Here is a 288,358-nt window from a genome sequence, read left to right as displayed (position 1 = left end):
GTCTTAATCTAAGAGCCCCTTCCTGGAAAATTTTAGGATTGAGACAAAATCAAAAATTAGCATTAGTAAAATCAAAAGGAAAAGAATAAAAATAGTGCAATTCATATCAGAGACAAAGGACTGTTTCCTCTAATATACAAACACTTAGAAATCAATTTTAAAAAGACCAGCAACCCAACAGAAAAAAAAAAAACTGGGTAAAGCATAAAGAAGGCTCCTAAAAATGTATATATGTTTATGTATTATATACTATGCTGCTGCTGCTGCTGCTAAGTTGCTTCAGTCATGTCTGACTCTGTGCGACCCCACGGACGGCAGCCCACCAGGCTCCTCAGTCCCTGGGATTCTCCAGGCAAGAACACTGGAGATTATGTACTATATGCACATTATAAACATACTTCTGATTTTCTATTGCAGCATTAAATTCCAAATTTTGGAATTCTGTAAAAGAATGATGGCATTCTCTGAGTGCTGATTCTGTACAATCTCCAGGATAAATTGCTCAGTGAAAAAAGTTTGTGTATGCTATACTGCCATCATAAAAAAATGGGAATAAGAGAATAGATAGGCAGATTTTATCACATATACATAAAATTTCTCTGGGAGGAGATGGAGTAGACTTGAGAAAGGGAACTGAGCAGCCGGAGGGAAGAGGCTGGAAAGAGTTTTCACTGTACCTTTTTTGAACCAAAAGAATCTATTTGCTATTCAAGAAAATAAGTTGGAGTAAGATAGTTGGGATCCTAGAGAGATGCAGTTTCTTTGTGCAACTAAGCCAATGTGGGGTTAACTCAGGAGTTGAGGGCAACTACATTCTGCATGAAGCCTGGGACTTAGAAGACTGAAGCGGATAAGCAGACAAGAGGGACTGGATATGCAGAGAACAGGGATTGGAGAGAAAATATTGTCTGGGCTCGCAACAATTTGGTTCTAGTCTTTCCTGGAGCCAGCTGCATCCCTCCACTTGGTTTCTGTTAAAACATTCCTATATTCCTTTTTTTTCTTCCAGTTTTATTGAGATATAATTGTATACATTTAAAGTGTACAGCATAATGACTTGCATCATGAAATGATTACCACAGTAAATATAACAGACATTCATCACCTCCTATAGATACAAAATAAAAGAAAAAAATACTTTTGCCTTGTGATGAGAATTTAGGATTTGCTTTCGTAACAACCATTATATGTAACATACACCAATGTTAATTATATTAATCATGTTGTACATCATATCCGTTGTATTTATCTTACAACTAGAAATTTGTGCCTTTTGACCTCCTTCATCCAGTTCTTCCTTCCTCCAACCCCTGCCTTTGGTAACTGCAAATTAGATCTTATTTTGTCTGAGTTTGTTTGTTTAAGTATAATTGACATATGTGTGTGTGTGTGTGTCTGCCTCTTTGCGACCCCATGGACTGTGGCCCGCCAGGCTCCTCTGTCCAGGAGATTTCCCAGGCAAGAATACTGGAGTGGGTTGTCATTTCCTACTCCAGGGGATCTTCCTGACCCAGAGATAGAACCTGAGTTTCCTGCATTGGCAGGCAGATTCTTTATCACTAGTGCCACCTGGGAAGCCCCATAATTGACTTAATAACAGTGTTAGTTCCCGGTACACAACATAGTGGTATGATGTTTCTTTACATTACAAAATGCTCACCAGAGTAATTCTAGTTACCATCGATCAACACACAAACATATTGCAGTAGTGAGTGTATTCCCCGTACTTAAATTTTATCTCCGTGACTGACTTATTTTGTACCTGGAACTTTGTATCTCTTAATGTCCCTTACCTATTTCACTTACCCCCCCACCCCCATCCTCCATCCCTCAGACAATCACCTATTGCTCTCTGTATCGATGAGTTTCTGTTTTGTTGTATTTGTTAATTTGTTTTGCTTTTTGGATTCCACATACAAGTGAAGTCATATCTAACTTACCGCACTTAGCATAATACCCTCAAGGCCCATCCGCATTGCAGGAAATGACAAGATTTCACTTTTCTTTCTGGGTAACATTCCATTGTATGTATACAAACACATGTAGTGTATCCATTCATCTATCCATGAATACTTAGGTTGCTTCCATACTTGACTATTGTGAATAATGCTGCAATTAACATAGGGGTGATGCATTTTCTTGAATTAGGATTTTTGTTTTCTTTGGCAAAATATCCAGAAGTGTGTAATTGCTGGATCATGTGATAGTTCTATTTTTAATTTTTTTGAGGAACCTCCATACTGTGTTCCATGATGGCTGCACCAGTTTACATTCCCAAGTACCCTTTTCTTCACATTCTTGCCAATATTTGTTATTTGTTCTTTTTGATAATAGCCATTCTGACAGGTGTGAGGTGATGTCTCACTGTGGTTTTGACTTGCATTTCCCTGATGATTAGTGATGTTGAGCATCTTTTCATGTACCTGCTGGTCATCTGTCTTTGGGAAAATGTCTGCTCGGGTCCTCTGCCCATTTTTTAATCAGGTTGTTTGGTTTTTTGATGTTGAGTTTTATGAACTCTTTGAATATTGTGCTTATTAACCCCTTATCAGATATACTGTTTACAAATGACTTCTCCCATTCAGTAGCTGACCTTTTCTTCTTGTTGATAGTTCCCTTCAATGTGCAAAGACTTTTTAGTTTGATATAGTCCCATTTGTTTATTTTTGCTTTTGTTTCCCTTGCCTGAGAAGGCAGATACAAAAAAATATTTGTAAGATGATGTCAAAGATCATGTTGCATATGTTTTCTTCTGGGAATTTTATGGTTTCAGGTGTTAAATTTAAGTATTTAATCCATTTTGAGGTTTTTTTTTAATGTGGTGTGATAAAGCAAATCATTTTTATTATTTTGCAAGTAGCTGTCCCATTTTCCCAACACCATTTACTGAAGAAGTTGTCATTTCCCCATTATATATTCTTGTGTCTTTTGTCGTAGGTGAATTAATCATCTAAGTGTGGGCTCATTTCTGGGCTCTCTGATTCTGTTCCACTGATCTATGCATCTGTTTTTGTGCCAGTATACTGTTGACTATGCTATGTTTGTTTACTATATAGTTTGAAATCAGGGAATGTGATACCTTCAACTTTCCTATATTCTTATAATAAATCTCCTTTTTTTTGTCCTAAGCTAACCTAAGTTGTTTTCTGATCCAAAGAGTTTAATTATTAAAGTGGCATCGAAAAGAGTTTAACTATCATAGTAGGTTTTCTGTAAATTCTTGTTAAAATGAAATGTGAAGTTCTTTATAATGAAATCCATCTGGGCTCTCAAAGTTTATACTGTTTTCTTTAAATCTCTCAAATTGAAAGAGGATAAGTGAACAAGTTCAGGGACATTCTGAAAGACCTTCACCCTAAGCTAAGGTGGTGTTTGCTGATGGAAAATATAAACTAGGCCTGAAGCCAAGTAACACATTCGACCTGCTAGACTTTCCTCTCGGTTCCCTGCCTGAGAACTAAGACGTCTCAGTTAGTGTTTCTTGATAGCCTGCCTGAAAGATAAGTTCTTAACTTTTTCTAGTTAGGATGGAGTTTGAAGATTGTGGAACATTTTTATTGGTTTAGTTTAGGCTGATTTATATTTTGATAGAAAAGGGACTGGGGAACAGGGCAAGAGCATCAATCCTATGGTGAAGAGACATGGGTGTCATTATTTGAGCACATTCAAATACGAGTTTCCAAGATTTAGGGCTAGTTAATACATCGACACTTACCCATTCAGAAAGCAGCGCCCATTTCTTTGTTCACGTTTTCAAATCTACAGATAGAACTATCATTTTACTATTTATTTTATATCATTCTTCCTAGTACTGCGAAACTAGGAAATACTTCAGAAAATTCATAGAAGGCCCAGAATGCATTTATAGAGCAACTCCTAGAGTTCAACAACTTGCAAATGAGGCTAAATATAGTTTATCTGAGCATGGTGTCATAATGCACATTCCAGGGATGGCAGCATAGAAGCTTCACAAATGTTTATGTACCTTTTATATAGGGTGAATTTAAACAGGATGATGAAATTATCCCTCATGTAAAATGTCAAAATAATTACATATAAATACTAAGATGTAGAAGAGCACAGTTTATTTCCATCATTAAAATCCCATTGAAAAGTTAAATATTATTATTTAACTGCCAGGAGCTATTCTTTATTCTTTCTCAATATTTCTTGAGAATTTATTATCTGAGATATTGTAAAAGTATAAGACACAGCCCCTATCCTTAAGGAGTTTTGTTGTGATTTTGCCGAGGTAAGACATACAGGTATAAAGCATCATCATTGTTATTTTCCACTAAGAGGAGTAGGATGATGACATGGAAAATAATATGGGCTTACTTTATTTTTTATTATTAAAGAGCAACTTTGAAAGTCTGCAGTTGAAACCACCACAGGAATTGAAGGTTGTGATCCCAAGCATCTTGGTTCCTCACCCCATCCTGTCCCCAGTGTGACTCGCAGGGGGCATCCCCAGACTGACACATGGATGGCCGTCTGTAAACATCTACTGGCAATATGGGCTTTTAAACTTGGTTCCCATTCTCAGTTCTGCCATGTCATTAATATATGAGCTCTACAAGGACATTTAACTCTCCCAACCTCAGTTTCCTCAATTAGTAAAGTGAGGATAAGAATGATAACCTTAGAGGACCATTTTAAGAATTAAATTAGACAATATGAATGAAAATAGTTAAGTAAATGCTTAATATGTATCAGGTGCTTGATAACTATTAGTTTATTCTTTAACTGAACTTGAAAGGATTATCTATTTTTCTCACTTTGATCCATTTATAATAAGCTTCAGTGAATTTTAAAACTGAAATTAACATAAATAAATGAAAATTTAAACAATTTTTAAACCAAAAAAGGAAGAAAAATTTTAATATAAATAAATTTTTAAAAATAAAATTGTAGTTAGCTAAAAATTTCAAACATTTTGAGAACCAAAACTCTAATCGCTTTAAAACTTAAAGCAATATCTAGAGTTTTAATCAAGTAAACTAGAGAAGGAAAAATAAATAAACATCATTATTTTCCTAGAAAAAACATTATCATTCCTAGGAAAAGGTTGTCATTCCAACTTGCTCTCTGAATGTCATATCACCTCACATAAGTGACTTTTCCATGTCAAAATAGTTCCAGAGTTTACTTGGGGTTCCATACAGAATATATGCGAGTATTTCAAACTATACCCTATATTGGACATTTGTTCATGTAATTTCTCATTATTTGCTTTGATGGATAGCTCAAAAAGCCTGTTCCAAATCAGGATAATTTGTAGGAGGATGTCAATGAGTTTCTTCATTTTCTTTTGACTGATTCCAAAATATAGAAGAATTTGATTTGCATAGAACATAGAAATGGGAAGTTAAGTAACAGTAATTTCTCAGAAACTGACCAACATTGATCAGAGTAACCCTGCTCAGTACACAAATTCCCCAGTCTGCTTTCACTTAATTCGATAAATATATATTCCTGTGATTGATGTTGGAGTCTTCAGGGAGCTCAGTAAATATCATTGCTCTCCTCTGTCTAAATTGAGGATAAAGGTCAAGTGTAAGGTAGATGAGGGATCAAATATCTCCTTGAGCTGATAAGGACCCACTGCAGGCTGCAGCTCATGAGAACCAAACCGACCTGTCACGCGAACCCCTCAGTTAGATAGAATTCCCTACTCTGTTGCACAGACAGCCCAGGACTACAAAGGGTCTTGCTCGGCATTTCTCCCTTTATGGCCACCTTCTATCGTTAAAAAAAAAAAAAAAAAAAGCCATATTTTATGACTGCACTGATATACTTCAGTTCAGTCACTCAGTCATGTCCGACTTTGCGACCCTATGAACCGCAGGCCAGGCCTCCCTGTCCAGCACCAACTCCCAGAGTTTACCCAAACTCATGTCCATTGAGTCGGTGATGCCATCCAACCATCTCATCCTCTGTCCTCCCCTTCTCCTCCTGCCCTCAATCTTTCCCAACATCCGGGTCTTTTCAAATGAGTTAGCTCTTCATGTGCTCGCTTCGGCAGCACATATACAAATGAGTTAGCTCTTCACAACGGGTGGCCAAAATATTGGAGTTTCAGCTTCAGCATCAGTCCTTCCAATGAACACCCAGGACTGATTTCCTTTAGGATGGACTGGTTGGATCTCCTTGCAGTCCAAGGAACTGCACTGATGTAGATAAAAATATATTAATACTATGTATTAAAACATTTTCATTGGCTTACAAGTTCATTTTTTTTCCTTCTCATTTTAAATTGAATCAAAGCATTTTCAGGGCCCCTGAAACTATCCTGACTCCTAGACACTGGGCCCTCTGTGCCTAATGGAGAAATTAGCCCTGGGAAACACACTGGATGAATTAAATCTTAAATCCTGGAAGAAGCATGTACTCTCTGAGCAGCCTTACTTTCAGGAGAGAAGACAAGAAATCAGGCAACCATGCTTCGGTCATTCTTCCTGAATTTACCTGTGAGATGTTACTTTCTCTTCTCCTGGATGGGTAAAGGAATAAGAAGCTAGGAGTTACACCTTTCTCAGTTCAGTTCATATAAAAGGAAATATTGGTAGAGAAAAGCAGACCTCTCTTAGAAAGCATTTTCTTACTACTGAAATGATTATGTTCACTTACTATAATCTGATAATCCTGGCCTGTGTGATTACCCATCTAGGACTTTCCTAGTGGCCCAGTGGTTAAGAGTTCACCTGCCAGGGTTGGATCCCTGGTCTGGGAAGATTCTACATGCCTCCAGCCAGCTAATGGTCCACAAGTACCGAGCCCTCACACCCAGACCCTGATCTCCACCGCACGGGAAGCCGCTGCAGTGAGAAGCCTTCGCACTGCTATGAAGAGTAGCCTCCTACCACCACCGAAACTAGAGAAAGCCCAAGCACAGCAATGAAGACCCAGTGCAGCCAAAAATAAATACGTTTCTTAAAATAAAAACTAGAAGATTACCCATCTAGTTCTTCTTGCTCCAGATTTCACTTTACCCAGAAACTTTCTGATTTTAACTATGTGTGCATGCATGCTAAGTTGCTTCAGTCATGACCGACACTTTGCGACCCTCTGGACTGCAGCCCACCAGGCTCCTCTTTCCATGAGATTCTCCAGGCAAGAATTCTGGAGTGGGTTGCCACGCCCTCCTCCAGGGGATCTTGCCCACCCAAGGATTGAACCTGCATCTTCTACATTGGCAGGAGGGTTCTTTATGACAAGCGCCACCTGGGAAGACCAATTATAGCTATATGGCCTCCCATATTTTCCTACCAGGAGTGTATCAAGCAGCTGACAAGGCATACAACCTGCTCTCTGGTTACAGTTATCATTGTAAATTAAAGCATCCTGGTTTACATATTATTCTCACAAGAAATTTGTTGGCATGAGAATTCATGGATTTAACTCATTCATTTAACTGACTTGACTGTGTTATGTTATTGAACTAGAAAAGTTGAGGTTCAAAATCTGAACCATTGGGAATTCCCTGGCAGTCCAGTGGTTAGGACTCCGAGCTTCAACTGCAGGGCACACAGTTTCCATCCCTACTCAGAAAACTAAGATCCCTCATGCCTCTCGATGTGGCCAAAAAAATCTGAATCATTGATGGTTTAATCTAAGGCAACCCTAGAGGACTCCACCTCAGTAGTCAGCAAGTTTTTGTTAGCTGCAGTTCAATTTCCCCATTCTCTAATCACAACATCCTTCACACTACTAATAATAGTGTATTCTTAAATTATAATAAATGGGGGGCAGAGGAAGAAATACTCTGGCAAATTTTTCCACAAATATTGTTTTCCTCTAGTTCTATCCAATGTCATGGGATTAAGAATGTTTGCTTTTCTTCATGGCTTATAATTAGGGGAAAATTATTGCTAGTTCTGTGTAGAAGAAATCATATTCTTTACAACAAATCATCCACAGGAAATTTTCATTTGGTCTTAACCACCTCCATGGCCAGACAAGATGTCAACCTGGATAAAGAAAAGAAAGAACTGGTGACACAACAAAATTTATAATGGAATATGTCAGCAGTTATATTTCTCTCATTAAACATATACTGAGAGCCAGTGATGTGCCAGTCAATATGTGCCTAATATAACCGGAGGCTGCAAAGGATTATCTAGCTGCATGTCCAGGAAGAAAAGGAAACAGATTTTTGTGAATATATATTAGTTTCTGACTCAATGACTGGGATTATTGTCCCCATTTTCACAGGAAATGGAGGCACAGAGAGAAGTAATTTTCCTAAGCTCATATCTAGAAATTGTGATATAATCATGATGCAATCATGACTGAAACCTAAGCCTGTACAGTTCACTAAATATATGAGTCATTACTCTGTGGCAGGCCTTGTGATGAGGATAGGGGCTTCCCCGGTGGCTCAGCGGGTAAAGAATCTGCCTGCAATGCAAGAGACACAGGTTCAATCCCTGGACTGGAAAAATCCCCTAGAGGAGGGCACAGCAGCCCACTCCAGTATTCTTGCCTGGAGAATCCCATGGACAGAGGAGCCTAGTGGGTTACAGTCTGTGGGGTCGCAGAGTCCCACAAGAGTGAAGCAACTGAGCTTGCATGCACACACGCAAGCAGGTGATGGGTATTGAGGATACAGCAGTGGTCTTCCCTTGAAGAACTCCATCAGCTTCCTGCCAATGGGCCAGTAAACCTACCTACATGGCCACTCATGCTTCCTGCCAGCCCTACTGGTTCCATGGGCACAGCGTAGCGTTACCTCCTAAGGCTACTTTTCCCCTTGTTTTCTAGACCCCACCACTCATCATTATTTATTTTTTAACTTTTTGGTTTGAAATAGTTTGGGACTTACAGAAAAACTGCAAAATTGCAAAAATAGAAGAAGAGTTCGTATGTACCCTTCACCCAAGCTTCCTCCAGTATTAACAATCTAAATAACCATAGTTCAATGAACAAAACTGGACATTAACGCTGCTATAGTACTATTAACTAAACTGTGTAGATGTGTGCTCAGTCGCTCAGTGGTGTCCAACTCCTCTGCAAGTCCACACTGTAGCCCGCCAGGCTCCTCTGTCCATGGGATTCTCCAGGCAAGAATACTAGAGTGGGTAGCCATTCCCTTCTCCAGGGGATCTTCCCGACCAGGAGTCGAACCTGGGTCTCCTGCATTGTAGGCAGATTCTTTCCTGTCTGAGCCACCAGGGCGGGGGTTTCTCTGATATTTTCTAATAATTAAAGTTGTGCGTGTTGAGCAAAAATACCACATAGATGGGGTTCCCTGGTGGCTCAACCGTAAAGAATCCGCCTGCAATACAGGAGACCCAGGTTCCATCCCTGGGCCGGAAGATCCCCTAGAGAAGGAAATGGCAACCCACTGCAGTATTCTTGCCTGGGAAATCCCATGGACACAGGAAGCTTGCGGGCTACAGTCCATGGGGTCACAAAGAGTTGTACACAACTTAGTGGCTTAACAACATCCACCACCACATAGGCCATAGTATGTTCTCAACACCTATCAGAAGATGCATGATATCAGTACATCTTATTACTGGTGCTGTTAATCTTGATCACTTGGTTAAGTTGATATCTACCAGGTAGTAAAAATTACCATTTTCTTTCCTTTATATTGATAAATATCTTGAGGAAGTTACTTTGAGACTATGCAAAAATTCTGTCTTTCCTCAGACTTTCACCATCTGACTTTACCGTCTATCGGTGGATCTTGCCTGCAACAATTACTGTTGTATTTGTCTAATATAGATTGGCTGTTTCCCTCATTCATTCTACACCTATTAAGTGAAATTTTTCTGCAAGGAATAGTTGTTCCTTCTTTCTAATTTATCTAATTATATTTATGTCAATATGAACTCATGGATATTTATTTTACTTTATGGGTTATAACTCAATGTTATCATTATTTATTTTGTTTCTCAAGTTATTCAAGTTACTTTTGTCATTGGGTGCTCCTTCAGGCTAGTTTCTCTGTCCTTTTGATGTGTCCACTTCCTTTTTCAAGCACTCCCTTATTTTCTGGTATCCCAAGATACCCCAGACTCATCCTGCACCAGCCCTAGAATTAAGCACTTCCCCGAGGAGCCCCAGGTTCCTGTTATTAAAGAATGTTACTTAGGAATTCATCTGGATGCTAGATGTGCTCATTGCTACTGGATATTATTGCTCCTAGGCCCTTCTAATGAACAGAGCTAAGGGATCCTATGTATGTGTATTAATGCACACACTTTTATATTTCTATCTATGTATGAGTTTATTTGACATGAGTTTATTCTGACATCATCTAGTGTCAGAAAATTCTAACCTTTCCCCTCTCCTTATTTATAACATTTTTCTCCAACAGTGAGGAAGCCTGGCGCTCATTGTCTACAATAGAGACATCTGTTGAATCCTAGTATACACATAAAGTAACTAGAAAATGCTAACCCACGAAAAGCATGAGAGAGATTTACTAAGTAGAATGCAGTATTTGTGCATTTTTTTGTGTTCAGTCTTGGAGTATGTAATCTATATACTGTTCACTTGTATTTTTTTTCACTTGTATTTTTAATATCTTTTTATTGCCTACTTATCAGCATTTAAACACGTCAACCCTCTCCTATATGAAAAAGACTATTTCTCATCCTTCATTCTCCTTCCACTTTGTCCTTAGTTCTGAAAGCACTTGAATAATTCTATATTCCCTATCATCATTTCCTCTTATCTTTACTCTTGAAGTCACTGCACTCTGACTGCCATCTTCACTACTCCCCAGAATCTCCTCCTACTTCAATCACTTCTAACCTCTGTTAGAAGTTTTTTGCTTGACATCTCAAAAAAAAAACAAACAAAAAAAAACACTACACTGTTGAGCTCTCTCTTTGACAACAATGGTAAGAAGTCTTCAGTATTCCTGCTACTTATCTGGCAGATCCTTGTTGTTCTTTACAAGTTCCTCTTCTTTCTTTTTTCCCCCTCTTATTTATTTATTTATGGCTGCACTGGGTCTTTTTTTTCTTTTTAGATCTTAAACATTGATGCTTCCCTGATTCTTTCAGCATCCTCTTCGTTTCTTACCGTCTGGCTCCTGAATAATCTCAATATATCTAACGATTTATAATTATTATCTGTATGAAAATGACTCTAAAATTTAGAACTGCAATTTAGACATTCCCAGGGAGTATCAGAATTATATATTCAAATGCTTGTTAGACAGTCTTCATCTGAATATATCATAGGAACTTCAGATTCAACATGTTTAATTATCAACCTGACTTTAGACCAGCTTCTCTTCAGTAAGCCTATTTTCAAAATCTTTTGAAAAGTCTCTTTCCCTTCACTTAGTCCAAGTTTTTCAGATATAAAGAAATTAATCCTTTTCATAATTTGTTTTTAATTTTTTATTAACCATTTTTTACTGAAGTGTAGTTAATTTACAATGTTGTGTTAGTTTCAGGTGTATAGTAAAGTGATTCTCATATATATGTGTGTATATATATATTCTTTTTCAGATTATTTTCCATTATAGGTTAAGATATTGAATATGGTTCCCTGTCTACACAGCAGGTCTTTGTTGTTTACCTATTTTATATAAAGTAGTATGTATATGTTGATCACAAACTCCTAGTTTATGCCCCCCCCATCCCTTTTGGTAATAACAAGTCTATTTTCTTTTTTCTTTTTCTCGTTCTCTCTCTCTCTTTTTTTTTAATGCACTGCCCAACTTGCAGGATTTTAGTTCCCCTTATGGGGATGGAACCCATGCTCCCTGCAGTAGAAGCTTGAAGTCTTAACCACCAGGGAATTCTCATAAGTTTGTTTTCTATGTCTGTGAGTCTATTTCTGCTTTGTAAATTAGTTTATTTGTATAATTTTTTTTAGATTCCACATAGGTATAAGTGATTTCCTATGATATGTGTCATTATCTGTGTTTCATACTTTGTTCAAACATAATTCTGAAATGTGACACATATTGCTAAAAACAACACAATTTCTAGTATTTAAATTGTATTAGTCTAAAATTTAAACAAAAAACTGTTATAGCAATGAATTCCTTGCATCTAAACTTCATCCTGGAGGAGGAAATGGCAGCCCACTCCAGTATTCTTGCCTGGGAAATCCCATGGACAGAGGAGCCTGGAAGACTACAGTCCCTGGGATCACAAGAGTCAGACACAACTTTACTGTTATTCAGTTGCTAAGTCGTGTCTGACTCTTTGTGACCCCGTGGACTGCAGCACGCCAGGCTTCCCTGTGCATCACTATTTCCCAGAGTTTGCTCAAACTCACGTCCATTGAGTTGGTGATGCCATCTAACCATCTCATCCTCTGTCACCCCCTTCTCCTCCTGCCCTCAATCTTAGTATCTAGACAACAACATGTTCCATTTAGATTGTATTCCTTTCAGTTCCAAAAGTTAGACATTTATGTATTTCAATTTTGTTTAAAGTAGCAACTAATGAGGAAAATCCACCTCTAGTATTCCTTTAATTATATGTCCCAAAGTTTCAAAAGCCAAAGATATTCGGCCTTCATTTGTGATTTTTATCTCTTTACTACATTCTTGGCACTTCTCATTGATGAAGTTCCAAGCCCCAGCCTCCCAGCCCCTGTAAGCCCCCGTCCTCATTGATGAAGTTCCAAGCCCCAGCCTCCCAGCTCCTGTAAGCCCCAGTTCTCATTGATGAAGTTCCCAGCCCCAGCCTCCCAGCCTTCCAGCCCCTGTAAGCCCCAGTTCTCATTGATGAAGTCCCAAGCCCCAGCCTCCCAGCCCCTGTAAGCCCCCGTCCTCATTGATGAAGTCCCAAGCCCCAGCCTCCCAGCCCCTGTAAGCCCCCGTCCTCATTGATGAAGTCCCAAGCCCCAGCCTCCCAGCTCCCGTAAACCCCAGTTCTCATTGATGAAGTTCCCAGCCCCAGCCTCCCAGCCCCTATAAGCCCCCGTCCTCATTGATGAAGTCCCAAGCCCCAGCCTCCCAGCTCCCGTAAGCCCCCGTTCTCATTGATGAAGTCCCAAGCCCCAGCCTCCCAGCTCCCGTAAGCCCCCGTTCTCATTGATGAAGTCCCAAGCCCCAGCCTCCCAGCTCCCGTAAGCCCCCGTTCTCATTGATGAAGTTCCCAGCCCCAGCCTCCCAGCCCCTGTACGCCCCCGTTCTCTCTGGTCTTGCACTACTGCTGTCTCCCAGGCACCTTCATCTCTTTCTCTGATCACTGCAGCTGACTCCTAACTGATTTCACTCCCTCAGTCTTGCTTACCCACATGCAACTAGCCACACCACAAACAGAGCACTCTTTCTAAAATGTAAATCTGCTCTGATCACTTTCCAATTAGAACTCTCCCTTTTGTGTTTCATGACAACATCAAGAAAGTGAGGGGGGGGGGAAAAACCCACAGGAGACATTTTTTGCAAATCATATATCTGATAAGGGACTTATAGCTAGAATGTACAAAAAACAATTGCAACTCAATAACAAAAAGATAACCCAATTTTAAAATGGGCAAAGGGGACTACGCTGCTAGACCAGTGGTTAAGAATGCAGGGCACTTACAATGCAGGGCACTCAGGTTCAATCCCTGGTTGGGGAACTAAGATCCCACATGCCACAGGGCAACTAAAGCTGAGCACCTCAAGGAAAAGCCCGCATGCAACAATGGAAACCCAGCACATTTAAAATTTAAAAACTAAAATAAATGGTCAAAGGATCTGAGCAGACGCTTCTCCCATGATGGCCAATAAACATATGAAAAGGAACTCAACAACATTAACTATCAAGGGAATTGTATTAACCCTGTGTTTCTGATGATTTGACATTTTGGGGACTTGCTGATCCTGAAGAACTAACCCCCCTGGGGTTAGCCAATATTTATGGACAGTAAGGCATGCCTTTCATCTGCAGACTAAATAATCTACAGCCCAAACCCTCAATCATCTTCTTTATCAGATTCTTATACTCCAAGTTACTATTTCTCTGGAGGTCCAGGTCCAGGAAGCAGACAAGCTGGGAGCAGCCCCTTTATCCTGGGGCCTGTGGAAATTATCCACCTAGCCAATCTTAAACCTGCTTACTCCACCTCACCTGCTCATGCTCACAGAAATCACAGTAAAAGTTCTGGCCTGCCTTCCCCCCTCCTCGCCTGACTGAGCTTGGTCGCTCCTTCTGCCATGACATGGCTTGCCGCCTCCTCTTGAGATCTCTGAGCATCACAGCTGTTTTTTCAATGACAATCTGACCTGTTGACCTTTCATACCTGAATAAGAATAAAACCTACGTTTTAAAACAAAAATACAAATTGAAAACAAAATGAAATGCCTTGTCACACCCACTAGGATGGCGGTTATCAAAAAGATGGACAACAGCATATGTTGGCAAAGGTGTGAAGAAATTGGAATCCTCATACATTGCTAGTAGGAATGTAAAATGGTGCAGCTGAATGGAAAACAGCCTGGCAGTTCCTCAAAAAGTTAAATAGTTATGACATGACCCAGAAATCTACTCCTATGTATATAGAAAATATGCAAAATCTTGTACATGAATGTTTACAGCAACATTATTCACCATAGCCAAAAAGTAGAAACAAGCCAAATGTCTATCAGCTGATAGGTAAAATGTATATCTATGCAATGGAATATTATTCACCCATAAAAAGGAATGGGAGCTTCCCAAGTGGCGCTAGTGATAAAGAATCCGCCTGCCAGCGCAGGAGATGTGGGTTTAATCCTTGGGTTGGGAAGATCACGTGGAAGAGGACATGGCAACCCACTCCAATATTCTTGCCTGGAGAATCCACGGACCGAGGAGACTGGCGGGCTACAGTCCACAGCGTGCCAAAGAGTTGGACACAACTGAAGCAGCTTAGCACGCATGCACACACTAACGGTAAGGATTCGCTGCTTTTTTATAATACTGCCATGGCCCAGGTTCAATCCCTGGTCACAGAATTGAGATCCTGCAAGCCACACTGCACTGTGTAGTCAAAAAGTAAATAAAATGTTTCTTAAAAAAAAAAAGTATTGATACATAGTGCAACATAAATGAATCTTGAAAACATGATAAGTAAAAGAAACCAGTCACAAAGTACCACATATTATATGATTCCATTTGCATGAAAGGCCAGAATAGGTAAATATATAGACAGAAAAAGTAGATTGGTGGTTGCCTAGGGACAGGCAGTAAGGAGTAACAACTAAGCCTTTCTTTTTGGGGTAATGGAAATATTCTAAAATTGATTGTAGAAAGAAATGTACAATTCTGTGAATATACTAAAAGCCATTTGTTGACCACTTTAAATAGTGATTTGCATGGTTTATGAATTATATTTCAATAAAGTTTTGAAAAAAGGAAAACTTTTCAATGGCTTCCCACTGCCCTTAAAATAAAATCTAAATCACTAATATTAATAGGCAATAAGGAATCTGGCTCCAGCTAATTTTTCTAATGTCATCACTCACAAGGCCTTTTCGTCAGTCATTACCCTCCTCTTTTACACCAATTCTAGCCATGCTGAATTTTTTTTGTCATCTCCCTGAATAAGTTTGGTAGTTTTAAAATATGTCTACAAGATCTTTGACACTCATCCTGTTAAAAAGTTGAAGCATACTTCTCCTCCCCTTAAATATAGAGTAGACTTAGTGACTCACTTCTAATGAGTAGAAAGTGGTAGAAGTGATTTTGCATGGCTTCTAAGACTAGGTCATTAGGCACTGTGGCCTCCTTGCTCTCTTTTGGGGAAGTTGTCATATTTCAAAGATACTCAAGCAGCCCCCTGGAGAGACTCATGCATAATAATGGGGAACTGAGGCCTTCTGCCAGCAGCCATGTGAGTGAGACATTTGGGGAGCAGATCCTCCAGTCAAACTTTAGCGAGCCTCCCTCCAGATGACTGCAACCCCAGCCAATATCTTGATGTAACTTCATGAGTGACGCTGAGCCACAACTACACGATTAAGTCACTTCCAAATTCCTGACCACAGAAACGGTGAAATAATTTTTTTAATTTGATAATTTTAGCTTAGTCTGCAAAAACAAAATCAAGCCAAAATAAACAAAACAAGTTCAGTTCAGTCGCTCAGTCGTGTCCGACTCTATGAGACCCCATGAATCGCAGCACGCCAGGCTTCCCTGTCCATCACCAACTCCCGGAGTTTACTCAAACTCATGTCCATCGAGTCGGTGATGCCATCTAGCCATCTCATCCTCTGTTGCCCCCTTCTCCTCCTGCCCCCAATCCCTCCCAGCATCAGGGTCTTTTCCAATGAGTCAACTCTTCGCATGAGGTGGCCAAAGTATTGGAGTTTCAGCTTCAGCATCAGTCCTTCCAATGAACACTCAGGACTGATCTCCTTCAGGATGGACTGGTTGGATCTCCTTGCAGTCCAAGGGACTCTCAAGAGTCTTCTCCAACACCACAGTTCAAAAGCATCAATTTTTCGGCACTCAGCTTTCTTCACAGTCCAACTCTCACATCCATACATGACCACTGGAAAAACCATAGCCTTGACCAGACTGACCTTTGTTGGCAAAGTAATGTCTCTGCTTTTTAATATGCTATCTAGGTTGGTCATAACTTTCCTTCCAAGGAGTAAGCGTCTTTTAATTTCATGGCTGCAGTCACCATCTGCAGTGATTTTGGAGCCCAAAAAAATAAAGTCTGACACTGTTTCCACTGTTTCCCCATCTATTTCCCATGAGGTGATGGGACCAGAAGCCATGATCTTAGTTTTCTGAATGTTAAGCTTTAAGCCAACTTTCACTCTCCTCTTTCACTTTCATCAAGAGGCTTTTTAGTTCCTCTTCACTCTCTGCCATAAGGGTAGTGTCATCTGCATATCTGAGGTTATTGATATTTCTCCCGGCAATCTTGATTCCAGCTTCTGCTTCTTCCAGCCCGGCGTTTCTCATGATGTACTCTGCATATAAGTTAAATAAGCAGGGTGACAATATACAGCCTTGACATACTCCTTTTCCGATTTGGAACCAGTCTGTTGGTCCATGTTCAGTTCTAACTGTTCTAACTGTTGCTTTTGAAAATAAGCTTTTCAAATTATACAAATTCCTCCTTTCCAAGGAAGCAAAGGGTAAACCAGTCCCTAGGGCCACGTAAATCCTGCTACGGCTGCTTGCCCTTTGTTGGGTTTTGATCCTTCTTTGAGTCACAGTCTGAATCATTTTCCTCATCTCCTTCTTCTCCCCTTTCCTCATCTTTGTCTCTCCTGTTTTATCATAATCATCGTCTTCTTCTTCAGTAACTTCTCCAGTCAAGTATAATACTGATCTTGGGACTATATATTCATGTTAAAAAATGATGACTTTTAAGGTGTGCAGGAAGAATAGCTTCAGCAGCAGCAGCAGACCTCCACTCTCAGGAACTTCAGGAGGGACAAACGAAAGAAAGAAAATTAGAAACCATTTTGGTCACAGTACCAACAGACCCAAATCCCTTGTTTCTGCTTCCTAGTAGTTTTCAAAATGACAATTCTTTCCTTTTTTCCAGTCTACGTGGCATCGTGTATAACCCATAATTTCTGGTCCATCAAAAGAAAAGGGATCCGAGTCATCTGGTTCTGACCTCATATTATGTGTCTTCGTCAACACTTCACTTGTGAAATATTCATTGGGTTCAAAGTGAAATCTGAAGACAAAATACATAGACTGACCTGTACCTAAGGACTTCACTTGAGTACCTTCAAGTGCTTCAGCATAGGTTTATCATTTTCCTGAAACATACCACTGAGCAAATCAACACTTAAAAAACAGTCAACCAAAATTCAGGAATTCCCTTGAGGTCCTCTTTCTCTTTATCCTTTTTCTCATCTTCAATCTTGACCTTTACTGTTAGCCCCTCCAAAATTTCATCTTCCTCATCTGGTTTCCATCCACATTCTTCTTATGTAGGTTCATAAATGATCTCAAATGGCTTATCAGATAGAGGCTGGTAGAGAACAGCATACTTTCCTTCAAGATCATAAACTTCCTCACAGAATTTGGCTTCTATCTGGACACATTTACCTTGTATCTTGTCAAGATATCTCTTGTTAAGAGATAACTAATACAACACGATATGCTACCTGTCACCTCAAAGCCAAACATCATGAGATGTTTACTTCATTAATATCCAGTCATTCTTAGCTTTATCACTTTCAAAATCATTTTTAACGGGCTTTTTAACGACTGATTAGTTCCCTCTGCTATTTGCTACCATGGCGTACATCCATGAGTTAAATCATTTATACACCCCGACAGACATAGTTTAATGAGGTCCCGTATGGGGTCTCTCTTGTCAATATTATGTCACCAGCACCTGCCACAATGCGTGATATATGGTAAACTATAAATAAATATTTGAGGAATGAATAGTTAAATGGATGAATGATTGGATGAGGGTATATAAGGAGATAATATAAATGCAATGAGATAAAGAACCCATGTGTGCAGAAGGTGCTGTGAGAGTGCAGAGGAATGGCATTTAATTCACACCACTCCCTTATAGTGTGAATTTTTGGCAAGTTCCTAATCTCTCTCTCTCTCTAAGGGACAGCTTCCTTATGCATAAAATTAGGATATAGCTCCTGCCTCATAGGGTTGTTGTACTCATAAGCTAATACCTAGTAGAAAAAAAATGATAATAACACTTGGGAATTTAGAAAAGAGCTCCATGAGAAATGAATATCTCAGTAGAGTCTTTTTTTTTTTTTAAGATTTATTTATTTATTGGCTGTGCGGGGCCTACATTGCTGCACTCAGGCCTTCTCTAGTTGTGGCAAGTGGGGACTACTCTTTGCTTTGGTGTGCTGGCTTCTCATAGCTGTGACTCCTCTTCTTGCAAACCACAGGCTCTAGGCTCAAGGCTTTTGTAGTTGCTGCGTGTGAGCTCAGTAGTTGTGGCACATGGGCTTAGTTGCTCTGCAGCATGTGAGATCTTCCCAGACCAGGGATGGAACCAATGTCCCTTGCATTGCAAGGAGGATTCTTAACCACCGGACCAGCAGGGAAGGCCCTGGGTAGTCTTAAAGCATGAATAAAAATTGGGCAAAAAAAGTGGGGGGCGGAGGTCAGAAATCTAGGCAGAGAGAAAAGCAGAAACAATTTCAGAGGTTAAAAGCAGCAAAGTGCATGTAGAAAACTCCATGCAATTCAATATCACCAGAGTATAAAATGCAATGAAGGGAAGTGGCAGAACGTGAGGCTGGAGATGGGAGGTAGGGCTAGTAACATGGAAGGCTTCCTATGTTATATTATGCTTTTAGAATTCTGAAAAAAATTAGAACCATTGAAATAGAGTGCTTATATTTGCATTTTGAATATACTATTCTGATTAACTTTAAAATCAACAACCTTCACACCCACTGAAATGCCTATAATAAAAAAGATGGACAATAATAAGTGTTGACAAGGATTCAGAGAAATTGAAACCAGCATGCATCGCCATTGAGAATGTACAATAGACAGCTGCTTTGGAAAACAGGCAAGCAGTTCCTCAAAAAGTTAAACAGAGTTGCCACATGATCCAGATGTTCTACTCCCAGGAATGCACCCTAGAGAAATGAAAACAATCAGTCCTCTCAAAAACATGTGCATGAACATTGGTAGCAACATTATTCATAACAGACAAAAAGTGGAAACAACCAAGCGTCCAGAAGTGAAGAATGGACAGATAAAATGTGGTACAGCCATACAATGGAACCACAAAATTCGCCCATAAAAAGAAATGAAATGTTAATTCATGCTCCAACATAGATGAACCTTGAAAACATTATGCAAAATGAAAGAAGCCAGGCATAAAAGGCCACATTATGATTTCATTTATAAGTAAAGTTTAGAATAAGAGATAGAATGTAAATTAGTGGTTGATAAGACTTTTTCTAGGTTCAGGTGGAATAGGGAGTGACTGCTACTGCATGAGGAATTTCTTTTCCAGAATACAAAAACGTTCTGAACTTAGATTATGGTGATGGTTGAATAATTCTGTGATTATACTAAAACCACTGTACACTTGGAATGGTTGAATTTTATGGTAATGTGAATGATATCTCAAAATATGTCTTTTTATTAAAAAGCCAATACTCTTTCCACCCTATTATTTTGTTACCTGGCTATTACTATTATTATTATATTATAGGTTTCTCTTATATAATGTGACAAAACATATATGCTATGAAAGTCATACATTTTGTTTCACAATATTGCCTTCTGTAGCATTAAATTTTTACTTCTTTAAAATTTCCAATAAAGAAAGTTTTAAGAGTTCCTAGTCACATACTTAAACTTTACTATTATTTCTATCATATTGAAATTGTGTCATTTCGAGGGCACATTGCAACTATAATATAAGGAACATTGGAGGTAGAGTTTCCTTGTATAGTTGGTACTTTATTTTTTTTATAGTTGGTACTTTAAACCAAACCTAAAATATATAAATTTATGACTTATGGGAACAAAAGAAACAGTCTTAGAAGAATATAAATATATGTTATTGCTTTGAGTTGAGAAAAAAAATAAATTTTTTGTATGTGAGAAATTATTTGCTACAGCACAGGGAATATAGTCAATATTTTATAATAACTATAACAGTATATTCTTTTTTTTTTTTTTTTTGTGACCCTATGGATTGTAGCCAACCAGGCTTCTCTGTCCATGGGATTTCCCAGGCAAGAATACTGGAGTGGGTTGACATTTCCTTCTCCATAAGAGTATATTCTTTAAGCATTGTGAATCACTGTTTTACACCTAAAATTTATATAATATTGTAAATCAACTACACTCCCCACCAAAAGTAAAAAAAGAGTTCTTTGCTACAAAAAAAAAAATCACCACGTAATTTTTTTTCCCCACCTAAGGTTATCTTACACCACAAATCCTGAAAGATATTTGCTGACTTTCAAAAAAGCGGAGATGACTGCAAAGATTCCTGCCTCTGATGCGCATGCCTTGTATATAATCCCCTCCCCTTAAGTGTGGACCCAGTGACTATGACAGGATATTATTCCTGTGATTAGATTACTAATCGGTGGCCTTTTGGTTAAACAAAGAAACAAAAAGATTATATTTGGTGTATGTGTGTGTGACTCTTTGCAACCCTATGGACGGTGGCCCACCAGGCTCCTCTGTCCAAGGGAGTCTCCAGGCAAGAATACTGGAGTGGGTTGCCATGCCCTCTTCCACGGTATCTTCCCAACCTAGGGATCAAACTGTGTCTCCTGGGTCTCCTGCTTTAGCAAGTGCACAACACTTTGATTTCAGCCTGCTAAGGCCTTGACCAGTTCAGTTCAGTTCAGTTGCTCAGTCCTGTCCAACTCTTTGCAATCCCATGGACTGCAGCACGCCAAGCTTCCCTGGCCATCACCAACTCCCGGAGCTTACTCAAACTCATGTCCATTGAGTCAGTGATGCCATCCAACCATCTCATCCTCTGTCATCCCCTTCTCCTCCCGCCTTCCATCTTTCCCAGCATCAGGGTCTTTTCAAATGAGTTAGTTCTTCGCATCAGGTGGCCAAAGTACTGAAGTTTCAGCTTCAGATCAGTCCTTCCAATGTATGTTCAGGATTGATTTCCTTTAGGATGGACTTGTTGGATCTGCTTGCAGTCCAAGGGACCCTCAAGAGTCTTCTCCAACACCACAGTTCAAAAGCATCAATTCTGTTCAAGCATCAAGACCTTGACCAGAGGATCCAGCAAACTCAGACAAGACTCTTTCTTTATCTCAAGGTTTTAGGAGAGAAATCAACACAAGAGGTTAGAGGAAATGCTTCTGATTCTGTTGATGTCACATCATCTCAGTAAGAAAAGCTGTGGAACTCATTATTATGGCAGTGCCACGCCTGTCCTTTTTGCAACATGTGTCAATAGAGCTCAGGCATCTCAAATATACTGGGAGAAATTTAATTTGACCCAATCCTGTATTTCCTAGAAAGAGACCAACACTTGCTATGAACAGACTCAGGAATACCTACAAGAAGTGTTCTTACAAAGGCAAACCGATTGGAAGTGTTACTGTGGAATTTGTCCTGAAGCTGAAAGATGGCGCAAGAATAGGCTACTTTTACTTGGATTGTATGTTTATTTGTAGTGGCTGATGGGGGTGAGGGTGGGGCTTCCCAAGTGGCTCTAATGGTAAAGAATCCACCTGCCAAGGCAGGAGATGAAAGAGACACGGGTTCAATCCCTGGTCTGGAAGATCCCCTGGAGTAGGAAATGGCGACCCACTCCAGTATACTTGCCTGGACAAATTCCCTCAACAGAGGAGCCTGCTGGGCTATGGCCCTCCATGGGGTCACAAAGAGTCGGACACACGGAGGCAAGGGTAGCTGATGAAGAATGTGATGTTCCTCTGGGGTCAGGATTTAAGGTGAAGCAAGTAAGTCACTCCTTTAGGGGGTAAAATTTAAGTGGTGCCCAGAAAACTCAGTAATCAAGATGAATACTATTTAATATAATATTCAAAAAATAAAAATTGGTGCAAAAACTCCCATAAAAAAAACAAAATATCATAATGTAAAGATAGGATCAATTTTACTAATTTGCTCTTTTGTTTCAGGCACCAGTATAGACAGGCATATCACTGCTTGGTCCTACCACTGAACCAAGATTACCTGAAGACAGAGCTGTCTTAGAAAATAGTTTAGAAAACTATTTCTTTTTGGTTTTCCTGTTTGTTTTTTGTTTCTCAAGAAAATCTGGATAGTCATGATCAAAGCAACTTCTTGGAAGTCACCTCCACAATTCCCAGGATTAAGATGGCTGATCACTGACCTTTCTAACCTCTTCTTTTGAAAATCTGCTACAGAGAATTCCCTGGCGGTCCAGTGGCTGGGACTCTGCTTTCACTGCAGAGGCCCCCGTGTCAAGCTTTGATGGGGGCACTAACTTGCCGCAAGCCACGCACTGGGGCCAAAAAAACCCCAGAAATATAAACCTCATCTTCAATAAAACTAGGAAATATTTGTATCCCCAAACCCCAATATAGGAAGACAAAAAGCAGGTGGAATGGTCAGCAGAATTTTGCAGAATACTCTCAAGAAGCAAGACTACCTCGGGAAAGATTGAAACCTGCAGTACTGTGGAAGGTAGCGGAAGGAATAGGGCATTGAAAGAAGTGAGTGGTGTCTGAAAAGACTGAAAAAGCAGTTAGCGCTGCAAGCCTCCCTGCGTCCATCAGGACCACCCCTCCCCCCACGCCCGCAGTACTTTCTGGCTCGGGGCGGGGAGGCTTTCTGGGGAGCAACAGGCGGAAAGAGGGCAGAGGTGAGGATTTAATGAAAATGAAAGTCTGCATTCTGAACTGAGATTCCCCAGTCCTCTTAACCTCACTCTGTGCTACAGCTGCCAACAGCCAGGCTTATCCTTCCCGGCGGATTAGAGGCACTTTTTCTTGATAAACTAAATTGCTACAGAGAAAGTACCTACACACGCGGACATTTGGGGGACCACACCCACACCCACAAGCTCGCTGGCTACCTCTTTCATCTAAAAGTAAGCCCGCACGCTGACAAGACCTACCCACTCACGCAGAGCTTCCAATCAGCTTTGCAGTCATTCATTTGAAAATCTGAACAAACATCCAAGGATCACCAGATCTTTGAGGCAAGTTTCCAACAGTACAGACAGAGCCCAAAGCAAATAAACCCAGAGGGGGTTAAGAAAAACTCAGGGGAACAGATAATGCAGAGGTAGCCAAACATTTCAAAAAGCAAATTAGCATTCTCAGGGAGATAAGATTTTGTACTCCTGAAATAAGACTGAAACTCTCTCGGGAAGGAAGGGAAGGGAGAGAGGGAAGGAAATGACAGGGAGAAGGAAGAGACATTAGAGAACAAAAGGTGCTTTTGCAAAATAAAAATGAGGGTGAAGTAAAAAATATAAGAAAATTAAAAGGTTCAGCCAGGAAGTTCAACATTTAACCAAGAGTTCCCAAAAGAGAGAACGGAACAAAATTATCAAGGAAATAGCACAAGAAAATTTCCCAGAAATAAAGCCCAAGTCTCTAGTGTAACCAGAGACTATATTCAACTATATTCAACTAGTATATTGAATATATATTCAATATACTCAATATATTCAAGAGTATATTGAATATACAGATATGGAATCATTATATTGTACACTTAATATAACTAAGATAATGTTATATGTCAATTATATCTCATTTTTTAAGGAAAAAAAGACCACATTGAGTGCCCATTATAATAAATTTTAAAAATAGCAACTCAAATACATATGAACTTGAAATTTCAGAATGCAACAAGAGATATGATTCTAGAAGCTTTCAAAGAAAGATCACATACAAAAAAATTGGAAATTAAATAGTATTAAATTTCTCAGCAACAATGGATGCTAGAAGACAATGGATAATGGTCGTCAAAATTCAGAATTAGAAAACAAATTTTTAACTTAGATATATTTAGACATGCATAGTATCAAAATGTTTATCTTCTTTTTACCCCTGCTCCAGATGCTACTGGGGGATGCACTCCAGCAAATAAAAGAGTAAGTCAAGAAAGCGTAAGGCCATCAGATTCAGGACTCTGGTTCGTCCAAGGATGACTGCTGTGTGATAGGTCTAGAAAGAAATCAGTACAGATCCAAGTCTGAGGCCAGACTTCTTTCTAGGAGGGAGGTCTACAGGGAGAGGAAATGACAATGAAAGTGTGAAAAATGGAATTCACAGGCACTTTACAGAGGAAGGAAGTGGAAGGAAATTCTTCAAACCTAGCTAGAAGTTCAAAGAAAACTAAGCTGAGGGGGGAGAAAAGGTGGGGTGGGGGAGGTTAATGTCATCATTCTATACTCAGGCTAAGAAGTAAACAGCATAAATGTGTAAAACATTAATATGCCAGTGGTATTGAAAACTGGAAAATTAAGGAGGAATCTCATATTTTCCTAAACACAGAAAAACTTTTAGGCATAAAGATATGCTTTACAGTAATTAATTATAAAATCAAACATTGAAAGCAATCTCAATGTCCAACAAGTGGGGAATAGCTGAATAAATTGTGACTTATTGCTTCATGGAATTTAAATTAATAACATTACAGTCATTGCTGCACATCAACAATTCATTATAGAACCTGCCTTGAGAGCAGCTTATGTTGAAAGAACAGAGAAGAGAATGAGAGTTGCTTGTGTGCTACTGATAGGGATAGAATAGGATAGTTATACAGGTAGTTGTAGAAGTCCCAGTAGGGAACAGCAGATAGGGAGGGAAACCTAGGAAACTTTGGGAGACCACTCTAAGTTAATGATCACTCAAGCTTTTGGAAGGTGAAGTAAGCAGACTTGCTTAACTCTAAAGCCATAAATAAAAGCATGAGATATGCCCCAGGCCATTGGGTGAAAGAAAAATGTTACCACTCTTCTACTAATATGATAATCCTAGTTTGACCTCATAAGGTCAGACGCTCTCCTGCCTGATAGGAAGAAGCTAGTGATGTATAAGCCTCAAGGCTATGTCTACTTGAAGAAGGCAGTCTCTTCCCCTTCCCTTTGACTATAAAATTGTAGCCCACTTAATCCTTGGGGTGGGCTTCCCTCATAGCTTAGTTGGTAAAGAATTTGCCTGCAATGCAGGAGACTTGGGTTCGATTCCTGGATTGGAAAGATCCCCTGGAGAAGGAAATGGCAACCCACTCCAGTATTCTTGCCTGGAGAATCCCATGGACAGAGGAGCCTGGTGGGCTACAGTCCAAGTGGTCTCAAGAGTCGGACACAACTGAAGTGACTTTCACTTTCACTAATCCTTGGGGCAGAGCTCCCTCACCTGCCTGCTTACATTTCTTACAAGATTTATGTTAATAAATCTATTTCTTGCCAATCACTTTGCCCCTCACTGGATTCCTTCTGCACTGAGACACAAAGAACCTGAGCCTCAATAAATCTAGAGAACAGGTAAGTGATAAAAAGATTGTGGTTTCAAGCCCCAAGTAGGGTTTTGGCTGGGTTAGAGTCCCAATCTGAGGTGAAGGGTTTTATTACTGTTGTGAGAAACTAAAACTAAATGCCTGCAGAAAGATCAGTCAATCAGGTAAATCCCCAAACAGGCAGCCTCAGAGCCCCCACGTGGCTAATATTCAGTATTGTCGGTAGGAAGTAGGAAACAGAAGGTAGATGTTTTGGTAAACCTGTATCTGATGGCTTTGGGAAGAAAGACAGGAGGGTTAGTAATACCATGATCTCAAAATTGTACCGCCTGGAACAAGACGGATGACAGGAGCAATGTCAGCCTACCTCAGGAGTGACCTCATTCACTGTGCAATGGGAAATCATTGGGGAAAGGTCTTGGATACATCCAAGATCAGAGGACTCACATTCCCCTTTTCCTAGGACCAGAACCTCAGCCAATCAAAAAAGCTACCCTTCTTCCCCAGCAACTCCAGGCATGAAGTCCTGGCCGCTTCTAAATAGGATCAGTGAGGCAAGGAAGCAGGGACCCTGGGTAAACCTACTGATGACTACAAGCCCCAGAGGCTCCAACTCTTGGAGTCATCTGCCCCAACTCTTGGAGCATTATGCAATATGACTGTTAGATGGCTTCAACAGCACGGCCCTTTAGCGCTTGAAAAACTGAAAACTTTGGCCCTGCATTCCCACCCCCACCCCCAAAACAGGACAAACAAAACCACTCCATGAGTACCGGAGTCTGTATTACATTTTCTTGTCTAAGTTAAGACTAGTTTTGAGATAGAAACTGCAGTCAGAAAGTAGAAGTTCCCTGTAAGAATACAGAGGAAATCTCTTGAAGCCATAAGTTTGAAACATAGCCAGGGAACCAAGAAGGGAAAGCTGTCACCAACAACCCCAAACGCGCTCTTAGTCTCTAGTCTGTCTGCCTGTCCCTTCCTCCTTCCTTACATCCTCCATCCCTCGCTCTCCCTCCCTGTCTGTCTCTCTCTGCCTTTCTTCCCTCCCCTCAAGGACTCTCCCTCTGTCCTGTCCTTGGGTGGGCTTCATCCTCTTCCCTCCCCCTCCCATGGGCAAACCTGGAGAGGCAGTTTTGTCTCCTGCTCACTTTGCTTTTTCTTAAGAGAAACATACCCCTTCCACTCTTCCGCCTCCATTTTACTGAATAAAATTCTCTGTGGTTCACAAATATCAAGTACTTCTGACTCATTTTGAACTTGCTGGCTCAGCTGTCCTTCTCCAGCACCAGTCTGGCAAAAATCCCAGTCCTCAATCAGCCCTATGGTTCCTATTATCATTTGTGTACCTGTGCTGCTGTGAACACCTGCGGAAAACCAGCACCGCTATGAATTTGTGGCTTCTGGTCTCCACTGGGCTCTTACAACACTGTCCAGGAATTCTCTGACTCCCCCATCCTGTTCGCACACCCATTCTTCACAGATCTTCCTTACTCTTCTCACATCTCCAATCCTACTGCCTCTCCATCACTAGTACCAAATTTCCTTGTCGATTACAATAGAAAGAAAATGGAAGTGGTAATAATAGTAGAGTGTGTGAGTGAGTGAAAGTTGCTCAGTCGTGTCTGACTCTTTGTGACCCCATGGAATTCTGCAGGCTAGAATACTGGAATGGGTAGTCTTTCCCTTCTCCAGGGGATCTTCCCAACCCAGGGATCGAACCCAAGTCTCCCACATTACAGGCAGATTCTTTACCAGTTAGCCACAAGGGAACCCCAATAATAGTAGAAGGCTGTTAGAAATAACAATAGAGGAGAAACATAATAAAAATAATAAAACTCTGTTAACTCTTATCAGCTAAACATTCTTTGATCTTCTTTTCCTATTAATAAGACAGACATCTCTTCCCTTACCTGAGGCTAATTCTTTTACAGTGCTCCTCTCTTATATATTATTATACTTGCTGAAGGCGCACCCTACCAGCTAACCTTTTTTTTTTTTTGGCATCATGCATAGCTTGTGAGATTTTAATTCCTGGGCCAGGGATCAAATCCAGGCCTTTGGCTGTGAGACCACAGAGTCCTAACCACTGAACTGCCAAGGAATTCCCAACATCCTTTAAAATTTTTAATTTTAATTTTTTTTAAAGAAAAGTATGTCTTAAACACAAACTGTTTTAGCCTGTGTACTGGAGAGTATTGTGATGAACTAGACAGATATGGCTTCCCTCGTGGCTCAGCTGGTAAAGAATTCACCTGCAATGTGGGAAACCTGGGTTTGATCCCTGGGTTGGGAAGATCCCCTGGAGAAGGGAAAGGCTACCCACTCCAGTGGCCTGGAAAATTCCATGGACTGTATAGACCATGAGGTCGCAAAGAGTCAGGCACGACTGAGCTACTTTCACCCGTGAACTTTCCCAGAATTCAGACTTTGAGTTAAGATTTAAAATCTGATCTGTTACATAACAGGGAGTTCAGGGTGCTGTGGAAATAGCAAAGAAATTTAATCTTACATAGGAAGTCAAATAAGATCTTGAGAAAGGTAAAAGTTAAAGCTGCCACTTGAGGGTTGTAACAAAAGAGTTTAAGAAGAAGGAAAAGGTTTAAATGCTCCGCAGCTCTAGCGAAAATCTTACCAGAGATGTCCATGAAACTTGACAAGCTCATTCTAAAATTGACTTGGAAAAGAATAAGATCAAGAAGACCCAGAACAATTTGAAGATGAATAAGATGGAGAAAGTTGTCTTGTCAAGTCCTATTTTAAAACTATAATAATTAAGACCTATGATCTTGGCACAAAAATAACCTCAGATCAATGAAACCCTCTGCATGCTGTGCTTTCCTCCTCATCCTCAAGATACTAAGTGCTAAGGGCTAAGTGAAGTCGCTCAGTCATGTCCAACTCTTTGCGACCCCATGGACTGTAGCCTACCAGGTTCCTCCGTCCATGGAATTTTCCAGACAAGAGTACTGGAGTGGGTTGCCATTTCCTTCTCCAGGAGATCTTCCCGACCCAGGGATTGAACCCAGGTCTCTCGCATTGTAGCCAGGCGCTTTACCATCTGAGCCACCCTCAGAAGAGGAAGTCATCCCTCAAAATACTACGTGACTACAACCGCCCCTAGAGACTCTCTGACTGCCTCTCCCTCACAGTCTTGACTATGTTTCATCTTATGGTGCTTCCATAAGTAAGAAGTTAGCACTCTTACTTCTCCATCACAGAACTTAACACATTCTCTCCAATATCTGTCTCCCTATCTGTCTCTCTATTAGGACAGAGACAATTACTCTTTTCCACTGTTGATCCTTAGCCACCTGAAGTGAAGTGAAGTGAAGTCTCTCAATCGTGTCCAACTCTTTGCGACCCCATGGACTATAGCCTGCCAGGTTCCTCCGACCATGGGATTTTCCAGGCAAGAATACTGGAGTGGGTTGCCTTTGCCTTCTCCAGGGATCTTCCCGAGCCAGGGATTGAACCCAGGTCTCCCGAATTGTAGGCAGACGCTTTACCGTCTGAGCCACCAGGGAAGCCTTCCTTTAAGGGAGGACTTAAAGTGCTACCTCGAAGTTGATATAAAGATACTATCCTGACCACACCTCACCAGTGTCTTAACTACTGTTGACTTTGCAGCCAGTTTCCGTCCTTTATTGAAGATTTCATCAGTTCTGACCATAGTCGTTTTCTCCTAAAGCCAGAAAATTTTCTGAACTTTGACATGTACACAGACATGTCAAAATCCATCAAAAAATTTTTTTAAATATTTATTTGGGTGCGCTAGGTCTTAGTTGTGGCATGCAAGATCTTTAGTTGGGGCATGTGGGATCTCATTCCCTGATCAGGGATCAAACCCAGGCCCTCTGCATTGAGAGCTCAGAGTCCTAACCACTGGACCACTAGGAAGTCCTCATCAAAAATTTGTCTTTGCAGTTTCTTGACATCCCAATTCTTTGAATAGACTTCTTTTCTTCACCTCAGTCTCTCATTCAGAGGTTTATAAATATACCTTTAAAATTATGAATTCAACCTTTCTGCTAAAGATATTAATGAGGATCATCCAAATGACAACAGTCAGAGACTATTTATTCAGAGCTTGTAATGGCAAAGTAGTTAGTCACCATCACTGGCTTTTAGCAAGCAGGAAATCTGTTATATATGTATATGTATATATATATACATATATATATATATATATATATATATGCTTTTCCATTTAGTTCATTACAGGATATATAGTTCCCTGGGCTATACAGTAGGATCTTATTGTTTATATATTTTACATATAGTAGTCAGTCCAGGTGCTCATTCATGTCTGACTGTTTGCGATCCCATGGACTGCAGCCCACCAGGCTTCCATGTCCATCACCAACTCCCAGAGCTTGCTCAAACTCATGTCCATTGAGTCAGTGATTCCATCCAACCATCTCATCCTCTGTCGTCCCCTCCTTCTCCTGCCTTTAATCTTTCCTAGCATCAGGGTCTTTTCCAATGAGTCAGTTCTTCACAACAGGTGGCCAAAGTATTGGAGTTTCAGCTTCAGCATCAGACCTTCCAATGAATATTCAGGACTGATTTCCTTTAGGATGGACTGGTTGGATCTCCTTGCAGTCCAAGGTACTCACAAGAGTCTTCTCCAACACCACAGTTCAAAAGCATCAATTCTTTGGCACTCAGCTTTCTTTATAGTCCAACTCTAGTGTGTATCTGCTAATCCCATACTCCTTATTTATCCCTTCCCTTCCCATTCCCCTTTTGGTAACCATAAATTTGTCTTCTCTGTCTGTGGGTCTGTTTCTGTTTTGTAAATAAGTTCATTTGTACCATTTTTTAGATTCCACATATAAGTGATATCATATGATATTTGCTTTCTCTGACTTACTTCACTTAGTATGATAATCTTGAGGTCCATCCATGTTGCTACAAATGGCATTATTTCATTCTTTTTATGGCTGAGTAGTATCTGGTTGTATCTATATATCATATCTTATTTACTTGTTTATCTGTTGATGAACATTTAGGTTGCTTCCATATCTTGGCTATTATAAATTATGCTGCTATGAACACTGGGGTGTATATATCTTTTCAAATTAAAGTTCTCTCTGGACATATGTCCAGTGAGTTCAGGGAGAATTACCTGCCTATTGATGCCTACTGGAGGATGTTTTAATTTATTTATTTATTTGGAGAGGATCCGAGTATGGGACTGTTTTTGTGCTTTGTGGCACAGTGTCCTGGCCAGAGGTCTTGTGCCTTCCATCTCTCATGTTCTCAACTTCATTATTGAAAACCCTCGTCACATTTCAGCTATCCCATACTAGGTGAATGTGAAGATACTCACTTAACTCAAAAACAGCTGCTAAAGAACGGTTGATTAAATTAGAGTCTGTTTATCTTTCTATGTGGAAAACAAACTTTTTTTTTTCTTGTTATGAAAGCAATGCATGATTGCACCAATTGAAGTCTGTAATTGCAAACAGCATAATACAGATTTTGTTAACTTAAATTCTTTAAAAAAAAGTTTATCAGAAATGTGTCAGAGTTGTTCACAGAATCAAACGGAGAAATGAAAACATGAATATCTGAAAAGATAGCAGCAAGGGCAGCCCCTCTAACCTGGAACTAAATGACCAATACTTTCAATGGCTGCCTTTCAACAAATATTCACTAAACTCCAACTACAAGCCTGGCACCACCCCAAGCCCAGTACAATCAAACACTATCCTTGTCTTTCAGGGGAGGAAAAGGAAGAAGGTCAAGTAAGCCTTCACCAAAGAAGAAAGGCTTGTAACAGGTTTTAAGTTAGAGTTTGCTGGGTGGATCAGGGAGACAACAGCATGAATAATATGCAAAGATGCCAAAAATGATGGATGGCATATAGGGGAGAATAGTAGTTAGGGAGGCGGGGGAGGACACTGGAGGACTTTGTGTGCAGTCCCCGAAACTGAAGGGAGACTCTGGGGGCTGTGGAGGTTGGGAGTCAGGAGAAGGGGGAAGAACTCAGTCTTGACCATACCTGGACAGTAATGCTAAAGAAGGTGAAGTTGAATGGTTCTATGAAGACCTACAAGACCTTTTAGAACTAACTCCCAAAAAAGATACCCTTTTCATTATAGGGGACTGGAATGCAAAAGTAGGAAGTCAAGAAACACCTGGAGTAACAGGCAAATTTGGCCTTGGAGTATGGAACGAAGTAGGGCAAAGGCTAATAAGAGTTTTGCCAAGAGAACATACTGGTCATAGCCAACATCCTCTTCCAACAACGCAAGAGAAGACTCTACACATGGACATCACCAGATGGTCAACACCGAAATCAGATTGATTATATTCTTTGCAGCCAAAGATGGAGAAGCTCTATACGGTCAGCAAAAACAAGACCGGGAGCTGACTACGGCTCAGATCATGAACTCCTTATTGCCAAATTCAGATTTAAACTGAAGAAAGTAGGGAAAACCACTAGACCATTCTGGTATGACCTAAATCAAACCCCTTATGACTATACAGTGGAAGTGAGAAATAGATTTAAGGGACTAGATCTGATAGGCAGAGTGCCTGATGAACTATGGACGGAAGTTCATGACATTGTACAGGAGACAGGGATCAAGACCATCCCCATGGAAAAGAAATGCAAAAAGGCAAAATGGTTGTCTGAGGAGGCCTTACAAATAGCTGTGAAAAGAAGAGAAGCGAAAAGCAAAGGAGAAAAGGAAAGATATTCCCATTTGAATGCAGAGTTTCAAAGAATAGAAAGGAGAGAGAAGAAAGCCTTCCTCAGTGATCAGTGCAAAGAAATAGAGGAAAACAACAGAATGGGAAAGACTAGAGATCTCTTCAAGAAAATGAGAGATACCAAGGGAACATTTCATACAAAGATGGGTTCAATAAAGGACAGAAATGGTATGGACCTAACAGAAGCAGAAGATAGTAAGAAGAGGTGGCAAGAATACACAGAAGAACTGTACAAAAAAGTTCTTCATGACCCAGATAATCACAACTGTGTGATCACTCACCTAGAGCCAGACATCCTGGAATGTGAAGTCAAGTGGGCCTTAGAAAGCATTACTATGAACAAAGCTAGAGGAGGTGATGGAATTCCAGTTGAGCTATTTCAAATCCTGAAAGATGATGCTGTGAAAGTGCTGCACTCAATATGCCAGCAAATTTGGAAAACTCAGCAGTGGCCACAGGACTGGAAAAGGTCAGTTTTCATTCCAATTCCTAAGAAAGGCAATCCCAAAGAATGCTCAAACTACTGCACAATTGCACTCATTTCACACGCTGATAAAGTAATGCTCAAAATTCTCCATGCCAGGCTTCAGCAATACGTGAACTGTGAACTTTCAGATGTTCAAGCTGGTTTTAGAAAAGGCAGAGGAACAAGAGATCAAATTGCCAATATCCGCTGGATCATCAAAAAAGCAAGAGAGTTCCAGAAAAACATCTATTTCTGCTTTATTGACTATGCCAAAGCCTTTGACTGTCTGGATCACAATAAACTGTGGAAAATTCTTCAAGAGATGGGAATACCAGACCACCTGACCTGCCTCTTGAGAAACCTGTATGCAGGTCAGGAAGCAACAGTTAGAACTGGACATGGAACAACAGACTGGTTCCAAATAGGAAAAGGAGTATGTCAAGGCTGTATATTGTCACCCTGCTTATTTAACTTATATGCAGAGTACATCATGAGAAACACTGGGCTGGAAGAAGCACAAGCTGGAATCAAGGTTGCTGGGAGAAATATCAATAACCTCAGATATGCAGATGACACCACCCTTATGGCAGAAAGTGAAGAGGAACTAAAAAGCCTCTTGATGAAAGTAAAGGAGGAGAGTGAAAAAGTTGGCTTAAAGCTCAACATTCAGAAAACTAAGATCATGGCTTCTGGTCCCATCACTTCATGGGAAATAGATGGGGAAACCGTGGAAACAGTGTCAGACTTTATTTTTTTGGGCTCCAAAATCACTGCAGTTGGTGATTGCAGCCATGAAATTAAAAGATGCTTACTCCTTGGAAGGAAAGTTATGACCAACCTAGACAGCATATTAAAAAGCAGAGACATTACTTTGCCAACAAAGGTCTGTCTAGTCAAGGCTATGGTATTTCCAGTGGTCATGTATGGATGTGAGAGTTGGATGGTGAAGAAAGCTGAGCGCCGAAAAATTGATGCTTTTGAACTGTGGTGTTGAGAAGACTCTTGAGAGTCCCTTGGACTGCAAGGAGATCCAACCAGTCCATCCTGAAGGAGATCAGTCCTGGGTGTTCATTGGAAGGACTGATGCTGAAGCTGAAACTCCAATACTTTGGCCACCTCATGCGAAGAGCTGACTTATTGGGAAAGACCCTAATGCTGGGAAGGATTGGGGGCAGGAGGAGAAGGGGACAACAGAGGATGAGATGGCTGGATGGCATCACCGACCTGATGGACATGGGTTTGGGTAGACTCTGAAAGTTGGTGATGGACAGGAAGGCCTGGCATGCTGCGATTCGTGGGGTCGCAAAGAGTCAGACATGACTGAGCAAGCGACTGAACTGAACTGAACTGATGGGTGATTAGAAAGAAAAGAGAGAAAATGGAGACACTCACTGTTATTTTGAGTATTTATTAATGCCAGGCATTGTGCTAGGAATTTCAAACACATTATATAATTTAATCTTATGAGACAGATACTAGTATTTTTCTCTCTTTTATCGGGGAGGAAATTAAAACACAGAAATGCTAAGTAGTGAGTAAGCTATGGAAACAGGATTTGCTGGCTCTTTTTAACTTACCATGATGTGAAGAAAATAATCAGTTTTGCAATTTATAAAGATCTGTCTAGTGACACCATGAAAGGAATTCAGGAGAATAAGAGTATGGCAGGGACGAGGGGGTAAGCAGAGAGGTGTGAATGATGAGTGAAGGCAGGGAGACTAATTAGGAGACTGCTGTGGTGTTCTGGAAAAGAGATGTTTAGGATCTAAGCCACAGTGATTGCAGAAGGGATTAAAAAATAGAGTAGAGATTAGAGGATGGAAAAAAAAGAGAAAACAGAATTATCATTGACCTCAGTGATTTGGTGACCTCATTCCTAGCTCTGGGGACATGCCATGGCAAGGGGACTGGCTCTGTGCTCGGTGAGTGTGTGTGAAGAACCAAGTGTTAGGAGTCTCGGTGGCAATCTGGGCCAACTATTATGAGTGAAAGAGACTTGTCATTTTGTCGTCCACCTTCAGACACACAGCCATACAGGAAATGCAGACAGAGGTTGTGGGGAGCAGGTCTTGAGACTGTGGGAGGAGAAACGGAAATGACACAGCCTTGGGCACAGGTCCAGGTAGACACTATGCTGAGGCCCCAGTGTCTTCCTGCTTACCCGTGGTAGAGGCTACAGAGGCAGTCATGGCGGTGGCAGCAGACCTTCAGCTTCAAGGGCACACATGTGAACTTCAGCCCACCAGGTTCCTTCGGAAATTCAGTGGTCGGGATCCCGCCACGGCTCACCAAGCAACCCCAAAACAGCAAATGGATCAGGCTCTCTGGTTTGTTTGAGACCGTTGTTCTCAGGCCTGAGTAAACCCTTGGGGATATTGGATATATCATGAGGAAGGAGACTCTTGGAAGAAAATAAACTGTGTCTTAACCACAGAATGGAAGCTCCAGCATTTAATTAGAATACTGGGGGGTGGGGAATGGGAGGGAAATGTGACTAGCTTAATGGGACATCAATAAAAGGCTATATTTTAGGCAGAGAGAACAGCATGCACAAAATTCAGGGTTCAAAAGAAAACACTGATTTGAAACTAATTAAACCAATAATATCCTCATACTTCCACAGCAAGTTGTTCCTTCTCTTGTATTGTTTATCCTCATCAATAAATGAAGTATAAAATTGGAAAAGTGACATCAGAAAAAAATTTGAAAGCTTTAGAGGGGTTATCATTTGAGGTCTTGCAAGATATGTTAAAATGTCCATTCATTGTCATCCATTGATTCTGAAAAATTCTGAGTCATTAGCTTTCTGAATATTCTATTTCATTCTATTCTCTGCTTTTGAACCACAGCTAGAAATATATTAGGTCTTCTTGTTCTATTCTGTATGTCTCAAATTTTTATGCTTTATTTCTTTAGCGCTCTACACCATATTCTGTGTATTTTCCATATCAATTTAACAGTTTCACAACTCTCTCCTTAGCTGGTTTAATCAGCTGTTAAACTTGTCCATATTTTTTAAAATTCCAGATACTACGTTTTTCTTTTCTAGAAATTCTATTTGTGACTTTCTCCTTCTCTTTCTTCTTCTCCTCTTTCTTATTCTTCTTCCATAGAAGGTTAAGTGTTATTTTTAAAGCTCTTTGTCTTTTTCTAATCATATCTTTTTTTTGTTCTAATGCTTTCAATTCCTTATTATATGCCTTTATTATTTTAATGTACACTTAATTTATACTGCCTACTGAATAGCCTAGGTATTTGTGATCCTTGGGGATCTCATTTTGCTGATTATTGTTTCTCTCTTTATCAATTGAGGCTAGAATCCCTGTGAGTTTTGTGTAGTTATCTCATGTTCAACTGGGCTTCATCTCTGAGAATCCTTTGATGCCTGAGTTATGAGTATGTACCTCCAGAGAAGTTTTTGTGTTTGCTAGGAATACACTAAGAGCAGGCCACTTTCTTCCATCAGCCTCACCGAGGTATAATTTACATACAATAAGATTCAGTCATCTAAAGTGTAGCATTCAATGAGTTTTGAAAAATGTAAACAGTTGGGTAATAATCACCAAAATTAAGATACGGAATATTTCATAACCTCAGAAAGTTTATTTCTGCCTCCTTTCAAGTCAATCTTCTTCCCCCACACCTGATACCTAAGCAACCACTGATTTTTTTTACTATTATTTTTAAACTACTTTTTAAAAATATATAATTTTATTGATTTATTGTTGGCTGCACTGGCTCTTCATTGCTGCGTGGGCTTTTCTCCAGTTGTGGCGCGCAGGGGACTACTCTCCCTTTGTGATTCTTGGGCTTCTCATTTCTGCCGCTTCTCCTGTAGCAGAGCGTGAGCTCTAGGGGCTCAAGGGCTTCCGTAGTCGTGGCTCATGGACTCTAGAGCACACGCTCAATAGCTGTGGCACATGGTGTGTGAGATCTTCCCAGATCAGGGATTGAACCCACGTCTCTTGCACTGGCATGATTTTTGGCCATTGAGTCACCAAGGAAGCCCCATTGATTTTTTAATGTCACTATTTTGTTTTAATGATATGACATGAGAATGAAGCTTTATTTTTTGCTTATGGATATCCAACAGTTTCAGCACCATATGTTGAAAAGATTCTAATTTTCTATTGAATATTGGAATATTGACCTTTGAATGTTGACCATGTATGTGTTGGTCTACTCCTGAACTCTCTAGTCTGTTCTATTTATCTATACATCTATCCTTATGGCAATATCACACTCTCTTGATTGCTTTAGCTATAATAAATCTCAAAATCAGGTCTCATGAGCTCTTCCAACTTTGTTCTTTTACAAGATTGTTTTGGCTATTCTGGATCCTTTGCATTTATTTATTAATTTAAGAACTGGCTTGTCAGTTTCTACACAAAGTTTACTGAGGGACTTTCCTGGTGGTCCAGCAGTTAAGACTCTACACTTTCAATGCAGGAGGTATGGATATGGGTTCGATCCCTGGTTGGGAACTAAGATTCTGCATGCAGTGGGGCCAAAAGAAAAAAAGTTTGCTGAGATTTTGTTTGGTATAACATTGAATCTATAAATCAATTTAATGAGAGTTAAATTTTAACAATATAGCTTTTTCTAATTTATTATGAACAAAGTATATCTCTCTATTTACTTAATCTTCAGTTTTTCTTAGAACAATTTTTATAATTTTCAGAGTACAAATCCTGCACATATTTTGTTAAGCACAGAGTCCTAACCACTGGACTGCCAGGGAATTCCCTTTCATGACTTTTATTCTATTGTAAATTATATTTAAAAATTTTAATTTCCAATTGATAATAAGAAATACAACTAATTTTTGTGTATTGATCTTATATCCTGAGAGCTTGTTGAAATCACCTATAGAACTAGTACTTTTTTAGATTCCTTAGGATTTTCTGTATAGATGATTATGTTACTCATAGATCACTTTTTATGTTAAATTCTAATTTGGAGTTCCCAGACAGATACTAAGATATTAGTGGTACACATTCAAACTCTAAATCTAAGTGAAATCAGTTCAGGCTTCTTGTTATAAATTTAAAAAGAATGGTTCCTTTTTACTTTTCAGATCCCAGTCGCTAGCTGAGGTCATCAGGCGCCCAGAAAAGCAGACCATTGTCTTCGAAAGGAGGTAGGACAAAATATAAAAGATTAAAAGTGAGACAAAAGAGCTACCGACGGAGATCCGTCCTGGGAAGGGAATCTTAGGAGGTATTGCTTGGAGGAGGGTCCGGGCCTGAGTGCCCTGAGGACAATCGGAGGGAGCTTCTGTGAGTTGCCAATTTGAACTGTGGGAGACCAAAGGAGAGAGAGTAAATTAACCAGCCCGAACACACTGCCGGCCGTTCGCAGAACAAAGAGACCGAGAAAATCCAGAGAAGAGCTCGCAGGCTGCGGACCGGCCCAGCCCCTCCGGAGGCAGGGGGGAGGGGAAGGTCGCGGCGAGACACAGGGCGCAGGCACCCGACCGGCGCGGGTGGGGGCTGGGGACGCGGAGGGCGGAAGGCGCGCGCACCCGACTGGCGCCAGCGGAAACTGAGACTGGGTCCGCGGAAGGGAGTGGGCGCGCCACACCTGGGGAGAGTGCCCACCAAGCCCCTGGCTGCCTGGACCGCTCTGACGGGGAAGGCACAGAGAGCAGGCGCAGCTTTTCGATCCGCGCTTTTGTGGAACACCCGAGGGCTGGAACCTCGCGCAGCGCGCTGCGCGCTCCATATAGAACAGCCGGGAGCCTGAGCAGCGCAGACGGAGAAAGCGGCGTCGGCCCCTCCCGTCAGCGCCAGCCCGTCCCCGCGGCGCAAGCCCCTCCCTGCAGCGCCAGCCCCTCCCCGCAAAGCCAGCCCCTCCCTGCCCCGCAGAGCGACGGAACTAGCTACCTGAATAAGAGTCCACCTCCGCCCGCCTGTGTCAGGGCGGAAATGAGGCTCTGAAGAGACCGGCAAACAGAAGCCAAATAAACAAAGGGAACCGCCTCAGAAGGGACTGGTGCAACAGATTAAAATCCCTGTAGAAAACACCGACTACACCGGAAGGGGCCTGTAGATATCGAGAAGCGTAAGCTGGAACGAGGAGCTATCTGAAACTAAGCCGAACCCACACTGACCGCAACAGCTCCAGAGAAACTCCTAGATATAATTTTACTTTCTTTTTTTTAAAATTTTTTTATTTTTTCTTTTTTATTATTTTTTCTTTTTTATTTTTTCTCTTTTATTTTCCTTTAAAATCCCCTATTACTCCCCCATTACTCCTTAACTTTCATATCCATAGATTTTTATGATTTTTTTAATTAGGGAAAAAAAAATTTTTTTTTTCTTTTTCTTTTTTTTTTCTTTTCTTTTTTTTCTTTCCTTTTTCTCTTCTATTTTCTATTTTTCTTTTTCTCTTATTTCTTTTAAAGTCCTCTAGTACTCCTCTACTACTCCTTAATTTTCATTTTCAATACACTATAACCTTACAAAAAAAAGAAAAGAAGCCCTATTTTTAAACCGAAGATTATTCTCTCCCAATCTTGACTCTCTGTTTTCTACCTCAGAACACTTGTATTTCCTCCTTTCCCCTTCTCTTCCCAATCCAATTCTGTGAATCTTTGTAGGTGCCTGGGCTACAGAGAACACTCTGGGAACAGACAGCTGCGTAGATCTGTCTCTCTCCTCTTGAGTCCCCCTTTTTCTCCGCCTGCTCATCTCTATCTCCCTCCTCCCTCTCCTCTTCTTCATGTAACTCTGTGAACCTCTCTGGGTGTCCCTAACGGGGGAGAATCTTTTCGCCATTAACCTAGAAGTTTTCTTATCAGTGCTGTATAGTTGGAGAAGTCCTGAGACTACAGGAAGAATAAAACTGAAATCCAGAGGCAGGAGACTTAAGCCCAAAACCTGAGAACACCAGAAAACTCCTGACTACATGGAACTTTAAGTAATAAGTGACTGTCCAAAAGCCTCCATACCTACACTGAAACCAACCACCACCCAAGAGCCAATAAGTTTTAGAGCAAGACATACCACGCAAATTCTCCAGCAACGCAGGAACATAGCCATGAACGTCAACATACAGGCTGCCCAAGGACACACCTAACACATAGACCCATCTCAAAACTCATTACTGGGCACTCCATTGCTCTCCAAAGAGAAGAAATCAAATTCCACGCACCAGAACACTGACGCAAGCTTCCCTAACCAGGAAACCTTGACAAGCCAATCGTCTAACCCCACCCACAGGGTAAATCCTCCACAATAAAAAGGAACCACAGACCTCCAGGATACAGAAAGCCCACTCCAGACACAGCAATCTAAACAAGATGAAAAGGCAAAGAAATACCCAACAGGTAAAGGAACATGAAAAATGCCCACCAAGTCAAACAAAAGAGGAGGAGATAGGGAATCTACCTGAAAAAGAATTTAGAATAATGATAATAAAAATGATCCAAAATCTTGAAAACAAAATGGAGTTACAGATAAATAGCCTGGAGACAAAGATTGAAAAGATACAAGAAATGTTTAATAAAGACCTAGAAGAAATAAAAAAGAGTCAATTAAAAATGAATAATGCAATGAATGAGATCAAAAACACTTTGGAGGGAACCAAGAGTAGACTAACGGAAGCAGAAGATAGGATAAGTGAGATAGAAGATAAAATGGTGGAAATAAATGAAGCAGAGAGGAAAAAAGAAAAAAGGATCAAAAGAAATGAGGACAACCTCAGGGACCTCTGGGACAATGTGAAACGCCCCAACATTCAAATCATAGGAGTTCCAGAAGAAGAAGACAAAAAGAAAGGCCATGAGAAAATACTCGAGGAGATAATAGCTGAAAACTTCCCTAAAATGGAGAAGGAAATAGCCACCCAAGTCCAAGAAGCCCAGAGAGTCCCAAACAGGATAAACCCAAGGCGAAACACCCCAAGACACATATTAATCAAATTAACAAAGATCAAACACAAAGAACAAATATTAAAAGCAACAAGGGAGAAACAACAAATAACACACAAAGGGATCCCCATAAGGATAACAGCTGATCTATCAATAGAAACCCTCCAGGCCAGAAGGGAATGGCAGGACGTACTGAAAGTAATGAAAGAGAATAACCTACAACCTAGATTACTGTATCCAGCAAGGATCTCATTCAGATATGAAGGAGAATTCAAAAGCTTTACAGATAAGCAAAAGCTGAGAGAATTCAGCACCACCAAACCAGCTCTTCAACAAATGCTAAAGGATCTTCTCTAGACAGGAAATGCAGAAAGGTTGTATAAACGTGAACCCAAAACAACAAAGTAAATGGCAACGGGACCACACTTATCAATAATTACCCTAAATGTAAATGGGTTGAATGCCCCAACCAAAAGACAAAGATTGGCTGAATGGATACAAAAACAAGACCCCTATATATGCTGTCTACAAGAGACCCACCTCAAAGCAAGAGACACATACAGACTAAAAGTGAAGGGCTGGAAAAAAATATTTCATGCAAACGGAGACCAAAAGAAAGCAGGAGTTGCAATACTCATATCAGATAAAATAGACTTTCAAATAAAGGATGTGAAAAGAGACAAAGAAGGACACTATATAATGATCAAAGGATCAATCCAAGAAGAAGATATAACAATTATAAATATATATGCACCCAACATAGGAGCACCGCAATATGTACGGCAAACACTAATGAGTATGAAAGAGGAAATTAATAGTAACACAATAATAGTGGGAGACTTTAATACCCCACTCACAACTATGGATAGATCAACTAAACAGAAAATTAACAAGGAAACACAAACCTTAAATGACACAATGGACCAGCTAGACCTAATTGATATCTATAGGACATTTCACCCCAAAACAATCAACTTCACCTTTTTCTCAAGTGCACACGGAACCTTCTCCAGAATAGATCACATCCTGGGCCATAAATCTGGTCTTGGAAAATTCAAAAAAATTGAAATCATTCCAGTCATCTTTTCTGACCACAGTGCAGTAAGATTAGATCTCAATTACAGGAAAAAAATTGTTAAAAATTCAAACATATGGAGGCTAAATAACACGCTTCTGAATAACCAACAAATCATAGAAGAAATCAAAAAAGAAATCAAAATATGTATAGAAATGAATGAAAATGAAAACACAACAACCCAAAACCTATGGGACACTGTAAAAGCAGTGCTAAGGGGAAGGTTCATAGCATTACAAGCTTACATCAAGAAACAAGAAAAAAACCAAATAAATAACCTAACTCTACACCTAAAGCAACTAGAGAAGGAAGAAATGAAGAACCCCAGGGTTAGCAGAAGGAAAGAAATCTTAAAAATCAGGGCAGAAATAAATGCAAAAGAAACTAAAGAGACCATAGCAAAAATCAACAAAGCTAAAAGCTGGTTTTTTGAAAAAATAAACAAAATTGACAAGCCATTAGCAAGATTCATTAAGAAACAAAGACAGAAGAACCAAATTAACAAAATTAGAAATGAAAATGGAGAGATCACAACAGACAACACTGAAATACAAAGGATCATAAGAGACTACTACCAGCAGCTCTATGCCAATAAAATGGACAACTTGGGTGAAATGGACAAATTCTTAGAAAAGTATAACTTTCCAAAACTGAACCAGGAAGAAATAGAAGATCTTAACAGACCCATCACAAGCAAGGAAATCGAAACTGTAATCAAAAATCTGCCAGCAAACAAAAGCCCAGGACCAGATGGCTTCACAGCTGAATTCTACCAAAAATTTAGAGAAGAGCTAACACCTATCTTACTCAAACTCTTCCAGAAAATTGCAGATGAAGGTAAGCTTCCAAACTCATTCTATGAGGCCACCATCACCCTAATTCCAAAACCAGACAAAGATGCCACAAAAAAAGAAAACTACAGGCCAATATCACTGATGAACATAGATGCAAAAATCCTTAACAAAATTCTAGCAAACAGAATCCAACAACATATTAAAAAAATCATACACCATGACCAAGTGGGCTTTATCCCAGGAATGCAAGGATTCTTTAATATCCGCAAATCAATCAATGTAATACACCACATTAACAAATTGAAAGATAAAAACCATATGATTATCTCAATAGATGCAGAGAAAGCCTTTGACAAAATTCAACACTCATTTATGATTAAAACTCTCCAAAAATCAGGAATAGAAGGAACATACCTCAACATAATAAAAGCTCTATATGACAAACCCGCAGCAAGCATCACCCTCAATGGTGAAAAATTGAAAGCATTTCCCCTGAAATCAGGAACAAGACAAGGGTGCCCACTCTCACCACTACTATTCAACATAGTGTTGGAAGTTTTGGCCACAGCAATCAGAGCAGAAAAAGAAGTAAAAGGAATCCAGATAGGAGAAGAAGAAGTGAAACTCTCACTGTTTGCAGATGACATGATCCTTTACATAGAAAACCCTAAAGACTCTTCCAGAAAATTACTAGAGCTAATCAATGAATATAGTAAAGTTGCAGGATATAAAATTAACACACAGAAATCCCTTGCATTCCTATATACTAACAATGAAAAAACAGAAAGAGAAATTAAAGAAACAATACCATTCACCATTGCAACAAAAAGAATAAAATACTTAGGAGTATATCTACCTAAAGAAACAAAAGACCTATACATAGAAAACTATAAAACACTGATGAAAGAAATCAAAGAGGACACAAACAGATGGAGAAACATACCGTGTTCATGGATTGGAAGAATCAATATTGTCAAAATGGCTATTCTACCTAAAGCAATCTATAGATTCAGTGCAATCCCTATCAAGTTACCAACGGTATTTTTCACAGAACTAGACCAAAGAATTTCACAATTTGTATGGAAATACAAAAAACCTCGAATAGCCAAAGTAATCTTGAGAAAGAAGAATGGAACTGGAGGAATCAACCTGCCTGACTTCAGACTCTACTACAAAGCCACAGTCATCAAGACAGTATGGTACTGGCACAAAGACAGAAATATAGATCAATGGAACAGAATAGAAAGCCCAGAGATAAATCCACGGACCTATGGACACCTTATCTTTGACAAAGGAGGCAAGGATATACAATGGAAAAAAGACAACCTCTTTAACAAGTGGTGCTGGGATAACTGGTCAACCACTTGTAAAAGAATGAAACTAGAACACTTTCTAACACCATACACAAAAATAAACTCAAAATGGATTAAAGATCTAAATGTAAGACCAGAAACTATAAAACTCCTAGAGGAGAACATAGGCAAAACACTCTCCGACATAAATCACAGCAAGATCCTCTATGACCCACCTCCCAGAATATTGGAAATAAAAGCAAAACTAAACAAATGGGACCTAATGAAACTTAAAAGCTTTTGCACAACAAAGGAAACTATAAGTAAGGTGAAAAGACAGCCCTCAGATTGGGAGAAAATAATAGCAAATGAAGAAACAGACAAAGGATTAATCTCAAAAATATACAAGCAACTCCTGCAGCTCAATTCCAGAAAAATAAATGACCCAATCAAAAAATGGGCCAAAGAACTAAACAGACATTTCTCCAAAGAAGACATACAGATGGCTAACAAACACATGAAAAGATGCTCAACATCACTCATTATTAGAGAAATGCAAATCAAAACCACAATGAGGTACCATTACACGCCAGTCAGGATGGCTGCTATCCAAAAGTCTACAAGCAATAAATGCTGGAGAGGGTGTGGAGAAAAGGGAACCCTCTTACACTGTTGGTGGGAATGCAAACTAGTACAGCCGCTATGGAAAACAGTGTGGAGATTTCTTAAAAAACTGGAAATAGAACTGCCATATGACCCAGCAATCCCACTTCTGGGTATACACACTGAGGAAACCAGATCTGAAAGAGACACGTGCACCCCCATGTTCATCGCAGCACTGTTTATAATAGCCAGGACATGGAAGCAACCTAGATGCCCATCAGCAGATGAATGGATAAGGAAGCTGTGGTACATATACACCATGGAATATTACTCAGCCGTTAAAAAGAATTCATTTGAATCAGTCCTAATGAGATGGATGAAACTGGAGCCCCTCATACAGAGTGAAGTAAGTCAGAAAGATAAAGAACATTACAGCATACTAACACATATATATGGAATTTAGAAAGATGGTAACGATAACCCTATATGCAAAACAGAAAAAGAGACACAGAAATACAGAATAGACTTTTGAACTCTGTGGGAGAATGTGAGGGTGGGATATTTCAAAAGAACAGCATGTATACTATCTATGGTGAAACAGATCACCAGCCCAGGTGGGATGCATGAGACAAGTGCTCGGGCCTGGTGCACTGGGAAGACCCAGAGGAATCGGGTGGAGAGGGAGGTGGGAGGGGGGATCGGGATGGGGAATACGTGTAAATCTATGGCTGATTCATATCAATGTATGACAAAAAAAATAAATAAATGCTAACACAGTGGTAAAAAAAAAAACAAAAAAAAACAAGTCAGTGCTGGCTACTGGTTTGTGCATTCAGGGTTTTTTTTTTTTTTTTTTTTTTCCCCCTTTCTGGCTGCACTGAGTCCTTGTTGCTGCACACAGGCTTTCCCTAGTTGTGGCGACCAGGGGCTATTCTCTAGTTGTGGTGCTTGGGCTTCCCATTGCGGTGGCTTCTCTTATTGCAGAGCACGCACTCTTGGCTTTCGAACTTCAGTAGTTGCAGTACAGGGCTCTAGTTGTGATGAACAGGCTTAGTTACCCCATGGCATGGGATCTTCCTGGACCAAAGATCGAAACTGTACCTCCTGAATTGGCAGGTGGATTTTTAACCACTGGACTGCCAGGGAAGTCCTACTTCTCAGCTTCTCATTCTCCACTAGGTTAGATCAATTTTCTTACATGGCAGTCTTAGAGCAGTGTTTAAAAAGTACAAAAAGTATTATAAGATTTAAGACCTAACCTTGGAAGTTGTGTAATATGTTTTCACTATATCCTATTGGTTACATGGCATTGTATAATATAGGATTTGACCAGTCTTTGTCCCTGGTTCCTAGGAGAGAGGCTGTAAATCCTTGGTACTTCCTAAGTACTAATGTTTTTGTTATTTGTGACTTCCTTGGATACCATCTTAATCTATGAAAAAACTGGTATGTGTGTGTGCTCAGTTGTGTCCAACCCTGTGGACTGTAGCCCACCATGCTCCTCTGTTCATGGGATTTCTCAGGCAAGAATATTGGACTGGGTTGCCATTTCCTACTCCAGGGAATCTTCCCAACCCAGGGATCAAACCTGCATCTCCTGTTTTGGCAGGCAGATTCTTTACCACGGAGCCACCTGGGAAGCCCCATGTTGGTCTTATCTTTTTTCTCGTAGCATAGACCATCTTAGTCTTTGCTATGAGATAAAATGACTCAGGATGAGACTAGTCATGAAAAAGACCCAAGTATATGATTAAGAAGTTGGAGCTTTGAGCCAGTGCAATCTCCAGAAAGGAGAGAGGGGCTGAACATTGAGTTTAAGCACAAGGCTAATGATTCAGTCAATCATGCTCACATAAAGAAACCACGGTGAAGATTCTAGACATCAAACCCCAGTTGAGCTTCCTGGTTGGTGAATACACTGATGTGCCAAAAGAGCGAGACACCCTGATTCTACAAGGAGAAGTTATGAAAGTGTTGTGTTCAGATCCCTCCCAGACTACGTCTTCTGTGTCTCTTCATTTGGCTGGTTCTAAATTGTATCCTTCCTAACAAACTGTCATGACAAGTATAGAGCTTTCTCAAATTTAAGAGTCGTACTAATGAATTACTGAATCTGAGAGTTCATGGGAACCCTTCATATCTGTAACTAGTTGGTCAGAAATGCAGATGGCTGGAGGACCCCACTTGCAGCTGGTATCTAAAGCCAAGAGTAGTCTTTTGGATATCGCGACTTTTAAGCTGTGGATTCTGACCATAATGCCAAATAATTAGCATTAGAATTGAACTGTATTGAAGAACACCAGTTGGTGTCAGAAGACAAGAGCAGTCTAGGTGTAAAGGGTGAGGGATAAGATCATCTCTTGTATAAACAGCAACAAAATCTCACTGCAAAGGAAAGAGCATACTGGGATAAGAGGAATTTATGGCCATTAAACCATAGATCTTTACTTAAAAGAATGTCTGTTTTATTTTATCCAGCACTTCTACATGTTTTATAGGAGGATTTTTCCAGTTATCAGTTCACAGTATTACCAAAGAAAGAATCTATCTTTATCAATTACTGTACAGTGTCAAGTGTGTAGAGGCTAACAAGGAAAGGCTGAAAAGAAAATCCCTGCCGGTGGGTAGCCCAGAAAGACTCGTTTGAGAAAAATCGAGAGAACGGTTAGAGAAGATGATGGGATAGTAAGTACAGTTAAATGTATGAAAAGAATGAATTATCTAGAAGGCTGGGATGGAGTGTTGACTTTGAACTAAAAAAAAGTGGAAAATAAAGAAGATGTATAGCTGAAACAAAAAGACTGTAAAATACTCAAGGCCATAAATATACTTTCTGGGGAGAAAATTCCTACAAGAAAGATACTTCTCTATTCAGCAAAAAAAAAAAAAAAAAAAAGAGAGAGAGAGAAATGATTCGAAATACTGTCTTTTTGGACTCCCCTGATGGTCCAGAGGTTAAGAGTCCACCTGCCAATACAGGGGCACTGGTTGCTGCAGGGCAATTAAGCCCGTGTGCCATGATGGCTGAGGCCAGGCTGCAATTACTGAAGGCCACACACTCTAGACCCTGCGGTCTGCAAGAGAAGCCGCTGCAATGAGAAGCCCTCACACCACTAGAGAGCAGCCCCTGCTCACCCCAACGAGAGAAAGCCATTATGCACAGCAATGCAGACCCAGCACAGCCAAAAATAAATGAACAATTAAGTTTCAAAAATCTGCAGGACAGGCCTGAGACACTGCCCAGAGGTGGGGAAGGGTGAAGTATCACAGCCTGCTGGCAAGGAGTGATTAGAGAAAAATAAAACTATTATCTGCTGTACATCACTGAGCTTAGCCCGTTTGATAAACTGATTCAGTAAACAGTAATTTTTTAAAAATACTGTTGTATTTACAAACAGAAATGAAAATTCACTGAAGACTGATATTCTTCACACTGTCAAGTTTATACAGTGCTGTTCTTCAGTTTAAAGTCACAGACACACGGTCAGTTAATCTATAACAAAGGAAGCAAGAATATACAGTGGAGAAAAGACAATCACTTCAATAAGTAGTGCTGGGAAAACTGGACAGCTACGTGTAAAAGAATGAGATTAGAACATTTACTCACACCATAAACAAAAAATGGTATAAACCCAAAATGGATTAAAGACCTAAATGTAAAATCTGAAGCCATAGAACTCCTAGAGGAAAACATAGGCAGAACTCTCTTTGACATAAATTGGAGCAATATTTTTTTTGGATCTGTCTCTTAAGGCAAAAGAAATAAAAGTAAAAATAAACAAACAGCACCTAATTAAAGGCTTTTGCACAGCAGAGGAAATCATCAACAAAATGAAAAGACAACCTATGGGAATGGGAGAAAATATTTGCAAATGATATAACCCACAAGGGGTTAATATCCAAAGTATATAAACAGCTCATACAGCTGAAAATCAAAAAGAAACAATCCAATAAAAAAAAAAATGGGCAGAAGTTTTGAATAGACCTTTTTTCAAGGAAGACATACAGATAGCTAACAGGCACATGAGAAGCAGCTCAACACTGCTAATTATTAAAGAAATGCAAATCAAAACAACACGATATCACCTCATACCTTCAGAGTTGCTGTCATCAAAAAGCTTACAAATAACAAAAGTTGGCGAGAGTGTGGAGAAAAGGGAACGCGTGTACACTGTTGGTGGGAATGTGAATTGATATAGCCACTGTGGAAAACAGTATGGAGGTTCCTCAGAAAACTAAAATGGAACCAGCATATGATCCAGCAATTTCACTCCAAAATGTGTGGGAAAAAATGAAAACATTAATTTGAAAAGATACACAGACCCCAGTGTTCATAGCAGTACTATTTATTTAACATGATAACCAAGATATGGAAGCAACCCAAGTATGCATTAACAAATGGATAAAAAAGAAAGATGAGGTTTATATATATATATATATATAATGGAATGTTAGCCATGAAAAAGACTGAAATTCTGTTATTTTCAGCAATGTAGATGGGCCTTGAGAATATTATTCTTAGTGAAATTAGTCAGAGAAAGACAAATATTGTATAATGTCGCTTATGTGGAGTCTAAAAAAATAAACAAATGTACTTAGCAAAACATACATAGAAAACAAACTACTGATCACCAGTGAGGGGGCCAAGGAAGAGGGGCAAGATCGGGGTATGGGAATGAGAGACACAAACTATTTAATTCTATATATAAAATAGATAAACAACAAGGATATATTGTCTAACAGAGAATTATAGTCATTACCTTGTAGTAACTTTAAGTGGAGTATAATCTGTAAAAATACTGAATCATTATGATGTAAATCTGAAACTAGTATATTGAAAATCAATTATAATTCAATTTAAAAAATAAATCAAGGCACAGATATCATCCTAAAATTGGAGTAACTCCAGTATTTTGGTCATCTGATGTGAACAGCTGACTCATTGGAAAAGTCCCTGATGCTGGGAAAGATTGAGGGCAGAAGGAGAAGAGGGCATCAGAGGATGAGATGGCTGGACAGCATCACAAATGCAATGAACATGAACTTAGACAAACTCGGGAGATGGTGGGGGACAGGGAGGCCTGGAGTGCAACAGTCCATGGGGTCACAAACAGTCAGACACGATGGGCGACTGAACAACAGCAATCTGGCTATGCAATTTTTTTTCCTATTGCCAGTTGTTTTGTTATTTTTTCATTTACTTTTTGGCTGCACAGCACATGGGATCCTAGTTCCCCAGCCAGGGGTGGATCCTGTGCCCCCCTGCAATGGAGGTGCAGAGTCTTAACCACTGGACTTCCAGGAAAGTTCCTTCCTGTTGTTTTAAAAAGTTAGCTGTTACTTCCTGTTAGCTTTTAAAAAGTTTATTTCAGCTCCACAATGGGTTTTAGCAATGTCATATAAACTTTTACGATTGTTGTCAAATTCCTGAAGCACCCATCAGGTTTCTTTCATGTATGTATTGCAAGATCACAAAGCATCTGAAGATTCCTTGTTCAGTGACAAACCTTTAAAACTTTGCATTGTCAACATTCATCAACAGTTTACAGAGGGAGAGTTCCAGGAAGCCATTCCTACACTGAGACAATTGGCAATAAGCTAACTGTACATAAAAGTGATTGCAAACCACATAAACGTATTTTGCTAAACCCAAATGACTTTTTTTTGTTTGGTTGGTTGGTTTGGTTTGTCTGGCTTTGTCTTCATTTTGTTTTGTTTCTTCCTGCGTCATGCAACTTGTGGGATCTTAGTTCCCCATTCGCGGATGGAACCCAGGCCCTCCACAATGAAATCACAGAGTCCTAACCACTGAACCTCCAGGGAATTCCCCATTGCTAAATCCAAATTAAATATACCAAATCCAACTTCCCCTCAGCCAGATCCCCCAGAATGCCTAAGGACACTCCAGTGTCTCTCAGAAAAGTGGTATGGAAGGGTAGTCACAGTGGATAGAGGCAATCATCTAGATCTATTGTGGTTAAAAACTGCAAATTTTACAAACTCTTATGACTGTGTGACTTCACTAGGGTCCTTCCCAGCGGGTACTGAAATTTAAACTTCATGAGTTTCATAGTAAATCCATGTCTACCTACCTTTCTGAGTTATTGACAGCAGTAAACAAGATATTGGGAGTGAAAACTATAAATAACTACACAAAGGTAAAATGATGACAATAATGTATTAGCTTAGCCTCAGTCTAAGCTTTGTCCACTATATTTATGTCTGTAGATGCCTAGCAGCCTGATGGGAAGAGCTGAAAGAATCCTATTTGCCAGAAAGCAGAAGGAGTTCCTGGTGAGAAAATTTATGCTAAGTGAAAAGCCAGGATTGACATATTTGGTTCAGTAACAAAGCTCTTGGTGGTTACAGTAAGAGGTGATTATTGTCCAGCCATGAGCACCATGTCTCATCCCTTTGTGGGAGTCAGTTGAGGGGTGCATCATGAATAAGTACTAAAGTGTCTATTTCACTGAAATAACCTTGCAAGTCATTGAGCCAAGGAAATTTTGTTAGAAAACTTTCCAAAACTTCAGTCCAGAACTCAAAATTTTAAAATTTAGAGCAATGGCCTCAAATATTAAAACAGGTCAGTCGACCGAATAATAAAATACCTTTATTTATATTTATTTTTTATGAGTTTTTTTTTCATTTATTTTTATTTGTTGGAGGCTAATTACTTTATAATATTGTAAAGTATGGTTTTTGCCATACATTGACATGAATCAGCCAATAAAATACCTTTAATTCTGCCTATGCAGTTTCACATCCAAATACAATAAGAAGCTATTTTTTAAATAATTTTTATATAATTTTATTTATTTATATTTGGCTGTGCTGAATCTTTATTGCTGCATGGGCTTTTCTCTAGTGGTGGCGAGCCAGGGCTACTCTAGTTGTGATGGGAAGGCTTCTCGTTTCTGTGGCTTCTCTTATTGAGGAGCACAGGCTCTAAGGGGTTCTCAGGCTTCAATACTTATGGTTCACGGGCTTAACTGTTATGTGACACGTGGGATCTTCCCAGATCCAGGATGGAACCCATGTCTCCTACATTGGCAGGTGGATTCTTTATAACTAAGTCACCAGGGAAACCAAAGAAGCTATTTATTTACATATATTTTATATTGTGATGCATCACCGAAGCAATGACACTTTTATAAAAACTTTTTTTTTTTTTGGCAGTTTGTAACACTCTCCCATTTCTCCTGGGTCTTGTGTCTGGGTCCAGTCAGAGTTGATATGACTGGATAAATACTGGGAAAAGGAAAGAAGAGAGCAACTGATTCTGTATTTAAATTTTTTTTTGAAATAATATTGTAAACATCTAATTCTGCCACATTGTTGATCTTAATTTCTCCTATGTCTGGAATGGTGTCAGATACAACAGTGTGAAAAGTTTAAGACTTTGTTGTGTCCTGTAAAGTGTCTCCTTCTGCTCCTCTATTTCTGCACATCACTTGACAAATGTATGGGCTCACTTCTAGTCAAACAGCGGAACCATGCCTAGGGAAGACAGCAGCGGTATAGCCCAAGATTAAATATCTGTACTGTCAGCCAGTCAGGCATAGACACATAATTCAGAATTTTTTAAATCAATTGGACAAGTATTTATTGAGTGCCGTCAGATGCCTGGCACTGTTCTAGGCATTTGAGTTACATCATGAACAATGTGGACACAGATTCCTGCCCTCACATGGCCTGTAATCTAGCAGAATGTACATAACAGCGCCTTGCTTCAAGTTAGTGTCATCTCCCCAGACTCACAACAGAGTAAGGGTTTGGGAAGGGTCCCTCTAACTCCTTTCACTAGGGCTTCCTAAGTGGCCCAGTGGTAATAAAAGAATCTTCCTGCAAGTGCAGGAGACTCAGGAGACATGGGTTGGATCCCTAGACATGGGTCAGGAAGATCCCCTAGAGGAGGAAATAGCAACCCATTCCAGTATTCCTGCCTGGGAAATCCCATGGACAGAGGAGCCTGGGAGGCTACAGTCCATGGGGTCTCAAAGAATCTCTCAAGACTGAGCACGCACTCTTTTCACGTCAGCCTCTCCAGCGCTGAGTGGACAGGGATTCTCCCATCTAAATCCACGGAACCACTGTATCAATAAAGAAGAAACATCCTCCCCATTGTGTGCTAAGTCACTTCCGTGTCTGACTCTGTGACCCCATGGACTGTAGCTTGCCAGGCTCCTCTGTCCATGGGATTCTCCAGGCAAGAATACTGGGCTATTTCCTCCAGCATTTCCTCCTCCTCCAGGGAGAGGTGATCTTCCCAATCCCAGGATTGAACCAGTGTCTCTTATGTCTACTTCTTTGGCAGGCAGGCTCTTTACCACCAGCACCACCTGGGAAGCCCAATCCTCCCATTTAGCCCCACCCTTTCTTTTCATAACCTCTCATGACACTTGCACCCTTTCCCCATGATCTTCTGTCTTCTTCTCTACCTCTGGCACAGGCTGTTCCCCTTTAGATGAGACCTGGGCTGTGTCAAATCCTATCAGTGGAGTATATACAATCAGACTTCACATTGCAAAAACTGAACTCCCTCAAGTGTTAATATTCCGAGGGGGTCTCTGTCTCTTCCTCTGCATTCAGTAACACTGCCAAATGCTCCTTCTGTTCCCCATGGTGTGTGCTCTGCCCCAAGAAGGGAACAGCATACAGGGCGGAAAAGGATGTCTATCCTGTCACACTAACAGTGAGAGAATCCGAGATGCAGATAGAGTACAGAAATGAAGTATCTAGAAGATAATAAATACTGTTTTCTGTTTTATTATATGAAAAAAGATACTGTGTTGTAAAATTTGAACTTATTACTATATATCAAATGTTATTTATTAAAATGTGAATGTATTTGATTTTTAAGATTAAAATTCAAACTTTTGAAAATTACATTTAAATAATTAGTTCTGATGCTAATGGAGAGTTTTTTTTTCCAACAAGTTGGCGGATACTTTGGGAACTTTGCGTTTGTGTGGAGAGAGAAGTGTATAAATATAAAGAACTCTGCTTTGGTACTACTTTCAACAAGATAAACCTTTGGAGGAGATCTTTCCTTTCCTTTCCTTTCAATAATCTTTCCTTTCTCTGGAAATTGCTGTTGGTCTCCCAATCCATTAGTGGTGGCTCATCTAGACGTATGTCTTAGACATGACCCTGCCCACCTGGCCCCAGCTGATAAGACCAGTTATGGGCACCTGGAGAGACAAAGCATAAACAATAAACATAATAAGTAATGAATTATTTAGTATGCTGGATGATAAGGGCTACAGGGAAAAGAAAAAAGAATTAAATGTATTGTCCTTAGCTTTTGCAATTTGAACCAAGAGCTGCTAGTTTAGTCTGGGCTGATCTAAGATGAAGAAGTTGTAAAGAAGATGGATGGTTCTCTTCTGCAAGTCATGTGAACTAAAAAGCGAAGAAAGCACCCTCTTCAAAGAGCAGAGAATGAAGCAGATATCAGAGGAAAGTAGATAGCATCCTGATAGCTCCTCAGTTCTTACTTCCATTTCTTTCTTGAAGCCTAGCTGTAATTTTGCTCTTGGGTTCCTTGGGATACCACCCTGTTTCTCTGTCTGTCTGTCTGCCTCTCTCTCTAGTTCTTACTTAAGCTAGCTTCAGTTAATTTCTTTCATTCCTTGCAACCAAGTGAACTAACTTACAGCAATAATGATAATAATATTAACAGTAGTAGCTAACATTTATTAAGCATACACCATGTGCCAGGTACTGTGCTAAGCACGTCAGGTACTTTATCTCATTAGGTGCGGATTTTATCTGTCATGTTTTAAAAATAAATTCATTCCAGTCTTAAGCATTCGGAAACTATTTTTTTTTTCTGAACATACTTTCAGAAATTTTGACAAGCATGTGAAAATATGAAGAAAGAGAAAGCCATATCCCATAATCCCATTAACAGGAGACAATAATGGTTAATGTTTTCTCCTTGCTTATACCTAAGAAAATTCTTCACTCCCCACCATCTCCCCAGTTTCATTCTGTCTTTTGTCCAGACTTCTGCTTTCCAAATTAGTAAGTTAAGATAGCACAAAAGCATGCAAATATAGTAATAACATAATAATAACACAGGGAAACTTCAAATTGCCTGTTGAAGTTGGGGACTGTATCTTATCCACCTCTGCATCCTCAACATTTAGTATTAGAACGGCACACAGTAAGCGCTAAGTGGATCAAGGTAGCAAAATCCAATTTGACAGAGGTTCCTAACTGGCCTCCCCTGTTATATTCAAAGCAAAGTCAAATAAAAACCTCAATACATACAGAGATGAAACTAACTTTCATGGAAAATTCTAGTCTCAGTACCCCATGTGCTGGGTACTGTGACAAGCAGTTCAGGTACTTTATCTGATTAGGTGTGGATTTTATCACACACGTTTGGTTCAATCAGTCTCTGATTCTACACCCACATTTTGTAAATTCAAGTGTTTTTCACATTTTCAACACTGAAGCACTAGCGGTTATGTTCAAACACCAAATATTTTCCATTATGTTCAGTATCCTGTTCTTCCTAAAGAATGAAAATTAAACTGTTGTATTCTAGTAATATAGTTAATTGAATGGAAAGGAATTTTCTGATTAAGTTTCAATTTGTCAAAAAATTCAATTAACAAGAAACTTCCTATCTCCTGAAAATCATAATAAACCTGTATTATTAGAAGGTAAAACAGCTCTTATTAAATTTTCTACAGATTCACTGTTTAATTTAATCTCTGGACAAGTCTATGCATAATTGAACTCTGAAGAGTTTTTCCAAAACAGTATTTATCTAGGTAGTCCACATTCCAAAAACTGTTCAGTTTCTGGAACTACTTGGAAAAATTCAGAAGGCAAAAGTTACGCAAATTCTTGACACATTCCTTGGACAAGTAAAATAGTGCTGGCTACCAGTTCTGATGTGGTTACAGTTCCAGTTAAACTAGAAATTTGATGTTCAGTTACTTATTCTTACAATCTGCCAATTATTATAGTAATGACATTTGATGGTTTAAGTCAGAAAATACTGCATTGATGAAAATTCTTAGTTAATAAAGTGAACATAATGAAAAGAACCAATTGATTATTAAACAACCCGGCATTAACTTTCATCCATTCACTTTTGTATAACTTCATTTAGTACATTATATATTCTCATTCCTGAACTCCTTTTAAAATTTCAATTTTGTACATTTCCATGTTAGTCAACGAATACTTTGAGCCAAAGCTTGGTGGAGCTGTCTGCCAAGCAAAAGTTCCATTTCTGCAGTTTCTCCATCTTAGTTGTATAATTACTTAAATATTTGCTAGCATATTATTATTTCCTAAGAATGTGAGAAAATGGGATAATGAAAATGCAGATTCCACAGGTAAATTGAGGCTCATAAACTTAATATAATTGAGAAAAAATGCACTTATGCCTTTATAAATGTTCTACAAATGTTCTACATTTACATGTATAAGACATAGAACATTTATATAAATGCTCTACATTTATATATATATTTTACATTTATATATATGTTATATATATATATATATACACACACATATAGACTTGGGAAACTCAGCAGTGACCACAAGACTGGAAAAGATCAGTTTTCATTCCAGTTCCAAAGAAGCGCAGTGCCAAAGAATGTTCAAACTACTGTTCAACTGTGTTCATTTCCCATGATAGTACACTTATGCTCAAAATCCTTCAAGCTAGGCTTCAGCAGTATGTGAACCGAGAACTTCCAGGTGTACAAGTGGCATTTAGAAAAGGCAGAGGAACCAGAGATCAAATTGCCAACATCCGCTGGATCATAGAGAAAGCAAGAAAATTTCGGAAAAACATCTACTTTTGCTTCATTGACTAAGCTAAAGTTTTTCCACTGCGTGGATCACAACAAACTGTGGAAAAATCTTAAAGAGATAGGAATAGCAGACCACCTTACCTGTCTCCTGAGAAACCTGTATACAGGTCAAGAAGCAACAGTTAGAACCTCACATGGAACAACTGTTTCAAAATTGGGAAAGGAGTACGACAAGGCTATATACTGTCACCCTGCTTGTTTAACTTATATGCAGAGTACATCACGCAAAATGCTGGGCTGGATGAGTCACAAGCCGGTATCAAAATTGTCGGGAGAAATATGAACAACCTCAGATATGCAGATGTACCACGCTAATCGCAGAAGTGAAGAGGAACTAAAGAGCCTCTTGATGAAGATGAAAGAGGAGAGTGAAAAAGTTGGCATAAAACTCAACATTCAAAAAATTAAGATCATGATATCCAGTCCCATCTCTTCATGGAAAATAGATGGGGAGTGGAAACAGTGACAGATTTTATATTCTTGGGCTCCAAAATCACTGTAGACGGGGACTGCAGCCATGAAATTAAAAGACGCTCGCTCCTTGGAAGAAAAACTATGACAAACCTAGACAGTGTATTAAAAAACACTGACATCACTTTTTTTTAATTTATTTTTTAACTGAAGGATAATTGCTTTACAGAATTTTGTTGTTTTCTGTCAAACTTCAACATGAATCAGCCATAGGTATACATATATCCCCTCCCTTTTGAACCTGCTTCCCATCTCCCTCCCCATCCCACCCCTCGAAGTTAATACAGAGCCCCTGTTTGGGTTTCCTGAGACATACTGCAAATTCTCACTGGCTCTCTATTTTACACACGGTAATGTAAGTTTCTGTGTTACTCTCTCCATACAGCTCACCCTCTCCTCCCCTCTCCCCATGTCCATAAGTCTATTCTCTATGTCTGTTTCTCCATTGCTGCCCTGCAAATGGTTTCTTCAGAACCATTTTTCTAGATTCTGTATACATGCGTAAAAAACGCTGACATCACTTTTAAAAAACAAAAACATCACGTTGCTGACAAATGTCCATATAGTCAAAGCTATGCTTTTTCCAGTAGGCATGTATGGATGTGAGAGTTGGACCTTAAAAAAGGCAGAGTGCCAAAGAATTGATGCCTTTGAACTGTGGTGGTGGAGGAGACGCCTGAGAGTCCCTTGGATAGCAAAGAGATCAAACCAGTCAACTCTGAAGGAAATCAACCCTGAATACTCATTGGAAGGACTGATGCTGAAGCTGAAGCTTCAATAATTTGGCCACCTGATGCGAAGAGTCAACTCACTGGAAAAGACCCTGATGCTGGGAAAGATTGAGGGCAGGAGGAGAGTGGGGGGGCGACATGAATGATTAGATAGTATCACTGACTCAATGGACATGAATCTGAGCAAACTCCTGGAAAAAGTGAAGGACAGGGGTTGCAACCCATGGGGTTGCAAAAAATTGGACATGACTTAGCAAGGGAACAACATATATAGAACAATTATATATAAACAACTATCTATATAACATTTATATATAAATGTTCTACAAATTTTCTCTTTCAAAAATAAGCAAATGTTAGGTCCAAAAATGAGAGTGATGAAATTTGTCTTACAGAAGGTAAAATGCTTTTACTTCTTTATAGCTACTAATCCACTTTAGGACAGATTTTACATATGGCTGATGTATGAATTTCCTAAGGCTGTTGTAACGAAGTATCATCAGTGCAGTGGCTTACAACTACAGAGATTCATTCTCCTCTTGTTCTGGAGGCCGAAGGTGTCAGTAGGTGTCAGTAGGGTGTCAGTAGGGTGATACTCCTTCTCAAGGCTCAAGGGAAGAATCTTCCCTTGCCTCTTTCCTTAGTTCCGATGTTTGCTGGAAATCCTTGGCATTCCTTGGCTTGCAGCTGCCTGATTCCAATCTCTGCCTCTTTAATCCCCTGGCCTTGTTCGATGTCTGTCTTTTTTATAACACCAGCCATTGGACTTAGGGCCCACCCTAATCCAGTATGACTTCCTCTGAACTAATTACACCTGCAAAATCCCTACTTCCAAATAAGGTCATGACCTGAGGTTCCAAGTAGACATTAATTTGGAGGGCACTATTTGACCCAGTCTAGGCTTTGGTGGCTCAGTAGTAAAGAATCTGCCTGCCAACGCAGAGGCACAGGTTCAATCCCTTGTCTGGGGAAGATCCCCAGAGGAGGAAATGGCAACCCACTCCAGTATCCTTGCCTGGAAAATTCCATGTACAGAAGAGGCCGGCAGGCTATAGTCTATGCAGTTGCAAAGAATCAGGCATGACTTCAGGACTAAATGACAAAATTGACTCAGTCAAGCTAGTTTCGTGGATCATGGTTAAGATTTCATGAAGTCCAATTGCTATTTCTAAATCAGGTTATATTTGGTATTTAAAGTTCAGGAATTTACTCACATTAGTTCAAGTGAAAGAGATTTTACTGTAAAGAAACAACGCTTATGTGGAGTCCAAGAAAAATGGACCAGTTGGGACAAAAATTAGGACAGCTCTGTTCTCCTTAGCGTACTCCTATGTAGAAAGCTGAAGACCTTTACTGTTTTACATTGATATAATTCAGCTAAAAGTTCCATCTGTTGCTGAGTTTTAGTTCACAGCCTCTCATGATATTTTGTTTGGCTCAGCTCAGCCACTGCAGGCTCAGTTAGCTGTGGGGAAGGGGGCATGGCGGGGCAGGGCACAGAGAGAGGGACGGAAAGAGAAAGAGAGGAAATATATAGGACTATGATCCGAACAACTCTTAAAAGAGTTTGCAGGAGGGAGGCCATGATTATCCTCCCTAACATATTTCCAGAAATGAGTCTCTTCTGCCTTTACCATAAGGAAGTATTTGTCATAAGTTTACTTTCCTGTATATTTTAGTCATATATAACATTAAAAGGCTGGAATCCCAGACTTCATAATAAAAATATACTTCAAGGTGATTATTGAAAGTTTAATTACCTTGACAATTCTTTCCATTTTATAATCACTTATCATCCAAATGCTAGCAATTTAAGGAAGGGCTGCAAAGTGGCATTCATGTAAGACATAATTCCAAATAATTTTTCATTTTACTACCATCATTAGAAAAAAATTATCATGGGGACAGAATTTCTTTGACTTTGGGGGCTATCATTTTTTAAATTATTTTTTAAATGTATGTATTTATTTTTGTCTGCGCTGGGGCTCTGTTGCTTTGCCAAGCTTTCTGTGGTTGTGGCTAGCAGGGGCTTCTCTCGAGCTGCGGTGTGCAGGCTTCTCTTTGCGTGGCTTCTCCTGTTACACAGAACGGGTTCGAGGGTGCACAGCCTCCGGAGTTGCGGCAAGCGGGCCCAGTCATTGCAGTTCACAGGCTCTAGAGCACTGGCTCAGTAGTTGTAATTGCACAAGCTTAGTTGCTCTGAGGCATGTGGGTTCCTTCGGGACCAGGGGATGGAACTGGGATCTCCTGTGTTAGCAGGCGCATTCTTTACCATTGAACCAACAGGTAAGCCCTTGGGGGGGATATAATTTCTTTTTAATATTAAGGTGTAATATAAAATGTCTTATGCTTGTCTTTTTTCTCTCTGGATTTCAGCTTCCCTGAATAAGATTAATCATAACATTTGGTAACAGAGGAACAAGAGATCAAATTGCCAATGATCATAGAAAATGCAAGAGAACTCCAGAAAAACATCTACTGCTTCATTGACTATGCTAAAGTCTTTGTGTGAATCACAACAAACTGTGGAAAATTCTTAAAGAGATAGAAATACCAGACCATTTCACCTGCCTCCTAAGAAACCTGTATGTAGGTCAAGAAGCAAGTTAGAACTGGACATGGAACAACGCACTGGTTCCAAATAGGGAAAGGAGTGCCTCAAGGCTGCATATTGTCACCCTGCTTATTTAACTTATACAGAGTACATCATGTGAAATGCAGGGCTGGATAAAGCACAAGCTGGAATCAAGATTGCCAGGAAAAATATCAATAACCTCAGATATGCAGATGACACCACCCTTATGGCAGAAAGTGAAGAGGAACTAAAGAGCCTCTTGATGAAGGTGAAAGAGGAGAGTGAAAAAAGCTGGCTTAAAACTCAACATTCAGAAAACTAAGATCATGGCATCCGGTCCCATCACCTCATGGCAAATAGATGGGGAAACAATGGAAACAGTGAGAGACTTTATTTTCTTGGGCTCCAAAATCACTGCAGATGGTGACTGTAGCCACGAAATTAAAAGATGTTTGCTTCTTGGAAGAAAAGTTATGACAAACCTAGACAGCATATTAAAAAGCGGAGACATTACTTTGTCTACAAAGGTCAATTTAGTCAAAGCTTTGGTTTTTCCAGTAGTCATATATGGATGTTAGAGTTGGACCATAAAGAAGGGTGAGCACCAAAGAACTGATGCTTTTGAACTGTTGTGTTGGAGAAGACTCCTGAGAGTCCCTTGGACAGCAAGGAGATCAAAGCAGTCAATCCTAAAGGAAATTAGTCCTGAAATTCATTGGAAGGACTGATGCTGAAACTGAAGTTCCAATACTTTGGCCACCTGATGCAAAGAACCGACTCCCTAGAAAAGACCCTAATGCTGTGAAAGATTGAAGGCAGGAGGAGAAGGGGACGACAGAGGAAGAGATGTTTGGATGGCATCACCAACTCAGTGGACACGAGTTTGAGTAAGCTCCAGGAGTTGGTGAAGGACAGGGAAGCCTGGCGTGCTGCAGTCTTTGGGGTCGCAAAGAGTCAGACACGACTGAGCGACTGAACGTTACTTGGGTTATAAACACATCCCTTATTGGCTCATGGATTGCCCTCATTCATTCATCCTTCCATTCACCTATCACATAGTGAACATATATGAAGCCACCACTACACCGAAGAAGAAAGCTTTAACAAGAACATATCCATCTATATATTCATTTCCCCTGCGGTCTTCCTGTGTTCCCTGCGTTGCCTTGTACTCCAGGGGTAACCAACATCTTGAGCCTTGCTTTTGAACTTTATAAACAGGTTATCATATTATCTCACTAAGATTTACCCAAGTTGTTTATATTTGTAGTTTCTTTTGTATTTGAAAATATTTAGTCTTAGTTTGCTAAATAATACTTAATTTTGATAAAAACAATTTTAAGAAAGCTAATATAATTAATGATGCAGGTCAGCTTTCACACTTTAAATTGAAAAGAGATGTGCATCAAGCCAAAGATATCAGACAGGATTCAAATAAAGTCTTTAAATTACCATGACAAACAAGTTAATCATTAACATCTTGATCACACTAAGCCAAAATGATTCAGACTTTATATTTTTAGTCATCAGTGAAACATGTAAAATTCATTTCATTCACCACAGATAGATATGGTATTATCCTGTGCCTACATATATTTGTTCTAGCCAAGCTTCAGTGATATCTGGAAAGACTCTAAAATAAAATACCATTTTTTTAGTTTCACTAATTATGACATATCATTAAAATTTCTCTGGGAGCAGAGGTACATGGAAGTTTCAAATTTGTAATTTGTGAAATTACTCAGGATAAACTTAGCTAGTTACATTTTAAGTTGAAAAGCAAATAAAGAATTTCAGATAAATAGAAAACACATATTTATAAAATCTGCTTTAAATATCTTAGATATTTTTGCATTTTTTTCTGTTGGTATTTTTACCTTCATTCACTTTCACTATAAATGGCTTTAGTCTCCTATTACCCCAGTTCATCCTTTGAAACTGCCACTCTGTTCAACCTCTGCAGTATTTAGTGCGAACACAGTTTATCCTCTACCCTCACCTTCTGTCAATCACTCCTACAAACTCTGTTCTCTAGAACTGCACTGTCCAATATAGCAAGCACTAGCCACATATCGCTGTTTAGATTTTTTAAATTAAATTAAAAGTTTAGTTCCTCCATTTCATCAGCCACTTTTCAGGCATTTTATAGTTGCATGTGGTTAGGACCTACTGGACAAAGCAAGTGTGAAACATTTCCATTGTTGTGGTGCCCCAGAGTTTGGATCTAGAATTTCTATGTAGGAAGAATTTATGGTTGGTAAGGTGATTGAAATAGGGGGTTGGGGGTTTGTCCTGAAGCTGCATTGGATGTCATTTTGTACATAGATTGTATGTTTGTACATGTGTCTATGGGAGGGGGGCTGATGGAAATTATATGAGGGCAGAATAAGGCTCACAAAGTCAAGCCACTCTTTTATACAATTATTGTTCTAATCACACCAAAGTCTTTTCCTCAAAAAGAAATTGCACTTAATTACCTCCAAGCCTTTTTTCACCTTGTGGTTATCTCTATTAGCTATTGCTCTTCTCACAACAACTACTCAGTAACAATTCACCCTCCAGTGCCCAGCCTCAAACAGCCCTCCCTTTGGGAAGTTCCCATAGCATTCCTGTCTTAGGCTCTTAGACAATACAATTTAAATCCCTATTGTGGAATAAATCACAGCCTTGCCTCAATTATGGGACATATGCCTGTGATTCCTCCATTGGACTCTGATCCCGTCAGGAGCAGGAACTTTGTCTTCTTCTTTTCTAAATATTTGCCCAGTGCCTAGCACAATACCTTACAGGAGCTCAGGAGCTGTTTGCTAAATTAACTTTTAAACAGCTTAGATTCTAAAAGACATCCTGACGAAAGCTATCCCAAGCACAGTCCTCCCCTTCCCAGTTAAAGATAGCTTCATCCTTCACTACACAGGCCAAAAACTTTGGAGTCACCTTATTTCCTTAACTCTTTTCTTTTTTTTTTTTTAATTTTTTTCATCACGTCCACTGTTATTACCTAGTCCTACCATCTCTCTTTGGAATTTTTGCAGTAGTCTTATACTTGGTTATCTTACTTCTACATTTGCATCTCCTCATTATTTTCAGCCTAGCAGCTAGAGTTACTCTTTCATTTTACATATATTAAAAAATTATGTAGAGCTTAGTATGTACCAGTTACTGTTCTAGGCACTTTACAAATGTTAATTTATTTATCCCTCACAATGACTCTCTGAAATAAAAACAATTATCCCTGTTTTACAGATGAGGAAAATGAGGCACAGAAAAATTAAGCAGTTTGTCCAAGGTTGCCTAGGTCATAGAACATAAATCATATCACTTCTCTTTTTAAAGCACTTCCTTCTCAGAGTATGTGCCAAAGTCTTTCCAAAGGTAGAAGGCCTAAAAGGTTGTATGTGGTCTGCATCGTCCCTCTTCTCTACTTCATTTTCTTCCATAGCAATTTATTAATTTTTTTGTCTATCTCTCGCCCAATAAATTAAGCTCTACCACAACAGGCAGCGATGTTTGTTCTCTTTCCCACTACAGATTTTATTCTCAGTGCTCAAAACAATGCCTAGTATAGTAGGCCCTCTTCACATAATTGTTCACAAATGAATGTATCACTTCTCATTTACTGTAAGTGGAAATGTTTTTTAAAAAGGAATTAAAAACAGAAATTTCAGAATTCCTACAATTTAGAATTTATAAGTTCAACCTATTGATGTGTTACGATCCTTAGGGCTTACTATCTTTTCAAGTAATATACAAGGAAGCTATCTTGTATACTATCTTGTACTATCTTTTGAGTGTTTATAAAATCAAACATTATTAACAAAGTAGGTAGTTAAAATTACAATTTTATGGATATATACAAAACTCCATTTAGTAATGGGTAAATTAATAATGGCAAGAATGAAAATAAAAATCCCTCTTTATTTAAACGTGACAGATTTTTAAAAATCATATGTGAGAGAAAGAGCCTAAAAACAGTGTAGGTTTTGGTCAGTTTAATAGTTTGGATGAAGCTTTCTTAATGGATTCTGCCTGCTACTCTAAATGTCTAAGAACCAAGTTCTGACTTTTGGGCAGAGTTCTAGCAAATCAGCAAATGTGGTGTGTTAGATTCTGAGATAATTGCTTCCTTGTATATTACTTGAAAAACAGTTCAGTGAGGGCAGCCCTTATAATATTTTTAAGATCAAACAAAGGATGTGGAAAAGATCAATTAATATCCATCAAGAATTTAAATAATCAAATATCATTTCAAACTACAGTAGCAATCGGTTTCAAGAGCTGCAGACTATTTCAAATTATTTTCTCTTTTTAACTTCATCTTTGGAAATTATATATGTGCTCCCGAGGTCCATCTGCTTCAGCTTTTTATTTTAAACTGCTCAAACACCACTGCATCGGGTTTTCCTTTGGATGAAAGAAAAAGCTATCCTTTGGTATATTTTTTTTTTAACGAGTTACTCCATATTCATTAGACCTATCTATCCAATTTGTAAACATGCTTATTTCTGAAGTCCAGTCTCAGAAATCCTGATTTTCTAGGTTTGGGAGTGCCGTCCAGGAAATTTCGTCTATTCTTTGAGAACTACTGGACTCAGTGCAATTTTCATATTTTGCAGTTTTCAAAATATTAATTTTAGACATCTAAAGAGGAGAGGTGGCTGTCAAAAGAAACAAGAATGAGCAGCATACGTTGTGCCATGTTGCAAAACTTTTCCTCAAGTTGCAGATCTTCTGTCCCTTGGGAGGAAATCAGTTCGTTATCACCGACTAATTAACCATTTTTCAACCATGTCCATCCACGTCGTTTAGGATGAACCCCAAAAGTCATGAACTCATCTCCGCGGCAAACAGTGAAAAAACTCCGTTCATCCAACTTGGCCTCAAAAGGCCGCGGGCGCCGGGTCGCTTCCCGCCAGCCAGGCTCCTCCTCTGCTCGCCTTCTGGGTCCGGTCCTCCCGAAGGCGCTCGGTGCGGCAGGTCTTGGCGCCAACCGGGTGGCGGCGCTGTTTGCTCCGCGCGCCGCCGCTTGAGGCCCGAGGGAGGCGGAGGCAAGGCCGGCGGAGGAAGGGGCGGGAGCGAGGCGCGCGCCCTGCTCTCGCGTGCTCTCGCGCCGCTCGCGTGACCGGTCGGTGTGTGCGAGAGGCGCCGGCTGCCGGGAGCACGGACGGCCGCGCGCGCGCCGCTGCGAGGGGCGTCCGGGTCCGGGTCGGCGGACCCGGCCGGCGCGAGGTGCTGGCGGGCGGGCAGCCGGGGTCCGGGGCGGACACACGCGCACACGCTCCCGGAGGAGCCTTCTCCGAGGCTGCTCTTCCTCTGCCAGACGGAGAGCGGCAGTGTCTCCCCGCCCAGCTCTCACTCGCCCCGCGTCTCCCCCCGCGGCGACTGCTCCTCCTCGGCACCGCCAGCCCCAGCGCCGCTCCGGGGCGGGCGGCGGCGGCGGCGGGACCCGCGGAGCCGCTTTGTGTGCAGCCCGGAGAGGGGCGGCGGCGCAACCACCTGACAGAGGCCCGGGCGCTCGATGCACCTTCCGCCCGCATGAGGAGGAGGTAAAGGCGGCGGCGGCTCGGCTCCCGCCCTCGGCTGGGGAGGGAGGGGACGGAAGGGGAGACCGGAGGGGGTGGGGGGCGCGGGACGGAGGCCCGGCGGGGCTGCCTGGAGGTGCCGGTAAGGCCTCGGCGGCACCGGACGGCGCCGAGTGGCCGGGGGCGAGAGAAGCCGCCGGGGTCCCTGAGCCGAAGTTGAAGGAACAAAATGTGAAGTGCGGAGCCGCGTCAGCCGCTTCCTGGCTTGGGGTTCGGGGCGGAGGGCAGCTTGTTTTCCCCTCACGCGGGGGTGAGGGACCGGGACACGGGAGGGGCGGGAGCGTGGCGGGGACACCGGGGGTCCCGAAGCTTTGCCCGGCAAGGGCGTAGGTTCCCAGGAGCCGCCGCTGCGTGTAGGTCCCGTTGGGTCCCTAGTTTTGCGGCCTAAGCCGAGCCCTATAGGCCTCGCGTCTCCTTTCCCGGAGGGGACCGGCCGGGCGGGCATTCGAGGCTTCTCTCTGACCGAGCCGGGGCCTTAGGGGCCTCGCTGGGCTCTCGAGGCCTCCAAACTTCGGACCTCGGTGCTTGGGGGTGGGATTTCATTGTGAAAGGGGGAATGGGAAACTCCTGGCGCTGCTCGGCGCTTCCCGCGGCCGCCGGTGCCAGGGAGCCGGGAGGGCCCGGGGTCTGCGGGGCCCGCGTGGGTGGGGGCGGCGAGGCGGCCACCAGGGTCCAAACCCCGGGAAGGAGCGGGTATGGAGGCCGCCGCCGAGCCCCCGGCCTCCCTGGAGAAAGGACCCTTTGCAGATTAGGATTTTCGAAATGAAAAAAGAGGTTACAAAGTCGCCCCTTTCCCGCTGAACTTTTGTTTTCTGACCGATAGAGGCCGGTAGAGGACCGTGAAAGAAAAGTTGTCCCCCAGGATGGACTTCACCGCTCAGCCCAAGCCTGCCACTGCCCTCTGCGGCGTCGTGAGTGCCGACGGGAAGATCGCTTACCCTCCGGGGGTAAAGGAGATCACCGACAAGATCACCACGGACGAAATGATCAAACGACTGAAGGTAAGTTTCTCTGGACAGAATGTTCACACTTCAGACGTTTGTGGTAGGAGGTGCTCTCTCCAGTGGTATTACTGCTCTGCTGGGCCTGGCCTTAAGTTTCACCTACCAGGCTTTTTTTTTTTTTTTTTTTTAAAGATATTTTACGTCTTTTCTTTTACCCCCTTCTGAAAGGTATCGTTCTGTCTTGGCTGTATCTTAGAATAGTAATCTCTGTTAAGGACATATCATTATGGGAAATTAAAAGAGTATGTATGTGATATTTTTTAATTCTACTTCTTTTTTTTCCTCTAAGTATAAAAATTGGAGTATTTTTTAAGGTTTTTTTTTGTCTAGAAATATTTTTGAGAATACTATTCAAAGTAGCTTCCAGCTTTAAAGGTAGGCAATAATTTGCCTAGGAGGGTTTTCATCAGCTTCTAGGAGACTGATTTAAGTGCAAAATGCATTTTAAAAATTATCACAATTTTCTGATATCCAAAAACTTAAATATGTAAATAGTATGATTAAACTTTAACAGAAAGTACTGACTTTTCAAAATTCAGAGTGATGACTTATGTCCACATGTTCAAAGCGGTTTTAAGGGATGGTGATTATGGCTTATTTTATAAGGGGTCAGCTTATTTTTAAACATGCTGGGCCTAATGTGAAGGTTGTAAGTTTCAGGCTTTAGGTAAGTTAATTTTTTGTTTTCTGTTGCATGGTTATAGATTGTGGCCACAGCCTTACAAAGTAAGTGTTACTCTTATTAAGGGATCAGCTTGACGCAGTAGTTCTCAACCATGGCATCTTTGACTCCTAAGGAACATTTGGCAGTGCTAAAAACATTTTTTTTTTGGTCACCATTGGGGGTTGGATTGGAATAGGGGAAGACGAGACAGGGAGTCCAGCTAGGAGACTGTTAAACTGTAGTTTAGGTCAAAGATGTTGAAATCATGAAGTGGGGCTGTGATAGTGGGAATAGAGAGATAGGGAACAATCCAAGAGACATTTCAGAGTTTTACTAATCAGTTAGAGTGTGTGGAAGGTGAGGAAAGCAACAATATTGACGCCTTGCCAGTCTTCCCCTTGGGCAACTTGTTGAAATGTATTTTAGAAAATAATCTTGCCCCTTTGCTGTTAGAACTTAGTCTAGTGCCTGGTAAATGTTAACAGTGTTGTGAGTGATTAATATTTAAAAGTGTTCCTGTAGTTTGTTTCTGAAAATCTAGTTGGATCCTACAATTTGCTGCCCATTTGGAAGGAATAGGACACAATACCTTCCATCAAAATAAATCTTGATACTAAAGACTGTACATGAAGTGGGGTGCTTAATTGATGCTTCTTAAGGTTGTACTCTTATTATTTTAAATTTTTGAGATGCTGAAATATGACTTATGAGATATAAATTAAGTAAAATTGTAGATCTTTCTATTATTTTCATATTAAGAATATGGAAACCTGAATTCTGGTGATGGATAATCTGGTTTTTAAAAAGTTATGATTGTATATACATCTTCTATTTGAAAGTAGATTAAATGTCAGAAGTATTTTTTAACTAAATTGACAGTCTAGAATGAGCATATGGTTAGAATATTCATTTGTTATGAGTTCTTTTGGAAGTTAAATTTGATATACATATTAATCAAGTTGAATGTCCTATTGCTAAAATGTTGCTTTTTCAAGAATTCTTATGATTTTTGTCTTCCTACTGCTTTGTAAGGTGATTTTGACTTTGTACTTTTTAGGAAGGAGCTATGCTCACCACTATACCACCAATTCACACTGTACTTTTTAGGGATCCATGTTTAGTTAAAGTATTACTCTCTTACTAGCATAGATTTTAAATAATATATAACTATATTTTTTATAATTTTTGTGTTGTTTGTAACTTATATAAATTCAGTAGTTTATTATTATTATAGCAACAATGTTCAAGTATTGTGAGGAGGAGGGCTTAAAGGCTAGTAAAACCCTGGCCAGTAGAATTCAGAGATGTTTGGTCCATATTCTTCAGTTTTCAAGAATGGAACAGGCATTTTCCTTTCAGAAGGATCCTAAAAGAAATTTCAGAACTCCTTTTTTTCCCTAGATAATAAAAGTTAGACCCAAAGTGGCCAACTAACATTTACCAAGATCAGTCATGGGACTGGTTAGTGGCAGAGCCAGGGCAATAGCATCATGTATCTTTTTATTCTTATGGCTGCTTTCTTCTAAGGAATCTAAAGGAAGTTGATCAAGGAAGCTGTGATTTTTATCATGCAGTGGAAAACAGTAAAGTGAAAAGGGGAAGGGAATCAATGAGAGTTAATTTGGTCTTTTGCGGAGAAATATAGGACAGGATTTTGTGTTCTTAACATTAGAGAGAAACTATTGTGATGCTTTCAAGGTTTCTTGAAAGTAATTCTTAGAGTGTGTCTTTGAAAAAGCTAAAACATACTTTTGTATTTTAGAAGTTTTCATTTCTGTTTCCAAGGAACTACTCTCTTTTTACATCTAGTTAACACTGCCATTCTGTCAGTTCCTTAAACGTGTCATGTTCATTTCTGCCGAGACAGATTTTACATTATGTAACCCATATACGTACTCTTCCTCCCTTTTCATTAAGGGAAGTCTCTTAGATTTCCTGTTATATACTCTCTTAATTCCTTCATGCCACTTGTTACAGATGTGGTATTACATTTATGCTTGTGTTTATTTGGTTTGTGTCCCAACTTCTCTGTAAGCTTCATGAATACCACATCTGTTTGTTTACTTTTGTATCCTCCCAGTGCTTAGTTTATATGTGTGTGTGCTCAGTCATGTCCAACTCTGCAACGCCATGAACTGTAGCCACCAGGCTCCTCTGTCCATATGGAATTTGCCAGGCAGAAATACTGGAGTGGGTTGCCATTTCCTACTCCAGGGGATCTTCCTGACCCAGGGATTGAACCTGCGTCTCCTGTGTGTCCTCTGTGGCAGGTGGATTTTTTACCACTGTGCCACCTGGGAAGCCTCACAGTTAGGTGCTCAACATATATTTGTTGAATGAATGAATAAGTAATATGTATTAATATTGGTTTAGAGAAGTATTCTTATTTTTGAAAATGAAGGATGATTTGAAAATATTTTGAATTGTAACTAAGTACTTTATCTGAGATTGCATACTAGAGATGATAAAGTAGATATTTATAATTTTAGAACTAGAAGGTAGCTTATAAGTTATTTGGTTTTGTTCAGATTTTCCAGATAAAGAAACTGATTCTGAGAGGTTGTGACCAACCCTAGTCACATAAAGCTGAAAACTATCATTAATGGTTTTGTTATTTAGATCAGTTATAGAAATATTAAAAGTCATATAAAAGTTAGCTGTTAGGAAGGATAGTAGACATTTTTTAATACCAGTGTTACATTAAGCATCAAGATATGTAGTTCACAAATATCCATCCTCCTGTTTAATTAAGGATTCTGAAACGAATGCAAGAGTCATGCCTCATAAGTTTTGTAACACATTCAAGATAAACCTATAAACAGTATTGTACAAATTCCATTAAGTGCTTCTGCCCATGGACTGTTACACAGTCTCTCTCAGGTCACGTATTACAAAGCTATATGCCACATATTATTTTTTTTTCTGTTCTTGCTCTTTTGGAAGTGGGAGGCCTTAATCAGCCTTGGTTTTTAAAGGAAGGTGGGTATTAGGATGAAGTTTGTTACTTACATCCGTTTCTGTTAGCTGCTTTCAGAGTTCACTGCCCAGACAGGTCTCCATACCCCAAATACTTACTACCGTGATGCTAAGAATTAGGAAAGAGTAAGTCATAGAGTTTTATTATTCTGAAAATGTCCCCCATTTTTCTCCCACTAGGTGCTACTTCTGTGTTTTCTTTGTATTTTTCTATAATCTTTCTCTTTGTGTCCATCATTCTCCCTCTTCCCCATGTTCTCACTTCTGCTTTCTGTAGTCTGGCCCGTGGGATACTTTAATATGAGTTAGGATATGGTGGGCTTGACTTAGGTAGAACACTCCCTTTTCTCATAAGAACCTAGGTTGGAAGGGGGAAGAATAGATTGCAGGAAGACCATGAATTCTTTCCTTTTCCTTCCCCTCAGGTGGACCTCAGAAATACTTGATTGGTTATAATCATTTTCACTTGCATAAATGACTTTTTATTTATTCCTAGTTGCCACATGGTATGCTAATTTTACAGGTAGTTTAGTGTATAATTTCAAGTCTGGATTTTGTCTATATATTTTATTTTAATAAATGTATTACAGAAGATTGTGCTAAGAAAATAAGAAATTAAATGGAGACGCAAGATTTCTTAAAATGAAGTCCTAAAATATAGCCAGTATACATTTGTGAAGTAATGCTTCATGCAGTACAGCTTTTATTTTAAATTTCCATTTGTGTAGAGGAATTTTTCTAGTTATCAGCTGGTGTGTAACAAGCTACCCCTAAACCTAATAGTTTAAAACAGCAACCTTTTTCCCTCTGCCCCCTGCCAGCCGATGTCCTCGCCACGCTGTGGAAGACATGCATTTCCCATGAGTCGGCGCTGAGTGACGTGGGCACCACGGCCTGCCCGTGCATGCCACGCGCCCAGCACCTGCCTGCCCGCCCCCCGGGCCTTCCAAGGGGGCTGGCACCTGCTGGGGGTTCTGGTTTTTACTTTTTTAATGTAAGTCTGAGTCTTTGTAATTATTGAATCGTGAGAACATTTTTGAACAATTTGCTTGTCAATAAAGCAGAAGACAGCAAAAAAATAAAATAAAAATAAAACAGCAACTTTTAAAAACCTTATTGTGGTAAATAAAATACATATAAAATAAAATTTGCTATTTTAATCATCTTTAAGTGTATAGTTCAGTGCCATAGTTCCAAAGTGCAGTGCAGAGTTCCAAAGAATAGCAGGGAGAGATGAGAAAGCCTTCCTCAGTGATCAATACAAAGAAATAGAGGAAAACAATAGAATGGAAAAGACTAGAGATCTCTTCAAGAAAATTAGAGATACCAAGGGAATATTTCATGCAAAGATGGGCACAGTAAAGGACAAAAATGGTATGGATCTAATAGAAGCAGAAGATATTAAGAAGAGGTAGCAAGAATACACAGAAGAACTGTACAAAAAAGATCTTCATATCCCAGATAACGACAATGGTGTGATTACCACCTAGAGCCAGACAGCCTGCAGTGCTAAGTCAAGTGGGCCTAGGAAGCATCACTACGAGCAGAGCTGGTGGAGGTGATGGAATTTCAGTTGAGCTATTTTCAAATCCTAAGGATGCTGTGAAAGTGCTGCAGTCATTATGACAACAAATTTGGAAAACTCAGCAGTGACCACAGGACTGGAAAAGGCCAGTTTTCATTCTAGTCCTAAAGAAAGGCGATGTCAAAGAATGTTCAAACTACCGCACAGTTGCTCTCATCTCACAGGCTAGCAAAGTAATGCTCATAATTCTTGAAGCCAGTCTTCAATAGTACATGAACCATGAACTTTCAGATATTCAAGCTGGATAAAAGGAAGCAGATAAAATTACCAACATCTGTTGGATTATCAAAAAAGAAAGAGAGTTCCAGAAAAACATCTGCGTTATTGACTGCACCAAAGCCTTTGACTGTGTGGGTCACAACAAACTGTAGAAAATTCTTCAAGAGATGGGAATACCAGAGCACCTTACCTGCCTCCTGAGAAAACTGTATGCAGATCAAGAAGCAACAGTCAGAACCGGACATGGAACCAACTGACTGGTTCCAAATTGGGAAAGGAGTACGTCAAGGCTGTATATTGTCACCTTGCTTATTTAACTTACATGTAGAGTACATCATGTGAAATGCTGGGCTGGATGAAGCACAAGCTAGAATCAAGATTGCTGGGAGAAATATCAATAACCTCAGATACACAGATGACACCACCCTTATGGCAGAAAGCAAAGAGGAAGTAAAAAGCCTCTTGATGAAAGTGAAAGCAGAGTGAAAAAGTTGACTTAAAACTCAACATTCAGAAAACTAAGATCATGGCTTCTGGTCCCATCACTACATGGCAAATAGATGGGGAAACAATGGAAACAGTGAGAAACTTTATTTTTGGAGGCTCCAAAATCACTGCAGATGGTAACTGCAGCCATGAAATTAGAAGACGCTTGCTTCTTGGAAGAAAAGCTATGACCAACCTAGACAGCATATTTAAAAGCAGAGACATTACTTTGCCAACAAAGGTCCATCTAGTCAAAGCTATGGTTTTTCCAGTGGTCATGTATGGATGTGAGAGTTGGAAAATAAAGAAAGCTGAGCGCTGAAGAATTGATGCTTTTGAACTGTGGTGTTGGAGAAGACTCTTGAGAGTCCCTTAGACTGCAAGGAGATCCAACCAGTCCATCCTAAAGGAAATCAGTCCTGAATATTCATTGAAAGAACTGAAGCTGAAGTTCCAATACTTTGGCCACCTGATGCAAAGAACTGACTCATTGGAAAAGACTGATGCTGGGAAGGATTGAAGGCAAAAAGAGAAGGGCATTGCAGAGAATGAGATGGTTGGATGGCATCACCGACTCCATGGACATGAGTTTGAGCAAGCTCCGGGAGTTGGTGAAGGACAGGGAAGCCTTGCGTGCTGCAGTCCACAGGACTACAATCAGACTCAACTGAGCAACCGAACAGAGTTCCGTGCCATAAGTACATTCACATTGTTGTGCAACCTCATCACCATCCATTCAGAGCTTTTCATCATCCTTACCTGAACTCTGAACCCATTAAACTAGAACTGTATTCCCCACTTCCCCCAGCCCAGGCAACCTCTTTCTACTTCCTGTCTTTATGAATTTGACTACTCTAGGAGCCTTATATCAGTTCAGTTCAGTTGCTCAGTCGTGTCCAACTCTTTGCGACCCCATGGACTGCAGCACACCAGGCCTCCCTGTCTCACTAACTCCTGGAGTTTACTCAAACGCATGTCCATTGAGTCGGTGATGCTATCCAACCATTTCATCCTCTTCGTATAAATGGGATCATAGCATATTGCTGCTTTTGTGACTGGCTTATTCACTTGGCATAATGTCTTCAGGGTTTATTGCAGTATTTGTCAGAATGCACATATATAACATCTTTTGTTTATCCTTTCATTCTTTGATGGACACTTGGGTGGCTTCCACCTTTTACCTACAGCCAGCAACTTTTCTTACTATCTCACAGTTTCGTGGATCAGAAATTTGGGCCGGACTTGGCTTTCTGCTCCACATTTCCTCCTAGGTTCCCTCAGTGGTGTTCAGCTGGTCTAATGTGTACACACTGGCTTCTCTCAAACGCTTGGTGCCTTGGTAGGAACAGCTGAGAGGCTGGACTCAACTGGGCCCTTCTTCCTGTGTGTTATGTAGTGTTAAGGCTTCTCCACACGGTCTCTCCAGCAGGATAGTTGAGCTCAGTTTTCCAAGACACTCTGGGGGAATTTGTCAGTACTTTTAAAAGACTTTATTCAGAATTGGCCTTGACATTTCTACCTTACTCTACTGTTTAACATATTCACAGCCCAGCCCTCATTCAAGGGGAGAAAAATTGACCCAACTTCTCAATGGAAGAAGCAGAAAAGAATTTGTAGCTGTCTTTAATCTACCACAGGAGCTCTCACAACAAACAAGTCAAAGGATTCTACACTTTGTAGTTACATTCATACATTTGAAAAACATTTAATCTCAAAAAACAGCAGTATATACTTTCAGCGAATTTGCTGGATCTGTAAAATGTATTTTATTAAATTACTGTAACAAGTTACTGTAAGAAAAAAGTTGTAGGAATTTTTTATATGCTAGTTTGGGAAAAATTATGGAGGAGGCTCATGATTTGATCCTAGAACTTGTTTCTTATATTACTTGAATTCTTACTAGAAAGTACTACTGGCCAATCATAATGATGATCCCCCCTTCTCTCTCTCTTTTTTTTTTTTTGAAAAAAACCCATTTTAATTTCTTATTTTGAGACATTTTATCCCTGTAAAAAATTTGGAAAAATTGCACCTTCAACACTCATGTCCCTTCACTTAGATTCACTAGTTAACATTTTGTCACTTTTGCTTTCACGCACACACACACACACACACGTGGAGGGAGACAGATGTAACACACTATTGTGTTGGAAAGTTACTTGCATACATGATGAGATTCCACCTCTGAATGCTTCAGCAGTCTTAGTCTAAGCTAATGTCTTAGTCTAAAGACATTCTCTTACTTTATAGCAATGATCATTATCATACTCTAGGAATTTAACATTGACATGATGATATCTGTTATACTGTCCATAATAAAATTCCCTCAATTGCCCTAAAACTTACTTTTTCAAAATTGAATTTTTCATATCTTTTTTTCTTTGTTGTTAAAGTCTAATGGTTCATGATGTCTATCTTCCTTGTGAAATTGTACCTTTTATTATTAAAAATATTCATCTTTGTTTCATTTACAATAAATAAATTTTTTTAAAGGGAAAAAAATTGAATTTTTCTTCCTCTGTCCAGTTTCCAATATAGGATGACACATGCATTTATCATGTCTTTTTTTGTCTCTAATCTAGAAAGTCCTCTTATTTTGGGGGGGAGTGTTGTTCATGATATTTTTTGAAGCATTTGTCCTACAGAAGTTGGTAATCTGTTTTGTCTCATTTCCTTATGCTTAGATTCAAGTTGAACCTTTTTTGCAAGTGTGCTATACAATCAATGGTACATAGTTACCTTTGCATCATATCAGGAGGCATATGCCAAATTTTGTTGTATTGACTATGCTAAGGTTGATCACTTGGGTACAGTTGGCCAACTCTGTGCATTGTAAAGGTACTTCGCCAGCTTGCAGTTAATAAGTAATTTTTAAGCTAGTAAATAGTTTGTGAGAATAATTTGTTTTCAACCATTCTTTTTTAAAAAATAGTGAACTTTTATTTTATTTTTGGCTGCACTGGGTCTTCATTGCTGCATGCGGGCTTTCTCTAGTTGTCGTAAGTGGGAGCTGTTCTCTAGTTGCAGTGCGCAGGCTTCTCATTGCTACAGAGCATGGACTCTAGGGCACTTGGACTTCAGTAGTTCTGGTCAGTGGGCTCAGTTGCCCTGAAGCATATGGAATCTTCCCTGACCAGGGATCAAACCTGTGTCCCCTGCATTGGATGGCAGATTCTTAACTACTGGACCATCAGGGAAGTCCTTACGCAACTGTTTTAGCACCCACTTTGATGGTTATAAAATATTACCCTTTTTGATTCCATCATTCCTTTCACATGTATTAGCTGGCATTCTTCTGTAGAGAAGACCCTGCCCCCATTTAAAAAACAAAATCACTCATAGATTCTTTATTCAGTGCCTTATAATCCATTTTATTCCTTTTGAGAGTCAGATTGTCCCAGATGAGCATCCTTGCTTTCCTATCTTTTCAAACATCTAGTGTCTTTTTGACATGTCTTTCTATGAGTCTGAGCACTTCTTTGTTTTCTGGTACAAGATGTTCACCTGTGCTTCCCTGCCCCGGATTTGGATAGATCTTTTTCCAAAGAACCTTATTTCCATCTTCGTGGAGAGTGGTGTTTATAAACCAAGGCCTCGGTTTGGCCATTGTGTTCACATTATTGTTAGATACGTAATTTCTTCAGGTCTTTGAGTGTGTGCAGCTAGGACATACACACACTTCAAATCATGAGTTCATCGGCCACTTTCAGCTGAAATCCAGTATCAGAAATTTTTCTAAACTTCCTCCATTCTATATTTGTATCAGCCTTCTCTTATAGTATAAATCCTAATTTCTCTAAACTCTGGTAAATTTATTTATACTACTCTACTATAAGGTGCTACTATAAACACAAAAAATTCAGAACTGCTCTTTCAGTATCCCTTGCAAGGTTTCTTTGCAGTTCTTTCTGTCAAATTAAGATTGCATAGAGAACCATGCTCATTAGTTATTTGAATTGGAATTTTTTTGGTCTGAATGGTTGTTAATCAGTTTTCTATACAATTGATTTTCTGTTTGTATTCAATTATATGTGCACACACACTTGTTGACTCTTCATTTCTACTGATGAGTATAATCCTTGCTTGACTCTTTATTGGTAACAAAATTTACCGTCTTAACCATTTTTAAGTGTTCACAGTACAGTAGTGTTAACTATACACACATTGTCAATACAATAGATCTCTAGAACATTTTCATCATGTAAAACTGAAATTATATCCACAGAACAACTCCCCTTTCTTCTATGATCCCTTTAGCCCATAGTAACCACTGTTCTACTTTTGGTTTCTAAGAGTTTCACTCCTTTAGTTACCTCACATATAAGTGTGGAATCATATTCTATTTGTCTTTTTGTGACTGGCTTATTTCACTTAGTATAAAGTCCTCAAGGTTTATCTGTGTTGTAGCATATGACAGCATTTCCTTCTTTTTTAAGGCTAGTATTCCATTGTGTATATCTACCACATTTCTTTATCCATTAATGGAATTTTAGAAAGATCCACCTTTCAGCTATCGTGAGCAATGCTGCAGTTAACATGGGTGTGCATGTATCTCTTTTGAGATCCTGTTTTCAGTTCTTTTATATATATATATTGCTGGGAATGCAGGATCATACGGTAATTCTATCTAAACATTTTCAGGGAACTCCCCTCCATACTGTTTTCGATAGTGGCTGCTTCATTTTACATTTCCGCCAGTAGCACACCAGAATTCCAGTTTCGCCACATCAATGCTTGTCTTTTGTGTTTTTGATAGTGGCCATCCTAACAGATATGAGGTAATGTCTTATTGTGGTTTTGATTTGTATTTCCCTGACGATTGGTGATGTTGAGCATCTTTTCATGCTTATTGGCTGTTTGTGTATCTTTTTTAGAAAAATATCTATTCAGGTCCTGTATGTATGTATGTATGTATTAGTTGCTGAGTTGTGTCCAACTCTTTGCAGTCCCACTGACTGCAACCTGTCAGGCTCCCCGTCCATGGGATTCTCCAGGTGAAAATACTGGAGTGGGTTGCCATTCCCTTTTCCAATTAAGTCCTTTACCCATTTTTTTTTTTTTTTTTAAATATGGAACGCTTCACGAATTTGCGTGTCATCCTTGCGCAGGGGCCATGCTAATCTTCTCTGTATCGTTCCAATTTTAGTATATGTGTTGCCGAAGCGAGCACCCCATTTTTTTTTTATCTATTTTTTAATCAGGTTATTTGTTTTATTGTTCAGTTGTAGGAGTGTCTGTATTCAGTTTTAGAAATTACATTGTTCATTATTTTTTTTTTAATTTTTACTTGGTTCAAGAGTCAGAACTATTGGAAAAACTTCTACTTCTCAGAAGTCTTCCATCCTTATTCCTTCCACTGCATTTCCACACACCTCCCCTCTGTAGATAATCATTTCCATTAGTTTCTGGTTGATCCTTTCTTTCTGTGTTACCTCTCTTCTTCTCAGAAGTTAGACTACCATATATACTCTATTGTACTTTGTTTTTTTCACCCAATATATCTTAGCAATGACACCATATCTGGAAATCTTCTTTTATTAATTTTCATGATGTATAGTATTCTATATGTGTAGAGGTACCCTAGTTTTATTTAACTAATCTCTGTGTTGATTTGAGATTGTAATATTTTCCTACTTAAAGTAATGCTAAAACGAATAACCTTGGTACATATTGGTTTGTACTTGAGCAAGTGTATCTTCAGGGTAAATGCCTACGAATGGGATTATTGGTCCAAAGGTTACCTTTATGAGTGATTTTGTTATAGGTGGTTAAATTCCCCTTCATAGCGGTTGTACCATTTTGTTCTTTTACCAGCAAGTATGAGTGCCCAAGCTCTCAGTAATGTATTGTCAAGTGATGCCTACTTTTAAATTAGCAAATTAACATGTTGCCCAAAAAAGCCATTTTATTGCCTCCTGGCAACAAAACAAGTTCTTTCTAAGAATGATTAAATATAAGTGCTACATTGAGGTTCAAAGAGGTAAGAACCCTGTTTAGAGTTCCTTCAAAACTCAAAAGGAATTGAGTAGCTTTTTAAAAGGTTTATTTAAAGAAATGAAGGTAGAGATGGAGACAAAATTTTAGTAACAGAGATGATGTTGAAATCAACAAGCCTCACCTAGATCTTCATTCAAGAGCTTGAATTAAATAGAAATTAAGGTGAAAGCCTATTAAAAATCATATATGAAATACATAACATTAATATGTAGAATGCCAGTGCCATAATTTATTTTCCCAATATCAGATACCCGTAGATATCCAAGGGAAAAACTGATTTGTGCTCACAGTAGGAAACTAGGCTTAAAGCATTAAAATGCATTTTATTCTTGTTAGTTTCTATTTTCAGAGTTAATTATTTAAGTACTACTTTGGCTGAGATTGTTGGCATATGGAAGTATGTCCAGTTGAATTCCATGATCAGAAAGATAAGTGGAGTTTATACATGATATAAAAGCCTAACAAGTTTTTATTTGCTCAAGACAACAAATCAAGAAGTTTCTAGATAACGGTTGCAATAGAAAGCTAAACAGAAACATAAGGAAAGAGTTTACTAAATTTCTTTTCATTGCTATTGGCATTTGGTCTTTTACATTAAGTACAGATCTTCCCAACTGGTACACTTCGTCTATACAGTTACAGACATGCCTAAATACAGGGTCCTCAGCCTTTAGAGGTTACAAATATTAAATCTTTTTTTGAGTATTATGTAATATTTTAAAAGTTGGAAGTTACCATTATATGTGTGTGTGTATATTGTTTTTCATGTTATAAAATTATTTTTAAGATCAAACACTTAAAACTTCCTACCAAAATTAGGGCCCTGTGATTAGTGGTGATAAACATCATGAGTCCATTAGGGGAAACTGGATTTATACGAGGAATAACACTGAAATAGATTTCCATTTATATGAAGGATATTTGAGCTTATCCTATTAACTTAATAACCGTAAGTTAAATGCCAATTATGTGCTAGGATGGGTTCTGTTTCTTTGGATAAAAAGATACTCAGAATTTTAGGGTTCATGAAAAGTTTCATGGAAAAGTTGACAATTGGACTGGGATTTGAAGGCTTAGACTTTGGTAAGCAAATGGGTGGTAAACAGTTCAAAGAAATGAGTAGTAGGGACAAAGACTGAGAGGCAAAAGCAGCTTGGTGTGTTTGAAGAAAACAAGAAGAATAGTTCTGATAGAGCTAAAGCATCCCAAAGAGAGTAGTTAGGAGGAAAAACAAGTGGAAGGTACCAATGAAATTTGTAAAATCCTTAAATGCCAAAGAGAGGAATTTGATTTAAAAAAGAAAAATAGAGCTAAAGAGTAATGTGTCTACATTGTGATTTTGCATGATTAGCAAAGGTAAGGGCCAAAGAGTTTTTTAAGAACATGAATGACACCCTTTCTTGAGGCCAGTTTGTGGAGTTTTTCTATCCTCATGTCCAGACCAGATAGTATCTTTGGTTGAACAGTGTTGTTGTCTGGTCACTGAGTAATGTCCAACTCTTTGCAACCCCATGGACTGCAGCACTCCAGACTTCCCTGTCCTTCACCATCTCCCAGAGCTTGCTCAAATTCATGTCCATTGAGTCAGTGATGCCATCCAACCATCTCTTCTGTCGTCCCCTTCTCCTCCTGCCTTCGGTCTTTCCCATCATCAGGGTCTTTTCTAATGGGTTGGTTCCTTCACATCAGGTGGCAAAGTATTGGAGCTTCAGCATCAGAACTTCCAGGGAATGTTCAGGATTGATTTCCTTTAGGATTGACTGGTTTGATCTCCTTGCAGTTGAACAGTAATCGTTTCTAACTGATACTGTCTGAATAAATCTGTTGGTTGCTGAGAGTTAGTAGAATGGTTAGTAGAATTTTATATACTAGATCATTATGATGTGAATTACATTTTTATCACATATATTTAGTGCATGTTTTTCCAAAATTTCCTAGAATTGCTGTGGTAGGAATTCAAGTAAACATCAGTAGTAATTTGATGCCAAATTGTTTTAATACGTGAAAATTAAGTTCGGTGGCCATGTTTAATTTTCTGTAATTTCAGATGTTTGTTGAATTGAAGAGACTTCGTGTAGCACTGTAAAATTAGTAGAGCCACCACATCTGGAGTTACTTCCTCCATTGAAGTCTTGAACCATTCAAGGTCATCAGTGAGAGTTTGGATTCAACTTTTCCCAAAGTCCTATTAATGTTAATATTTTGACCTCTTCCCATAAATCACCAGTGTTCTTAAAAGCATGCAAGATGATGAATCCTTTCCAGAAGGTTTTCAGTCTGCTTTGCCCAGATCCATCAGAAATCACTGTCTATAACCTACAAAATGTTAATGTTAAGCTTTAAATAATAAACCTTAAAAGTCAAAATTACTCTTTGATTCATAGGCTGCAGAGTGCATGTTAGCAGGCATAAAAACAAACAGCTGAGAAAAGAAGAGAAGCTAAAGGTAAAGGAGAAAAGGAATGATATACCCATTTGAATGCAGAGTTCCAAAGAATAGCAAGGAGAGATGAGAGTTGGAAGTACTTATAAATGTTACTAATGAGTTTTACTTTTCCTAAAACTGGAGGCTAAGTAAACATTGACTTAGTGATCAATGCAAAGAAATAGAGGAAAACAATAGAATGGGAAAGACTAGAGATATCTTCAAGAAAATTAGAGATACCAAGGGAATATTTCATGCAAAGATGGGCTCAATAAAGGACAGAAATGGTATGGACCTAACAGAAGTAGGCACCTGACCTGCCTCTTGAGAAATCTGTATGCAGCTCAGGAAGCAACAGTTAGACTGGACATGGAACAACAGACTGGCTCCAATAGGAAAAGGAGTACGTCAAGGCTGTGTATTGTCACCCTATTTGTTTAACTTATATGCTCCTGTATCACTCCTATAGAGGTATCCACACCTCTTTAAACCTAGATTACTTTTTCATTAGTTAGTACCTCTTTGTGGCTAAGTAGTAGTCCACTGTATGAATATAACCGTTTGGGTTTTTTTTGTTGTTTTTGTTTGGCTGTGCTGGCAGCATGAAGGATTTTAGTTCCTAGAATAGGGATCAGACCCATGGTCCCCTGCAACAGAAGTGTGGAAACTTAACAATTGGATTGTCAGGGAAATCTCTATACCAGTTTGATTTATACTATTCTCATATTGATGGAAAGAAACTTGTTTACATTTTAGGCTATTTGAATAAAGCACTATAAACATTACTGTGTGAGCCTTCTCTTGTACATATCTTAGTTTATGTTGGGTAAGTACCTAGGAGTACAGTCATCGGGTTGTAAGGTGAAAGTGTTAGTTGCTCAGTCATGTCCGACTCTTTGTGACCCCATGGACTACATCCTGCCAGCCTCCTCTGTCCATGAAGTTTTCCAGGCAAGAATACTGGAGAGTGGAGTAGCCTTTCCATTCTCCAAGGGATTTTCCAACCCAGGAATCAAACCTGGGTCTCTTGCATTGCAGGCAGATTCTTTACCATCTGAGCCACTAGATACCCAGGGGTCATAAGGTAGGTTATTTTTAATTTAGTTAGCAGCTACTAGTCTTTTCCCCAAAATGGTTGTTCTGTTTTATAATTCCACTGACAATGTACGGTGATATTTTATTTTCAAAGAATTTCTCCATACTTTCCACATTGCCTAGTTTATCCATATAAAGTTGATGTTTGTAATATTTATTAACCATTTAATATATGTCAGATATGTAGTGATATTCCCCTGTTGCATTTCTCATATTCTCTTTTTTTAATTGAATCGTCTAAGAAAGGATTTTTCATATCTGTTAACGCTTTTCAAAATCTCAGTTTTGGCTCTGCTAGTTTTTCTGTTACTTATTTGTTTTCTGCTCTTATCTCTTTCCTTAAGTGTAGTTTGGATTTTCTAACACAAGTTTCTTAACCTTAGCACTGTGGACATTTTGTACCAGATAATTCTTTGTTCTGGAGGAATGTCTTGTGCATTCTTGGATGTTTAGCAGCATCAGACAGATATACTCACCAGATGACAGTGATCGGCCCTTGCCAGATGTCTCCAGGGAGACAGAATCACCCTGGTTAGAGAACTGCTGTTCTGATATAAGCTTTTTAAGCCTATACATTTCTTTCAAAACACTTTGAATTGTATCTCACTGATTTTGATATATTTTATTACCATTCAGTTAGAAATACTTTCTCACTTTCTTGATGATTTTTTTCCTTTGACCTGTGAGTTATTTAGAAATGTGTGACTTAATTCCCAAATATTTAAAGTATTTATAAATATCTGATTATTAATTATTCCTAGTTTAATTTTATTTTGATCAGAAGACATGATTTGTTTTTGGCTACACCGGGATTTCGTGGCTGTGGGGGGCTTTCTCTGGTTGGAGGTTCTTCCTAGTTGTAGTGCGTGTGCTTCTCATTGCGATGGTTTCTGTTGCTGTGGACACAGGCTCCAGGCACACTGGCTCAGCAGTTACGGTGCCTGAGTTCAGCTGCCCCATGGCGTGTGGGGTCTTCTTTACCAGAGATCGAACTGTGTCCTCTGCATTGGCCGTGGGTTCTTCACCACTCAACCACCAAGAAAGTCCTGTCCTCCATTTTTAAAGCACGTTACTTTTTGGATGTAGAATTCCGAGTGTATAGTTTCAGTGCTTTAGCGATGTAATCCCACTGTCCCGTGTTCTCTAGTGCTTCAGACGAGAAGTTGGTGGCAGTATGTTTTTGTGTCCTTGTATGTAATGTGGGATTTTTCTCTGGCTGCTTTCATGGTGTTTCTTTTTCTTTGATGTTCAGCAGTTTCACTGTGATGCCCTGAGGTTTGTGTTTCCCTGATACTTGTCCTGCTTTGGAATCACTCGGTTTCCTAGATCTATAAATTTATGTCTTTTAGCAAATTTGGGAGAGTTTTGGTCATTATATCATTTGAGTTTTTTTTTCCTTCTTCTACCCCCTTTTTTCTCTTTCTAGGATCTACTTACACATATGTTAAAATTTTTTTCTATAATGCCTTCAGATCACTAGCACTGTTTTTCAGTAATTTCTGTGTTCTGCAAATTGGATCCCTCCTGTTGTTTGTTCTTAAGTTTATGACTTTTTCTTCTGTTATCTTCAATCATAGATACAGCCTGAAAAATGGAAAGTCATGGGGATTTGGGAGATAATCTATGTGATATTATCTATGTGTTTCCTCTTTTTTAAAATATATAATTTTTTACATGTAGTGAAGTTCATAAACCTTAAGTATAGCATATTGTTAATTTTTACATGTGTATACACACGTAGCCATGATCCAGATCAAAATGGCCCTGTAGCAGGCTCCTTTATGTTCCCCTCCCCAGAGACAGACACCCTTCTGGTCTTTACCAGTGTACATCTTGCCATCAAACTTCATATAAATGAAATCATGCAGTGTGTACTCTTTTATGACTGACTTTTTCCCTAAATATTATGTCTGAGTTTTATCCGTGTTGTTTTGGGTTGCAGCGATTCATTTTCACTGTATGAGTACACCAGAATTTACTTATCCATACAATTATTGATAGATATTTGGGTTAATAACTTTTTGTTTTTATGAAGAAACAGTTCTTTGAATAATGTGCATGGTTTTTAGTAGTGGTAAGGAGTCATTTGTCTTGGGTATATACCTGAGATTGGTGGATTTTTTTTCCTTAAAGAATCAGATAGTAAGAATTTTATGTTTTATGGGTCAGTAGAACTCTATAAGTATTTACACAAAAGAACTTTTTAAAAAATTAGTTTATTTTTGGCTGTGCTGGGTCTCCACTGCTGCATGGGGTTTCTCTAGGCGCTGAGCAGGGGCTTCTCTCTAGTTACGGTGCAGCGCAGGCTTCTCGCAGCAGGGGCTTCTCTCGAGGGACACTGGCTCCGGACGCAGGGGTTCCGTAGTTGTGGCACATGGCCTCCATAGTTGGTGATCCTGGGCTGTAGAGTGCAGACTCAGTAGTGGTGAACAGACTTGGTTGCGCCGAGGAGTGTGGAATCTCTGGATTGGAGATCCAACCCTTGTCTCCTGCATTGACAGGCAGATTCTTTACCTCTGAGTCCAAGGAAGCCCAGAACTTTATTTAAAAAAAAAAAAATTGAAAACATAATAGTGATTCAGTACTTTTTTTGTAACACAGGTTTGCTAATGAGAAGAATAGAATTCTTTGAGGGAAGAGATGTGGAAGTAACATTTTACTTAATTGGGCCTCAAAAGTTAATGTTCCCTGTTACCAACATGGATTTCAAGTGTTTACCTATTAATGCTGATCTGTAATGAAATGTGGTATATTTCATTTGAAAAATTTTTTTCACAGATAGCTACTCCCAAATATTGGTGTCAGTTTATGAACATATGATTTTAATTGAGCATATTCATTGCTTGGAAAGCATTTATTGAAGTATTTTATATTTTTCTTTTAATAATTGCCTTTTAGCTTTTCATTACATTTCATACTAATAGCTTTCAGTGGAAGAGTTAGGTGGAAGTTCCTCAACTGCAATTTAAAATGGACTTTGAAATGTGGAAATTTCCTGTGTGTGTGTGTTGAGGTCCTAAGAGTTCTGCTGGAATTGCAGTTTGAGCTTGGGAATGGAGATCTAAGTTTTTGTTAGAACTTTTGGTAGCATAGGAAAAAAGAGCTTGACATTTCTTGTGATTCAGTAGTGGGTGTTCCTTGTTGAAATATGTAAGTTTTCACATATATGTACTTAACAGGCTTTTGGTTACAACTTGAAGTCATTGAGAAACAGCCCCATACCTATAACCAAAGCTACTTTCTAAAGCCATTCAGTGTTTAAAAATACCAACAATAGTGCTCGCTTCGGCAGCACATATACTAAAAATACCAACAATAAATGCTATCAATTAAGTGGTGCTGAGTGCTGAAAGAAGCTGAAGACTAATGGAGTGACATTCACAGGAGTAGCAAGAAGAACAAGAAGGAAGTCTTGTTTTCTTCTTCCTGCCTTCTTATCATTCTGCCTTCTGTTGAAGATGCTGAGGCAGTGCATTTTCCTGAATTTGTCTGAACATCAGAGAACAGACTATATAGATAGAGGAGGTAGATTTGGAATTGAGAGACATGTAAATACTTAGCTTACTGTTCTGATAAGTGAACTTCTGTAGAACTTGACTGATTGTTTCTTGATTTTGTCTAACAGGATACAGCCCTGTGTGTGTTTGTGTTTGTGGGTATGCATGCTTAGTCGCTCAGTCATATCCAATTCTTTGTGACCCCATGAACTGTGGCCCACCAGGTTCCTCTGCCCGTGGGGTTACCCAGGCAAGACTGCCAGAGTGGTTTGCTGTTCCTTCTCCAGGCGATCTTCTTAAGGATCGAATCCTTATCTCCTGCATTACCAACCAGGTGGATTCTTAGGTGATAAATACCCAATTCTGGGTGAGGTCAATTGCTTTGTTAGTTAAAACACTATTCCATCTGCATAGTCTAACTCAAAGGTTGGCAGACTTAAATTTTATACTTTTGCATATGTAAGGGAAAATAAAATTGAAATAACTTGGCTGTTATTCCTAAAAATCTTTAGATTCATTATTTGACCCTTCTAAATCTTATTTTCAACTAGTTGTTGATGTTTGTGTTTTTCTATACAGTGTATTTGTCATCAGAAGTGGTGTTGTTCAGTCGCTAAGTTGTGTCTGACTCTCTGATCCCGTGGATTGCAGCACACCAGGCTCTTCTATCCTCCACTGTCTCCCAGAGTTTGCTCGGTGATGCTATCTAACCATCTCATTCTCTGCCACTTGCTTCTCCTTTTGTCTTCAATCCTTGCCAGCAGCAGGGTCTTTGCCAGTGAGGTCAGCCCTTTGCATCAAGTGGTTGAAGAATTGGCGCTTCAGCTTCAGCAACAGCCCTCCCAATGAATACTCAGGGTTGGTTTCCTTTAGGATTGATTGTTTTGATCTCCTTGAAGTCCAAGGGACTCTCAAGAGTCTTCTCCAGCAACACAGTTCAAAATCATCAGTTCTTCCATGCTCAGCCTTCTTTATGGTCCATGTCTCATCAAAAGTATTAGTGATACAGAGTATCTCTGAGAAGTGCCCCACTATTATTTCAGAGGTGTTCTTCCAAGTCACTAACTACCCAATACTGTAGGGTTTGGTGCTAGTGCTTTTCTAGACATCGTCATGCACTGTCAGCACAAGGGTTTCAAACGGAAGTTTGTCTAAGTACAAGCAATAGCACTTCTTAGCATTCCTTCTTGCTGTCACTCTTTTGAAGATCACTGTAAGACACAAGTATCAGACTTGTTAAAAGTTGGGTCTTAGAAGTAATAAATAAATTTTAACATATGCCAGACACTAGGCTGGGGACTTCATGTCTGTTATTTCTAAACACCTTAGTCTTTTTAAAAAAATTATTTGTATTTATTTATTTGGCTGTGCTGGGTCTTAGTTGCGGCATGTGTGATCTTTTAGTTGTGGCATGCAGACTCTTAGTTGCAGCATGTGGGATCTAGTTTCCTGCCCGGTGATCGAAACTGGGCGATCTACATCGGGAGCACGGAGTCTTACCCACTGGGCCACCAGGAAAGTGCCTATCATAATCTTTTATGATTATACTGTTATCTTTGTTTCATAGGCACAGAAAGACTTAAGTAATATATTCAGGTCACATATCCATTGAGAGGCAGAACAGAATTCACGCGCATGGTCTGAATACAGCCAAAATTTAGTTTGTGTTCTTTTTATGCTGTAAGGAAATCAGTTTGAGAGATTAGGTTAGAATGAGTATGTACACTCATCAATTCTTAGCATTGTTGTCTTGGTGGACTCAGCCAGTAGAAACATCTCTGGATTGGAGATTGATGATCAAAAATTACCAAAATCTGGGGTGGGTGTAGGTGTGATACTGTTAGAATTTGACTGAAATGGCTACTCTTAGCTGTACATGGATAGAGAGGTAAGTAAGGCAGGAGGGGCCTGTAGAATATGATTGAAGATTTAGAATTCATATTGAAGGCAAAGAGTAGATTCAATGAGAATTAAAAAATGAAGGAGTTAGGGGGTAGGATGTTCTAAAAAGGAATTTTTTTTATTTTGGCTGCACCATGTGGAATCTTAGTTCCCCAACCAGGGATGGAACCTGTACTCCCAACAGTGGAAGCTTGGGGTCTTAATCTCTGAACCACCAGGGTAATCCCTAAAAAGGAAATTTGTTAAGAAGTAAAATGGTTTATAATGAGGTTCAAGATGTGGCTCAAGTAGGATAAAGATGGAAGGTAGAGATTCTTTTAGTAATTCTGAGATAGCGTGTTATTTGAGGCAAATTGAGGCATGCAGTCACTATGAAATAAGGAACTACAATGCTGGAATAGTAATTGGGTCTTTGATCTAGAATGAATTGTAATTTTAAATTGAGAATCTGAATATTTACATCTAAATCCTGAATCATCTTGTTATAAACCATGTAACCTGTGTAAAATCCTTTTCTTTGAAGTTTTTTCCTCTGTTGAGAATAGGTGTACTTAGTCTCCTTCCCTCCTTCCCAGTCATAGTTAAGGGTTATGTAGTAATACTACACACACTACAAGCTAATGTGTTTCCCCCACCAGTGTTTAGTTTTGTGGTCTTACAGTTCCCTGAGACTCTTTCACTTTGGGGAAGGAGTGCATTTTGCCTTGCGGAAGATTGTCCTGTCTTTGAAAGCTTAGTTTCTCTGGGTGACTCTTTTTTTGCTTCCTTGTTTGCTTAGAACTTATTGGAGGAAGAGAAATAGATGCTGTGCATGTCAATTCCCAGTGGTTATATAGAAAAAGCCATGGGTAGCTTACTTGGCTTACATGGTGTCTAGGGCAATTATGTGTCTTCCTTTTCAGTTGTTCTCTTTCCTGATATTGGAAGATGGCTTATGAATCACAGCTTTCCCGGTTGAACATTTTTCATTGCTTTAAAGGGACCTTGACATTTAAAATAATATTTTACGGAAAGGTGTGAGAATTTTCTCTCTCCAGTTCATTTTTATTCATCTGTATTTTATTTTTTTAAAAACAGCTTTATTGAGAGGTAATTCATATACCATACAGTTTACCTCTTTAAACTGTAAAATCTCTGGTTTTAGTATATTCATGGATAAGTGCAACCTGAGCTGCAAGGCTTGCAGGATCTTAGTTCCCTAACCAGGGTTTGAACCCATGCCCTTGGCAGTGAAAGTGTGGAGTTGTAACCATTGGACCACCAGGGAATTCTCTGGAGCAATGTTATCTCCTCCAAGAGAAACCCATGCCCTTCAGCTGTCGCTCCTATATGCCCGTCGGGCCCTAACTAATCACTTCCTTTCTGTTTCTGTACATTTTCCCTATCATGGAATTGAAGTTATATAACATGTTGCTATTTCATGACTAGTTTCTTTAACTTAGCATAATGTTTTCAAGATTCATCCATTTTGTAGCATCAATACTTCATTTCTTTTTACTACCAAATAATATTGCATTGTATGGATGTTTGAAATTTTATTTATCCATTCATCAGTTGATGGAAATGGGGGTTGATTCCCCCTTTTGGATATTAGGAATGATGCTGTAAATATTCATGTACAAGCTTTTGTGTAGACATTTTTACTTTTGCCTGTACGAGTGCAGTTGTTGGCTCATATGTAACTATTTTAATCATTTGAGGAACTGACAAACTTTTCCAAAGGGTGTACACCATTTTATGTTCTCAGTAGTAGTGTATGAGGGTTCCAATTTCTCCACATCCTCATGAAGTGAAAGTGAAGTCGCGCAGTTGTGTCCGACTCTTTGGGACTCCATGGACTATAGCCTACCAGGCTCCTTTGTCCATGGGATTTTCCAGGCAAGAGTACTGGAGTGGGTTATCATTTCCTTCTCCAGGAGATCTTCCGGACCCAGGGATGGAACCCTGCATTGTAGGCAGACGCTTTACTGTCTGAGCCACCAGGGGGTAGTCCTCGTGTAATTATCTTATCTGTGTGACTGACTTTGATTCTAGCCAACCTAGTGAATGTGAAGTGGTATCTTTTTGTAGTTCTTATTTGCATTTTCCTGATAGCTAATGATGTCAAGAATCTTTTTGTGTTTTTATTAGCCATTTTGTATCTTCTTTGGAAAAATACAAAATACTATTCAGATCCTTCTTCCATTTTTAAATTGGGTTATTTGTCTTTTTATTACTATAAGAATTAAGCATATATGTATATACATGTGTATATATAATCTGGATATGAATTCCTCATCAGTTTTGAGATTTGCAAGAATTTTCTTCTGTCTTTTCACGTTTTTGATGATGTCCTTTAAAGTATAAGTATTTTTTATCTTGACCAAGTCCAGTTTGTCTATTTGGTCTTTCCTTTTGTTTCTTACACTTACAGTATCATATCTAAGAAACCATTGCCTAAACCAAGATCACAAAGATTTATGATTTGTAAGAGGTTTTTATAGTGTTAGCTCTTACATTTAGGTCCTTAATCTGTTTTGGTCAAATTGTTCAAAATTTTTAATTGGTCAAAGTTTGTTTTGTATATGGTTTGAAGTAAGGGTTCAGGTTCATTCTTTTGCATGTGAATGTCCGGTTATCCTAGCATCATTTGTTGAAAAGGCTAGTCTTTCCCCATGGATGACTTTCGCACCTTTAACAATAATTAGTTGACAATTGATGGTTTATTTCTGAACTTTTTATTTGCCCCCACCCCAGTTTTATTGAGGTATAATTGACATAGAGCATTGTGTAAGTTTGAGATGTACTACATAATGACTTATTTATATTGTAAGATTACCACTGTTAAGTTTAGTTAACATCCATCATCTCATTTGGACTTACCTGATAGCTCAGCTGGTAAAATCCGCCAGCACTGCAGGACCCTGGTTCGATTCCTGGGTCGGGAAGATCTGCTGGAGAAGGGATAGACTACCCATTCCAGTATTCTGGCCTGGAGAATTCTGTGGACTGTATAGTCCATGGGGTCACAAAGAGTTGGACACAACTGAGCAACTTTCACTTTCATCATCTTGTATAGATTAAAAAAAAATTTTCTCCTTGTTACGGCAACTTTATACACCATATTAGTTACTTTCGCTTTGCAGTAAGTTTGACATTGGGAAATGTGAATCCTACTTTGTTCTTTCTCAGGATTGTTTTAACTATTCCACGTGAATTTTAGAATCAACATGTTATCTTCTACAAAGAGGTCAGCTTGGATTCTGATGAGGATTGCAGAGTCTATATACCAGTTTGGAGGCTCTTGCCATTTTAACAATGCTAAGTCTTCCAGTCCATGAATATGAGATGTTTCTTCATTTATTTAGATCTTTTTTATTTCTTCCAACAATGTTTATGGTTTTCAGAGTGTAAGTTTTGTATTTCTTTTGTTAAGTTTTTTCCTAATATAATTTATTCTTTTAATGCTATTATAAATGAAATTGTTTTCTTAATTTTATTTTCAGATTTTTCATTCCAAGCATTTAGAAACATAATTGATTTTTGTATATTTATCTTGTATTATGCAACTTTTCTAAACTTATTAGTTGTAATTGGTTTTAATGAGTTCCTTAGGAGTTTTTATGTACAAAATCATATAATCTGTGATTAAGAGATTACTTCTTCTCTAATCTAGATACCTTTATCTAATCTAGATGTCTTTAGCTTGTCCAACTGCACTTGCTAGAAACTTCAGTATGTTACATAGTAGTGGTGAAAGCAAACATCCCTGTCTTGTTCCTAATCTTAAGCATTCAATTTTCCACCTTGAAGTATGAGTGCTGTTTTGCTCTTCACAAAATCTGACACCCTTTGGTGATAAAAACACTTGAGAAATTAGGAATATAAGGGAAATTCCTCAACATGGTAAAGGGCATTCATGAAAAATCCACAGACAGCCTCATGAAGAATCCCAGGTCCATCCATGTGGACCATAAATGACACTGTTGTATTCTTTTTTACTGCTGGATAACACTCCTCAGTGTGTGCATGTGTGTGCGTGTCTGTGTGCCAGATCTCCTTACGCCGCTGATTTGTTGATGGGCACTTGGATTGTTTCCACGTCTTGTCAGTTGTAGAGTGCCACTGTGAACGTTACGGTGTGTGTGTCTTTTTTATTTTTTGAGTAAAATGACCTTAATGATAATTGGTCATTTTAAGAATAGGGCAAATGATCCACATTTATCAAGGAAAAGGAAAATTAGAAAACCTAAAGTTAAATTTGCCGAAGGAAATGGCAACCCACTCCATTATTCTTGCCTGGAGAATTCCATGGACAGAGGAGCCTGGTGGGCTACAGTCCATGGGGTTGCAAAAGTGTTGGGCATGACTTAGCAACTAAACAACAAAGTTAAATTAATATATTAAAGGCATCTATGAAGCAACCATTGCTCCCATCTCAACTCTCTACTGTGGCCTTCACCTAACTGCGTTATGAGAAGAGTAGGGTGCATGAGTTGGCCTGGGAACATAACCATGCACAGTGGGTATAGCACTCTACCATAGTGTAGTTTCTGTAGTATACTCTTTCTAGATACGTGTATTTTTCTGTGGTTATTTTGGATAATCACCCATACTGTACTGTACTGTGTGCCGTATGGATTAGGAGCATTAGGAGGTTGTTGAGAGTGGTTGGCCACGCTGCCTACATTTGAGCTTTTATGCCTTGAGCCATTACCCAGCTTCAGTTTCTCGTCTGTTAAATGGGGGTGTTAATAATGCCTCCCACAAGATATGTATTAGCTAGGTTAATAGTACATTTAAATAACTTGAAATATACCCAGCACATACAAAGCTCAATCAGTATTAGCTATTAGTACCATTACAAGTAATTTACCTATTAAAAATATGCTTTCTGAGTTGAGAATTTTCTCTTTGGTATGAGAATCAAACTGTAGAATAATTAGTTGGTTTGTGCCATGTTGTCATCACTCATTTTATCCTTCTACCTCACAAATACTTGGAGTTAGAGAATATCTATGGTTACATTAAAACTGGAACTAAAAGCCTCTGGAGCCTCAGTGCACGTGTCAGACTCTGAGTCTTTAAGGCTAATCTTTTAGGACCTTATGAATTTCCTATAGCTAAAAATAGCTTCCTTGATGACTATCTGTTACTGTCAGTATCCAGGTTATTTTTAGAACACTAGTAACCAGGATATTTTTAGAACTCTAATAGTACCCAGTTGTCTTGAAGGTGGGAATAAATGTAGTAAAAGGTTTCTTCTAATTCAGAAACTTTCAGATCTATGTAAAGTGTAGTTTTGTAGTATATGCTTGTTAAATGGTTAGAGGTTGATAGACTGAGTCTTTATTTATTTATTTATTTATTTATTTTTTAGACTGAGTCTTTAGAATTTAACTTGGTTTTGCTTTCAGGATGAGTATAGCAAAATGTGTAGCATCTAACTTTTCTATGCCACACAATTCAACTATGAGTTAATAACCTTGTCTCATTAAAGAATACTGACCTTGACTAAATATATGACTAATGAAACAATTGTATCTTCAAGTAGTCTCTGTTGGTTTATTAGAAAATAGGTTATTGAGTTTTCTTTTTCATAGAGTAATTCAATTTGTTGAAATTGAATTGATGTCTTGTTGTTTATTATTTATTTGGTTTTTGGATTAGACACATAAAAGAGATCTGACTTATCTCACTTAGCTTTAATCCATCCATGCATTAAAGACTAAGTCCTCTAAGTCCATACATGTTGGACGTGGCAAGATTTCATTCTTTTCCTGTGGCTGAATAATATTCCATTATAATACACACTCTGTCTCTCTCTCTTGCTGTAGAATCTTCAGCCATACATCCATCGAGGGACATTTAGGTTGTTCCCACATCTTGGCTATTATAAGTAAACTTGCCGTGAACATGGGGGTACATATATCTCTTCAAGTTAGTGTTCTTATTTTCTTCAGATAAATACCCAGAAATTAAATTGCTGGATCATATGATAGTTCTATTTTTAATTTTTTGTCTTATCTTAATATGAGCACTTAGTCTTGAAATGTGTATTGATTGCAGTGATGTAGTTTAGTCAGTAAGTCATGTCCGACTCTTTGCAACGCCATGGACTGCAGCATGCCAGGCTTCCCTGTCCTTCACTATCTCTTGGTGTTTGCTCAAACTCTTATCCATTGAATCAGTGGTGCCATCCAACCATCTCATCCCCTGTCACCTTCTTCTCCTGCCCTCAGTCTTGCCCAGCATCAGAGTCTTTTCCAATGAGTTGACTCTTCACATCAGATAGCCAAAGTATTAGAGCTTCAGCATCAGTCCTTCCAATGAATATTCAGGGTTGATTTCCTTTAGGACTGTCTGGTTTTATCTCCTTATAGTCCAAGGGACTCTCAAGAATCTTCTCAGCACCACAATCCAAAAACATCAGTTCTTCAGCATTCTGCCTTCTATGCATAGCCCAACTCTCAAATGCATGCATGACTGCTGGAAAAATCATAGCTTTGACTCTATGGACCTTTGTCAGCAAAGTGATGTCTCTGCTTTTTAATACACTAAGTAGGTTTGTCATAGCCTTTTTTTTTTCCATTTATTTTTATTAGTTGGAGGCTAATTACTTTACAATATTCTAGTGGTTTTTGTCATACATTGACATGAATCAGCCATGGACTTACATGTATTCCCCATCCTGACCGCCCCCCCCCCCCCACCTCCCTCTCCACCCAATTCCTCTGGGTCTTCCCAGTGCACCAGGCCCGAGCACTTGTCTCATGCATCCAGCTTGGGCTGGTGATCTGTTTCACCCTAGATAATATACATGTTTCGATGCTGTTCTCTTGAAACATCCCACCCTCGCCTTCTCCCATGGAGTCATAGCTTTTATTCCAAGGAGTAAGCATCTTTTAATTTCAGGGCTGCAGTCACCATCCACAGTGATTTTGGAGCCTAGGAAAATAAAATCTGCCACTGTTTGCATTTTTTCCTCCATCAGTTTGCCGTGAAGTGATGGAACCGGGTGCCATGATCTTAATTTTTGTAATGGTGAGGTTTTTTTTTTTTTTTTTTTGTAATGGTGAGTTTTAAGCCAGCTTTTTCAGTATCCTCTTTCACCTTCATCAAAAGGCTCTTTAGTTGCTCTTTACTTTCTGCCGTTAGAGTGTTACTATCTGCATTTCTGAGGTTGTTGATAATTTCTCTGGGCAATCTTGATTCCAGTTTATGATTCATCCAACCTGACACTTTGCATGATGTACTCTGCATGTGAGTTAAATAAGCAGGGTGACTATGTACAGTCTTGATGTACTCCTTTCCCAATTTTGAACCAGTCCCTTGTTCCCTGTCTGGTTCTGTTGCTTCTTGACCCACATACACATTTCTCAGGAGACAGATAGGGTGGTCTGGTATTCCCATCTCTTTAAGAGTTTTCCAGTTTGTTGTGATCCACACAGTCAAAGGTTTTAGCATATCAATGAAGCAGAAGTAGATGTTTTCCTGGAATTGCCATGCTTTCTGTATGATCCAGCGTACATTGGCAATTTGGTCTCTGTTTCCTCTGCTTTTTCTAAATCCAGCTTGTACATATGGACGTTGTCTGTTCAGATACTGTTGAAGCGTAGAATGTTGAGCATTACCTGGAGAGCATGTGAAACGAGTGCAACTTAGGGTAGTTTGAACTTTGTTTGGCATTGCCCTTCTTTGGAATTAGGATGAAAGCTGACCTTTTCCAGTCCTGTAGCCAGAGCTGAGTTTCCCAAATTTGCTGGCATATTGAGTGCACTTTCACAGCATCATCTTTTAGGATTTTAAATAACGTAGCTATTGACAAATTAGAATTTTTAGAGAGATTTCTGTTCTCACGCTTGATCAGCCACTGAAGTCTAAAGCATGTAAAAAAATTACACTAATAGATTTCATTCCTTCAGAAAATAGGCACTTATCTTAGTTTAAAGACAAATGTAGAAAATATAGAGCCCTTAGGAGATCACAGTCTTCTTAAGGACACATGATTTACTTACTAATAACTGCAGCAAGAAGACACTGTAAGATACTTGCTTTGTTCATTCTAGGCTGGTCAAGCAGGGCTTCAAGAAGGGGAAGTAGAATTTGGTCCAAGACTTTTAAGAGCAGATAAGATGACTGAGTGACTGAACAACAACAGGAAGATTTTAGTAAGAGTAGCAAGGGGTAGAAGCAATTCTATGACATTGAACATATTTTTTTCATCAAGTGTTTAGCTCTTTTTTCTATGCAAAACTGTGAAACTGCTCAGCAGTGGTCACAGTATTGGAAAAGATCAGTTTTCATTCCAGTCCGAAAGAAAGGCAATGCCAAAGAATGCTCAAACTACTGCACAGTTGCATTCATCTCACAGGCTAACAAAGTAATGCTCAAAATTCTCTAAGCCAGGCTTCAACAGTATGTGAACCATGAATTTCCAGATGTTCAAGCTGGTTTTACAAAAGGCAGAGGAACCAGAGATCAAATTGCCAACATCCATTGGATCATCGAAAAAGCAAGAGAGTTCCAGAAAACCATCTACTTCTGCTTTTTTGACTATGCCAAAGTCTTTGACTGTCTCCCAGAGTTTGCTCAAATTTGTATCCATTGAATCGATGATGCTATCCAACCATCTCCTTCTTGTTGCCCGCTTCTCCTCTTGCCCTCTATCTTTCCCAGCATCTGGGTCTTTTCCAGTGAGTCAACTCTTCACATTGGATGGCTAAAGTTTTGGAGCTTCATCATCAGTCCTTCCAATGAATATTCAGGATTGATTTCCTTTAGTATTGACTGGTTTGATCTCCTTGCTGTCCAAGGGACTCTGAAGTGTCTTCTCCAGCACCACAGTTTGAAAGCAACAATTCTTTGGCAGTCAGCCGCCTTTATGGTCAAGCTCTCGCATCCATACATGACTATTGGAAAAATCATATTTTTGACTATGTGGACCTTTGCCGGCAAAGTGATGACTCTGTGTTTTAAGACACTAACTAGGTTTGTCATAGCTTTTCTTCCAAAAAGCAAGCGTCTTTTCATTTCATGGCTGCAGTCACTGTCCCATGTGGTGGGACATTAAATATCAATACATTTAATATGATTCCTATTTCATACAGGGATAATATGATTACAGGGAATTAGATGGGAAATTAATAAGGAAAGATATCCAGAAAATAACCCAAACATTTGGAAATTAGTGTGTTTCTGCATAGTATATAAATAAAAGTAGGAATCACAAGGAAAATTAGAAAATATTTTTAACTTCGTAGCAGTGCTTATTGAGAAATTTATTTTGATAAGCTTTTAAATGTTTATATTAGAAAAGAACAGTGTAGAATCAGCAGTGGTAAGCTTGTACCTCAAGAGCCTAGAAAAAGACAGGAGATTAAACCTAAAGAAAGTAGAAAGCAGGACATACTAAAGGGTAAAAATGGAAATCAGTCTAATAGAAAATGTGGGAACTAATGATACCAAAAATGAGTCCTGTGAAAGGACAGTAAAATGACAAAGCCTTTTGTTTGCTAAGGTTTCTCACCCTTGGTTCTGTCGACCCTCTCAGGCTGGTAGTTGTTATGGGGCGCTGTCTCGTGTGTTGCCTGATGTTTGGCTGGATCCTTGGTCTTTACGCCCTCAATGCCAGTAGAACCCCGCTCCCAGCTGTGACAGCCGAGTGTCTGCAGGCGCTGGCAGGTGTCCCCTGGAGACGTGTGGCGCGTCCACTCCCCTTGGAGACCTCTCGGTGCGTGCTGTCACTTCAGTTATGTCCCGCTTTCTGCGAACCGATGGACTGTAGCCCACCAGGCTTCTCAGTCCATGAGGATTCTCCAGGCAAGAATACTGGAATGGGTTGCCATGCCTTCCTCTGAGGAATCATCCCGACCGAGGGATTGAACCCACATCTCTTATGTGCATTGACAGGCGGGCTCTTTACCACTTGTGCCACCTAGGAACCCCCTTGAGACCACTATGTTAGAACAGTCAAGAAAAAAAGACAAAAATTAGCAACATTAGTGAAAAAAGGAGAGACTTCATATAGATTTTATGAACATTAAAAGGATAAAAAAGGCATATTATAAGCCAATAAGCCAATTTATGCTAGTAAATTCGGTACCCTAAATGAAGTGGATGTATTTCTGGGAAAATGCAAACTACTAAAACTGACTTAAGGTGAAATAGAAAACCTGATAGAAAGCTTTATACTGACTTTAGAAACTGAATTTGCAACTAAAAGCTTTTCCACAAATAAAGACTCAAATGACTTCATTGATGAATTCTATTAAACATTTAAGGAAAATAGCATACTAGTTCTACACAAACTCAGCAAACAGGAAGAGTGAACACCTCCAGTTCACTTTATGTGGCCAATATTACCTTGATACCAAAACAAAACATATTACTAGAAAAGAAATCTATGTATGAAGAGACTGTCCAGTCGCTCAGCTGTGTCAGACTCTTTGCGACCCCATGGACAGCAGACACCAGGAGCCTTAATAAACAACAAAATATTAGCAGAGGAGATCCAGCCAGGAAAACAAAAACAAACCAAAACTAGAAGGGAAAAAAAACCCAAAACATTGCACACACACAAAGCACAGTGACCACCACATCAGGTTTATTCCCGGGAGTGCAGATTTTGTTTACTATATGATATTAATTTATTTCAACATATTAACACTAGTGTAAGTTGGGAGAACTGTGTTATCATCCCATTTGATATAGAAGAAGTGTCTGAGAAAAATTCAACATGTTCTTCATAAAAAATAAAAGCGTATTAGGAATACAAGATAGAACTTTCTCAACCTGATAAGGCATCTACAGAAACCTGTTAACATAATTAATGGTGAAAGACTATGTTCTTTCTCAGATCTCAAAAGAGGCAAAAATGTCTGCTTTCACTTTTGCTCTGTATTGTGGTTTTGCTATTTAGCACAATAAGAAAGAGACACAAAAGACAGACAGATGAGAGAAGACAAAATAGAACTGTCCTCATTTGTTACCGATACTGCGTCTATAGAAAATCCTGAGGAATGCATAAGCAAGCCTCTAGAACCAGTAAAGCTGAGCAGTAGTGTGAAGGGCTCAGGATAGAAAAATTGATTGTACCTGTATGTGTTAGGAACCAACAGTTGGAAAATGAAAAGATGTTAAAATTCACAGTAGCATCCGAAAAGGTTAAATGGTTAGAATAACAAAATATACAAAACCAGTGCACTAAAAACTATGCAATAATGATGGAATGTATTTCTTTTCCACTCATCAACTGTTAAGTATACGCCAAGCCCAACTCATTGTGCTGAAGACATAGAAATAAGGTGCTGCCGTAGCCCTAGCAGAGACAAATAAGAAAAGCAGAAAGCATAGCATTGTGATAGAAGCGTGCAAATGGTGTGTGATGCCATACATGGCATATCCTTCCGGAAGGATGCAGTGATTGTCCCGATATTCAGTCAGTCTGGAAGAGAAAAACCTAAAGCAGTGAAGACATAAACCATATTTACAGGTCAGAGAAACAGTATTATTAAAACCTCAGTTCTTTATCACATTTTACTTTGCATTTGCCTGGCTGTCAGTAGGATTTAATCTCCCCCATTATACTGACTGAGATTTTTTTCAAAAAGTACTTAGTCTACCTAAGTCATTTTTCCATTTTACACTTGGGTTTTGTTTTCTTTACTGAATTCTAGGAGTTCTTTATATATGCTAGATAGGTTCTTTGTTGGTTATGCATGTCACAAATATTTACTCTCATTCATTGGCATGTGTTTTAAAATCTTTTTAGTGATATCTTCTGATGAACGCACATTAATTTTACTTTTATGGAAAGATTCTATAGCTAGTGTTTTTTGTGTCTTCTTGAGAAATCCCTCCTACTCAAGATCATAAAGATACTATATTTTTTAAAAGTTTCTTAGATGTTCCTTTCAAATTTTGACTTTTATCCCACTGGGAACTAATTTTTCTTTTTTTTGTAGATTCCAGAGTGGTCTGTCTTTACCATTACTTTTTGGTGTGGAAAATGTTAATTTAATGGTATTTTCTGTGTTGTAGCTTAGGACAATGGGAAAACTCCTCATTAATATTTTGAAGGTTCTCTGGATTTTAATAATCAGTTTATTGACTTTTTTCTTCATAGTTTTTATACCTAAAGAAAACTATTTAAGTGCAAAAGAATTGTGGAATCAGCTTTTCAGAATACTTTGCCTACCTGAAAAGATGGTTGTGTGCTGACATTTTTCCTTTAAAATATTTCTAACAGTTTGAATATTGTTGATTTGTGGGCCACATAGATGTATTTTGCTTACCCCTCACAATGGTATGAACTTTCTGGAGCTGCTGAAATTCTCAAGTCAGATGATTTCACTTAACATTTTATTGTGTCCTGATCAACACAGTGATTTTCTATTCTAGGTCTGCATTCTCACCTGACAACAATTAGCTGAAACCAGCTCTTTGGATGGAGCATGTGTTCTCCATTTCTCCCCAGTGGTTATTTGCATGTCCCTCCCCTTGAGTTGTGACCTCTGCTATAGACCTGTGTTTAGAATATACTTACTCAAGAATTCTGAACAAATTTCTAGCCAACAGATGTTGTATACTTATTGACCTGGTCTTTATCTAGAACTGATAAAGTTTTTTTGCCAGAATGGTAGGTTTATATGGGTCATATTTTTAAAAATATACATAATATATATTATCAGAATAGATGTTAAAAAGGCATTTCATGAATTATAACAAGTTTTATTTAAGTGTAGTTTGTGTTAATTTCCGCTGTATAGCAGAGTGATTCAGTTATACATACATATATTCCCAGGACGTTGACTATAGCTCCCTGTGCTATACATAAGTAGGACTTACTGTTGATCCATTCTTTGCAGCTTGCAAGTACTAATCCCAAACTCCTGACCCTCCCTGCCCCCAAAGCTTCCTAGTATTTATGTGAGGTAGCCTGGCACACTGATTTTTGGCCCAGATACAGTAGGTTGATATATAAAGCTATTGAAAAGCCAGCTGCTCAGATGGAAGTAACTAAGAGACACCGCGCCCCTCCCCCAGCTTTGTCTTGTTGCCCCCTACCAGAGCTGGTAGGAACCTCAAAGTTGGAACACAGTTGAAATAGTTTTTCTGAAAAATCTCCAAGCAGCTCAAGTCTTACTGGAAACTTGCAACCCAAACCCTTTAAAAAACAAAGTTCATTTTACCTAATTAAATTGACTCCTTACAATTGTGTAATATCTCAGACACTCATAGAGAATAATACGGGAAACATTTTTGTACCTCCTTCTCATCTTTATTGAATCTTAACGGTTTGCTTTGTTGTTTGGTGTTTTAAGTACTTTTTTAACAATGGGAATATGGTTGATTTAGAATGTGTTAGTTTCTGCTGTGTAGCGGAGTGAATCAGTTAGATACAAACCCACTGCTTTTTGGATTCTCTTCCTGTAATAGAGCGTTACAGAGTATTGAGTAGCGTTCCCTGTGCTACACATGGATCCTTACTAGTTCTCTGTGTCATACACAGCAGTGCATATTGGTCAGTTCCAGTCTTTCCATTCACCCCTCTTCTCCCCTCTGGTAACCATAATATTGCTTCCTAGATCTATGACTCTAGTTCCCTTTTGTAAACAAATTCTTTTATACCATTTTTTTAGCTTCCACACATTAAGCAATGTTATATGGTATTTGTCTTTCTCTGTCTGACATACTTTCCTCATTATGACTGTCTCTTCAGTTCATCCATGTTGCTGCAGATGGCATTATTTCATTCCTTTTTATGGCTGAGTAATAATTCTGTTGTATATAGGTACTGCATTTCTTTGGGGCTTTCTAGGTGGCTCAGGGGTAAAGAGTCCGCCTGCCAAGCAGGAGACGACAGGTTTGATCCGTGTGCTGGGCAGATCCCCTGGAGAAGGAAATGGCAATCCACTCTAGTGTTCTTCCCTAGGAAATTGCGTTGACAGAGGAGCCTGGTGGGCTCCATAGTCCATAGGGTCACAAAGAGTTGGACACCACTGAGCGACTAAGCAAGCACGCACACGTTTCTTTCTGTATTCCTCTGTCGATGGGCATTCAGGTTGCTTCCATGTCCTGACTATTGCAGATAGATCTGCAGTAAACATTGGGGTTACATGTATCTTTTCAAATTATGGTTTTCTCCAGGTAATGAATTTGAATGTTCTTTCCAAAAAAGTTTGCATGCCTACTTTGTGCCAGTCCTATTCTAATCTTTGAGGATACAGCTATTAACAACACAGTTAAAAATTCTTCTCCTGACAAAAGTTGGGTGAAAGAAATCATTTCTAAAACTGGGGAAACATTTTTCTCAGCTATGTGTTGTGTTAAAATCAAGTGGAATAGACACAAATATTTCAAAACATGTCAAAAAAAATAAAGCTCTGGATGAAGTAATAGTAGTGTGATAAGAAATAATAATTTTAAAAAGGACTTCTGGTCCTTGGGACTTGTTGGGATTCAGAACGTTCAGAAGGAATACACCACACATGCTGTCATGAGATAGAGACAAGTATCACCTGAACGGCTGAGCCTAGGAGAAACAGCACAAATGTGGATGACTGTAAATCACTGTGCCTTATGCATTTCTGATTTAAAAGTTTTTAAAGTACAATTAGAATACTTTATACATGTGATTTTATTTCTCTGTCAGTAACATCTCTAGATCAAGCTAATGATATACAGATAAATATGTTCTCTTAAAATCAGGAAAAGAATAATACATCCTCCCCACCCCCAATTAATATTTAACATTATTTGTTAAATTTTTTTAGAACACAAGTCTTACTTGAGCTTTCATTTCAACTATTAATATGAGTATGTTTTTCCCATATCCTGTGGTAAATGTATTCTTTTCCATTTTTACTTTTCTTTTGCTATATATTCCGACTTGGAAAAGTTGCAAGAATAGTACAGAGAGCTCCTGTATTCTCCAGATGTTGACTGTTCCCGTTTTTACTGCTCCCTTCTTAGGGGCACAAAGCCATGTATGACAGAATCACCAAATTCAGTTCTTTATTCCGTTCCTGATGTTTGTATCTAGAAATAGTGATTTACAGTCATCCTCATGCGTGTTGTTTTCCAGATTAGGTCATTTATACTATATCTGTCTGTGTTTTAAGACAGTGTACGTGATACATTGAAATTGTAATTAGAAAACCAGTCAGTGGGATTTATTCTAGTAACAGAATTAGGAGGAAAGTGTCACTTCAGTAGACAAGGGAAAAAACAATGTATTTGGAAAAAACCGAGCACAGTGGGACTTCCCTGGTAGTCCCGTGGTTGAGAACACACCTTCCCGTGCGGGGGCAAGGGTTCAGTCCCTTGTCAGGGAACTAAGATCCTGCATGCTGGGCACAGGCAAACAAAAAGAAACAAAGCAGAATTTATTCATCATAAGAAGTCTTGTCAAAATAGAAATAGAGATACAGCTTCAATATTTGACAGTGGTTACTGGTTAGGTAAGGCTGATTTATTTAAAGAAGCATTTTTTATGGTATGAGGAAATGGTTGTGATTGGATAAATGAAAAAGAAATAACTATATGGTTATTTACATCTTTATAGAGAAAACAGACCAGTATAAAATACACAAAATGTAAATAGTGATTATTTTCTGGAGTTAAGAAATTATGCTATTTTTCCATTACACTTTTTTTTGCCTTTTAGAGTTTATTTTATAATTAAGACTTTTAATGAGAAATATAACTGCCTAAAAATATTTGTTATTTTTTCTTTTTATTTCTTTAGTGCTTTCTGTTGTGAATTGCAAAACCCATTAAAGTGTGAAACTTAATAGTTTTAAGGAGCCTAAATCAAGGTAGCTTTGATAATAAGTGTAAAAGAAACACAATTGGTAATGTTACAGAATATCAAATGGTTTGCTTGTGCGGATGAAGCTGCCAGGGCTTCGCAGGTGGCACTAGTGGTAAAGAACCCGCCCGCCAGTGCAGGAGACGAGAGGGACCTGGGTTTGTTCCCTGGGTTGGGAAGATGCCCTGGAGGAGGGCATGGCACCCCACTCCAGTGTTCTTGCCTGGAGATTCCATGGACAGAGGAGCCTGGAGGGCCACAGTCCATAGGGTTGCAGAGAGTTGGACTGAAGGGGCTTAGCATGCATGCACATGAAGCTACGAACTTTTCTTTTTCCCCACTGGGCTGGGTCTTTGTTACAGAGTACAGGCTCCAGGGGCCTCCCTGGTGACTCAAAGGGTAAAGAATCTGCCGGCAATGCAGGAGACCCAGGTTCAATCCCTGAGTCAGAAGAGTCCCTGGAGATCAGAGCAACCCACTCCAGTGTTCTTGCCTGGAGATTCCCTGGAGAGGAGCCTGGCAGGCTACAGTCCATGGGGTTGCAGAGTCAGACACAACTGGAGGGACTTAGCACGCACACACAAGCTCTAGCGTGCACAGGGCTCAGTGGTTGCCGCATGCTGTCTCAGTTGCCCCATAGCATGTGGGATCTCAGTTCACTGACCAGGGATTGAGCTCACACCCCCGCATTGGAAGGCAAATTCTTGGCTACTGGACAGGTAAGTCCCAAGCCATGAAATTTTTACCTGAGCTAGATATAACATTAATAATGGGGGTCTTAAGTTCTTCATAAATGTGGTACAAATGCAGATAATGCATCTGTCACTAATCCTGATGTTGGTACTTACCCATGCTTGTGGTCTTTACTCAGATTCTTAAATGAAGATGTACATAGTAACTGATTTCTAGTTTGTTTTGTAATGGAGATGAGTGAATATATATATATTTTTCACTGGCTTTCTAAATATCAAGAGTTGACTTTTTTTCTTTTGTACATTTTTGCAGATGGTAGTAAAGACTTTTATGGATATGGATCAGGACTCAGAAGATGAAAAACAGCAGTATCTCCCTCTAGCCTTGCATCTAGCATCTGAATTTTTTCTCAGGAATCCCAATAAAGATGTGCGTCTCCTTGTAGCATGTTGTTTGGCTGACATCTTTCGAATCTATGCCCCAGAAGCTCCATATACTTCCCATGATAAACTTAAGGTAAATACAGCCTTTACAAAATTGGTTTTCTTTTATAGTTTAGCTTAATACCCTTAGGAACATAGCTTTCATTTTAATCATCTTGTCATCGTAAGAAGATTATGTCATAAGTTCTAAAAACAAAATAATTATTTATTCAATTAATATTCATTGAATATCCATAAAATGACTGGTATTTTTATGAGACATTTGAAAGATACAGATCAAAACGGTCCCTGTCTGCTCATATCTGACCTTCAGGATAACCTATCTGAAAGCCCAGATGACTGAGTTGAAGGGATGGTGGATGAATGACACTTTTTAAAACAACTGTATAACAGAATTCACACATTCAAATGACTGTTTTCCTCTGCAAGTTATTTTATATGCAAACCTATATGCTCATCTTGATGGTTCTGCCTTTGTTTGAAAAGTTTGAGGAGCTCCTCTTTTGAGTTGATCTCTTAAACTGTTTTCATATTATGAATACTTTCAGATAGCCCTTAAATCAGTTTATTCCATATTGATACTATTTGGGGTTAAAACTTCTAAAGAAAGCTTATTAAGAAATAGAGCACTGTGTGAAAAGTACAATCCCTTGGACCAATCTATTAAATAGGTCTTGAAAATTACTCTTTACATCTAGGGAATTGTAATGGAAGTACTTCATATCCAGGTACTTTAACTGAAGATAATTATCGTGATACAATATAAAGACAGTGAATAAAGTGGAAGTTCTGTACTTAGAAGAAAGGGTAACGAGACATAGAACCTATGATTCTCTCAGAATGAGAAAGCCTAAAGATATGTGGCAGTAATTATCTTTATTTTTGCTTCTAAAGGATGTAATTTTAAATTGCTCTTTTCCAGATATTTTGAGTAATGGACTAGGCTAGTGCCAAGGATAATTTTCTTTTATTGTTGTCTTTAGTAGAGAATATATATATAGACTGTTAGAATATTGTGAAAGTAATAAGTACTTGTGTCTAACTTAATATATTTTATCATTTTTTAAAACAGGACATATTTTTGTTTATTACCAGACAGTTAAAAGGTTTGGAGGATACAAAGAGCCCGCAATTTAATAGATACTTTTATTTATTAGAGGTAAAATTTTTTTTATTTAATAAATATCACTATTTCATGTTGTAGGAAATTCTTTATAGTAACTTTATAATGTAAAATGAATCTTTTTGTTTGTTTTATACAAAGCCTACTTAAGAAAATGTCATTTACAATATTTTTTTTCATTCCTCATCTCTTCATATTCCATGGGCAAAACTGTTACATTGAGACTTTATTTTCATATGTTTATTCTTTCCTAATCCCAAAAGAGATTAAATCAAATTAATTTTCACTGCAGTTAATATTTTGTGTATATATATGTCCTACCAACCTCTGACAGTTTAGTATTTTTCAGTAAGAAAAGGTTAATGCCAACAGATACTTATCTTTTTAAAGGTCAGAGTACATGACTGCTGAAACAATTGTAGTTTTATATATGTTGGGGTATTGTAAGCTTTAATATAGATTTCTAATTCTAAAAACTAAATTTTATTAATGAGCCTACTTTTGTATAACTATTCTCGGTATGTGTGAATAATTTTATTTATTTATTTATTTAAGAATTTAGCGTGGGTTAAATCGTATAACATCTGCTTTGAGTTGGAAGATTGCAATGAAATTTTTATTCAGCTTTTTAGGACTCTCTTCTCAGTGATCAAGTAAGTTATTTTTAAAGCATTTCTGTTTGTCTCTTTTTCTTGCTGTGCATATTGAATTATCATGTACTGTGTATTTACACTAAGATCTTTTAGTTAAAAGGAAATGTTTTCCTTAGAAAACTTAACATAAAGAGGAAAATAATTCTGTTGTCTGAAAACCCTCTTTGTCTTTATACTGACATTTTAAGTTATGGTATCAATTGTATGTTGTTGTTGTTGTTTAGTCACTAAGTCATGTCTGATTCTTTGTGACTCCATGGACTGTAGCCCACCAGACTCCTCTTTCCATGGGATTTCCCAGGCAAGAAGACTGGAATGGGTTGTCATTTCCTTCTCCACGGGATTTTCACCACCCAGGGCAAATTCTTTACCACTGAGTCACAAGAGAAGCCCATCAATTGTATAGGTTGACTCTTATAAAGCGAATGATATGAGACCTTATATCACATAATGAAGTACTAAATTAGGAGGTGGAAATTATAAGTATCATAGGTACCATTAGTGAGTGCTGGGAAGCATAATAGCTCAGTGGTTGAGCACACTGACTTCAATATCTATTCATTTTAAAGTTAAAAAAAAATCACAAGCATTGCTCTTTCCTTATGTAAGTAGGGACACACATGTGCAGAGGAGTGCGGTGGCTTGTCCAGGGACAAATTGCTGAGCAGTAGAGCCAGAACTCTGGTTTCAGTCCAGTGCTTCATCCTGGTGTGTGTGTGTGTATATGTGTGTGTGATTTCATTCTGGTGCTTCATCCTGGTGTGTGTGTATGTGTGAGATTTCAATCCAGTGGGTGGGTGTGTGTGTGTGTGTGTGTGTGTGTGATTTCATTCTGGTGCTTCATCCTGGTGTGTGTGTGTGTGTGTATGTGTGAGATTTCAATCCAGTGGGTGGGTGGGTGGGTGTGATTTCATTCCAGTGCTTCATCCTGGTGTGTGTGTGTGATTTCAATCCAGTGCTTCATCGTGTGTGTGTGTGTGTGTGTGTGTATGAGATTTCATTCTGGTGCTTCATCCTGGTGTGTGTGTGTGTGTGTATGAGATTTCAGTCCACTGGGTGGGTGGGTGGGTGGGTGAGATTTCAATCCAGTGCTTCATTCTGGTGTCTGTGTTTTAGTAAACCAAGCATTGTTAGGAGATGTGTTCTGTAGCATTACATTACATACAAGCAATATATCTCAAATATATTTTAAATTTTCTAATAGCCACATTAAGAAAGGTAACATGAAACAAATGAGATTTATTTAAATAATATATTTTATTTCAGTGTATCCAGAAGGCATTAGTATTATTTCAGCATGTGGCTCTATCTATCCTACTAGATAGGGCAGTAGCCAAATGGCTATTGCATAGTGACTTCGGTATTGAATAGCACATTTCTGAAGTTTTCTGTAGGTTTCTAATGAATACTATTACATATTTTTCTTTTCCTTAGCTAGAATGGTAGGAAGAGAATATAACCTGAGATAAACTGGACCAACCTAGTCTAGTGATAGAAGCTTATAAAAAGATTGCATGAGAAAAAACTTCCTGTGACAACTAACTGAAGGCCCTTAAGTGAATGATAGAATGTATAAACTTTACCTTTGTGTTGCTTAGCTTTCGCTTCCTAACAGAGCAGCCCACAACTTGATGGTTTAAAACATACTCCGTCTTGTTTAGCTCATGATTCGGCTTGGGGGTTCTGTTTGTGGGGGCTGGACTTGCTCCTGTATTTGCAGTCAGTTAGTAGAACATCTGGCAACTGGCTGATATAATAGGACAGCTGGGTCACATGTCACTCTGTCATCATCCAGCAGGCTAGTCCAGGTCCCTTCATACGCTGACTCGGTTTCAGAAATTGCAAGAAGGGCACACCCCACCACAGAAGCACTTTTTAAAACCTCGGCATACTTCATGGCTGAGCAAGGCACATAGGCAAGCCCAGATTCAAAGGTTGGTTAGGTAGGCTCCTGTTTTGTTGGGAGGAGTAGCATTTTAAAGACGTGTGCATACAGAGATGGGAACAGTTTGTGGCCATTGTTTGCTTTCTGCCACATATTTACAACTTTTTCTTTTAATGTTAAAATTACCAACAAAATGAAAAGAAACTCCTGAGTTGTTATCCTGCCCGTTTTGTTACCTTGACTGTCCACTTAAGTCCACTTCATACTGTGCAGTTATACTTTTTTCTTCTATTACTTTTATATACACGTACTTTCTTTGATCCTTTCAATGTTTTTCTTTCTGAATCTAAAGATATAAATTTATTCTTGACCTAATTTAATTGAAAAAAATCACAGTGAGGTAAATCAGTAAAAAAAGACTTGCCTTTTGAAAGAGGAATTTATTGGTTTGTATTTATTGACACATTTACCATATCTGGTGTTCTTCATTCCTTTGTATATATACAGATTTCCGTCTTGCATTATTTTACTTTAGTCTGAAGGACTTCCTTTAACGTTTCCGATAGTTCAAGTCTACTGCTGATAGAATTCTTTCAGTTTTTCTATGTCTGAAAAAACCCTTATTCCACCTTCGTTTTTGAAAGTAATTTTCACGGTGTGAATATTATGTTAATAATAGACTTCTTTCCTCTCTTCTTTTGTGTCTCAATACTTTTAAAGATGTTCCTCCATCTTTTTCTGGCTTACACTTTTAAAAATGATAAGTTTTTGTCATTTTAAATCTTTGTTTCTCTGTTAATAATGTATCTTCTTTTTCTCTACCCACTTAAGATTTTCTCTGTATTGCTGGTTTTAAAGAATTCAATTATGGTGTCTCACAGTGGAGTTTTCTTCCTGTTTGCTGTGCTTGGAGCTCACAGAGCTGCTTGGATATGTGGGTTTACCCTTCTGATTACTAGATGCCTTGTGAGTTGTAAGATTTTCCGCTATAGTTGAAACACACACATTGTGTGACCTGTGTGAATTCCAGGGATTATTCCTTCTGCTCCTTTCAGGTGGTTCCTTCCCCAAACTCAAGACACCTGCCCATGCTAATCACTAATCAGCTGAGGACTCAGCGGCAGTCTCTGAGAGCTTGCTCTCTGAGTGGTTCTCTCCCCTCTGGTATTCTGCCCTACAAACTAGTCTCTCCAGATTCAGAAAAACCATTAGGCTCTGCTAGCATCTTCTCTTCCTGTACTGAAGCCTGGAAACTTTTATAGATAGAAAAAGTAAGCTTCCCTTCTTTCAGCAGCATGTGTATAGGGTCTGATATGTTTTCATATATTTTGTTTATTTTTTTTTTAATTGTTTCAGGTAGAAGAGTAAATCCTATTATTGAATCTTGGCTGAAACTAATGGAAATAATTTTTAAGTCTGTTTCATTTCTCTTTTCTTCACTCCTTTCCTATTCACAAATGATATGGATCTGAGACCTAAATACTCTCTTCATTTTTTTGTATCAAGCTGAGTATCTCTGTTCTTCACTGTCTACCTCCCCCCACCACACACACACACACGTCCTACTATATAATTGACTTTTGCACAGTCTTGGCCTTTAGTAAGCAAGATATTTGAGAGAGAATATTTTTCTAAAAGTTGTAGAAAACTGTGAATTTAACAATAGGACAATTTTTCACCAACTCTAAAAATTTGATCTTTGATTTTACCACTAGGTGCCCAACAGGTGTATTATACATTATTTCAAGCTTATTTTTTAAAAATTATAGATAAGAGATAACATAAATGATAATAAAATTTAGGTTAGTCTTAATTTAAACTTCTCTTTGTCTGTAGTAGTACAACTAAGTTATATCATTCTCTTGATTTGTTTTTGCATATATATTCTGATAAAAGTGAAAACAAACAGGTCAAGTCTTTAGTTAAGATACAGTCAGAGAGGGAGAAGCCTAGATGTTCTCTTGACTTACAACAGTTTTGTGCCAGTCTTTTTGGGTAAGTTTATATCGGCACTAGATATATTTACTGAGAAGTCCTGCCCTTGACTCTGCACTAACTAAGGAAGCAGGACTGAAACTGATGTTGTCTTTATACCTTGTTGATTTTTCATTTGTTTGTTTGAAATTCTTTAAGAGACAGCAGGATGACTTTTTCAGAATCTGAAGTCATGAGTTCTGGTAGCATTTTACATGAGATTTTGGATTTTCAATATTGTTGGACTAAAACTTCTACTGGCAGAGATATGCAGGTGTTTACATAGGCCTTTTTTGTGTTTATAGTTCTGTCATTTTGGGGGAATTACTAAAATCGAAAGGGATGAAAAGCTATCTGTGTTCTTTATCTTGTACATTTTTTGTTTCCTTAAAATTTTGTCATTTTTTAAAATCCAGGGGCATGTAAGCAAAGACTTCTTTGAAGTTGACATTTTTGTTTAGTTGAATTTAACCTGTTCTTTGAATTCTAGATGTATGGGGCTTAATTAAATTTTTGTATGTGTGAAATAGTTTACAGTGATTTCTTAGCTGTTTTAGTAATAATCACCAGAGGAGCAAAGTAAATATGGAACAGCCAAAATTTCTTTGCCATTATTGGTGTGGTTTGCTAAAGTGAAAAATCCTTTACATTTGAGATAGTTGCTTTAAACTGGGAAATTTCATTTTCTTTGGTAAGCCTAATTTTTTTCTCTGTCTCTCTTTTTTTTTTAAAGCAATAGCCACAATAAGAAGGTACAAATGCACATGCTAGACTTGATGAGTTCTATCATCATGGAAGGTGATGGAGTTACTCAAGAATTATTGGACTCCATTCTTATTAACCTCATTCCTGCACATAAGGTCTGTATAGTATGAAGATATTAAAGGTTAAGGTTAATATTTAATGGTAGTACTACACATACGAAAACTTGTTTTTCACCATTTGCAATCCCATGTAATTATTCCCACTATCATTCTCCAGTCCCAAGTAAATTAGAGTAACACACATAAGCCTTATAGCTCTTGTTGTCTTTAAAAGATATATTTTCATTTGGTTAAGTGCTGCCTCTTCTCTGGAAAATTAAAAATGTTCCAGATTGACCACTCATATCTAATATAGGAATTGCAAGGAATTGAACTACTGTCTTGGTTTAGTTCTTTGTTTTAGAAAAGAAAATGTATTTACTACTTTCTAACAGATACAGAGTGTAGGAATTGGTATTTCTTCTTAGAACCCCTGTCCTACATTTTTCTTAGGCACTTTCAGAAAATGATTTGGGCAAAAGCAGAAACTATATGGTTAATGTTAAGGGGGAAAGGATGTTTAAGAGCAGTCTATTCCTCTCCGTTTCCTTTTTCTGTTTGTTTCTGCTAGCTCACCCTAAGAAAGCAAAGGACTTAGCTTCCCCGACTCTGGGTCCACCACTGATGTGGATTCAGGCCTATCCTACTGTTGATACTTACTTTCCCGCTCTTTTCCTCTAAGTGTTCAGTGACTTGCCATCAGATGTCTGATAAGTATGTATCTATTTATGCTACTCACAATAAGATGCAACCAATTATAAATTCTTTTCCTGACTGATATATTATTTACATTTTTTAAAAATTCAGATGAGTCTGTAATAGATCAAAATTCTGAGAGTATGGCAAAGAGGTTATATGTGTTAGACAAAATAAGAAAGGGAAAAATTTTATGAGGAATAGTGTATTTAGTGTTTGTATTCTAGTTAGAGTGTATTTTTCTTTTTTTTTTCTTTTTTTTAGAGTGTATTTTTAATGAGTAGAACAATGCCTTTTTAGGAAATAGAAAGGTTTTCTTAATTTTATCAAGATATAAATGATATACAGCACTGTATAAGTTTACCTACATTATGAAATCATTTATTTAATTTAAACATGAGACATTTAGTGAACATCCATTATCTCATAGCTGCAAAATTAAAGAAATAGAAACAAAATTTTTTTCTTGCAAATGAAATCAATCTTAGGATTTACTCTTAATGAATTTCATTCACATATAACATATAGCTGTTTTTAAATAGATTTATGATGTTTATATCACTCGTACTTATCTCTTAGTTGGAAGTACCTTTTGACTGCCTTCATCTAATTCTGCCTCCCTACCCCCTGCCTTAACTACAAATCTGATCTCTTTTTTTATGAGTTAGTTTTTGAAGTGTAATTGATCTACATAACTCTTCCTTAGTTGGGGTTACACAGTATTTCTATACAGTTTAAAATGATCACCTAAATCTAGTTATAATGTATCAGCATATAAAGATTTACATAGTTATTGATTATATTCCCCACACTCTACATTTCATATCTGTGACTCATTGATTTTACAGGTGGAAGTTTGTATCTCTTCATCTCCCTCACCTGTTTGTTTCCTCCAAGATTGCCTTAATTTTGAGCTAATCTTGTTCTCTTGGGAATAAAAACCTGGAGCAAGTATCAGGAAGCTATGGCTTGTAGACCAAATCTGGCCCACTGCCTATTTATGTAAATAAAGTTTTATTTGAACACAACCATGCTTATTTGTTTTCATTGTGTCTATGGTTGCTTTCCTGCTGCAACAACCAGAGGTGTGTAGTTGCAGCAGTGACGATATGGCTGGCCATAAAGCCTAAAATACATATCTGCCATCTGGCTCTTTGCATAAAAATTTTGCTACTACTAACCTAAGGTATAGGATATCCTTGTCTTTTTTTGGAGATAAGTGCAAGATGATGGTGAATGAATCTGGTCTAAAACTGCAAAGTGTAGAGATGTTAATAGGTACTTTTCAACACAAGGATTCCATTTTCAATAACTTTTTAAAAATTAAATATATCTCTTCACAGGCTTCCTCAGACCCTTTAATTTATTACCATGCATTGGGAATCTTGAGGAATGAAGGCAGTAGTTAGCATTTCAGAAATATAACTGATTGAGAATTTTGCTTGAAGCACTTCACAGGTCCACTCTTCCTCAGAACAGACATTGATTAGACAGTGAAATACTTAGGATAATGGGTGTGTGTGTGTATGTGTGTGTGTGTGTTAGGGATAAACGGGTGTGATTGCCAATTCAGATTGGTTCAGTTCAGTTGCTCAGTTGTGTCTGACTCTTTGCGACCCCATGGACTGCAGCATGCCTGGCCTCCCTGTCCATCACCAGCTCCCGGTTAACAAAACCTAAAAGTCTTAGATTTAGTAAAACTAAATATAGGGTTGAGCTTTTGGCTAATTACCTACTGGGTTTTTTTTTTATTTTTTTGTATTTTAGTTTTTGATTCATGGTTGTGCTATTTGTAACTTCTGCATTTATGACCTCTTGACTAGTGGATATTGGGTAAAACCTTGAATGTGGTTCAGTTATATTTTTTGCTTTAAATTTTCTGAACTTGGAAGACTTTGATGGTCTAGTGGTATTATCTCGTAAAATTAATTCGTTTGTAACCTTGCATATTTTTTGTGTTTCAGAACTTAAATAAACAGTCCTTTGACCTCGCAAAAGTCCTGTTGAAAAGGACAGTCCAGACTATCGAAGCATGTATTGCCAATGTAGGTATTTCTGCCTCTTGTTTCTGTGATTTTGTGGTTCTTAATCCATAAAGGTACGAATTTATTAGAACCCTTCACATAAAGGCTTATTCAGCCTGTAAACAGTTTCACCTGTTTAGAAGAAATATATAAGAGAACTGATATGTCCAAATGTAACCAAATGCAGCATAATTTTATAAGCTTATAGACATTGTTTTTAAATGGCACAAGATAGAGGATGTTAGGTCTGAAATTCCCACCGTTTCTTCTGTTGCCTTTGTATTTTATCTTTTTATCTTCTGGCTATGCTGATCTTTTTCACTTTCTCCCTTCATCTTTGTCTGTGGCTGTCTATATAGTTCCTTCTTCATGTCTCTAAACCATTCTTCTGAACCTTTTTGGCTTTCCCTCTTAAATAGTTGTTAATAGAGTAGTAAGTTGTTTTTTTACTTTTGTGTGTGTTTTTTGTTTTTACTAAAAAGTCAATAAAGTAATTCTGAAAAGAAATTATAATTATAATTATTAATGTAACAAGTTCATTATTGAACATTGCTCAGACTCTTACCTGTTTTTTCACACTTTATATAAAACTTTAAATTGTTCATTTATGTTTCCATATCTTGACATCATTTTTTTTGACATTATCTTTTTATTTATGACAAGAATGATTGCAAGTGTTCCTTTGAATTCATATATAATTTACCTAATCATTTCCCTCTTGCCTTGCATTTAGGTTTTTTTCAGTGTTTTCTTTAGTACAGTCTTTGTGAATGTAGTATTTATTTACTATTGTAATTGTTTTCTACATATAAAAGTCTAAGTATATTAATTTAAATGTTATGAATTATTAGTATTATTTAATTTACTAAATACTTAAACATGGTTCAAAAAAGTTTTCTCAAGTATTATAAAAGTATATACAATGACTTTGTCTTTCTTCAGTCTCAAATATCTTTTTCTCACTTCTCAAAAATAGCCATCACCAATAGATTTTCATGTTGTTCCAGAATTATTCATATGTGTATGTGTAGTTTTAAATTTTGTTAAAACTCTTTTCCTTATTCTTTTCAAGTTCTTCACAATAAATATTAATATTTTCTAACCCTTAATATATGTTGTCTTTCAAGAGAAATTTATCATTTGATCATACTACCAAAAACATGCTCAGATCAGTTCCATACAATTGCCTCTGTAGCATTTTTCCGTTTTAAAAGTTTTTTTCTAATTTAATTTTGCTAGCAAGGAGTGGAGATACCTTTTAATTTGTACTTTGGTATTATATTCTCTTTGTTTCTTCTTCCTAGAATGCTTTTAAATTATCACCTTTGTATCATCACCTTTTCCTTCTCTTTGTCCTCTGAGTTAAAATGTTTTTTACTTTCTGGGGGCTTTTTGGCTGCTCTGGGTGTTTGTTGCAGTGTTCAAGCTTTCTGTAGGTGCAGCAGATGGGCTGAGCTCATGGTTGTGGTATGTGGGCTTCTTGTTGCAGTGGCTTCTCTTGTTGTGGAGCACAGGCTGTAGGGTGCACGGGACCAGCAGTCAAGGCTCACAGGATCAGTAGTTGTGCCGTACGGGCTCAGTTGCTCCACAGCATGTGGAATCTTCCTGGACCAGGGATTGAACCTGTGACCCTGGCAGGCGATTCTTAGCACTCTACCACTGGGGAAGTCTCTTTCTGGGTATTTTTGGGAAAAAAAGCAACTTGTCCTCCACCTTCAGTTATTCTTTATTGCTACATTAATAGAGAAAGTATGTGTGTGTGCACACATGCTCAGTTGCTTAGTCGTGTCCAGCTCTGCGACCTCATGGACTATAGCCTGCCAGGCTCTTCTATCCATAAAATTTTCCAGGCAAGAGTATTGGAGTGGCATTTCCTACCTCGGGTTCTTCCCAACCCAGGGATCAAACACATGTCTCTTGAGTCTCCTGCACTGGCAGGTGAATTCTTTACCGCTGGGCTACTTCGGAAGCCCTAGTAAAGAAATTACTCAAACTTAAAAATCCAAAAGATTTAGGCATTTAAAATTTTTTGTCTGCTATTAAGAAATTTCTCTATAAAATCGTCTATAATGGATTAAATAAACTATTTAAATTGTTTTTTTAATAACAGTTGATTCCTAGAATTGTCATCCTAATTTGAAAGAAAGGTAACAACTCAATTACTTTTAAAATTTTTCATATAACAGTCATAATTTGATGATATTTGGAGATTTGTTCTGTTTTGGTGACTATCCTATTATATATATTAGTAATTGAAACATCTGTTCTTTTTCATCTTCCTCACTTGTATATGGAATGCCTAATTATATAGTTTTCTTCTAACACATTTATAAAAAGCCAATCCAAGTTTTTAAATGAAATGGATATTTTATTTTTGTTTGTGTCTCCTTTAGTTTTTCAACCAAGTACTGGTGCTGGGAAGATCATCAGTAAGTGATTTGTCAGAACATGTATTTGATCTGATTCAGGAACTTTTTGCTATAGATCCCCATTTATTATTATCTGTCATGCCGCAGCTTGAATTCAAACTGAAGGTAGGACTGACTATAATTTCTAAGCTCTTTAACTTTTGAGAGAAACATATATGTTATATTGTTTTCCTTTAACTGTAAAAAAATAAAATGTGAGTTCAGTTTATCTTACATTTAGTTAACGTATACATTTTTTTTAATCATTCGAGTAAAACAAAGACTCTCATCTCAGTTATAAGAGAGTTTTTCATTGCAATTAAAATTATAATTTACTTAATTGTTAAATGCCTGATAAACACAGTGATACAAATAACAGATATAAAAAATGGAGTTATCCCCAAAGTGTATTAAATGTTATTAAATGATATATATTATTATATGTATGTATTTTAGAATGTCAAATGATACCAGACTCAGTACTCAAAGGATCTTGATTTTAACTATTTGACCCTTTCATAGTATAGATCAAGGGCAAAAATTTTTACGTTATTATGACTTGTGTATATCTGGGCTTTTTTTTTTCCTTTTACTGTTGTTTTTTAAATAGCCAACTAAACAAATTCATAACTCCTCAAAAAATACAAAAATCTTAACACTCAGTCCTTTCTCCTTGTTCAACTTTAGAAAAGAACATCTTACATTTTGGTTGATATTCTGGAATTTTTGAAAGATTTTTTTTTAATATCCAGTATTTTATTTAATCCTTAAATTAGACTATGGTATATTTAGGACCAGCACTACAATTTTTATTTTTTAAGTTATGAAAAACATAAGATAAATTATTATGAAAAATTTAAGATGAATTATTTTGTCAATTTACACAGTTAAAATGTATTTGGGATTAGAACTCTGATTTCAAACTCTTAACAGGTATAAGATTTGTCTGTTTTGTTTTATGACAAGAATTTGCTGTTCACGTATGAAAGACATTTTACTAGGTTTCTCAGAAACTGTTGTACGAAAAACGTTAAACAGAGAACAAAGTTTTGTTTTATTTTTTAATAATGGTTTATTTCAACAACAGTCTAAGAGTGGTTCCATACTAAATTATTTCTGTGTATAAGGCATTAAAATATTTTCTCCCAGTCTGTATATAGAGTTTGAATGTGAAAGTCAAGCCTCTTTAATCCTTAAACAAGGCTGCTATAATAGACGGTGGGAATGGATTAGGAACTAGACTTCAGGATTTCAGTGTGTAGGCTTAATGTAAACAGAATGAAGTTAAGCTACATTGGTTGTCCATACCTCATTCTTCTATAAGTTCATTTACTTACATCAGAAGTTAAGAGCTGAATCTGGCCTCCCAAAAATGTTTTATTTGATAAATTTTATTTCAAAATGTCATGCAAAGAATTTTCTCTTTTTAAAAAGTTGATAACATTGAGTGGATGAATAAACTTTAAAATCAGACTTTGTTGAAAACTCCAGATTATACATGTTTGGCTAGAACTTTAGTAGTAGTACCTTAAATGGGTTATGAGCTTTTCTCTACCAGTTGTCCTCAGTTACTCTTCATCTTGTACCCTCTCTTCTTCATTGATACAAGTTGATGTTTTCATAGGCATACTTTAGGAGTAGGCGAACAAGAATTTTTTTAATAGATTTCTTAATTCCCTTTTTTAAAAAAAATTTAGCACCTTAGTTAATGTTATTTCTATATAGTCTCTTTTAATGCAATATTTATAACCCAAGGCCATTGATTTTTATGTTTTTCTGTATTCTTAGATAAATTTGTGCCTTTTTAAAACTTTATGTTGAACTAGTACTGTATCTAAATAATAGTAATAATGGAATATTTTATTGTTTTACAGCAAGTGCTATAAAATAAGAACCTATGTTCTTATTTGCTTCTGACTGTAACCCTAGCCTGTACCAGTATTACTTTTCTCATCCCAAGTGAAGAAACAGATTCAGAGTAGTTCAGATACTATCTATATGTAATTGTGTGTGTGTGCTTAATCGTGTCCAGCTCTTTCCAACCCAATGGGCTGTAGCCCATCAGGCTCCTGTGTCTATGGTATTTTCCAGTCAAGAATACTGGAGCGGGTTGTCATTTCCTACTCTGAAGAGATCTTTCTGACCCCATACGTCGAACCTGTGTCTCTTGCATCTCCTTCATTGGCAGGAGGATTTTTTTTTTTTACCACTTCACCATCTAGGTAGCCCATGTGTATTTAATTAGAGTGCCCCTTTTTTGAGTCACCAGTATATGCTAAGCAGATAGTCTAGGAAGTTTTTTATGGCTGTGGTGATTTTCTGTAGGTGTATTTCTGAATCATAGCTACAACTTCTTTTTAGTTAAAAGTCCTCTAAAGACAAAAAAAAGTGTTTGAGAAAATGCTTCAGAATAACAGTTTGTTTGATTTTACTTTTTACACTGGGCCACTGTCTGCAGCTGTGTACACTACCCATTGCAGGTCCTCAGCGTGCTGTCACCCCCTTGTGTTTTACGGGGTGCTCTGATAGTTGAGTTACTTAGCATTGGCTATAGTTGTCAGAAAATTTGCCACATTTTACAGTATAATTTTTTCATGTTAGGCAGAGATAGGCAGGCATTTATATTTATTCCTTAATTTAAAACATTAATAAAACACAATCATAATTGCTTTGTTTTGGTTGGAGAAAATTTTTACAGAGAATATTGTTCTGAATTGCTTACTTTGTAATTAGAAACGGTAAGAGATGGTTACCTTTTCCAACTAAGGTTGAAGAAAAATAAAAACTAGGTGGCCTTTTGAATTTCTTTTAGAAAGCCACTAATAAATTATCAATACAGAACTTCTGATTTTTATCCATTATTTTAATTAATACTTTATATATATATATATATATTTGTATTCAAACAATATATTAGGTAATAGCTCAATGAGATAATTTTCACTTTGAGATAGATTACCAACATAGCTATATATCAGAGACACCAAATAGTTTTTGCACCAGAAAAAAAATTCCCTTCATTATCATCATATTCCAGTCTCACTCAAGGAACATATTTAAAAGTCAAAAAAGGCAGGGGGTGAGTGGTAAGTTTTCATTTAGTTTTATTTCAGTAGTTATATTACGTGGGTGTGAAATGTCACATGTGAAATAATCACCAAGCTACTGAAGTGGTCACTTTCAAGTAAAGTAAGATTTCCACTTCTTCTAGTGTTTGAATTTTAAGGGATAGATTGATTTTTCTTTAAAAAGAAAATAAATCATGTTAGCTAGTCAGTTGAACTTACAGAAGGCAGCACTGATCTGCATTGTAGTCACATTGCTTGAGAAAGACTTTGTCAAAGAAAAACATTTTTGTAGTTTTAAACCTTGAATTTTCATTTTTACCTGTTTGATAAGTGTGCCTATTTTTTATCCACAAAACCCCTATCTCTGAAAATTTTAAAGCATTCTTTAAAAAAATGTGATACCTCCTCTAGTCTTTCTTTTTTAACTTGCTATCTTTTCCCATGAATATCTATGTATTGACTTTCTGGTATTACTTTAGACACACTGTATTTGAACACTTTAAAAATTAGCAGTTGCTTTTTGTTACTGTATTTGAACACTTTAGAAATTAGCAATTGCTTTTGGTTATTGTCTTTATTTTCCTAGTGAGTGTGTGACTTTTAAAAAATTTCATGCACCATGTGGTTTTGGAATAATTCAATATATATTAATGTGACATCAGTAGTGAAATGAAGGACATTTTTATACTGTATATTGATTCAGGATAAGAAAATAGGCCCCTGTCAAAAACAAAGTTTTGCTTTTTTGTAATGTTCAATTCACCTTTTTAGATCCTCGTAAGATTCATTGTCTTCTATTACAATGAGTTTTCCTGAATCATGACATTCTTCAGTATTTTTTGCTCCAGTCATGAGGGGATCATTGATTAAAACTTCATATACCAAAAAAAAAAACTTCACATATCAAAACCTTAATTGATACAGGTTTATGTTGGAGATGAAATTGTAGGGCAGAAATTATTTGTAGGTCTTCTGTTCACAGAATTTTTTCTAGGACTCTTAGGGAATGTTAGAATTATATCATTATCTTCATATTTCTACAGCATCGGTGCAGATTGCAGCAAGCAAGCAGAGAAACAGGCATAAATTAACAGTTGAGAGGGAATGAAATAAGAGCAAAGGCCCTGATGATCTAACGTGGAATTAAATCAACTTCTGCATAGTAAATGAGAGAATATGATATTTTAAAGTTTTCATCATTATAAGCAAAAAGAATGAAATTGCAGCTTCTTGGGACTATTGTGTGTTTTTTATTATAATCTGATGAATAAATCTCAGGCTTTATTTATTTTCTTTTTTCCCCTTAGAGCAATGATGGAGAAGAACGATTAGCTGTTGTTCGACTTTTAGCTAAATTGTTTGGTTCTAAAGATTCCGATTTAGCAACACAGAATCGTCCTCTGTGGCAGTGTTTTCTTGGACGGTAAGAGAACATACAATTCTGTGGACTCTTATGTTTTGGAGGCTAGTCAGTATGGCACACCTGATTAAAACCACATATATCAAACTTTGATATATGTTTGTTTAATACCAATGTTTTTGTCTCTCTTAGAGAGTAAACTGAAGAGGAATTTTTTATGAAGAAACTTTTTCTTATTTACCCACATAACAGGTTTTAATCTTTCTTGCGTGTGTAAAATAATGTCATTAGAATAAACATTTGAAGATCTGCAGAGTCTTAAACTTTTTAAATAAATCATGAGACTGAAGACGTCATGGTCCAGTCCATGCCGTATTTCACTCAAACAGTTTACTTATTTACTGGTGCTTATCCTTGAGATACGTAGCTTATCTGGTAGCCAGATGTGTTTTAAACAATTCGGTATTGTATAATTTTGAGATGGAAAGTAGCACTGCTCTATACTCAAAAGTTTTTAATGTTCCTTCTGAAGAACTTGGAATTATTGTGTTCTATTCAACTTGATGGTAAGGTTGGAAAATCTATGAAATTTATTAAATTGCTTTCTTGTGTTACATTTACATGTTTCTTTGCTTCAAACATTGATTAAAAAGTCAATTTTTATTATTAATATTCTAGAGAACATTTGAAATTCATCATTGTCTAATTCAACTGATTCAGGAAACAGGCTCCAAAATTTTTCTTAAAGTAAACTCACTATAATAATTGTTATAGTAACGCTATGTTAAATGCTAAAATAAAACAAATAAGAGACTTGCGTGGTGGTACAGTGGATAAGACTCCACCTCACAATACAAGGGACACGGGTTCAGTCCCTGGGCAGGGTGCTGAGATCCCATATGACAAAGAGCAGTTAAGCCCCCATGATGCAGTGAAGATCCTGTATGCCGCCACTGGGACCCAAGGAAGCCAAATAAATAGATCACATATTATAACAAGCTGGAGATACTGACATAGTGATATCTTAAGTTATTTGCTCAGAACAGGCTATTTTGAAGGTCTTGAATATATTCTGACCATTTGATTGATTAAACTTGAATTTATAAGAATTTCGAGGGAATGAAACAGTTCTACTTGTCAGTACAGAGAGGAGTGTATCTGTCCTTGTGATTGACATTAGTATATATAGAAAAACATTGAAACAAAAATACAAGACTCCTTTTCACTTGCATAACTTATAAAAACTAAATCAACAGTAAGAGGCTTCTTCCACTGAAAATTTTACATTCACTGGTGTCCTCGTAATGGGTCTCTTATTCATGTAAACAAAGACGTATTTTTAGCATATCTGTTGTACTGGATTATTTCCCTTAATTATTTAGTAATAAGTGTTTTGATACTTGATCATGAATAGTAATATTCTCACTTTTCTCTGGCAATTAGAATATAAATCCTAAATGAAATATTTTATTAAAATATGACAGTTATCTGTGGATTAGAATGTAGGCAGCCATGGGTTATTAGGTGTTTATTAAATAACTTTAGTTTTATTGATTATTTACGAGATCACTTCAAAAATATAAATGTTTTCAATGTTTAAAATCACATTATCTATGATCAATTATATGCCAACAAAGCAGACAACCTAGAAGAAATGGACAAATTCCTAGAAACATATTGTTTCCCACGACTGAACCAGAAAGAAACAGAAAATATGTACAAATCAATGACCAGTAATGGAATTGTGTCAGTGATTATTACTGTTGTTTAGTCACTAAGTCGTGTCCAGCTTTTTGCGACCCCGTGGATTGCAGCATGCCAGGCTTACCTGTCTTTCACTTGCTTCTGGAGTTTGTTCAGGCTTGTGCCCATTGAGCCGGTGATGCTATCTAACCGTCTCATCCTCTGCCTCCCTCTTCTCCTTTGGTCTTCAGTCTTCCCCAGCAGCAGGGTCTTTTCCAATGAGTTAGGTCTTTGCATCACATGGCCAAAGTATTGGAGCTGCAGCTTCAGTCCTCCAGTGGAATATTCAGGGTCGATTGCCTTTAGGGTTGACTGATTTGATCTCCTTGGTGTCCAAGGGACTCTCAAGAGTCTTCTCCAGCAATACAGTTAGAAAGCGTAAACATCAGTTCTTTGGCACTCAGCCTTCTTTATGGTCCAACTCTCACATCCGTGCCTGACTACTGGAAAAACCATAGCTTTGACTATACAGACCTTTGTCAGCAAAGTGATATCTTTGCTTTTTAATATACTCTCTTATGTTTGTCATAGCTTTTCTTCCAAGGAGCAAGCGTCTTTTAATTTCATGGCTGCATTCACTATCTGCAGTCACTATTTTGGAGCCCAGGGAAATAAAATCTGTTACTGATTCTACTTTTTCCCCTTCTGTTTGCAGTGAAGTGATGGGACCAGGTACCAAGGTCTTAGTTTTTTGAATGCTAAGTTTTAAGCCAGCTTTTTCACTCTCCTCTTTTCACCCTCATCAGGAGGCTCTTTAGTTCCTCTTCGTTGTCTGCCATTAGAGTGGAATCATCTGCATATCTGAGGTTGTTGATATTTCTCCTGGTAATCTTGATCCAGCCTGTGCTTCATCCTGCCCAGCATTTTGCATGCTATACTCCACATATAAGTTAAATAAACTAGAGTAACAATATTATAGCCTTATCATAGTCCTTTCCCAATTTTAAACCAACTCCTTTTTCTGTGTCCAGTTGTAACTGTTGCTTCTTGACCTGCATACAGGTTTCTCAGGAGTCAGGAAAGGTGGTTTGGTATTTCCATCTCTTTAAGAATATTCCACAGTTGATTGTGATCCACACAGTCAAAGGCTTTAATATAGTCAATGAAGGAGAAATAGATGTTTTTCTGGAATTCCCTTGTTTTTTCTATGATCTAGTGAATGTTGGCAATTTGATCTCTGATTCCCCTGACTTTTCTAAACTCAGCTTGTACATCTGGAAGTTCTCTGTTCATGTACTGCTGAAACCTGGCTTGAAGGATTTTGAGCATTACCTTCAGTTCAGTTCAGTTCAGTCGCTCAGTCGTGTCTGACTCTGCAACCCCATGAGCATAACGTTACTTGTCTGCTAAATGAGCGTAATTGTCCAATAGTTTGAACATTATTTGGCACTGCCCTTCTCTGGGATTGGAATGAAAACTGACCTTTTCCAGTCCTGCATCCACTGCTGAGTTTCCCAAATTTGCTGACATAGTGAGTGCAGCAATTTAACATCATCTTTAAGGATTTTAAAGAGCTCAGCTGGAATTCCATCACCTCCACTACCTTTATTTGTAGCAGTGCTTCCTATGGCCACTTGGCTTCACATTCCAGGATATCTGGCTCTAGGTGAGTGGCCACACTATCATGGTTATCCTGGTCATTAAGACAATTTTTGTAGAGTTCTTCTGTGTATTCTTGCCACCTGTTCTTAATATCTTCTGCCTCTGTTAGGTCCTAACTCACTATTGGCAGATGACATATAATACTACATAGAAAATCCTAAAGATGCCACCAGAAAACTATTAGAATTCATCAATGAATTTGAGTATGTTGTAGGATACAAAAATCAATAAACAGAAATCTTTGCATCTGAATACACTAACAATGAACTATCAGAAAAATTAAGAAAATAATCCCATTTACAGCCACATCATGGAGAATAGAATACCTCAGAATAAACCTACCTAAGGAGGCAAAAGACCTGTACTTGGGAAACTGTAAGATACTGATGAACCAAACTGAAGACAACACACAGAGTTGGAAAGATATACTTTGTCTGTGGATTGAAAGAGTTAATATTGTTAAAGGCAATCTACAGATTCAGGGCAATCCTTATCAAAATACCAATGGCCTTTTTCACAGAACTAGGATCAATAATTCTACTGAATGGGAGAAGGTATTTCCAAATAATATACATGATAAGTTGTTAATATCTAAAATATATAAATAGCTCATTCAAGTCAACATCAGAAAAGCAAGCAACTTGTTATAAAAATTGGAGAGGATCTCATACACATTTTTCCAAAGATGACATATGAAAAGATGCTCAACATCAGGGGATATTTGTACACCTTTGGCTAATTCATGTTGATGTATGATCGAAATCAAACCAATGTTGTAAACCGATCATCAATCAATTAAAAATAAATAGATATATTTTTTAGAAAGATGCTCAACATCACTAATCATCAAGGAAGTGCAAATCAAAACCATAATGAGATACCACCTCACACCTGTCAGAATGGCTGTTTTCAAAACTACTACAAATAACAAGTGTTGGCAGAGATGTGGAGGAAAGGGAGCCATTCTGCACTGTTGATGGCCGTGTAAATTGGTGCCACCACCATCGAAAACAGTCTGGAGGTTCCTCAGATAATTTAAAATGACACTGTCATGTGATCCAGGAATTACAGTCCTGGGTATTTACCTGAGGAAAACAGAAATGCTAATCAGAAAAGATAGATGCGGTAGCCCCATGTTCATCCCGGCATTGTTTATAATAGCCAAGACAGGAAAGCAGCCCCAGTGCCCAAACAGCACATCAGTGGATAAGGTTGATGTGGTGTATACACACACGATGGAGTCTTACTCCTCCATAAAGAAAGACATCTTACCATTTGGGACAACATGGATGAACCCAGAAAGAATTATGCTAAGGGTAACAAGTCAAACAGAGAAGGACAAATACTGTATGGTTTCACTTATATGTGAAATCTAAAAAAAATGATGAGATGGTTGGATGGCATCACTGACTCAATGGACTTGAGTTTGAGTAATCTCCGGGAGTTGGTGACGGACAGGGAGGCCTGGCGTGCTGCGGTTCATGGGGCCACAAAATGCGGACACGACTGAGCGACTGAACTGAACTGAGTACTGGTGGCTCAGCAGTAAAGAATTTGCCTGCCCGTGCAGATACGGGCTGAACGCTGGGCCAGGAAGATCCCCTGAAGAAGAAAAGGCAGCCCGCTCCAGTGTTCTTACCTGGTTATCCCATGGACAGAGGAGCCTGGTGGACTGCAGTCAGTGGGGTGGCAAAGAATTGTCCGTGACTTAGCAACTAAACAGGAACAACAGAAAGCGCAGTTGCAGGTGGTTCCAGCCGCGTGAAACCTTTTTTGCCGTGAGGCGGTATGGCACATGTGTTTTGTGTAGTTATCTCCGGGTCTGCCCTGGCTTTCTACCTCACATTCTTCTAGCATTTTTCTCCTGTAAACTTTTCTCAGATAGATGTTGTGCATTAAGAATATTTATTTTTTGTTTGTCTTGTGGCATAATTTTAAGCTACAAATTTTTGGCTCTTCAACATGCATAGTTTGGGTTGGGGGATGTTTTATACTGTTTTGTTTTAGCATGGTGAAAATCCTGTTGTAAACAAATATCGTTGTGAAATTATATATTTTTTTATTTTATATTCTTCCTTCAGAATGATGTAACTGTCATTTTAATAACCAGCATATTTTCTAATCAGTAACCATTTTTTTATAGGTATTTATGTACTGTTGATGTAGCTTATTTGAAAATAGTTATTTTGCCTTACAACTAATATTTAGCCATCTTTTTCTGTATAGATTTAATGACATTCATGTTCCAGTGAGATTAGAAAGTGTGAAATTTGCCAGTCACTGTTTAATGAATCACCCAGATTTAGCAAAGGATCTCACAGGTAAGGTGGCTGGTCTATTGAAATATGAATGCAATCACACAAATATATTTTAGATGTGGCCTTTGACTTTAAGTTTGGTTTCTGAATAGGTTTCACTCTGGCACTGTTTCAGGTCTCTAACAGTCATGGACTAGTGAGTGATTTCATGTTTATACAATAAAATTAAATTAGAAATCTTCACATTGTAATCCTTTGGAATTTTTTGGAATCACAGTTTAAAGAAGTAGACTCTTCCTTGTGAGTTCCAATTTGGGCACAAATCATCATATCTCTGTGATAATTAAGTATAGTAACATGTCTAAAAATAAGTAGATAAGTGATCTCTTCTGAAATAGATGAGTAGAATTTCTCATTCTTCACTTGAAATAAAGCGTTTAAACCTACTTATTTGGTTGTAACAAATAAATAGCTTCTATCAGAATACTTGGGCTCCAGGCTCAGTGTAAGGAGGCTCAGCAGTGAAGAGCCTGCCTGCAGTGCAGGAGACTCATGTTGGATCCTGGGCCAGGAAGGTCCCCTGGAGGAGGACATGTCAGGCCACCCCAGTGTTCTCGGAAATGCCGTGGACAGGGGAGCCCGGCAGGCAGCTCCTCATGGGGTTGCAGGAGTCTGACTCAGCTTAGTGACTGCACCACCACAATCAAATACTGTTTCCCAGGCTGCCGTGGTGGCTCAGTGGTAAGGCATCCGCATGCCAGTGCAGGAGACACGGGTCGATCCCTGACCAGGAAGACCCCACATGCCACAGAACAGCTGAGCTTGTGTGCCGCAACTACCAAGCCTGTCTCCAGAGCCTGGGACCCGTAACTACTGAGTCCACGCACCCTGTAGCTCATGCTCCACAACAGGAGAAGCTCCCACAATGAGATCTCAAGAACTGCAATTAGAAAGTAGCCCCTGCTTGCACAACTAGAGAGTACCCTCTGCTTGGGCAACTAGGGAACAGCCTGCACAGCAACAAAGACCCAGCACAAACAAAAATAAACTTTTTACCAAATTTTTATCAGTTTTTCCAAAAATAAACAAAGTGTTTGCCAGAAAGAGAGGAAATAACTTTGTTCGTATCATAATTATCTAGGATTTTTTTTAGAGGTCATAGAATGTTATTTTATATTGTGCAATGCTATAAGAATTTTTATTGTATTTTTTTCGAGTCTTTTAATATGTATTGTATAAATCAGGTGCTGCTTTGATTTCAAATCAGGTACTGATTTAACTTTTCCATAATAGTTGATATAAAATATTATTTGTTAAGATGTAACTCTTCAGTAACAAGTAGTATGATATAGTTCATTTTGTTATTATGTAATGGCCACCTCAAAAATTAAATGATTTTAATTTATGCCTCATTTTACAGTTGTTCCAGTATATAGACATAAAAGCATTAGGGTTTGTTTTTTTTTTTTTGTCATTGTGAACATAATGAATATTATAGCTTACATTTAGCTTAATTTTTTCTGTTTCAGAATATTTGAAAGTTCGATCCCATGATCCAGAAGAAGCTATTCGTCATGATGTTATTGTTACTATAATAACTGCTGCCAAAAGAGACCTTGCCTTAGTGAATGATCAGCTACTTGGCTTTGTAAGAGAAAGAACACTGGATAAACGGGTAAAACCTGAGGAATTTTATTCTTTTGTAATTTACTATGTTTACATTGTTAGCAAAATACAATAGAAATTATTTTATATTTAAAGTTGTCTTGAAAGTCAATACAATACCAAATATAAAGAGCTCAGAATTTATGTATTTCTGGCAAATTTTTCATTATTTTTACAAACAAATACATTGGATTCTCTAGCTTTTCATATCTTAGGTATGGGTTTTTTAGCTCACCTTTACAAAACGAGCAGCAAAATTAAAGTTTTGTTTTACCTTTTCACTTACATGATGAGTTTCAGAAGAATAGTGATCATCATCATTTGTTTCCTTTATACTTAGCATTTGCAGAAATACCTGTCTTGGAATATCATACTTCCTGTGAAAGTGGTGTTTCCATATTGCTATGCTAAGCTTAGAGCTAAAATGATGTTTAGTCATTATTCTTTGTGTAATTTCCTGTATGTGGATGCAATTAAAAATGTGGGTTGATAAAAGTAGTACTAAGAACAGTAATAGTTGCTAAGAAATAGTGTCAACTATAAGAGACATATAGGCATGGCAGGCTGATAAAACATGTTACTTATTAACGTCTTTAACAAAGGTTGCCTTTGAAAGTGTGCTATTTTATTTGAAGCACAATTTTAAAATCTCCTACCATCCTGAAACTAAATGCAGTTTAGCTATGATTTCAAGATAGAAAAGCAGTATCTTGCTATAGAAATATATAGGAAGATGCATTCTTTAAATTGTTTTGAAATAGTCATAGGAGGCAGAGATATATAAACACCATTTAACTTGTTCAACTGTGTCATTAATTCTCTGTCTGAAGAGTTTTTTCCCTTTGGCATTAATTTAAATGAAATAACACTCCCTAGTGCTCAGTTGTTAATTACCACCTCCCCAGCCTCCAAACCAGATTTCAAGTATTGCCATTTTTATTACTTTTCCTTTTAGAAACATTTCACTTCTACTTCTGTCACTATTTGTTTGTAATTTCAGGATGAGCTGAGTAAATGATTCTTGCTAACTGAGATTGTATGATATGGTCTTAATAACGCCTACTGGACATTTTAGGAACTGTTATTTTTGTGTAATGAATTTAATAACCTAGAGTATAGCCTTTCTAAATTTTGTTTTCTCTAAAAAGTGGGGATGAATTAAAATCTTAGATTTCACTGCTGACATTCCTTGGTTTCATGTTAGAAATGTCAAAAGGCATCCTTTACTTGTTATATGGGAACAGTTTCATTTCGCCTACTAAGTAATCTAAACTTGAGAAAAATATACCAAAAAAATTTCAAGAAAGTATTAAATAAACCAAAGATAAGTATACTCTGGTTTATTAGAGATAAGTACCTTGTGGTTATTATTATATTGTTCTTTTGTCTTTCTAACTCTAGATTTTTATAATCTCCTTTTCTGTCCACCTTCCTCTGATCACCTTTCTTCCCTCCTCTTAAACCCCTCCAATCTCTTTAACTCCCAGAGTCTTTCATGGATTAGGGTGTGACTAGGTAACTGATTTGCCCTTTTGATTACAAAGTAATAAAATTGACTTAAGACTATCACTAAGGTGCTTTCCAACTTTATAATTCTAAGATTTTGATACCCAATTTTGCTTTTTTTCTTTTTAATTGGAGGATAATTGCTTTACAGTATTATTTTGGTTTCTGCCATACATCAACATGAATTAGCCATAAAGGACAGAAATGGTATGGACCTAACAGAAGCAGAAGATATTAAGAAGAGGTGGCAAGAATACACAGAAGAACTGTACGAAAAACATCTTCATGACCCAGATAGTCACAATGGTGTGATCACTCACCTAGAGCCAGACATCCTGGAATGTGAAGTCAAATGGGCCTTAGAAAGCATCACTACGAACAAAGCTAGTGGATGTGATGGAATTCCAGTTGAGCTATTTCAAATCCTGAAAGATGATGCTGTGAAAGTGCTGCACTCAATATGCCAGCAAATTTGGAAAACTCAGCAGTGGCCACAGGACTGGAAAAGGTCCATTTTCATTCCAATCCCAAAGAAAGGCAATCCCAAAGAATGCTCAAACTACCGCACAATTGCACTCATCTCACACGCTAGTAAAGTAATGCTCAAAATTCTCCAAGCCAGGCTTCAGCAATATGTGAACCGAGAACTTCCAGATGTTCAAGCTGGTTTTAGAAAAGGCAGAGGAACCAGAGATCAAATTGCCAATATCCGCTGGATCATCGAAAAAGCAAGAGAGTTCCAGAAAAACATCTATTTCTGCTTTATTGACTATGCCAAAGCCTTTGACTGTGTGGATCACAATAAACTGTGGAAAATTCTGAAGGAGATGGGAATACCAGACCACCTGACCTGCCTCTTGAGAAACCTGTATGCAGGTCAGGAAGCAACAGTTAGAACGGGACATGGAACAACAGACTGGTTCCAAATAGGAAAAGGAGTATGTCAAGGCTGTATATTGTCACCCTGCTTATTTAACTTATATGCAGAGTACATCATGAGAAATGCTGGACTGGAAGAAGCACAAGCTGGAATCAAGATTGCCGGGAGAAATATCAATAACCTCAGATATGCAGATGACACCACCCTTATGGCAGAGAGTGAAGAGGAACTAAAGAACCTCTTGATGAAAGTGAAAGAGGAGGGTGAAAAAGTTGGCTTAAAGCTCAACATTCAGAAAACAGATCATGGCATCTGGTCCCATCACTTCATGGGAAATAGATGGGGAGACAGTGGAAACAGTGTCAGACTTTGTTTTTGGGGGCTCCAAAATCACTAAAGATTGTGATTGCAGCCATGAAATTAAAAGACGCTTACTCCTTGGAAGGAAAGTTATGACCAACCTAGACAGCATATTAAAAAGCAGAGACATTACTTTGCCAATAAAGGTCCGTCTGGTCAAGGCTATGGTTTTTCCAGTAGTCATGTATGGATGTGAGAGTTGGACTGTGAAGAAAGCTGAGCGCCGAAAAATTGATGCTTTTGAACTGTGGTGTTGGAAAAGACTCTTGAGAGTCCCTTGGACTGCAAGGAGATCCAACCAGTCCATCCTGAAGGAGATAAGTTCTGGATGTTCATTGGAAGGACTGATGCTGAAGATGAAACTCCAGTACTTTGGCCACCTCACACGAAGAGTTGACTCACTGGAAAAGACCCCGATGCTTGGAGGGATTGGGGGCAGGAGGAGAAGGGGACAACAGAGGATGAGATGGCTGGATGGCATCACCGACTCGATGGGCATGAGTTTGAGTAAACTCCGGGAGTTGGTGATGGACAGGGAGGCCTGGCGTGCTGCGATTCATGGGGTCGCAAAGAGTTGGACACGACTGAGTGACTGAACTGAACTGATACATATGTCTCTTCCCTCTTGAACCTCTCTCCAACCTCCCACCCTGGTTTTCTCTTCTGAGTTAATATCAAAAGGGATATAACTAGGATATAACATTCCAGATGATTCGGCTTTTGTTTGTAGACTGAATTGTACACTTTCTCTTATTTTTTAATCACTTCTAAAACTTGGCCAAATTTTTTTTTAGACAGAATCAAATGAGATTTTTTGTAAGATTTATTGTTGCTTGGCTTTGAAGAAAATAAAAAATTGATAGGTGATATAGCAGTATTTGCACTGGATAATTTGGAAACTAGTCTGATTTCTAAACAGAAACATAATCAAAATTGTTGTTTAAGTGATTTGTCTTTTATGAAAATAAATACTGTGCTAATCTATGCACACCTAAATCTGTGCAGCCTATTAGAAGAAATCATAATTTTTGACAGTTAGTATACTAAAATTTGGTATCTAGCTCATCTAGTAAACTTTGTACTTTCTAGTGGCGAGTAAGAAAAGAAGCTATGATGGGTCTGGCTCAGCTTTATAAGAAATACTGTCTTCATGGTGAAGCAGGGAAGGAAGCTGCAGAGAAAGTCAGCTGGATAAAGGACAAACTTTTGCATATATATTATCAGAATAGCATCGATGACAAGTGAGTTTCCTATGTTGGTAAAATGGTTGAATATAAAAGTGTTTTTAATTTTTTAATATGGTTTTTGTTTGATTTTTTTCATAATACTTAGTTTCTAAGTTCAGAAATCACTTTCTTCATGTTTAGACATATCATGTTTAAATAAGACTATAGCCAAAATTATCAGTTAGCATAATAGTTGTGAAATATAGGTGTGAGAGTTGGACTCAGACCAGAGACCAAGTGTTCATTCTACCCCTTATTAGATCTGTACTGTTGCAAAATGGGTTTAACTTTTGTGCACTTGATTTTACCTAAAAAGTAGTCAGAGTAAAGCCTTCCTTACGGGATTGTCTTATGAATTAAATAAAATAATGAATGTAAAGCCCCCCGGCCCACTGCCTGGCAATGTAGCACTGTTTTTTAAGTGCTAGTTATTTTTCCTTTTTGCAACGCTGTAAGTACTAATTGAGGTATTACTGTTCTTTTTTTTTTTTTTTTTTTTTTGAGGCATAATTGACATATAGCATTATATTTCAAGTGTATAAGCATAATGATTCTATATTTGTATATATTGCCAAATGATCACCTAGTAAGTCTAACTTCCATCCCCATATATAGAAAATTCTTTTGTTGAGATGAGAACTTATGTTGTTTTCCCTTTCTGAATGTTACTCATAATTCTCTATTGGATTATAGTTAATAATTTTGTTTTTTGCAAAATACTTTGCAGTGTTTTATTTAGACTACTTTAACATTATTGATTATGTATTTGATTGGCTAATGAATCCTTATATTTAATAAGGATTAAATAAGAATAATAATTATAATTATAAAACTTATAAGAAGAATCCTTAATTCTAGTGATGCTGAATAATAAATATAAGCTTAGCAAGAAGGATGTTTAAATATGGTAAGGAGTTTAGAATGTGGAGTGAAGACAGATCTGCATAAGAGAAGCTGATTTTCAGGATGATGAAGGAAGATTACCTTGATTTTACAAAATGACAACATGGGAAAGGAGCCGAACTGTAATCAGAGGAAATTGATACATTTTTTTGAGAATTAGTAATTCTTGATCGTAGCTTTATTTGTAATGTTAAATAATTTCTGATGATTCCAGACTGATGATGACGAACAGGTGGAACAGGCTTAGCATCCTGTGCTTAGGAATAATATATAACCCTTTTAGAACAGATGTTTCAGGCTGACACAGTGTAAAGCCATAAGTAACAACTGTAGCTCTAAATTTAAAAATAACTATACTTGCAAGGAAAAACATTGATCACATACTGATCTTTTCCGTTTATTTGCACACATCGGTATCACCATTGGTATGGTATCTTTGCACAAGGAGGTTAAAATATCAAATGGCTTTTGCTTCTGAAAAACAGAATAATTTTGTTACTTGGTTCTTTTTCTCTTTGTTTGCTTCATAGACTATTGGTAGAGAAAATCTTTGCTCAGTATCTTGTCCCCCACAACCTGGAAACAGAAGAGAGAATGAAATGCTTGTATTATTTATATGCTAGTTTGGATCCAAATGCTGTCAAGTAAGTTACTTTTTAAATGATTCTTGAGTATTTTATACAGTTATTTACTTAATCATTTCTAATTAACTGCTGTTGATAGAGTTATTGCTTCTTCTAGTTGAATCAAGAACCTCAGATAAATATTTATAGCAAAAATTTTTTATCATATAAATTCAAGTAAGTTAAAAGCAAAAATATTCCTATATGCATATGTATATTTGGCAGCTGAGCAATATGGTTTCAGGAATTCAGAGAAGTCCCCATGTCAAAATTGTCTGTTGTGCACCTGTTGACTGGGATCTAAATCACATTATTGGAGGTTTACCATACTAAGCCTAAGAAATAAGAACTGGTTCTTTGTCAGGAGAACATGTCCAAATCACTTCTGTGTGGAATAACTGTATGATTTATTCTACAGGTATTTTTGAGATTGAAAGAAGGCACTATTAATAATTTTGTTCAGACAGCCACCATAAATCTTAACTATCCCAGGCCACTTAGAATCTGTGGGCATTCCACTTTTATAAAAGCTTTTAAAAAAGTAAATGACTCCTCTCATTGAGAATTCTGATTCTTCTGAGTAAGAACCTCCGCTATTACATTTACGTGTATATATATTGCCTTTAATTTCATATAGTTTCAAATTTACAGAAAAGTTTCAAAAATAGTAACAAAGCTTTTTAAATCCCATTTAGTGAGATTCCTAATTTTTGACCATTTGCTTTATCATTTGCATGTACTTTATATACATATTTTCTTTTGATCCATAGGTAGTAATTTGCAGACACTGTATTCCTTTACATCTAATACATAGGTATTCCTTAGTTACAAGAATATTCTTTTATATAACTAGAGTGCTTTTATGAAAGTCAGGAGGTTTAATATTGTGTAATCCAGTGTTTTTTCAAATTTCCTCAATTGTCCAAATAATGTCCTTCATGGATTTTTGTTCCCTTTCTGGGATTATATGTTGCATGTTTAATTATCACTTCTCTAGTGTTTTTAAATTTGGAACCATTTCTCAGTTTGTCTTGGACTTTTATGACTTTGATGGTTCTCAGAACAGTGTTGCGTAGGTCAGTTATTTTATAGAGTGCTCTCTCAGTTCGGGTTCATTCAGTGTTTCCTCATCATTGGATTGAGGTTATGTGTTTTCAGCAGAAAGTCCACAGAGTAACATACCCTATTAGAAGACATCAGCCATCATTTTAAGGATTTGCAAGTAGTTTATAATATTCACTTTAGATAGTAAATTCCGGGCCAAAGGTCTTGATTTCTGTTTATATTTGGCAAAGAGTACTCAGAAATAAACTAATTTGAGCACCTGAAATTACAGAGTGGGTTTGTAAGAGAAGAAAATCTACTGTCAAGGAAAGAGAAGAATCTAGAGTAAAGAAACTCAATTTAAATTTGGCATGTTTGAATCCACATCATTTCTAAGAAATTCATTTTTGAAGTCATCTGCACTGTTTTATGCATACCCCCTTAGCCTGGCCTTTCACAATCTGATCCTTTTCTGTAGTAATTTCCAGATTCCTTATGCTCCCCCACTCACATTCTGTACTCCAAGCCTATAAATTGTTTTCATGTCCCTGTGTGTGCCATGAACTTTAATGACACTTTTCTCTCTGTTTGTAACAGAACTTTCTGGCTACCTCTGCTTAGAATGTCTTTGAATTCCTTCAGTTTACCTGGCAAGATCCTATTCATCCTTGAAAACTTCTCAAATAATTTCTCTCATAAGAAGCCTTATATTTACTATTTTAAACCAAACTATCTTAATCCTAATAAGTAAATTTTCTGAAGCTTTAAATTTTAGGTAGATGTAGAAGAATGGTGTTATCTACACCATTCAGTGAGAAAAGCAGTAAAGTTGAATAATTACCAGTATTGTTATATTATGTACATCTTTCATATTTATAACTTTATTTACAGAGCTCTCAATGAAATGTGGAAGTGTCAGAACATGCTTAGAAGTCATGTACGAGAACTGTTGGATTTGCACAAGCAGCCTGCAGTAAGTTCGTGATTTGTTTAAATTCACAGTTTTAGTCATTGTCAATTTTTCTGTATAATGAAGCAAGCAAAAGGTATCTCAGGTGTTTTATTTTCCAAATGTCAGTTTCTGTGGTTATCCAAGATAAATTTGCATTTCATATGGATATTTTAAAAATCTTATTTTTCAGCATGAGCACAGAAATGGTGTTTTCTAGTATATTAAGTATTTTGACACTAAGAATTTATAGTTTATCAATTTTCAAATAATTAGAATTAAACCTCAATATAAAATTATATTAGAAGTCAAATTTTTTTCCTCTTTGACTTTTGGTCTGTCATTGTAGCATCAGTATCAAATCAGGTATCAATCCTTTGAATATTCCAAAGTCAAATTAATAAAGAAATACTGCCCAGCATTTTCTGAAGGTTGAAAAAAGAAACATAAATAATCTCTTATTACTTCTAAATACTTGTAAACATATTTGCTAGAGTAGGTGTACTTAGCCAGGGAACCATACACAGAGACCCCTCAGTGGCCATGGATGCCTAAAGCAAGTGTTGTCTTTTTTTATTTTTGGTAAATGACCATACAGTCTCTGGAATTGCTTAACTGTGCCTCTGTGGTGCAGAAACACAGATAGTTCGTAAAAGATGGGCATGATAGTGATCCAACAAAACTTTAGCAAAAGCAGGAAGTCCATGGGATCATACAGATTCATTAATAAAATAGTACTCTTGTAATGGAGGAAAGGGCAGTAGGAAGGAAAGTGATAGATTAATTAATGGGCCACAGAATAGCTAGTAGAACTATTCAGAAAGAAAATTTTTCTACTTTACACATTTTTAGTTAATTTTCTTTGGTGTATAGTTTCACAGTAATTTTGATATAATTGTTTTCATTATTTTCTGTTCTGTTTTCTGACAAGATAATTTCCCTATGAAAGTTATATAACTTTCAAAATTTTTAAAATACCTTCCTGCTGGCATATCCTTTCCTTCTGTTTGTGCTAGTTTAATAGTTGTTACTCCATGGTTGTTTGTTATCTACATGGGGTGTGGATACGGTAAGCCATTTCCTACTGGGTATATCATGATGGATTTTTTTAACTTAAGAAAATGTACAATACTGAGTATAGGTTTTCTTTTTCTTTTTCTTTTTTTTTTAGTATAGGTTTTCTTAATGAAATTTTGTTAGCACATATGATATCATTTGTTTTTGTTTTAAATTTCAGTCAGAAGCTAACTGTTCTGCTATGTTTGGAAAACTGATGACTATAGCAAGTGAGTATGTTTATTCACTCTGTAGGTATATAGGAGACATCAAATAATTTACCCAGTGGAACTATCAGTTTAATACTTATTTAGTAAGAAAAAATAATCCTTAATAATTTTATTTCTAAGTTCCTTATAGTCTATCTTTTGATAGGACAGCAGTATTTTTTAAGATAGCTTGGTTTTAGTTTAGTAGTTTTTCTTTTGTAGTATTGATTTTCTTTTAATCTTCTAGAGAATTTGCCTGATCCTGGCAAAGCACAAGATTTTGTGAAGAAATTTAACCAAGTTCTCGGTGATGATGAGAAACTGCGGTCTCAGTTGGAGTTGTTAATCAGTCCAACCTGTTCATGCAAACAGGCAGATGTTTGTGTGGTTAGTAAATTATCCTTGTCTATTTGTTCCCCTAGCTTTGCTTATAGAAACTTAGATTTCATTAAAGTCTGCTTTACATAAATTATTTTATTTGTGTGAATGTAACAATATTGTGAGCTCTGAATCACCTAGGAGTATATCTGTGGTCAACTTAGTTATTTTTACTTATCACTAGTCAGTCAAATTCCAGGAAAAACACTAGAGAAGTAAGCCAGGGAGATTGGTCCTAGGAACTGAGCAAGATAAAATGCTTTGTATTTAGTAGACATTTATTAGATAAATAAGAATTTTCTTGTGTGTAGGTGTGTATTCTCCCCTGTATTGGCATGGGAAAAACCCTTGTCAGTATATCAGCAATAGTTAAGTTGCCATATACACATTTATAGAGAAGGTAATTCGTGTTTAGGCTTTTGTCTTCATTCTATTTTTAGGCTATTTTATAGAAAACCAATTGTTGACAATACCCAAGGAAAAATTCATTCATTTATTTACCATTTTATGAGACAGTTTCTAATTTCATCTTTACCATTTACTACTGCTGTGACCTTTAGCAAGTTGTTTAGTATTTTTGAGACTCATTTTTTTCATCTGTAAATGCTAACAACCTCACAGTGTTGTTAAGAGGATATAGATAGATGTGGATATAGGTATCCTGCCTAATACATGGTTCCAGACTGCCCTTTAGGATTTAAATAATAATAAATTTGTGTTTCACATATATGACAGTATTACACATACATAACACAATACAGGATTGCACACATGTGACACACTATGCTTGGGACCAGGCTTATACCGATGAAGGAGAGAAAGAAAGTCACTTCAGTTATTTATGTCTCACTTTGCTTTAGAAAGATAATAATTTAAATATGTGATTAGTGATAAGGACTATAAACAGATGTATATACAAAGTCATTTGGGAGCATGGAATATGGTTTTTTTTTCCTCAGTCTAGTAGGCACATAGGATCTTTAAGTGGATCATAAAAGAGTAGTAGTTAGGAAGAAGTGGGAGGAAGCCAGTTTAGGGAAGAGAGCAGTGGATTCTTCCACTGTACCTAGGGATGTGAATGTGACAAGTGCCCAAAATACCTTGTCTTTGCACTTCTGAATGGGATGGTTTGCTGACAGCATTTAAAGGTTTCATTTACTTCTTTCGTATTTAGAATTCCAGTTCCAGAATACTGTGTTCTGCTGGGCATCTACTAATATAATTGGATCATAGAATGAAATGGCTTGAAAAATACCATAGAGATAATTGGTTTAACCACTTCATTTTACAGATAAAGATTACATTTTAAAGAGGTGAAGTTTCTCATCCAGTGTTTCACAGCTAGTGACTGAGCTTCAGGCAGAGTCCAGCTCTTAATAGGCCCATGACAGTGTTCTTTCTCTATATTCCGTCATTTGCAAGAACCCATACAAACGGAGTACTGCTCAAGGAATACAAATCTTAAGAATAAAAAAAAAAAAAGAATAAATAATCAAGTGGTACTTTTTGGTCTGAGAAAAATAGGACTCTGACTTTGAAAAGTGGTAGTAATGTGATTTCTGCTATTTGTCAGAACAGATATATCTAAGAGCTTCCAAATCCAGAAAGTATATGAAAAACAGATGTAAGGAAAACATCTCAGGGTGAATTGATTGTAGGATGCAGGAGAATAGAGATGTGGGAAGTCTTTTTTCTTTGAACATGTAAAGGAAACTTTATTTGTTGCTGCCTACTTGCCACATACTAATTTGGCTTGTTGCTTATCCCCAGTATAAGCTTACACTTAGATTATGACAGATATACTTTTTAAAAATAATTGTTATGAGAGATTACCTAATTATTACATACATAAAATATTGTTTGAAGAATTATTTAAATATATTATTATTTATATACATTGGTATATTTTATATAGTCCTATCACTGTGCTTAAATGTGATTTACTCTTTTTCCTGTTAGCATTTCCTTTATTTTTCCTATACTTATATGTAATACCATAGTTCTTTTCTAATGCCTAGTTCTTCCATTTTTTTAATACAGACTATATAGTTTGCCTAGCAATTTTCCAATGGCATAGTTGTTGTTAGACAATCACTGACTTTATCTTATGTTAAAGCAAGTAGATTTTATACCAAGTGGGAGGAAAATCCCCTCTTTAGGGAGACTTGCACAAAGTAAGTCTGATTTCAAAAGACAGTACAAAATTTTAAATGTGTATTTGTAGTATAGAGCAAAGTGTATAAGGACCTAAGCACTGACTAAAATATTTATTTTCTCAAATGTTGAAATTTTGCTTGGTTAATTACTACTTGCAAAATAAATCAAGCACTTCCTAGTGACTAATAAATTTTCTTCAGAATCTCAGTCCTTTGGATTTTTACACTCTAATAGCAAACATGGATGCTATCTAATTTAATATGACCTTTATAATTAATTTGTGTCAACATGTCACTGAGGGACTTCCCAGGTGATCCAGTGGCTAAGACTCCTTGCTGCCTATGCAGGGGGGCCCGGGTTCATTCCCTTGTTAGGGAACTAGATCCCAAATGCTGCAACTAAGACCCAGCAAAGCCAAATTAATTATTTTTTTTTAAATCACTGAAACTACAACAGAAATTTGTTTCCTTTATCCCCTTGGACACATATCCTTAAATTTTTTGTTTTTCATGAAAAAACTAATAAATAGAGTGACTGTTATTTGCTATATTGCTTTATAGTTTGGAAAGCACTTTTAATGTGCTTTATCTTCTCAACTAACATTTCCACTTATTCATCAGAGATAATCAATGAAAAGCCTTGTTATTAATGTAAATTTCTTTCTCTAGTACCCAGCACATTATAAATTTAACCTTGTCTTTGGAGGATTCGGTCTCCTAAAATCATTAGGTCCTTATACTCTTCAGAGAGTCTCAGCAATATCTTTTCTTTTGCAGGAGCTCTTTGATACAATGTCACCATTTTTTAACTCAAGTATGATCTTCCAGAACTGAAAAACTTTATACACTTATAAGTCTTCTCTTTAAAAAAAAGAAAATTGTTGACCGAAAGAAAAGTTTTTTCAAACTATGAAGTAAACCATTGAAACATGCCCATGACAGTATAAATTGTTTTAATTTTTTCAAAAGCGGAGACTAAAGGGACTTCCCTAGTGGTCCAGTGGTTAAGACTTTTAACTCCCAATGCAGAGGCCCAGATTTGATCCCTGGCCAGGGAACTAGATCCCGCATGCTGCAACTGAGACCTGGTGCAGCCATTAAATAAATAAATGCATATCAGTTGTAAAAATATAGAGCATTAAAGATTGTCTACTATGCAGTAATTTCATGGGAGAAATATGAGACAAAAGGCATAAATCATACCATGTTATCCCCCTTTTTTTCCTCTACAGGCTAGATTTTCTAGTGCTTGCCTAATGAGTATATCATTTTAGTCAGGGTATAAAGCAGAGAAAGATTGTGGTTTTTTTTTTTTTTTTACATCTGATGGTATTGAATCCTTAAATGCTTTTGATGCCTGGGATCATTTTTATGTGAAAAACGTGAAAGGATGATACTTACAGTAAAACTCTTTTCCTTCCTATAGAGAGAAATAGCCCGGAAACTTGCCAATCCTAAGCAGCCAACAAATCCTTTTCTAGAGATGGTCAAATTTCTGTTGGAAAGAATTGCACCTGTGCACATTGATTCAGAAGCCATCAGGTAAACTAGGGGTTATATTCATTCATAAATAAAATATAATTTGAAACCACAGTGTTGTAAGTTTAAATTCTGGGTCCCCAACGAGGCCTAAAATGGTATACAGGGAACCTATATCATGTATCATTCAAGTTGAAAGAAAGACAGGCTCCTTTTCTGATTGTTGGTTTGTTTCATTACTTTTCATTTATTTTAAAAAAAGAAATCTTGTGTTTATTTTTAGCTTATATGTTCTCATTAAAGAAAATCTGTAACATAAGAAAATCTATGGCTATCATCAGCCTTTGAGTTTTCTTAACCCTTTTCATGGCCGCATATAGTTTTTTTGTATGCATTACATCACTGCTCACTTGAGGTGTGTGAAAAACAGAACAGTGTTATGAAAGCAGCACAGGATTGCCATCAGACTCACCTGCTTTCAAAACACGTCTCTTACCAACTTTTGGCTCTGATTTAGTTTCTATTTTTAACTTTAATATGGATAAACATCTCCTTGTGGATGAGTGTGAAAATTAGTAATATGTAAAAAATAAGCAGACTAGCATCACAAACATTGACATCTATTGTCTTTGATTAATTGTTCCCGTAATTTCATACGTTTCACTTATTCCTAATGATTTTCAATTGTAAACTTCTGAGAATACTTTTACCTTGTACTAATCATTTTTCCAGCTCATCAGCTATAAATCTTTCCATTTTGGGTTACTAACTAGCATTTATTGATTCTCTTTTCTTTGAATTAGGAGACCTGGTTCTAGCCATTACTAGTACGTGACTCACTGTTTGGTTGTATTAAAATGCCAATTGTATTAGTTTGCTAGGGCTGCTGTGGCAAAAACCACAGACTGTGTGGCTTAAACAACAGAAATTTGTATTCTCACATTCTGGAGAGTAGCAGCCCAAGATCAAGTTTGATTTCTCCTGGAGTCTCTCCATGGCATGCAGATAACCTCCTCTTTGCTCTCCTCACACGTCTGTGCCCTGACCTCCTCTTCACAAGAGAAAACAGCCATTTGGGATTATGGCCCACCCATCTGACCTTAGTTTAGCTTAGTTATCTCATTAAATAATTAAAATCTCGTCTATTTCCAAGTCCAGTCACATTCTGAGGTGTCCTGGAGGTTAGGATGGATGCATGAATTTAGGGTATTCAGTTCAGTCTGTAATATGGTGCTGTTTGTTGGCCCTTTGTTTTTTAACTAAGATCTTATCCTTTAATAGCAAATAAGAAAGCTAAGGTTCTGAGAAAAACCTGGTGGTTTTTTACAGCTGGGTAATAGCAAAAGGTATTTTGCTATTAGTTTTTAATAGAGATACCCCACATCCAATGGCAAAGGAGCAGCCCCAGCAAGATGGTACGAGGGGCGAATTCGCATTTAGAATCAAACCCCATTCCCGCCAGAGATGCTCAGAGGGCTCAAACAAACCTTGTGTGCACCAGGACCCAGGACCCTCACAGAGACTGAGACAGAACTGTGTCTGAGCGTCTCCTGTGAAGGTGTGGGCCAGCAGTGGATTGCCGCAGGGACAGGGGCTCTGGGTGCAGCAGACTTGGGTATGGCACAAGCCCTCTTGGAGGAGGTCGCCATTAACCCCACCATAGAGCTGCCAGAACTTACACAGGGCTGGGAAGTAGACTCTTGGGGGGCACAGACAGAACCTTGTGCACCAGGACCCAGGAGAAAGGAGCAGTGACCCCACAGGAGACTGTTCTGGACTTGCCTGTGTGTCCAGGAGTCTCCAGCGGAGGCATGGGTGGGTGGGTGGCGGCCTGCTGCAGGGTTGGAGGTGCTGAGTGTAGCAGTGCATGCCTGCAGTCTTTTAAAGAAGGTCACCATTGTCTTCATTACCTCCACCATAGTTTGGCCCCAGGTATTAGCAGGGAGGGAACAACAGAAAATTGGATTAAAGATTTACTAAGCATGGCCCTGCCCATCAGAACAAGACCCAGTTTCCCCCTCAGTCTCTCCAGTCAGGAAGCTTCCATAAGCTTCCTTCTCCATCAGAGGGCAGACAAACTGAAAACCATAATCACAGAAAACTAACCAATCTAATCACATGGACCACAGCCTTGTCTAACTCAGTGAAACTATGAGCCATGCCATGTAGGGCCACCCAAGATGGATGGGTCATGGTGGAGAGTTCTGACAAAGTGTGGTCCACTGGAGAAGGGAATGGCAAACCACTTCAGTATTCTTGCCTTGAGAACCCCATGAAAAAGGCAAAAAGATAGGACACTGAAAGATGAACTCCCCAGGTCGGTAGGTGCCCAAAGTGCTACTGGAGATCGGTAGAGAAATAACTCCAGAAAGAATGAAGAGATGGAGCCAAAGCAAAAACAACACCCAGTTGTGGATGAGACTGGTGATGGAAGCAAGGTCTGATGCTGTAAAGAGCAATATTGCATAGGAACCTGGAATGTTCCTGTCCATGTTAGGTCCATGAATCAAGGCAAATTGGAAGTGGTCAAACAGGAGATGACAAGAGTGAACATTGACATTTTAGGAATCCGCAAACTAAAATGGACTGGAATGGGTGAATTTAACTCAGATGACCATTATATCTACTACTGTGGGTAAGAATCCCTTAGAAGAAATGGAGTAGCCATCATAGTCAACAAGAGAGTCTGAAATGCAGTACTTGGATGCAGTCTCAAAAACGACAGAATGATCTCTGTTCATTTCCAAGGCAAACCATTCAGTATCGCAGGAATCCAACTCTATGCCCCAACCAGTAATGCTGAAGAAGCTGAAATTGAACGGTTCTATACAAGACCTTCTAGAAGTAACACCCAAAAAAGATGTCCTTATCATTAGAGGGGACTGGAATGCAAAAGTAGGAAGTCAAGAAACACCTGAAGTAACAGGCAAATATTTCCTTGGAGTACAGAATGAAGCAAGGCAAAGGCTAATAGAGTTTTGCAAAGAGAACACACTGGTCATAGCATGCACCCTCTTCCAACAACACAAGAGAAGACTCTGCACATGGACATCACCAGATGGTCACCACCAAAACCAGATTGATTATATTCTTTGCAGCCAAAGAAGGAGAAGCTCTATATAGTCAGCAAAAACAAGACTGGGAGCTGACTGTGGCTGAGATCATGAACTCCTTATTGCCAAATTCAGATTTAAATTGAAGAAAGTAGAGAAAACCACTGGACCATTCTGATATGACCTAAATCAAATCTCTTATGATCATATAGTGGAAGTGAGAAATAGATTTAAGGGACTAGATCTGATAGGCAGAGTGCCTGATGAACTATGGATGGAGGTTTGTGACACTGTACAGGAGACAGGGATCAAGACTATCCCTAAGAAAAAGAATGCAAAAAAGCAAAATGGCTGTCTGCGGAGGCCTTACAAATAGCTGTGAAAAGAAGCGAAGCGAAAAGCAAAGGAGAAAAGGGGAGATATTCCCATTTGAATGCAGAGTTCCAAAAATAGCAAGGAGAGACGAGAAAGCCTTCCTCAATGATTAGTGCAAAGAAATAGAGGAAAACAATAGAATAGGAAAGACTAGAGATCTCTTCAAGAAAGTTAGAAATACCAAGGGAACATTTCATAAAGATGGGCTCAATAAAGGACAGAAATGGTATGCACCTAACAGAAGCAGAAGATATAAAGACGGGATGGCAAGAATACACAGAAGAACTGTACAAAATACACTGATCCTATGCAACAGCATGGAGGATCTCAAAAGCATTATATCACATAGGAGTTGTCAGACACAAAATGTATAAAGCTTTATAAAAGGTAAAATTCTAGTGGCAGATAGTTGATCAGTTACTGCCAGAGTAGAAAAAGAGAATTAACCACAGATGTGCAAGGTAGATTTTTGTGGCGATGACAGTTGTTTTATGTATATATCGCTACAGTGATTCACCACTTTATTTATACCCACTAGAATGGCCATGGTCAAAAAGTTGAGTTGGCAAGAATGTAGAAAAATTGTAACCTTCATGTATTGCTGATGGGTGTAAAATGTTGGAGGTGCTTTTGAAAGCAATTTGATAGTTCCTCCAAAAGTTAAGCATAGAGGTACCATATGTGTGTGCATGTGGTCAGTCATGTCCAACTGTTTGTGACCCTGTGGAGTGTAGCCCGCTGGAGTGGGTTGCTGTTTCCTCCTCCAGAGTATCTTCCTGACCCAGGGGAAGTTGAACCTTGAGAACTCCATTTATATGAAGTATTCAGAATAGGCAAATATATATAGCAACACAAAGTAGATTAGCGGATGCTTAGGGCTGAAGGAGTTGGAGGTGAGTAAGGAGTGACTCCTAATGGAAACTGGACACGGCTGAGCACACACACCTGATGGGGAGGGGTTTGTCTTGAGGTGAAAGCTAGGTTTGTTGAATGTTTGCCTGTACTGGGACATCACTAATGAGGAAATGAAATCTCAAGAACAAAGATTATCTTTGTTTTAACTTAAAATAGTATCCTGTTGACCACGTAATTTCTAGTTTGTGGTGGTTAGCTGTATTTGAAAAACTAATAATGTTGAGCATTTAATACTTTTTAATTGTTGATTTTGTGTGTGAATATAGAGAGAGAGCACAGTGCTTCTCATGAATTGCTTTCAGTTTCTTTGCTATAAATCTCTAGGAGTGGAATTAGTGATTCAATAAATTAATTATGTGATTAATTCAATGCCTTTGCTCATTTATGTGGTTTGTTTGTTTTTTGTTTTTTCACTTATGTGTTTACTATTTGTTTTTTGTTTTGAGTGAGTTCTCATTTGTCCATTTAGCAACTGCCATCCTAATGTTTTTCTTGAAATTGCAAATGATCTCTGTTTATGGATATGAATATTGCATTGCTTATACTTAAAAGTACATATTTCTAGTACATTTGACAGTTTTGTTGCTTTTCATTAGAATTACTGTTATACATGGATGGGGAGGATAAACTAAAAACAAGCTCATTTGTCATGTAGAGAGGGAAGTTTAAAAAATCACAAAATAACTTTTTCTTCCAGAAAATATTAATTTGATGTTTAATAGAGTCTGTATATGTCTACTACAATGCAATTAAGATAGTTACTAATCTAATAGTGTTACTAATTTAGATTGTCTTATTTTAATAGTGCACTGGTAAAACTGATGAATAAATCAATAGAAGGGACAGCAGATGACGAAGAGGAGGGTGTAAGTCCAGATACAGCTATTCGTTCAGGACTTGAACTTCTTAAGGTATTTTTGAAACAGTTTTTTAATTGGTGGAAAATTGCTTTACTATTTTGTGTTGGTTTCTGCCATACAACAGTGCAAATCAATCATAATTTTATATATATATATCCTTTCCCTGCCGAGCCTTCCTCCCCTCTCCACGCCCCTCCGCTGTAGGTCGTCATGGAGCACCAGGCTGAGTGGGCTCCCTGTGTTATTTAGCAACACCCCACTAACTGTTTCACACCTGATAGTGTATATTTGTCAGTACCACTTTCTCAATCTCTCCCACCCTCAACTTCCCCAGCTGTGCTCACGAGTCTGTTCTCTACTAGGCTCGTCAGTACCATTTTTCTAGATTCCATATGTATTCTGCAGTTACAATATGAATCACCTTAAAGATATGCAAGGGTCGGGGACTTCCCTGGTGGTTCAGTGGCTAAGACTCTCTGCTTCCAATGCACGGGGCCCGGGTTCAAACCCTGGTCAGGGAACAAGATCCCTTGTAATACAACATTTTATAAAAATAACATGTTTTCTGAATTATACTAATGTAATTATTTTACATTATAGAATAATATTTTTGGAGTTTTGCTGTTTCATTCATCATGTGCATGCCTGCTATACTTACAACAGTATGTGCTAAATGATTTAGTCTTACCTTTCAAATAACCTGCATATTGGTTAGTAGGATTGCTCACAGGAATTACTATAAGACATCACCTATCTGATTGGGATTTTTTTTTTTTTTTAAACTATTGGTAAACAGATGCTAAAGAGTTCAGAGAATTGAACAATTAGTAAGAGACATAATTTAATCTAGAGGGGGAGCGCAGCATCATCAAAGAGAATAATTTGGGGCATGTTTTAGGGATTGTGAATGTAGCCTGAATAGTTAGAATATTGCTTTGAGGAGTGGGGGAAGACAAGATGGGTTCCAGATTGTGGACATAAAATTTTTTTAAACAGAGGAAAATCATCTTTAAGGCAAACACTTTTAATAGGTTGTTTGATTCAGCTTTTCAAATTTAAATCCTCATTTTTCTCTGAATATTTAAAACCTGATAAGTAAATATTATCACTCTGAACCCTACCAAATGAGACACTCTCTCCACTTTATAACCCATTTAAAAAATGCTCATATAATAAGTTAATGAGGGCTACATACTCCATTCCCCTACCCCCTTATTTTTCTTTTAGGCCTTATTCCATGTGTCAGGCTGACTAAATTGTTTCTGCTTCATGGAAAGTAAACTTTGTAGACAAATTCTCTCTAACTTGCTGGAAATTCCTTAAGGATAGCCTAGAACTAATGTCTTAATAAATAAAGGGAACAATTATTTATATGTTTGTAATCGTGGTTAAAATTTTCTAATAATGACTACTTATGAGTAAATTTTTTGTGATGGATTTCACTTAAAATATTTCCTTATAGGGTATCTTTTGCCAGTGAAATAAAGCCTAGTGTTAGCATTTTGTTCACATCTATCACTCCCATGAAAACGGAGCCACATTTCCCACAGTCCCAGTATCAGGACAGATCAAGAGGTAAAAGAAGAAAACAGGACAAGGGCTGTAGATCCAGAATTGTCAGCCACGACTCACCTCAAGGGAGACCACAAGATACAGCCTTTATTGTATTGCTGGCACATGCAGCTCATAGTTTAAAACTTTATCTGTAGTAGAAACAGCTCTTTTAATGGATTAAACCACTGTCTGTACTGAAAGCACTGTGTCTGCCCCCCAGGTCCTGTCTTTCACGCACCCGACCTCGTTCCACTCTGCGGAGACGTATGAGTCCCTGTTACAGTGCCTCAGGATGGAGGACGACAAGGTGGCGGAGGCTGCCATCCAGATTTTTAGAAACACAGGCCACAAAATAGAGACGGACCTGCCCCAGATACGATCGTGAGTACGCTTTTCTCAGGATAAACACCAGAGCTTTCCAGGTGTGGGAATCTGAGGGTCATTGTTTCCCTCAGGAAGATATGGAGGAGGAAGGATGACTTTTATTTAGAAGCTGCTTTTCTGTATCCTCTGTTTTCATCTTTTCTCTGTCTGACTTATCTCCTCTACCATTGGGCAGAGGAACAACCTAAAATTTTTATTTTAAAATATTAATTATCAAAAGTTACCACAGAATTTAGGATTAATATATCTTTCTAATTTATTTATTTTTCTCCAACTCCAAATGCAGTAGGTACTGCCTTCATATCTCACTCAAGAATTGTATAATCAAGGTTCTTAATGAAATGTTCATTAGTTGCTTAGTTGTTGGTCATGGTTGTTTTATCTCTAGATTACCTCCCCTCTCCTCATAAGAATGAAGTACGTTTTGGTATTTTTACTTTGGCAGCTTTAAGAGGTTGTCTTAGGATCAAAATTTGTGCTGAGAGTGTGATTTAGACTTAAGATATGGGAGATGTCTTTTAGAGGAAGAGCACATTGCTGATAGCTGTTATAATCAGATGTTCAAGGTATTTATGTCAATAGTTTCAGGTAAATTCAAATCAAACCCATTTTTCCTCATGATATATTAATAGAATGAGAATTCATGACTCCTTAAGTTTTTTTGGATTTGTGAGCTAATAGTTTAATTTAAGAAATAATTCAACATTTATTGTATATCCTTTTCATCAGCAGCACTGTAGTGGCTAATATAAAAGATCACCACTGTCAGTCCCTGCTGTCAAGGAGTTTATACTCTAGAAATGATCATCTTTATCTTTGTACATTATAGAAAAAATGATTGACACAGTGGGCCAAAGTTATTATGAGTTTTACAAGGTGGGAAAATCTATACTTTTTTTAAGGTAAAGGATGTACTTAAAAGAATTCTATCCCAGAAGGAACAGTGGAACAGGTAACTTTGGACATGAGGAATAAAACCTCTTGTTCTTAAGACTTGTTCAGTCAATAAGTGGTGTCTGACTCTTTGTGACGCCATGAACTACAGCACACCAGGCTTCCCTGTCCTTCATTATCTCCCAGAGTTTGTTCAAACTCATGTCCACTGAGTCAGTGATGCCATCCAACCATCTCATCCTCTGTCACCCCCTTCTCCTACCCTCAATCTTTCCCAGCATCAGGGTCTTTTCCAGTGAATCGGCTCTGTGTATCAGGTGGTCAGAGTATTGGAGCTTCAGCGTCAGCATCAGTTCTTCCAATGAATATTCAGAGTTGATTTCCTTCAGGATTGACTGGTTTGATCTTCTGTCCAAGGGACTTTCAAGAGTCTTCTCCAGCACCACAATTCAGAAGCATCAATTCTTCAGCACTCAGCCTTTTTTATGGTCCAACTCTCATATCCATACATGACTACTGGAAAAACCATAGCTTTGACTATAGCACACCTTTGTCGGCAGTGATTTCTCTGCTTTTTAATAGGCTGTCTAGATTTGTCATAGCTTTTCTTAAGACTAATTGGGAAGGAAGGAGGGATTATTGAAAAAGCAGAGAAGCGCAACACTGCAGCCCTCAGTAACAACCCTGGTGGTGTAACTGGATTATAGCACACTAGAAGAACAAGGAGAAAGGTTAAAGTTGACCTATGCATCATCCTTTCATTAGGCTAAGAAGAATTAATAATATATTTAACGACGGTTTGATCAAAACTCTATCTTCTTTTGTTACTGACTGGCCTTATTTATAAGAACTGTTACCTTGGTAAATGAATTTGAAAGAAAGACTTCCAACAGTGCTCAGTCAAGGAATGTATTGATATTTATGCATGAAAATCCTTTTCATTATTTTAAACCCTATGGAGACAAATATGGCACATTCATAAATTTCAAGGTAGACTTCACACTGACTAGCATATGTTCCAGTTTATTGATTGAGGTGCGTAAAGGTTTAGAGTATTGCCATTAATATCTAGCCTTCCATTATTATAAGACAAGGGTCCCCAGCCCCCAGGCCACAGATCAGCACTGATTCCATAGGTCAGTACACAGCAGGAGGTGAGCAGCAGGGGAGCAAGCACAGTTTCATCTGTGTTTAGAGCTGCTCGTTACCGCCTGAGCTCTCCCTCCTGTCAGATCAGCGGCAGCTTTAGATTCTCACAGAAGCACAAACCCTTCTGTGAACTGCACATGTGTGTGCTTCTTATGAGAATCATCCTGAAGGCATCTTCCCCTCCCTATCCATGGTAAAAATTGTCTTCCACAGACTGGTCCCCTGTGCCAGAAAGGTTGAGGAGCGCTGTTACAGTGTGACCCTTTGTCACTATTGCTCTTGGTTTGCTATCATTGACCTTATAATCTACAAAGTAGTAGTATTGCAACAGATGTTTAGCAAGTATCTTTTTTTTTTTTTTTTTAATTTATTTTTTCAGTGGGTTTTGTCATACATTGACACGAACCAGCAATAGATTTACACGTATTCCCCATCCCGATCCCCCCTCCCAAGCAAGTGTCTTTTATTAAATTTTTGTTTTGGCTTACAGATTTTCTTTTGATGTAAAAAAAAATACTTAAGTTCATTATAAAAAGCTGAAACTTTAGAAACTATAAAAGAAGCGAGTCACTTAACATTTTGATGTATATTTTATATGAATGTTTTGTCTTATCCATTTGATGTATATGCCAATTTTTTTGTATTTTGATAGAAACATGCCATACTTTATTTGCATATTTTCTTTCACTAGTACGTTCTTGTCTGTTTTTTAATGAAATTTGGCCTTTTGCTACATTTTTTCCCCATGGCTGCTTTAAAACAACTGAAGAGGATTGTGAGAGGGAAGTGGAAAATTTAGGAGTATTTTCTTAGAAGACATGTGAAAATATGGCATGGGGCAATTTTAGATTATAAATTAAAAGTGGCTTGTTTATCTCTCCATACTTATGAGGTAGCTTAAATTAAAAAGAAAATTGTTTCCTGGAGTAGCCCTTTTATTCTAGAGGCATTGCATTTCTTATATTGTACTTGAGGATGGGGAAAGGGGCTTTAAATCTTTTTATAGATCAGGTAGTTTAGAAGAGAAGCTTTCTTCAAGCATACCTCCAAATAGTTACTCATGAAGTAGGAGACAACCAAAAGAACTACTGGTGGTTTATGGGCTTTTTTAAAATAAACTATGATTTTTTTTTTTTTAGGACCTTAATTCCCATTTTACATCAGAAGGCAAAGAGAGGTACTCCACACCAAGCAAAACAGGCTGTTCACTGTATACATGCCATATTCACAAATAAAGAAGTCCAGCTTGCACAGATTTTTGAGGTATATATAATTACATATGATGTGTTTTTGTTGATTTTTATTTTTATTCTCTGTGGTCTGATGAAGCTAAAAAGTCACTTTTTTTTTTAGGCTCTTTAGTCTCACTCTAAAATATAAATTCCATGGGAGCAGGGACTCTATTTTATTCAGTACTTTAGATATTCCCTGCCTTTAGATCAGACTGTATGTTCAAATACTACACATTGAAGGATGTTTTATGTATTTTGTGTTACATTATTTTACTTAATTTTAGCTTTATTGGCTCAGTGGTCCATTTAGCTTGAGAAGCTGTTATGGACCTAAGAACCCTACTTGAAAATTAGTTTTGTTTGCCTTTCCTTATGTATGATCCTTTGCCTGATTCTGCTACTGGAAAGGTATTCCTATTGTCATAAACTGAATACAATATGAACAGAACCCAGTGGACTTAAATATTATGATCCATGGTCATTTTAAATGTTCCCACAGGACAAGAAACCCACCAACATAACTGACTTAAAAATAAGGCTGATTTGACCATGGGAGAATTTTCTTGTTTTTACTTTATGTGGGTTTTACGCTTTCCTTTTTTTTTACATTGTTTCAATCTTGTTAAATCTCAATAGGTGAAACAAGAATCAAGTGTCTAATATGACTGAAGTGACTTTTAATCATCTCTAGAACAGATTTTTTTGGGGCACAATAAATTCAGGAGGACTCGGGAACGTACACTATTCTGTACAATGTCTAAATATCTATAAAGCAAACTAGTAATTTTGACTGTTTTATTTTTATAGCCACTCAGTAGGAGTCTGAATGCTGATGTACCAGAGCAACTTATAACTCCGTTAGTTTCATTGGGCCACATTTCTATGTTAGCACCAGATCAGTTTGCCTCCCCAATGAAATCTGTAGTAGCAAATTTTATCGTTAAAGATCTGCTAATGAATGACAGGGTAAGTGTCTCATTAAATTTAGAATCATAAGATTAAGACTGTTTACATCTTTATTTGTCACAGAAACAACACGTCTGCTTTTCTCTGTGTATGATTCTCTTACTTTTTTTATTTGTTATTTGTTACTTAAAATAACATCTTGCTAAAATAAATAAATAAATAACATCTTGCTGTGTAGCTATTACTAGAATTTTTCTTCAAGAAAAAATTGAGAACATGAGATAGATGAATCATGAAGTAAAAAACAGAACCCTCAGTGTTCAAACTCAGAAAAAAATACTTGCCAGTTCATTCCTTCCTCGTTATCCTCCCTCCATTTGAATATAATAGTGAAGGCTGCAAGGGCAGGGCCAGAGCCTCAGTTCCTACTCCACGGTGTCATATTGTTCTCTGTGCTACTGATAGACAAGGCTGGCAACAGATGTGAAATTTGACACTTCTTAGATGGTGGCTGGATTGTTCATAAATTCTATTTTAAGATGGTTCTGTTTTTTGTATGTAGTAAAATACACATAATATAAACTTTGCCATTTTACCCCATTTACATTTACAGTTCACTTACATTATATACACCCATGTTCTTATTGGTTTTTCATTTTATTAAAAACAAACAAGTTTGATAACATATGTATACACCCATGTACACAAGGGATAACCCAGGAAGGCCGGGTAAATCTCCACAGTGGTTCAAGACACCACCTAACATATACATCCACATCGTTGTATAACCATTTGCCACTACCTGTTTTCAGAACTTTATCATTTCAAAGAGAAACTCTACATCCATTAATGAGTAACTCCCCATTACCTCCTCCCCGCCAATCTCTGGTAACATTTATTCTACTTGCCTGGTTTATGAATTTGCTTATTCTAGATACCTTCTTCTCATACAACATTTATCCTTTTGCATCTGGCTTATTTCTCTCAATATAATGGTTTCAAGATTTATCTATGTTATAGTATGTATCAGAACTTCATTTTGTGCCACAATAATATTCCATTGTATGTTTAACCTACGTTTTGTTTATTCATCTATTGATATATACTTGGGTGTTTTCTACCCTTTGACTGTTGTGAATAATGCTGACATGAACATTTGAGTCCCTGTTTTCAGATTTTTGGGATGTATGCCTAAGAGTGAAATTGCTGGATCACATGATCATTCTATGGTAACCTTTTTGAGGGACTGCTGAACATTTTTCCACAGTGTCTATACCATTTTATATTCCCAGCAGCCATACACAAACCTTCCTTTTTCTATACATCTTGGCTAACACTTATTCTTTACTTGGCTTTTTGATCATAGTCATCCTGGTAGTTGCAAAGTAATATCTTACGGTTTTGGTTTGTGTCCCTAATGGCTAGTGATTTTTTTTTAATGTGCTTATTGGCTGTTTGTATATCTTCTTTGAATATTGAGTCTTTTGCCCACTTTGAATTGAATAGTTTGTTGTTGTTGAGTTGTAAAAATTCTTTATATATTCTGAATATTTATGTACTGAATCCAAGAATAGAAAGATTTTCCCCTGTACCTTATGAGAGTTTTTTAGTGGTAACTCTTAAGATCTTTGATCCATTTTTCAATATAATTTTCATATATAACAGTTCAGCTTCATTCCTTTGCTTGTGGCTATATCTAGTTTTGCCAGCACCATTAGTTGAGGAGACTGTTGTTTTCCCAGTAATTGGTGTTAGCACTCTTGTTTAAAATCAATTGAACATGTATGTGAGGGTTTTCTGTCTCATTCTCTTGGTCTGTGTGTCCATACTTACGTCAGTACCGCCCATGCTGTCTTTGTTACTACAGATTTATAAGTTAAGTTGCAAAGTCAGGAAGTTTAGCCCTCCAACTTTGTTCTTCTTTTCCAGTCCCTGTTTGGTGGCTTTCTTGTGGGGTTCCTAGAGAACAGTGTTGTTCAGCATGAAAACCTTAATGAGCAAAATTTAAAATTTTTTTCTAAAAGTTAAATTTATTCAATTGTCTGTAGTCAACAGGTGAGAAGAATGGAAAATTATGGTCTCCAGATGAAGAGGTTTCCCCTGAAGTACTAGCAAAGGTAAAATTGAGTAGAACTTGATGACTGTTATGCTGAAATAATGAACATTTATAGATATCCTTTAAAAAAAAAACACCTAACACTTAAAAAGCATTTTAAATAAGGTGCTTTATTTTTAAACCAAAAGTTGTGTGTTTCTCAAATTACAGTTGTTGTTAAAGTTGGTTACATATAGATATATGTCAGCTTGTTTTGTAGACCTTCCTGTCTTGCTGAAATGATTTCAGTGAGGCTGTTTTACATAGAGATTCTAGAATATTGATGTCAGAAGCACCTCAGGTCTAGCCTGTTTACCACTTTTTATCTACAGGCATATGAATATTTATTTGGCAGAAACAGATGACTGTCATCATATTGGTAACTTTTGATAGATGTAAATTATCCCTCAGTAAAGATAATTTTTAAAGTGGTAGTCTTGGGATTCAAAACAAAACCTCTTTATCATCTTATTTGATAATCTCTCTCACCTTGAATAGCTTCATAGGCATCATTTATTCCATCAGTTCCTTTTTCCAGGTTGTCAGTAAATAAATGTAGTAAATGATATCTGCATCCTTTAGCTAATTCTTGCATACATTTCATAACAGTCTTGAGTATAAGGCTCCAAGCAATTATGACTACAAATAATTACAAAATCTCCTGGGTTTTTTGATCGAAATAGTTCTTCAGTACTACAAGAAATATTAAAGTCTATCTAGTTATTTTTAACTACTACAATCTGTGTAGTTTAGTTATTTTTTAAAAAACATACCAGTATTTTTAAATGATTTGAAAAGCAAGTGTCCAGGTGTGAAAAAATCTGAATTCAGAAGCCAGAGCCTGGGCAAGCTGTCTATCATAGTAATGTGCCTTAAGTTGCCTTATTTATTAGAAATAAGAATATCTCCCTCACAGAGTTGTTTGGGAGATTAAATAGAATAATACATGTACAAATCTGGATAAAGCACCTGGCATAAACAGAATAAGTATTAGTTCTCATTATTATTATCCTACAGACTTATTTAATAAAACATGTCTGCTGGCAGTTAAGTAATCTCACTAATCTAATTAACATAAATCTTCCCTTTAAGTGGAATTTTAAGTTGCTTTCTTTTTTTAGCATGTTAATATTTTATAGGTACAGGCAATTAAACTTCTGGTAAGATGGCTGTTGGGTATGAAAAACAACCAGTCTAAATCTGCCAATTCAACTCTTCGGTTATTATCAGCAATGTTGGTTAGTGAGGGCGACCTGACAGAGCAGAAGAGGATCAGGTGAGGTTCTTCTTCCTTTCCAGTTTTTTTTTAGCTTCAAGATGTTGGTAGAGCTTACATAAGAATTATTTACTTAATATTAGCAGTTATAATTGCACTATATGTTTTGTGTTTAAATTATGTACTTACTTCGGGTTTGTATCTCAATAATGGTGTATTTTCATTTCTCAAGACTGACCTTTTTCCAGTAAATTTGTAGTCATAATCATTATAGCAGTGTTACAGTTAGCTTCAACATTTGATCAATTAAACAAATATTTGTTGAATATTTGTCAAACACTATGAAAAACATTGCAGTAAAAACAGATAAAATTCAGTTCCTGCCTTTAAGCAACTTACCCTGTAAGTATAGTGATTGAACAAGCGTAGTGTTTTGGTGTCAGGAAAGGAATAAAAATTTCAGTGTAGATTCAAAGAAGAAAGAGTTGCACCCTCTTGGTGGTTTGCAGAAGACTATACAAGGTTCTGCAAATGCCCCCCAAAAAAAAATTGTTTCCATTTCAACACATGTTCAGTCTTCAAATCTTGTGAAATCACCATTTCTTCATACTGTACCTTTTAAGATGAAAATAAAAGTCAAATTTTTCATTTACTGGTTTTCATGTGAAATAACTGAAAAATTCTACTTGTGATGCATTCTTTAAAATTTGAGTTAGAGGATAGACTTAACTATTCATTTATGCTTTCAGTATTTATTGAACACTGTCATGCCAGTACTGCCAAACCTTTTAAACATACAATAATTTCTTCCTCTAAGGAATATGCATTCTATTGGAGGAGATAGGAAATGCACAATTACATTCAGTAGAGATGCTGAATGCTTTGATAATCTGGAGAAAACAATCAAAAATTATTTTTATTATAAGCCAAGAGTAGCTTTGCGTGAACAAATTGAAGAGTAGGGGACAGCAAGTTTTAAATTTGGGGAAACCATGTACAGTGCATAGCGAAGGCTTAATAATGAGCTCTTACAAATCAGTGATAAACAGGCAGGGTCCCCAATAAAGATGAAGAGTATATTTTGCCAGTTTATCTTTAAAAATATGTTTGACATCACTAAATACAATAAATACAATTTTAACTTAAGTGGAACCTCTTGTCTATCAAATCATCAAAAAGAAATTTTTTAAGCAATCATTACTCTGTGGGATCAGGGAAAACGGTTTCCCTCACTACTCCTGTGAACATAAATGGGCATAGTCTTGGCAGGACAGTTTGGCGTTTTGTTTCTGAGTCTTTAAAAATATTAATATTATTCTTTGGCTTTATTTTTATGTTCATGAAATTAAAAGAATCATATAAAAATGTACATACTAACATGTTCTTTCCAGTGTTTTTTTTTTTTTCATCGCAAAAGATAGGAGAATGGTCAATTGTGGAACATGCATATTATAAAATATTAGGCAGATCTTAATTAGACATTATGTATCCCATAGTTTAGCTTGGACTCTGGAATCAGAAACTTACACAACTCCCTGCTCCATTTACTAGTTGTATAAACTTGCATAAGTCAATTTTCCAAGCCTCAGTTTCCCCATCTTCCAGAGTAACATACCCAGATAGTAGCATTAGTAATTTTTTTAAAATTCCTGAATCATTTGCCTCAGAAACCATTTGAGAGTCCTTCGTTGTTACCAATGCTCGCTTTGATGGTCATGTGGTCCAAGAGTGCCATGTTTTCTCCCTTGTGTGGGAAATAATAGTCCCTTGTGGATTTAGGGCAGCTTTCCACATTTTTTGAAGTCTTTAAAATACTAAAGCTATGTTATGTTCCATTTAGCAGTTGAAGTAAGGAGATTGTCCTTTCACCACATCAGTGTCACGTCTTGCTATTTAGGTAGTTAAAGTTGACTGGGTGGGGAGTGGGGGTTCCTGGGCTTTCTAGATTCCCTTGGAAAACTTCCTATTGGAAAAGAAAGTCTGCCTCAGAGACTAGTACCCGAGAGACACTGGCTCTCACCTCCATATACTTTCCTTTTAGATGTTTGTCTGATGCCGCTTCCTTTAGGGTACAGATCACTTCCTAATTCATAGCCCTTCTATTTCATCAGCCATGTCTAGGCTTGAGATTGACTTCTGTTACGTCTGTGTAAATGTGTGTGTGTGCTTAGTCGCTCAGTCATGTCCGACTCATGGCAACACCATGGACTGTAGCCCACCAGGCTCCTTGTCCTTGGGATTCTCTAGGCAAGAATACTGGAGTGGGTTGCCATGCCCTCCTCCACAGGATCTTCCCAACCCACAGATCAGACTCAGGTCTCCTGCATTGCAGGCGGATTCTTCACCATCTTAGCCACCAAGGAAGCCCCTGTGTAAAATACGTGTATGCATTTTTAAATTGTGGGAAACAGATTTTAAATGATAAGTGAATTTTAATTTCTCAGTTTTTAGTATCAAGTTTTCTTTGATACATGTGAGTGCTTCTTAAAATGAGAAATACAGTTCCTAATGTAAATGGTTCTTGCTCGTGTTGCAGTTGGTGCTATTGTAAATGAAAGCAGAGTTCCTTATAGTAGAGGATCTAAGCTAAAATGTTAAGTAAAAATGAAGGCAGCCATTAAAAAGAATGAAATTTTGCCATTTGATACAACATGAATGGACCTAGAGAGTATTATGCTTAGTGAAATAAATCAAATATCATATTGTATGTTATCACTTACATGTGGAATCTAAAACATAAAACTAGTGAATATGACAAAGAGACTCACAGATATAGAAAGCAAACTAGCGGTTGCCGCTGGGCACACCGGAGTGGGGAGGAGCCAGGTGGGGATTAAAGGCACAAACCGCTACACAGAAGAGAAGCTGCCAGGGTGCGTTGTGCACCATGGGGAACACGGCCACGAGTTTATATCTGTGAGTGGAGTGTGATCTATAAAAATTTTGAATCGCTGTGTTGTACATCTGAAATTAATATAATAAATCAGCTATACCTGAATAAAATAAGTAAATAAAAATTTTTTAGTGAAGGCAGATAAATGTAATATCAGATAGTCACAATGATTTGAGCCTTCTTCCCTCTGTTGAGTTCAAGGACTCAAAGGATCTTTCTCATATTTGTACATTATGTCAGTTAAAGTATAAATTATGCTAAAGACCTTAACAGTCAAAAAGGGATCGAAGCGCTTTATGAATGATAGTGGTTATAGGAAATGTTTATTTCTTTCTTGTTTGTTTATAGTAAATCTGATATGTCTCGCTTGCGATTAGCTGCTGGTAGTGCCATAATGAAGCTTGCTCAGGAACCTTGCTACCATGAAATTATAACCCCAGAACAGTTTCAGCTCTGTGCACTTGTTATTAATGTAAGTAACAGTCTTATTTTGTCATGTACTTGGCCTTCAGCTTTAAACTTTTTAATACAGATTATTTACTTAATACAGATTAAGTATCCATTTACTCTGTGGATGTATGCACAAAAGGGATTGCTATCACTACTATTCTAACCTGTTATCTCCCCACAATTGTTGTTTACTTCCTTAGTATAATTATATCTTTTTTTTAAATGAAGACATTAAAAATGCTTAAAGTGTTCTTTTGTAGATGTTTGCTAGTTTTTTAAAAACTAAACAGGGTTTTGTTAATGATTTAAAAGCACTACCATTTTTAAGTAGTTTCGGTTTTGTGCTGCTCTAGGACGAGTGCTACCAAGTAAGGCAGATCTTTGCTCAGAAGCTGCACAAGGCCCTTGTGAAGCTCCTGCTCCCGTTGGAGTACATGGCCATCTTTGCCTTGTGTGCCAAAGACCCCGTGAAGGAGAGGAGGGCACACGCGCGGCAGTGTTTGCTGAAAAACATCAGTATCCGCAGGGAGTACATTAAACAGAACCCCATGGCCACTGGTAAGCAGCCTTCAGAGTGCTCGCTGTGCAGACACGTCCGTTTGTGGAGGGTTTTCTTGTATTTCTGTTGTATTGGCTTGGCCAATAAGTTCATTCACGTTTTTCCATAAGCTGGCCAGGCCAACAGTGTATAACACTGGGACTTTTATAGAATGTTGCTGTTGCAGCTAAGATGTAAGTAAAATCTAAGATTTTAGTTTCTGAGTCCTGTTTATAACGCGTAAAGGGAAGAACTGCATTTTATCTTATAGGATGAGCAGCGTGGCTTGATTTGAACACGTTGCTCTGATGTTGGAGAGTAAAGTCCCCAGCTTTGCCAGGGACTCAATCTTAAATTATCCTTTGTCTTTAGTAGCCTTCAAAATTGAAAAAAGTATTTCAGTATCACCCAGATGATATAACTGAGGGAATAACTGAGGGAAAAATGTTAACTGAAGTGGTTAAAACATTAAATTAGGGAGAGATTTTTATAAAAGCTCTTATTACTATTGTTAATAATAATGTTTTCACTCTAGAGAAACTATTATCACTGTTGCCTGAGTATGTAGTTCCTTATATGATTCACCTGCTAGCTCATGATCCAGATTTTACAAGATCACAAGATGTTGATCAGCTTCGTGATATTAAAGAGTAAGTCGTGTTGATTTTTAAAGAATTTTTTAAAATATTTTTACTTTTTAAAAAAGGCTAAATTTTTTTGTTAACTGTCCCCATTAGAATAAAAATTTTTTATGGTTTTCTTTTATTGTAAATTGTAAGTTTCATCTTACAAAATTGTTTCTGTCTAATAAGTTCTATTTGGTGGTTTTGTTTGTTTGCTATTGTTTGCAGTTAACTTTAGCTGAGTCTTTGAAATAGATTGACTTGGTTTTTATGTTATTTTTACTGTTTGTATTAAAATGGGCTTCAGCTACATCAGTTTGATCATTTAGAAAGCCATGTGAAAGCCATGTAGGGAAAATTTCTCTCTGTAAAGCTACACTTTCAACCTCAAAAGATGCCTCAAAAGTATGCACACACATAAAAGATACTCTGTGGCAGGACTATGGTAATACAAAATTAGATATGTTACACCAGTCACAGAGAGGTTTGTCTCTGGTGGAGAGACAGGCAAGTAAACAATTGCAAAATACTTAAGTGTTTTTATGTAAAATAGAACTTTGTATATTGATGCATGGTGAGTAAACAAGTACAGGGTGGTCTAGAATTATCTACAAATGGCCTCCAGGAAACTTCAAAGCAGTGTTTACTTTGCCTTTGCTGTGCTTTCGCTTTGTACCTTTAAGTTGGTCCCTCCAGCTTGTATTTAAAATGCTGTGATTTTCTATACGGGACATGACGCCTTTTAGTTCTGATCTTATCTGAGGTGGTGGTTGTTCAGTCACTCAGTCGTGTGGTAATCAACATTTATCTCTGCCTCCTGTAGCTCTTTCAGGAGACATAGGTTCTAGTCCCAGCTATGTGAGTAAAAGCTTCATACTTCTCTGAGCTTCTCTGCCTCAGTTGCCTTATACATAAAATACAGGATATGAAATAGGTAATTCCTAGAATGTCTTCCAATTCTGATTTCTGTTTATTTTATAAATATATTTTATTTGCAAATCTTTTTTTTAATTGGGGATTTCCCAGAAAGCACTCTGATAAAGCAAAAAAAGTAGTGTATATGTTTGCCTAGAACACTAGGTCTGTGTTAAGGAAACTTTGAGCCCTATTTTAGTTGCAAGGCCATCACGTGGAAAAAGGTTAGACTTAAGAGAGGCAGTAATGATGTGGGAAGAGCACTGAAGTCATTCTAGTTAGAACTGAAATCACTGGCACATACTTTTTGATTCTGCTTAGTATGCAATGCTTTTGAATATCTTTAAACATTTCAAGTTAGTGTGTAGTTTGAAGTGTTAACTTTTCTTTTTCTAGGTAAGGTGTACAGTTTCTTAAAGTATACAGTTAGATTATTAAGACCTTTTTTTAATATAGGGTGTTATCAGATGTAAATTTCTCTTTCAGCATTACCAGTGCTGAATCCTATTAGCATGGTATGTTGTGTTTTTATTTGTCTTAAGGTATTTTCTAATTCTTCTTGTGATTTCTTCTTTGACCCATTGATTGTTTTAAGAGTGTGGTTTGGGAATTCCCTGGCCGTCTAGTGGTCAGGACTCCACGCTTATATTGCAAAGGGCCCAGGTTCAGTCCCTGGTCAGGGACATAAGATCTTGCAAGCTACATGGCCAAAAAAAAGTAAGAGAGTGTGGTTTAATTTCCATGTATGTGTGAGTTTTCCAATTTTCCGTTTTCCTTCTGTTACTGACTTTAAGTTTCCTGCTGTTCTGGTCAGAAAAGATAGGTTTTAAGACTTGTGGCTTAATTGCTGTCGAGGCCTGTTAAGGCTTACGGTCTATCCTAGAGAATGTTCCAAGTTCACCTGAGAAATCTGTGTGTTCTGCTCTTGTGAGTTGGAGTATTCCGTCTGCGTCTGATATATTTGATTGGTTTATAGTGTTGTCCAAGTTTTCTGTTTTCTCTTTGGTCTCCTCTCTGTTTTTTCTATCCATTATTGAAAATAAGATATTGAAATCTCTTATTGTGGAACATGTATTGCTCCCTTTACTTCTGTCAGTTTTTGCTTCATAGGTTTTGGGGCTCTGTTGTTAGGTTTGTTTTTATAATAGTCATATCCTCTTCAAATACAGTCCTGGGTCTTTTGCAATCCAGTTTGTCTAATTATAAAATAGCCACCAGCTCTCTTTTGGTTACTGTTTGTATGAAATGCATTTTTTCCCCATCCTTTAACTTTCAATTACTTTGTGTTTTTGTATCTGAAATGAGTCTCTTGTAGATAAGATATATATGTATCTTTTTTCTCCCTTAATCTACTCTGCTTCTCTGCTTTTTTTTTTTTTTTTTTTTTTGCTTCTCTGCTTTTTAACTGGGAGATTTAATCTATTTTCATTTAAAGTAATTACTGATAAGGGAGAAGTTACTTCTGCCATATAACTGTCAGTTTTCTCTGTCTTATATATTTTTGTTATTTAATTGCTCCATTACTGCCTCTCGTTTTTCTGTTTACAGTTGAACTTTACAGTGTGAACAGGTTTGAACTGTGCAGGTTCACTTACATGCAGATTTTTTTAATGATAAATATTATAGTGCCTCAAGAGCCACAGCTGGTGGACCCACAGATACAGACAGACTTCATATACAGAGGAACCGATTATACAGTGGGCGAAGACTCAGTTAAATGCAAATTACTGTGTGAAGGGTCAGCACCCCTAACTCCTGTGTTATTCAAGGGTCAGCTGTAGTTGTTTTTTGTAGGGAACTTTTTTTATTCTTTTGGATATATTTTTTAGTTATTTTCTTAATAATTACTCTTAACATCTTAAAGTTGTAACATCCTATTTTAAGTAATAGCAAGTTAATTTCACTAGTGTAGAGATACTCTGCTCTTGTGAAATGTGAAATCGCTCGGTCGTGTCCAGCTCTTTGCAGCCCCATGGACTGTAGCATACCCGGCTCCTCCATCCATGGGATTTTCCAAGCGAGAGTACTGGAGTGGGGTGCCACTTCCTTCTCTGCATTCATATATTGTTTCCTTTCACATGTATGTGATTATTTTTATGCATTTTGTTTATTTATTTATTTATTTATTTATTTTGGCTGTGCTGGGTCTTTGTTGCTGGCAGGCTTTTCTCTATTTGCAGAGAGCAGAGTCTGCTCTCTAGTTGCAATGTTCAGGTTTCTTAACGGTGGTGGCTTCTCCTTTGCAGAGCACAGGCTCTGAGGCACATGGACTTCAGTGGTCGCAGCACATGGGCTCAACAGTTGTGGTTCCTGGGCTCTGGCACACTGGCTTAACAATTGGGGTACAAGGACTTAGTTGCTCTGCAGCATATAGGATCTTCCTGGATCAGGAATCAAATGCTCGTCTCCTGCATTGGCAGGCAGATTCTTTACCATTGAGCCACCGGGAAATTCCCTGCATTTGCTTTTTAAATCATATATTTAAAAAGGAGTTGCAGATCAGAAGCTCAGCAGTCTGGCCTTGTATGTGGCCGTGTTACCTTTGCCGGCGTTTTTATTTCTTACGGTTTCAAGTTACTGTTAGTGTTCTCTCATGTCAGCCTGAAGGACTGAGTTTAGTATTTATTGCAAGACAGTCTATAAAAGCAAACTCCATCAACCTAATGCTGAATTTTCCTTTACAGTAGTCTTTTAAAACATATGTATGTACTATAGGCAAAGAAGTACACACAGATTATCTTCAAGTGAATTTTTCTCCTCTTGATGGAGTAAAACAGTAAGTCCATGGTGGTTGCCTAAAAAATCATCATGGGAACTTAAAAATAGATTTTGATTCTAGATTTGGCAATGTAAGTTCCTCAGATGATCCTAATTTTCATCCCAATTTGGGATTCACTTTTACTTAGAAATTCAGGTGTCACCAGACACTTTATGTATTAAATGACTATAAAATAACAAGTGGAAAACAGAAAAATGATTTGAAATGTGACTATTTAGCTGAATTACTGGTTATATGCACACCAGTCTCATAACACATGAAAGTCAGAGTTATGTCACAGTAAAATTACATACGAGCCCTAGATCATAGGATAAGTAGCTTCCAGATGGTCAAAATGGCAAGACTGTGCTGTATGCTGGTTTGCTCGTCATTGCTGGATATTAATACACATTATGAAAAAAAAAACACATTATGTCATCTAAATGTTTATTAAATACCTATAGAATGACTCTTCATGTGTATGCCTCATGAAACTGTCAGGCTTTCTCATATTAAGCTATATGTTCATGTTTGTTATTTGTGATGTTATATTCTATTTTAATTGAATATTATTAACAGGATATTTCTGTTAATCATTAGCGTTTTACTCTCTTTATACTCAAATAACAGAACTTGCCAGTAAACTATTTAATCCACTCAGCAAAAGAACCTTCCATTAGTCTCTTTACTAAGTAAATATGTTTCATTTAGGTGCCTCTGGTTCATGCTTGAAGTTTTAATGACAAAGAATGAAAATAATAGCCATGCCTTTATGAAAAAGATGGCAGAGAACATCAAGCTAACAAAAGATGCCCAGTCTCCAGATGAATCCAAGACAAATGAAGTAAGATATATATTAGGCCAGTGACTATTAAGAAGTTACAGGGAAAAAGCAATGTGACCCTTGTCCCACTTGTTTTTCCTATTGTATAATAAATAGATTACAGAATGCTTATAAAAATATATACTTATAGTTTATAAAAATATGTACTTTTTCTTTCATTACATTGAATTTTGAAGAATGTTTATTACTCTGAAAAAGATATTAAAATATGTACAGAGCATGGGGATAAGAACTAATGAAATTTATAACTATGCTGTCTTAAGAACTAGTAAGTAAGTGTTACAGACCAGTAGATATTCTTCTTGTATGTTTCCTTTAGTTTGGTTTGTTGTTTTTAATGCATACTTGGCATTCATGTTAAGGTAAAATGAAGGGGACTTTTTTGTTCTTGTTACTGGGAGGCTACATCAGAAGAAATGCCAGGGACAACATGCAGAATGTTCAAGGAATAAACAGTAGCCCCATATTACTGTGTTGATTCCATGTTACATATTGGGTAGAATTGGTACCTGTGCTTATTTTGCACTCCTGAAAGTTACGTGATTTGTTTCCTCCCTAGAAACTTTATACAGTGTGTGATGTGGCCCTGTGCGTGATAAATAGTAAAAGTGCTTTGTGCAATGCAGAGTCACCAAAGGATCCAGTCCTGCCAGTGAAATTTTTTACACAACCTGAAAAGGTAACTTTCTTCTCTTCATTTTTCTACCATACTGAACTTATTTAAATTTGTTACTGTCATCCTGGTGGCAAATACTAGACTGTCTTGACTACAAAGTAAAAAAAAAATACCTCTGTGAGTTTATCAGGAAAGGGGAGACTGTCTTCCAAAGCCTGAAAAATATCATTCTCACCTTACAGAGTAGAGAATACAAATCAAGCTTGGTGGTGGTGTTCCTATGTGAGCTATTCCTTCTGGATATTTCTAATATGTAAGAGGAATTTTCAAATTTCTTAAACTGTTTTCATCTCATCCTATTAAAACACTGTTAGTATTTTTTCAGACAAGAAATAAAATGTTTGGTAGAGTGTAAATTATATACATCTATATATGAAATAAAGTGTTAGTATGAATGGAATTGGTCTTGGCAGCTGACAGTCTTAGATTCGAAGTTAACAGGCTTCCCCAGTGGCTCAGCGGTAAAGGATCTGCCTGCGATGCAGGAGATAAACGGGTTTGATGCCTGGGTCAGGAAGATCCCCTGGAGGAGGAAATGGCAACCCACTCCAGTATTCTTGCTGGGAAAAATCCCACGGACAGAGGAGCCTGGTAGGCTACAGTCCGTGGGGTCACAGAGAGTCAGACAGAGCTGAACCACTGAACACGCACCCAAGTTAACTCTTCTAAGCTTCAATTTGTTCATCTCTAAAATGCGGATGATGATAATACCTGTGAACTATTACTAATACGCCTAGGTCTGTAAGAGTTAGTCAAAAGGAAGCATTAATTAGTGGTATCGTTAATAATTGGGCTTCCCAGGTGGCTCAGTGGTAAAGAATCCACCTGCCAATGCAGGAGACGTGGGTTCTGTCTCTGCGTTGGGAAGACCTCCTGGAGAAGGAAATAGCAACCCAGTCCAATATTCTTGCCTGGGAAATCTCGTGGACAGAGGAGCCTAGCAGGCAGTCCATGGGGCTGCAAAAGAGTAGGACCTGACTTAGCGACTGAACAATAATAATAACATTATTAGTAATACATAGTATGTTTATTCTGCTATCAACAAATGAAGTTTTCCATGTAAGTAAATTTGTCAGCCAACTAATAGCTCTTTAAATTTTTCCAGCTAATTTGGATTTTAAGACTTTTTTCTTTTTTAAACAGATTGCATTTTTATTTATTATCCACTTGAAGGTGATATTTTGAAGTTTTAACTTTCCTGTCATTTGGTTTTTTTAAAAAATCAATATTTTTAATGAAAAAATATGGCATTTAAAAATTTCAACAAAAATTTGTATCCAATTTTCTTTAATGATCTAATACTCAGAATTTATGCCTGGTTTTAATAGGAATAATAAAGATTGCAAAGTTACTTGCTTTCTAATTGAATTTACTATTCTTTATAAATACTCCTACATGAGCTCTTGAATTTAAATTTACTTTATTGCTGACCCAGGGCTATTATGACTAGAATAGTTCTATATAGAATTTACATACAGTAATAGTCCTGTCATCAAGATTTTAAATTGCTGTTTGTTACTATATCTCATTCTAGTTGATTTTTGTTTTGATATGAAACTTAGAATATTTTTAACCTTCATAATAATAATTTAGTTTTCCATTTTCAATGAGCATCTTCCTCCTTTCCTTTTCTAATATACTGCTTTTCATATGGTGTAAGTTCAAACACAAGAATATTAGGGATATTAAGATCGTGAGCCTAGTGATATTATAGTATATCTTGATGTCACATTTATTTTGGCTGCATAGAAGCCTTTGTGAGGAAGAAAAGAAAAATACAGGCTTGCCTAGAGTGCATATCGAAAGTGTGATTTCTTCATAGGCACATTTAAGCCGTTTTGTTCTCTTCTATGACACTAGTGTGAGGGTCATCTTAATAAAAGAAAAAATAATTTTTAAGGTGATTACTTAGAAATGATGAACATCCGAATGATAATAGATCATTTTGCTTCTGTGACTTGTGGTTTACTTGTGCTATTCCCAGAGTAATTAACACAGAGAGGCACCACATGATCAGATTGAACTCTTTAAGTTTTGTATAGATATAACTTTTAAGAAAGTATCATCAGTGTCCACGTTTGGTTTAAATTCATTTATTAACTAGTGAATATCACTGCAGCCAAGAACATGATGATCGACTATTAGATTTTGATGGTGTGTTTACCTTTATGATTTGCACAGTCTACTTATGGTTCTAAGAAACAAAATATTTTAATTAAAGTAAGTTTTTGTTTCAGTAAGGATAATTTTCTTGAGGGTTCCCTGGTGGTTCAGTGGTAAAGAATCCACTGCCAATGCAGGAGAAAGGAGTTTGATCCCTGGACTGGGAAGGTCCCCTGGAGAAGGAAATGGCAATCCACTCCAGTATTTTTGCCTGGGAAGTCCTATATACAAAGGAGCCTGGGTGAGCTACCATCCATGGATTTGCAAAAGAGTCAGACACAACTTAGCAACCAAACAAAAACAGTTTTCTTGAGGTCCCATGTGGAGTTCTTTTAGTGAGTATTAAGTGCCTAATATATGCATAGTACCATTTTGGGTGCTTTAGGAGCACAGAAGTAAATTCCCTGGCAGTGCAGTGGTTAAAGAGTCTGCACGTCCATTGCAGGTGTTGTGTTCAACCCCTGATGGGAAAGATCCCACATGTGTGACACAGCCAAAAAAAGAAGTAAATTTTATAATAGAGTGTAGGTGAACACAGTTCATTGAGTAAACTGGAAACTGTAATAGAAGTATGTTTTATTTTAAATGTGATTAAGGGAATTCCTTTGCGATCCAGTGGTTAGGATTCCATACTTTCACTGCCAATATCCTGGATTCAGTCCCTGGTCAGGGATCTAAGATCCCACAAGCTATGCGGCACAGCCAAAAACATAAAATGATTTGCGTAATTGATCTCTAAATTTGACTAAGTCTTGTGTGTCACTTGATTTAATTTTAAAACTAAACTTACAGTATGGTTCATGAAATATGCTTTGATGATTTGATAGGTTGCGTAGCATAAATGAACCTGTTACTGTAAGGCATAATGCCTGAAAAGTCTTTTATGAACAATAAAAATATGCGTGTTCACGTTTGCTTTTTTTTTTTTGATAGGACTTCTGTAATGACAAGAGTTATATTTCAGAAGAGACAAGAGTACTTCTGTTAACAGGAAAGGTATTAATATACTAGATAATTGGGGGATCTTTATCTCCTGTGTGTATTACTGCTAACCTTTAAATGTCTTTCAGATTTTATAGTTCCTGATTCTTAGACATCATGATGTGGATTGTAACATCTAAAGCATTTGTTCTCTTGGACTTTTTTCTGCCATGAACCATTTTTGAGTTAAAACCATGTGTCCTCGTCAGTACAGATAGGGTTCAAGTTATTTAGAATTCACAAAGCAGATATCCCTGAAAAATGATATAATAAATTTAGACGTGTAAGAAAAAGAAAAGAAATAATTTTAAAGTACTAATGTTAGTTTATATCCTATAAAGGTAATATGATATCTAAAAGAGCAAAAGGAAAAAGGAAACTTAATATTTGATAAAGTATCTAAACTGTTAAAACTATATACACTCAGTAGTTTTTATCTGTAAGGCATTTTACTGTGTCTTATTCATTATGTATTTCACTGTGTTTTAGGGGTACTTTTTATTTTAACTGAACAATAAATAATAATTAAATATTGCATAGTTGGTTGTTTTTTGCATAGTTATTTTTAAAAGAAGTAATACTTCTGACTTCAAATTATGTTCATACACAGTATTACAGAATTATCATTTCTAATAAATTTAGGATTTAACTTGCCAACAACAACTGTTTTAACAACAGTTCCTGGGCTTAAGCAAAACAGTCATCCCTTCCATATGTATAAATGTGTATGTATTCCTGTTAGTAAGGTATAAAATAACATGCGTGTGTGTAATTTCTAGCCGAAGCCTGCTGGAGTGCTAGGCGCTGTTAACAAGCCTTTGTCAGCAACGGGAAGGAAGCCGTATGTCAGGAGCGCTGGAGCGGAGACCGGAAGCAATATTAATGTAAATTCAGAGCTGAGCCCTTCCACTGGAAATCGACCAAGGCAATTTTTTTTCTTCAGTTGTTTTTGTTACAGTCGCTCCCTACTTGATTCATCTTTCAGTTCCTTTTCTTAAAGCATGTCACAAAAATGGACTTTAGGGAACCTCTTAGTGAAAAACATAATGCTGAATTTTAGGATAATTAATGATGGTGATTGAGTATGTAGTACACATTGGGAAATCGTTAAGCATTCTAAATGTATAGAAAAGTTAAAAAAAATTTTGTGGTACAGTAAAGCTAATTTACTTAGAAGTGTGTGTATATATGTGCAAATTTAACACTTAGGAAAACTGAAAATATATAACTTTTTAAAAATTTATATGCTTTTTAACTCAAGAGATTTAATATAGCATGAATAAAGGTAACATTGTTAATAACATTTTCTACTTATTATTAAAGATTCTATGTTTAACATGTCAGGTGTTTACTGTCTTAGCTACTGCATAAAAATTTCCACCTGACCCTACTCTTACGAACACTGAATAATGAGGCTTTTAAAGATTTCATTCTGTTTCATGATATTTTAAGAATAAATTCAACCGGTAGTGCTTTAAACACATTTTTAGCAGTAGTATCCAAAGATATAAAAATATTAATGTGGGACATCGGTGGTTTACATGGATGGTGGGTGTCAAACACGTCTCCCGTGGCCTTTTCTAGCAGCCCCCTCTCTTACAGAGCTAATTAAGAACACAGACTGATAGTCTTAATCTGCTTGCTTTTGCTTGATTTTAGCATTTTCCACCCCCAACAGATAGGCTTATAGAATAATTGTGTTGTTTGTTTCTTGACAACTAATCTATCAGGTGATTTTTAGGCAGGCATTTCTTTCTTAAATTAGTAAGGTTAAATGGAAATCAGTGACTTGGTGTAATAGGGCAATAGGCTGCAGCCACAGATAAGAGTCTTGCTAACTTGGCCAGCCTTCTAAGCCAGTCTAAGCCTCCTGTTTTCTTATTGGTATAGTGAGAGAGTAAACTTTGTATTCATGTGATCAAATAAAGAAGCTTTGGTTTGTTTCTCTTCAACAGGGAACAGAGTTCAGAGGCAGCAGAAACTGGTGTTAGTGAAAATGAGGAGAACCCTGTAAGAATTATTTCTGTCACACCAGTAAAGAATATTGACCCAGTAAAGAATAAGGTAAATTTTCAAAGAGTTTCTCCCATGCAGATTCTTATTACAGTTTAATGATAGGAGTGAAAAACCCACGGTCAGTACATTAATGTATACTACATACTATACCTGTGTGTATACCTCTACTTACTGTGCTTTCTCTCTCCAGAAATGATTCTATGTTTACTTTCTTCATTTAACCAGAGTTTTATGTGGTCACCCATAATGGTATCCTTCTACCACACTACCTTTCCCAGTACCTTGAAAGAATAGGAACTAAGGGGTTTTGAGATCTTGTTTTCAATACTTCATTGACTCCTGCCAGAGATCAATACTTCTTGTTTAAGTTAAACTTAAGAGCTAGCCTTAATGTTTGAGTTTTTGTTTATTTAACAACTGCATTCTTGTGAAGTAATTAGCCTCCAACTAATAAAAAAAAAAAAAGATCATTAAAAAAAAAAATGCATTCTTTCTTTGATGGTGGATCTTTTATCTGTAGCTCCCAATATTCTTAATTTTTCAGCAGGATGAAAAGGAATGTAACATTGGTAGGAGGATAACTTTCCTCAGTTGGAATAGTATAAGAATACTAATTTTTTTTTTCCATAGAATCATATTCTTGACATACTTTTTTTACACACCATGTATTTATGATATTTGTAAGATGTTTTAGTAACTACCCTCAGGTACATAAAATATAGGACTATACAGTCATTCCACAGAAGCTGAACTTTTCCTATCGAAACTCATTGTCTGAACTCAAACTCAACAGATAAGGGTTTGTATTTTTTATATATATTTATTTGGCTACATTGAGTCTTAGTTGAGGCATGCAGGCTCAGTCACCCTGTGTTATGTTGGATCTTAGTTCACTGACCAGGGATCGAACCTGCGTCCCCTGGAGTGGAAGATGGATTTCCCCTGGGTCACCAGGGAAGTCCTGAGAAGGTTCATTTTTTGGTCAGTCTCTCACTGTCCACACTTGGGCTCTTTGCTGGCTGAACTTCACTATATCACTAGATTCAAGGAACCTCTCAAAGGTCTTAGAATTCAGAAGCCAATATATTTAGATATTGTGGGATCTTTTTATAGAATTAAATATTCACCATAAACATGCTTAGATTCAGAAATGCATATTGGCGCAGGTACTTTAGTTAAACATGCTTGTAATGTGTGTTAAGAGGTAGTACAGGGATGCAGATGTTTACCTAGTACAAACAGCTATCTATAACCTTCCCAGCCTCTGCGGTAAAATTGTATAAAAGATAAATTGGATATTTAAATTCTAATTTTTGAGGGGCCAGAATGTTACTTTGATTGACCTGTAATGTTATATTGTTTTGTTCCAAACCCTGTTTTAACTTTGTCATACTTCCAAAGAATGTTTTAACGATTCAGTGTTGCCTAAAGAGACAGGTCGTATTTTGGCAAAAGCCTGATAGCTTCCCAGTCAGATCTCCCATAAGTTGATATGATCATTTCTTTCCAGGATCTGGTCCTCAGTCTTGCAGGCTCAAAACACTGTGTTGCTAGTATATTAAAAGAAGATAAGGTCTAAGGGAGTGTTTCTTGCTAACCAGTTTCTCAAAGAGATTGATGCCTAAACCAGTTAATTAGTTAATAAAAACTATTCAACAGGTTGGATATGCATGTTTACAGATCAGAATATTTCCTATTATTCACTCTGTTAGAGAAATCAAATTGTAATATGAAGAATGAATAAGGGAGGTGGTTAAAAGAAGTAAGATACTAACATTCCATGGATGCAGGCAAGCAGTACTGCCAGTGTTGCCCTTTAGAGGCTTTTCCTTCATGCCTGTAGCTGATTACAGGCATGACTATGCCTTCATGCCTCTTCATTTGGTTTTTGTGTGCGTTTGTTACACATATGCACATATACATGATGTTCATAAATATGTAAATATGATCATGTACCTGACTTTTAATAGTCTTTTTTTCCCTATTAAACAGCTTTATCTTGTGTGTTCAGTTGTTTCTCTCCAGAGTTATCATTTTCTTACATGTATACACATAAATTCCTTCCCCCTTCTTTGTCAGTGCAAACAGTGTTGCATTAAACTTACTGGTGGTTTTTTTTCTAGGGGCTGAGTTCTAGCAGTGGGATTGCTTGGTCAAGTAGTAAAATACTAGAGATTTTAGATATTTCCATATTGTTTTCTCAGAAAGTTAGAACATCTGACATTTCTACTAAGTGGGTACTTTTTTCTCTACATATCCACCATCAGCCGGTTTTATAGTTCTTTTGAATCTTTTTCCGTTTAAAGTATCAAAATTAATGCCCCGCTATTGTTTTAATTTATATTTATTTTTGTTGACCATTTGGATGTACTCTTATGTGAATTGCTTTTTCGTATTTGCCCATTTTTAAATTATCCCTATTCTTTTTTTTTCCGGCCATGCCGCACAGCTTGTGGGAACTTCCCTAACGAGAGATGTAAACCAGCTCACCAGGGAACTCAGTAACTCAACCTCTGATGCTGTAGTAGTTATACCTTCTTGTTAACACTCTTGCTTCCTTCTGATCTAGTCAGCCACATGTAGCACCCAATGTGATCTTTTTAAAATATAATTTGGATTATGTTTGCCCTCTGTTTAAAGTCCATCAGTGACTTTTATTATGGACAGAGGACCCTGGTGGGCTACAGTCCATGGGGCCACAAAAGAGTCAGACACAACTTAGCAACTATCCAACAACAACTTTTATTAGCACTTAAAAATAAAATCAGATTTCTTAAAGGTCCCATAAAGCATTCATGATCTGGCCCATGCTTGCTTCTCCTGCCTTATACCAGTCTCACATCACTTCAGGTTCCTTAAATCTTCCAAGCTCTTTCTTTCTTTGGGTGCTTCATGCTGCCTCTTGCATCTGTCTAGAACACTTTACTTTTCACATGGTAAGCCTTGCTCTGATACTGTTTACTATTCCCCAGAATAATCAAATTGATGTTTCTTTTGTTTTTGTTTTTTTTTCCTGAATGCCCCTTTCTTTAATCTCTTTTGCTCTTAGGGTAATCTGTACTTAAATGTTTGTTTACTCTTTAAAAAAGATTAATCATCTGTTATGCTCATCTGTTTGAGGACCAGAGCAGCATCAGTTTTGTTCCCCAGTCTCTGCACAGCAGCCGCTACCCGTAGTAGACACTAAGTTGAGTGAATGGTTTCTACTTCAGGTTTAACCACACTTAGTCATCTTTATTGGCCTTTTTATTTTGCTCAGGAATCACCATCTTTCACCAGGTGACTTTGCATATCTCTATTGTAATCCATTGTATACTGTTTAACAGTTTACCCTGTGTGGACCACCTTACTCTTTTTCCTTCATGTGTTATCTGTTCTCTTAAGATAAAGTTTACTTTAATGTTTTAATCCTCAACATGAAATGCTGATTTTTGGATTTTCTAACTTAAGATACTACTTTCATGAGTTTTCATTTAAGTAACTTATCTTGAAACATGAAAGATTTATATGTGTTTCCCGGTCATTCTGAAAACATTTTGAGGGGAAATGAAAATTAATTAACTGAAAAGATAATAGTCTTACTTTTTTGGATGATGATAGTGGTCCTTTGTTTCCCTTGAATCAGTTCAAATTATTACAGTTGATTCCTAAATTTCATTCATAGAAAGGTCACTTTCATCCTAAAAACTATTATTCCTCCTCATGTCCAAAGTGGAATTTTATTAACTTAAACATTTTAGATGACAATATGTATGCCAAACTAGAAAGAGGAAAAAAAGAGAATGTTCAGAAAAAAAAAGCTTAATGACTGACACAATAAGAAGAGACAAAAGTTTGAATGAATGAGTGAAGTGAGATATTAAAGAACTTTCTGTTACAGAATTATGAAGATTATTACAGTACATGCATCATAGAGAAAGAAAATAACATTGAATTATGAAAACATCCTCCCTGCTTTTGAAAAGTGGTAACATTAAGAACATACTAGAAATAAAAGGGACGTTTTTATTTAAAGTGAGTGTGAAAGAATAGCTAAGTAGGTTTTCTCTTATATAACTGCCTGTGCCATTTAATACATATTTACTGAGTATATTGTATATGCCACGCACTATGGTTAGGTATCATGTTCAGTCCTTACTCTTAAGGAATTTACATTCCTCGTGGGATATAAGCAGTGAGTTAGAAACCCTGGAATCCCAACTGAAATACTTGCAGAATGCTTCTTCTGGTCAGATCAGTGATATTTAAGGAGTTTGTTCATAAAATTGTTTTCTGCTCTTCTAGGAGATTAATTCTGATCAGTCTGCCCAGGGCAACATCAGCAGTGACCGAGGAAAGAAAAGAACAGTAACAGCAGCTGGTGCAGAGAATATTCAACAAAAAACAGATGAGAAAGCAGAGGAATCAGGACCTCCTGCCCCTTCAAAACCCAGGAGAGGACGTCGACCCAAATCTGAATCTCAGGGCAACGCAACCAAAAATGACGATATAAATAAACCTCTCAGTAAGGGGAGAAAGAGAGCTGCAGTCAGTCAGGAGAGCCCTGGAGGTCTGGAAGCAGGTAATGCCAAAGCACCCAAACTGCAAGACCCAGCCAAAAAGGCAGCGCCAACAGAGAGACAGATTGACTTGCAAAGGTAACGCGCTCCGTTCCTTCTGAACTTTGAGTTTAGACACTTTGTTCTAGTCCTCGTTGCCAGCCACACCCAAATACCTAGCCATCTGGGAGTGAAAACTGCCCCCTGGTTTTCCTGAGTAAGTTATGATGGCGTTTGTTTTTATCTCATAACCTTCAGGACAACAATTTGAAGAGAGATCTCCTAAATTAGGATGTGGTATTTTGGTATTTCTATTTATTAGCAAGGATATTATTATCTTGGTCTTCTTCACATAGTTGCATGGGGTTTACTAAATATAAAGGGCTACTTTTTTATACAGAAGTCCCAGAATGGAGTAAATAGGTGTCATGACACAATGAACAAGTATATCTTGCTCTTTAATTCCACTTGTTATAGTAAACTTTAATATAAGTCAACGACTTACTTCTCTCCCCTACCCTTCCCAATGAGAATAACCTCACAGCTGCTCGTCTTTGATCATGTTTGGGTTGGGTTTTACATTAGCATTTATGAAATTCTGAAGTTTGGGGTTATTAAATTTGTTACATTTTAAATGTCTCTAAGCACCTTTTTCAGCATCTAATGGCAGCTGATCCAGGCCCAAATCTGACTAAGTAATGGGTGTTTCTTCTACTTAGTCACTTCTAGTTTTATGGACTAAAAGTAGAAAGCCAATATTGGGGGCAAATTTTATTATTTTCTCCTCAAACCTGGACCTTTGACCTGGAACAACATACTTAACCTTGGCCTCCTTGTCTTCATCAGTAAGACAATATGATAATACCCTCCTCAAAGGATTGTTCTAAGAATTAAATGGATCATTAAATAGGAAGCACTTAACAAAATGCCTTGTGTGGAACAAATGCTCAGTGATTAACCACTGTTTTGAATTCTAGTTGCTTTACCCCTTAATATATTTTTGGTTATGCAAAAACTGAAGAAATTTCATGGGAGGACATAGCCAGAATTCTCTAAAGGGTTTCTAGAATTCTGGCCATTCCTCACCCATGTAAAATACTACTGATATCACACCCAGGCCACCTGAGCCACCTGATCTTATCTGTCATGAGCTGTCCTTTTGCCATCTAACCAAAATATCCAGGCACTTACTTGAACCCTGAAAATAATTTTCAGTAGCAATAAACCTTGTCTCTGAAATTGATCATTGTAAAACCCACTGCTCTGCTCTTAGTTACACTATATGCCCCCCCAAAGTATTAAACAAACCCAACAAAAATGGCTTACATGCCAGAAACTGCTCTTGATTTAAAATGGCTTTGGACCTTCTGAAAAATCTTAAAATATCTCTTTTAAGAGTGAAAAGGAAAAAAAGAGTGAAAAGATACCTTAGAAGTCTTAAGTATGCCAGTTAGTAGATCGGTTGGGCAATGTTACACACAATACAAAATTCTTTGATGATAGGTGTTCGTGATAGTACTTCAGGACCATAGTACTTCAGTAGAATAGATACTGTGCACATATCTTAGAAACTTCTGATTGATTTATTGACTGTTAATGCATGACTAACAAAACACGGAAGGACATTCTGAAACTTTCTCCCAAGCTTCCTTTTGTCTTTTCCATTCTTTCCTGAATCTAATATACAACTCTGCCCTTAAATTCTAGCATTATGACTTTTGTTTGGAAACCTAATTACTCCAGAAACTCTACATTACTCATGATATCCCCTTGCATAGAAATAAACCCATTATAGGCACATGAGTATTGCTCTTTACACTTCTCATTTGTTCTTCTAACAAATACAGACGGATTAGACTACCAGCATTGTGCTGGGTGTTGGCAATACATAAGTATCCAAAAGAGATAGATTCTTACCCTCAAAGAATCCCCAGTTTATTAATTCCAGAAGAGAGCAGAAAAACTTTCACTTTAGGTCTATTGACTGATAAAATAAAAATATAAGAATTATTTTTATTACTACATAAAGCAGTGAAGTTCTGACTCATGCTACAATATGGATGAACCTTAAGGACATTCATTATGCTGAGTGAAATAAGCCAGATCCAGAAGGACAAATAGTGTATGATTCCACTTAGATGAGATACTAGAGTAGTCAAATTCAATTCATAGAGGCAGAATGAGGTGGTTGCCAGGGGGTGGGGGTGGGGCCTGACTAGGCATTACTGTTTAATAGGTACAGCATTTCAGTTTGGGAGGATGAAAATATTCTATTAAAATATTAATCCTAATATTATTTATTAGGTTGTGCAAAAGTAATTGTGGTTTTGCGTTATTGAACTCTGCTCTTTGATATTCATATACATTCTTAAATAAATGTATTTATGTTTTACATCATTTTAATGTGCATTTCTTGCTTTATATTTTTTTGCTAATGACGTTACATTTATTTTAGACTGTAGAAATGATGTTAGACAAAAAGCAAATTCAAACAATTTTAAGTTGGAAATGGGTTGTAAAGCAGCAGAGACAGCTCACAAAGTCAGCAACGCACTTGGCCCAGAACTGCTGACGAAAGTACAGTGCAGTGGTGGTCCAAGAAGCTTTGCGGAGGCGGCAGCAGCCGTGAAGATGCGGAGCGCAGTGAGGGCGTCAGAGGCTGGCAGTGGCCAACTGAAAGCAGTCATCGCAGCTGAGCCTCTCACAGCTACACAAGAAGTTGCAGAAGAACTCTCCATCTCCCCTTCTACGGTTATCTGACATTTGAAGCAAATTGGAAAGGTGAAAAGGCTCGATAAGTGGGTGGCTTATGAGCTGACTGCAAATCAAAAGTAGTTGTTGTTTTGAAGTGTCATCTTCTCTTAGTCTGTGCAACAACAAGGAACCATTTCTCAGGTTATTGTGACAACTGGCGACGGCCAGCTCAGTGGTTGGACCAAGAAGAAGCTCCAGAAGCACTTCCCAAAGCCAGACCTGCACAAAAAGGTCATGGTCACCGTCTGGTGGTCTGCTGCTGGTATTCAGCTTTCTGAGTACTGGCAAAGCCCTTACATCTGAGAAGTATGCTCAACAAATCAGTGAAATGCACTGAAAACCGCAGCGCCTGCAGCCAGTATTGGTCAACAGAAGGGTCCGGCTCTACTCCACGACACTCCTCAACCACATACCACAAAACCAACACTTAAACAAATTGGGCTGTGAAGTTTTGGCTCATCCACCATATTCACCTGACCTCTCACTAGTTGACTACCACATCTTTAAGCATCTCAACAATTTTCTGCAAGAAAAATGTTTTCCAAGAGTTTGCTGAATCCTGAAGCACAGATTTTTACGTTACAGGAATAAACATTTCTTGTTGACAAAAATGTGTTAGTTGGGAAAAAAACGTGTTGGTTGTAGTGGTTCCTATTTTGATTAATAAAGATGTGTTTGAACCTAGTTATAATGACCTAACATTCACGGTCTGAAACCACAGTTACTTTCGTACCAGCCGAACAGAGGAATGACAGTGATGGTACACAGTGCAGATGGGCTTCATGTACCCAACTGTGCACATAAGAGAGGTTAAAATTATAAATTTTATGTGACATATTTTGTTTCACTTAAAAAATTGTTACATAAGACTGATAATAGTTAACATTAATACAGTGCTTATTATTAATCAGGCTCAATTCTAAGCTCTTTGTTAACCTATGAAGTGCCTAAAACATCGCTACATGGGTAAGTACTATCATTATCCCTAGTTTATAAAGAGGAAGAAATCCACGAAGAGAGAGTCCATGCAGCTTTTGGTCCCTTTGCTTACATGAATAAGCAAAGTCGAGGCGGGATTAAAACCAGGCGTTGTCACTCTGGAGTCCATGTTATTTTGTCCTATGAAGGTAAATTAAGTCTTCATTCTATGAGTACTATACATGCATACAAAACTAGTTTAATAGAGGATATTTTGAAAAGACTTCCTTACTTTAAATAACTAGTGTAGTTTATATATGTGAAACGTTATTCCATAAAGTGGAAAATGTTTGCATGCAGTTAATTTTTATAATTATTACATAAGAAGCTAGTTTATTAAAATAATCATAGGTTAAATCAGACAAAAACTATAGTCATCTTTTAAACCTATTTCAGAATTCACGCAGAGAAAAGCCCCTGCATTTCAGCTTCAGAGAGGCAGTAAACCAAGGGAGAGGTCAGATGTTCTTGAAAGTGCCAAACTTAAATGAAGCACATAACACTATGAAAACATTGAAGGACTGCAGTGAATAGTAGGTGGAATAATGTGTGGGGTTTTGGTATATTGATAGAAATAATAGTGGTAATAGGGAAAGGTTGTTAAACGTCTGTTTAAGACAACCATCTTTATAAAGCAAGTACCAACTGTGTGTTAGAAATGAGGTTACACCTGAAACAGTTACTTTCCCAGGCCACCTGACTGGTGGTACATAGAGCAGGGATTTTGAATCCAGGTCATGTCCCTTGTTAACACTGTGTTGTTAATAGTGACAGCTGCAGTTGGTTATATTTCTCCTCTAAACCGTGAACATTCACAACTCGCATCTTTGTTTCTCCTCTTAATGTGTAAAAAGGAGATGTTTTAATGTGTAGCACTTCATGGCAAATAGAGGGGGGAAAGTGGAAACAGTGACAGACTTTATTTTCTTAGGCTTCAAAATCACTGCAGACAGTGATGGAAGCTACAAAATTCAGACACTTTCTCCTTGGCAGAAACGCTATGACAAACAGTGTATTAAAAAGCAGACATCACCTTGCCAACAAAGGTCCATATAGTCAAAGCTATGATTTTTCCAGTAGTCATGTGTGGATGTGAGAGTTGGTCCATAAAGAAGGCTGAGCCAGCACCAAAGAATTGATGCTTTCAAACTGTGATGTTGGAGAAGACTCTTGAGAGTCCCTTGGACTGCAAGGAGATCAAATCAGTCCATCCTAAAGGAAATCAACCCTGAATATTCATTGGAAGGATTGATGCTGAAGCTGAGCTCTAGTACTTTGGCCACCTGATGCGAAGAGCTAACTCATTGGAAAGACCCTGATGCTGGAAAAGACTGAGGGTAGGAGGAGAACTGGGGTGACAGAGGATGAGATGGTTGGATGGCATCACCGCCTCAATGGACATGAGTTTGAGCGAGCTCCGTGAGATGGTGGAGGACAGGGAGGCCTGGCGTGCTGCAGTCCATGGGGTCACAGGGTCACTTTAGCAACTGAACCACCACCAGCAATAGGAACAGACACTAAAGCAAGAGTTCTGTTGACTCGGCTGGTGTCCTGTCGCTCGGCTTCAGGAGAAAACACTGGTCAAAATTCTGAAGGTGCCAGTTTTTTTATTTCATGGGAAACTCTAGCTTTCACCTTCCTATAAGTTTCTAAACATACTTTTCATTAACTGCAAAAATTACCTGCGATTGATTTGACATCTTACCTGTATTTTCTGATTTGACAGCTCACCTGTATTTTCCTGAGACTCAGTGAGAATCAGATACAAGTTAAAGCCACATGACTGAACAATTCAGAATACAGAGCTAATATACACACCTTGAATCAGCCTGTTAAGGTTATCAGTACACTTTCAACCATGTAATTAATAAAAGAAACAGGTCGCCAACACTGATAGCAAACCAAGCACTGCATTTCTGATGAACCCAGAGTGGTAGGATCAGGTCACTTAACTGCCCTGGCAACTTGAAGTGTAGCCTAGGGTCCTTGCATTGTGGAACCAGATCTGGGTCTGGATCACTGTGCTAAAAGTGATTTAATTTGCCCCCATATTTTAAGCTTGAATGTAAGCCTTTGAGAAACAAGGCCGGGCAAACTTGTGCCTCTCTGTGACCCTAGTATCTAACTCCAGACGCTATTTCATCAGTCTTTCTTTGCCTTGCATTACTCTTCACACATTTACTTACTTAATTTCTCACTTCACTGATGGTCCGTTCCTGCTCTGGTCACAGCTGTCTTTATGTTACCACCTGAAAAGAGCCTTTCCTGGCGTTACTTACCTCGCTGCTCTTAGAGCTGAGTGTCAGGTCTCGAGGTCACTCAGTCTATGCATCACCTCCAGAAAACTTGCCCAGTTTTATTATTTGATGTTTATACTCCTACCATATTTCATGATTATTTAAACTTTATTATTAACTAATTAATGAAAACCATTTTTGAGGCCCTAGTATATTTCAGCCTCAGTCTAGATAGTTTGTAACCCCATTAATGCTTCAGCCCCATTTAAGGCAGCCTCTGCAGCCATTTAAATACCACGGCCGCCACTTACACAGTGCAGCACGTGCAGACCCCTCTGGAATTCCTCTTATTAGATCCTCTCACTGACAACATTGAGTAAATAATAATTTTTAGTATGATTTCTACTTAACATAATTCATTTATTAATTTAGGATTTTGACTTGTAAACTTACCTGTAGGATTTCTTAGATCCATTTGGATTTTTGCAATAAATGTATTCCGTCAGCTTCTATGTGTGTGTGTTCCAACAAATGTTCCTGTTTATATTTTGGGCTGCATTTGAAATTGTTACTTCTTTTGAGAAAATTCCTTGAATTTACTCTGTGGGTTTATAAAACTCAGCCATTTGTACACTGTAGTTGGGAAATAGTGTCTGTACGGCTGGACACTTCATGTTGGCCTCCCAAGTTAGAGAATGGAGGATTCACCATCTTTTCAGTTGTTCATTAGTTCACTTGTTTTTCCTTTGTTTTTAAACTACTATCCAAATGGCAAGCAATCCCAAACGTTTTGCACTGAGAATGTGTTTTTTTTTTTTTTTGAGAATGTGTTTTTATAGGTGTGCTGATTGTTGAGTATGTTTTATTTACCTTTAAGGCCAAATCCTTCCATGAAAAAGAAAATACCAATAAACACCTGTGGAGATACAGTCCTTGAACTGGGAACACACGGGAAACTGAACTTAAGTAGCTCATCGATAGGATGACGGCAGCTTTGGATTAGTGTGTTTTGTGTAGTATGCTTAGTATTAGAGCGTTCGAGAATCTTGGAATTTTTATTTTATTAAGCGAAGAATTTACTGATTTCCTGTGCCCATTTGTATAGTGAGAAGGTTTCCTCACATCACAAATTTATGTTTTAGAAGTATCCCCTAAGTATGTTTCCTTATGTATTAAACAACCATATATTAGTTAAATACAAATATTCTTCAGTAACAAGTGAATTTTTATCAAAATAATATGAAATTTTTCAGAAGCCAAGTGCTCAGAAGTGATGGCGATTCACTTTGGGACATAGAATCAAGTCCAGGAAACCCTTCCAGTGACCTGGATCGTTTAAAAGTCTGTGAGAGCAGCCAGGAAGATCCTGAGGGCTCAGAGCTAGTAAAGGGAAGCTTCCTGAAGGCGCAGCAGGCAGCTTGTAGAGGATTCTTTGACATCATGTTATTAAATTCTATTATAACAATTTAATACTCCATAAGAATCTTAATTAATTAACTTTTTTTGTTGTTAGCATTGTTATCTTTATAAAAGGTATATATAACATTGGGGTTTGGGAATATAAGTAAACATCCCCCTTATCTTTCTTGCCCAAGTTTGGAATCGTCAGGGAGACACAGTCTTAACGGCTGATTAAAAATGTGGAATGACAGGGAGATTCCTGGTGGCCTAGTGATTACGATTCCGTTTCCACTGCCCTGGCCCAGGTTCAGTCCCTGGTCCAGGAACTGAGATCCTGCGAGCCATGGGTTCCACCCCACCCCCAAATGTGAAATGACATAGGCTAGTACTTTGTCCCTAAATTGAACAAATAACCTCACACAGACCAGAACTCCAGCATGCCCAGTTTCCCCACCCACCACTCCCTCACCCCTTAGATGGCTGCTTTCTCCTCCCAGAGAGGAATAGGTGAAGGGAGAAGAAGAAGAGACCCTATCCCACTACTTCATCCTTCCAGGGGTCATAATTTTCCCTCCCTATTCGGGAAATAGAATCAATGGGGGATTCTTCATAGCAGAATTAAGCTAAATTTTCCTCCTTTTTTAGTACACTAAAGAATACTTTTGCTCCTTTTTAAATTCATTTTGCTATAGTTGTCTAATAATTTTTCTACTATATAATTTTGGAAGTATTAATTAAAAATTATTTCAAATAGCTTTTAGTGTCTTATTGTAGTAATAAGCAAATTGGCCATTGGGTAGCAATGCTTATAAAAACTTCTTAATTGGTATTTTGTTTTTATATAGTTTATGGAAAGATTCCTAAACCAAGTTAAGTCTCATGTGAAAAATGAAAAAAATGTTTTCAGATTTTAGATAATGATAGAAAAGAAATAATCTATGTATGGTTTGTTTTCCTGTTTTTATCTTACTAACATTGCTTTCTTCTACTCCTATCCCCAAGGTAAAAAGAAAATTTATTTGCAAAGGGAGAAAATGAAGGCCAAACAGAAGCAGGCTCTAGCTTCTGCAAAAACTTGGATTCAGAATGACCCTGAACAGAAAATGAAGTTAACTTCAGAACACACTTTCTGCCTTGAAAACTGAAAAAAGCTATTACTTCCTTTTTTCACATGACCACAACTCCTTTGATGGAAATGTACAGCAAAAACTCAGAGAGAGAGGCTAAAAGCAACTCTTTTCCACCCTCCCCCCAGACTTTTCTTATGAAAAGTCAATAATTAAGCAAATTGCTTAACACTTGGTTCCAGTTCCTGCATATCTGGAGTTTAACGGCATAATACACCATTAATTTCCATGCTGCAGTCTTTATTTTAAAGAAAGTAACAGGATGTCCTTACACTGACAATGAAAATTCATCAATTTTAGAGCCAGGAATTTCCCGTGTTACACAAGAAAAAAAAATAGAAGTCTACTGAATTAATTTTTTAGAGGAAGAGAAATCAGATTAAATATGTCTTTTTTTTTCCTTTTGGAAACTTTTATGTATAATTCTTTCTGCCTGCCTACTTTTCTGCAAAATGAGATGTACAGATTTCAGTTCCCTGCTATGAAAAGTGATGTGGTGGCAATTTTATAAATGTTGCTTTCTGATTTTTATCAGAGTGAGAAAATAATTAAAATTATTATTGATTTCATATCACTTCATATTTTGATTTCCCCTCCATTTTAGTTTAATATAATTTGCAATAAATGTACATATTGTTGTCTGTTTCATAAAGCATATCACTTTAAAGTGGTTTTTACTCCTGTGATATGTTGGAATATTTGAAATTTTAAAAGGAGTAAAAACTATCCAGCATTTGGTTTTATAATGTTTGTCACCAGATTTTTATTATTGATGTAAAAAAAAGTCAGTTCTTTTTAAATAGTTGGACTTTGGCAGCTTTGTAAGGAAAGTGGGAGGTGCTTAGGATTGCTATCAATTTCAGCTTTGTGCTATTGGGAATTAAGTGTTTTGCTTTTGTCTGCCAGTCTGGGCTCCGTTTTTATGTTTATTTTTGAAGACAACTGTTGCATCAGTATATTGTTTCTTGGCATTGTTCAGCATAGGTAATGTGTGCACTTTTTGTGTACACATATTCATATTTAAGTTTTTTGCATAAAATAAATGCTTCTAGATGTCATATGGTAGTCTTTTTTAATCTTTTTATCATATTATGTTTTCCTGTGAAGTTTGTATGTGAAAGGGCTAAAGTTACAAAGAAACAACGTGATTACAGTCAACTCTCCATTATCTATACAAAGTAGTGACTATGCCTCAGGTTTTGGATTTTGCATAGAATCATGTAATTAATCATAAAAATAAAATAACAGAGCACACCATAAGAGCTAATTCAGGAGGAACTGAGATCGGTCCTTTCTCACCTGCCCCCACTCTCCACCTCAGCCCTTTCCCCGAAGCCCTGTCTGAACCTGCACAGGGTCCTTGCACACACCTCGCGTGGGTTTGAGGACATAAACGCTGTGTGATAACTTGGTCTTGACAGGCTATAGTCTACATGAGACGTAAAGAGTGAACATGACCTGTGTCCAAAAAGATGGTAATGTTAAATGTAAAATTTGTTGGTAGTAAATGTCACTTAATGTTCTCATAGGTAATCAAGAGTTGGCTGTATACTGACTGAAAGATGGATAAGTCTTTTAAATATGCATATACACACATTTAGATATTAGATGATGGCTAGGGAACAATGGATACCAGATATTACCTTTTAAAAGGGCAGAAAAAGTTCTACTCTTCCTTATTGCCTCTTTATAACCCTTTAGACAGATAAAATACTGCCTCCAACATGCTGAAAAAGATTATCTATGCATAAGCATCAGAGAAGTTCCTCAAGCCATCAGTGGGCACATTCTGTTTAGATTTTGAAGTTCTCTTAGCATCAGACAGCTTGATTCTTAAGGCCACCAATTTGCCACCAATAAAAAGCACACTGGTAGAGGCCGCCTCTGTCTCATCTCCTTTTACTAATCATTCAGCATCATAGCTGACTAGATAACCTAGCGTGAGGTCATATTTAACATAGTGTAGCAGCCATTCCCATCAGTTACGGCTGCTTAGATTTTTGCAAGAGAGGAGTTAGCTAAAAGGATCTGGTCCACATACAAAATGTAAATGGAAAATCCTTTTTTAATATGAAGCAAGTGTCTGGCACTAAGGGCTGGGAGAGTAGGATGGTAGGCGGAGCTGATGGGGAGGGACTTGTTTAAGGGAAATTGTCATTTTTCCTTTGAAAAAGGAGAAAGTAAAATCTCTTAGGAATTTGGTATTCACATCTCAGAGAAATACAACACAAAGTGCAGACTTATATTTGAGAATTAATGTTAACCCTTTGTGTCTAGTTTGAAGCTTCTTGTATTTGTCTAAAACTACAAGCCAGAATTTTGTATCTCCTTTGATAAAACGTGTGTATAATGTAAAGTAGTTTTGCATATTCTTGTGCTGCACATGGGCTGAATTTTTAAAAAAATTTTTTAAAGACTTGAAGAGAACCTTGTAATTTGTGTAAATGACAAGTGTAAAATCCTACCATAAAATGCTAAAAAATATGCATTGTTTCAAATAAAACCAAGAAATGCAGCATTATATAGTAGTGTGGAACCCTGAATATTCATGTACCCTCTTGGTATGTCACAAGCTGATAAAATGTCTTTGCATATTTTCTGTTTAGATTCTGGACTTTGCACATCCCCATAAGGAATCAAAGGCCACCTTCAAACTTCTGACTACATGGCTTACAGTGACTGAGGGAGAATATAATAACAGGATGAATTCTTATGGGTATCTGGGAAACTTTAGAAATTGTCTTTTAAGAACTTCAAAGTGGCCTTCCATTTAAACTAACCTGTTGATACGCCTTTTTATTGCAAATTCTGAACATGCACATTTACTTCAAAAAGTAGTTCATAGAGAACAGGCAGATTACATGCATGTATCTGGAATGAGAGGTGAACAAAATGAGAAGTAAGAGAAGCTATCATGACTGGTTTCTGTACTTTACCCTCACTGGGGTGGTTATTCCACACTTGGATACTTTTCATTCACCTAAATAACTCAGTAGAAACCACTAGTAACCAAGTCTCCAGCAGTCTGACAAGAATCTTTGCAGCCTGCCTAAATAATAATGATAGCTTTGCCTACAAGAAGCTAAAAGTTTGCTACAAGCCAGCAACAGTGGAAATGAGTATAATCAGACACTCAAGTCTGTAAACCAGAGCTCCAGTCTTTCATTTCCATTTAAGAGTAATAATATCCTCCACTTGTGCTCATTTCAGAGTCCAACAGGAACATGAGTCAGGCAAGCGGGTGATCAGGACTTGAATTTTGGAGGTATTTCTCAAATAACACTATAATCAATGCTGATTCCAACTTAGGGCACTTTCCTCCCCTTCATTCTCTAGTTACTCCTTTCTCTAGCAAAGACCATGCATCCGTCTAAGAAACAACACTATTCATTCTTCCAGAAGCTTGAAAAGCAATCACCTGGAGGTCAGTTATACACAGGAGCACCTTAGTGCAAAGTTCAGATCTGTGGAAGCCACAAAAAAAAAAAAAGTAAGGGTTGGAGGTAACCATTCTGTGCGGACGGCTCGGTGGTGGGGGCTGGCATTAGAAACACCAAGATCATGCCTTAGGAGGGCTAGCAATATAGAGCTAACAGCACAACACGGGCATATGTGGCTGTCCAGGCGACACATGCCTGGATGTGAGACCTCATGGATGGAGGAGAAGCAGGAAATCCTCACCTTCTCTAGAGAAGTGCTATTCTGAGAACTGTTTGAGCACGTAGGTCCCTAAAAGAGATTGAGCTGAACCTGATGCAGGAGTCGGCTCTCCAGATTCAGGGCGGCCTGGCAGGAAGTAACCGTGCAAGTGGACTAGGGGCAGACGAGATGTCTGTTCAACAGCATGGACACCAGCGGCGCGCTTGCCTTGAGCGAACGCGCTCAGACTCGCGCGCCTGGTGTGCACGTTTAGTCACTCAGCTGTATCTGACTGTCAGACTATAACCAACCAGGCTCCTCTGTCCACGGGATTCTCCAGGCAAGAACACTGGAGTGGGTTGCCATTTCCGACTCCCGGGCATCTTCCCAACCTGGGATCAAATCCACATCTCTTGCATCTCCTGCATTGGCAGGCGGATTCTTCACCACCAGCGCCACCTGGGAAGCCTGGAGCACCTGGTCCCAGCCCCCAAGCCTTGGTTGCCCACCATCCTGAATGCACCCCCATCTAAAGCACAAATACTGTGGCTTCTTTGGACAAACTAGGGATTTAGTGAGCTCCAACAAGCAAATTTTAATGGGGACCCAGGCAGCAACGCTTCAAAGACTCAGTTTTTGAGAGAGATCACCCCAATGCCACCTACCCCAAACCCCAAAAATCTCCTGAAACCCTTCCCTCCCAGAAAAGTCGCAGTTTCACCATCTGGCTTTACCTGCCTGCAGTGGAGTCATGTACTTAAGAGAAAGGTCAGCTGCGGAGGCAAGTAACCTGGCCCTTCACCACCCACCTCAGGTTAAGAGCTGAAAGGTAGAAGGCTGATACCCTTAAAACTACCTTACTTGTGAACATTTTACAAGGAGGTTCTTTTAATTGCTGTACATAGAATTGGCCTAAGCTTCCAACTGACCATTTGGAAGCTTGGCCTGCCAAGGGAAGCTTAGAATTATGTGCAGCAGGGCCTGCCTCTTTCCGGAAGTCTATTACATCAATTCCAGCCTCCTGCTAATTCCACTTTGTCATCACAATGGTAACATAAATGGCAATGAAGTGTATCCAAAGGCCTGATCTTCACTAACATGTATTTTCTCTCTTACTGATAATTCTGGTGTCATGTTTTGAAGATCAGAGCCACCTAAATTTTATAGTTCCTATGGAAGAATGAAGGAAATTACAAGCATTCCATAAAAATTAAGTGGAAAAAAGAAGAAAGCCACAAAGCAATCAGGCAAGAAAAAGAAATAAGTATTCAGATTGGTAAGGAAGAGGTAAAATTGTCATTTGATACAGATGACATAGTATATATAGAAAACTCTAAAGACTACACACAAAAACTAGAATTGATGAACAAATTCAGCAAGGTAACAGGATATAAGATTAACATACAAAAATTGGGGTTACATTTCTTTACACAAGCAATGAAATATCAGAAAGGGGATGTGAACAAATAATCCCTTTTAAAATCACATACAAAAAATAAAAGGAATAAACCTCACCAAGTAGCTAAAAGACCTACATGCTGAGAACTACAAACATTAGTAAAGGAAACTGAAGATGATTCAAAGATATGGAAAGATATCCCATGCTCTTGGACTTGGATTTAACCTTGTTAAAATGGCCATACCACTGAAAGCAATCTAATGTGAGTTTCCTATCAAATTACCCATGACATTTTTCACAGAACTGAAAAAAGCAATCCTAAAATTTATATGGAAACATAAAAATCCCATAATTGCCAAAGCAATCCTGAAGAAAAACAACAAATCGGGAGGCATAAACTTCCTAGACTTTAGACAATACTACAAATCTATGTTAATCAAAACAACATGGTATTCTACAAAAACAGACATAGAGAGAGCCCGGAAATAAACCCGCACACAATGGGTTAATCTTCCACAAAGGAAGCAAGAATATACAGCGGGGAAAAGACAGTCTCTTCAGCAGGTGGTGCTGGGAAGGTTGGACAGCTGCATGGAAATCAATGAAGTTAGAATACACCCCTCACATTATACACAAAAATAGGTTCAAACTGGCTCAAAGACTTAGATATAAGATATGACACCATAAAACTACAAGAGAACATAGGCAAAACATTCTATGGTTCTTGCTTGGTGGTCCAGTGGTTAAGAATCTACCTGCCAACGCAGGGAACACAGATTTGATTCTTGGTCCAGGAACTAAGACCCCACACGCCACGGACCAAATAAGCCGCGTGCCACAACTCCTGAGCCCCTTCGCTGCGACTCCTGAAGCCCGCTGCCCTAGAGCTCACGCTCTGCAACAGGAGCAGCCAGGCAACAAGAGGCCCACACGCCAAAGCTAGTGTCTGCTCACTGCAACGAGAGAAAGCCTGCGTGCAGCTGTGGAGGCCTAGCACAGCAAAAAATTAATGAAAATTTCTCTGACATAATCATACCAGCATTTTCTTAGGTCAGCCAAAGCAATAGAAATAAAAGCAAAAATAAATGCATGGGATCGAATCAAACTTACAAGCTTTTGCACAGCAATGGAGACCATGAACAAAATGAAAAGACAACCTATGGGCTGGGAGGAAACATTTGCAAATGATGCAACTGACAAAGGATTAATTTCCAAAATATACAAACACACACAACTCAATAACACAACTCAATAACACAAAAGAAACAACCCAGATGAAAAATAGGCTGAAGACCTAAATAGACATTTATCCAAAGGAGACATACATAGCCAAAGAGACCAACAGGCACATGAAAATATGCCCAACATAGCAAATTATTAGAGAAATGCAAATCAAAACTACAATTAGATATCACATCATACCAGGCAGAATGGCCATCATTACAAAGTCTATGAATTTATTAATGCTGAAGAAGGTGTGAAGAAAAGCGAACTCTGCTATACTGTAGGTAGGAATGTAAATTGGTGCGGCCACTATAGAGAACGGTGTGGTTGTTCCTAAAAAAACTTAAAGTGGTGTTAACGTATGATCCAGCAATCCCACTCCTGGGCATATATCAGAAGAAAACTCTTAATTTGAAAAGATACATGCACCCCTATATTCACAGCAACACTATTTACAGTAGCAAGACATGGACACAACCTAAATGTACATCAACAGATGGAAGGATAAATAAGATGTGGTATACACACAACGGAATATTACTCAGCCATAAAGAACAAAATAATGCCACTTGCGGCAACACAGATGGATCTAGAGATTACATACCATATAAAGTAAGTCATAAAAAGAAAGATAAATACCGTATCACTTACATGTGGAATCTAAACTGTGACCCAAATGAACATATCTATGAAACAGACCCACCCACAAATATAGAGGAAAAACTTGTGGTTGCCAAGGGGAGGTGAACTGGGGAAGGAAGGATAAGGAGTCTGGGATTGGCAAATGCAAATTATTATTACAGATAAACAAGGTCCTACCGTATAACACAGGAAATATATTCAACATCCTGTGATAAAACATAATGGAAAAGAGTATGAAAATTATATATATATAACTGAATCACTCTTTGTACAGCAAAATTAATACAATATTGTAAATCAACTATACTTCAATAAAATTTCTAAAAAAGAAGAAAGCCCCTGAACAAACCCATGGCCTTCACTACCATTTGGCTTTGGGGAGAACAGAATTGTGAAAGTAGGAAGAAGCGGATCACAAACATTTCTCACTGTGTTCCCTTTCATTTTAATACCCCTGCTTACAATGAATACTTTTTAACAATAATAGTTGAACAGAGAAGCCCAGAAAGGGCTGGCATCGCAACCAGCTTGTCACCCCTTAGAAAAGCTGAATCGTGACAGCGCAGTTATCCGATGCAAAGACACTTTTGCTCTGCGAATTGAGGCAGGAACCCTTGAAGGCCTGGGTTGAGTATCGCACAGTATCAAGCAAGTGGCAGGAAACAGGTGATGATGATAACGTGCCTTAGAATAACTGCAAAGCCCAGCAGGCCTGGGAGGCCTTACCATCTCTCCTGGATACTCAGAAGGGCAAGTGCCTCAAGAGAAGCCCAGCTGGGGAATTCTAAAGGCGGTGGAGGGTCTCACACTGCAGGATTAGCGTCTGACACAAAGGCCTTCACTTGTGTTGGGACAGGATGATCAGGTAGAGAAGGCCAGAATATTTTCCTACTTAGGAATTCAGATGAAGAGTTGCTTCCTTGGGCCGCATACAGCCCAGCAGCCCTGAAATGCTTTCCCTTTTCCTTATTCCACAGAGCCCCTTCCTTTCATGGCGCAAGATTCGGTCAGCCACCTTGGAGACGGGCCAGTTAGTACCTCTCCCGCCCTGACCATCAGATCAGAGTGTACCCGTCCTTGATGGCCTAGTCTGTCCTGGCCCTGTTTTAACTAAAAGAAAGTGAAACAGAGAAAAGGCTGTTTGTTCTGCCTAACCTTTAGTCCTACACCCAAAGCTAATAAAAATTACTAACTTATCAAAAGCTTTGCACTTTACATACACTGGCCATTTAATCATCACAATCGTCTCATAACTACTACATTCATCTCCACTCACACAGGCCACGGAAGCTCAGTGAAGCAAAGGTCGCTCAGTCGTGTCCGACTCTTTGCGACCCCGCGGACGGTACAGTCCATGGGACTCTCCAGGCCAGAATGCTGGAGTGGGTGCTATCCCTTCTCCAGCGGATCGTGCCGACCCAGGAATCAAACCAGGATCTCCTGCACTGCAGGCCGATTCTTTACCAACCGAGCTATCAGGGAAGCTCAGAGACGTATTTAAAACCATAAGCCCACGTCTCAGGAAGAAGGAAGAAGTTTAAACCCACGTAGTCTGACTGTACACCTCAGTGCTTCCTGTTTCAACCTTTCCAACCAGCTTTCTGAGAGGCCCACAACCTCTCCAGGACTTGATGGTGAGTGTAATATGAGAGCGGGAAAAACGATTAGGAACACAAGATGGTAGGGGGAAACTGGGGTGACACCACCTGCTGTTTTCTGCTGCCTCCATGTCTGCAAAAAATAATCTAAGGAAATCAAGGTGAAATTAAACAAGAATCCATCAACTAGTGAATGCATGAACAAAATATGACCTATCCATATATAACAAATATATAAACAAAATATGTATATACAATAGAATACCACTAAGCAATTAAAGGGCTTCACCTGCAATGCAGGAGACCAGGGTTCAATCTCTGGGTTGGGAAGATCCCCTGGAGAAGGAAAAGGCTACTCACTCTAGTATTCTGGCCTGGAGAATTCCAGAGAGGGTCACAAAGAGTCAGACATGACTGAGCGACTTTCACTTCACTTCAAGAAATAAAAAGGAAGGAAATACTGATCAAGCTACAACAAAGATGAAGCTCAGAAACATTCTGCAAAGTGGAAGTGGCCATATGCAGAGAAGTACATATTGTATGCTTCCATTTATATGAACTAACCAGAGAAGGCAAATCTACAGAGATGGAAAGTAGATTAGTGATTGCCTGGGACTAAGGCTGAGAGCAACAATTAACTGTAAATTGGCTTGTGGGATCTTACTGAAGTGATGGAAATGCTCCAAAACTGGATCATAGTGGTAGTAACACAGTTCAGTAAATTGACTGAAAATCACTGAATTAATTAAACACTTAAGGAGGGGTATGTTTTATGTAATTTTGTACCTTAAAGTTTCAGATAAATGAGACATCTCAAAAAAAGTAAGTCTACCTATACAAAACTGCACCTACTTAAGAAACAAATGACTGAATCTACATTATGTCAAAAGCACCACTGTTAACAATAATTGATTACATAGGCACACCAGCTTCCCGTCACTGAGCTCCACTTTTCAGAGGGTTTCTCGCTGGGGTCAGTCTTGTCCTCCGCTGGGGGAAGGGGGTGGTGTCAGGAAAACGTTCTTCCATGGGACTGGCCTTATTAACCAGACCCAAAGGACTATGTGTAAACCAGAGACCAGCATGTTCACAGTGACCTACCAGTTCCTTCTCTCTGCTTGGGAAGTCTGTGGGAAGCTGAGCTGGATGTGGTCTGGGAAGTGCAGACTCTACAGGAAGAGCTCACTGGGTCATCTTCATGTCACCTTCCCGAAGCTGCAGTTGCCTGCAGAATCCTGATTACACCTGGCACTGTGAGATTTTGGAAATCTTATAGGACCTTTCACAACTCAGGTTTCTCACCTGTAAAATAATGAGTGCTTCCTAGTCATGCGGGTGAAATATGGGAAACCCCTCACAGAATGCCTGGCCATCTAGTGAGTTCTCACCTGCTCACAGCTACTGCCACCATTCAGGCAGACTGGCAGCCCACCAGAACATCCTCAGGCAGTGATCAGAGACACTCAGATACTTCTGCTCTTGCTGGCTGAATCTGTTTTCCAGGCTCTGAGCCAACCACCCCACCGCTGTTAATTAGTCTTTCTTGAGCCAGGTAGAAAGTTTCCACTTCCTCACATTCCCATATAGTTCAACCCCAAAGAGGCCATATCTGTAAGTAAAACTTTAATCAGTTTTTGGACAGCCAGTATTCTGAATGCCCTTTTGGGGTTTGGGGAACACCCCTCCAACGGACACCCCATGAGACAGAGCCGTTTCCCCCTATAGACACTATGAACACCAACACAACCTTCCCAGTCTTCCTTGCACCAAGTGCTCAGACCCATGACCTGGATGCTGTCAACCAAACGCCGACACCTACTCTGAGATGTGGACTGTGACGCCACCGCGCAGGGGCCACTCCACGCTGGAAGCGGGGGGCAGCGGTGTCCAGCATTCGGACCTCGCGGTGTCAGAGCCGCGGGCTGGCTGGGTGCCCAGGCATTGGCGGCGGAGGCTGGACCTTCACAGGACCAGTTCTATATTATTTTTGGCATTGCTTCTGGCTCTAGAACCTCTGAGTTCAATCTTCTGGTCCTCCCAGAGAGTCCTCACTAACAAATTTCTTTTCTTCTTGAATAAGCTAGAGTTGATTTCTTACTAATAAATTTGTACTGGAAGTAGTTGCTGGCAGCAGACCCTCAGGAAAATAGGGGGTAATCTAGATATTAGCTCCTGGGTCCAGGAAGGGCAGAAAGCAGTGAAAATCCAGCAGGTATGAAGGGATGGTACCTTATTATGAATATCATAGTGAAAAGTTGTGGACAGAACTGAGTCCCCCTCCCCACACCCACTAACATTCTTACACTGAAGCCCTAACCCACAATATGGCTGTATTTGGAAGAGGCCTTTTAGGAGTTAATTAAGGTTAATTAGGTCATTAAGGTTAATTAAGGTTAAAATAGGGTGGAGCCCTGATGCAATAGAATCAGGGTCCTTATGAGAAACCGGAGAACTTGTACACTCTCTCCCCACCCGCCCTCCGAGGAAAAGCCACGTGGGACAGAGCAGGAAGGTGGCCGTCTCCCGTCCAGGAGGAAGCCTCACCAGAAGCGGTCGGCTGGCAGCGACACATTTGAGGGGTGGGGCTTCCTCATGACCCTGAACCCTCTCAGCAGTAGGAGACTCCAATGGCCTGGTTCCAGGATGGTTGTCCTCCTCTTCCCCGTGGGACAAGGATTTTCCTTTGTCTTTCTCCAGCCTCATGTGATCTGCAGCTGTGGTCTGGGGTGAAAGGCTGGTCTCTCTCAAGCAGACGCTGCTCCTCTCACCTAGCAGAGATGAACCTGGGCGGGGCTTGGCTTTTCCCGTAGCAGCAGTTTCTCACCTCCCCTGAGCCTGGACCACCGAGTCTCACCTCAGTTCTCCCCCAGGATCGCGTGTTCCTCGTGAGTGCTGACCGAGGACCACGCAGAAGCCCCCGCCTGTAGGCATGACCCCCCTGTGTCCCTCAGGCACCGGTCTGTAAATTTTAGGCCACTGGATTACTTCAGTTCTCTGACAGATTCAAGAAAAGTTATGACTTTGTGGATGATCTGCCTTTTCTTATCAGAGTGGGAATCACCCTCTTTACAGCTTTCTACATTCTAGCCAGAAGGCAGACGCCTGAAGCACCTGGATTTAAAATAATGAAATAAAGAAAGTAAACTTCAATCACAGCAAACATGCCACTCTACAACTTGGAATTTTTGTGTTCAGTTTTTTTTTTTTTCTGGTCAAGTTGCTAGAATCAATCCCGAAAAGCAAAATGTTGACAGCATTGTAATCTGGAATATTCTGTGATATGGGACTTTATGAATTTTTGACACTATCCTTAAATACTTTTCCTATAACTGGTAATCTATTGCTTTATGCAATATTTTTCAAAATTAAAACAAAAAGCTATTTATTCAACTATGAGTAAGGATAAGTTAAAATGAGTATAATCTTTTTTGAACATTAATATGGGCTTCCCTGATATCTCAGTTGGTAAAGAATCTGCCTGCAATACAGGAGACCCTGGTTCAATTCCTGGGTCGGGAAGATCCCCTGGAGAAGGGATAGGCTACCCACTCCTGTATTCTTGGGCTTCCCTTGTGGCTCAGCTGGTAAAGAATCCACCTGCAATGTGGGAGACCTAGGTTCAATCCGTGGGTTGGGAGGATCCCCTGGAGAAGGGAACGGCTACCCACTCCTGTATTCTGGACTGGAGAATTCTATGGACTGTATAGTAAGGATAAGTGAAAATCTGGGTATAATCTTTTCTGAACATCAATATAGAAAGATTAATTTTGATAATATTACTAAATTTAGAGAAGATTCAAAAATTGCAATATTCATTGTATATCATTCTAATATGGTTATCCTCTTTCTCAAAAAATATATTAATATAAATTAAAACTATTTATTTTCCTCATTTGCACTGAGATTTTAAATGATTTTACATACATGAAGTTCAATAAAAGAAAAATTTCACTGTATTTTATTATTATTTCAATGATTCCTGCAAATAATTCTGTAGCATAAAGGGTGTTAAAAAATGATCCACTACAGGTGCTGAATAGACTGGGTATGTTATTGATAAAAATAAAAAAGAAACAGTATTATTATTATATCAAATAGGTAAATGAGTTGTTATTGTTCAGTTGCTCAGTCTTGTCTGGCTCTTTGTTACCCCATGGATTGCAGCACGCCAGGCCTGTCTCTCACTATCTCCTGGAGTTTGCCCAAGTTCATGTCCATTGCATCAGTGATGCCATCCAACCATCTCATCCTCTGTCACCCTCTTCTCCTCCTGCCCTCATTCTTTCCTAGCGTCCGGGTCTTTTCCAATGAGTTGGCTCTTTGCATCAGGTGGCCAAAGTATTGGAGGTTCAGCTTCAGCACCAGTCCTTCCGATGTATATTCAGGGCTGATTTCCTTTAGGATTGACTGGTTTGATCTCCTCGCTGTCCAAGGGACTCAAGAGTCTTTGCTCTTGACTCTATTCTCTTCTTCTTGACCATAATACAATTATTTTACCACTATTCTTCTTGTTTTTAAAACTTGCCTCAAAAAAATTAAAATAAAATAAAACTTGCCTCAAATCTATTCTAATACTTGTCAAGGGATAAATGAAAAGAAGTTTGGGAAGGAGCTAGAACAGAAACAGACCTTTACAAGAAAAACACAGGACTTCCCTAGTGGCCCAAGGGTTAAGAATCCGCCTGCCAATGCAGGAGACACAGGTCCAATCCCTGGTTTGGGAAAAGTCCATATGCCTTGGGGCAGCTAAGCTCATGCACCACAAGAGAAACCAGAACAAAGAGAAGAGACACACAGCAGCCCCTGCTCACATGACTACAGAAGGCCACGTGCAGCAACAAAGACCCAGCGCAGCCAAAAATAAATGAGCAAACTGTAAAGAAAAACAAACATAATATAGGGCCTTTTCAACAGAGCTATTTTACACTCAATCCACTTTCCCTTTTTCCTAAATCATTTCTTAGAATAATGCTTTGCCTGATTTTCGTAGTGGCCTAGAATCTGAGCACTAAGACCTAAAATACCAAAGTCCTTAGGGGCTTTTATCAGCTGAGACTTCTGATGGCTATTTAGATGCCTCTTATTTCCAAAATTTTGTCCACAAACATAACCTGCATGCATATCTTTGGCATGGCATATAAATAACACCTTTGGGACCATTTCCACAGGTTAAAATGGTTCATAATAATAATTTCCATCTGAAAACATTATTGAGCATTCAGTTCAGTTGCTTGGTCGTGTCTGACTCTTTGTGACCCCATGGACTGCAGCATCCCAGGCTTCCCTGTCCATCACCAACTCCTGGAGTTCACTCAAACTCATGTCCATTGAGTCGGTGATGCCATCCAACCTATCATCCATGAAAGGATGTCATCTCATCCTCTGTCGTCCCCTTCTCCTCCTGCCCTCAATCTTTCCCAGCATCAGGGTCTTTTCCAATGAGTCAGTTCTTCACATCAGGTGGCCACAGTATTGGAGTTTCAGCTTCAGCATCAGTCCTTCCAATGAACACCCAGAACTGATCTCCTTTAGGATGGACTGGTTGGATCCCCTTGAGGTCCAAGGGACTCTCCAGAGTCTTCTCCAACACCACAGTTCAAAAGCATCAATTTTTCGGCACTCAGCCTTCTTCACAGTCCATCTCTCACATCCACACATGACTACTGGAAAAACTATAGCCTTGACCAGACGGACCTTTGTTGGCCAAGTAATGTCTCTGCTTTTTATTTTATCATTTTTTTGTCTCTGATTTTTAATATGCTGTCTACGTTGTTCATAACTTTTCTTCCAAGCAAGCATCTTTTAATTTCATGGCTGCAGTCACCATCTGCAGTGATTTTGGAGCCCCACAAAATAAAGCCAGCCAGTGTTTCCACTGTTTCCCCATCTATTTGCTATGAAGCGATGGGACCAGATGCCATGATCTTAGTTTTCCGAATGCTGAGTTTTAAGCCAACTTTTTCACTCTTCTCTTTCACTTTCATGAAGAGGCTCTTTAGTTCTTCTTCACTTTCTGCAATAAGGGTGGTGTCATTTGCATGTCTGAGGTTATTGATATTTCTCCCAGCAATCTTGATTCCAGCTTGTGCTTCTTCCACCCCAGCGTTTCTCATGATGTATTCTGCATATAAGTTAAATAAGCAGGGTGACAATATACAGCCTTGACGTACTCCTTTTCCTATTTGGAACCAGTCTGTTGTTCCATGTCCAGTTCTAACTGTTGCTTCCTGACCTGCATACAGATTTCTCAGGAGGCAGGTCAGGTGGTCTGGAAGTCCCATCTCTTTCAGAATTTTCCACAGTTTGTGGTGATCCACACAGTCAAAGGCTTTGGCATAGTCAAGAAAGCATAGATAGATGTTTTTCTGGAACTCTCTTGCTTTTTCAGAGATCCAGAGGATGTTGGCAATTTGATCTCTGGTTCCTCTGCCTTTTCTAAATTCAGCTTGAACATTTGGAAGTTCACAGTTCACATACTGTTAAAGCCTGGCTCGGAGAATTTTGAGCATTACTTTACTTGCATGTGAGATGAGTGCCATTGTGCGGTAGTTTGAGCACTCTTTGGCATTGCCTTTTTATTGAGCATTAGTACTCTGCCAGTCTCTGTGCTGGGGTTAAAGGTAAAAAAGATGTGCCTCCAACCCTTAGGGAGTAAAAGACTGACATGAAAACAAACTCTGCTAACACAGTGTGATTATAAGCCTGCTATAATAAACCTTTACACAAAGAAGTTATGTCCGGTAAAATTTATTGTGTATGAAAGAGAGGGACTTCAGAGAACTTTAAGAGGGAAAGATTCAGCAAAGTGACATTTAGTTAAAAAGGGATTTAATTAGCAGGGAGACAGGATATTTCAGACTGGGTTGGAAGATGTGAAGTACATGGATTTCGAGATAGTCTGAATTCCAGCTGCATGATTAACACTGTATACATACATGCTGCTGCTGCTGCTGCTAAGTCGCCTCAGTTGTGTCCGACTCTGTGCGACCCCACAGACGGCAGCCCACCAGGCTCCCCCGTCCCTGGGATTCTCCAGGCAAGAACACTGGAGTGGGTTGCCATTTCCTTCTCCAATGCATGAAAAGTGAAAAGTGAAAGTGAAGTTGCTCAGCTGTGTCCTACTCTTAGCAACCCCAGGACTGCAGCCCACCAGGCTCCTCCATCCATGGGATTTTCCAGGCAAGAGTACTGGAGTGGGTTGCCGTTGTCTTCTCCGAACGGATACATGACTTTTAGGCAAGTCACGTCTCAATGTGAGTTTCTCATCAGTAAAAACAAGAGAGATCGCCTGAAACATCGCTATGGCTGTACGTACTTCCTACAGGATTTATTTACAGCCACCTGCACTCTAGGCTTCCCTGGGGGCTCAGCAGTAAAGAATTTGCAATGTGGGAGATCCAGAAGATGGGGGTTCGATCCCTGAGTCAGGAAGATCCCCTGGAGAAGGAAGTGGCAACCCACTCCAATATTCCTGCCTGGGAAATTTCATGGACAGAGGAGCCTGGCGGGCTACAGACCGGAGTCACAAAGGGTCACACACAACCCGGCAACTAAATAACAACAATGTATTTCTTGGTTTCTCTTCCCACCAAAAGATAATTATCTTCCATCTCCCTAACATCTTCAATTCCTCTCTCCCTATGGCATTTCTCCTTTAGTCACAAAAAGAGTCTGGGTACGAGTTTATCATACCTTAGAAAGAAAGCAAACCTTCACCTGATTCTACTTGGTAATTACTTTCAACAGCCCAACTTCTCAAGTTTCAGCTCACCACTGTAACTTCTAGACTAGCTGTTAATCCTATCATGTGATCAAAACTGCTCAGACTGGAAGAAAACAACTAACAAAATGCTGAAAATATTTTCCCTATGAAACAACCAGCTCAAATCAGTTTCATCTTTCTGATGCCATTAATGTTGCTGGTGGTGCCTCCTCAGTCCCATTCAGCTCAGTCGCTCAGTTGTGTCCGATCTTTGAAACAAGCACGCCAGGCTTCCCTGTCCATCACCAACTCCCAGAGCTTGCTTAAACTCATGAACTGCCATCCAACCATTTCATCCTCTGTCGTCACTGTTCTCTTCCCGCTCTCAATCTTTCCCAGCATCAGGGTCTTTTCCAAAGAGTCAGTTTTTCGCATTAGGTGGCCAAAGTATTGGTGTTTCAGCTTCAGAATTAATCCTTCCAATGAATCTTCAGGACTGATTTCCTTTAGGATGGCCTGGTTGGATCTCCTTGCAGTCCAAGGGACTCTCAAGAGTCTTCTCCAACACCACAGTTCAAAAGCATCAATTCTTTGGCACTCAGCTTTCTTTCTGTTTCTTTTACTCAGCTTTCTTTATATTCCAACTCTCATATCCATTCATGACTACTGGAAAAACCATAACTTTGACCAGACGAACCTTTGTCAGCAAAGTAATGTCTCTGCTTTTTAATATGCTGTCTAGGTTGGTCATAGCTTTTCTTCCAAGGAACAAGCATCTTTTGATTTCATGGCTGCAGTCACCATCTGCAGTGTTTCTGGAGCCCCACAAAATAGTTTCTCACTGTTTTGTTTCTCCATCTATTTGCCAAGAAGTGATGGGACCAGATGCCATGATCTTTGTTTTCTGAATGTTGAGCTTTAAGCCAACTTTTTCACTCTCCTCTTTCACTTTCATCAAGAGGCTCTTTAGTTCTTCACTTTCTGCCATAAGGGTGGTGTTGTCTGCATATCTGAGGTTGTTATTTCTCCCTTTCTCCTGGCAATCTTGATTCTAGCTTGTGTTTCATCCAGCCCAGCATTTCACATGATGTACTCTGCATTTAAGTTAAATAAGCAGGGTGACAATATACAGCCTTGACATACTCCTTTCCCGATTTGGAACCAGTCTGTTGTTCCATGTCTGGTTCTGTTGCTTCTTGACCTGTGTACAGATTTCTCAGGAGGCAGGTCTAGTATTCCCAGCTCTGGAAGAATTTTCCAGTTTGTTGTGATCTACACAATCAAAGGCTTTGGCGTAATCAATAAAGTAGAGGTAGATGTTTTTCTGGAATTCTCTTGCTTTTTCTATGATCCAGTGATGTTGGCAATTTAATCTCTGGTTCCTATTTCGTCTGCCCTTTTTGATACTTTTTTCAGTACACACATAATTCAATTCATCTGACATTTATTAAGTACCTAGTTTAGGTCATGAGAGTAACAAGATTGTATCTAAGGCATTTGCAACTTTTTTAAAAACGGGAGTTTACACGGAATTCCCTGGCGGTCCAGTGGTTAAGACTCAGCACTTTCACTGCTGGGGCCCCAGGTTCAGTTCCTGGTAGGGCTTTCCCAGTGGCTCAGCAGGAAAGAATTCACCTGCAATGCAGGAGACACAGGAGATGCAGGTTTGATTCTTGGGTCAGGAAGATCCCCTGGTGGAGGAAATGGCAACCCACTCCAGTATTTTTGCCTGAAAAATCCATAGAGACAGGAGCCTAGCAGGCTACAGTCCATGGTGTCACAAAGAGTCAAATGCGACTGACTGACTGAACATACACAAGGGAAATAAGATCTTGCAGGCAATGCAGTGAGACCAACAACAACAAAAAGGAGTTTAAAATCAACTGGGTAAACTCACAAGGAAATAAGGTAGAACGTAGACAAGTACTGGAACATTTACAGAGTGCTTTCAGAGATCTGAGGTGGTAGCATTTGGGGGCAGACTTGGAGGAAAATATTTCAATTTATGGAAATGGAAGCGAATCATATCCAAAGAGAAGCAACATTAATTTTAAATGCACAGTGACAGAAAGTACAATGTGTACGTGGAGAAACATTTTACTATACAGTGAAAATAGAAGCTCTTAATATAAACATTTTATGGAAAGAAAAAAATAAATGATAGTCAAAGACTTAGAGTGAAAATAATAGTCCTCTGCCCAGCATTTTCAGTCTCTGATCCTACTTTTTATAGATAAGCTTTCTGAACCGTTTCTTCAGACATTGGCCATCATATTTTAAAATAATGTACTTTGAATACTGTTTTAGTTCATAAATTCTGGATATATCTACAATCTGCTCTGAGATGAAAACCTGACATTTTACTTGGGGCTTCCCAGAGGGCACTAGTAATAAGGAACCAGGCTGCCAAGACAGGAGATGTGGGTTCAACACTGTGGTCAGGAAGATCCCTTGGAGGAGGAAATGGCAACCCATTCCAATATTCTTGACTGGCAAATCCCACGTACAGAGGAGCCTGGCGGGCTTCAGTCCACAGGGTCACAAAAAGTTGGACATGACTTGGCAACTCAGCACACACAAAAGCAGCACCACCTCGTCTTACAACTCAGACTTATCACTGCATTTGGTTAGATTGATTATCAGTGTTTATGGTCTTGCAAATGTTGTTCATGAAATACCAAGCTGTATAGTTGAATTGCTGTATTTCTCCTCTCAAAAGGATTATGAGTTAACAGTAATGCAGCTTTGCAGCCATACTGGCGTTCAAGCCCTGAATAAGGCAGTTCTTAGTTGTATTAAGTTTGAGCAAAGCTATTTATTTAATCCCTCGGCCATATCCTCATGTGCAAAATGAGCCCAGGACCTACAGGGTGGTGATAAAATTAGATTAAATGAGTCAGTACATGTAAAAGCATGTAGAACAATGGCTGGTACTTAGTGTATAGCCAGAAAGTGTTAGCGAGTCCTATTACTGTGGGTTTTGTGCTGGAGTTTACATTATCTTTCCCCTCTGCTTTTCCAGTGGCTCCATCCAAGTGGAACTGTACACCATGGGGCCCCACTCACATGGAAACAGTAAATGTGGTTATAAGGCAATGTCTCCATATCTTAATATTTTATCAAGTCTTTTCTTCTAAGAGTCCTCCCTCCCAAACCCTTGTCCTGCCCCAATAGTTTTTGTGTGTGTGTGTTGTCATCATGGGTCTTTCCTGTATTACTCTTCTGGATTAGAGTCAGCTTCTTTGACCCCAAGTATCCTTATTTCATGATATACTCCAGTTTGCTACAGCTTATCTACAAGTAACTTCCTTTTTAAAACATATATTACTATACCACATTTTACAATTTCATTTATTTTTCGGCATGCTGGGTCTTCATTACTGCCTGTGGAGGATTCTAGTACGCTGTGTGGGTTTGCAGGCTTCTCCCTGGAGTGGTTTCTCTTGTGGGGCATGCGTCAGCAGTTTGCAGGCTTCTCTCTGGGGTTGCTTCTGTGGAACACGGCCGCTAGAGTGCAGACTCAGCAGTTGCGGCACACTGCAGCATGTGGAATCTTTCCAGACCAGGCATCAAACCTGTGTCCCCTGAGTGGGCAGGCAGATTCTTAACCACTGGATCAGCAAAGAAGTCCTACAAGCAACTTCTAACAATGGTGTATATAAGTAAAATTCCCGAGTTTTTGTTTCAAAAACAGATTTATTCCAGCCTAAGAAGTGACTGACAACTAAATGAAAATTTAGATGAAAACAGTTTTTATCAGCAGTTAAAAACCGCTCCACTGACTCCTTGAATACAGTGTAGTTTTAAAGAAACTGGATGATATTGATCCTTTTCTCTTTCAAGGGGCTTTTAGGATCCTGTCTTCTGCCCAGTGCTCCGAAGTCTGACAAAGGGATGTCTTTTTTTATTGATTACACTAAGCTACTGTATCTTTCAGCCTGGAAATGTGTGTCCCTCAGCTCTACATTTTTCTTGTACTATTTCCTTGGTAATGGAACCCCTCATTTCTCTGTTCTCTCTTGGTGTCTACTCTCTTTCTGGAAGCAGTTGTTGAAATTTCTGGTTTGGTCTATTCCTCGTATTTTTGCTCCTATCTTCTCCATTTTGGTTTTGTTTTTTCCATGGACACATCCTCTATTACCTTTCTATTCATTCATTCACTCACTCAACAAGTATTTACTGATGACTAACCTACTACATTCTTCTACGTCCTAGGCAATGTTCTGGCAACTGGAGATAAAGTAATACGTGAGATAATCCCAACCCTTAGGTTGGACAAAATTGAAAAGTAGGTTAACAGTGCCATAAAGTACCATAAGAAAAATTAAGCAGTCAGGAGGAGATATGAATGGAAGTAAAAGCTGTTTAAAGTAGGAGGATCAGGGAAGGCCTGACATTTGAACAGCAATGTAAATGAAATGATTATGCAAAATATGTAAGGATCTGTGAGAAGTGATTTTGGAGCCCAGAAAAATAAAGTCAGCCAGTGTTTCCATTGTTTCCCCATCTATTTGCTATGAAGTGATGGGACCAGATGCCATCTTAGTTTTCTGAATGTTAAGTTTTAAGCCAACTTTTTCACTCTCCTCTTTCACTTTTTTTTTTTTTCTTCCTCTTTCACTTTTATCAAGAGGCTCTATAGTTCTTCTTCACTTTCTGCAATAGGGTGGTGTCATCTGCATATCTGAGGTTATTGACATTTCTCCCGGCAATCTTGATTCCAGCTTGTGCTTCATCCAGAGGCAGGTAGGCAGATACATTTGATAATGAAAAGATGTAATGCTCCTGGCTTCTCTCAATAATACAAAAATTAGCTGATTAGTTATGAGCGATTAGAAGCTGTTGGAAATTTGAGGCAAGTATTAAGTTGTGCAAAAGTCACCTCAGAGAGTGGAAGACTGAAGTGATCAGAGATACAAGATTTTAGCTAAGTGCTAAAGGCCCACTTCAAAACAGTGGTTATCAGTTGACAGTGAGAACAATCAGCACAACTGTGTCTTTCTCCAGGGAAAAATAGCCATGCAGATATACATAGGAGCTGATTATTCAGAGATGAGATACTGCAAGCAAACAATAAGGGGATGGTTTTACTGATGGTCCATGAAATCTAAACTGGATTTTTTTTTTTAAACAGGATTGTTTAGATTTCAACAAATTTGTTATCAGTATATCAGTCTCACCTGAAGGAATATGGGATGTGGGATTAAAAATAGTCACTGAAGGCATTTCCCTGGCGGTCCAGTGGTTGACTCCAAGCTTCCACTGCTGAGGGCATGGATTCAATCCCTGTGGGGCAACTAGGATGCTTGCAGCACAACCAAAAGAATAGTTACTGAAGATTTTTAATCAACTACATAAATTATCACTTTAGATGTAAATGATCTAAACACACCAATTAAAAAGGGACTGTCAGAGTGGATTAAAAAGTAAGATCAAACTGTATATATGCTAGTGATAAGAAGTCTACTTTAAAAAATAAATATATTAAGAGCAAAGGGACAGAGACTTCCCTGGGGGTCCAGCGGCTAGGACTCCTCCCTCCCAGGGCAGGGGCACTGGGTTCCATCCCTGGTCAGGGAACTAGATCCCACACGCCACAACAAAGGTCCTGTATGCAACAACAAACACCCAGCACAACCAACCAATGAAAATGTATTTTTTAAGGTAAAGGGATAAAGGTACACCATGCAAACATTATCCAGAACAAAGCTGGAGCGTTCGTGTTAATTTCATACAAAGTTTCAAAACTGCAAATACTATCAGAGATAAAGAGGAACAGAAAATAACAGACGCCAAGTCCCCAAGATACAGCAACACTAAATGTGAATGCACCTGAAACAGTGAGCTTCAAGATACATGAGGCACAGAATAGATATGAAAAGAAAAATATATTATGTCCATAAATATAGTTGGAGACGTCAACATTCCTCTCAGTAATTAATACAAGTAGGCAGGAAATTAATAAGGACATTGATGACCAGAGCAACACCATTAACCACCTTGATTAATTGACATTCAGAATATTCCACTCAACAATGTCAAGTTACACTTCAAGTACACATGTAACCACTCACCAAAACAGACCATATGTTCCATGCTATAGACCAAATCTTAATAAACTTAATAATAAGAAATCTGAAATATGTTATCAGATTCTAATAGAATTAAACTAGAAATCAACAGCACAAATATCTGGAAAACCCCCAAACACCTACTATCTAGGTAACCCTTGAATCAAACAGGAAGTCTCAAGAGAATTTAAAAAATAATTTAGTCTGAAAAAAATGAAAATGTAACAGTGAAATTTGTGAGATGCACCTAAAGGAATACTTTATACTTTTTTGTAATATAAGCATTAAGTGCTTATATAAGAAAAAAAAGAAAGCTCTAAAATCAGGAACTTACACGTCTACTTTAAGAAAAAAGCACATTAAATCTAAAGCAAACAGAAGAACAATAAAGACTAAAGGAAAATTAATGAAAGTGAAAACAGAAAAACTAGAAATATTTAAGGAAAAATAGTAAATACACAATGTCTTCAAGAAAATGGAAAAAAATGAAACACTTTCAATTCATTTTATGAGACCACTAATAACAAAACCAAAGACATAATAAGAAAAATACAAACCAATATCCCTTATGATCATAGACGAAAAATTCTCAACCAAATATTAGCAAACTGAATTCGGCATCATATAAAAATGATAATACATCATGACCAACTGGGTTCATTTTAAGAACGCAAAGCTGGTTCAACATTTGAAAATTAATCATCGTTTAAACAGACTAAGAAAAACCACGTGATCAATAAATGTAGAAGAATAATATGACAAAAGTCAACATCCATTAAGATTAGAAAGAAACTTTTCTAAATAAAGAACACCTAAAAAATCTACAGTTAACATAATGGTTAGAGGCTAAAGGCTTTCCCCCTAAAATTGGGAACAATTCAAGGATGGCCTCTGTCACCACCCATACTCAACATCACATTTAACAGGTTGAAAATGAAGTAAAACTGTCTCTAGTCGCAGATTACATTATTGTCAACATAAAAAAAGTACAGGTACCAATCGGGGGTGGGGGTGGGGGACTTCCCTGGTGGCCCAACAGTCAAGACTCCTCCTGCAATGCAGGAGACTCAGCTTCAATCTCTGCGTTGGGAAGATCCCCTGGAGAGTGAAATGGCAACCCACTCCAGTCTTCTTGCCTGAGAAATCCCATGGACAGAGGAGCCCTACTGGCTACAGTTCGGGAGGTTATAAGGGTCAGACACGACTTAGCAACTAAACCACTATGACCACCACCACCAATTGAGAAGACTCAGAGAAAGTGGCTTCAGGGAGTAAAGTTTCAATTTCATTATGGCAATTCCAAGAATTAGGCATGGTGGAAGGATGTGAAGAAGGGTCAATTACTGAGTCAGATTAGGAAATAGTTTCTTAGGGTTAAAAATCTATGTGCTGTCAATCTTTGAGTCTTGAAAAAGATGAGGAAGATAAAACAGATGAAAGCATGATGAAATTAGTTTTGAAAAAGCTCTAAAAGTTACGTTCAGCTATGATTATACCTTCCTTCTCAGGATGGATCCCTTAGGTAGTTTGTGGTGATAAAGTGTGTGACAGGTCATGGTAGTCTTATAAGTATTACAGGGCATTACTCTGGATCTCCCGTAAATCCTGTCAGGACAGAAATAAATCTGAAAGAATGGGTCATTTTAACTTTTTAAAAGCTCTGATTTCTTAAAGATTCTTTTTTCACAGCAGCTTGTATCGTATGGATCCAAAGAATTCTTCAATGTCCTCTTAACTAGGCTTTTAAACTGCTCTTCTGTTCCTTACATTGTTTCCACAAGTTTCTTTTACGTTGTAGTTTCTCAAACTTTTAATCTTAGCTTTTGCATATGGTTAAGGGTGAGGCACTGAAAGACTGTGATTAAGAGTACTATGACTAGTTTATTAGCTACCATCAGATCATCTACCAGTTCCTCAACTTCATTTCATTAATCTTTTCCCCGATTATTTCATCCTTCCAGTTCTGTCGGTACTGAAACGGCTGCTCAAGGCTGCAACGCAGCTGGCGTTCTGGACCTCTCTTCTTCCTCCCAGAAATAACCAGCTGATGTTGTACCTCGCCTTTCTCTTGCATGGCTTGATCCTCTGTTTTGGTGGAGTGTATCATTCAAGTACTTACCAAGAAAGAGGCAATGGAAGACAAAAAGTTCTTGACACCTTTAATATATGAAAGCATTCTACACTTGACACCTCAGCTTGAAATAGAATTGTTAGAAATAACTTTCACTCAAAACTTAGAAGCCATTGCTTTCCATTTCACTGATGAGAAACTTGATGCCATTCTTATTCCCAATTCATTTTAGCGGCCCAGTCTCCACATTCCAACCCCATTTTTTGGGACTTTCTCATTTCGCCTTATGTTCTGAAACATCATGCCTTATCGTGGATCTTTTTCCATTCATTGGATTCATTTTGCTAAGTGCTCTCAAAGTGGCAGTGTCAAGTGTCCTTAATTATTTTGATACTTTAAGAAATTTGTTAGATGTTTTTAGACCTTCTGGAGTGATCTTTTAAAAAAAAATCCATCTTTTTGTATTTTTATTCTTTTTCATACTCCTTAAACATCTGTTTTAAACATATTAATTTGTACTGTATTTTACAAAATCTATTTTCTAAGGCATTCTGTAGTTTTTTCATAGATACAATTTCTTATCTTTGAAAACATTCATTTTCAGGTTTTCATCTCTATATTGATTCTGTTTTGGTTTTTGCTATTAGTGCTGGGACAATCTTCAAAAATCTGCTGATTTTTTAGTTTATTCACATTTTAAAATTCACTTGGTGGGAACTCACCTTTCCCATTGGAAAATCTTCAAATGTCCAAATCTCTTTCCAGGTATTTTGTCTAGGACCACTGAGTTTCTACAGAAAATGATCCTCCCTCTTTTTCCCTAAGACTTAACTGTCACCATTCTAGAAACGATGAATATGCCATCCAAATAGAATTTTATCTTCATTTTCAATCCATGTCTGATTATCTCTCAGTCTGAAGACTTGTTTAAAATTCACAAGACACCAATTTTCATTCCACAGTAAAAGGTAAACTATCTAGCTACCTAACTGCATTGAATTAAATAAACTTTCAATCACCCCTATTTCCAGCTCAAAATCTGATCTCCACATTCAGCAGCAATTTTTTCCCCCTCCAATTTCTAGGTTATTCTGAATTTTATGGAGCGAATCAGCTTGCTTCTAAATAAGAATTCCTTCTGTAGTTAATTAGGTTTACACTTCCTCTGCCATACTCAAATCAGTTTCTACTCCTTGGTCCACTGTCCAGCTTCCATTCTCAGGCTCCACAGATTTATACCTTCAGAAACATGTCATTTCAGTGGAGTTCTATCTAGGAGGCAGCTAGTACTAACGCATTTGTGGTATCCATTATGTTAAATCAAAGTCCAGGTAGCATAATTTGTAATAGATAAAAGTGGAAAACTATCCACACAGCTAATAGGGTAACCGATATGTAAAATATGGTAGCCCAACTCAATGACTTATTTACAGCTATTTAAAATAATTACACAAGGGATTTTTTTAAATTTTGGCTTCACCATGTGGCTTGTGGGTATCTCAGTTCTGCAACCAAGGACTGAACTCAGGCCCCAACAGTGAAAGAGCCACATCCTAATCACTGGATTGCCAAGGAATTTTTTAAAAACTGTGATTATCAGTTTTAAAGTCAAAACACTATCATAGAGGATTAACCTGTGTAAAACCATACAGCAAGGAGAGAATATCCCAAAATACTTACTTCTAGGATGCAGGGTTAAAACTTTTTGGAGTCTAAAACAAGAAATAGGTGTATAGAAAACCCAAGTTCTCAGTCAGACAAATTTCTTATCATTTCTGGGCAAGTCAAGGCCTCATTTTTTTGTATCTAATTGGAAGTGAAGAGCTGTAGGATTTTCAGACCAAATTAAGTATTTTGATGATGGCCAGGCCCAAATAGAGTTAATAAGTAAAGAAAAGGTGCAAACTATTCAGGAAGCAGCATTTTGTAAATGTAATAGGATGTGGAGTAGGAAAAAGAAATAAAAGTATGAATAACTTTATAAAAAGGGATAGTGTCAAAAAATCTTCTAGAAGACTTTTAGAAAGGAATAAACAGTGTAAGGAGGTACCCTTGGGAAGACAAGCTTACTCAAAGGACCAGTGAAGAGAATATCATCACTCTATTGAATTGAGCTGAAAGGGCTGTAACTTGAACAAACTAAAAGATCCCTTTAGGACCAAGGTCTTTGCCTAAACTCCCCACATATGTCTTCCCACACAGGCATTCGTTCCCCTTCCTACCCTCCCTTTCCAGAGGTTCACAACCTTGATCTTTTATTGCATCTTGCCTTTCTTTCATCATCTCTCCCCATCTCTTCATCTGTTAATTATCACCCCAATCTAGCCATCAGCTTTCCTTTCAGTTTACTTTTGAATCTTACCTCTACCTCATATCCAAAGCACTTTGTTTCAGTGAGTAAATCCTTACCTGTACATTCCCTGCCCCCAAAATCACACTACCTTCTCAACGCTTTTGTGCATGCAACAGCCCTCCCTCAACATAAATTCCATTACTAAATGAAGATAAAGGTTAGGGATATAGGGAGTTAAGAGATAGTAGTTATAAGTAATGCTACAGAAATGTAATTAACTTACTGTTATAAACAAAACCAAGAGTTAAGAGGAGTAAGCATACTGTTTATAGTCACCTGGAGGTAATTAACTTAAAAAAAAAACAAAACTAAAAACCTAAGCAGAGGTATTTAGAGGCTACTGTCTCTATGGATTAGCAGTAAAGGTAGGAAGAGGATCATACATTTTACACTGCAGACTCTTCACTATTACAAATTTTCAAAAATACCTATTATTTGAAAAAAACATTTTTAATGGAGAAAATCAACCCTCTAATAATCACATCAGCAGATGATTCTCCTGAATGTTTATTAAAATTTTGCCCTTTAATTTTACCTCCAGGTCATACATGACATCTTAAGGTTAAACCAAGAGGAACTACCTCTTCTCCTCACATACACAGAAATATGACATTATGAAACTAAGAACTAAAGTATCTGTAATGGAATATAATGACTTTTAGGGCCAATTAAACTGTGCTATTTAGATCATCATTTTCTATGGATCCCATAAACCAAAAACAATGGTATTTATTCTATTCTTCCAAATATCAGAAAAGTGTTTTGTGCATGAAAAGTGAATTTAGTAGAAGTCAGGATACCCTGCAGTTGAACCTAGCTCACCAAAACATGCTATTCAATTCTCACCGTAAGAACTGGTTTGTATAGACTTTCCTTGAAGACCTCTCACCTGAACTCCCTTTTTCCTTTTCATGCTTGCAAATGATCCCTCCACATTTCCTATTTTTAAGGAAAACAAGAATAGCATTTCAGGTCTCAAAGACCTACCAGGTTTAGTAGGCGAACATAATAGTATTAGGGGATTTCCCCGCAAAATAACCTAAGACTAGGTTCCCTGATAGCTCAGTTGGTAAAGAATCCGATTGCAATGCAGGAGACCCCGGTTCGATACCTGGGTTGGGAAGATCCGCAGGAAAAGGGATGGGCTACCCACTCCTGTATTCTTGGGCTTCCCTTGTGGCTCAGTTCGTGAAGAATCCACCTGCAGTGCGGGAGACCCGGGTTCGATCCCTGGGTTGGGAAGATCCTTTGGAAAAGGGAAAGGCTAGCCACTCCAGTATTCTGGCCTGGAGAATTCCATGGACTGTCCATGGGGTCACAAAGAGTCAGACAAGACTGAGCGACTTTCACTTTCACTGGGTATCCTACTTACTTTAATTGATCTATTTTTAAAAAGGAGATGACAGGTATCCTTATCCTTAAAATCCTGCAAGCCTATGAACATGGTTAGGAGATACCAGTAGAATGTCATTAGTCCTATTCCTCAGTATTAACCAATATAATATAAATAATGAACGCATATAGCAATGGAATATATATCTCACATATTAAAAGTGGAGAGCTGAGAATTAAATACAATAATTAGAATTTAGCTATGTAAACAAAAGGCACTGTCTGTCACCCTTAAATAAAAATTAGGTATATTCTCTACATGCTGTAAGGAAGAAACAAAGTACTAAGTATATTAACTCAGCAAGAAATAAAAAATACTTGGGTTTCTGAAATTTTGCCCAGTTTTTAGTGTTTACCCTGTTTTATCTGTGTTCTTGAAAAAAGAATCTACAAGCATCAAGTATCGTTAACTGATTTTAAAACAGCTTGGCCTTCTTGACTTTGGTCAATATCCTACCAAAACGTAATTTACTGTAATAGATAAGTAAAATTATAATGTTGTGCTTTAGTGTATTTTTACTGAAATTAAATGGTGGGAAATGAATTTTACAACATAAATATCTGAGTAGATGGTATATTACTACAGGACATACTCTTAGAAAATTTTAGAGAATTCACATTAATTCTTTGATGAATGAAACAAAGCACATACCAAGTGTTTACCATCCTTTAGATTTGACCATTCTGTTCTAGGGGATATCATGAGTGGTCTTGAATTCCATTTGTTTTCCTTGATTTTTAACACATAAAGATATAGCTTGTACCATTCCTTAGCCCTTCATCCTGTTACTCCAGTGAGAAGCAATTCCATCTCCAGGCTATAGTAACTCACAGGCCTGCTGAAAGCTGGTTATAAATGTCCTAGAGACACAAAGTAACAATCAGTTTATCGTGTGAAATAATTAATACAAATCCTAACAACATAGCCTCTTCTAATGATGAGGATCCACAGAGGCAGGAGTAATCCACGAACATAATAACCCACTTCTGAAACAATTCAGTCCTTTCCACTGTAACAGGCACCCTTTTCAGAAGATTTTTGTGCTTATATGAAAATTAAAAATACTACTTTCAGTATCAACTACCTCTGGATTATTCTAAATTTTTGGATCAGAATCTAGCCAAATACTGTTATATTTTCAAGTAAATTAATCAATTAACTCCAATTCAAAGCACAAATATAATTTACTGCACTTATCAACATACACTCATTACTATAAATCTATCTAGTAAAACTATCCACCTGGTTCCTTTTCTTGTTTAAAATAATGTGGAGGCTTAATTGCCTATCCATTGCTGAGTACCCAGAAAGAAGATATAAACCGTTTTCAGGGGAAAACACGCATGCATTTATTTTTTAAGAATTCCCAGTAAGGGGGGAAAAAAATTCAACATCTTTAAAAATGTGTTTATTTTTTAAAAAATCAGTTGTGTACAAAAGTGTTCCGTAGTTTTTAATTCTAAGACAAATACCCAGCCCTCCACCCCCGGCCCACCCTGCTTCAATGGTCTTTCTGGCAACCCACCCATTTTCCCCTTACAGGAAGTTAACGGCTCAGAAATAGATCCTCCTATAGAATTTATCATCACTAACAGATTGTTTAGAATAGAGATCTAGAGAAGCTAACAAGCAAGATTCTTTCTCGGTGAGGTTAATGAGTATCCCTATAATGGCAGTAGACTTCCAGCAGACACCACGACAAAGCACCATCAATTGCTGAAAGCTAAAAAATAGATATTATTTTCAATAGTATTCCATTTTCTATTGGAAAAGTCTTTAAATTACATTAAATAAGTCTCTTTCCCCCCAAAGAAATAGTCTAGCTTTTATTACGATGTCTGTAAAAAGCAGGTAACAGCAAGCACACGAGGGTCATTTAACAGCACAGTGCAAATGATTTCTGAGTCCACTCACCCCCAGGACCAAACTGATAAACTGTGCCTCATCTCATTATATAAGCAGCACTGAATATATACATATACATATATATTCAATGCCTGGTTGGAATAACCAAGCAAAAGGTGACACATTCACAACTTAATATTTAGGTGATGATCACAGGTTTATGAGGGTAGATCAGTCCAACAGAACAGTAACAGAACAAATGGGACAAGTGAGATACTGACATTTCCCTAGCTCTATGCCACAAAATTTTTGACCCATATTGCAACAGTGCAAACAGAACATGTGACATAGTATGCAGACAAGGCAGAAAAGTCACACTTGAAGAAAAGGCTATTTATCAGTAAATATTTCAAGTCAACTTCTTCCCCAGTGATAGTAAACAGCTGATGTTAAGCATTTATTTTTAACTAGTACTAAAAGAATGGAAATGCAAATTTTCAAAATCAATGGTTTGTACAAGAAAAAAGTGATTCATACATTATTTTGTAAAAATCCATGAAATAAAGTCAACTGTAAACAGCTTCCTCTTTCCTATCCGAACACTTGTTTCCATCTATGTACAAGAAAGTATACATGGCTCCAACTGTCCCATGCCCAAATCTATCTCTAAAACAAAAACAAAAATAAACATAGCTTCTGTTTCCTGTTACTAACAAGGATCGTGGACACATTATTACACCCCTATTGCAGAGTTTTAAAAGCTCAAATCAAGCATAATACACTTAGAGCTAAGAATTGCTTTTCACACTGATAAACTTGTTAAGCAGCAGTAACACAACATGCTGCATTCTGTATGGCATAAATAAGCAATATGCACTTTATCTGCCAATTCTTTCTCATACTTTAAAATTATTTTGCATAGTTTTATGCACTATCAGCAATCACAAATGTGAAACACTTCCCCCCAAAAAGGAAAAAAACCTGCCTTTCATTTCACAGAAAATGCTTCTCAAAAGCAAAATGGTCAGAATATAAATACACATATATATATACTTGAATGCATTATGTGTTTATGTAAATCACAGCCACAATTCCAAACATTTGGGGGAGCCAGCACGGAGCATCTAATTTAGTACCAAGTTCCTAAAATATTTATATACCTTACCGTATACTTATTTGGATCACAAACTGCTATTTATTCATTCAGTCTGTACGGACACACGAACACAACTAATTGTTTGTTCTTTTAAAAGTCAGACACACACTCAGGAAACAGACCTGATCATCACAGAAGACTATTTGAGTATCAGTGACTTGTAGCAAATTGTCTGCCCAGATGGGATAAAACTACACATACATTTAACTACAATTTTTGAAGCCTTTACAACTAACAAATCACAAACCATTGAGAATTATATAAATAATTTCCAACAGGGTATGCTTCCCCTAGACCTGCACTTTTACTGCTCTTTTTCTAAACATACATAAGACAAGAGAAAAAAAGCAACTGCCTTTATTTCTATGTTTGGGGAAATAAATCTACCTGTAGAAAATAGGAAAAAAAAAAAAAACACCCAGTAAGAAGGCGATAGTGGGAAATGTACCAGAAAACAGATAATCACATTAAATGTAAATGAGGTAAATTTTTGAAATGAAAATCCATTATGGAGAACCTCTCATACCAAATATTGTAGTTTTCCATTTCCTGGGCACTGGGGATGTTGAACTGCAGTTAGATGAGTATACCCTAAGGGGCTAATGTGCATAAAAGTCATAGGCAAGTTACAGCTGCCTCCAAGAGCAAAGTATACAATGCTTGACCCTTAGTAACTTCTGAGTTCTCTCTCTCATTTGTCAAACCACAGGACAATTAAATATACCCTGATAATACAGGCAAATAGTAAACTGGGTAGAGGTGTTTGATATTTAAAATAATGCAAATATTACTAACATTACCAAGCCACCCTCCACTAAACAACAAAAAAAATTAATTCTAAACAATGATGGAACAAAACTGTCCACATTTTCACACAATTCCAACCTTACCTCAAAATATAAAGAAAAGTACATGGTTTTAGCTATTTAAAATAAATAAAGAAAATCTTTTTTCCTTTGGCATCTTTAGAAAGTAACTAAATTACAATTAAAGGAGGTGATTGTATAAAGAAATTTATACTTAGGCAAACACAGGGGAAAAAACAGCAACTTGTGTTTAGTATGCAATAATCAACTACAAGAGTTTCACTACTGATTAGGAAAGCCTTACAAGTTTCTGGAAGAACCTTCACATCTTAACATTACAATATATTTAATAATGGTTCTTTTTATTGCTTCTAAGATTATTGAGAAGTCAAATGAAATTATGCTGAATTTATGGTTCAAAACTATTTTCCAAACATGTAACCATTATAATTTAGGATAAATAACACTTGAAGAAAGCAAACCTTTCATAATATGACTTTCCATATACAGCCTTACTTTAATTCATTCAGATTCCATTACATTTTTGTTATTTTTGCATTGGTCCTGAATATTTAATAAGAACTGTGTTTCTATGTATAGAACTGCCTACACAAATCCATTTCACCCTTCATAAAATGTTCACATTAGTGTTAGAGCTTGCAAAACTAGTAATTTTCAAACTTTGAACTTAGAGTGAAGTGTAACTTTAATACGTATAGAAAGTCTGACTATGTACAAGAGAAGGTAAAGTTTTCAATTCTCATATTATCAGAAACATCATAAAGAAAGCTAGATTTATAACACACTTCTATTCCTATGTGCATCTGAAGTATGTACAGTAAAACACCAACACAGCTTTCATGTGTTAATAGGGGAAAGTGCAAGCAATCTCTATAAAGCCAAAATCAGGCTAAAAAAACTGCAAACAGTTGATTTCATCCTTGCAAGTTCTCAAAGAAAAATTCCATCAGTTTAAAAATCAAAAGACGTTAAATTCACCGAAAAATTAAGCTGGGTTCTTTTCATTTAATCTGGGAATACTGCAACATCAAGTATTTACTGTTTTTACAAAAAAAATGAAACAAAATTGGCAGCTCCATTTTTACAATATTATTATTGTATATATATATTGTATATATTCCTATATAAGTAATAGGAAAGTTTTAAGAGTGGAGAACTGTGACAAAACATTCCAAATGGATGACCTAAAATGGAGCAAGGGATACTGTCCTTCAGCACATTTCCCCACCAAATATAAAGAAATTTAATATTAGAATATTAGCTGTGTGTGGAAAGAGGGGAAAAACAGATAAGTTGTCCCAGTCTGTTGACAAGGACAAAAAAGGCTCTGACTAGGTCACCATCTTCATTTCTGGATAAATCTCATATTGAAGAATTCTCAAATGCTTAAAATGGTGGTCTTTTCAGCTACCCATCCTAAGAAGTCAAGTACAAGCATGCAAGTAAATTCACAGGCACAGAGGATCCATGTTAAAAACAGTTAAGGTAGCTGTGATGCAACACCAACAATTTGAATGGCCCTGACACACTCAAAATATTATCTTAATTATTCAACAAAATCCTGAAGCAAACTCTTGCTAGTCTTGGTATACTGCTAAACACTAAAGTAGCATGTTTTTTCCATGGTTTTAGCTTAGCTCAAAAGAATTTTTACACTATTAAGTAAGAAAAAAATTAAAGTATTTCCCCTTTTTAAATTTACACAGACGTTTAATTAGCTTTATTTACAGAGCAGGGATTTTTTTCAGTCTCCAATGGTGCCTAGATAACATCATTAGGCAAGAATGCCAGTTTAAAAGAAATCTATGCAGAATCCTAAAAATAACAGATGTTGATGCTCCTCCAAGAAGGGGCAAGCTTGACTATATCAGCATCTCTCTTTATGTTTCAGTTACTCAGAAGCAATTCTGTTGCAGTCTCTACATCCCATGATTTTGAAGACAAGGCCACTATTACCGCATTCTGTAGAAAAGAAAAGGGGACAAAATAAAATCTCAAGGAAATATTTTAAAAATACTGTATCAAAAAAAATAAATAAATAAAAATAAAAATACCGTATCACTCACTGTCTTTAAAGAAACCACACCCTGTTTTTTCATTTTTAAGTTACTTTGCACTTGTACTGCATTAAAAACTCTAAAACCAATGACTAGAGCTTCTTTGGTGGCTCAGAAGTAAAGAATCCAAAAAAAAAAAAAATCCAAAAAAAAAAAAAAAAAGAAGTAAAGAATCCGCCTGCCAATGCAGAAGACACAGGTTTGATTCCTGGTCTGGGAAGATCCCACATGCAGCGAAGCAACTCAGCCCGTGTGCCACCATTACTGAACCTGTGCTCTACAAGCCAGGAGTCACGGGGCTGAGCCCCGTGCCGCAACAAGAAAAGCCATCACAGTAAGAAGCCTGCATGTCACACGAGAGAGTGGTCCCAGCTCGCTACAGCTAGAGAAAAAGCCCGAGCAACACTGAAGACCCAGCACAGCCAAAAATAAAGCAATAAAATTATTTTTCAAAATAAAATAAATGACCGGAACCAACCAAAGTTAAAAAAAAATCACTAGTTTTAATAACAAAGTTTGCTTATCAAAATTAGATTTAGAGTACTGCTGAACCACTTTTGTCAGCCAAGGATTTGCAACAATAATTTAACAAATAAATAAAAATCAACATGCCTTTATGTACTTACCCTATCAAAGCCCATAGCACATAGGTTTTCTATTTTTTTGGTGTACTCTGGACTAGAAACTGGTGCTCCAGCATACACATGTGCCCAAAGTCGAGCTGTCTGTTTGAACATTTCAGGATTTTGTTTGTACTACATGGGGGAAAAATTGATTGATTTACAATGCAGTTATAGTATTCAAAATAGGAACTCATCTCCTAATTGCTTAAAAACCTGTTTTTTCTAAATAAATGTAGATTAGATTGTTAAAATGTGACTGATTCACTTTCCATAGCAAACAAACTATGTCACTGAAGAAAAGACTGTTTAACATGAACCTGCAATTCACAAGTTGCACTGATGAAAGAAAAACAAAGATATATAATATTTATCAACTTTAATCTCCAATTTCAACAAAGTAGTAGAAAACTAACACTAAATGGACTTATTAGAGATGCCTCTAATCATCGTGAAGTGGCAAACATTACACAGATAAACAGAATTACTAGCTTCTAAAATTAAGTGAACAGTAACTAATAAATGTGACCAATTTTTGTATTAATCACAGCCTGGGCTAGAATACAAGGAGAGTTGGCTGTTTTGTTAGAGTTGTATTACTGTAGTGATTTAAGGAAACCCCATGTGCAGTCCTAACTTACAGCACATGTTTTGAGATGATTATGAACTCACAACAGAACACTTTTTAAAATGTAAGAGTCTTCATATGCATTGGAAGAGGTAAATTTATTCTCAAGTATTCAGAGACTACGATTACTTAATAAAGCAAATTATAAAAATTTAAAATATTAAATTCACTTTATAATATTTAAGATGTTTTATACACATTGAGTATTTCTATACATTAAAATAATAAATCTAGTTTCTACCATTATTAACAAGGAAATAAGTCAGACGACCCAACAGAGTCAAAAGAAAACTGAGTCCAATCTCAAACTTTGAGACTCAGAACTCAACAGGAAATCAAAGCTGAGGCTCAAACCATGCTTCTATCAAAATTGAAATCAATAGGACATATATAACACATTAAACCATAATTCTAAGCACTCTACAGCAAATAATAGTAGGACATATTAACAATATACATAAAATAAGGAGTGAACAGTTTTTCAAAGGAAAGAAAGAAGCTTGTAAGAGGGAAAGTTTTCTTAGGCAGCAAACATGACAGACTGGGTGAAATGACATGCAGGAATGATAATCTTGAATAGCCGGAGTTTGAGAACAGTAAGAATTTAGGAGATAGTTCAAATCATGGAGGAACTTTTCAAACTAAACAATTTGCTCTTACCAAGTAGGTGACAGGAGAGCTATTAACAGGTTTTTAATAGTAAAATGAAACAGGATTTGAACTTTTATAAAGCTAACTGCTATCAGCGTAGAAGGTAAAGAGAAGAGGTTGAGGTAGGAAATTCCATCAGAGCAGTCAAACGAGAATTTTTAAACATGTGAACTAAAGCAGTTAGAGAAGTATTATGATAGAGATATTGAGATATTAGAGAAAAGGAGACACACAGAAGTACTCTGTATCTGTGACTTGGATATATATACAAGCTGTCTATAGAAGGATGGACAGGTTCACAAGGTTTAAGAGTCTGCCTTCAGTTATGGAATGTTGTACTAAGGTACCCATGGGATATTCATATACAGCTCTCTGGTTCCAAACAGGTTTTTGGGTTTAGGAGAAAGGTCAAGCCTGACTATTGTTACCAACATACAGGTGGCAACATCAGTGTGGATATGATCATCCAAATGAGAGTATAGAATGGAAAGTAAAAGAAAGGATGTGATAAGAACTGAGGAAGTGTATTTAAAAGGGAGGAGAGGGAATTCCCTGGCAGCCCAGTAAGTAGGACTCCACACTTCCACTGCAGGGGCAAGGGTTCCATTCCTGGTTGGGGAACTAAGATTTTAGAGGGCGGGCAACATGGCCAAAAACAAGGGGGGGTGAGGGAGTAATGGTAGGAACTAAGAGGGAACAACCACAACTACAAAGATAGGAAGAGAAGTCAAGAGATGAAAAAAACTTCTGGCTTAAAAAAAAAAAACTCTACAAGGCTCAATAAATCCTAATGGTTTAGAGTAGGAGCTGGCAAACTTTCTCATAATAATTATTCAGGCTTTCAGACCGTGTGGTCCCTGTTATAATTATTCAATTCTGCCACTTGTAGCTGTAAACAAATGGGGGTGTTCCAATAAAACATTATTTACAAAAACAGCCAGTCTGGCTGTAATTTGCTAACCTCTGCCTTGGAAATCAAAGATCAGAACTGAAAAATATTTATTCCATTTGGCAACTACAAAGTCCGTGATGACCTTCACCATGCCATTTCAGTGCCACAGCTGGAGCTGATTAACAGTATCATCAGGGAAAGATCATCACTGAATTAAAAGACAAATGGACACACACATGAAGTAAAACGTTAATCACAGAATCAAGACAGCAGGCAGATAAATGGGTGTTCACTGTGTAATTCTTGAAAATGGCACAATATATTTGAAAAAAGCAACTGGCTGCACTGGGTTTATTTAATACACCCAGTTAAACTACTATGTTTAAAAAAATCACTAAATTAGGTTTTCACTATTATATGTAATATAATAATCTCACAGCAAGAAAGGAAACCATTTCTAGATTTAGTTTCAATAGACATATGCTTATGTTCTAACACTGCAAACCACTAAAGACTCATAGATAAGGAAGTCTTTCAAAAGGAACGATCTTACCTGATTTGCTACGACTGCATCTTGTGGATCATCCGGTTCTGCAGCTGCCAGCAGGGCTTGTAATGACAACAATACCGTGCGCAGAGTCATCGCTGCTGCCCTAAAATTCAAAACAGGAAGACATCCAGGTTGAAAACAGTTTGCATGACAAAGTAGATGTTTTCTGAATAAATACGAAAAGTACTGGAGCTAAAAAAGATTTTTATCTCAATCATATAATTAAGTCTTAGAAATTTATAATTACATATCTGCCTACCATATATATATTAAAACAATATATATAATGTACAAATATATATATATTTTAAAACAAGTAAATCTTTCCGTTTCTTAAGATACCTCAAATTGCCTTTAATCGGCTTAGCTCCACCCCACCCACCCACCCTATGTTATTGTTACCAATATTCTGGTCAGCTTTATCTACTGACTTAACTTTCTATCCATTTCTCTAGACATTATTAAAGTGACAAAGTAACTTCCTTTCTGTGTAACTCTAAAAACAAGATACCATCAAGCAGATATCCTTTACTTTCAAAAAAGTATAAAATTACTTGGAGGGCTTTATGCTTAAGTGTATGTCAGAAAAAAAAAATATAGTAGCACTTTAATGTGTAATCTAAAAAATAAAACAAACTAGTGATATAACAAACAAATAAAAACTAGTGGTCAGCAGTGGGAGAGAGGAGAAGGGAGGGACAATGTAGGGGTAGGGATGGTTAGTGTTAGTTTCTCAGCTGTGTCTGACTCTCTGTGAGCCCACTAGGCTCCTCTGTCCATGGAATTCTCCAGGCAGGAATACTGGAATGAGTAGCCATTCCCCTCTCCAGGGTCTCTTCCTGACCCCAGGATTAAACCTGGGTCTCCTGCACTGCACGATGCTTGATCATCTGAGCCACCAGGGAAGTCCAGGGATGTAAGGAGTACAAATTATTAAGTATAAAATAAGCTACATGGATCTATTGTACAACAAATTCCACGACAGAGGAGCCTGGCAGGCTAAAGTCCATGGGGTCGCAAAGCGTCGGACACAACTAAGCACTCAACAGAAATGCAGCCGATATTTTGTAACTACAAACGGAGTACAACCTTTAAAACCTGCAAATCACTATATTGTACACCTGTAACTTAGCAACTACAATGAAAAATTTTAAATGAAGAGAAAGAAAATAAATCACTCCATAATATTCTGAAAAAAGAAAGCTTTTGGCTTAATATTCATGCTTCTAAATGTTTATAAAGCAAATATTTATCTAGAAAATGCTGCCTACCTAACCAGAAAGGATTCTGAGCATTTCTGTTAAAAAATTATTTGACCAGTTACTATAAAAAATATTTATGAATACAATAGTGAAATAACATAATAGTGAACTTTTTTAAATGTAGAAGATTATTAAACAACATATCCATTTTCACCACACATTAGATAATTCCAAACCAGTCTTTTTCAACTGGGTTCCCCATAAGAGAAGGGAGAAAATTAAGTATTGTCTCAATTTCCCTAAGAATGGTTATATAAATAGTGCCATCTCAGATGTTTAGGAAAGTTAATTTACTATCAGCAACAAATTTCTTAACGAAATGTGTCTCGCGTTTCTTCAAACAGCAGCATCAGTTATCACGTGGGAACTTGTAAGAAATGAAAATTCTTAGCCTTATCCCGGATCTACTGAATTAGAACCTCTTGGGTGGTTTAACAGATACTCCAAGTGATTCTGATGCAAGTTAATTTCTGAGAAATACTGCTTCAGTGCATACAACTTAAAGCTAATTGAGAAAGGCTGTTCTAAACTAAAATAAAATCAGTGTCACAAACATAGGTCTATATTTTATCTATTAGAGAAAAATTACAATACAAATAGTTCTTTATCAAAATGCTATTGGAACTGTCATTTATATTGAACTCCATAAAATGCAAACTAATCTATAGTGACAGCAGATAAATGGTTGCTGGGAGATGGGGGAGCAGAAAGTCTGGAAGAAGCAATTACAAAGGAACCCACTAGAAAACTCTGGAGTATGTTCTCTATCTTGATGTGTGACAGCTTCATGGATGTATGTGTCTAAACTTATCAAACTATATTTTTAATGTGTGTAATTTAAGGTAAATTACACTTCAATAAAGTTTTTAAAAGTTGTGTTTTAAAAGCTTCCACCTTAAAAAAAAAAATAAAGTAAAATAAAAGCTTCCACCTTGCCTTACATCCTATATCAAAATTAACACAGAGAACCATGCTCAATATCTTGTAATAATCTACAATGGAAAAGAATCAGAAAAAGAATATATATGTACAACTGAATCACTTTACTGGACATGTGAAACTAACAACATGTTAACCATTCTTCAATTTTTGAAAAATCAGGGGAAAAAAAAGAAAAAAATCAGTTCAAAATGGATCAAAGTCCTAAACCTAAGACTAAAACTATTTTTGGCTGCTATGCCTGGCTTGTGGGATCTTAATTCCCCAACTGGGGATCAAACCCCACACCCCGCAGTAAAACAGTGAGTTCTAACTAGTGGACTGCCAGGGAATTCCCAAGACTAAAACTTATTATAAAACTCTTAGAAGGTGAAACATAGGGTGAAAGCTCCATGACAGTGCAGCATGCCATGATTTCTAGCATATCAAAGGACAAGCAAAAGCACAGGTAACAAAATAATAAATAGAAAAACTGGTCTACAACTATATCAAAATTAAGAACTCCTATGTAAAGAAAAAAAAAAGTTTTAAAATAAATCTTCCTTTGCAGTGAGTATAATCAATAGTGAAAGGCAACTCACACAATGGGGAGAAAATATTTACAAAATCATACATCTGACAAGGGAATTATATACAGGAACTATATATACAACTATACAAGAATTATATATATAAGAACTCCTACAACTTGTTAACAACAAAAAAATGAACCTCACACACTACCTCACATCCATTTGGCTGGTTTACTATGAAAAAAACAGAAAATAACATTTGTTGGCGAGGATGTGGAGCAATTGGAATTCTGTACACTGTTGGTAGGAATGCAAAGGGACAGTCTGTTCTCAAAACTGAAGGAAAATCTAGAGTTTTAACTGGATTTAATTCATAACAATCTCGATGAGAAAAGTTTTTAAGTCTCCTGTATGCTTGAAAACTTTCACAATAAATGTTGGGGAGGTATTCATAAACCATTAAGAATTGGTTTAAAAAGAAACTTAAATGCAAAGTTCTTAAAAGTTGAACACAAAATCAACATAAACAACAATTTTTTCAAAATTAGTTGTAATAAAATTAACATTAAAACAAAACTTATTCTTCTGGCCCTAAATACGATAGAAACTATAACATCTTTGATGGTATAAAGATATGTGTACATTTTTTGACTGCTCTACATGAAATTTTGAATCTAAACTTGGTAATGTGAAAAAAATATACAAATAAAAATACAATCTTTAGTTTTCATTTATTTTTCTTTTCACAAAGTACTGATTAAATTCATACTACTGATAACTGAGATTTTTAGCATATAATGTGTAACATTAACATAAATCTATTAAAAACCAATCCTAACAGCCAAGCAGGAGTATGAAATTTCAAAATGTGTTAGCTAATTTTAATCAGTGGATATGAGTGAGCTGAAACTCCAATACTTCAGTCACCTGATGCAAAGAACTGATTCATTGCAAAAGACCGGATGCTGGGAAAGACTGAAGGCAGAAGTAGGGGACGACAGAGGATGAAATGGTTAGATGGCATCACTGACTCGATGGACATGAGTTTGAGCAAGCTTTGGGAGTTGGTGATGGACAGGGAAGCCTGGTGTGCTGCAGTCCATGGGGTCAAAAAGAGTCGGACACAACTGAGCAACTGAACTGATGACTGATGAGTGAGTACCTTATAAAACTATCTTCAGTAAATTAACTTTGCTCAGATCTCAAACTTCAATAAGCACAGTTAATATGGCTAATTGAATATTCATTCATATGGACTGCTGCTGCTGCTGCTGAGTCGCGTCAGTCATGTCCGACTCTGTGCGACCCCATAGACGGTAGCCCACCAGGCTCCCCCATCCCTGGGATTCTCCAGGCAAGAACACTGGAGTGGGTTGCCATGTCCTTCTCCAATGCATGAAAGTGAAAAGTGAAAGTGAAGTCGCTCAGTCGTGTCCGACTCTTTGAGACCCCATGGACTGCAGCCCACCAGGCTCCTCTGTCCATGGTATTTTCCAGGCAAGAGTACTGGAGTGAAAGAAGACATACAGATGGCTAACAAACACATGAAAAGATGCTCAACATCACTCATTATTAGAGAAATGCAAATCAAAACCACAATGAGGTACCATTACACGCCAGTCAGGATGGCTGCTATCCAAAAGTCTACAAGCAATAAATGCTGGAGAGGGTGTGGAGAAAAGGGAACCCTCTTACACTGTTGGTGGGAATGCAAACTAGTACAGCCGCTATGGAAAACAGTGTGGAGATTTCTTAAAAAACTGGAAATAGAACTGCCATATGACCCAGCAATCCCACTTCTGGGCATACACACTGAGGAAACCAGATCTGAAAGAGACACGTGCACCCCAATGTTCATCTCAGCACTGTTTATAATAGCCAGGACTTGGAAGCAACCTAGATGCCCATCAGCAGATGAATGGATAAGGAAGCTGTGGTACATATACACCATGGAATATTACTCAGCCGTTAAAAAGAATTCATTTGAACCAGTCCTAATGAGATGGATGAAACTGGAGCCCCTTATACAGAGTGAAGTAAGCCAGAAAGATAAAGAACATTACAGCATACTAACACATATATATGGAATTTAGAAAGATGGTAACGATAACCCTATATGCAAAACAGAAAAAGAGACACAGATGTACAGAACAGACTTTTGAACTCTGTGGGAGAATGTGAGGGTGGGATATTTCAAAAGAACAGCATGTATACTATCTATGGTGAAACAGATCACCAGCCCAGGTGGGATGCATGAGACAAGTGTTCTGGCCTGGTGCACTGGGAAGACCCAGAGGAATCGGGTGGAGAGGGAGGTGGGAGGGGGGATCGGGATGGGGAATACGTGTAAATCTATGGCTGATTCATATCAATGTATGACAAAACCCACTGAAATGTTGTGAAGTAATTAGCCTCCAACTAATATAAAAAAAATAAATTTAAAAAATAAATAAATAAATAAATCTGGAAAAAAAAAAAAAAGAGTACTGGAGTGAGTTGCCATTGCCTTCTCCATCATATGGACTAGGTGGGGTCTTTAATATGTACAATAAAAAGCATTGAATTTTTGTATTATTGACTAACTTGTCTGTCAAGGATCTTCCAAAAGATCATCAATAAATAATCTATTTTCATTCAAAACACTGACTGCTACCTAAAGAGCATCTACTTAAAGAGAATGGCAGCTTTTTTGTTATAATTTTTTGTTAAGGTATACTAAGAGTAAACTGCCTGACAGCTAGATGAATTTTTATATATGTATACATTATAGCAATCACCACCTAGATAAAAATATAGAGTACTTCCAGTACTCAAAAAGCCTCCCTCTTGCCCCTTATTCACGACCCTTACCTATCCCCACTGCTGTCATAGTTTCTATCACCCAAAATTAGTTTTGACTCATCCTGAATTTCATAAAATGAAATCATACAGTATGTACTTCTTTGTGTCTAGCTTTCGTCACTGAACATGTCTATGAGAATCATTCATGTTACTGTGTCAACATGTCTTTTTTTTTTTCTTACTGCTATGTACTATTTCAGTGTACGATTAATCCATTATATAGCCATTCTCTTGCTTATAGACATTTGGGTTACTTGAAGTTTGAATAAATCTGCTATGAATATTCTTGTCTTCGGGTGGACATACGCACTCATTCCTCTCAGATTTCTCCTGCATGTAATACTGAGGAGTAGAACTGTTATGCCATATGAAGGTATACGCTTTGGCAGGTACAGCTGGTTGAGTGGCTGAACCACATTATTACCAGCAATGCACAAGAACCATTTACAAGTGTGTAGTGCTATCATGGGCTTCCTTGGTGGTTCAGTCCATAAAGAATCCACCTGCAATGCAGGAGATCGTCTGCAGCACAGGAGACCTGGGTTCGATCCCTGGGTCTGGAAGTTCCTCTGGAGAAGGAAATGGCAATTCACTCCAGTATTCTTGCCTGGAAAATCCCACGGACAGAGAAGCCAGGTGGGCTATAGTCCATGGGGTTGCGAAGAGTCAGATGTGACTTAGTGACTAAACCACAACCACTACACTGGTATCTAACTATGATTTTAATTTGCACTTCCCTGATGACTAATGGTGCTCAGCACAACTTGCCAACCATCCAAATATTCTCTGCCTGTTCATGTCTTTTGAAAGAGCAGTATCAATGAGTATTTTTTACGTGTTGCCATTTTCTTCCCCAGGTAAACAGACACCTTCAGTCTTAAGAGGTGTCAGGGGAAAAACATCAGAAAATAGTTTGCATGTAGGGTTATGTTATGAAGTTAAGAAATAAACCATACTAACATACAAGTCATCAAATATTAAAGGTAAATCACCATCCACATGTACTAATAAAAAATTTAGATTAACAAACAGTTTTCTAATATAACTATTTCAAATTAGCCTAAAAATTGACATCTACAAATACACTGAAGGTCTATTACCTCAACAAAGCTGGTGGGACAGGGGGAGGGCCCGTAAATCCACGGATATCCAATCTCACCTATTTTATCTGATGTCTCTGATACCTTTTATTATTTGAACGATATAGATATGAAAAAAGACCAAATTCAGCTATTTGACCTGCCTTAGAAAATGACAATAGCTGACAAAAGTGTTCTGATACAAAACTTCAAGTTTTCTGTCTCTATATACACCATAATCTTTCAACTATTTATAGAAAGATAATCAGAAGCGGTAGTACTGCTGGCTAACTCAGCAAAAAGAGAAGACAGTGAAAAATTTTAGTGTGGAGTTTTGTTTTCAAAGAGGCTGAGGTTTCATTCTATCTGCTAAGAATAGCCTGACTGAAGTTAAAAGCAGAGGGACAGGCTACTGCAATCATCAGGCAAGAGGCAATGCAACTTGGACCAGGCCAGTAGTAACAGACTACTAACAAAACGCTGTTGGTTTCAGTAACAGGATTTGCAGATGGAGTGTAAGGGTACCAAAGAAAGAAAGAAGCATCACGGTGAGGTCTGGCCTTAACAACTGTAAGGATGTAGCTGCCAAAACTTAAGATGGAGCAGAAATAAGTTTTGGGTTAGGGAAATATTATCAACAGTTCAGTTTCAACATGTTTTAAATTGGAGATGTCTATTACATAGTCAAGTATAGGTGCTATGCCTGGAGTTCAGAACAGATAAATTTGTGAGTTGCTGGTATATAAACGCTGAAGTTATGAAATCAGATGAGCTCACCAAGAAAGTGAGTACAGATGGAAAGAAGCAGAGGCCACGACTTAACCCTGAGATATCATCATGTGCAAAAGCTCAGGAGATCAGGCAGGAATGAGTTAAGTCTGGGAGAGGGAAAAGGAAGGGGAGAACAAAAGAAATGATGTCCTGGCAACCACCTGGAAAAAAGGACAACGTCTCTAACACTGCAAGTTTTCATTAAGATTACTGAACAATAAGAGCTACAAGGGACCTTTGAGATGACTTTAAAGATAAAAACATGGAGGCATAGAAATTCAACAAATTATAAAGTCACAAATCAGAAGACACCCAGAAAATAGTTAGGTCTGTTCCATAATGCTCAATGTTTAAGTGTGTGGAACACAGATCAAGGAACTGGATCTCAAGAGATGATCCACTGAGGAAGAGGCTTTATTCAGGTGTGCTCTATCAGAATGGAAAAACAAAACCAGCAACTCTTGCCATTCATCCAGTTTCTAAATACACCAACTGACCCATGTGCTAAATGCTGTCATTCCTGTTTTATCTTATTCAGCTTCCATCCTGTCCCTTTCTTGACAAATCAAACACATAACTTGTTTTCTTCCACTCCAATGACTTTTTATCTCTTGTCTGAATTTTTCAATCCAGGCTTTACTCTAAGAGAAATACATAAAACAACTCATTTAAGCTTCTCAATAGCCCTATGAAATAGGCATTAACCTCTTTTTTTTTCAGATAAGGAAATAAAGGCACAAAGACCAGGTAATTCACTCCAGACCACACAAGTCAGTAAACGGCAGGGCCACAATTTTAACCTAACGGTTAAACACTATGCTGCTAGGGAATCAGACAAAATATGTGAAAGCACTGTGCAAATGAAGACACCACCTACAAAGGTGGTGCTTCATAGACTCTTAGAACCTTGTGTTCAATTAGCACAACCTCTAACATTTTGGTGCCTACACTCCACCCAAGTCAGAGCTGATTACTTCAATACTTCAATTTTGTCTTTCAGAAAAATCTTTCAAAGATAGCAAAAGATGAAAATTACCAAAACAACAAACAAAATACAAGATTTTTCAAGATGTAAAGTTAGCATCTGACATTTCCTAATAAATCACTGTTTAAATATAGATTACAATTTCAATTATAACATATTTTCTCTAATGTACTTGAGAGATTTCATCAAGTTTTAAAATTACTTCCCAAATAAGAGAAAGTATAATATGCTTATGCTTATGCTTTGAGGCCAAGTACACATTTAACACTCTAACAGACTTAGAATCATATGAGGCTTGAACATGAATTCAAAATCTCTTACCATTGATCTTTCAGGATATCCAAACAAATAGCCCCTGTGACGGAACTAATATTAGGATGCCATATTTTAGTGATAAACCGGACCTAGAATATAAAGCACATTTGAGTTTTTAAGTAACAGCAAAAAAAAACACAACCATATAATTTAAGTAAAACTTCAAAAAAAAAGAAATCCTCAAGTTTTTTTTTTTTTTTTTTTTAAAAAAAAAGCCCATACTTAACATTACATCATTTTGCCTAGGTCAAGGGATGGATGTAGAAGACAAAGCATTCAGTAAGTTGAATGCTGTCAATGACATACATTCGTTTTAATAAATGCTCAAAGAAACCCACCAATTAATTATAACTAAGGTGTTTATAACTTACCTAGCATAGTGTTAGATGTTATGAGAAATGTAACATGAATTAAGATCTATTTAGGTAGTACATAAAGTCAATACAGATAGCAAATGATGATTTTTTAGTGCAACAAAGGGTGTAGAATAGGTTTGAAGGAAAAAGCAAAATCAATATGTGAAAACAGATGTAGTAGGTGATTGAAAGATTGCTTCTGATTTTCTGTAACAGTTTTTTCTCAAATACTTTAGAAAAATTAACACTTAAAGGTCTACTATTATTTGCCAGGCACTGAGGCTTAAAGTCTAAGAAATTTACCCAATATCAAATCACTAGTTAGCAATAGAAAATACAAACTCACACAATCTCAGATTCTAAATGTACCTGTTTGTCTTAACATGAAAGAGCAAGAAATCAACAAGTGAAAATGCTAACTTTGAAATGAAATCGAGTTCATCAGCTCTTACTTATGAGCTTCTGGAGGAGGAATAGGAGAAGACGGAGGAGGGTTTTATTTGACATGTATATGATAGTCACCTAAGTCAAAATTCTTTAACACTTAATAGATTACTACAAGCCAAACTAAAAGTACCTTACAACAATTATTCATCAGTGTATGCTCCAAAACTAAGCTATTTACGCAAAGTAGCTAAAATATTTATGCTTCTGCTTCTCGTGATCTGTCTATGCTGCGGCTGCTACGTCGCTTCAATTGAGTCCGACTCTGTGCGACCCTACGGACAGAAGCCCACCAGGCTCCTCTGTTCCTGGGATTCTCCAGACAAGAATACTGGAGTGGGCTGCCATTTCCTTCTCCTTGTCTATGCTGCTGCTGCTGCTGCTGCTAAGTCGCGTCAGTCATGTCCGACTCTGTGCGACCCCATAGATGGTAGCCCATCAGGCTCCCCCATCCCTGGGATTCTCCAGGCAAGAATACTATGCTATCTATCCCTATTTCCGCACATACTCACTAACATATGTACCATCTGAAAAAGCACTGTAGGTCACCAATGACTTCAAAATACCTAAAACTAATGGAGACTTTCCACTCCTAGTTCTTTTATAATTCTTAAAAAATTACACTTACTGCTTTCACTGATACCTACTTCTTTCCACCCACAGAACACCATTTCCTTAAAGGAGACTATCATTATGCTCCTGGCTTACTCAACAGTTTACTGACTTTACTGTTTTCAGTTTTGTTCCCTCTAATCCATTTTCTACAATGAAACCAAAGAGCTCTTTAAAACAAACCAGATTCATGACACTACTCACGTAAGGCCTCTTAAGGACTTCTCATTTCCTTTATGTAAGCCCACACTCTTAAACTGGCTCTAGTCTACCTCTCAAACCTCACTATCACCCCACATTCAAAGCAAGTGCTCAATAAGTCCTATTTGCCTCAGGGCCTTCATACATTTCTTCCAATAACACACCTTAATATCCTCTTCTGGCTAACACATACTGATTCTCCAAGTTTCAACTTCCACAACCCCTCTCCTTGACCTGATCCCACAGCACGCTACACTTGTCTGTGTCACAGCACCGATCACACTTCTACAACCTCTCCCACATTAGCCTAGTCTTCCCTCAAATGCATGGTGCCTATTTGCTTAGTAGAGCACTCCAAGCATCTGAGGTGCCTCACACTGAATAAATATACAATTAACATTAAGACAAACTTGTTACTAAAAAGCTAAACATTATCCTTCTCAAATATAGTGAAGATCAAATAAGACCGGCATATAGGGCTCATGTACAAAAAACATTTCTTGGTAACGGATATCACCATGATTTTCACATCGCAATTTTTACCATTTGAGTTCAAAGCTTTATGATGATATGAGATAACAATAAGCCACAATTTCAGTGACACAAGGACAGCAAAGTGTTTTGAGTTTCAGTATTTTCAACAAGATTAGAAAAAAAAGAAAATTTCTTTTTTGGTCACACCCACAAGGCATGCAGGATTTTAGTTCCCTTACCAGGGAACAAACCTGTGCCCCATGCAGTGGGAGCGCGAAGTCTTAAGCACTGGAGCACCAGGGAAGTCCCAAGGAAAACAGAATTTTAAACATCTACTACTGAAGATGTCAAAAGGCTTATGATTTCGGCTGATGATCTAAGGATGTGTAAATTGTATATTGCTTTTTAAAGAATCTTCAGTAAATGATTCTCAGTAGACTCTACATGAAAACTAATATGCACATTATTATTAATATGTGAAATTATTAAACTTTATTTCTTTGTACTACAATCTACAATTAGGAACAAGGAACTCTGAATTTGGAGATAATAATAAAGAGAATAATTTTCAAAGTTGCTCCATTATCTACTAGTACAGATATAACTGTCCTGTAAGTAGTTCTCTGTGTGGTCTTCCACACTTTTTTTTTAATTGGAGGATAACTGCTTTACAATGCTGTGTTGATTTCTGCCGTACAACAACGTGAATCAGCCATAAGTATACACATATCCTCTCCCTCTTGACTCACCCTCCCACCCCACCCCTCTAGGTCTTTACAGAGCACCAGGCAGAGCTCCCTGTGTCTGCAGCCACAAAATTAAAAGACTCTTGTTTCTTGTAAGAAAAGCTAGGACAAACCTAGACAGCGTTTTAAAAAGTAAAGACATTATTTTGCTGACAAAGATCCGTATAACGAACGCTACGGCTTTTCCAGTAGTCACGTAGGAACCTGAGAGCTGGACCGTGTGCTGAAGGCTGAGTGCTGAACAACTGACTGACGGCTTTGAGCTGGTGCTGGAGAAGACTCTCAAGAGTGCCACGGACAGCAAGGAGATCAAACCAGCCCATCCTAAAGGAAATCAGTCCTGAATATTCATTGGAAGAACTGATGCTGAAGCTGAAGCTCCAATACTTTGGCCACCCGATGCGAAGAGCCTGATGCTGGGAAAGATTGAGGGCAGGAGAAGAAGAGGGCGACAGAGGATGTGATGGATGGATGGCATCACCAACTCAATGGACATGAGTTTGAGCAAACTCCAGGAGAGAGTGAACGATAGGGAAGCCTGACATGGTACAGTCCACGGGGTTGCAAAGAGTCTGACATGACTGAGCGACTGAACAACAACAAAAACAAACAGTACTAAAATACTTACACAAATAACAAGTCAAGCTTCCTTATTTTCACAAGTGAAACCAATAACAGCACCATCTGGATAACTTGACAACAATCATTAATTTTGAGGAGCTCTTAAAGAATTTAGAAACAAAAATCTTAATGCCATGTACCTAATGTAAGCAGACTGAAGTGGAGGGAGGAGACTGCTCCTCACTCGCTATATTGGTAACAAACCATCATCAGCAATCTTATCTCCTCCTACAGGATGCAGCCTATGTTTTTACAGTCTTTAATTCAACAAAAGTTTCACCTTCTACCTCATGGTAGATATGAAATCTATTTCCATCAGGAATTTCCAGTTTCAAGCTTGGAACTCATGAGAGTTACAATATTAAACCTGCTTTAACTAACTTGTACAAAAGAAAATGCTATTTTAAATATACATATGCAGAAGAGAAGACTCAGTAAAGGCTATTACCATTGGTATTTATACTCAATTTCACATTTAAGAGTGTATTTGTAACACCAAGGAAAAAGAAGAAAATTCACAATCTAATCTCGAATAATCAGTTGGACAAATCACTGAACTAGTTTTCCTAATTTAACGAGTTTTTCATTAATAGAGTATATATTACAATTTACTTTTAAGTATGCATTGAATCAAACTCCTTCTACACTATATTCAGCTGACTCAAAGATATATCTTCTCTGTCCAGAAGTAAACCTTCTGCTCTTGAGGGTCAATAGTTTATTGCAAAAAAAAAAAATGAGCAGAAAATTCTCTGTGACCATGTTAAAATAAATCAATGTAAGCGTTCAATCTGGTGCAATTTTGTCTGCACAGCATTGAGAATTTAACAGTTTCAATACTTTAATCTCATAAAGTTTAAAATTAAATCTGAGGGGCTTGCTTGGTGGCACAGAGGATAAGAATCTACCTACTAATGCAGTGGACACAAGTTCGATCCCTGGTGCAGGAAGATTCCACACGCCTGGAGCAAACAAGCCCACAAGCAGCAGCTACCAAGCGCCACATGCTAAGCCTGCTGAGCTTGTGTGCCACAGCTACTGAAGCCTGAGCTCCACAAGAGACGCCACCGCAGTGAGAAGCCCCCTCTCACCAGCTAGAGACAGGCCTTGCAAAGCAACAAAGACCCAGCACAACCAAAAGTCAAGTATTTTTTTAAAAACAGACTTCTGGAGAACAGATTGGCAAGCATCCAAGACATGTAAGGTGATTATTAAAAAAAAAATGAAACCTGAGGCTATGTATTAAACATATCTGAACTTAACTATGCAAGAAATTTACACAATTATTCCCCACTCTTCCCATTATATTTACCAAGCAGTAAAAATTCAAATTTAATATAGGAAATATCCAGAACATATTTATCATACATTAATTACCATTTACTGCAAAAGCATAATACCATAAATTAGAGGAGGACTGCATTTAAAATGATACTAAATTCCAACTACAACTGGTTGAAGCCAAGAAAAGCAAATTTGGGCTGACTGAAGGAAGACTTTTCTAAATCTTGAAGCTACCTCAATATGGAATAACTGGAATTAAGACAGTAGTGGCCTGAAAAGCAACATGAGCTATCAACAGTAGCAAAAACATCAGACAGACCTCAGTTCTTATGTTTTTAGTCTATTTTTCTAAAAAATGGTGGAAAGAGGAAGGGTTAAAATAGTGATGTCAAAGATTAAATGAAATAATGTATCAAGTGCCTAAAACAGAGCTAGGACTAGACATCACTCTGGATTTAGATTTATACACTATACATGGACATCACCAGATGGTCAATATTGAAATCAGATTGATTTTATTCTTTGCAGTCAAAGATGGAAAAGCTCTACACAGTTAGCAAAAACAATCGCTGGAGCTGAATGTGACTCAGATCATGAGCTCCTTATTGCAAAATTCAGATTTAAATTGAAGAACATAGGGAAAACCACTAGGCCATTCAGGTATGATCTAAATCAAACCTCTTATGATTACACAAATAGATTCAAGGAATTAGATCTGTAGACAGAGGGCCTGAAGAACTATGGTCAGAGGTTTGTAATACTGCACAGGAGGCAGTGACTAAAACCATCCCAAAGAAAAAGAAAGGCAAGAACACAAAGCAGTTGTCTGAGGAGGCCTTAGAAGAGCTGAGAAAAGAAGAGAAGTGAAAGGCGAAGGAGAAAGAGAAAGATATACTCAACTGAAGGCAGAGTTCCAGAGAACGGCAAAGCGAGGTTCTTAACTGGACAAGGAGAAGAAATACATGAAACAACAGAAAGGGGAAGACTAGAGATCCCGTCAAGAAAATCAGAGATACCAAGGGAACATTGCATGCAAAGACAAGCACAGTAAAGGACAAAAACGACAAGGATCTAACAAGCAGAAGAGATTAAAAAAAGGTGGCAAGAATACACAGAAGAACTACACAAAAAAGGTCTTAATGACTTAGATAAACACTATGGTGTGGTCACTCACCTATAGCCAGACATCCTGGAGTGTGAAGTCAATTGGGCCTTAGGAAGCATTACTACAAACAAAGCTAGCAGATGAAATTCCAGCTGAACTATTTCAAATGCGAAAAGGTGATGCTGTTAAAGTGCCGCACTCAATATACCAGCAAATTTGGAAAACTCAGCAATGGCCACAGGACTGGAAATTATCAATTTTCATTCCAATCCCAAAGAAAGGCATGCCAAAGAATGTTCAAACTACTGTACAACTACTCCTCTCACATGCTAGCAAGGTAATTCTCAAAATCCTTCAAGCTAGGCTTCAGCAGTACGTGAACCAAGAACTTCCAGATGCACAAGCTCGATTTAGAAAAGGCAGAGTAACTGGAGATCAAATTGCCAGCATCTGCTGGATCACAGAGAAAGGGAATTCCAGAAAAACACCTATCTCTGCTTCACTGACTATGCTAAAGCCTTTGACTTTGTGGATCACAACAAACTGGGGAAAATTTTTAAAGACATGGGACTATCAGACCACCTTACCTGCCTCCCGAGGAACCTGTATGCAGCTCAAGCAGCAGCAGAACCGGACATGGAACAATGGACTGGTTCAAAATTGGGAAAGGAGTTTGTCAAGGCTATAGATTGCCACCCTGCTTATTTAACTTTCATGCAAAGCACATCATGCAAAATGTCGGACTGGATGAATCAAGCTGGAATCAAGATTGCCAAGAGAAATATCAACAACCTCAGATATGCAGATAATTCGACTCTACTGGCAGAAAGCAAAAAGGAACTAAAGAGCGTCTTAATGAGGGTGAAAGAGGAGAGTGAGAAAGCTGGCTTAAAACAGCATTCAAAAAACTAAGATCATAGCATCTGGTCCCATCATTTGATGTAAATAGATGTGAAAAGGGGGGAAACAGTGGCAGATTTTATCTTTGTGAGCTCCAAAATCACTGCAGACATTGACTGCAGCCATGAAATTAAAAGACTCTTGCTCCTTGGAAGAAAAGCTAGGACAAGTCTAGACAGTATATCAAAAAGCAGAGACAATATTTTGCCAATAAAGGTCCATATCCATATAGTTAAAGCTATGCACAGATGTGAGAGTTGGACCATAAAGAAGGCTGAGTGCCAAAGAATCAATGCTTTTGAACTGTGGTGCTGGAGAAGACTCCAGCAGTCCCTAGGACAGCACAGAGAACAAACCCGTCAATCCTAAAGGAAACCCAACGCTGAATATGCATCAGAAGGACAGATGCTGAAGCTGAAGCTCCAATATTTGGCCACCTGATGCAAAGAAGTGACTCATGGAAAAGAGCCTGATGCTCAGAAAGACTGAGGGCAGAAGAGGGCAGCAGAGGATGAGATGGTTGGATGGCATCCATCAACTCAATTGACTTGAGTTTGAGCAAACTCCAAACTCCAGGAGATAGTGAAGGACAGGGAAGCCTGGCATGCTGCAGTCCATGGGGTTGCAAAGAGTCAGACATGACTTAGCGACTGAATGAAAACAATAGAGGGAAATAAAAACTTTTATTGAGACAATAATCCATCCTCATATAAAGCGCACTTCTTGGTGGTAAGTATATTGAGTTGTGCAACCGCCACCAAAATATAATTTTTGACCATTTCAACACCTCAAAAATAATTATGTAACCACCAGTAGTCACTCCCCATTCCTTCATACTCCTCCAGCCTTAAGCAACCTTTTTTCTCTATGATTTTCCTCTTCTAATGTTCTTGTAAATGACATTATACAATGTGTGGCTTTTTACGCCTGGCCTTTTCATTTAGGATGATGTTTTCAAAGTTCATCTATCTTATAGCACATAGCAGCCTGTTCATCTTTATAAATAGATGTGGTAAATAAACCACATTTAATTTTCCCATTAAGTTGATGGACATTTAGAGAGCTTCCACTTTTTGGCAGTTATGAATTAGTGCTGGTATGAACACTTGTGTACAAGTTGTTGTAAGGACACATTATCATTTCTGTTGAGTAGATATCTAGAACTGCTATGTGCTATACGAAAGGAAAGGTGAGCACTGCCCTTGATAAAGACAGAAGAGGCTCTAGAGCCTGACCACGTGCATATGGTTAAGGCACTACCACCTACTTCACTGCATCTAGCCATCATGTTTTTCGGTAAAAAATAATGCTGGCTAATATTTACAGCATACTGTTCTAAGTATTGTATTTTACTGAACCGCAGGTACCATCAAGTATTCAATACACCATTATTTTATATACGATGAGAAAGAAAAAAACTGGGCCAATTAAATTATCTCATCCACTAAAAGATATACCCTGATTTGAGAAATATTAAAAAATGTCTCATAGAATTACTGAAATACTATTTTTTAAATGGACTACTCCTTTGAAATGATTTTACAAATGAAGAAACACCTTAGACAACTTGCCTAAGATCAAAAAGTCTGTCAAATGCTGTAAGATCTGAACTCTTATTCTTGTTTTTTATGGGCTCCAAAATCACTGCAGATGGTGATTGCAGCCATGAAATTAAAAGACGCTTACTCCTTAGAAGGAAAGTTATGACCAACCTAGACAGCATATTAAAAAGCAGAGACATTACATTGCCAACAAAGGTCCGTCTAGTCAAGGCTAAGGTTTTTCCAGTGGTCATGTATGGATGTGAGAGTTGGACTGTGAAGAAAGCTGAGTGCTGAAAAATTGATGCTTTTGAACTGTGGTGTTGGAGAAGACTCTTGAGAGTTCGTTAGACTGCAAGGAGATCCAACCAGTCCATCCTGAAGGAGATCAGTCCTGGGTGTTCATTGGACTGATGCTGAAGCTGAAGTACTTTGGCCACCTCATGCAAAGAGTTGACTCATTGGAAAAGACCCTGATGGGAGGGATTGGGGGCAGGAGGAGAAGGGGGCAACAGAGGATGAGATGGCTGGATGGCATCACCGACTCGATGGACATGTCTGAGTGAACTCCGGGAGCTGGTGATGGACAGGGAGGCCTGGCGTGCTGCGATTCATGGGGTTGCAGAGAGTCAGACACAACTGAGCAACTGAACTGAACTGAACTGATTCTTGTTCTTGGTAGAGCCACATTCACTGTTTCAGAGATTCTGCCCTTACTCTTTCCTCAGTAGGATCAAGGAAGTAGAGCACAGTAGGCCTTACAAATCTAGTTTCTATTTGACCTCTAACCTTCAGTTCCCTCATTAAGACTGTCTTAGGAAGGCATATAAAATTCTTAGCACAATGCAAGTGACATCTTAATAGTAAAAATATAGTGGGTTTTTTTTAACTTATTTTTTTTAACTTAATATTAAAAATATAGTGGTTTTTTTTTTAACTTAATAGTAAAAATACAGTGTTTGAGAGCAGTCTCTCTTGAGATCTTTTCTTTCTTCCCTCGTTTCCATTAAAAAAAGTATTTTTTAGGCTTGGAGGTCATCCTTATCTCAAAACATTTTAAAATCTTCTCTTAAACTTATAGTATTCTACAATTAACATAAACTAAGTCCTGGGTGTTCATTGGAAGGACTGATGCTGAAGATGAAACTCCAGTACTTTGGCCACCTCATGCCAAGAGTTGACTCACTGGATAAGACCCTGATGCTGGGAGGGATTGGGGGCAGGAGGAGAAGGGGACGACAGAGGATGAGATGGTTGGATGGCATCACCGACTCGATGGACATGGGTTTGAGCAAACTCCGGGAGTTGGTGATGGACAGGGAGGCCTGGCGTGCTGTGATTCATGGGGTCGCAAAGAGTCGGACACGACTGAGCGACGGAACTGAACTGAACTGAAAGAGACTACTACTTATTTTATTTTAATGATAATATTGACAATCAAGATTACCTAGTTGAGGGTAACTAAGATAAGGATGAATATTATGTCACAGATGTAAAATGAAAGTTTAATAGAAGTTCCAATACAAACTATAACACAGATGAGCCTTAAAGACATTAATTTAAGTGAAATACACCAGGTACAAAAGGATAAAAATTGAATGAGTCCACTTAAATGAGGTACCTAGAGTAGACCAAAATACATCAAGTGTAACTGGTTACCAGCATGAGGAAACAGGGAGTTATTATTTAGTAGATGAAAAAAGGTACTGAAAATAGATGGTGGTAATAGATGCAAAACAAAGTGAATCTGCTTAATGCCACTAAACTGTACACTTACAATTGGTTAAGGTAATAAGTTTTATGTTTACTTACCATAATAAAAAAATCAATCAGGTTCATCAGAAAATAGATGAACATAAATAACAGAGAAACAGGCACCTCACAATGTCAGGTGACACAACTTTACCCTGAAACTTCCATTATCTTGTCTATTCTTAAACAGAGGACAACCAGTAGGTTGCATGAATGAATTCTGGAAAGACTAATATCATATGCTCAAGGGAGCCTATAGTTTTAGGAATCACAGAAAATACAAAGGTGTATTAAGACATGGTCTTTGACCTCAGGAACACAAAAGCTAGTGAAAGATACACATCACCAAATAATACAATACCTTGATTCATACTATAACTGTGTTAGTATTACATAAATTACATAAAATGCCATTGAGAGTAAAGGGAGGGACACTGTGACAGGCACAGCTTAATGGAGAGAGTGATCCTTTACCCAGACCTCAGAAGAAAACCAGCACTGTCAAAGACAGGGATAATGATTCAAGTGAAAATGACAGAAAAGCGTGAAAGAATAAGCATTATACAAACAGCAAATAATCTAGGTTGGAAAATGAAACCGATTTTGTGGGTGAAACTGGCAGAAGATTAGGCTGGAAAAGACCACAGAGGCACGTTATAGGAGATTTTAAATGCCCATCGCTATAAGGGGTTTAGACTATTAACAGGGAAAGAGAAGAAACAAAACATGATAAAAAATGCACTTTAGGAAGATTTACAGTACAGCACTACAAAGAATGAACATTAGTGGTAAAAATGAAACGGTGATTAAGTAACAGGCAAAACAGGGGACGTAATAAAGCTGAAAGCCTGAACTAAAATGGTGATGATAGCAAAAGTAAAGACGTAAAGGAAGGAGTTCAGTCAAATGTAAGTTTAGGTTAGTTCCACTTGTTATACACAATCCTAGGTTATTCTGTTTCCTCTTTTAATATTTATCACAATTGCAGTGATTTGTTCACTTTTTTCGTCCCACTAGAACATGAGCTCCATGACAGCAAGGACAGTAAAAGCTTTATTTATTGTTATACTGGCACAAAGCATTCAAATAAATGTTGAATAAATCCAGAATACACTATTCCCTAAAAAAAAATATATATATATATATATATACACACACACACACACACACACACACACACACACATATATTTCTTTGAGGCAAATAAAAATTTATATAAGATTCTCTAAATTTGGGGCACTGCAAGTTTTTCCAGACCTAGAATTTAAGCCATTGTCTGATACATATCTTGTTCCTGTCTAAATACACTACTAGCTGCCTCTAAGTAAGCTTGCTTTTCATTCTAATTCCAGAAGCAAATCACCATTACCTTAAACCTTGTCCACACCAAACTTACACAGCAAACACACACACACAAAAAAAATCTGTAATTTTAATAAATACTAAAGTATATATTAATTAAACGAACCAAGACATATAGTTCATGCATAAAAATGGGCTTACCATACCTTAGGGGGATTAAATGGATATGTTTCTGGTATTTTAATCTCTAGTTGATATCTTCCTCCTAAAAAATGGGGAAAACAGAAAGTTAAGAATGTTGCTTGTCTCAAATATGTGAAGCCAAATATAGTGATAGAACTTTTCAAAACATATACTATGTTATATTCAATTACAACAGATTCACTTTAAAGTTGAAACCCAAAAAGGAAACAGACAAAATATTACTAGTTTTTAATATAAAGGTCACATACAGAATACCCATTTTATACAACCGATATTAGCTTATCAGTGAATAATTGGACTAGAGATGGATGAATACATTAAATCTATAGACAATCCAACACCAAAGAATTCACTGGAACAATTAGAGAGTACAGGTTCTATCTGCTTTTGCTTCCTTTAATCCACACTGAAAAAAAGCTGCTAAATAAGACAAAAAAATGGAAAGAAAAAAGGAAAGAAGGAAGGGAAGTATAAAGGCACAGAAGGTACAGAGAATAAAGATACACAGATTATGTCATGAGCTGAAAAAAATCTATATCGAGCTGGTTCTCAAATGTGAAACTGTCCCAAACTTTTATTTGGGACATAAAATACCAATACTTCTCGTTAAAATTTAAAAAACAAAATTCAACAATAAGACAAGAGGTAGGCACAAAGACAAAAACCTACTCTCTTCCTCTAAATAGGTATATAAAATGCAAAACTTTACAAAGAGATTGTTCTAACCAGTAATATATACACAGTAGGCAACATACTGGTATGAAGTTATCTTAAGCAACTAGCAGCTAAACAGGGCATTTTTAAAAAAAAGTTTATCTAGCTTTCCATACTAAGATATTAAAAGGGAGGCTAACTGCCCCTCAGGAAACTCTGAAGGGGGAGTCTTGCACTGGACTTCAGACTGGATTTGAGTCATAACTCTCAAGAAACTTCTAATTCTAAAATTTTATGTTCCATTAACATAGAGTATTTACCATTCCAAAATACAACAAACAAAACTGTGCCAGTGAAATAGTTATATATAAAACTACGCCTTGGATTTGCTTCAAAATAGTGAAGTGATGACTTAGATCAAAGACTAGCCATGAACTGACAGCTATTAACACTGGCTGATGAGTACATGGAAGTTTCTTTATACTCTTTGCCTTCTGTATGTATCTGAAATTTTCCAGGGTAAAAAGTAATAAAATACAAGCAGTAACTGTGCACTAGGAACAGTATCGATTTCACACTCGATACACTCAGTCCTCAGCATATCCTGCACTTCTTTCACTCTTAGGAATAAATGAGTGCAGGTCTGAAAATAAAAGAAGCAGTTCACTTGGTACCACTTTCTCTGCCCGTTTTGGTTCCAATTCTTCTTTTCCTGCTTATTCTTTTTAATAGAATCTCAGACTGACTGATACACAAGCAGAACTAGAGGCCTGAGGCACAGAGCACATGACAGCAGTGAAACAGGAAGCAAAGAAGTCAAAGAAACAAAAGGAAAAAACAGGTGAGAGAGCGGGACCTCAGGAAATGTTCGTGTACACAGAGCTAGCTTTCTGTTCAGAGCTATAAATGTTAGCTTCAAATATAGGTATAATAAATTTGGCCTGAGTAATATGTAGAGTCTTCTCTTTCCTTCCTAGGAACTTTACTTTTTTCTATTAAATTTCAAATTACTGTCTCTATAACTTTTCATATAAGGCTCTTCCTTCCTGAATGTCCAAAACAATCTCTTAGGAGCAGTATGAGAGCCCTGAAATACTACAGAAATAATGCTGGACCCTTGAGTCCCCCAAATTCTATTTCTACTCCATATGCTGTTAGTATGCTCTGTCTCACATTATTGACAACTTCAATATATAATCAATACAGCATTAACTGCAACATTATTTGATATATATCAGAACAACACAACTAAGAGAGCTTTATAATATTCAATAACTACATTACTATCATAACAGCTTTCACTATAAAATATTTACTTCTTGAAGAATAGTTTTTAATATTAAACATCTATTATCTTTAAATTTAACTTAGTCCAAAGGGAAGCTGGGGTAGCAGTGAGATTTTTTTTTAAACATCAAGAATGATTCTGTAAATTTAAAACAGCTCTTAGGGAGAAAGGCTCAAGAACTAAATTGTTCCTTTGCCACTGAGCCATTAAGGCAAAAGAAAATTGAGGTAACATATACAATAACATGGTCATTTTAACTCAATCTGATTACTTTCTACACTACATAAAATAGCTGCCTGATTTCTTAATGATGGCTATTAACAATTTAACATTCCCATGTAAACTTTTGCTTTAGCTATTGAGATTAAAAAAAAAAAAAAAAAAAAAAACCCTTCAAAATTTAGCAAGAGCCCTGAGATACACATTATCAAAATATTTTATCCCATTCATGTTGCAAAAAAAAGTATCTAAGCTAATGCCGTTGCTCAACTGATGTTTTTCTTAAACAAAATGTACTTCTCTTCAATAGTTTTATAAGAATACAATTTAAGTTAATCTACTTCAAATACATATCCAAGAAGCATATTAAAACTAATGTTATCAAACATTAATGTCTCAGTGGCAGCAGCAGAAATAAGCACTTAAAAATGACCAAGCTTGTTTCTAACTAATGAATGTGGTATAGTTATAACTTAATCATCCTGCAAGTAGGTGTGTACTGTCCAATTTTTAAAAACTTCATGTACCTTTATTAAGAGTTGCTAAGAAGGTAACAAACTCTCTGTTTAGTTCAGGAGCTCTCTTGTTTATAAATATCAATTCACTGGAAGAGCTGCAGGGTGATAATGCTACTGCCCTACTATCTTTTAAAAACATACCTAAACAACCTAAAAAAAGCAATTCAAGAATATTTATCATGTATGCTTTCAGAAGAAGTTAGCTTCAGAAGAAGCCAGTATATCATAAGTAACATCTGCTACTAAGGACTAACTTGATTTTTGCAAGATAACTCAAGATCTCTTCTCCATCTAACAACTGTCAAAAGGACTACACGAATATTTTGAATAGCCATTCATGAAAGAATTCAGATGAGGCCTGGCATACACTATAAAAAATTAAGTAAGTCTAGAAATGGCTCATATGAACTATAAAACAAAAAATGAAATTATACCATTTCAGATTTGGTAGAATGAGCTAATGATATTTTAGGGCCTTTAAAAATTCAAATGAAAACAAATAGTCTAGGACGCTGGATTTTTCTGAAAAACTTTAACTTATTGTTCATTACAGAATTATAGAACCACTACATTCAAAAGAGACATCACCACCACTTCCAACATTCAATCAATCCTGATTTATTCAAGAGTAGAAAGAGATTAGGAAAAAAGGCTTTGGAGTCAAAGGCTATTAGGGACTCAAATCCCAGCTGTGCGCTGAGATGTCTTAAACAGTTACCTAACTTTCCTGAGCTTAAGTTTCCTCATCTATGAAACAGTGATAACCGTACTTACCTCATAAGATATGTTTTAAGGACTGAATGAGCAAAGACACATAAACCTCTAATAAGTAAAAGCTCAATAAATGCTATGACTACAATATTACAGGACTTCTATCAAATATGTGAATGCCTACTACATGCAAGAATCCTGGCTATGCCATATAAACTCAAATATATAATATTATTTACTACTGAAGATCTGCCTAATGAGTGGATAAAAAGCTTACAAAGCTTCTTTCTGTATCTTACCACCCCAATTCCATGGTCTAAAGTATAAAGACTTAATTTGTGAACAGAGTTCAGGAAAACTGCCTCCTTTCTTTACTATGTGCTTGAAATGACCACTTAAAAGCTTTCCTGAATAAAGAAAATTAAATATTTGGAATACAGCCTGTATAAAGACATATGAGTGAATTACATGCTAAATGACAAACAGGGAAGAGGAACTTTGCTTTAAAAAATAAACCTAAGTCAGAAATTTAAGACAAAGTTTGTTACAGATACCATATGAAGGGTAACTGAGAGTTCATGTAAGTTAAAAGGTTTAACATGCTAGATGTAAATTTAATTTTACACTGTTAAATTCTAACATAATATAACCTGTAGCTTAGTTCTACTGAATCTGTTTTGGGAAAAGAAAAAAGTTAGCTAAAATTCAGTAAGAAAATCAGTCTAGCTAAGTATCTGAATTTATTATTTAAAAACTGCTGTATATATCCTTAAGCCAAATGAAGTTACCTTCCATGTAGTTTATAAATGCTTAAGATTATTCTGATTTAGTGTTTCAGATAAGTTCTAATACGCACAATATTTTGATACAGAAAAAAGTACTTGCCTTCATATGGTGTGTCTGGAGGTCCTGCTATTTCTCCTCTTAATTCTGTAAAATTCTCATCTACAAGATCTACTTTAATTTGATTTTTGCTCGTCTTAAAAATAAACAGAAAATAAATGTTAGTTATATCACCAAGGAAAAAACCTATTTTTATTAAAGTATTACTTATAAAAATTTTTTGAAACCCGTTCTTTCATAAGCTTATCTACTCTAGTAAAAATAATATTGTCATCTTCAAGAACGTAATGAGCCAATTTGAAGAATACTTAAAAACACTAACAAAATTTAACTGCAATGTTTTTAATGACATTACACCACTTTGAATAATAGTACAATGTCCTGTTGACTTTATTATAGGAATGCTTAGAGAAAACTAGCTAACACCTATTTTATACCTGCCAAATTCATGTGTATTAGATCCAAAGTGATAATTCTACTCATCTATAGATGAATACTGCCATTTGATACCCTGGGCTACATGGGTTAGAGACAAAAAGAAAATTCAGGGTCATTATAACTCATTTAGGCTATACACGCTCATTTAAATTTCTAGGTGTGTAGATTAACTGAAAATATTACACCATCAAGCAGGATGATGTAAGCCCTAAGCATCTAGTTAATATCCCTTTCCACACAATTTCCTGAAGCCTAAATGTCTCACTAGAATCTTCCAATGCCTTCCTCAATCTGTTTTTCTGCTTAGTTTACTTCAGTGGCAATTACTTACTTTTAAAAACAGATTTTTATATTTATCTACATCTACGATATTTTGTACGTTTCTCAAAGTACTGTCATATCAATCTTATCACTTCAATCTCTCAATGATCTTTAACAATCCATTCTCATAGTAAATAATGATTGTGTCAGAAAACCCTCCAGTGGGATTCACTTCATTGGTCACATGCACTTGCTTGCAAATGGGCTCTCTACTTAGATTTTGTAACCTTCACTAGTATCTTACTGGTCTATTCACCTAACACAATAATCCTCCCCTTTTCTCAATGTTTAAAACCATAATTCCTCAAAATACAGGTTTTGTTTTCATTTTCTTGGTTAGGATTTTTATATTTATCTACATTTAGTTATTTTGTGGGGCTTCCCATATGGTAAAGAATCCATCTGCCAAGCAGGAGACTCAAGTTCGATCCCTGGGTCGGGAAGAGTCCCTGGAGAAGGAAACAGCAACCCACTTCAGTATTCTTGCCTGGGAAATCTCATGGACAGAGAAGCCTGACAGGCTACAATCCCTGGGGTCACAAAGAGTCAGCTACAACTTAGTTACTAAACAACAACTTACTTTGTACTTTACACTTTATACCTAACTGACACATGTACTCTTACAAAAGAGAGCCCCATAAGATTTCAAAAGAAAATTTTTGTTTTTGAACGTACCTCTTAATCTTGCTTACAGGATGGAAAAATTTAAGAATTACTATTTTAAGGTCTTTAACTGCCCCCATCCCAAAAGAAGATACCATCATTTTCACTTCTAAACAATTTAGTTATCGAATGTTAAGTACAGAAAAAAATATAACTTTCAAATCCAAATTTTAAAGATTTTAATGTGACTTTTATCTTATTTTTAGTAAGAATATAGAGTTAAAAATCTTACTTTATGCATTTTAACTAGAATTAGCTTCACAACCATTTCTGCATTTGAGATTAAAGTATTTCATATTTTTCTGAAGATAATCTTACCCCCAAATTAGATTTAATTATAAATACGCATAATAGGGAACTTCCTCCTATGCCCTAAAAAAAAAGTCATTCATTATCATCATTGATATCTGCAGAAAAGGATGAAATGTACAACTTTAGCAATGGTAAAATACTTTGTTGAGTAAGCACAGGAATGAAGAATGTTAAAATGAAAATCAGAGGTATTAGATGTTCACTGACCAATTTAAGAAGCCAAAAGTGTAACTTATAGACATCTATTTTTCTGCCCTAAGACTTCTAAGGAAAACAAGAGTAAATGGATCTTGCAAATCATGAATGCTTTCAAAGCTCTCTATAGCACCCCACACTATCTGCTTCCTCCAAAGAAGTAAATAACCCTAAAACCGCAGGATACTAAAGGACACTCTTTTTTTTTGGGGGGGGGGAGGGTAGAAAGCAGGCACAAATTAGAAAAGTTGCCCTGCAGATTGCCCCAACTGTCTGATCAGTAAAATGCTAAAGAATTATTGTCATGCCTCTGTTCTTATTTCTGTCCTCATTTCCCCCCAAATTATAACTCAAAGAAAAATAGGTCTTTTTTTTTCACTCCAGGGAAAGAAAACTTTGTGTATAAAAATTTACTACAAAAGCTCAAGAAAACACGCCACCATGAAGAATCCCATTGTAAAGAAGGACTCTGTGTTCTAGAGTCGGTTTTTATGGAAATTTAAAGATGAAGATTTTTCACAGCTTAATTTTTATATCATGCCAATTATTCTTGATTACATTCATACTTTAATGCAAACATCCAGTATTTCACAATCCGAAACTCCAAGACCACTGCCCACACAAACCAACTTAAAATCCCACTTTAAGACTCAGAACTATAAGGGAGAAAGATAGAAAATAGCAAAATGACAGACAATATTTTTAAAAATTACAACTTTTGGATTCAGACAGAAAGTTAATTTCCAGTTCTGCCACTTACTTGTGATGTTAATTCAGGTAAGTCACTTACCATCTAACTCTCAATTTTATTATAAAATGAGAATATACTTCAGAATTAAATGAAAATTTCCTGGATAGAAGTAGCACACATACCCTTCCCCTACAAATATTAATTACAAAAACCTTTGATTTCAAGCCCTGTTTTATAAAAATTATTTCATAGGCCTGTTTTCAAACTAAGAATGGAAACTGCAATTTCTAAAAATAACGTGTTTCTAAATTTTAATGACCAAAACAACCAAGAGAGGCTGAGGCTTTTGGATAAAACCTTCAAGAATGATGCTATCATTATACATTTTTTCTGAGGACAGCTGGAAGGTGCTTCACTATACTTTCTTCTTCCAACTCATCTAAACCCAGTGGAACCTCTAGTTGTCTTGATGTTTCTGATGTTTCCTTGTGGCTCCAATACATTTCCAACACATAAAAGGAAAAGAGATGAAAAGAAGCCACAGCTCCTAATAAACAATTTTTCAATAAACTATTTTATTGATATAACATGCATGAAGTATGCAAAACAGTACACAATACTGAAGTTAATCTGGAAGTGGTATATAAACAAACATTACTGCTAATGAGCAACAGGGCAGAATTTAAAGCAATTCTGGTAGATTCTCAAAACCAAGTGTCTTGATGAATTGACATCATCAAAATCACAAAATTCTTTCAAATACTTCCTGGGATCTACTACATATTATATCTTAAATGTCAGTGAAACAACTAAGTGACAAAACCAAGCCCTTGCCCACTTGAAGCTTAGTCTCCTGTGAAAAACTAAAAATTGAAAGATTTTATCACAAAAGCACCAAGTATAGAGCTACTTTTGTTTAACCTACTTAAAACTCACTAGCTACCTGACTCTGAGCAAGTTAAATAACCACTCTGAACCTCAGTTTCATCCTCAGTCAACTGCAGATTATAATAGGACCTACCATATACAGTTCATGGGGGAATTTAATGAATACAGTACTAATAATGCCAGCCCAACAGTAAATGTTTAAATGTATAGCAGTCACTTAACACTACAATATGTTGACTTTTGATGATGATGCTGGAGCAGAAAACGTTGAAACTGTACTTTAAAGGGATAATTTATCACAGGAGTCTCTCTTCTCCTTATTCTGGGAAAAGTTTTCTAAAATACAATTTAAATCCAAATTTCAGATAAGCAAATATAATACTAAATGACCCCTGAAGTTACTGATAATTCTCATATGCTATTTAAAAAAGTTAGTTTGTTCCCTAGACAAATCACAATTACCAAAATTCAGGAACACTGCTTATTACTATCATGTAAATAAACATAAAATTCAATGCTTCCTTATTTGTTGGAAATGAGGCTTAAAAAGATTTAATAGTCGCCATTATTTTCTCATAACTTATGTTTTCCCTACTATTCCAGGGCTCAAGAAAAAAAGATTTCTACCTTCTAAGCAATTAAAAACCTGAAGCTAAAAAAAAAAAAAAAAAAAAACCTGAAGCTTAGGACATGTCATATTTTCAAAGCAGGGCTGATATGGAAACTAAGAGACCAGAGAAACTAAGAAAAATGGGAAACTGTGGCCATGGGGATGCATTAGTGGTACTTACAAAAAAACAAATTCTAGACCAGGGCTGTCCAACAGAAATATAACATAAACCACAAATGTACTTTTTTCCAGTTTTTCATAAGTGGCTGTATTTTTTTAAATTGAGGTATATAGCTGGTTTACAATGTTGTGTTAGCTTCTGGTACACAGCAAAACCATCCAGCTGTACATACATATTCTTTTTCATATTCTGTCCCACTGTGGCTTATCACAGGATATTTAACATAGTTATTACCTGTGTTAAATGGTAGGACCTTGTTTTATCTTTTTATATGCAACAGCTTGTATCTACTAATCCCAAACTCCCAATTTATCCACCCCCTCTTTTGATAACTGTAAGTTTGTACACTATGTTTGTAAGCCTGTTTTTACTTTGTAAATAAGTTCATTTGCTTTTTTTTTTCGGCCATGTCATGCATGTTATGGGATCTTAGTTCCCCAATCAGGGATTCGACTTGGGTCTCCTCAATGAAAGCATAGAGTCCTAACCACTTGACCACTAGGGAATTCAATATTTGTAACTTTTTTTTTTTTAAAGGTCCCACCTGTAAGTGGTATCAAATGGTATTTCTCTGACTTCATTTAGTATGATAATCTCTAGGTCTATCCATGTTGCTGCAAATGGCATTATATCATTCTTTTAATGGCTGAGTAGTATTCCATCATGTGTGTGTATGTATACATATACGTATCTCGCATCTCTTTTATCCATTCATCTGTTGATGGACATCAAGGCTACTTCCAGGTCTTGCCTATTGTAAACAGTGGGTTGGCTAAAAAGTTCCTTCAGTTTTTAAGTAAAAATAAAAGACATTTTTTATCTTCACCAAGAACTTTATTGAACAATGCATTCATCATTTTGTTTCACTACCTTCTGCCATTTTTCAGGCAGCTTCATAATACCATCTTCCCAAAACTTTTTATCTTTTTGAACAAAAACTTCCAGGTGCTTTCTACAGTCTCAGGGAACTATAATATTTATTAAGAGAATTTTGTGAAGACCAAAATAAATGGAAATCTGAAGGTGAAAGGTCTTGTGAAAATGGCAGATGAATCAGGATTTTCCAGCCAAGCTGTAACAGTTTTTTCCTGGTCAACAAAGAAACGGACAGCCTTGTGTTAGTCTGATGGAAGACTGTGTGTTTTCTGTTAACTAATTTCAGACACTTCTGTTGAGTGCTGGTTTCAGTTGGTCTCGGTGGGAGAAGTACATGTTGGAATTAATCATTTGGTTTTCCAGAAGGAGCTCATAATAGAAGACTCCCTTTCCAATCCTACCATCTACATCACCTTCTTTGGATGAAGACTGGCCTTTAAATGTGGTTGGTGGTGGTTCGTTTCACCTGCCCCACAATCTGTTTCTGCTTCACATTATTGTACCGTATCCCCTTTTCACCACCCGGCACAATTTGTTTTAAAAACGGAATGTTTTCCTTACAAGTAGAAAATTACATGTGGAAATATGGTCAAGAAATTTTTTTTTGCTTAACTTACGCTATACCCCAAACCAAAGTGATTAATACCATAGCCAAGCTGGTGCAAATGATTTTTAATGCTTGATTTGGGTATTTTGAATATACTGGCTATCTCCAGCCTGGCATAACGTTGGTTATTCTCAATTAATACCTTGATTTGATTGCTACAAACTTCAACTGCTCTACCTGACCATGGAGCATTGGCCAGCAAGAAATCTCCAGCCAGAATCTTTACAAGCCACTTTTAACACATTCAATTAGTCACAGCACCTTCTCCATACACTGAACAAATCTTTTCTTCTTTCAGTTGCATTTTTACCTTTCTTGAATAAAGCACAATATATTGAAAATGTTACTTTTTTCTTCCATCTTCAATATTAAAATGGCTCCACAAAAATTCACCAATTTTGATTTTTTTTAAATGCACAGTGATATGACAACTGTCACAGTACAATCTAAAATGTTTCAAATTTAAGTTAAAGACAGCTAAGCGCTACTAGAGCCGTCTTACAGAAAACTGAACCAAATTTTTGGCCAACCCAACAGTGCTGTTATGAACATGGGGTGCACGGATCTTTTTGTACAATAGTTCTGTCTGGATACATGCCCAGGAATGGGACTGCTAGATCATATGGCATCTCCATTCTCAATTTTTTAAGCAACCTCCATACTGTTTTCCATTGTGGCTGCATCAATTCACACTCACACTAGTAATATAAAGGAGGGTTCCTTTTTCTCCACACCCTCTCCTACAAATTTATAATTTGTAGATTTTTAATGATGGCCAGTTTTAACTGGTGTGAGGTTTTACTTCAGTGTAGTTTTGGTTTGTATTTCTCTTAATAATTAACCATGTTGACCATTCCATGTGCCCACTGGTAATCTGTATGCTTTCTTTAGAGAAATGGCTACTTTAGGATTTCTACCCATTTTTAAAAATTGGGTTTTTTTGTTTTGTTTTGTTACTGAGCTCTTTGTATCTTTTGGAAATTAAGCCCTTGTCAGCTCCATCATTTGCAAATATTTTCTCATAGTCCATAGGTGGCTTTTTTGCTTTCTTTATGGTTTTCTTTGCTATGCAAGCTTCTAAATTTGATCAGTTTCCACTTGTTTATTTTTGCTTTTATTTCTTTTGCCTTTGGGAGACTGACCTAAGAAAACACTGATACAACTTACGTCAGAGAATGTTTTACCTATGTTCTGTTCTAGGAGTTTTATAGTAACGTGTCTTATATTTAAGTCTTTAAGCCATTTTGAGTTTATTTTTGTGTATGGTGTGAGAGTGTTACATAAACACATTTTTAAACTTTGTAGTAATCACATTAACAAGAGTAAAAGGAAACAGGAGAAATTAACTTTAATATTTACTTCCAACATATTAAAAATTATTTTCACATGCCATTAAAATTTCAGAGACATTTCACATTTTATAATACTAAGTCTTCAAGATTCAGCATCTAATTTACAATTACAAAACATTTCAATTTGGAACAGCTACATTTCAAGTATTCCAAAGCCACATGCGACAGGCAGATTGACAGAAACAGGAAGTAAAATACTGGTTTCTGGGGAAGGATGGGAAAATGAGAAGAACCTATTAATGGGTAATGATTCTTTTGAGGGTGATGAGAATGTTCTGGAATTAGATACTGGTAATAGTTGCACAACCCTGTGAATATACTAAAAATCACTGAATTATACAAAAGAGTAGTTTTTTTTTCCCCTTTTAATTTGAAGGAAAAATTGTCACATATAGCTAGTGGGTACAGTATTAGACAGAGCAGCTCCACAGAACCAGGAAGCAGTAGCCTCTCCAATTACAACAACAGTGTGCCATTAAAATTTTACTTTCTGGACTGTTGTCATCACACTTGACACAATATAGATGCAGAATAACTAAGGTTCTGAACCTATTAGTTTCATGAATATTTACTGAGTACACACTATATGCAAAGCAAATAGGTACTGGTGGTAAAAGCATCAACAGCAATGTTCTCTAACATAACTTAAAGCCATAAACAAATTTTCATTCTAAGGTATTACACAACAAATTAATTTTTTTTTACATAATCACAACAGTAAAAGATGTTTATCAGTTTTCACAATCCACAGTCAAAAAATAAATTATATAATTTCTAAAAGAAGTGTAGGATACTAGGAGGGTCATGAAGAAGATTCCCTGAGGAAACCATCATTAAAATTAATTTAGGTAAGGCCAATGACAGCATTTCAGGCGGAAAGTTCATCCTGTAGAAAACAGAGGCAAAGAAGGACTTGGCAAGTTTAGGAACTGAAAAGTCACCAATGTAACTAAAATATACAGAATAAAAGCAGGGGAAAAAAAGAGCAGAAATGAGGAAGGAAAAGTAGGCAACAGCCAGATTATGCAGGGTCATGAAGAACAGTGAGAGAAACAGTTGTGGCATGACAAAAAGGTTTGGGTCTTTTAAAACAACTTGTCTGTAGTGGGAGGGAAATGCCTGGAGAGAGATTAAAGTAGATACACAGAAAAAGGTTAGGAATCCAGCAAGAATTATTAGAAAGTTCACTGAGATGAAGAGAAGTAGCTGAATTAAGAGAGGCAGGAGGTAAAATATATAGGACTCAGTTATTACATATTGCAAGTGTATGATCTTAAGGAGGGAAACAAGGATCACTCTTATGGTTTTGATTTTCCACTGGGTGGATGGTGAAACAACTAAGATGAGGAATCTTGAAATTGAAGGGTCAGAGAGAAAATTAAAAAGGGAAAGAGAGAAGAGAAAATAAAAGAAGAGGAGAGAAAATAAAAAATTCCATTTTAGACATGTTGAAAAAAGATGTCTACAAAAATCCAAAATGTCAAGTAGACAGCTGAAAATTCAGAGTGATCTGGGCTGATGATATGGTGAGCAAGAGGAAAATTCAGGATAATCTGTTATCACTGGCACCAAAGAAAGAAAAATGTTTCAAAGAGTAGCTAATGTTGCTGAGAGATTAATAATAATAATAGCTACTATACCTTATAAGTTGTATCCTGATTTATATGTAATAATTCATTTAATCCTCACAATAATTTCATGTGTCTACCAATAAGGAAACTAAGACACAAAGAGATCACACAAAGCTAATAATCAGCAAAGCCCGGTTTCAAAAGTGATGTAGGAGACACGGCATATACTTTCTATTTCATTATCATCAATTACAGGATGCCACACTGTTTGCCAATTAAAAAAAAAAAATTACACTATGACACAGTTTTTCTCATTTAGAATTTTTACTTTACACAAATTCAAAGAGACTTCATATTTTACATACATCACTCTTAAGACTACATAAAGAAAAATAAGCAAACATTATTTTCTTCACAGTGAAAGCCCTAAACATGTATACACACAATTCTGAAAACACACACAAGAAACTGGCAATGGGGCGGGGGGGGGGGGGGGGGGTAGGAATGCCTTAGGGCAGGGATACTTCTAAAGAACTATGAATCTGAGATAAATGAGAGCCTATGGTGCTGTTTGAAAAATATTTTAAAGACACACACATACAACTTTTGATACAGAACACTTTTAAAAGCCTGATGGACAGCAGCAGGAAGGTGCTTGCACAGTGAAAAGATAAAAGCACCCATTATACCTGATCGTACATGAAAGGTGAGGGAGTGAAGGGCAATGATCAGAACTCTTCCAAACACTGACCATAAAGGGGGAAGTGAGAAAGAAAGCAGTAGTTTGGACAGAGAAAGAGGGCAGAAGGTTGATTTTCTTCACAACACAGCCATTAGGCATTATGTTTAAATGCTCATGGGATAGCTACGGTAGAGGGCTGAGAAATTAAAAATAAGGATGACAGATAATGTAACGAAGAAGGTAGAATTGGCTAGAATGGGTGAAATCCTGAATGAGAATAATAAATACCCAAACTGAAAATCAACTACTCTTAGATCCAGAGACTGGAAGTTACAGGCTCAACCACTGGCTCCAAAATAGAGACAAATGGGCAGAAAAAGAGAATCAAACCAGAACGAAAGATCACAAGCATCTCTCCTTGAACCGTTACCAAAGAATGAAAACCTAAATTATAGTTGACATTGCTGGAGGCACAGTGGGGATAAGTCTGAGAGTGAAAAACTTCCAGAAGACTCTACCACTTTTTTGAAGTTTTACCTCCAGGATTCCTATAAGGTTTTCTGAGAGAAGATCAGAGAAAACTCCTTTCAAGATTCTGGCAAGGGAAGGGAGAAAGAAGCCATTTTTCTCACTGAGAAATAAACCCAGAGTATTCGGTTGTTCCTAACAAGGCCTGCCCTCCTCAAGAGAAACTATTTTGCCAGAGCGTAACATCAACTGGGGTTTTAACAGATCCAACTCATCTGACAGAGGGGGCAGTATCCTCCAGCCCCCTCTAGCCTGACACCTACAGCTACTGCAAATAGTACATACAGCCTAATCGCTAGCCAGATAAACATAAAAGCTCACTCTAAAGGCCTACTTACATGGTTCCTTTTATCAGATACACATGCCTCACTTTCAAGAAGAAAATTACATGGCATACTAAAACACAAAAAACACAGTTTAAAAAGGCAGAGCAAGCATCAGAACCAGACCCAGATATGGCAGAAGTGTCGGAATTAGACTGGAAATTTAAAACTATGACTAACATGCTAAGTGCTCTAAGAGAAAGAGTTGACAACATCCAAAACAGATAGATAATGTAAGGAGACAGATGGAAACTCTAAGGATCAAAAGTAAATAAATCAAAAATATTGTCTAACCAATAAAAAAATGCTTTTGATAAACTCTTTAGTACCTAAACATGGAGAAAGAATCAGTGAGCTAGAAGAAATGTCAATAAATGTCCACAACTGAAATAAGAGTAATGGGAATACCAGAAGGAGAAGAAAAGAAGAAATATTTGAAGCAGTAATAACTGAGATTTCCCCTAAATTAACGATAGACACCAAATCACAGATTCAGGAAACACAAGAGTTCAAACCAAGCTAAATCTCCCCCAAATCGATACCAAAGTGTGTTGTTGTGGTTGGTTAGTCGCTAAGTCGTGTCCAACTCTTTGAGACACCACGGACTGTAGCCCACCAGGCTCCTCTGTCCATGGGATTTCCAAGGCAGGAATAACATTCAAACTGAAGAAAATCAAAACAAAACACCTTGAAAGAAGCGAAAGGGAAAAAGGCACCTTGCCTACAGAGGACTGCTCTACATTAGACTTCTCTTTAGAATTCATGAAAACTACATGAAAACACTGATATATTTCAAATGTTTAAAAAAAAAAAGCCCCCTAAAATTCAGCACCCATTTATGATAAAAACTCTTCAAAAAATGGGCATGGGCATAGAAGGAACCTATCTCAACATAATAAAGGCCCTATACAACAAACCCACAGCAAGCAAACATTATTCTCAACAGTGAAAAACTGAAAGCATTCCCTCTAAGATCAGTGAACAAGACAAGGGTGTCAACTCTCACCACTATTATTCAGCATAAGTTTGGAAGTCCTAGCTATGGCAATCAGAGAAGAAAAAGAATTAAAAGGAATCCAGATTGGAAAAGAACAAGTAAAATTTTCACTGTACACAGATGACATGACACTATACACAGAAAACCCTAAAGATACTATCACAAATTTATTAGAGCTAATCAGTGATTTTAGTAAAGTCACAGGTTACAAAATCAATACACAGAAAGCACTTGCATTTCTATACATTAACAATAAACAATCAGAAAGAGAAATTAAGGAATCAATCCCATTTACCATCACAACAAAAAGAACAAAATACCTAAGAATAAACCTATCTAATGAGACAAAAGTGCTGTATACAGAAAACTATAAGACACTGATGAAAGAAATCAAAGATAACTTAAACAGGGGGAGATATTCCATGTTCCTGGGTAGGAAGAATCAATACTGTGAATATGACTATACTACCAAATGTAACCTACAGATTCAATGCAATCCCTATCAAACTACTAATGGCACTTTTCACAGAACCAGAACAAAAAATTTCACAATTCGTATGGAAACACAAAAGACCCCAAATAGCCAAGGCAATTTTGAGAAAGAAGAATGGAACTGGAGGAATCAACGTCCCTAACTTCAGACTATACTACAAAGCTACAGTCAATCCAGGTATTATGGTACTGGCACAAAAACAGAAATACAAACCAAAGGAACAAGACAGAAAGCCCAGACATAAACCCATTCACCTATGGGCACCTTATCTTTGACAAAGGAGGCAAGAATATATGATGGGGAAAAGATAGGCTCTTCAAATAAGTGGTGCTGGGAGAACTGGACAGTCACATGTAAAAGGATGAAACTAGAACACTTCCTAACACCACACACAAAGATACACTCAAAATGGACTAAAGCCCTAAATGTAAGACCAGAAACTATAAACCTCTTAGAGAAAACATAGGCAGAACACTATATGACATAAACCACAGCAAGATCCTCTATGACCCAAACAGAGTAATGGAAATAAAAACAAAAATAAGTGGGACAGAACCAAACATAAAAGCTTTTGCGTAGCAAAGAAAACTATAAACAAGGTGAAAAGACAACCCTCAGACTGGCAGAAAATAATAGCAAATGAAACAACTGACAAAGGATTAATTTCCAAATTATACAAGCAGCTCATACCACAAACAACCCAATCAAAAGTCAGGCAAAAGACCTAAAGAGATATTTCTCCAAAGAAGACATATACATGGCTAACAGACACATGAAAAGATACTCAATATCGCTCATTGCTCATCGCTCAGAGAAATGCAGATCAAAACTACAATGAGATATTATTACCTCACCCTGGTCAGAATGACCATCATCAAAAAATTCACAAATGATAAACGCTGGAGACGGTGTGGAGAAAACAGAACTCTCTTGCACTGTTGGTGGGCATGTCAACTGATACAGCCACCATGAAAGACACCATGTAGACTCCTCAAAAAAACTGGGAGTAGAAGTACCATATGACCCAGCAATCCCACTACCAGGCATATACCTTAAGGAATTCAAAATTCAAAAAGGGACATGTACCCCAGTGCTCACTGCAGTACTAGGACAACAGCTAGGACATGGAAGCAACCTAGATGTCCATCATGAGATGAATGGATAAAGAAACTGTTGTACATAAGTAAAATGGAATATTAGTCATAAAAAAGAACGCATCTGAGTCAGTTCTAATGAGGAGGATGAACCTAGAGCCTATTATACAGACTGCAGTAAGATAGAGGGGAAAAAAAAGAAACAACAAATACCATACAGGGAATCTAGAAAGATGGCACTGATGAACCCATATACAGGGCAGCAATGGAGACACAGACACAGAAAGCAGACCTATGGATACAGGAGGGGAGTGGAGGAAGAAGAGAGTGGGATGAGTGAAGATAATAACACAGAAGCACACACACTTCCACATGTAGAACAGACAGCTAATGAGAATTTGCTCTATGACTCAGGAAGTCTAACCAGGGCTCTGTAACAACCTGGAGGCGGCACGGGGTGGGAGGTGGGGGGAAGGTCACGGGCGGGGGACACATGTGTACACATGACTGGCTCATGTTGATGTATGAGGCGGCCAACACAATATTGTGAAGCAATTATGCTCCAACTAAAAACAAATTTTTAAAAAGAAAAAAGTCCCACAAACCTAGATTTTAATATACAACAAAATTATCCCTCAGAAATCAAGAATAAAGACATTTCAGGCAAACAAAAAATTGAGGGAATCTGTTGCCAGCAGACCTGCTTTGCAAGAAATGTTACAAGAAATTTTTCAGAAAGAAGGGTAATGATATAGATCATAAACTTTAAATGTAGATAAAGAAAGGAACAGCATTACGAAAGGAATAAATGAAGATAAAATAAAACATGTACTACCTATGAAGTAATGTAATGTTATTTGGAAGAGCACTTTTTTTTTGGCTGTGCCACACAGCTTGGGATCTTAAGTTCCCCACCAGGGATGGAACCCAGGACCCTGGCAATGGAAGCATGGAGTCCTAATCACTGGACCACCAGGGATTTTCCAGGAGGACACTTTTAAGCAAGTGTATACGGCACATTCAACGGTAACTACTAGAAAAGCTTCTTTTAAAAAGCACAATTGCTATGCTAAGAAGAAAAAAGCCAGAATCATATAAAATAATCAAGTAAAGCAAGGTAAGGCAGAAAAGAATGGAAGGTGAAAGAACAAGGCAAGGAGCAGAAAACCATTTAAAAAATACGGTAGGCACTAATCAAATAGAATAAATGATAATCTTAAATGTCAATGGTATAAATATAATAATACAATATACTACTGAAGTGGATAAAAAAAGATTCAACTTTATGTTGTCCGTAAAAATCGCACTTTAAATACAAAGACACAGCTACAATAGCAATAAAGGGAAGAAAAAAACTGAAAGTCGAAAAAACACAAAAGAAAAGCTCTGCGACACAGAATTGTCACAGACCTCTTGAATATGACACCAAAACATAGGCAACAAAAGTAAAAATAAAATGGATTACATCAAGATGAGAAACTTCTGTGTATCAAAGGATACAATCAACAGAGTGAAAAGGCAAACTGTGGAATGGGAGAAAATATTTGCAAATCATATAAATGACAAGTCATTAATATCCAAAATACACAAAGAGCTCTTGAACTCAACAACCAGAAACAAACCACCTATTTTAAAAATGGGCAAAGAACTTGAACAGATTATTTCTTCACACAATATACAAATGGTCATCAAGCAAATAAAGAGGCTCAACATCACTGTGTAGTTACCATTAGGAAAATGCAAATCAAAATCACGAGATAACCACTTCACATCCACTGAGATGGCTACTATGAAATAAAAATGGAAATAACAAGAGTTGGCAAGGATGTGGAGAAATTGGAACCCTGAGCACTGCTGGCAGGAATATAAAATGGTGCAGCCACAATGGAAAACAGTATGGTTCATCAAAAAATTGAAAACAAAATTGCCATGTGATCCAGCAATTCCACTTCTGGGTATATACTCATGAGAAATGAGACAGAGTCTCAAATAAGAAAATCTGCATGCTCTTGTTCATGACAGCATTATTCAAAAAACCAAAAGGTAGAAGCTACCTGTCTATTGGTGGATGAACAGATAAACAAAATGTGGTCTATACATACAATGGAATATTATCCAGCTCTAAAAAAAGGAAGGAAATCTGACACATGCTACAACATGGATGCACCTTGAGGACATCATGCTAAGTGAAATCCATCACAGAAAAATAAATATTGTATGACTTTACTTAGAGTCAGAAAGTAAAATAGTAATTGCCCAGGCTAGGGACAGAGAGGAAAAAGGAGTTATTGTCCACTGGGTACAGAGTTTCAGTTTTGCTCCATGAAAATATTCTGAAGACTGGATACACAGCAATGTGAATGGTTAAGATAGTAACTTTTGTGTGTATTTTATCACAATTTGGGGGGAGAAAAATTAAAGAATGGAGAAAAGTATACTATGTTAACACTAATCAAAGAAAGCTGTAGTCATTTTAATTTCAGATAAGTTCAAAGCAAGGAAAATTACCAGAGGGACATCACATAATGATGAACAGGTCAATTATCCAATATAATGTTAAAAATACTTAAATTGGGAAATTCTCTGGTAGCCCACTGGTTAGGACTTAAGTGTATTCACTGCCAGGCCCCAGGTTTGAAATCTGGTCAGGGAACTAAGATTCTGTAAAACTCAAGGTGTGGCAAAAAAATAAAATAAAAAAAAAACTTAAACTGTATGAGCACAAGAGAATTTCAAAATACATGGGGCAAAAGCAATAGAACCTTAGAAGGAAAAACAGATGAGTCCAGTGTTATAGCCAGAGACTTCAACATTCCAGCATCAGTATCTGACAGAACCAGCAGGCAGAAAAACAAAAACAGAGGTGAACTAATCAACACCAACAATCAAACTGGGTCTGTTATAATTGATATTTATAGACTACTTCATCCAACAAAGGGCAAGATTCACATTCTTCTCAAGGTCACAAAGAATATTCATCAGGCAGACATATCTGGTGCCATAAAACACACCTTACAAATTCAAAAGAAGAGAAACTATACAAAAATTGCTTTCAGAACACAACAGAAATAAACTAGAAATCAATGACAGAAAGACAGCAAGAAAACCTCAAAATACTAAACAGAGTTCTAAATAATACATGGGTGAAATAAGACAAACTAAGAGAAATTTTAAAATATTTTGAAATTTGAAAACAAAAATACAACAAAATTGAGGGATTTGGTGAAGTAGTGCTTAGAGCAAACTTTACACTGAATGCATATATTAGAAAAGGAGAAAAATAAAAATCACTAATCTAAGATTCTACCTTATGGAACTAAAAAAAGAAAAAATTAAATACAAAGTGAGCAAAAGAAAAAACAATTTAAAAATTAGAGCAGAAATCCATGAAACTGAGAACACAAAATAAACAAAGGAAAACCAACCAAAGCAAAAGCAGGTCCTTTGAAAAATCAAGTAAATTGATAGGTCTCTAATGCTGCTGCTGCTAAGTCGCTTCAGTCGTGTCCAACTGTGAGACGCCATAGACGGCAGCCCACCAGGCTCCCCCGTCCCTGGGATTCTCCAGGCAAGAGCACTGGAGTGGGTTGCCATTTCCTTCTCCAATGCATGAAAGTGAAAAGTAAAAGTAAATTCACTCAGTCATGTCCAACTCTTAGCGACCCCATGGACTGCAGCCTACCAGGCTCCTCCGTCCATGGGACTTTCCAGGTAAGAGTACTGGAGATAGGTCTCTACACAGGTTAAAACATAGCAAAAGGCAAGACACAAATTATTAAATATCAGAAATGAAAGAAGCTGCCTCTACTAATCCCATGGACATCAAAGGAATAAAAGTATTACAAATGACTATGCTCACGAATTTGATAACCTAGATGTAGTGGATTGATTCCCTAAAAGACAATCTGTTAAAACTTGGAAAGACAAGTAGACACTCTGAATAGGACTATATCAATTAAGAAGGCTGAATTAATAGTAATTTTTCAAAACAAACAACGCCAGGCCCAGATGTGTCAATGATGAATTCTACCAAACATTTAAGGAAGAGATTCTCTACAATCTCTTTCACAGAATAGTGGTAAAAGGACCATTCCGAATTCATTCTGTGAGGCCAGCATTACCCTAATACTAAAAGGAGACAAACACAGACAAAAGGAAAACTACAGACCAGCATCTCTCATGAACAAGGATGTAAAAATTGTCAACAAAATATTAGCAAACTGACTCCAACAATATATAAAAATAATTATATACAACCAAGTGAGACTTAATCCAGGTATACAAGCCTGGTTCAACATTCAAAAATCAGTTACTGTAACCCATACCATTTAACAGGCTAAAAAAGAAAAACCAGATGACCATATCAAAAGCTGCAGGAAAATCATCTGATAAAATCCAACACTTGCTCTTTGAAGAGGACGCGGTCGCCGCGGCAGCGGAGCTCAGTGCCGCCCGCTCTTGTTCCTGACTCACCGCTGTTCGCTCTCGCCGAGGAACAAGTCGGTCAGGAAGCCGCGCCGCAGCCAGGGCCTTTAAAGACACCGGCAAGACTCCCGTGGAGCCAGAGGTGGCCATTCACCGGATTAGGATCACCCTCACCAGCCGCAACGTCACGTCTCTCGAGAAGGTGTGTGCTGACTTGATCAGAGGCGCGAAGGAAAAGAATCTCAAAGTGAAAGGACCAGTTCCGATGCCTACCAAGACTCTGAGAATAACTACAAGGAAAACTCCTCGTGGTGAAGGTTCTAAGACTTGGGATCGATTCCAAATGAGGATCCACAAGCGACTCATTGACCTGCACAGCCCTTCTGAAATTGTCAAGCAGATCACTTCCATCAGTATTGAGCCAGGGGTGGAGGTGGAAGTCACTACTGCCGATGCCTAAATCAATCTTTTTAATAAATCAATAATCAGTAAAAAAAAAAAAAAAAAACAACCAACAACACTCATTCACAATAAAAACTCTCAATAAGTAAAAAATAGAGTGGAACTTTCTCAACTTGATAAACAACATCTGCAAAAAACCTACAGCTATCATACTGATTTGGTGAGAAACTCAACACTTTCCCACTAGGATCAGGATATGCCGTCTCATCACCTGTCAGCATCATCCTTGAAGCTCAATCCAGCGCAATAAGACAATAAATAGTGTACATATTGGGAAGGAAAAAATACAACTGTTTGTGGGTGAAATCATCATCTATGCAGGAAATTTGAAAGAACTGACAAAATAATTCCTAGAACAAGTTAGTGATGATAGCAAAGTTGCAGGGCACAAGGTTAACATACAAAAGTCAATAGCTGTCCTATATATGGGGAGTGAACAAACAGAATTTGAAATTAAAAACATAATACCACTTATATTAACACCAAAAATAAATAAAAATAAATACATATAAAACTAATAATATATGAAAAAGAACTGTATGAGGAAAACCACAAAACTCTGATGAATGATATCAAAGAAAAACCAAAAAGTGAAGGACTGATACTACTCAAGACTTACTATAAAGCTACAGACCTCAAGAAAATGTAGTATTGACCAATGAATTAACAAATAAATCAACGGAACAGAATAACCCAGAAATAGACCAATGTAAATATACTCAACTGATCTTTGACAAAAGAGCAAAGGCAGTACAATGGAGCAAAGGCAGTCTTCAATAACAATGCTGAAACAATTAGATACACAAACACAGGGAGATCTCTGGTGGCTAAGAGGTTAGGATTCCAGGCTTTCTCTGCTGAGACTGGGGTTCAAAGCCTGGTCTGGGGACTGAAATCCCGCAAGCCATGTGGCCAAAACAAAGCACCCTAGACACAGACCTTACATCCTACATGAAAATTAACTCAAAATGGATCACAAATATAAATGCAAGACATAAAAGATATAAAAGCTCCCGAAAAGATAACATGGGAGAAAACCTAAAAACCATGGGAGTGACTGGGGTTTTTTTTTAAGATACAACACCAAAGGCACAATTCATCAAAGAAATGACTGATAAGTAAGACTTCATTAAAGTAAAAAACTAAAACTTTTCTGCATAAGAGAAGATCAAGGGAGTGAAGACTAGACTGGGAGACAATACCTGCACAAAAAGTATCTGGTAAAAAGGACTGTTTGAGCAAGCTTTGGGAGTTGGTGATGGACAGGGAAGCCTGGAGAGCTGCAGTTCATGGGGTCGCAGAGGCGGACACAACCGAGCGACTGAACTGACTGAAAGGACTGTTATCCAAAATACACAGAGAACTCCTACACTTCAGTTAAAAAAAAAAATTAAAAATGGGTCAAAGACCTAAACAGACACCTCAACAAAGATGACACACAGACAACAAGCATACGAAAAGACATGCCAGTCAAGTCACAGGGAAATGCAAACTAAAATGGGATATCACTATACACTTATTAGAATGGCCCAAATCCAACACACTTACAAGAGCAAATGCTAACAAGGCTTGTGGAGCAACAGGTTTTCTTATCCACTGCTCGTAGGAATACAAAATTATGCAGATACTTTGGAAACAAGTTTGTTAGTTTCTCAAAAAACTAAACATAGTCTTCACATAATGTTATCTGGCAATAACACTACTTGGTATTTACCAAAAGGATCTGAAAACTTATGTCCGCACAAAAACCTGTAAGCAGATGTTTATAGCAGGTTTATTCATGACTGCCAAAACGTGGAAGCCAACGAGATGCCCTTTAGCAACTGAATGAGTAAGTATTACAACTAGACAATAAAACATTATACAGCATAAAAATCGTTATCAAGCCATGAGGAGATATGGCGAAAACTTAAACACATAAATGGAGAAAACTTAAAACTAACTGAAACAGGCCAATCTGAAAAGGCTATATATTGTAAAATCCCAACTCTTTAACATTTTGGAAAATCAAACGTATGAAGACAGTTGAAAAATCAGTGGCTGGAAGGGGTCTGGGAGAGGTAGGGACGAACAGGCAGAGCACAGGGGATTTTTAGGGCAGTGAAAATATACTGTATGACACTATAATGATAAATACATGTCATTATACATTTGTCCAAACAGAGTAAACACCACTAACAGTGAACCCGAAGGTAAACTATGAACTTTGGGTGATTATGATGTATCAATGTAGATTCATCCAAATGTACATACATGTTGGTAGGGGATGTTGATAATAAGGGAGGCTATGCACATGTGGAGGCAGGAGGTTTATGCTAAATCTCTGTATGTTTCTATTTTGTGTGAACCTAAGACTAATATTTTTTTTAAGTGTTTAAGTTAAAAAAATGAATACTAAATAAACATTCAAAAGTGTTCATGAATGTAAAGAAAAAAAAAACAGAAGCTGAACTGTGATTACCAACTACAAAAATTTGCAGAATAAAAACTAAAAAGATAGCAAAAATGAAAGAGTCTTTGCGTGTTTTCGAGACAACTGAAGAAATCTGAATATGGACTTTATTACAAGATATCAGGATGTTTTGGTTAATTTGTTAGAAGTAATACTGGTACTTCTGTGTAAGAAAATGTTTTTAAATATATTAAAACAAAAAAGATATTAACATAAGCTGAGAATATGGAAGACATTTATACATGAGGCTAAAAAGGTAAGATATGCTTTAAAATTTAAAAGCTACATATGCTTTAAAATTCCTGAATAAAGAAAATGCAAGATGAAAATTATCCTTGAATCACTTAAGTATTTTCAAGACCTGAAGGATCTGAAACTATCACACAATTACCATATCTGCAGACACAATAGGCTTCAAATACAAAGTTTGAGAGACAAGAATACTAGAATATTAACTGATAAATAACATATTAATATATCTAAACAACTAGAAATTTCAAATGTGTCACTATATATGTATTAAAAACAAAAGCCAGTAGCCATTACCTATCATCTAAAAAGCACTGAGAAACAACAAGCACATCAAAAATAATGTAATATTTATTTGGCTAGCATAAAAAAACAAGCAGAAATACAAAACGTAAATAAATATAATTTTAATCATAGGCCTCAACACTTCCTTGCAGGTAAACTAATTAAAAAAAAACTCATCAAACATATTGCTGCTGTTGTTTAGTCACTAAGCTGTTATCCAACTCTTTTGCTACCCTACCCACATGGACTGTAACCTGCCAGGTTCCTCTGTCCACGGGATTTCCCAAGCAAGAACAACGGAGTGGGTTGCCATTTCCTTCTCCAGGGAATTTCTCGACCTAGGTATCGAACCTGAGTCTCCCGCATTGGCAGGCAGATTCTTTACCACTGAGCCACCAGTGAAGCCCTAAAAAACTTCTAATGTTGTCTGTACTCTTGTCTGTATTGATAAAAGTTCAGGAACTTTCATAAATAATAAATACAGGATAAAAAAAGCAGGATACAGTTCCTAGATAGTTAAAGTCAAAGTGTCAGCCGCTCAGTCGTGTCAGACTCTCTGCAACTCCATGGACTGTAGCCCGCCAAGCTCCACCATCCATGGGATTTTTCTAGGCAAGAATACTGGAGTGGGTTGCCATTTCCTTCTCCAGGGGATCTTCCTGACCCAGGGGTCGACCCCTGGTCTCCTGCATTTCAGGCAGACTCTTTCCGGTCTGAGCCACCACAGGGAAGCCCCTAAATAGTTAAGGTACATAACAAAGGAATGATTTCATTTAGTCCAGACTCTCCCATCTTCCCATACTTAGAAAAGTGCTTGCGATGTCTGGTTTTCTTTAACTGATAGTAAGCTTTTCATGTCTGACTATCTGCAAAACTCCTATAAGCCCTGGCTCCTCCCGTACTTTTGAGTCAGTTCCTTAGACCAATCCGAGAGTCTTCCATGCTTAAATCCTCAGAAAACCCACCAAAGGAAATAGAATTCTCAACTTTTAGGTTGTGCTTTTTCTTTCAGTCGACAAACTAGAAGTTCCTATGTTTTCTGAATATGTAAACACATAGAAAAAGTTGTTAAAGGGTCCCTCTGAAAGAGAGGGAAGGAAGGAAAGAATGGATGGGTAACAAGAACTTTTACTCTATATTTCTATAATTGAAAATTTTTAACAATGAAATTCTGTACCCATAAAAAAAAAAATTCTTTTTTAACCTTCCAAACTTCTGTATCATTTAAGAAGAAAGTTTAAAGGGTTCAAAGTACTGTCGGTAAAAAAATTAAAGAAGAGAACTGAACCAAACAAAAATGAAGACAAACAATGAAACCGTGACTCAATAAAATAAAAACCAAAAGTCATAGGCTCAACTGATAAAATAGAGAATATGTGAACTAGAGGCAGGAGAAAGAAAGGAAACAAAAACAAAATAAAATAAAAATAAAATAAAATTTTAAAAAAAGAAACAAAAAAATGAGATAAAGCAAAAAAAAAAGCTAAACCATATCCTGTGTCTATTACATATTATAAACAGACCATAATTAATAAATGAAATCTAGTACATTTTAAATAAGAGATTTTTTTTTAAAGCCTCAACTGACAAAAATTTAGCAGCCACATTCTAAAAAGCCACCTGGTCCTCAAACATACATCCCACTTAAAAAAACCAACCAACCAACCAACCAACCAACCAAAGATCTCACACTGTTTCAAAAAAAAATGAAAGAGAATGATTACAAACACATTTTCAGTTCAGTTCAGTCGCTCAGTCGTGTCCGACTCTGCGACCCCATGAATCACAGCACGCCAGGCCTCCCTGTCCATCACCAACTCCCGGAGTTTACTTAAACTCATGCCCATCGAGTGGGTGATGCCATCCGGCCACCTCATCCTCTGTCAAACACATTTTATAAGACAAATAATGGTTTGATCCCGCAAACTTAGCCAGCACAATTCTGAACAAATATTCGCTAGTCTCACTAGTATGTCAGTCACTCAGTCGTGTCCAACTCTTTGTAACCCCATGGACTACAGCCCACCGGGCTCCTCTGCCCATGGAATTCTCCAGGCAAGAATACTGGAGTGTATTGCCATGCCCTCGTCCAGGGAATCTTCCTGACCCAAGGATCAAGCCTGGATCTCCGCAATGCAGGCAGATTCTTTACCATCTGAGCCACCAGGGAAGCCATAGAAAGACACACAATTCTCAGCAAACCCCTGGTTAGCACACCGCAACAGAGGTAAAGCCCACGGGCCGCACAGGGTTGGAAGCGACTGAGCAACTGAACAACATTTACTGCGACCAAGAGAGTTCCACGCCAAGAATCCAAGAACCTTGTTCCATAAAAGTTTTTATCAGAAAGGTATTTGGAAATGCCTTAATTTGACAAATACAAGTCTTAACTTGAAAAACAATATATATCTAAAGTTGAGGTATCTGCCATTACTGCTACCACTTACAAAAATCCTTCCACCTAAACACAAACTCTTTTATAAAATTAAACACAAACTTATTTTGCATAAACTGTATTTTAACCACAAAGAATTTTCAAACAGACACCAATCTCAAATTACTTTCAAAGCTGTAACTTTAAGTACCTATCCTCTAGAACTGTGAGAAAATTAATTTCTGTTGTTTATGCCACCCAGTCTATGGTATTTTGCTGGCAGCACCAGCTAACAAATCCACACTCTGATTAAAAAGAGAAGAAAATCCTCTGTTGCCACTGGAGGTGACTATTATATCATATCTTTACTCACTTCAGTTTACTTGCTAACTGTAAAAGGAATAAAACATATCTCTTCACAGACAGATCTTGTGGCTCCCACCTTAATCAAGTTATTACCCAAATAACCTAATATCACTAACAATGAGAAAACCCGGTATTACACACATATATTAACATGATTCAAACATGAATTACACATTACAATTGGAGTCCTGACAAAAAAGTTTAATGTGATAATCTAGTCAAACCTTTGTACCTTAACTCCCAGTTTATAAGAAATACAAGTTAAAACACCACCACGAGGAAATCTCCAGGATTAAAACTGGAGGGATTTGCAGGAGAACCATCATAAAGTTAAAAGACTAAAAACCACCTCAGGGCATTCCCTGGCTAGAGCTCCGTGCTGTCACTGCCATTACCAGGTTCAACATGCAACGCGTAAACCTAAGTGGGTCCTACTTAAAGAGAAAAAAAAAGGCTATAAAAGACATTTTTTAAGCAACTGGGGAGATATGGGAAAATATGAGCATTAGATACTAAGGAATTAACAATTTTCTTAGGTAGAATAATAATACTGTGGTTATGTAAAAGAACGTCATTCAGAGGAGCTACATGCTCAGCCTTCAGTAGTCTTTCAGTAGTGAATTGTTTTCATAACAGCAGTTTTAACAGTTGTTGAATCTAGGCAGTAATGACAGAAGCATACTGAAAATTTTAATAAAAAGTCAAATAAAAATTAGAAAAAAATTTTTCCCACCACTTGTCCATAGAATGTCTAGTACATAGAACTTGCTCAAGTTGACTGGATAAATGAGGGCTTGGTCAAATGTTTATATAAGTAAACAATGTTTTTCCAAGGGGAAAAAAGTTAAACAGATAAAACTGGACAGTTAATTTTTCTGACTTATAAAAAAAGGTCGCATTAAATGTTGAGAATATGATGAAACGGGCTGCCTCATGCACTGCCAGTGCTGGAGCAATTTACAACCACCTTTGTAGAAAGCACCTTGGTCCTAAGTTCAGATACTATGATCTAGTAATTTCTTTCCAGGAATCTATCTTAGGGAAATGATCTCATATAAAAAGTATTATGTAAAGATATTCCTTTCAGTGGGAAAAAACAGAAACAACATATAAACGGTCAACAAAAAGATGGTTCACTAGGTAGTACTAAATATTAAACATATAAATACTATTTAATTCTAACGCTCAAGTTAAACATTAAATACTTAAAAAGAGTACTTAATGTCCCAAAGAAAACACAAATGCATTAACAGGAAAAAAATATACTAAGATTCTGATTTGATTAAAAAAAAAAGAAGGATGTTAACATCAACAGCTATCTCTAGTTGAAAGAGACTGTTGCCTACTTTGTCATCTTTGTACATTTCTTCTCAATTCTCACAGAAGAGCAAGGAGACAGGATTAGGACTGCCTGGGTTCCAAATATTGATAAACTGTAAGCTCTTATCTCCACATAATCATACCCTTCATTTTGTTGTTGTTCAGCCATCCAACTATCTCATCCTGTCATCCCCTTTTCCTTCAATCTTTCCCAGCATCACAATCTTTTCTATAAGTCGGTTCTTTGCATAAGGTGGCCAAAATACTAGAATCTCAGCTTCAGCATCAATCCTTCCAATGAATATTAAGTATTGATTTAGGACTGACCAGTTTGATCTGGCACTCTCAGGGACTCTCAAGAATCTTCTCCAACACCACAGTTCAAAAGCATAAATTCTTTATATTCAGCCTTCTCTATGGTCCAACTCTCACATCCATACATGACTACTGGAAAAACCATAGCTTTGACTAGACGGACCTTTGTTGGCAAAGCAATGTCTCTGCTTTTTAACACTGTCTAGGTTTGTCATTGGAGAAGGAAATGGCAACCCACTCCAGTATTCTTGCTTAGAGAATCCCGTGGACAGAGGAGCCTGGTGGGCTGCTGTCCACAGGGTCGCACAGAGTCGGACATGACTGAAGTGACTTAGTAGCAGCAGGTTTGTCATAGCTTTTCTTCCAAGGAGCAAGTGTCTTAATTTCATAGCTGCAGTCACCATCTGTAGTGATTTCAGAACCCAAGAAAGCAAAGTCTGTCACTGTTTCCATTGTTTCCCCATCTATTTGCCATGAAGTGATAGGACCAGATGTCATGATCTTCATTTTTTCAATGTCAAGTTTTAAGACAACTTTTTCACTCTCCTCTTTCACCTTCATCAAGAGGCTATTTAGTTCCTCTTCACTTTCTGTCCTAAGGGTGGTGTCATCTGCATATGTGAGGTTATTGGTATTTCCTCCAGCAATCCTGATTCCAGCTTCTGCTTCATCCAGCACAGCATTCCTCACGATGTACTCTGCATAGAAGTTAAATAAGCAGGGTGACAAATATACAGCCTTGATGTACTCCTTTGCCAATTTTGAACCAGTCCATTGTTCCATGTCTGGTTCTAACTGTGGCTTCTTGACCCACATACAGGTTTCTCAGGAGGCAAGTAAGGTTGTCTGGTATTCCCATCTCTTTAAGAATTTTCTAGTTTGTTGTGATCCACACAAAGGCTTTAGCGTAGTCAATGAAGCAGTAGTAGTTGTTTTTCTGTAATTCTCTTACTTTTTCTATGAGCCAACGGATGTTGCCAATTTCCTCTCTGGTACCTCTGCCTTTTCTATATCCAGCTTGAACATCCAGAAGTTCTCGGTTCACGTACCGTTGAAACCTGGCTTGGACAATTTTGAGCACTACTTTGAAGCTGGACACAACTGAGCAACTGAACTTGCTAGCATGTGAAATGACATGGCATTGCCTTTCTTTGGGGTTAAAATGAAAACTGACCTTTTCCAGTTCTATGGCCACTGCTGAATTTTCCAAATTTCCTAGCATATTGAGTGCAGCAAATTAATAGCATCCATCTTTTAGGATTTAAAGAGCTCAGCTGGAATTCCACCACCTCCACTAGCTTTGTCACATCAATGCTTCCTAAGGCCCACTTGACTTCACACTGGCCCTAGGTGAGTGATCACACTATCAAGGCTATCTGGGTCATTAATATCTTTTTTGTATATTTCTTCTGTGTCTTTTTGTCACCTCTTCTTAAAATCTTCTGCTTCAGTTGGGTTCATACTGTTTCTGTCCTTTATTGTGCCCATCTTTGCATGAAGTGTTCCCTTGGTATCTCTAATTTTCTTGAAGAGGTCTCTAGTCTTTCCCGTTCTATTGTCTTTCTCTATTTCTCTGCATTGATCACTGAAGAAGGCTCTCATCTCTCCTCGCTTTACTTTGGAACTCTGCATTCAGATGGCTATATCTTTCCTTTTCTTTTTGCCTTTCGCTTCTCTTCTTTTTTTCCTTAGCTATTTGTAAGGCCTCCTCAGATGCCATTTGGCCTTTTTGCATTTCAGTTCAGTCGCTCAGTTGTGTCCGAGTCTTTGCGACCCCATGAACCGCAGAATGCCAGGCCTCCCTGTTCATCACCAACTCCCGGAGTTCACTCAAACTCATGTCCATCGAGTTGGTTATGCCATCCAGCCATCTCATCCTCTGTTGTCCCCTTCTCCTCCTGCCTTCAATCTTTCCCAGCAACAGAGTCTTTTCAAATGAGTCAGCTCTTCGCATCAGGTGACCAAAATATTGGGAGTTTCAGCTTCAACAGCAGTCCCTCCAATGAACACCCAGGACTGATCTCCTTTAAGATGGACTGGTTGGATCTCCGTGCAGTCCAAGCGACTCTCCAGAGTCTTCTCCAACACCACAGTTCAAAAGCATCAATTCTTCGGCGCTCAGCTTTCTTCGTAGTCCAACTCTCACACCCACACATGGCTACTAGAAAAACCATAGCTTTGACTAGATGGATCTTTGCTGGCAAGGTAATGTCTCTGCTTTGTAATATGCTGTCTAGGTTGGTCATAACTTTCCTTCCAAGGAGTAAGCGTCTTTTAATTTCATGGCTGCAGTCATCATCTGCAGTGATTTTGGAGCCCAGAAAAATAAAGTCAGCCACTGTTTCCCCATCTATTTGCATCTGCCATCACCTAAACCTGCATCTTTTCCAAAACTCATTTTAAGTTCCTCAAATTCCCAACTTCTGTGGATTAAATAAATTCACTTTGATACTTCAAACCCAGCTATTAGCTCACTTAATCAAAACAGAACCACTCTCCCTCATTATCAATCATCTTTACTGTCCTCACTTCCTTTCTTAACCAGTTTTGATTCCTTGGACATTCATTATAATCAATCCTTTGCAAATACTCTTGACAAACTTGATACTTTCCTTTCTTCAGTGTACTCATATGGCAAAGCCCCAATGCTAATTAAACGCATTCCCCCAATTAACTAAAAAACAAACAAACAAAACTCCCTGCATCCACCCCTAGCAGCTTTGTTGGGGGCAGGGCAAGAAACAACCAGCATTAATAAGTCTCCTGTTCAAGTGAAAACCATAAATCCCAAGTAGAAACTTAACACTGCCCTAAGTATCTCTGCTCATATTAAAGATTAATCCTCCCACTTATATTTGGAACACTGCCCCCTGTTCTTCTCCAGGACTTTGCACCTTCAATTACTCCTTCTCTCTCTAGCATAATCAATTTCTCCCATTCATTAATATACAAATATACTCTAATAAGCTAATAGAAAATTGTTTGAAAGATCTCTCAAGTCATGGTCTTCTCCAGCTCCCTATCTTCTCTCCTTTCCTATCAAAGCAAAACTCCTTTAAAAACGCTGACCATCCATAGTTGCCAATTAGTTCCTCATCTCATTCCTCTCACAATCCACTCCAATAAGACATGCACACCGTTCCAATGAAAATACTCCAGTCAAGGTCACCAACAATTACACTGCAAACTCAATGGTCATTTCCCCTATTCAGCAGCATTACAAAGTCGACAACTCTCTTCTTGGAATTCAGTCTTCTCTTAGCCTCAGTGACATCACACTCTCCTTTGTAGGTTCTCATCAATTCAACATATGCCAGGGACCCGAGACAAAGTCCAGACTTTGTCCTAGACCCCTTCCTTTCTAATCAAATTCTCCTACTAGAGTTAAGTCACCCAGCCTAAGTTTTAAACTATACCATCTCTATACCTATGATGCCCTGATCTCTCTTCAGCTCTAACTTCCAGATTCACATAATCAACTGCTTGTTACTTTCTAGCCTTAAAACCTAACAAGAACAAAACAAAGTTATCATCCTCAACCTCCAGTGTGCTTTCCCCACTCCTATTTATTTAAATCACTACTAGTGTTTCTTTTGTTATATCCAGCAAAACTCAACCTTTAAATACTAAACCTTTCCTTACATCTTCAGTGTCAATTCATTCTTCACAGCAGCCAAAGTGATCTTTAGACACAAAATTCTAAAAAAAAAAAAAAGACACAAAATTCTGTCTGTTGCTTTAAATCCTCAAATGGCTTTCAGAGTTCCTTAAAATCCAAACTCCTTACTTTGGGCTTATAAAGTTGTATGTGATCTGGCTCCTGCCTACATCTCCAAATTCATCTTACATCACTCTCCACCGTTACCCACAATACTCCAGTCTCAACAACCTTTTTGGCTGCTGAGACATTGCAAATTCATTCCCAACTTTACAGACTTTAACAGTTTCCTATGAATTGGACTGTTCTTCACCTAGAGACATGCTTTTATCATTCATATCTCAATTTAAGTTTACAATTCTAGGAGAGGTCTTTTCTGAACAACCAATCAAAACCAACGAATTAATTTCATCAGTATTATTTTATCAATTTTATTTTCATCAGTATTATTATTATAGCTGTACAATATTATTATACTACTCTGCACTGCATTTATTACTTACTTGTTTGTCTTCCCTTGCCCCATTCATTGCTATATCCCCAACACATATCACGGTGCCTAGCATAGAGGGAGCCCTCAAGTATCTTTTAAAGAGCTCTTGGTACTGATAATACAAAGATGGATGAGACATGATGCCTACCCGTGAGAAGCTTGGAGTCTCATAGGGAAAAACAGCTTCAGATGATTTAAAAAATTACAGATTTGGGTTTAAAGTCCCATGGGAACTGTATTCAAAACTTCCCCCAACACCAAATTCAAAATATGCATACATATGTACATACATAGATAAAATGAAAGGAATATCAAAATTAAGATGTATCTCTGTATATATGAAATATTGCATAAACAAAACAAACTTTGTTTTAAAAAAAAGAATTATCTCTAGGAGTGAAATTACAGATTATTTTTACTTGAATATGGTTCCCCATATTTATCAAAGTTTAATGTTTGTTACTTTTACATTCACAGAATTTGACTGTTTATTTAAAAGAGAAAAGCAATTATATTGTTTACATTCTTCACTACATAATGACTATTAGCTTTCTATGTGCATGTAAGAGTTGATCATCCTAATGTATGACTAAGTTAATTTTATCTTCCCAAGTATCAGTTTAAGGGTCATCTCCAAGGAACTCTTCCCCTGAGTTTAGGTTACCTCATCCTCACAGTTCTCCTTAAACTCAACAAGCACACACAACTACCTGTTCAATGTTTTACTGTCTTACTGGACCATAATTTACTCCAAAAGGGCATGGACCATGTCTATCCTATTAACAAACATAAGTGGCCTTAATTAATTATTTGTTGAATAAATGAAGAAAATGTAGAATTACTAAAGAGTTTAAACCATCAGACTTCCTCAGTGGTCCAGTAGTTAAGATGTTCTGCTTTCACTGCAGGGGACACAGGTTTGATCCCTGGTCGGGGAAGTTCTGTGTGCCCGGAAGTGCACCAAAAAAAGCTTAAACAATAAGTATAGATGATGTCATATATAATACTAAATAGATGCCCCCTGAGATCATCAAAGGAGAACTACAAAAAATAGCAAAAAAAATTCCCTTCCCACCATCTTATTTCCAAGTTTTGGACTTAGACCTGGTATCACCCCAACTCAGAACCTAACTACATTATCAAAAGAAACTCAACTTCAGTGGAGGCCATCTTTATCAGTATATTCAACTCTTCCTAGTACCAGAAGTAGGATGAAAGGTATTACTTTCCTAGTGCTTGGGGATTAGCTTCCTGGAGCTTATGAAATCCTTAAACTCATTCAGGAAAACAAACGCCTCTTGCTTACCAGGCAATGTGTTAAGCAATGGAGAATAGAAAATCAGGAAGATAGGTCTCTGTCCTCAATGACTCACGTCGGGCAGACGGAGACAAAGCACCTAAGTAAACACCTGAGGATATAATCAAAATATGACCAAGCCAAGAGATATTTTAAAAAAAGTCTGACATACCCACTTAAAAAATTTCATCCAAATACCCATATGCCCTAAACTCTTGCACATATGCATCAGCAAGAAACTGGAAATAAACCAAATATCCAATGCATAAACTGTAGTATACTACACACACACACACATTTTAAAAATAAAGGAACTACTACAGAAATATTTTAAGAAAAATGAAGCACAAAATATTTTCTATCGCTGCTGAAAATCAACAGTCTCAGACAATCCACAATTAAGTACACCAATCCCAAACAGGATGGTTCACATAAAACAAAGAAACCTAAAAGTAAAGCATCCCACAGTCACTTGAGAGAAAAGACTACACATGCTAGCTAGCCCTGCATTTGTAATTACTAGAAAAATTCATAATCACACAAAGGCTAAAAATAATGAACAGAGTAAAACAGATCCGTTCTAAACCTAGGCAAAGAGCACTTTAAGCAAAAGCTCTGAAAGATTAGACACCTTCTGAAGATCTGGGGCATACTTTAAATGTTACTGGGGCTTCCCTGGTGGCTCAGAGGGTAAAGACTCTGCCTGCAACGTGGGAGACCTGGGTTTGATCCCTGGGTCAGGAAGATCCCCTGGAGAAGGAAATGGCAACCCACTCCAGTATTCTTGCCTGGAGAATCCCCTGGACAGAGGAGCCTAGTAGGCTACAGTCCACGGGTTCGCAAAGAGTCGGACATGACTGAGCGACTTCATTTCACTTAAATGTCATTAAGCTTATTACAATTCAGGCACCATGCTGGATGCTGAAAAGAAAAATAATAAGAACCCTCAAAGAGCTCAATGATCTGGCAGGAGCAGAAAGACATATATACAATCACTAACAATACAGTAACTGCTCTAAAAAGATCCTGACAAAGTGATACTAGAAAAAAGAGGTAATCTGTGTTCAAGAAACGCTTATTCGGAATGGCATTTTAGAATGAGTTTTTTGAAAGAAAGAAGATAAGGGTTTAGTCCATGCAGACAAAACAACTCAATAGCAAGCAATTAATTAAGTTAGCTAAAGGTTGGAGGGAGACTGAGGGTCTGAGGTATGTTTAGGCATGCAGCTGAGTTGAGACTTGACAGGAAGGAGGTCAAGAAAGGTAGGCTAGAAATGAAAAGGTTGTGACTTCCCGCAATAAGAGGTAGACAATCTAAAAGAAAATGACAAGATCACGTTTTAAAAACTAAATCCAGGGACTTCCCCAGTGGCCCAGAGAGGTTTATACTCCATGTTTCCAATACAAAGGGGCACAGGTTTGATCTGTGGTCACGGAACTAAGATTCCACGTGCTTCATGGTGAGGACTAAAAATTATTTTTAAAAAATAAATAAATAACCCAGTAGCATGGCACCAGGGGGGTTGAATTAAAAGTTGGGACAGACTAAAGGTAGAGAACTAAACATAAATTAGCAAACTATTTTAATATAAAGAGTTTATCTAAGAAAGCCTCATCTAAGACAATTAACAAAAAGAACACAGAAGAGGAAACAAAGATTCAGAAGACATATGGAGGATGGGAGATGAAATCAAACCTACAAAGGGTAATAACAGAAGTTAAAGAAAAACCAAAATTTAGTATCAGAGCAACTGAAAAAGGAAAGCTCTAAGACAGAACTGGAAATGCTGAAGAAAGATATTTGCATTTAACAATTTAGAAGTTGTTAGCAATGCCTGAAAAAGTAATTTCAATATGACAAGAAACTGAAGAAGCCTGAGTACAGAAGTTAAAGAATGAATTAGAACTTCGCTGATGGTACAGTGCATAAGAATCCACTTGCCAATGCAGGGACTCGGGTTCAATCCCTGGTCCGAAAGATTCCACATGCTGCAGGCAACTAAAGCCTGCGCACCACAACACACAGGCTCTAGGGCCCACAAGCCACAACTAATGAACCTGCATGCAGCAACTACTAAAACCTAGAACCTGTGCTCTGCAACGAGAAGCCACCACAATGAGAACCTCGAGCACCGTAAGGAAAAGCAGCCCCTCATCACAACTAGAGAAAGCCCGTGCCCACCAAGGAAGACCCAGCACAACCACAAACAAACAAAAATGAATTAACTTTTAAGAACCAAATACATGAGAATATCTTTATGATAACCAGAGTAGGAAAATATTCCTTAAACAAAATATTGGGTTGGCCAAAATGTTCCTTCAAGTTTTTACAAAAGATGCTACGGGGGGTACTCTTTTTCCCCCTTCTGATGCCTATGTCAGAAGCTTTCTCTATCTCCTTTATACTTTAATAAAACTTAAAAAAAAAAAAAAAAAGATGCTATGGGAAAACCCGAAAGAACTTTTTAGCCAATCCAATACAAAAAAAAAAAAAAGCACACCACATAGGAAAAGACAGACAAATTTGACTACTTTAAAGGTAAACTCAGTAGATCAAAGATGTGATAACATTAAGTGAAATAAGCCAGTAAAACAAATAATGTATAATACAGTAGTCAAATTCAGAGACAACAAGTAGAGTGCTGACTACAGGAGCTGGGCATAGGAGAAGTAAGGAGTTAAGTGTTTAATGGGTACAGTTTCAATTTTACAAAATGCAGAGTCTTGGAGATGGATGGTGGTATTGATTGTACAACAATGTGAATGTACTTAACACCACTGAAATTGTCCACTTAAAAATACACAAAGTAGAAAGTTTTATATGAGTATTTACCACAATTTTTAAAAAGAGCATTAAAAAAGGTAAGACAAAAGTTGTCTTTAAGTTGAAATTAAGCCACATAATAGACGTAGACAAAATTATAAAGAACTCTTACAAATCAGTAAGAAAAATACAAACCACAGAAATTCTTAAAAATAGGTAAATAATGAAAACACTAAATTTACAAAAGAAAGCCTCACAGCCAATAGACACAAAAACACGCTTAATATCTCTACTGACAAAGGAAATGAAAATTAAGCTACCATTTCATATCCATCAGACTGACAAAAATCTAAATTTTGCAGATGTCAGGTCACTAGAATTCTTACGTATTTCTAGGGGGAGTGTAAATTGATACGACCATTGGGAGAACAAAAATGCAATATCCAATCATGCAGAAAAGATGCAAATACACTCAGATCCTGCAAATCTACTTCCTAAAAAATACCCAAGGAAACCTTTATAATAATGTTCAATGTGTCTTTTTTGTAACTATATGCCATCAACGGGAGAATGAATTTTAAAAACTGGGACACAAAATACTCTATACAGTTGACCTTTAAACAATGAGGGGGTTAGGGATGCCAAACCTCTGCTCAGACAAAAATCGAAGTATAACTTATGGTTGGCCCTCCATATACAGTTTCCACGTATCTACCCATTCAACCAACAGTCAATCATTGTGGACTGCAGTATTTACTATTGAAAAAAATCCACATGTAAGTAGATTCATGCAATTCAAGCCCATGTTGGTCAACTGCAGTTTAAAATTGAAGAACTAGAGCAATTTATGCACTGTCACAGATAAACCTTAAAAAACAACGCTGAGAAGAAAAGTTGCAGGAGATGCAGAATATTATAACCATCTACGAAGTTTTTTAAAAAAATTTTAGAACACAAAAGTGACCTTACACTCAAAAACACTATGTTTATCAGTAGTAAAAAATATGTATGGGAGGGATATACTCAACTTCAGCATAATGGTTACTTCCAAGGAGAGTACAGAATAGAGAATAGGTTAGAAAGTAAGTTTCCTTTGTAGGTTTTATTTCTTGGGGGGTTGAGGAGGGGCTAAAGCCAGTATGAGGATTAAGATTTATTAAATGTGGACCATGGATATAAAGGTTCATATATTATTTCTAAACTTCTAAGTCTAAAATGTAATTTTTAAAAGCATCTTTAGAAATAATGGATTGGAAGCAAGCAGCAGATAAGATTATTCTTTCCACCATACCAAGTTAAATGGAGTCAGAGACCTGGCTTTAAACCCCTGCTCAGACAGAAAAGCCTGGAGCTCTGCAGTCCACAGGGTCAGAAAGAGCCGGCCACCTCTCAGCAACTGAACCAGCACCACCACCACCACCACCACGTTACCTGACACTGTGGAAAGTTAACTTCTTCAGAGCTACAACTTTCTCATCTGTAACAGAAGCAACCCATCTCAGAAGGCTGTCATAGATATAAAATACCAGACAGCAGGCATTCAACTATAGGTCGTTATTTTAAATTCGCGATAAAAGAAAATAACTAAATGGAGGGAAATGGCAAGGGTTTTGAACGCAATGAACTTGCCTCCCCTTTTCAGAATTACATAGCAGAACATACCATTGATGTCAGATGGCTGTGACTACCACTTTCTAACTTCCAAGACCCAATTTTAAAATAGGGATTTTACAAAGGAATTCAAAATTACACACCACAGGATTAGAATCTGGATTCCATGGTCCAGTTAAAGGAGACCAGAGTCATGTGAAGAAATCCAAAATAATCCCACTGTCTCCTTAAGAAAGACTAACCAACATTTTCAGAACCAAGTCCAAATATACTTTTGTATTCCCCTCACCACCAGTCCCCATAGGTTATTTACACACAAAGAAACATTATCAGAAGTATCAATACTAAAGTCCCTCATCACCTTAAACCTTTTCTGGAACCACATTCACATAGAGCTATCACTGAACCATTGAAGGAAACTTTTATGATCCAAGGACAACAGTAAGTAGAATATGAAAGTATAATTAATTCAGACATCTTCACAACTATCCACTTATTGAATATTCCTAGCACTGCTCTAAGCATGAAAAGACTCTCTTGATCTCCTATTTTCAGAGAAGAAAACTGAAATAGTGCTGTCGGTATTAAGCTGAAAAGCCAGGACTGAAATTCCAAAGCCCACACTCTTAATCACTAAGGTAAACTTACTACATTATGCTTGGGAAACTAAGTATCTCTGCCTCCTGGCAAACTGAAGTTCTCACACCAAGACAGAAAAGCAGAATATGTTTAAAGATTAATGCAATTCTCAATATTGAATGACATGTTATCCACTGTTGCAATGATACTTAGTCTTATTAGCATTCAACTTTTATAGTATTGTTTATGAAAAAGATCATCTCATAAAGCAACCATATATAACAGCTGGAGAAAACTGGTATACAAAACACCTGGACGAGGGGGCTTCCCTGGTGGCACAGTGGTTAAGTATCTGCCTGCCAATGCAGGGTACACAGGTTCGATCCCTAGTCGGGGAAGATCCCACATGCTGCGGGGCAATGTGCCCATGTGCCACAACTACTGAAGCCTGTGTGCCTAGAGTCTGTGCTCCTCACCAAGACAAGCCACGGCAATGAGAAGCCTGAGCCCCACAAGGAAGAGGAGCCCCCGCTCGCTACAGTTAGAGAAAGCCCACATCGAGCAACAAAGACTCACAACCAAAAAACAAAAATCTAAAACAAAAAAAAACCACAACCCAGGTGAAGTTCACCATTAACCAAATCTATGTGTCACCGAGCAACAATCAATCTCTAGGCTTCCGTTTCCTGAACTTACAGATGAGATTTTTCACCTAGATCTAAGGTCTCTTTCAACTAAAACATTCAATGCATTTCAACACATTCTCTAGACACTGTTAATGTATTTTCTGAACAAAGACTCTGAAAGGCAGCTTTTAAAAATCTTTAAAATTAAATCATATAGTATATGCTCTTATGTCTATCCTTTTACTCAAACATATCCAAAGCTAACCCGTGTTATTAAAAATCAGGAAATTGACTGGAAAGGGGTGGGTGTGGGGATTCTGATGATGCTGGTAATATTAACATTGTTTGTTTTGGGCGCTGGTCACACTTTTATCATATGTGCTTTGTATATTACCATTTATTATTTTGATCTGAAAAAGGTGGTTTTCCCCCAAAGATAACTTATGTGTTCTAACTCCACACTACGTTTGTGTATATTAGACCTGTGCAACCTTTCTGTTATTAACATATAAATGTTCCTAGCTTCATTTTGTCTACAACTCCTGCTCCCTAATTCCAATTCAGGAGTCTACAGAAGAGGTCATTTACTGATACAGTATTCCTGTAATTCTTTTAAGACTGTCTCCTGAAATTCAGTCTTAACTTTCCTTTGGAACTGAGCTCAACAACCTCTCTTCCTACACACACACACCCTCAGAATTCCCACAGCACTGATTCTCTCCATCATTTTCATCTGTCTCCAACCAGGTAAGTCTTTTAGGGCTGTTTGCAAATATTCTCAATAAATGCTGACAACATACTTACTGAGAAATAAAAAAACATATTCTTTACAAAGGGATGATCTGCAAAGGAATCCCAGATGATTGATGGATAGATCAAAGCCTTTAAAAAAATTAAAAAAAGAAATGCACCCCAAACAGCATTACTTGGACAGGCCTTTTTTTTTTTGGCTTTTAATTTTTTTAACTCAGTCAATAACACTTTTCTTGCTCAACACACACCCAGAACCTCATAAGGCTAAGCTACACTGAACTAAAAACTTACATAGCTGTAAAAACAAATCGCTTTTCTACTCATAAAAAATTGTTCAAATTCTAGTTACATTCATTTATAGCAGGAAATTTCACCTTTGTCTTTAAACTAGAAAGGAAAAAGTTTAAAAGAAAAGGATAATAATTAATTGATAAACCAGGGGCAAAGTCTTAAAAACAGAACACTCAAAGCTAGTGGTAGTCATGCTATATTAATTTTTTGTACCGTTACTGTCCATTCATCTTTTAGATGAATTATACTACAAGCTCTATATAGTTAACCGTCTTAAATGTTCTTCTAAAGAGTTCTGTCTACAGCAGTGGTTCTCGACATTTGACAAAGAATGGAGACACTTGTAGCTGATACAATGGCAGGGACCTGTCGGGAGGTGGGAGGAGACTGCCGGTGCCACTGGCATCCAACGCGCGTAGTCAGCGCTGGTGCTGAACGTGCTACGACGCACAGGAGAACCACCACAGCAACGAGGCCATCACCTGTCCTACATGCCAACAGTGCCGAGGCTGAGAAACCGCGGTCAACAGAAACGAAAAGACTTCCCGCTAAAGATCTGTAACTAGTTCTATACAGAACAGTCAAGTAAAGATTTGTAACTAGTCCTATACAGAATAGTCAAGTATATAAAACTGAAAATGACAACAGGTACAAAAATCCTAAGGGAAATTTATACAATAGTAGTTTTCATAAAACCAATTTGTTAATGCCACATATTTAAATATTCCCTATGAGAATCCTAGAAAATCTTAGCAAAATGCAGTTACAATATGAAAAAAACTACAGGTACCACACAGGAAGAGAATAAACAAGGGTATGTGAACTGATTTACGGGCATTTTACTTCAGTGAACTTCAAATTTAAAAATATTTTGCATACTGAAATGCAAGCAAACCTTTAATTACAGGCAATGCTTAATGTTTAAACAATTAAATTAGGCTGCATTTAAATCTTTTAATCAGTAATACAAACCAGGTTCAATTATTTTTAAATAATTAAAAGTATACCTACACTTGACAAGTCAGAAGAGCATGGTACAACATAAACACCAGCAAACTTAGATCTAAATCCCAACGGTGCATGTTTGCAGACAAATAATTTAACTTCTCTGAATCTCAATGTTCTCATCTAAGAAATAAAAATTCTCATTCAAGAATCTGTTCTTGAGAATTAGCAGTAATGTATATAAACAGATGGAGCTGCTAGTTCCTTTACAAATGATGGTTGTTAACACCAGTAACAATTTATAGTAAATAACAATATAACCTATGAGTACAGATTATAGCTTTACTCTGTCCTCATAAGCTACAATTCACTTATGTAATTCAACTAAAAAAACACCTATTAAGTGTACTTTAAATCAATTTTCTATTCCTTGCAACTTTGAAATATTACTTTAACTTACACAGATTTAAATAAATTAATATCTCAGACAAGTGATAGATTGCCAAACACAGTCTCATGGAAAAAAAGGCCTACATGGTTTATTTATTTTTAGTAAATAACATATTAGCATGACTCAAAATTCAAAAGGACTCTTTTGATGCCTGTTGCCCTAGACACCCAATTCTCCTACAGAGAAACAATGTTACCAAGTTCTCATTCATCCTTTCACCTATCCAAATACACATACTCCCCTACTTCTGACACTAATGGTGGCCTCCTCTCACTATTCTGATTCTACCCTGTACTTTTCACATTTAATTTATCTTGAGGCTGTATTTTAATTAACAACACACTCCAACAGTGGCCATTGACAACTTCTTACCACCAGATATAAGCTATCTTTACAAAGACACTTAAAAGAGGGGGAGGGGAAATCCTTAAAATCAACCAAGATTCTTAGTAAACACAAAAATATGAAATAAACCGGTAAAATGAAGATTTACATAGATGACACGAGGAAATACTTGACTATTACACCAGCCACTCAAATACTGTATTTACATACACAAAAAGGAAACATGTGGACTGTACTTCAATATACTGAAAATAATCAACAGAATCCACCTATAGAATTGGACTTGTTAAGTATCAATGAAATAAAATATATTGGTGAAAATGAAGCTATTTATTGGTTATATTTTCCAATATTAAATTATCTGACCCTTTCCTAAATGTTTTTTTTTTTTTTTTCCTAAATGTTCTTTCTGGAAGAAGTTTCATTCCAGATTTATAAAGGCATTGTTCTTAAAAAAATAATTTTCCTGTTTGGATTTTGTTTTCTTCCTCTGAAACACTACACCACTTACTTGAAACAAGGTTTCATCATTGCTTATATATAAAAAGCTGTATTATTTTAACAATATGCATTCCTAGAGCAATACAAGATTTCTTTTAAACTTCAAGTACTAAGAATATCATGGTGAAAAGTCACCTCACGTAATGTAGACACTATACAAATTATGAGAGCAGTGACCACTTTTAAGTAATAGGAAATAAAGCATTAAAGTCTTATATTAAGTTTCAGGCTTGTACAACTGTATTAAAGAAGAAATGTTCTAGGCTACTGGCAATAATATTAGCTGCAAACTTTCATTAGGAAGATATATGTCAAGTATCCTGGAAAATATCTTCTTACTAAAGAAAAATTTAGAATCACTGTCTCACTATGTATCACGGTGCAGGTATTTATGATTCTTTTTCTGCACTATACCACAAAAACACAAAGTCATCCTTCCATTCAGAGTTTTGGCACTTGAACAAATACAGAGGTCAGAGTTCATACACATGCTCTGTAAAACTAATCATTAGTTATATACTATTATATTCAATAAATCTGCTAGGATTTGGCATTTTTAAATAATTTTAAAGAATCTTCTCCACGTCTAACTGTAAAGATACACAATCACTTCAGATTCAGTGGCACAAATAAAGTTCAAGTGCTTGCTATCAGACTTGTCAATAACTCATCACATACTTAAGAGTGCTGAATTTCACAAATCTTTGAGATCATTAAAGTACCAACGTAAGAGAAAAACACAAATAGCAATAATATATTTGATAATGATAATGTGACATCTTGAAAATAACCATTCAGTATTTTTAATCCTTGTTGAGTCCAAGGAGGAAAAACAAACTAACATTCTTGTTGATTTTGGGTGTGAAAACCTAACTGTAATATACTTTCATAATTTTGAGTCAAATTACCAGAACATTTAAAATACATTAACAAATGTGGCCAATATCAATGAATCTAAAATTTCTACAGGACTCAAGAGTAGCTTGAAACAAAAACATTTTTAATCATTTCAGATATATGTTGGAATAAACCTACTTAATAAGGAAACATAACAATGTATTAATCTGAAATCTCATGTTTTTAAGCAGGACAGTTTTTCAAAAGTAAGAATTAACTATGGGGACATCATAATGAAGTTTCATGGCACAACACAACAGTGTCACAAAGGCATTGTCTTAGGACAGACCCTCTCATCTGTAACTTGTAAGCAGTATTTTGAAATAAGCTACTCATACACTCCACAATTTTTTCCTAATCCTAGCTAAAAATATTTAAACGTCTTTAATATACCGAACGTGCTTTTACCCAGTCAAAAAGCTTCAGATGTCAATCGAAAAAGAGGCCTAGAATGTCGGAGTAAGTGGAAATGAGAGATAATGGTCTAATACGGAATTAATTTTCTATCTCAGGTGAAAATTCCCTTATCGCCCACTCAAATAAGCTAGTACCCCATTATGTCTTCTCATTTCTCCCAACACCCAACCGAGAGGGAGTTAACTCCGAACGTCCTTCTTTCATCAATCACTCCTTCCGTAAGGAAAGGACGGTGGCAGCCAGACCGGCTATAACCCAGAATACCCTGAAAAGTGTGGGCCTTTGAGCCGCGCGGCTCTCCGGATCCAGTTACCACCTTTCCCCTTCCCCCAACCCACTTCCCGGGTTTTCTCAGGCTCGGCCTGCTACCTCCCCACCCTAGTCACACTTCCAGCTGTTGCCACTGCCGTGGGGCGCTCTCTGGAGCTCACACCCGCCGATAAGCGCCCTTTCTCCATCTGCCCCCTAAACCTTATTCCTCCCCAGACCCCCCGCCCGCGAGACCATCCACCCCAGGGCCCGGGGAGGGGAGGGGAAGGCGGCGGAAGGAGGGGGAGACTGCTGCTTCCCCACAGGCAGAGGGCGGCCGCAAAGCAGGCCAACCGGGGGTTACCAGGGATATTGGGATTGCCACCGGAAGGGCCCTCCCGCCCTGGGCTGATGTGAGGGACGTCCGGGAGTTCATTTCTGACCTCCTCGCTCTTCAGCACCTCCTTGAACTCCCGCTTGATTCGCTGCACCGCGATGTTGGCCATGTCTCCGCCCGCAGCTGATTCGTACCCGCCTCCTCCGCCACCGCTACGACCACCGCCACCGCCGCCACCTCTCCCTCCACCGCCTCCTCCGCCGGCGATTCACACCCGAGCACACGAACGCTGCCACTGCCAGCCCGACCGCCGCGCTATCCTCAGTGTGGAATCACCTCCGCGCCCGGCCACCAAAATGGCGCCGGGTCCGCGCATGCGCACGACGCTGACCCGGCCGGGCGGCGCAGCCGCTCCCGTTGTAGCCCCATACGCCTCAGCCGCGAACCTGCGCCGCGCCGTGCGGCGCGTCTCTGCCTGAGCTGCGGCCGCGTGGCTCCGCCCCGCCGGCGTCTGGGGCCGGGAGGGTGCGGCTTCCGCGCGGGCCGGGGCTTCCCGGGCCTCACGGGTCGTCTCCGGCGCCTCCGCCCCTGTACGAACGTAGGTGGTCCGGTGGAGGCTTCCAGACCGTCGCCTCTAACCGAAGGTTCGAGTCCAACCTGACGGGTTCACGCGGCCCCCTCTGGGCTTGGAGCGTCGCCCTGACTCAGCCAGACCGCGGGCTTAATGTATCCGGCTGTGTCTAGTGTCGGAAAACACTGTCCGGGAACTCGGTCTGGCCCATTTTCTCTTGGTTCTGAAAAGCCACTGCGGTTCGTTTTTGTCCTGCAGCCGTTACAGTTCTGTTACTGCAGACATCCCAGGATCTTTCCAGGTACAACAAATCATTAAATTAAGTGTGGTCGTTGTTGTATCTCAGCTGTAATTGAGCCCGGGTCTCAGTGGAGATGCCTGAGATGGGTTTAGAAGCCAGATGTTGATCTTTGGCCTACTTAGATAATTAATAACAAGCCGTGGAATTAAAACCATAGCTTTAAAATTTGAATGTACATCAGGATCCCTTGAGAGCTTAAGAAAAAACAAAAAAGAGTGTAAGGTGGGCCTAATTTGCATTTTTAGCAAGTTCTCAGGTGCGGCTGCTCTTGCTGCTGGTTCAGATTCCACAGTAGAGAACCACTGAACTAAGATATGCGAAAATAGTTTATGTTAAAGGGAAAACTAGAGAAACCTATGCTTCTTGGGGAGGAAGGGCAGCGTTACTTCTGTACGCCTAGAGTCTACAACAGTGGCTGGTGCTAGTAGGCACTCAATGAATATTGAATGAATAAATAAATGAGTAAACAGTAAATGTTTTAAGCGGGAAGTAAGTTTGAAAGGCAGTTTAAAAGTGATTGCTAGGGCTGCCAGTAATATGGTTTTGATACTAAGGGATGCTTTGAGTAGAAAACATTTTGTAATATTTATTTAGAAGTTTATATTTCATGCACTTCTTTCACCTAACTAATCAGTAAAGCGTCCTGTTAGGAAGATATCACAAATACACCATCTTAGCAAAAATTACTAAAATTGTGGCAGTAAAAAAAAATAAGCCCCTGGGTATGAGTCATTCAGTGGAGGCACATGGCAAAAAAAGAATTTCCTGAACTGCCGCAGGAACCAAGAGGGGATTTTAAATTCCAGCCCTCTTCCATACCAGCTCTCTCTCAACCTTGATTTCCTCTTCTGCAAAATAAGGAAGCTGGATGAGCTGATCTCTTCCAAGTTTTAAGAGTTTAGAATTCTAAAGCATCATCTGGAAACATTGCTCTGAACGGAAGAACTATAAAAACCCTTCCAGCAGAGCCCCCTAGTGGTCCTAAGGCGAACTAACTATACATGTGGGTCATGGCACAATAAAATATGGTATAATGTAGAAGTCTTGCAATGCTATCTGTATTTGTGCCAGTACATTAAAAATAATTATTTCAATATGTGTAAAAACTTTTTGAATACTTTACCTTTATCACTTCATTCAGTCCCCAATATTCATCTTGGCGCTTCAAAGAAATTAAAACAGTCAAATCACAGGAGAACTAATTAGAAAGGTATGCTAATTTCTTTGG

At 37.7% G+C, this 288,358-nt stretch overlaps 3 protein-coding genes and 2 non-coding genes across 10 annotated transcripts; 3 read left to right on the top strand and 2 right to left on the bottom strand.

The window, feature by feature from the left end:
• The first annotated feature begins 65,668 nt into the window (after positions 1–65,668).
• Positions 65,669–185,698, top strand: PDS5A (PDS5 cohesin associated factor A). Of its 3 annotated transcripts, none has more exons than XM_043870733.1 (33): positions 65,669–65,806; positions 66,666–66,843; positions 104,491–104,694; positions 105,694–105,780; positions 106,300–106,397; positions 110,990–111,116; positions 113,720–113,800; positions 116,173–116,313; positions 120,563–120,678; positions 126,187–126,281; positions 127,748–127,893; positions 131,719–131,870; positions 133,289–133,402; positions 135,317–135,398; positions 136,612–136,660; positions 136,887–137,026; positions 140,600–140,715; positions 145,801–145,906; positions 147,630–147,790; positions 150,976–151,099; positions 151,876–152,034; positions 154,023–154,091; positions 155,209–155,345; positions 158,527–158,650; positions 158,982–159,186; positions 159,702–159,816; positions 164,174–164,306; positions 164,866–164,985; positions 168,079–168,141; positions 168,906–169,051; positions 170,082–170,190; positions 174,427–174,779; positions 183,053–185,698. In XM_043870733.1, the coding sequence occupies exons 2-33, from the start codon at positions 66,706–66,708 to the stop codon at positions 183,054–183,056; spliced, it is 4,014 nt and encodes a 1,337-aa protein (XP_043726668.1). In that variant the 5' UTR covers positions 65,669–65,806; positions 66,666–66,705; the 3' UTR covers positions 183,057–185,698. The 3 variants fall into 3 exon arrangements, with proteins under 3 accessions (XP_043726668.1, XP_043726667.1, XP_043726669.1); XM_043870732.1 differs by lacking the exon at positions 65,669–65,806 and adding an exon at positions 65,878–66,018; XM_043870734.1 differs by lacking the exon at positions 65,669–65,806 and adding an exon at positions 66,073–66,092.
• LOC122673690 lies at positions 77,840–77,946 on the bottom strand. Its single transcript, XR_006334800.1, has one exon. It is a non-coding gene; the product is annotated as a U6 spliceosomal RNA (small nuclear RNA).
• A 27,377-nt stretch (positions 185,699–213,075) lies between the features above and the next one.
• On the bottom strand, positions 213,076–286,631 carry UBE2K (ubiquitin conjugating enzyme E2 K). 4 transcript variants are annotated; one of them, XM_043870823.1, is made up of 7 exons: positions 286,365–286,631; positions 245,017–245,110; positions 240,744–240,802; positions 229,206–229,288; positions 220,499–220,598; positions 217,781–217,909; positions 213,076–217,059 (listed from the first exon to the last, which is right to left on the bottom strand). In XM_043870823.1, exons 1-7 carry the CDS (start codon positions 286,425–286,427, stop codon positions 216,985–216,987), a joined length of 603 nt encoding a protein of 200 aa, XP_043726758.1. In that variant the 5' UTR covers positions 286,428–286,631; the 3' UTR covers positions 213,076–216,984. The 4 variants fall into 4 exon arrangements, with proteins under 4 accessions (XP_043726758.1, XP_043726757.1, XP_043726760.1 ...); XM_043870822.1 differs by lacking the exon at positions 286,365–286,631 and adding an exon at positions 283,128–283,259; XM_043870825.1 differs by lacking the exon at positions 245,017–245,110 and having other exon boundaries at positions 286,365–286,494.
• On the top strand, positions 237,113–237,235 carry LOC122673655. Its single transcript, XR_006334777.1, has one exon. It is a non-coding gene; the product is annotated as a U6atac minor spliceosomal RNA (small nuclear RNA).
• On the top strand, positions 262,265–262,681 carry LOC122673212 (40S ribosomal protein S20-like; the record flags this gene model as incomplete). Its single annotated transcript, XM_043870739.1, has 1 exon — positions 262,265–262,681. A coding segment is annotated over one exon (417 nt), but the record flags the coding sequence as incomplete, so codon positions are not given.
• Positions 286,632–288,358: the final 1,727 nt, after the last annotated feature.

This window comes from Cervus elaphus, chromosome 17 (assembly GCF_910594005.1).
Source record: "Cervus elaphus chromosome 17, mCerEla1.1, whole genome shotgun sequence".
Classification (NCBI taxonomy): Eukaryota; Metazoa; Chordata; class Mammalia; order Artiodactyla; family Cervidae; genus Cervus; species Cervus elaphus.
Note: the sequence above shows the minus strand (reverse complement) of the source record. Positions and strands in the feature narration are given on the sequence as shown.

Excerpts from the sequence above, each read along its gene's own strand:
- PDS5A (XM_043870733.1), top strand. The coding sequence starts at position 66,706 with ATGGACTTCACCGCTCAGCCCAAGCCTGCCACTGCCCTCTGCGGCGTC. Across the intron at positions 147,791-150,975 it reads GACCTGCCCCAGATACGATC|GACCTTAATTCCCATTTTAC; the intron begins GTGAGTACGCTT and ends TTTTTTTTTTAG. Across the intron at positions 152,035-154,022 it reads ATCTGCTAATGAATGACAGG|TCAACAGGTGAGAAGAATGG; the intron begins GTAAGTGTCTCA and ends AATTGTCTGTAG.
- UBE2K (XM_043870822.1), bottom strand. The coding sequence starts at position 283,244 with ATGAGAACATTGAGATTCAGAGAAGTTAAATTATTTGTCTGCAAACAT. Across the intron at positions 245,111-283,127 it reads GCTCTTCTGACTTGTCAAGT|ACGAGCAAAAATCAAATTAA; the intron begins GTAGGTATACTT and ends TTTATTTTTAAG. Across the intron at positions 240,803-245,016 it reads TCCAGACACACCATATGAAG|GAGGAAGATATCAACTAGAG; the intron begins GCAAGTACTTTT and ends CCCATTTTTTAG.